At 54.1% G+C, this 221,376-nt stretch overlaps 13 protein-coding genes and 2 non-coding genes across 24 annotated transcripts; 7 read left to right on the top strand and 8 right to left on the bottom strand.

The window, feature by feature from the left end:
- Positions 1–15,146: 15,146 nt before the first annotated feature.
- Positions 15,147–35,406, bottom strand: FKBP6 (FKBP prolyl isomerase family member 6 (inactive)). The gene is made up of 8 exons (XM_055795097.1): positions 35,280–35,406; positions 33,900–34,022; positions 33,456–33,658; positions 32,065–32,184; positions 30,768–30,962; positions 30,329–30,438; positions 27,211–27,298; positions 15,147–15,586 (listed from the first exon to the last, which is right to left on the bottom strand). Exons 1-7 carry the CDS (start codon positions 35,404–35,406, stop codon positions 27,223–27,225), a joined length of 954 nt encoding a protein of 317 aa, XP_055651072.1. The 3' UTR covers positions 15,147–15,586; positions 27,211–27,222.
- A 289-nt stretch (positions 35,407–35,695) lies between these two features.
- Positions 35,696–42,508, top strand: TRIM50 (tripartite motif containing 50). 2 transcript variants are annotated; one of them, XM_055797829.1, is made up of 9 exons: positions 35,696–36,042; positions 36,081–36,458; positions 36,680–36,789; positions 37,908–38,374; positions 39,277–39,372; positions 40,260–40,490; positions 40,828–40,850; positions 41,129–41,253; positions 41,556–42,508. In XM_055797829.1, exons 4-9 carry the CDS (start codon positions 37,970–37,972, stop codon positions 42,161–42,163), a joined length of 1,488 nt encoding a protein of 495 aa, XP_055653804.1. In that variant the 5' UTR covers positions 35,696–36,042; positions 36,081–36,458; positions 36,680–36,789; positions 37,908–37,969; the 3' UTR covers positions 42,164–42,508. The 2 variants fall into 2 exon arrangements, with proteins under 2 accessions (XP_055653804.1, XP_027640577.1); XM_027784776.2 differs by lacking the exons at positions 35,696–36,042; positions 36,081–36,458 and having other exon boundaries at positions 36,665–36,789.
- A 977-nt stretch (positions 42,509–43,485) lies between these two features.
- On the top strand, positions 43,486–46,857 carry NSUN5 (NOP2/Sun RNA methyltransferase 5). Of its 4 annotated transcripts, none has more exons than XM_055796443.1 (10): positions 43,486–43,627; positions 43,822–43,944; positions 44,044–44,188; positions 44,270–44,378; positions 44,668–44,806; positions 45,225–45,340; positions 45,759–45,937; positions 46,021–46,225; positions 46,303–46,455; positions 46,639–46,857. In XM_055796443.1, the coding sequence occupies exons 1-10, from the start codon at positions 43,535–43,537 to the stop codon at positions 46,742–46,744; spliced, it is 1,368 nt and encodes a 455-aa protein (XP_055652418.1). In that variant the 5' UTR covers positions 43,486–43,534; the 3' UTR covers positions 46,745–46,857. The 4 variants fall into 4 exon arrangements, with proteins under 4 accessions (XP_055652418.1, XP_055652415.1, XP_055652414.1 ...); XM_055796440.1 differs by having other exon boundaries at positions 44,014–44,188; XM_055796441.1 differs by having other exon boundaries at positions 43,491–43,627; positions 43,834–43,944; positions 44,014–44,188.
- Positions 46,858–47,394: 537 nt separating this feature from the next.
- LOC101915213 (putative nuclear envelope pore membrane protein POM 121B) lies at positions 47,395–60,616 on the bottom strand. The gene is given in 14 exon segments (XM_055796438.1): positions 47,395–50,093; positions 50,325–50,453; positions 51,176–52,882; positions 53,228–53,404; positions 53,727–53,829; positions 54,230–54,354; positions 55,092–55,162; positions 56,012–56,103; positions 57,152–57,323; positions 57,582–57,662; positions 59,544–59,708; positions 60,025–60,228; positions 60,311–60,438; positions 60,440–60,616. Coding segments are annotated over 14 exon segments (3,399 nt in total). The 5' UTR covers positions 60,590–60,616; the 3' UTR covers positions 47,395–49,998.
- Positions 60,617–63,654: 3,038 nt separating this feature from the next.
- On the bottom strand, positions 63,655–112,632 carry HIP1 (huntingtin interacting protein 1). 5 transcript variants are annotated; one of them, XM_055796507.1, is made up of 31 exons: positions 112,423–112,631; positions 81,013–81,076; positions 80,271–80,413; positions 79,770–79,826; positions 79,188–79,268; positions 76,944–77,020; positions 76,604–76,665; positions 75,056–75,196; positions 74,471–74,528; positions 71,433–71,508; positions 70,917–71,048; positions 70,181–70,278; positions 69,905–69,977; positions 69,330–69,513; positions 69,146–69,234; positions 68,940–69,056; positions 68,743–68,844; positions 67,753–67,947; positions 67,462–67,609; positions 67,280–67,366; positions 67,083–67,190; positions 66,768–66,904; positions 66,551–66,661; positions 66,404–66,462; positions 66,177–66,270; positions 65,700–65,800; positions 65,482–65,587; positions 65,227–65,350; positions 64,945–65,006; positions 64,234–64,345; positions 63,655–63,893 (listed from the first exon to the last, which is right to left on the bottom strand). In XM_055796507.1, exons 1-31 carry the CDS (start codon positions 112,537–112,539, stop codon positions 63,883–63,885), a joined length of 3,126 nt encoding a protein of 1,041 aa, XP_055652482.1. In that variant the 5' UTR covers positions 112,540–112,631; the 3' UTR covers positions 63,655–63,882. The 5 variants fall into 5 exon arrangements, with proteins under 5 accessions (XP_055652482.1, XP_055652485.1, XP_055652486.1 ...); XM_055796510.1 differs by lacking the exon at positions 112,423–112,631 and adding an exon at positions 89,036–89,188; XM_055796511.1 differs by lacking the exon at positions 112,423–112,631 and adding an exon at positions 89,039–89,170.
- Positions 112,633–121,625: 8,993 nt separating this feature from the next.
- Positions 121,626–123,682, top strand: LOC101915043 (C-C motif chemokine 3-like 1). The gene is made up of 3 exons (XM_005236128.3): positions 121,626–122,450; positions 122,720–122,834; positions 123,342–123,682. Exons 1-3 carry the CDS (start codon positions 122,378–122,380, stop codon positions 123,439–123,441), a joined length of 288 nt encoding a protein of 95 aa, XP_005236185.1. The 5' UTR covers positions 121,626–122,377; the 3' UTR covers positions 123,442–123,682.
- A 673-nt stretch (positions 123,683–124,355) lies between these two features.
- On the top strand, positions 124,356–129,879 carry LOC101914867 (E3 ubiquitin-protein ligase TRIM39-like). Its single transcript, XM_013298115.3, has 6 exons — positions 124,356–125,097; positions 125,719–125,814; positions 127,411–127,641; positions 127,779–127,801; positions 128,290–128,402; positions 128,947–129,879. Exons 1-6 carry the CDS (start codon positions 124,660–124,662, stop codon positions 129,516–129,518), a joined length of 1,473 nt encoding a protein of 490 aa, XP_013153569.2. The 5' UTR covers positions 124,356–124,659; the 3' UTR covers positions 129,519–129,879.
- Positions 129,880–136,326: 6,447 nt separating this feature from the next.
- On the bottom strand, positions 136,327–137,739 carry LOC101911925 (C-C motif chemokine 4 homolog). Its single transcript, XM_027784752.2, has 3 exons — positions 137,557–137,739; positions 137,084–137,198; positions 136,327–136,755 (listed from the first exon to the last, which is right to left on the bottom strand). The coding sequence occupies exons 1-3, from the start codon at positions 137,693–137,695 to the stop codon at positions 136,668–136,670; spliced, it is 342 nt and encodes a 113-aa protein (XP_027640553.2). The 5' UTR covers positions 137,696–137,739; the 3' UTR covers positions 136,327–136,667.
- An 8,692-nt stretch (positions 137,740–146,431) lies between these two features.
- Positions 146,432–148,362, top strand: LOC101912103 (C-C motif chemokine 4-like). Its single transcript, XM_005236112.3, has 3 exons — positions 146,432–146,890; positions 147,387–147,498; positions 147,878–148,362. Exons 1-3 carry the CDS (start codon positions 146,818–146,820, stop codon positions 147,963–147,965), a joined length of 273 nt encoding a protein of 90 aa, XP_005236169.1. The 5' UTR covers positions 146,432–146,817; the 3' UTR covers positions 147,966–148,362.
- A 6,334-nt stretch (positions 148,363–154,696) lies between these two features.
- On the bottom strand, positions 154,697–156,812 carry LOC101912275 (C-C motif chemokine 5-like). Its single transcript, XM_005236113.4, has 3 exons — positions 156,542–156,812; positions 155,951–156,062; positions 154,697–155,337 (listed from the first exon to the last, which is right to left on the bottom strand). Exons 1-3 carry the CDS (start codon positions 156,612–156,614, stop codon positions 155,250–155,252), a joined length of 273 nt encoding a protein of 90 aa, XP_005236170.1. The 5' UTR covers positions 156,615–156,812; the 3' UTR covers positions 154,697–155,249.
- A 4,282-nt stretch (positions 156,813–161,094) lies between these two features.
- TRNAE-CUC (transfer RNA glutamic acid (anticodon CUC)) lies at positions 161,095–161,166 on the top strand. The gene has a single exon. It is a non-coding gene; the product is annotated as a tRNA-Glu (tRNA).
- A 398-nt stretch (positions 161,167–161,564) lies between these two features.
- Positions 161,565–161,646, bottom strand: TRNAS-UGA (transfer RNA serine (anticodon UGA)). The gene has a single exon. It is a non-coding gene; the product is annotated as a tRNA-Ser (tRNA).
- An 8,668-nt stretch (positions 161,647–170,314) lies between these two features.
- LOC101914689 (myeloperoxidase) lies at positions 170,315–183,409 on the top strand. The gene is made up of 12 exons (XM_027784757.2): positions 170,315–170,411; positions 171,009–171,102; positions 171,969–172,144; positions 172,763–172,886; positions 174,786–174,915; positions 175,505–175,705; positions 175,805–176,120; positions 177,292–177,452; positions 177,822–178,074; positions 179,466–179,636; positions 180,475–180,712; positions 181,229–183,409. Exons 1-12 carry the CDS (start codon positions 170,315–170,317, stop codon positions 181,479–181,481), a joined length of 2,214 nt encoding a protein of 737 aa, XP_027640558.2. The 3' UTR covers positions 181,482–183,409.
- Positions 183,410–184,395: 986 nt separating this feature from the next.
- LOC101911752 (1-acyl-sn-glycerol-3-phosphate acyltransferase alpha-like) lies at positions 184,396–200,080 on the bottom strand. 2 transcript variants are annotated; one of them, XM_005236110.3, is made up of 8 exons: positions 199,821–200,080; positions 197,923–198,146; positions 190,567–190,696; positions 189,113–189,246; positions 188,471–188,646; positions 188,102–188,197; positions 187,516–187,588; positions 184,396–185,111 (listed from the first exon to the last, which is right to left on the bottom strand). In XM_005236110.3, the coding sequence occupies exons 1-8, from the start codon at positions 199,958–199,960 to the stop codon at positions 184,966–184,968; spliced, it is 1,119 nt and encodes a 372-aa protein (XP_005236167.2). In that variant the 5' UTR covers positions 199,961–200,080; the 3' UTR covers positions 184,396–184,965. The 2 variants fall into 2 exon arrangements, 1 of the variants encoding a protein (XP_005236167.2); XR_008746112.1 differs by having other exon boundaries at positions 184,976–185,111; positions 185,239–187,588; positions 199,821–199,959.
- A 1,344-nt stretch (positions 200,081–201,424) lies between these two features.
- Positions 201,425–210,521, bottom strand: LOC101914513 (myeloperoxidase). Its single transcript, XM_055795096.1, has 7 exons — positions 210,396–210,521; positions 209,085–209,291; positions 207,797–208,112; positions 205,100–205,308; positions 202,848–203,094; positions 202,306–202,466; positions 201,425–201,430 (listed from the first exon to the last, which is right to left on the bottom strand). The coding sequence occupies exons 2-7, from the start codon at positions 209,238–209,240 to the stop codon at positions 201,425–201,427; spliced, it is 1,095 nt and encodes a 364-aa protein (XP_055651071.1). The 5' UTR covers positions 209,241–209,291; positions 210,396–210,521.
- Between the last annotated feature and the right edge of the window lie 10,855 nt (positions 210,522–221,376).

Genomic DNA, 221,376 nt, shown 5'->3' with positions numbered 1-221,376 from the left:
GGACCTGTCCCTGGGGTGACTCATCCCACCCACCCCCAGCCCCAGGATGCATGTCCTGCTTGGGGTGAGGGACTGCCACCGCTCCAGGGCACCCTAAAGCCCAGCTCCTGCCACCAAGGCTGTCCTAAAGGGAGCTGTTTGCTGAGGAAAGCTTGGAAACACCCAAACGTCTCCAACAAACAGCACCATCACTGGGCAGCCGGTGCTGGGGCCGGGCGGGCAGCGGGCACAGCCAGGCCCACAGGCAGGGGCTGGATGGGACCCCGGGGTGCCAACCCCACCATCCTAGTTCAGCCCCATCGGTGCCCTCCTACCTCCCAACCCTGCCGCCTGGGCTGCAAAGGGTTAACGGGGGGCAAACGCACAAATAAATGTCTTTTAATTTAATTTTGCTTTAATATGTAAAACTGTTGCTCTTGGCAGGAGGTTACACAGCCCAGCCAAAAGCAACACACGGATTTTCAGAGTCAAGGGGCTCCTTTTAACATAGAGGAGCAGCCACCCCTCATCTCCGCCCCAGACCCTGGGGTGCTCCTCCCCTACCCCAACACCCTCCTTGGATGCTCCATGGGGTGCCCAAGCCCTGCCCAAGCCCCAGGGACCTGCAGTGGGGACAGCAAAGAGCCCATGGAGCCCTTCCCAGACCTTCATCCCCCCTGCAGTGGTGCACGGGGGGGGATGCCACCAGCATCCCAGTCCATGGCCAAGTCTTGCCCTTCCATTGCGGCACTGCCTGTGCCTGCTGGGGAGCAACCTGCCTGCCCCTGCCTGTACCTCCGGGGTACATCGATGCTCTGGGGACAGCACAGTGCTCACCACCGGGATGGGGACATCACAGCCACGCACAGAAGCTGAGATCTCCAGCAGGTCTGGAAGCCTTGCAGTGAAAACAAGAACACCAGGTAGAGCAACACAGCAGATTTACAGCCTTGGAAGTGGCCCTGGGCTGGGAATCCAATATCAATATCTGGAAGAAAGGGCTCACAGAGGCTGCACAGAAATCCTGCCCGGGAAGCGGCCAGGACGGTGGAGTGGGGCTGTATCGCCGGAGCCTGGGAGCCTGTGGTTCCTGGCAGCAGCTTTGCCCCATTTCCTTTCTTCCCGTCAACAGCGCCTGCAAACCTGTGCAAGAGCCTCAGCAAGAGGAGGGGGAAGGAGAGCAGGAAGGGCCACGGGTGGAGAAAAATCCCCCGCTACCATCCTGGGGTAAAGAGAGACTGCAGCTATGCCCCTCTTGCCCAGCCATGGATGGGTCCTTCCTGGGTTACAGGGTTTGGGGGAATCCCTCTTGGCACCAGTGATGGGGACAGCCCCGGCGGGAGCCACGGAGGGGGCGATGGAGCTGGGGAGAGGGTGATGGAGCAGGGGAGGGAACGATGGAGTAGAGAAGGGGGCGATGGAGCAGGAGAGGGGGCAGTAAAGGTGGGGATAGAGCAGTGGAGTAGAGGAGGTGATGGAGTTGGAGAGGGGGGCAATGGAGCCAAGGAGGGGCTGATGGAACAGAGGAGGGAGTGATGGAGCTGGGAAGGGGGTGATGGATCTGGGCAGAGGGCAACGGAGATGGGGAGGGTGCAACAGGGCAGGGGATGTGGCAGTAGGATGGGGGATGGGGCAATAGAGGCAGGGCAATGGATTAGGCGGGAGGGTGATGCAGCTGCAGAGGGGACCGTGGGTGCTGTTCTGTCGCGCCTTAGCCGAGGCAGGCAGGACTTGCTGTGGGGTGGTGAGGGACCCCATGCCGGCTGTGCTGCCCTTGCCCCTCCCCCTCCCTAGCAGGCTCTGCCCCACTGAGCCCACAGAGCCTCGGTGGTCCCAGCTCACCCCAGCGTCAGGTCCGCAGGCAGACATGGGGGCATGGAGGGAAACCCAAGTAGTAAGAACGGGCCACCAGCTGTGCCCAGGGCAACGCTGGGCCCCGCAGCACCCCGTGGTCTCTCTACCAGCCCGGAGGGAGGGTGATGGCACAGCCCCACAGAGATCCGGGGGGATAATTTTCCCTTCCTGAAGAATTTCACAGGAATAGCTGGTGTGAAAGGCCAGTGGCTTCGATTTCAAAGGGATGCCAGTGCTGGGGTCGGATGGGCTGGCGAGCAGGTGGAGGGGTCCATCCTGGGAGCATCCCACGCTGGGCATCCCACAGGGCTGCAGGCTGGCACCCACCCGGCCAGAGGGGCAGCTGCTCCCTGCGCTGGCCACCCTCTCCCTGGGGACACCCTCCCGTGCACCAGTGGGAGCAATCGTCAAGCCCAAACCCTTCCTCCCCCTGGGCACAGTCCTGTGTGATGCAGATGCACACACGTGCACCAGACCATGCACGCCATGGGGCAAGTGATGCTCTGTACCCTGCGGCCTCTGAGTGACCTGCCAGGCTCCCTGCCACGGGCAAGCAGCAGCGGGGGGAAAGATGGGGATCCCGGGGGACAGTCCCCAAACAAATGGATGGAAGAACCCCACACCGGCAGGATGAAGTGTGTGAACATGCGGCTTGGATCCTGCCTAGTCCCAGCCAGTGCCAACAGAAGGGAAAAACCATTTCTTCCCTGATTTTGGCATTCATTATAGCAGCCAGAACCCCGGCAGGGGGGAATCGTCAGCTCCACTTGCTGTACACCCAGCTGCCGGTATTTTGGTGGGTCCACAGGGCTCTGTCACGTGTGCCACTGGGCAGGCAACCCACTCCTGGGAGGGCACCCTGGGCACGGCAGAGCCAGCGGCATCCGCCAAGGCAGGCAGCACTGAGCAACCCAGCCCCACAACCTGGGGCTCCGCTGGCCCCCAACCAGGTGCTGACACCCTGTGACTTGCTGCTGAGACACCCAAACCCTGGCAGGTGTCCCCTGAAGGACAGGACTGTTCCCTTCTTCTCTCACCCTGCTGCCATCTGCTCTCCCAGTGTCCCTGCTGGCACACTCTCCAGCCACGCCAAAGGCTCTGCAGGGTCTCCGAGGGGCCACGGAACCTGCACCCTGTCCTCGTATCCAGGTCAGGGATCCCCCCATCCCAGGGAAGAAAACCTCTTCCCAAAAGCCCCAGTGCCCCCCGGTGACACCCCTGCCCCCGGCTGTCCCTCGCACAATGTGTCCGCACACAGGCAGCAGCCCCAGCACCACTGCCACGGGGCTTCCAGAGATTTCCTGCAGGAGCCGGGCATTTTTCACCCCTTTCTCCTGGGCATGTGGTTTTGGTAACTCGAGGAGCCACGAAAGCCACTGCCTGTGCCTGCCTTCCCCGCCTGAGCGCAGCTGTGGGCAGCAGAAGGTGCTGCAGGCGTGTGAGCAAGGTGATGTCCCCCCTGCCGCCCCACCATCACCCCGTGGGACCTCCACCCACCCAGTGGGACCTCTGGTCATCCCGGAGCAGTGGCAGGCAGCTGGGTGACACCAGGGTAATGCCGTGTCCTGAGTCATCGCCTGGCCTTGGGTCCCCATGTGTCTGCAGTGACAGCCCCAGCCCGTGGTGCAAGGGCACCGTGGCCAGGGTTCAGGGACACGGGGGGCACAAAACCCCCAGGCGTGCTCTCTGCAACCTGGTCACCCCATCACCCTGCAGCTGGGGATCTGTGGGCACTCTGCGGCCATTGCAAATGGGAGGTGGCATAGAGGGACAGTCCTGCTGCCAGCCAGCCCACCTCCCTGGCCATGGCCACAAGGTCCCTGGGTTGTGACACCGGTCCACGATGCAGTGTTGGCATGAAGCAGGCAGGAGACACGGCACAGGCATGTCCCTAATCCCCCCCGGAGCCCTGGCAGCCCGAGGGACCCGCACACACATGGGGACCATGTGCAGCTGTGGGCCTCAGGGACGGGCAGGAGGGTAGGGGGTGCCCTGGGGGAGCCCCAGCTGCGAGCAAGGTGGGGAGCTGCCTCGCAAGGGGATGAGAGGGGACATTGGGCAGTCCCCCCCACCTCCCCCACAGTATTTTAGCTGGCCAGTGCAGCTGGCAGCACAACAGGCTGCTTACAGCCTTCTGGAGGGGCTGGGATGCATGTCCCTGGCCGTGGGGACAGCCTCCCCATCAAAGGGGAAGCTGAACTGAGCCATGTCCTGTCCCCAGCCACCTCGTTCACTCCTACAGACCCCTCTAAAGGGGACGACAGGACCCAGGTGAGCCTTGGCAGCGGGCGTTTACTCTGAACCCTACTGATGGCTGCACTGCAGTTTGCAGCAGCTGCCTACGGAGGCAGGCAGGGGCTGGAGCTCCCTCCCAGCTGGCTCAGCCCTGGGTAGAGCAGGTCACACAGCCACCACACCGGGCCATGGGGTGACCTTCTGCCCCCCCCAGCTGACCCTCAGCACCCACCCCTCTTTCCTGGCAGCCCAAGGCCAGGCAGAGGAGATGCCTTGTGGTGCTCCCAGGTGACACACCAAGCCAGCACAGGACCCCTTTCACCCCCAGCCCCACTGGCCCTGGCAGAGTGAAACTTCTTCCCCGGGACACCCCGTCCCGTGGTGCTGGGTCCCAGCGCAGCACCAACACACACGGCCCCTTCTTCCCCCTCGGCCCCGCGCGCAGCTCGGCGCTGGCAGGCAGGTATGTGCCGCACAATGCGCCTCCTTGTTCGCCCCGGCCCAGGGCTGGCTTGCGGGGAATGGCAGGGAATCGCCTCCGTTTCCTGCTGGAGTTTTATTACATTCACCGTATAAATAAATAAATACAATCCAGAGGAGAAGGGGAGAACCACGGGGCAGCCTGGAGCCAGGCAGGACGTGGGCTGGGGCTGAGCCCCACGGCACCGGGGCTGGGAGCACCCCAGGAGGGGGTAGCGGGGTCCTGGGATGCCCCACGGTGGCTGTGCCCCCCGGGACATCCATGCTCCCTGGGTCTGAGCCAAGTCCCTTGTACGTCTCCAAGGAGCAGCTGAAATCCCAGAAAACACCATCCGGACGGCAGCTCCACAGTGCCAGGGCTGCTGCAAGCACTCGGCGAGGTACTCGCTGTGCCAGGCACAGACCCTGGCCACCGGCACCGCTCCTCAGCTGGAAGAGAGACCTTCTCCCAGGCAATCTGGGAAGTGTGGGAGCACCCTCAAGCCCCACCACCGCCAAGGCCAGTGCTGCACATGCTCCTGGCCTGGCAGAAAGCTCCTGTGTCCCCGGCCCGCTCCTGTGCACAGCTCACGTGCTGCTCTGCCCTCTGAACGGTGCCATGGGCCAAGCACCTCTGCACTGGTTCAAGGTGGTCTGAGCTCACAGGATGGACCTCAGCAGGGACACAGCCAAAGCATCCCCTGGGAAGCAGGAACACCCCTGCAGAGCCGAGCCCAAGCCGTGTTGCCCCAGGAACACAGACGACTGGAACTTGCTGGAAGTGGTTTTAACCTACTATTGAATGGGCCAAGCTGCCCATTCGGTTGCCAAGTCAAACCGAAGTTCTCCAGTGCAACCTCAAGGCACCGTCACCCTGCCGCCTCCCTTGGGTGCCCCATAACCACAGGTGGCCTCGTGCCAGCCCCAAGTGCTGCCGGTGCTATGGTCAAAGTCCTCCTTGTGCCCGCTGCGAGCTTCAGCACAGCTGTGGTAGCTGGATGCAGACACTTTCCTCCAAGCTGCACAGACTCATCAGGGTGGTTGGGGAAGAATTTCAGCACTTCCAGTGCTTTTGGGTCGGGTTGGTTTCAGCTCCTCCAGCAAGGTTTGGACCAAGAGGGGTGAGCAGGCTGGAGCAGCCCAGGCTGCTGCTCTCCCACCTTTGCAACCTCTGGTTGAGTATTTGTACCTGACACCTCACTGTCCTCCTCCCTGTTACGGGAGAAGAGTTCATCAGCGCTGGGAAACGCTGTGTTGCATTTCTTCTTCTCTTCCCAGGTTCCAAATCAGCCCATGTTCAGGTCACAGTCCTCTTTCTCATGGTTCCTACGCAAGATTGGGCCACTTCTTGCTCTTGACAAATGATCTGGTACCAGCATCCTCCTCCCTGACCTGGTTTCTCCTTGCATACTCCCTCATCTTCTCCTCTCCATGTGGAGCATGCCAGGAGACCATCATCTCTAACCTGGCCAGAGGAGAAGCTCCAAGGGGAAGTTCTTCAGCCATGTCTCTGTTCTGCTTAGCAGGGTGCTACCGTTGTGCATCTCAGTCTCCACTTGTCCCTCTCTAGAGAAGAGCTGCTGTGGATGAGCTGCTGCAATAAGGCCCCAAATTAACCCAGTGCCTTACCTGTACAAGGGATGGATGAACTGGCAAGAGCCAGCTTGAGGGACACTGAATTTTGATGACTTCGGGGCAAGATATTTTCTCCTCTGCTTGAGATGAACCCAGAGCCCTTGTGCCCTGCTGCCTCCTACCACCTGCGGGCTTTGGACTTCCCATCCAAACAGGTGTTTCCTGACCCATCACTCTGCTCCTCATCGTGCCTGGCCCATCAAACAGGCTCTTACACCTCTGAGTGACCAGAAAACACCGCTCGCCTGCTTGGCACCCACTCGCAGCCCCACACCCCACTGCAAACACTCCACGGGGAAGTCTAGACCCAATCCCAGTGGGACCCTGGGGGAGATGGGGCTCAGGCACGGGAATCCAAACCAGCACGGGAATCCAAAACAGCAAAGAACTAAACCCAAACTGACCCAAGTGTGCTCCAGACAAGCGAGGTGCCCTCCTCCCTATCCCTTGTGGACCCACTCGGACCAGCCAAGGACCACCCCACTCCCCAGGGCTGCCTGGGCACCCTGCCCCTCCAGGGCAGCACTGGTGGGTGCAGGCAGGTGGGGAGCCCAGGGGCACGCACCCCACCGAGGAAGGACTTTGCTACTGGAGTGGCACTGGTGTGACCTACTTCTAGTTTAAAAACATCCAAATATGCAAACATTTATGAAAATACTCAAGAACACAAAGTTCAACAAAAAAAAAAAAAAAAAAAAGCCACACCATGGTGAGTAAGCTGGCTGCCTCCTTTTCTTTTCCAAAAAATATTTTCACAGGATGGGGCAGTGCTGCTTTAGGTCCATCATCGTCATCACAGCATCGAGAGCTCAAGACGGCAACTTGGAATGGAAACCCTCAGGTATGTCAAACAAAAATACTATTTACCGTTCACTTACTAATCCTGTTCTCCTCTGGGGGAAAAAAACACAAAGCTCCCATGTTTATTTAGCAGAACTCAGCACTTTTGGGTTTTGCCAATAGTGCCTAAATATAGTTCATGAGAAACAAATAATCTTTCAGGGATTTCTGCTCCCCCATCTCTCCAACCACCTTTCTTTAAAGGTCAGGCAACCATGGCAAAGGCTCTCACCCCAGCTGGCAACCCCTGCCATTTGGGCGTGAGCCCTCAGCTAAGAAAAGATGTTTTTTTGATGCGTCACCAAGTCTGTGAGGTGGGTCATCCACCCCCCAGGTGCCTCCAGCAGTGCTGGGGGTGGGCTCTGCTCTGCCCCGGCCCCAGCCCCAGCCCCAGCCGGTCCCTCTCCTGCCTCTGCAAATGGTCCTGACCCTCCGGGCACGTGCTGCGCTGCTGAGGGAGATGGGGCAGGTGAAGGCTCACTCACTGTTACTGGGGAGGTCAACATCTGGAGATGACATCTGGTCCCAGAGCGGTGCCAGACCATGAGTCCCACCCTGGGTGCTGGCGGGTCTCCCCCAAGCCAGCACGAAGTGCTCCCTTCTGCCAGCCACCGTGAAGGCAGGAGAGCTGCTGCCCAGCTGGGACCACAGCTCCAGGAGGGAAGAGGCGGAGATGGCTGTGGGGACAGGGACAGGAGAGGGAAGAATGAAAGGGTTAAAGACCAGCAAGAGGAGTCCATCTACACATCTGCAGAGGATGAAACTGAGCTGCGTCTTGTCTCTTCTGATGTTCAACCTGTGCGTTCCTGCCCTCTGCCTTGTCCTGGGGCACCCCAAGTTATCTTTCCCCCCCCTCCATCCCTAATTCTTTTGCCCTGTGCAATGGGCAAAGAACGAGGGGCAGGGAGGTGGTGATGGCAGGCGTAGCCGGCATGCCCTGTCGGCCCTCGACACTTCCAAAATCCAGGACTGGAAAACAAGCACGCCTCAGGTCCGCAGCAGACCGGCCGAGGAAACACGGCAGCCCATGGCACCGCTGTGCCTGCCAGCAACGCGCGCTGGCAGCACCGAGGGCAGAAGCCAGCTGCCCTCTCAGATGGGTTCAAGCCCTCCAGACCCAGCAGACTTCCTAGTAAAGCCAGGTTTGCTGGAAAGGCCCCAGGAGCGGCGAGGAGGTGCCCAAACAGGATTTTGGGTGTCTGCATGACAAGATGGATAGTCTCAGGTGGCAAAAGGGCTGCTGCCCCGGCTCCCCCTCGCTGAGATGCACAGCAGGGAGCTGAGCGCAGCAGCAGACCTGGGCCCAGCCCTGTGCTCCCTGTCCTGGTGGGTCCCCCGGTGCCCCCCAAGCACCCCCAGCCCGCAGGAGCCCAGTGGGGCTACTGGCAGCCCATCTGGTGGGAGCTGGGAAGCCGAGGCAGCATCCTGCCGGCCGTGCTGCTCTGCCTCCCACCGAACTCCTGTCCCTGACCCACCCTGGGAGGGTACGCTCCCCAGAGACACGGGGGTTTGGTGTGGACCACATCCATGCCCCCCCCCCGCCCTCCCCCGCTGTCTGGCAGAGCACAGACCCTGCCCTGGCAGGCGCGTAACGTCCCAAACACCCTGGCAAAGCAAACCCTTCCCACCAGCACCACTTGCCTCCCCTCCTGCCCTCTCTCCCCTCCTGGCCGCCACATTTTCCACCCTCACTGCACATTCTGTGGAGTAGGAAAATGTGAGGCCATGGAAAACCAAGCCAGTCCCCAGCAGGCAGGCCACCTTCCTCCTCCTCAGCCCCACCGTCTCGCTGACCACGGGTTGCCCAGCTCCCCACACCCTGTCCCACCCCAGCTGGGCTGCCTGCTCCCCCCACGCCACAACTCACCACTGCCGGCAGCACCCCAAGCTGCAGAGCACCAGTTCTGGAGCTCGCTGAGGGTTTCATGGAGCAGCCAGAGCTCCAAGGGTGAGAGTGCTCAAGCCTGGCGCTGCCAACAAAGCCCCTGTGGTCTCCCCACCCACCCTTCCCCGTGCTGCTCCGGGCCCAGGTCCTACATCTGCACATGGCTCCAGCCTACGTGACCTCCAGGTGCGGAGTGGCGCTGCCAGCACGCAGCATCCCTGGGAGCACGAGCATCTCTGCCCTCCGGCCTCGCTGCGGGGAGCGGAGCTGGGAATTGCCCTTTCCCCGCCATGCCGCGCAGCACACCCAGAGCTTCCCATTCCCCAGCTGGGTCAGGATCCTACTCTTAGCCTTCAAGTCCTATTTTAATGTAAATTTGGAGTCTCCTCCTGCCCAAGTCCCTCCGCAACTTTCTCTGCTACCTTCTCTGGACCCCTCCAGTCTGCCAGGTATGGTTCCTGTGTGGCTTTATGCAAGAGGATGGTCCTTACTTGGGGGGGAGGCAGGGAAGACACTGGGGTACGCTGGACACAAGGTGTGTCTGGGAATGTGGGAACAGACCAGCAAGACCCTGGAAAAACAGCTCAAGTCTGACTTGACATTTTCCCAAAAGCTGGAAAAAAGGTCCAGGAACATCAGAGATCTCCCGCTTCCCTGCCAGTGCCAGGGAGAGTGAGGGCAGCCCCACTCAGTGGTAGGGGAACATACCCCCAGTCACTCCGGGTGCCGGGCTGGGGGGCTGCCCCACAGACCGTGGTGCAGGTTAAAGACCAGGGTACGAGCTCCCCACCACCCAAAGTGCTCTCTCCCACCACTGTCCCCCCAGTCAAGGGACTGGTCCTCAGCATCTGATTGACTCAGAGCACCATCTTGTGTGGCTTGAAGTCCTGCATGGCAGAGCCCTAAGGGGAACTCGGGAGGGAGGAGAGGTGCCACGGGTCCAGCACAGCATCAGCTGGGTCCAGCTCCAGCAGCACTTCTGTGGCCTCTCTCCACAGCCTGACCCGAGCAAGCCACAGACCTGCTCACATCTGCAGCAGGGATGGCCACCACTCTGGAGAGGGACAAGCAGGGCTGGCTGAGGGGTTAGGGATGCTCAGTCTTGCACAAGCCGGACTCCTCCCAAGAGCATCTGTAACTGAGAGCTGCATCATCCATAGGGAGCTCCCTTGGCCGCAGTCTCTGCTCTGGATGGGGATGCCTGTGTCAGCTGTCAGACAGCGCTGGGCTCGGGGAGCCACAGCAAACAGACATACGTTTGCTGCAACAACTGCTAATTGTTCCCAGTTAGGGCCAGGTCTTGAATACTCATCAGCGCATGGCACCAGCCCTAATGTGTTTCACAGGATGGCGAGGAATGGTGGCAGCAGAGCAGGGGAAGGCGTCCCGCCGCTGGCGCCTGCCCTGCTGAGGGGGGGATTTGTATTTATGCTGCTTTTGGGGAAAAGGAAAACGTGCTCCAGGCTCCTCCAAGCTTTCATGGCAGCTCCTTGAGGGACGGAGCAGGGATCTGGGGGTCCAGAGGGATCCCAGTACCCCTCAGCAGCAGCACAAGCACCTGCCCCTTTCTGGCAGGTCCTTTCTGCCCCAGCCCAACCAGTCACCCCCCCTGCTGTGACCGGCTGCCTTTGGGCAGCCCCAAAAACTGGCAGCTCCCTCGAGCCAGGGCTGTGGGGAGGCACAAACCTAAGGGCAGCACCAGCCTGACCCAGCCAGAGGGTCTCCCCAGCCGGGCCAGGCTGAGGACACCCCAGCAAGGGCACACGGCTGCTTGCTGCTGTCCCATGCCTCTGCGTGGCTCAGGGGCTGCAGCCATGCAAAACCACCCAAATGTGTCAAACAACTACAGAAAGAGCTTGCCCGGCTCTGGATGCCTTCGAGCTCAGGCAAGAGGGAAGCAGAGCTGTTTCCCCAGGACCACAGAGCCCAAGCCATGCTGGATGCTCTGTGTGTGATACCATCCCTAGCAGCAGCTCTCTGCTCCTGCAGCCCACAGGGTTTTTTCCAAACCTGGAAGCAAAACCTGATGGATTTTGCAAAGCCCAGAAGAGCAGCAGCACAGCGAGATGGCAACACAGGCGGGTCCAGCTGCATGCGATGCCCCAAAACCCACCCAACAGAGAACAAGCTCCTGAAACCTTTGCAGGTGCTGGAAACACCTTCACCACCAAACACCGGCGTGAGCCAAGCAGCCAGTGCAGCGCACACGGGCTCCCTGAGGCCTGCCCTAACTCTGCTGGACTGGTTTGTATCTGGAAACACCAGCCCAGGGTGCCAGGAGCCCCTGGGGAGGCTCTGCTCTGCCAGAGGGGGGAAGGTGAGCATACCCCCAGCTGCCCCATGAGCAATGGATGACTCCTCCATCACCTGCAGTGCTGGGCACCGCTGGGCTGCTGCAGCCAGCGCCGCCAGCACACTGGGGAAGAAAGGAATTTCTGTGTAAATCCCATTTACCGTCGGGTTTCCAACTTCCCCTCCAGCAGACAATCCCGGCCCTCAGCGCTGCACTGCATGAACGGGTTGTTTAATATATTTTTGGAAGAAGGGGGGGGGGGGGGGGCGGGGAACGAACCTCTCTGAAAAGAGCCTCTTTCAGCTAATAATGAAGTGAATATTATATTAAGAGTGAAAACATATTCAGGGTAACTTACAGAGGGAGACAGAAAACCTTTTCATAACACCCTGGCCACAAACACAACTGCCAATTAAACTGGCTTCGTTCGCCGGCCCGTGCCAACACAAACGAGGGGGCAGGGAGCAGAGCACGCCGCAGCCGGCGCGTTCAGTGCCCGGTCGGGCTCGGCTGCAGCTGGTGGCACCGAGGGGTTTCTGCTCTGCTGGCTTTCAGAGCCAGCCATCGAAATGAAAAGACGCAAGTCCCCTGTCCCCATCCCAGGCTGTCCCTGCACAGGGGCAGTGGGTGCCTGGCAGAGGCGATGGGCTCCAGCACCACAGGGGTGCTTGGTCCCTGCCTGCAGTGACTTGGTCTCCTTTGGTCTGCACCAGGGCACTGCCACCCACAGAGGGGATGTGGTAGGCGGCAGGAGCCCCCAAGCACCTGGCCAAGGGATCAGCAGGATCGCTCCTGGAGGGTGCTGAGCCACCCACCCAGGCTGAGCTGATGGGACCAGCCCAGGCTCGGCTGCCCCATATGTCACATGAAGGCTTAGAGGGGCAGACGCTGCATCTCCCACCACAACACCCAGTGCCAAGGGGAAGAGACTTGTGAGCAGCCCCCAGGGCTGAGCTCAGACCCTACAGGAGGTGCCAAACCCTGGAGCATTTTCCAGCATCCCCACCAAAGGGGTCCCACATGCCCTGGACACCTCCTGCCCACACCCACACCCCCTCACCCCTTTAGCTCTGCCTTCCCACATGCTTTGGTTACCCACCAGCAATCTCAGCCTACCCTCGCCCCCGGCAGAGCGCAGCCCACAACATGGGGGCATCAAGACCCATCAACGCTCTCCAGGGTTTCTGCATCAGCTGCCACCATCGGGCACAGGCACCAAGTGCGGTCTTGTTGCCCTCATCATGTCCCTTGGGGGCTCACCAGCATGTGGGGCTGGGGGGCCAACAAGCTGGGAGACCTGACCCCCAGGTGACACACCGGGGTTATAGGTTTATCTATGTCAAGTGTGAATCATATCTTGCAGCCCAAAGAACTGAATCGATGGGTTGAGGGTATACATCATGCCAGGTTTTGGTTAAACACCCATGCCAGGAAAACATCATATGATATCAGATTATATTTTAATTTAGCAAACGCTCGGCAAAGCTCAGGAGCTGCAAGTTGACATTTGATAAACTCAAACTGGAAATACAAGACCACTTCTGAGCTGTAACCAACCTTTGGAACAGTTTCTCCAGGGAACACACTGAAGATGTTTATCAAATTATTTAAGGGGGTGGGGTGGGGAAGAAGAAGCATTTTGGCCAAAAATAAAAATTCCAGTAGCAAACTTCTCAAAGGCCTGCATTTTTTTGATTAACAATCAGAAAGCATGATTCTCTGTAGAGATTTTTCTGTCTGTTTTGCTCAAGGACTTGCATTTCTGTTTTAATGCCAAGTCAAGATCCAAACACATCTTTGGTTTTGCCCAGAGGCTGAAAGTTTGTATTTCTCCCTTTAATATATATTAAAAAAACCCAAACCAAAACAAAATCAGGAAAGTAATTTTTGGCTATTATTTGGTAAAGAAAAATGGAAATATGCACTTCAGCAAAGTCTAGTTAACCATGGGAAGTCTCTCATAGAGCAGTAAACTGGCCCTCGACCTGGAGACAGGCTCTAGGTCAAATACAAGTCACCAGCCTGGGCTGGGTGACAGCTCAGGGCAGGGTGGCCGTGGCTCCCGCAGCGAGCACTGCTGGCAACGGGCAGCTGACCACAGGAGCAGACCTTTCAGAGACTCACAGGGCTCCTTGCCGTGCCACAGCAAGCCACCTCACCGACATTCGTTTGTACATTTTGGATTTCCACAATGACTTTCGTCCCCACCGTTTGGGGAGCAGACGGTCCTGCCTTTGCAAGGTCGTTGATGGGCACAGATGCGCCAAGCGTCCATGTGCAGATCCAGCCGCCCGTGCTCGCTCCACCCAGGCACCCAAAGGCTGCCCGAGAAACGCCAGCGCACCCTGCGTCAGAGCCGAGGCCGAGGAAGCTTCAGGAAAGGCACGGCTGTCTCCTGCTGGAAAACTCGGCCATGTTTATGTCTCCAGCCCCATCTTAACCCCAACAGCCAGGAAGCACAAAGTTCTCCACGTCTTGTAGGGAAGAGGCATCAGCTCCCAAGCGAAGTTACGGAACAATCTGTACAGCAAAACACCGATACCAGACTTAAGGCCCATGAGAAAGAACCCCCTGAACCACTTTCCTTTGGCAAGGCATTCCGAGGCAGGCATTGCCATCTAGTGTCGACACAGCTAACAGGACTCGGCAAGACCCCCCCTCCCCTCGCCCTGAACGGGGGACACTTAATACCTGCCTGGAAAAGGGCAACGGCGAGCAGGGCAGGCTGCCTGCAGCAGGACAGCGGGCAGCCCTGGCCACAGTGGCTGTGGAAGTCTGAGCCCAAGAAGCCAGCTGCTGGACGAGCGAGAGCCAGGCTGGTGATCTTTTAATCGGAGCGAGTGATCCCGGTTACCGGCCCAGCTGACTTAAGTCTCACCAACAGCCTTCCACGCAATGCTTCTTTCCAGGGGCGCGTTACCAATGCATGCTATTCATCAGGACAAAGCATCGCAGTGTATGATTAAGAGAATTAGTGTCATGTGACTCCATTTTTTTTTTTTTTTCCCCGATCATCAGGAAGGCTCTTGAGTCTTCTGGAAAAAAAACCTGATCAGAGGATTCTTCTTATGGGACAGATGACAAACCCCAAACCCTGCACTCTTTGGGTCTCTCTTAAAGCTAAGCAGCACAGCAGGATTTGATGTCCTCTCAGAGATCATCCTTCCTCCAAAAGCAGACAGGACCAGAACAAGTAGACAAGCAGTAGGGTCCAGAAGCGTGCTTGCTAGGTGCTGCCAACCCAAAGCTTTCCTAACACCCCCACACCCTCGGCCCCAGCCCTTTGGGACTTCCTACCAAGAGGGCATTTTATTTTAAGACACTGTCAGAGCGTAGCAGTAAGGAATCCAAAAGCCAGAAGGATGCTGGCAGAACAAGAACGCTTCAGACATTTCTCTCCTGGCAATTGGCTGCCTTGGATTGCACAGTGACCACAGGCAACCCTCCCTGCCCGGCAAGACAACAACAAGGCACTGAATCATGTTTAGAAGACATTAACCATCCTAGTCAAACACAGACAGGACAAATACCGTGAAAACATAATTTGATGTTACCAGGTCCCTCCTCCTCCATGGCTTCTTGCTAGTTTTGCATTTATCTGCCACCGTGTCACCAAGAAGCATTTGATTTTGCATTAAATCTCAGCCACGCCACAAAGGTGCACGTTCAGAGACATGTGGGGAACACACAGCAGATTCTGTTCCAAGAGGAAGCCACCTTGATCAAAGCTAGGGGAGTCAGCAATGTTTGTAAGGGATTAAGTTGATATTCCCAAGTAATTTGAAATTTAGTATCAACATTCACAGGCACATTCAGCCAAAACAAAGAGCACAACATGCTGTTACCCAAGAAGGGAGCTAGCTACACAGCAACAAACCAGACCCTATTTCCAAATTCCAGCTCCTTACACTGAAAGGGAGACATTAATCACTTCTGCACAATAAGTTGGCACAAGTCCTGCAAGAGTTAGTTCTCAGGTTGGTTTATTTTTCTCAGAACAAAAATATCAAACAATTTTTTAAAGAATAACCCATATAAACAATACAAAACTTCATGGCATCCTACTCCCATTTACAGATTCCCTAAAAGCAGCCCAGAACCTGCAAGATGTAGGAAGTCAAGAAAGAGTTTTCTTCAAAGAGTATGCCGGGGAGAGGGAACACCTTCCTCTCTCCTACAGCAGGACTTGGTTTGTCTGGAAACAGCCTCAGAATACGGTAAACAAAACCAACTTCAGGAAAATCAGCTTGCATATAGACACAGAACCTCCACTTCACACTCCCAAAACAAGAGAGCACTCTTGCCCCTTTTCCCAAACCACAGATGCGATGGCAAGATCTCCAATGTGCCCAGAGGTAGGTCTCCTTTCTGCTCATGAACTGCTCTGCTCATGTGCTGGCAAGGTCCTAGGATAACAAAATACCACTGTCAGCGTCCCACAGGGATCACACCTTATTAAAATGGATACATATTATTCCATTTTAGCATTAAACAGTTAATCATTCCTAGCACACACCTACAGTGGCCCTGAAAGAAACACCCAGATGTCTGCGGATTAGCACAAGTGGAACAGATGCAGTGAAATCCCCACAAAATTAATTAAATTTCCTCACATAGGACTTGGAGGAAAGCGAGTATTAAGCGACAAACTCAAAACTAGCAAGTCCACCTCAGAGAAACCCTGAGAACACCCTTCAGGCCACCTCCCATCCCGTACAGGGTCATCCGTGCTACCCATCACTTGTGCTTTTCCAGTCTGTTCTGGGAAACCTCGTGCCTGGATACTTACCCTTGGCCTTTGGGAGACAGTCCTGTATCTCCTAGAAGACTCACCGTTCTCCTCACCTGACATTCCTATTGCTTCTCACCGTATTCACCCACTCCCACCCTCCCCCCTTGCCCACAGGCTGTTTGCAGGGCAGGACCACCAGTGGCCTGGCCACACCGCTGTGGCGCTGGCAATACGTCACAAAGTACTCCCAGCACCTTATTCTTTGTCGGTTCCCCCTGCCCCATCGCCCTTCACTTGCAGTTGGGTCCTCACCAGTCTTGCAGCCCTGGCACACACCGAGAAGGTGGCAGATTCCGTACCAGCAAAGGCTCTTTCATCTGCGGCCTGCACCCCATCCCTTCCCCTCTTGAGGGTCATGAGAGCTTCACTAGAAGGAAACTGGTACCTAGGCACAGGGTGGGTTTTCTCTGGATATAAACCAGAACTGTTTCTGAGTTGTGGTATTGTTCCTCCCACACCCAGACCCCGTGTTTCAAAGGGGAACCCCCTGGGTCACTGATCAGGACTTTGATCACCTGCGCCACCTCTACATGGCCACACTGACCTCGATGCCAAAAGCTGGCCTGCCCCTTCAGTGCCTCTCCCAACCACCCTTCCCTCCGCCCCTCCATCCACAGACAGAACCAGCACCTTCTCCTCCCCAGCCCTCCCGAGCTGTGTCAGTTGGTTTTCAAGTGCTGGTCTAATGCTGCAAGATCTGCAGTGGAGCTGTGGTACACACAACTGTGATGCGGGGATCTCTCTTGTCCCCAAAGCCATTAAGCATGTGGGACAGAACGCACTCAGCACACACATTCACGCTGCTTTCTGATATGCCCATCACCATATTCCAACACCCTGCTGCTCACAATGTTGCTGCAGCTGGCATCTCTGAGATACTCACGGGGGAATACTGATACAGAGGGTTATTTCCCTGATTTGTCAGAGTGCAGATGGTACCGAAACACTGCTGAAAAGTCAGCCTCATCCCTCCATCACCCATAGGATGAATAGCAGGGAGAAGGAAAAAAAAAAAACCAAACCCCAGAAAAATCCTTGGAAGCCTTTCCACAAGATAACCCATTATCTGTCTCTTACAGAAGTTCTGAGGATCAAAGGAGGTACGTTCAAAAGATGCCCTATCTTCTCTCAGCTCAAGAATACCAGGAGCCCAAACCAATCTCTGATACTCTTTCCGCAGCGATAGCTACTACAGCTAGCTCAGCTGGCTCAGCTGCAGTGGCAATCTCTGCAAATGTAAATCAAATTACTAGCAGCAAAAGGGGGAAGCCTGCTCCTTAGAGGGTATTGGCTTACAGACTGCTAACCAGAAAGCAAAAAAAAAAAAATAAAAAAAATCAGTAATTGTGAGAAAAGCAGACGCTTTACAGACTAAAGGATGAGATGATGAAGCATCACATGATGCTCAAAATCCACACCTCATTCATTATATATCCTTGAAAGGCACCACAGGATCACAGGATAATTAGGGCCGCAAGGAACATCAGTAGGTTTCTAGTCCAACCTCCTGCTCAGAACAGGGTTAGCTGTGAGGTCGACCAGATTACTCATCTTCCTCCAATGACCCTGAAGAAGCCAGGTTTTAGTTGGTCTGTATGCTCAGAGCCACACAAAACCCGTGACTCAAATGCCACCCGGCCAGAAAACTATGAGTCTGAACCAGAACAATGTGCCTCTCTCAGGGGCTGCCCCCATTTTAAAGTTTGGGATAATAAAAGCACAAAACAGTCAAGCAACTTTCAAGATTGCCAGAAACACACAACTGAAGACTTCTAGGCTAGTACAAACTAGGAGTCATGGTAACAAGTCAGTGCAGTCACTGTCCTGGTCATCCAGACTCATGAAATCCCGTGTTACAGTCTCATTTAACAGGCCACCTTTTATTGCCAAACCTTCCAAAAGCGGGGGTTAACAAGGTTCATTGTAACACAAGATATTCACAGTCAGCTTCAGTCGGGCAGTGCTTTCCAGTGTCTCCCCTGACCAGGAGAAAGGGGAGAAGAAGTTTCTAAAGAAGGAAAACTACTGGAGGACACTTCAGATGATCTCTTCTCTTTGAAAATTAATCAGAGATAGAAATGTTAAAATCATTTCCCCAGTTCACAGCATAAATTTCTAGCAACTAAGACAAGGAAAGAAAGGTTTCAACAGTGGAAAAAAATCATTATCCTTGATGGGCTACAGTGTTCTACATGTTACTAGAGAAAAGCATCTTTGCTCCTGCTAAAATGCAACCGACTTCCACTCTGCTACTTGTCAGTCTAATATTATCCTCACACAGCACTTCCTTTTACGTGTCGCTGATAGGCACACTTAAAAGATAATCACAAGATGTCTCCACCGGCTGTTAGTTGTGGTTTGGGGTGTCTAGCTGGGCATGAAACCTACAGCTACGGAGACTTCTTGTGCACCATAAAAACAAAGGATCAAACTGTGAGTCTTCTAGTTTCATGGCTGCTATTTGAAGTAATAAAGTCTTTACATGGAGCTAATTAAAAAAATATTCAAACTGAAACCCTAAAGCCATTTCAAGGCGTGTTTGATCAGTTCATCTCTTTCATTTCCACCTAATGGCTACACAATCAAAAGAGAAGGGGAGGGGGGGAACACACAGCCCTGAAGACGCAGAGAGCTGGATCGCATTCAAAGCGTTTGCTGCTCCTGCACGTAGAACAGCGCGCTCCAACCAGAACTTGCTCCAGTATTTGCTTCCTTCACTTAACAGCAGGTTGGCAGCTACTCAGCCACAAAAACCAGCAAGGCACACGCTTGCTTTGAAGTTCAGACAGAAGTCTGTTGGTACCAGCTCTTTTAATTCATGCTTCAGAAAGACAAGGCAGTCGATCATCAATTTACAGTAAGCAACATGCCAGGTCACAGGTCATTTATAATCACAGTCACCTTTACTCTGCATTAAAGCCATAATTAACAGTTAATGTTTAACTAAGGCTTTAAAATTTGTTTAAGCTTCTTTCTTGCATAAAGAACTGTTGCTGCCTTTTCCCCAGCTCCCCCTTTCCTGCCTCTATCCCTTGCAGGGCTTCAGGGAAGTCCCATATAGGCACCAAACACAACAGATAAAATTTTCCTCAAAGCACAAGGAAACTGGAAAGTAAGAAGCGTGTACTTGAAGCGTAGCTCCTGCAAGTTCTGCCCTCATTACACCCATGCTTTGAAGTGGCAGCTCCAACAGTGCAGCACTCAGATAACCCTCAGTGAGAGGAGCGGTGCTCAAGAGAGCCGAGTTCATCAAGTCACCAGCTTCACGGAGGGCAGCCTGGAAGGCTGGCTTGGCTTTTACAGCTCAGAGAAGTGCCTTTAAAGGACGTTCCGTGAAATGTAGCCTCCACATGTCTGTTACGGGAGGCAGAATGCCTTCTTTTCAACACTTCTGATCCCAGCTAAATAGGATTCTCACTGACCATGGAGAAGAAAGGAAGGGAAGTTTTGATTTGGTAGTCAGAAGGACACAGCACATTTTACACCATGGCTCCTCATAAGCGTGCTGGAAAAGTAGATGTTATGTGCACACATTTGGAGGAGAGATCAGCAAAGGAGCTAAAACCTTGAAGGGCAATTGCCCAAGAAGTGCTCTTCACTCAAACTCTGTCAAGTTCCAAAGGAAGAGCCACTCTGGAATATCAGCCTGGAGAAAAACCATTACCGGGAAGTGAACAAGCTCCTTCTGAAACGCACCATGTGGATCTCCTGAGAGCTTACTGACAGGCTGCAGCTCTCCTGAACGGCACTAAGAAAGTCCAGTGACAGCTAGGGTGTTATCAGCTAGCTGATAACAAGATGTACTGGGCAATCCACCCTCATACAAGGAGAAGAATCAGCTATTTACAATGCCAGGCTATCATGGTTTTATCTGGACAATTATTAGAGGGAACATAACACATCACCATCCCAGAGAGCCCTTCTCTGAGCGTGCACCATGCCTTCAGAAAATTACCTAATTAGGGTACCACTTACCTGCTACCTACGGAGGTGACTCTGCAGTCAGCCATACCCTCGTTCTCTCTCCAACACATTGTCTGGGGATGTTCAGCAGTTTGTGCTTCAAGTGGACTCACTTTTATGGCCAGGATGGCTGTGAAGCCCATCTTCAGGCCATGGCAGCACATAAGCACACAGACAGTCACAAGACTCCCCATGTCTAAAGGACTGAGCAGGCTCCAACTACCCCATCACAGCTGCACCAGACGTCCAGATTCCCAGATGAAGGTGCAATAAGCAGATGTGCTACTCCTCATTTATATAACCACACTATAGCAACTTCCATTGCCATCTGAAGATCTGTACTTATGCGGGTTTTTTTCAGGATTTTTTTTTTTTTTTTGCAAGTCAATTTGTCATGATCCTCAGCTCTGCAAAGGATCCACAGCGAGTTTCAAGCACTGCCTGTATGCTAGACAGCTCAGTGGCAAGATGAATTCTCCAGAGATCTTTAACAAGTCTCAACACCAAAGACCCTGAATGCTGATGACATGCACTACCGTCCTGAACCTGAGGTGATGGAAGAAGGATCTGTCAAGTCTGCTCAGATCTATGATAGGGCAAGGATACCTAAAACAAAAAGGAAAAACAGAAAGCAGAGCTCTTTCCCAAGCATTTCTAAAAAAAGTGCCTTAAAACAGTATCCAGACAAAGCAACAAACCAACTTGTCCAGAAAGCAAGAGGTCTCACAAGAGGGACAATTATGGGAAGGCGAAAGAAGGGATGAACTCTTCAACACACACTTCTGACTCAAAGGACTTCATCCAGCAAGTCTGGGCTGAAACTGATCCTTAGCGCAGCTCCCAGTCCTTCAAGAGCTCAGATAACTTTCATGTCCATAATGCTCAGCATTCTGGCAAATCAACAGGTCCCTGAAAGCAGGGTGGGTAGTGGGAGACACACATGAAGGTCATGTCTACCCTTACTGGAAATAACTCTGCAGTTCTGCAAACCAACTCACAGCAGTGCCAAAACACTCCCTGCATCTTAAGCAAAAAGCCTTTCTGAAAGCAACATTCCCCAAATCTGAAGACCTCATTAGTGCCTCTTGCTCCTGACAACCATACATGTTGTCTTTTTGCAAAGTGCTGTTGCCACGCTGTAGACACAGCAATCAATGCCCTGGCGCTGTTCAAGCAGTGATGCAGCCCCCTACCCCCTGTCAGCTGCTCTGTGTCACTGCTGACGCAAAGGACACTGCATTAGGGGGCTGCACTTGGTCAATAATGCTCGGCAGCTCACAAGCACAAGAGTATTTCCCAAAACCACAACGAACACTTTTAAGGCCATTAGCACTTATTTAAACTCAGCTGCCTGTATCATCACAGCTACTACAATGCCCAGTTAAGAGCATTTTAAACTCTTCCAAAGTTTGTGTTTCACTTCTCACCCTGCTGGAGCAAAAAGCTGGCAGGTCTCAAGACCTTGATCAGTACCCTCTTGTAATCAGGACAGCATCTCACCTGAAGCCTAGGGTATCAGGTCATTAAAAGTTTGCAGTTTCATTTGAAAAAAATGGAGACTGTGGAATAACAACAACAAAAAAACAACATGGAAGCCCACTTCCCCATGCCCACGCCCCCCATCCCCCCCCTCCAAAAAAAAAAATCAGCCACCAGGGCATGTTCGCACCACCATCATCTTGTTTCTTTTTTTCTTCCCAACTGTATGTTGAAGTTACCTTCTGCTGTGCTCCAGCTCCCCTCTGCTGTGCATGCTGCTACAGGCTCCGATGCCTCATCCCAGCAGCAGAGCCTTCAGTGCAGTGCCATGCTGAAGCAGTGAGACATGGGGACACCCACATTCAGTGACACTGACCCCGGTGTCAGTGGGACACATGGGTACACCAGCCAGGCCATACCTGGCCCACACCCACACACAGCGATTTACAGCATTAAGCATGTTGGCTCAGGACCAGACGTCACTGAAGTAAGCAAGCAGTGAAAAGCATCCTTTGCTCTTTAGAGGTGGCAATGTCCTCCAAGCCCAAGAGGATACATGATTCTTCATATAGGTATGGTTACAGCTCTGAATAGCCAACATTCCTTCGAGGAACCCAACTAGAAGAGCAAGTATACAACAGCAAATATGGAAAAGGGCCCTTTGTATGCTGTGTAAAGCATGATCTTTTAAAATCCCAAGATTTAAGACTAAGAGAAATAGATAGGATAAGCACATTTTTTTCTGCTAGCTCAGAGAGAAAGCCTGGAGCACCCCAGATCAGCAGGACTGGTGGCCAGGCATGCCAGTTCTGCCTGGGTTGGCAAGAGGCCAGGGAGAGCTTCTTACCACTGTCTGTAATGCCACAAGGACCAGGAGCAGCACTGGGGACTTGTGCGCCTCAGCTACCAGCACAACTAAGCTATAGCCTTATCCCAGGCGTATCAGTGACAGGCATCTTGGTGACAGTCACTTGCAACAGGCTCCCATCCACAAATCAGTTTGGTCACTACCTACTTGGGTGCAGGTTTATGCAATTTGCCTTTTTACCCATCAAGGTAACAAAACATTTTTACTTACACTTCATATAGCTTATCACAACGGACACACAAGGGATGGAGAAAGAAGCCTTAACAAGTGATACTTCAGAGAAAACCTTAAAATAACTGTGTGTCTCCTTGCTGCTAGAAGTGAAAGCCAGTAACTCTGAATGCTCTGCAAAACTAAAACGTTCTTCATAAAGAAATTCAGATCTTGCACATAGACCATTCTCTTTAAACTCTACCTGCATGATAAACCAAGTACCATCGTGGGAATGAAAAGAGCCCAGCATCTTTTTCACTCTCTACTGATTTCTAACAGCAGCGTATTTTGTCTTCCAGCTGCTGGCAAAAGCTCTGAGAAATAAAAGCCCACACAGGGCTATTCACTAGGGGCTCATCCTGTCCTTTCCAGGGCAAGTGTGCTGAGTGGCCTCAGGCAAGCAGACAGGAGCTTGAGGAGAAACACAGCCAGGAACCCACTCCTACCTCGCCAGGGAGCTTCATGCTTGAGGACATAAAGGGGAACCCCAGGCTTTAGGCACTTAGGGCATCTCAGAGAGGATGGCCCTGGGCTGGGCCACAGGGCAGTCCTCTGATGAGGCTGGAGAACCATCACTTCACCAGCGCCTCAGAGGACGGGCACGGAGGGGCACTGCGATACCGCATGGGTCTCCCTCCTTTTCATTTCACACCATCTTTGCACTTCTAATCCCAGGCCAGACCTCCCGGTCTGAGCAAAGCCACTCCCAGTGTGTTCAAACCAGGGACCCATGTCCAGTACACCTGACCAGGAAGCACGCGTGGCACAGCACCCCTAAGCACAGGTGGTGCAGTCATTTCTCCACTGACAGTTTCTAGAAGAGACAAGAGCCCACAAATCTTCTAGAGAGGTATTACAGGTACTACTGCAGGCAGGAACTGCAGAACTCTGAAAAAAATAAAGGTGCTCAATGAGGAGAGAGCTGGAGGGAAAACAAAAAAAAACAACCCACCCAACCACCTTATTAAAGCTTTTCTCCTTCCTTTGCTTAGCAAGGAGAATTCTTAATTAACTCATCCTTCAAGCCTTCCCACTCGCTCCAGCAGTGCTCAGCATAAAGCAGACATTTAACAATTTCCTTCGCAGTACATCTCAGAGGTACAATAATTTGCATATTCTAAAGGAGAAGTGAAATTGCCAGTTCTCTGTTGTTCAGCTTTACGCAGTGGGTAGGGATAGTATCAGCAGGAGGCACATTTTAGATCTCCTCAGTAATAAGGGAGAGCAGGAGGGGAAGGAGCAAGTTGCTGTTTACACAAAATCGGGAGCCTTCCCAAGGCAGGAGTTTTGACTGTTTTGTGCACATACTTCTCAGTTTATTTGCAAGTCTCTTTCAGCTTATTAGGTCAGTTTAACTGGCAACTGCTGTTGATTTTAAGCCCAGTTATAATCACTTCTACCTGGTGACACAGCCCCAGCTCTGCAGCCAATTCTCACCAATTAATGGCTTCAGAATTGCTAGACCCTGCTATTCGTAGCAATCTCAAGTTTGACCTCAGAGTCATAGTTTCCTGCCATAATTTCAGCATTGTTTGTTTTCACTGGAACACTTCTCTGTGTGCTCTCAACTATAAGACCACTTCTCCTGTGTATTGAACTGAGATACACATTAGAGCCAAGCTTTCAACTTTGGCCCATCCATAATAAAAAAAAATAAATTAAAAAACCCCTCAGAGACATCTTTCTGGGATGAAACTATCACCAAGGACCCTCTACTAGAATCCAGACATTTCTAGGGAACTTGTCCCCGCTCTTCATGATTAAGATCTTTTTCATGAAGGACCACAGCAATATAACGATAAATTCCATTATTTTTTTTTTTTATCTGCTGGGTCTTTCAAACAAGAAAGAGCAAAAAGCTCCAATAAGCCAGTGGTCCTCAGCCCATCCATCCTGAAATTTAGGGGACACTGAGGACTACTTTCAGCTACGTACATCCCAGGTAACCTGGCTCAACACATCCACACCGCACAGAGCATACAGAGGCAGGCAAATAACCCAGATTCAAATAGGGGCAAGCATGAGACCCAAGCCACTGCATTTGCAAAGAACTGCAGCAGGATGGATTTAAGAAAGTTTTTGTGCTTCTGTTTCTCCCTCTTGAGTATTTCTGAATTCCTCCGGGAAGCATCACAAGTGGCCTTGCATTTCACCAAAGAGAAGATTTATTCTGACCTGAAACTCCATTAAAAAAGGAAGAAAGTATGTTCCAAGCAAGACAACCTTTGTGGCAACTAGAGGGACTGGACTCGACAGTGAGAGGGATTCAGAAATAGCAAGCAGAATGGAGATACTCAAGTGTGCCTGGGTTTGAGTGTCATTACACAAAACACAGAACATAGCCCTGGCCTATGCAAGTACAGAGAAATTAAGCATCTCACCCTGTAACAAAGCAGCTGCTGCAGAACGCACCAAAAGGTACAGCAAACCCACCTGGGAAGCTCTGAAGCAGGGGGATGGATGCAGCAGTGTTTCAGGAAGGAGAAAATGCCACAACTACAGCTCCAAGTCATTTAGCTCGTAAACTGGACAACAGGTCAGGTCAGTGCCTAACAAGCACCTGCCAGCTAGTACATAGGAAAGTCTTCCGTAACTGTTGTGATTCCACTGGATCATTAAACATGAGCTACAGGCAGCACTCACAGGCCACCTACTCACTCGGTGCCTGAGACAGAAAGGATGAAGCAGGCCTGCCAGACTGACCGAGCACAGTTTGTGCCCTCAACTGAACTTGTGCAAAGCTGTCAGAAAACACCAAAGAATGTTCTGCCTCAAGTCTGACTAAGTAGCAGTGCCTCTGACAGCTGGAACTGCTTTGCTCCTCTCTGAATATGTAATGAAGTTTAAGCACAATGCAGCAGCAAACCAACCTCCAGCTAGCACAAGGCCCTGCCCTGCAAGAGCCTCCTCCAGCAAGGGGTTTTTCATGCCATGAATTAACAGTAGATTCTTCTGTAGGTCTCAGTGATTTATGTTTGTCTGGAAGACTTAGTTTATTTTTAATACTGTAACTAAAATCAACTTCAAAGAAGGTTAGAAATCTTTTTGAGTGACAGCTGTTAATCAGCTGTGTAAGGCAGGAGAACTCCAGGAAAGCACTGTACACATGTATCGGTAGGAATCGGTGGAGAAGCTCTGGCTGACAGTTCAGCTCAATCTTTAAGCTTGCCTCCAGCAGAGATTTCTTTTTCCCTTCCCCTTGGCACTTTTCAGCCTCCACTAACTGAAGACACTGTTTTACTGACATCGCTATGTGCCATTACACCAACTGCATGGAAATCGGCATCTTTGCAAGTTGCTTTTTGGGAAACAAGAGGCTGCAGAACCCTACCAGGGGAGCAGTGGTTTGGTGACCCACCGCATTCATTCAGAGTTCCCACCACAAAGCAGGGCTGCACAGACCGACACAAGAAGCTGCCCAGGTCAGGCACCGCTACGTGCTACCAGACACGAGACCCAAGTCCTACAGGCTTTCAAACTGCAAGTCTCTGAAATGCAACAAGTGGAGAATCACAGCCTCCTTGCTAAGTCCTGGGTCACAGATTTCCTGCACACACTTGTCCGTCTTAATCCCCTTCCGCAGCTACTGGCCTGGGGGTAGGTACCTGCTAACAGATGTGATCAGTCCCATCCTGAACCCAGGGCAGAAGAATTTAACTCTGAGGCAGTTTAACAACACGCCCAGCTCAGACCTCAGAGAGGGGTGCAGACTACAGCCGGGAGGCATGGCCAGCCAGACGAGGGTTGTGTTGCTTTAGGAAGCTGCCGGTACAGTCAAACCTCTTCTTCAAATACTACCTTAGCTTCCTAATATGCTCAGACAAAAGATCTTAAAATACCAGACCTGCACCCTGCACTCACACTGCTGATGGAAAGGCTGCCAATATGCATTTTCTACAAGCAGAAGAGGTATTGCATGAGAGAGAATGGCAGCACACTGACAGCCCCGAGCTGGTGATGCTTTCTGACAGAAGGCTGCTGTCATTTCCGCAGCTCTTTCCCCAGGGTTTACCCTGAGGCAAGAGACCAGTGAAGATTTCCACTCCCCCTTACACTCCCCGCCCCCCGCCCCCCCCCTCCCGCCCCAAAGGTTTTGACAAAAAAAGAAATGATCAAAGAGCCTTTGTGCATTTATAAACCCATCAATTTTGCTAGAAGATTTAAGGCTTTAAAGAGTCCAAAACATCTATTTGAAATTTTCTATACAAACAGATTTTTTAATATTAAAAAAAAAAAACCAGAAATAAAATATTTAGATTTTTCTGAAGCGAGGCATTCCAACAGCTCCAGACAGGAACACTGGAGGGGAGGAGGAGAAGGAAATCCAATTCTTAAAGTTTGACAGGAACAATGTTTTTTGTTTGTTTCTTTTAATTGTCAGAGGAACAAGACTACACAGCTATTTCTCCCCCTCATTCTGACAAGGAATAGCTGGGATGAGCAGCACAGGAAACAACAAAACCAAACTTACTCAAGCACTGCCAGTTTCAGGTTCGTGTCCCACACCAGCTTGCCTCGCAGGAAGGATTCCCCAAGCTGATCATGTAGCCGCATTTCACCCCACCATCCTGCCCCTTCTCCTCCACACTCCCATTACCCTTACATTTTGCCTCCAAAATCCTCTCATGCACAAGAGAAGCAGGCTCCCCACCTGAAAACAGTTCAGACAAGACAGAGGTTTTGTGAAACCTCAGCCTATTTCACAACTTGATTACCTTTATTTCCAGTCAGTCAGAAGAACTGAGAGGAGTGAACATTCGGCAGCACATTTTTTTCTCCTTTTCCATGTAGTTCTTGTAGCAGCTGCAAAGTAAAGCACGGCATGGCATCACAGGCTGCAGACTGCCCACCCAGCCATCCATGCCATGACCAGAAAACATGTATTATTTTTTCTATACAAACAAATTAACCTAATGTAAGAGTGTTCTGGTAGCAAAGACGCAGCTCCTCCAAGCCCTTCTCTCTACCATGTCAGGAAAGGAGAGCTGGAAACACTGTGCCTCACCTCCACACCTTGGGTCTCTGCTTTGCTGGTTACTATTAGCTAAGTAGATCATTTGACTTTTGGTAGCCAGATACTTTCTACACCAGTTTCGCAAGCGTGTGACAACGCAGAGGAACCCCACCTGTATCCTGTGGCCTAGTTTCATGTCTCCTCGTTTGTGCCGCTTCTTGTGTGAGCTCCTTCAGCACCCAGCAGGAGACATCATCCAAGTGACCTACTCCAGGATATCTTCCATTGACACAGAATCTGGGCAGAGGATGGGTGGAAGGCAGCCAGGATTTGTGTCTGGACTAAGTGGATGACAGGGCAGATGTTTCCTCCTCCATTCTCACTTCCCTGCCAGCAACACATTCCCTGCCTTTTGCATGGCAAAAGCTTCCCATTTTAATGGCTGCTTCTGCAAACACAGCATCCTCCGCACCTGTGTTCTCACCTCACCAGCATAGAGGTCTCACTGGTGAGGAATCCCTGAGCCGGAGGGTGACTCAGTTTGGGCACCAGCCCAGGGATCAATGGCTGCCCACACGGCCAGCTTTCCTGCATCTGCTACCATATAAGGTCAAACCCAAGGTTTTTAGGCAACACACCAGAAATAGCACAAGTGTGATGATGGCTAATGCCCTCTCAGCCCCTACCATCAGCACCCCTGTGTCCAGAACCTCAAAGCGTTAAGTTCAATGAAATCCCAGCACAGCAAGTCTCTTCTGTTAAGTCTCAGACAGATGTTGCTGCAACTGTCTACACCGAGTAGATCAGGGATGCCCACCCAGATTGTGGATGGCATGCTGTCATGCCTCCCACAGGAAGAAATCCAAGAGCCACTCACTTGGAGGCACAGATCCATACCAGATACCAGAACAACCCCATTTTGCTCTGGATTTGATGCAAAATCAAGCCTTCCAACAGAACTGCCAAATCCAGCAGCAGAATTTGCACAAAGACCACTAACTACAGCTGGTACCAGACGTTCGTTCCACAAAATCCTCACCCTAGATTCTGCCCGTTTTTTTCTCCAGTGAAGTGAATTCTGCCAAGAACCTGGTTCAGCTGTTAAACAGATGCTTTTTGAAGTTTTGTTTTAGACAGCAAAAGGTAGCTGTTGATTAACACACGTTTCTTTTTGCAAAGTATAAATGTGCTCAGTAAGGAAGTGAAAAGCCTCTGAGAACAAGATTTTGATTCATATTCTGTTTCTGAAGCATTTGCCAGATCACATTATGAGTTTTCTCAGGCAAGGAAGTTTGGCAACATTACAGGATCTAGACTGAGGTATGGCAAAATTAACAACACCTGATAATATTGTCTTCATCTATTTTATTCTAATTCCACTCTTTGTCACAGTAAGAACAAAAAATACACCAATTTTAACTGGCACTGAAGCAGCAAACCCCAAGACAACAGTGGTTTAATGCATAGTCAGCTTACTGACACACGTTAGCTGTACACACTGCTGTCTCCAGAGTCACAGCCAACAAGCCTGCCCACTGCTTCCCCGAAGGCAGGATGCCTTGTTGCTTCCTGGCAGCACAACCTCAACATTATTAGGAAGATTTCTCTTTCACCTGCCAACATATCTCAAACAAGTCTAAGGGAACACATGAGGCTTCTAGAATCAGGACTTCTAGCACTCTACTACTGGGCTTTGATACTACCCACATACCAAGCCTCCAAGAGTAGCTAACCAGCCACCCAGATCTATTTTATAAATGCTTGCGCTCACCTGGCAATTTGGTAGCTATGTACCCAGAGGCAGATCAAGATGAATAGAAGTGGTTTATTTCAGCTTTCCAGACCAGCAGCTAATATTGCCTTCAGGTTCTTTGTACTTCAGAGAAAACAGCAAGTTTGAAGACTTGGTGTTACCACAGACTTAAAGATGATGTGGATACATAGGGCACCGATGGGAAAGGACAGCCCTCTACCAAAACGCTACCTGGTGAAGGGCACTCAGGCCACGAAACTGGCTTTTCCAGCTGCACCAACTACTCTAATGAGGTGTTACTGCTGCCTACAAACCTTTTTGCAAATGCCTAGCAGCAACACACAAAAGAAGAGGGTTCATATTCAAGGGCTGCTTTGTGGTCTCTGAAGCTGGGGACTGCATTGCCTTCTGTGTCTGTGAACAGTGCCAGAAGTACAGCACACACTTTTGGGAACCAGCTGGTGCTTTTGCCAGTTTCAAAGGGAAGACCAGAATGAGGGCAGAGACAGCATTCGTCATGTTTTGGTGTGGCTAGGGCATGACTAAAGCTGGCAGGATTGTGCTGTACGCAGCCTGCAGGCAAAGGGAAAGTTTGCCTTCAGGATTGCTCACTTGCTACCTCCAAGACAGCAAGAAATTCCCTTTTAATGAACATTAGTATTTGTAGCATTGTACACTGAAGCACTTGCAGTGCAGAAGAGCTGCTGCAATTCACCCATGCATTTTAAAAGGAACGAAAACCATACTTATTAAACCAGAACATCACCAGATTGAGTGCTAGCCTACTGCATTTCATTGGTTTTGAGGTATTTCAGCAGCCCCTATCTCCCTGTCCTGACCTACCTACTCACAAGGAGCATAACACACACATCCCCCCAGAGAAACTGTACAGGGGGTGCTCTCAGCTTCTCACCTATCACCTGTAACCACTGCTTCTGCAAAGTCTTTGAGTCAGCTGTCTCCACACTCATTTTCCCAAGTCACTTACTAACCCAATAGTTTTGTATTTTGTTTTGTTTTTTTTTAAAAAAAAAAAAAAACAACACATTTTAAATATTTTTTGAGTGGGTGTTCCAGCCTGTCTAAGCACTCTCTCTTCCACAGGGATAGAAAGGAGTTCTCTCACCTTGCCAACTTCTTCAGCTCATTGTTAATATCATGGTTAAATGGCTGTATACGCTGAGCTCTGACCAGGAAATCCCGGGCTTTTTCGTATTCTGTCATGCAGAGACAAGCCTGCCGATGAAAGAAGACAGATGTGTTGCAACATAAATATAGAATCACTGTCATTCTTCAGGACTCAAACATGTGCAACTACAAACATTTCTGAGACAGATCCAGGTAGCTCAGGAATCCCCCATGAAAAAAATCTGTGTGACAGATTTAGAGAGCGCCAGATTTTCCAAAAGGTCAGATGCAGATGAACTCCCTTGACTGCCACAGCAGTTTAGGAGGCCTGGCCCAGACTTCAGTGGTTCTCCTCAGTTCAATGAAGGTTCCCTCCACAGTCAGTCAGGCTGGGGTATTCCTTGATGTGACTACCAAAGGAATTAATTTTTGCCCACCTGGCCACACCTGAACAGCGCTTTGGCGTTTCTTCGATCAATTTCCAAGGCCTTTTCCCCATATGCCAAAGCTTGGGCAGGACGTTCTAGTTTCAGGTAAGTAAGTGAGAGATTCAGGAGCACCAGCAACCTGGAAGCATCGATCTGACACTGCTCTGCCTCACTGGAAGGGCTGCGACCAAGGATGGAGAATGCCTGAGCAGACAGGGAAAAAGAACTAGTGCGAAACAAATCTGTTATAGCAAGTGAGAAATCAGTCTCATCAGACAGCTACACCCATGCTTCTGTTCACCTAGGTCAGTTAAAAATAATAATCAAAATTCTAAATATACTGCATGCATTATATTAATTATATAAATATACATGCATTACCAGCATGACTAGCCAGCTCAACCATAAGACTACATACAGGTTTAGGAACGTATCAGGAAACTTGAAAGCAACTGGGAAAAAAACCCATACACTCAGGACTCAGATTTTAAGGAAGAGAAATCTTACAGGGAGAAAGGCAATTTAATATTTTTGTAACAAAAGTAATTTAAGAAAAAGCAACTCTGAATGGGGAGAGGAAAAAAATCTCACAAAACCACACTAACCCCAAAACACAGGCAGATGCATTCCAGTTTGGGAAAAACTGAGTATTTCCCTGCCTGGAGAGACTGTGGAGTCTCTATCCTTGGAGATATTCAGAACCTGAATGGACACAGTCCTGGGCAACGTCCCTCTGTGGCTGACCTTCCTTCAGCAGGGGGCTGGACTGGACAACCTTCAGAGGTTCCTACCAACCTCAGCTATTCTGAGATTCCCAACTGGAAGGCTAAAAATAAAGTTAGAGTGCCCAGTGTGCCAGGGATACCTGTTTCCAGACCAAAGGGATTACAGATTCTTTCTCAAAGCATTAATCAGCACACTACTGCAATACAAGGCTATGCTGCATTATAATGTCTCCCAGCAAAAGCTGATCTGAAAGGCTCCAGCTCAGCAGTCAGCCACGCAAACTGCTCAGGGCTTACACAGCTGCTGAGATGTACCCTTCCATCTCAGATAGAGCCCACAGGGAGCAAGCCTGAAGGAACAGGGTTCTGCCTATTTCTGCCAACCCTTCTCCTTCATGTACCGCTGCTGCTCACACGAAAGCAGGTGTCCAAGATCTGTTCATAAATAACAGACTATGCCTGGACAATGTGATGAAGTTATTTGATCTCTAAATTGTACTTATTATGGTGAGCTAGCACTTAATAACCACTACTTTCACAGTTTTTCACAATGAAAACCACATTTTTTTCTGGTGTCATACCCTTTTGTATCTGTCTTTGGCACTCTCGAAGTGCTGCTTACGGTAGAGGTAGTTGCCAAACTCTCTCTCCGTGTCTGCCACTTTCAACACCTTTTGTAGCGGAAACGTATCCTGCTGCTCCTGTATAAAGAAACACCTGAATTTCAGCTCAAACAAAAGAAAACAAGCAGAGAGCTCAGACAGGACAGTCCTGCACAGTCCCCTTCTATTCACAGGGAAGGAGCCAGGCCATTGCCAAGGCCCCTGCAGTGTCCACCCAGGCCACCACCACGTGGCATTTCCCTTGGCCAGGCTGAAACATGCCACTGTTCTTGTGCTGGTAACTCCTGGTGAAGAGTGCTACTAACTAGGTCAGAAAGCTCACTGGGACCACAAGGACTTCAGGGGAGCTGAAAAAAACAGGAATGTGTTGTTAAATCCTGCCCAACTCTCTCACCTGCTTAGCACAGAGCAGAGTTAACACAAACGCTACTGCTGACACAAAAGGTGAAGCTGCTTGAAAGCTCCGTTGCTCTAACAGCTTTTGGCATTACCCAGGGTGGCTGCATCAGGGCAGCTCTGGGACCAGCCTGATACCCATGAGACACCAACCAGCAAAACAAAAAACCTGACAATAATAAAAAAAGATAAAAATCAAGGAACGGGTTTTGTCTTGGGTTTGCAAGTTTGAACCAGCTCACAGAGTGAAGTCAGTTACCCAGAAGGGGCAGGCCAGCGGCAAGAAGGGGAGTAAGCTCTCTTGCAACAAGTGTGGTTTGCTCACAGGGCTACGTGTGGAAAGAACAGCCTGTGCAGCAGCAGGAGGGAATAAGGAGGGCCTCCCCCACCACTGCTGCTGCCTGTGCCCCACTCACTGACCCACAACCACAGCCCAAAGCCCTTTACATGAAAAGGGGGGATTAACAATAACAGCGTAACTCACCAAGGAGGAAAGTGAACAGTGAAGGAGCACTTGGGAAAGCAGCCAAGAAGCAGAGACAAAGGGTGGGGGCTGGAGGGGCACTTGGACGCTGCAGCCTGAACAGGATTTTTACAGACAGCTCATTACTGTTCTTTCAGAGAAATCCCTGGAAGCTGGTGCCCTCTAGTGAAACCGTAAGGTTTCTTGTACAGCTAAAAATAAATGGAAGTCGGTCCAGTGGCTCCAGCACACAGGAGCAAACAAAGGCAGCACCCACCTTCTCCCTCTACACGGGAGCGCAAACAGCGCAAGGCATGCAGGGCCAGCATTAAAGGGCATGTGTTTGCATCAGAGCAGAGCTAGCAGCCCAGGCTCCGGATAACTGCATTAGGCTAAACATACATAATGTGTGACCCACAGGAACGGGAAGGAAAGACAACAAAGGTTTAGCATCCAGATTTAGGTCTCAAACCTTCTTAAGGCAACTCACAGCAGTCAACTCAAAGAATCTGTCAGATTCATCCGAATCTAGGAAGTCCAGCACCTCCACTTCGAACATGACCATGGCATTTGGAGGAATGAGAGGAGGACAGCCCTGGTACCCGTAAGCATAATCTGGTGTGAAGACAAATCTTGCCACCTCTCCCTTCTTCATTGTCAGCAGGCCAATTTCCAGGCCCCGCAACGTAATGTCTGTCACAACAAAATATGGAAGGTCGTAAGACTAGCAAACATGGAAACCCCCTCAGACACCAAACAACAATTTCTCCCAAGGCCTGGAGGAAAAATTCTTTGGTAGCTCATATCTCAAACTACAATGGTCCACTGCCCCCTGTCATGGATTATCAAGGCAGCCTGCTGTGGGACCACACACAGTAAACAGATGGTCTTTACAACCCTGAGCCCTGGGACAAGTTTTTTGGCCAAAACCTACCTTTTCCAAGTTTCATCAGCCCAGGAGACCTGTCGTAGCCGTTTGTGCAGAAGGGGACATCCCGGTGTTCCAGGTACCCGGAGTACTTCACTGTGCAGCCCAAAGCAAGGAATGGGGAGAAAAGAAAAGTAAGAGTTGGATTTCATGTCCAGTAACAGCACCATCAGGAGTACACTGTGAGCTGGTTTTGCAATGCCACACTTTTATCCTGCTTTTTTTTTTTCCTTCTGCTGTAGAACAGAAGAGGCAGCACAAACCACCCCTGTATTTCACATCTAAAACCTGGACCAAGTAGCCAAGTGGTGCTGACTGCATTTTAACATCACCAGATAAAGCAACTGCTTCACAGCCTTGATCCCTATCTAATAAAGAGATACGATTTTGTGTTTTTAAGAATTGGAAACTTCAGCTGTAGAAATTAAAAAGCCCCAGTTATCTGCAGAAATATGTAACAAAGCCTTTCCTAACCAAAGCTGGAGCCCTGGAAAGAGAAACAAAGGGGAAAATGTACCCCTCCAACTCTGCCACTCTCCCGAGGGCTGTATGCTAACTCCAGTTCTCACTCTGCTAGAAAACGCACATTAACTGACTCCACACAGCACCAGACTGCTGCACTTCAGGAACCACTTTCAGCTTCAAAGTTTTCTGTACTGTGAGCACAGGTGGGCCCTGGAAATCCTTTTTTTCTCAAGGTCAAGATGCCCTTTCATTTAATCTGTCAGTCACAAGAAGTTAAACAGAGTATCCCAAGTGCTAAAATACTGATAAGGAAAGCAGAGAGTCTCTGAAACAGAAAGACATACTACTGTATAATATAAGCACTTTCAAGTTCTTGTTCTGATCTCAGGCTGAAGTCCAAAGCACTCAAGAGTTGCCAGCCACAAGCGCCTCAACATTAGACACTCAGTTCACCTCTTACAGCAGGTTCTGTCCTCTCCACCTCCCCCAGCACACTTCAGGCCCAGCCACACAGCCCAAAGCAAGCACCTCACACCAAGATGTAAATGGCAGAAGTGAGCACGAGATCTGGACTTCAGTCTATGCTTCCAAAGAGTTTAGGTTTTCTTAGTCCTGCTAACCACAGATTAAATGTAACGACTGCCCTTTACAAAGCCAGCTGCTCAGGGGACGGCCAACGGAGCCCACAGGTGCGTCCCCACAGGGCAGGGGACGTTACAGCTCGGTGCACCGAAGCCCCGGGGAGCTGCCAGCTCACAGGCCTGCACGATGGAGCGCCCGCCCGGCGGCCGGCAGCAGCGGGCAGCCAGCGCCGGGGCAGCTGCGGGAGCCAGGCCAGGCCCCGTGCCAGGGCGCTGCCCAGCTAGGGCCCCGGCAGCACCGGCCCTGGCCGCCACAACAGACCCCTAACCCCGGCCATACCTGCGGCGGAGGCAGCCGGGGGCACGGCCGGCCCGCTGCCGGGGCGCAGCTCCGCCTTGCGCACCCCCCCATCGCCGGTCAGGTCCCGCAGGCCCCGCGCCCAAGCCTGCAAGGGAGCCGCGACCATGACCCCGCCGAACCCCCACGCCGGGCCCCGCCGTGTCCCGCCGCGCCTCGGCCCGCCCCCGCCGCCCTGGCCAATCACGGCCGCCGCACGCCGCCTCCAGCCAGTCACGCTCCGAGCAGCGGCCCAGCCCGACACGGGCTGCAGGGCCGCACGGCGGCGCCTCTGGGCCAATGGGCGATGGGGGCGGCGCGGCGCGCCGCGGGGCACCCTGGGAGCGCGGGGGGGGCCCCGGCGGCAGCGGCCTGCCCCTCGGCGCCGCTTCCCGGGGGGGGGCTGGGCTGGACGGGCGGTCGCAGCGGCCGGAGCCGCTCGCGGGCCGGGGCCGCGTTCTGCCCCCGGGGCGCCGGTAGCACCCCTAGCGCTGCAGCCACGGGCCCTGGGCCCGCGCCCGGGGGAGCCCGGCTCTGGTGCTGCCGTGGCGGCAGGAAAGGCCCATCCCAGGGGGGCAGCCCGCCAGGCTGCGCCGGGGAGCGGCTGCTGCACCCTCCTGCTTTCCTGTGGCACAGAGATCCAGTGTCCTCAGCGTAAGGCAGAGGGGGGAGCCCCCGGCTAATTCTTGACCTTCTGTCCCTGCATCCCCCACCCCGTGGCCTCTGGAGGGCTGCCCCAAAGCTGGGTCCTGGCCTGGAAGTCTTTGTCATCCCCGGCTAGCTCTGGGCAGTGCTGAGAGGGAGGCCACCCCGGGCTAGCTCTGGGCAGTGCTGAGAGGGAGGCCACCGGGGTGGCCGTAAGCCAAACGCATCCGTGAACGAAGAGTAACGATATGAGGAATCATTTTTTGCAGTCAGACAAAAACAGGTGCATGCCTTGCCTGACACTGGAGGAACAACACTTTGGGTCTCCTTCAGGTCTTTTCTAAAAGAATGAAAGGTTTTCCCCAAGCAACAACAACAACAAAAGTTTCAACCAAAAAAGAGCTTTAGTTAATAAAGCATTTTGGTGAAAAAGTGTCTGCTGTCCCAGGCAGCGCAGATGAGTGAAGCCCCAGCAGGACTTGCAGACGCTGACTGCTGAGATGCAAACACCAGCTCCCGCCCATGTGGTCATGTGAGGTGTGTGCCCGTACCTGCTACCTGCGTGTCGGGCGGTGGGCAGCCCTTCACGCGGTGTGACGTGTCCTGAGAGCAGGAGAGGTGGTCAAGAGCCTGCCTGGCCTCCCCCTGGCAGGCAGGGACAACCCCAGCGGGGCTGAGGCTGCAGGAGGGAGGCGGCTCAGCTCCCTGCCCTGCCGAGGGGTTGCTGGTCCCACCGCCTGCCTCATCCACTTCTCCAGCCAGGTCAAAATCTTCAGCTTGATTGAGAGAAGCCGAGTGACATCCGTTGGGTTTGGTGTGCTGGGACAAGCAGAGTCTGAGCCGGTGCCAGGAGGAAGCTGTGAAGCGTGTGAGTTGTGTGGCAAGCAGGAGGGGAGGCTGTTATGTGGGTCTCTGGGAGGTGTTTCTGGGTAAGCAGAGGGAGCAGCTGAAGCTGGTTCCCCTGTACGGGTCCTGCGGTGTCTGATGAGCCACAGGCTGACACTCATGCTTTCCTTGATTCACCAAGCTCCTATAGCAGTGTACGATAAAAACTGAGCTCAGGTCACAGCCTTCCCTTTCCCTGTCTCTGACTTTCCCTTTACTGAGTCTCTGACTTCAGGTTTATTTTCTTTGACTGCAGGTCATGTCTTTGACTTCAGGTTTATTTTCTGACCTGAAGTCAAACTTCAGGTCATGTGTTTGACTCACCCGGGATCTCAGCAGTTATATCCCACAGGGCTAGAAACAGCAGGGGAGAGCAATGCTGCACAAACCTTAGAGTTCTTAAATACGCTGGCCACATGCAGCCCTGGGGCTGGCAGGAGAGGCTGGGATTTGGGCTCATGTCTCTTGGGAGTGCTAGCCCAGAGCGTGGAGTGCTGTGGGGACCACTGCGTTTCAAGGGGGTGAGCTGCAGTCGCATCCCTGCATGCTGTGTCTCAGCTTCTCAGCCCTCCTGTCAGTCAAATCCAGTGTTTGCTGTGTGAGCATTGTCCCTGTCTCCTAGATAGACGTACTTTTTATGATTTCCTTCTGCTTTTGCTTAGATACATCACTTGAGCTAATGCCAGTCCTGAGAATGTCCATGGACTGAGATGATAAACCCAAAGAGATCTGTAGGAATTCACACAGGCCAGGGTCAGTACTGGAATTTTTCAGCAGAAAATCCCTCTTTGTCTCTGTCCCCAGCCCTGGCACACAGGCAGGTCTCCCCTGAAGTGGGCTGCCAGGCAAAGGTGCCACATGGGAACAGCTTGGTGGTGACTTCTGATACCTTAGGCAGATCCAGAGGCAAGGCCATGTGTGATCTCACATCTCAAGAGCCCAAACCCATTGCAGGTTAAAATAAGCATCTCAGACTTTGCGTGGAGCCTAATGATGAGTTTGCAGCTGTCTGTGGTGCTTCTGGGTGGGTGGACTCTTTCACTTTCCCCACGTGCTGAGCTCTGTCTTTGCTCATCTCTGCTTACCTTGCTCTTGGAACAGGGCGGATCTCCCAGCCGTGTTTCCCAGCCCAGGTCTGTGCTGCTGTGTGGGAGGGTGGCAGGATGGCTCGGAGGATGAGCATCGATGAGCTGGAGGACCAGCTACTCTGTCCCATCTGCTTTGAGGTCTTCAAGGAGCCCCTGATGCTGCAGTGTGGGCATTCATACTGCAAGTCCTGCGTGGCATCACTCTCCAGAGAGCTGAACGGGCAGTTCCTGTGCCCCGTGTGCCGCCAAACAGTGGACTGCAGCGCCTCACCCCCCAACGTCACGCTGGCCCGTGTCATCGAGGCACTGCAGAGCCGGGGCGAGGCAGAGCCCACCCCGGAGTCCTGCCCAACACACCACAACCCCCTCAGCCTCTTCTGCGAGGCTGACCAAGAGGTGATCTGCGGGCTGTGTGGCACCATTGGCAACCACCGCCAGCACAAGATCACCCCCATCTCTACCGCATACTGCCGGATGAAGGTTGGCGGGCAGAGCTGGCCAGAGCTCCTGGGGTGGGGATTAGGGCACCTGCAGTGCTTGCTGACCAAATGTCCCCTTTCCTTCAAGGGACAAGCTGGAAACAATGCCAGTGTGAGAAGCACGGTCCCATAGCACAGCCAGATGTGGGGCAGGGCTGTGGGCGGCTATTTCTCAGGCTGAGCGTGTCCCCAGTTGAGAGGACTCACAGTTTCAGTGACTACACTGTGGTGGCAAGAGCCAGGGGTCAGGGAATGTCAGTGGGGACTTTCAAGACTCTTTCCAAATACCATCAAAAAGAGTGGGAGATAAGGGCTGAGGCAAGGTGCCACAGGAGAGCAGGGAGGCAGGGTAAACAGCAGCCCCAGCCAGGTAGAGTAAACACCTGGCATCACCTGCCCAGCATCACATGAAAGTCCCAGGAATGGAAAAGCCCAGGGCCACCCATCCCCTCTGTGCCTGGCACCAGGGAGATAAGAGCAGGAGGCATCAGAAACACTCCTGTCCTGGCCAGGCTCCCAACACCAGTGCTAGGAGGGTGCTGTTGGCCTGGTGCTGGCTTGTGGCTGCTCGCCACTCACTTGCCACCCACTTGCCCGGTGCAGAACTGCCATGGGGTGTGAAATACAGAGGGTCTGGAATGGGTGCTCCTGGCAAGAGTACTTGGTCATCAGCATCCAGATCAGGGCCATGCTCTGAGCACTCTCCTGCCTCTAGCAACCCCAAATCTTCTAGATCGAGAGACCAAAGATCAGCAGGATGGGCAAGGCCCCGAAAAGTGTAGAGAAATCTTAGGAGAACATGGCTTCTGAAGGCCATGTGCTCCTTGGGGGGGCTGACAAGCACTGCTTGTGACCAAAGAAGCTGCCACAGAGGTCCCTCCTACAGAGGTGCTGTCTTTTCAGGAGGAGCTGTCTGTGCTGCTGACCGATGTCCACCAGTACAAGAGAAACCTGGATGAACACTTCAGCAAGCTCATCAACAACAAAAGCCGCATCGCAGTGAGTGCCACATGCCAAGGGAGCACATGTCCCCGAGTCCTTTGTGTCCTACATAGCCTCTGGAGTAACCTCTGCCTGGTTCTCCCCAGCTCACCCCCACACTCCTCTCCTGCTCTTCTCCCTTCCCTGGGATAGCAGACAGGGCTTATCTTCCACGCCGTTCCCTGAGGTTCGTGTTCTCCACACAACTCGGGGCTTAAATATAGACTTGTTTTCGGGAAGGGTGACGTACCCCTCTTGGGTGGCACAGCCTTGTTTTCGGAAGGGGTGATGTAAACCTCTCCAAGCGTCCTGGCGGGAGCAGCAGTCAGAGCTGGTTTGACCGAATGTCCTTGGAGGTGGGGAGATAAGAGATGAAAAGGACCCCACTTGGAGCAGCCTTGCCAGTCAGAGCAGTGCCGCTGGTTTCACATCAAGTTTATGCCTGATTTAGTGTCCCCATTTCCCACGGAGTAGATGTCTCCAAGGGACCTCCTGGCATCCCTTCTGAGGCTAAAACTTCCCAGTGGGGCTCCTTAGAAGGGCTCAACCCAAATGAAAGTGGAGCTGCACTTTCTCCCCTTAGCCCAGGACGCAGGTTGTTCCCTGGGAGCACAGGCGCCCAAGAGCTCCTTCAAGGCCCTGACGAAGTTGGCTGGGACATCAGGAAATCAAAATCTGTGAGAGGAGAGGTGTAAGACAGGGGTACTGTGGTGGTGAGCTGCTGTGGACAGCAGGATGAGGTATCATCTAGCCTGCTGTACAGAGCTGCACTTCCATTTGGAAAACCAGTGGAGGGCAGCTTGGTGTGACACACTGACATTGCTGGTGGCCCCTCTGAAACTAAAAAATGGGCGAAGAGGATGGTGTGAGGCAGACCTGCACACCCACTTGCTGTCTTCCTGCAGAATGAGGCGGATGTCTTCAAATGGGTGATCCGGAAGGAGTTCCAGGAGCTGCACAAGTACATCGATGAGGAGAAGGCCACCTTCCTGGAGAGCATCGAGGGGAAGGCAGCCCAGCTCCTCACCTCCATTGAGTCCCAGGTCAAGCAGACATCAGATGCCCTGCAGAGGCTTAAGGAGATGCAGAGCTCTTTGGAGGCACTCAGCAATGAAAGTCAGCTTGATTTCATCCGGGTGAGTGCGCTCACTAGTGAAGGCAGTGAGTGTCAGCCAGGATCTCCAGCCCTCAGCCCACTGCTTGTAGCCCTGAGCCTTGTCCTGGACAGTGGGTACCCTCACCAAGCACAGCTGGGACACACAAGAAATGACACATAGGTGCCCTCTGTCCAGCCAGGGCTTCCCCTGATGGGATAAACCTGCCCTCCACGAGAGGTAATGCCCGTAGCTGTCCCAGGAGAGGAGAGCCCTGGCCTCTCCAGCCCAGGGCACAGATGTATGCAGCTGTGACCATGCAGAGGAGCTGCCATTTTGTCAGTCTCCCGCCACTGACTCTTTCTCTTGTGTTTTCCAGAAATATGGCTCCTGCCAGTTCAGGTGAGTGGTGGAACCCAGCAGCAAACAGCATCAATGGCGATGGCAGTGCCTCTACACCAGGACTAGAGTTCCTAGGCCAGTGGGCATCTGAGCATTGCTGGGACAGCCTCGCATGGACACTGTTGTTGTGATGGATAGCCAGAGCCATGCGCTCAGCCCCACAGAAGGGCAAGAGCAGCTGGCAAGACAGCAGTGGCTCCATCATACACAGCAGCCAGGTGAGAAGGGGTCCTACACTGTCCTCATCACCTGTGTCACAGCTGCTTCTATCTTTCCAGGTCAGAGCTCCCCTGCCTGCACCCTGGTGATGGCATCTTCAGTCCTGTCTCCTTTAAGCCATGCTTCCACCAAGATGACATCAAGATGACTGTGTGGAAGCGCCTGCACCGCCGTGTCCTGCCAGGTACCAACCTGCCCCACGGGCAGCACCCTGGGTGCCCAGGCTCACTGGCACACGGGGCAGGCTGCCTGGCTAGCATCACGCTGCCCCAGCTCCTGTCCTGCTCTCTGCTTGTGTGCCTCACCCCCAGGAGAGCTGCTGGAGCAGCGGCTGCCATGTCTCGCACTGGTAGCAGCCTGCTCTGGCTAACAGTCCAGCTGCTTGAAATTCAGCAGTGCCAGCTTGTGCCAGCCCTCAGGTCTGAGCTGGGGTCTGCCAGACCCCTGCCTGCTAGTGTGCCTGGAGCCCGTGTGCTTTCCTTCTAGCTCCAGAGACACTGAAACTGGACCCAGTGACAGCGCATCCCCTCCTGGAGCTATTCAAGGGTGACACGGTGGTGCAGTGCGGGCTCTACCAGCGCCGGGACAGCAACCCCAAGCGTTTTGACTCCAGCAACTGCATCCTCACCTGCAAGGGCTTCTCCTGCGGCCAGCACTACTGGGAGGTGATTGTGGGCACCAGGAACCACTGGCGCGTGGGCATCATCAAGGGCACAGTCAGCCGCAAAGGGAAGCTCAGCAAGTCTCCCGAGAATGGCGTGTGGCTCATCGGCCTGAAGGAAGGGAAGGTCTACGAGGCCTTTAGCACCCCGCGGGCTACCCTGCCTCTGACTGCCCGGCCCCAGCGCATCGGCATCTACCTGCACTACGAGAAGGGTGAGCTGACCTTCTACAATGCCGACAACCCCGATGAGCTCAGCCCCATCTACACCTTCCACGCGGAGTTCCAGGGCCAGCTCTACCCCATCGTGGACCTGTGCTGGCACGAGCGAAGGCCCTACTCCCCCCCCATCATCCTGCCCGCACCTGCTGCAAGCCAGCACCCCCGGGTGCCGTACAACCATCCTGCCCCAGAGGAACCCACAAAGCTGTAGCCCAGCCAGCAGGATGAGGCTGTGACCCAGGATGGCTCTGGCTGAGTCTGGGGGGCCTGCAGCAGAGGGCAGTCAGGCTGCATGCAGGGCTGTCCTCTACGTGGAGGCTGTGGTGCTGCAGAGTAAGCTGCAGCAGCGCAGGAGGGTCCTTCCGCTCTCCTCCGAGAGCAAAAAATGTCAGCCTTGACCTCTGAATCCCCATCCCCCTCCCGGCAGGCTGACCCTAAAGCCTAAAACACAGCTGGCCTGCAAAGATCTCCCTGCGGAAAGGAGCGCCTGCCTGAAAAGCACGAGCCGTGAGCGTCCAGGGTCTCTGTTGGCATGTCTTTCTTCTAAATAAATAGTTTGTTGGGTGAGCTGGCTGCTGGCTGGCACGGGTCCCATCTCCGAGGAACTGAGTGCAGCCGGAGCTGGCTGGGCAGCAGCAGTGCCCTGCAGAGCGCAAGGGGCTGCCGAGAGGGGAAAGCAGGAGCTGGAAGAGCCGCTGCAGAGAGCAGCCGGCCAGGCAGCCGGGGTCAGGCCCTGGCGGGAGCGGGCAGCCCACGGCAGCGCCTCACCGGGACCGTGGGCTGGCGGGGGGGACCGCGGGGGCCGGGGCTGTGTGGGGGAGCGGGGCCAGGCGGGCAGCGGCCGCACACAGCCCGGCAGCAGCTCCCCGACAGCCCCCCGGTGAGTGGCGGCTGCCACCAGCCGCAGGGCATCACCCGGGGCCCGCTCCCAGCGCCTGCCACCAGAATTCCCCACCTGCCCGGGCCAGCCAAGAGACCGAGGCGCCAGCCGCACCGCCGCCACGGCGGGGTTTGCTGCCGCAGGGCACGGTCCCCGCCACTCGGGCAGCGCACAGCGGCCTCGCACAGGGCCGTGGTGCCCGTCGTCGCTCAGGCACGGGGCGATGCCGCGTCACGGGCGCCCACGGTGCCCACCGCGAGGCCGGGCGGTGCGGGAGGGGCCCCGCCGCGCCGGGGCTCGGGGCGCCACTGTCACGGGCTGACCTGGGCTCTCCTTTACCCTCCGCTTGCGGCTCTCCAGGCCGAGCTCCTGCCCCCGGGGCCGGGCTGCCCCTGGCCTTGTTCCACCTCAGCGCGACCACCGCCACGCGTCCAGAGGAGCCGCCCGCCGGCGCTGCGGGCCCGGCCGCGACCCGGTGCCACGGGGCCTCCCGGGCGGGCCGCCGGTGCTGTCCCCGGGCCGGGGGGCGCCCCGCCGCTCCCGCCCGGCTGCAGCCCCAGCCGCTGCTCCCCCCCGGCCGAGCCCGCCCTCCCGAGCCCAGGCCCGGCCCCGACCGGCCGCCGCTTGGCGCGGGCGTTCCCCGGCGGGCCCTTCCCCCCGCCGGAAGCGGCGGCGCGCACGCGGCGGAGGACGGGCGGGGACATGGCGCTGTACAGCGCGGCCGCCGCCGTCCTGGCGGGGCTGGAGCGCGGCGATGGCGGCATCAAGGCCCTGGTGTACAACAGCGGCTTCCCGGTGCGGGGGACACGGGGCCGGGGGGGCCGGGGGGAGGGAGGCCGTAGGCGGGTAGGCCGGAGGGGGGAGGCCCGGTGGGGGGCAGGGAGGCCCGAGGCGGGCAGGCCGAGGGGGCCGGGCCCCAGGCGGGGAGGCCCCGGCGGCGGGTGGGGGGCTCGGTCCCTGTCCCCGGACCGCCCCTGACCGCCCCACAGCGCGTCCGGCAGCTGTACGCCCTGGTGTCCGAGACCCTCCGCTACTCCCCGGTGCTGGAGAAGCTGCTGGCCGGCGCCGCGCTGCTGCAGGCCGAGAAGAAGCTGCCCCCGCAGCTGGCCAAGGTAAGGGGGGCCGGGGGGGCCGGCGAGGGGGCCCGCGGCGGCAGGGCCGGGCTCACCCCTGTCCCGCAGGTGCTGGTGTACGACCTGCTCTTTGGTAAGGGCCTGAAGTGCGGGGGCCGCTGGAAGGCGCTGGCCCGGCGACACCGGGCCCGGCTGGAGGCCGAGCTGGCCCGCCTGAAGGTGCAGCGGAAGGTGAGCCGCAGTGAGGACCTCCTGGCCCCGGTGGCCGCAGCAAGCCCCGGAGGTGAGTGGGCCTCGGGGCCGGGTGGTCTCCCGGTGCTGGGTGGCAGTGGTGGGCTGTGTCTGACCTGCCCGGCCCCCCCAGCCTCCCAGGTACCGCGCTATGTCCGAGTCAACACCCTGAAGACTTGTGTGGATGATGTGATTGACTTCTTCAAGCGCCAGGGCTACTCCTACCTGGGCCAAGCAGCCAGGTAAGCGTTTCTTTCTGCTGTCCCACCTTATCTGGGATGTCAGCGAGCAGTGAGGGCTGGGGACAAGGGCTTGTGGGTTGAAGGGTTTTTGATCTTGGTGCTTAAGGTTTCTGGGTTGGGGTCTCCATCACTCCCCACTGTTACTTTCTGTCTCTGGGTGCTGCCTGGTACTGAAGTGGAGAGCAGGCATGGGATGTAGCGGGGGGTCTCAGCCTGGGCTCTGGAGGGCTCTGGTGTGGGCACAGGGAAGCAGAACCGTGTGTTCATCCTCCCTGTGCCTCGTGGGCAGTGTGGAAGATCTGAGGGCCCTCTCTGGGAAGAAATTCTTGTTGGATCTTCATCTCCCGGAGCTGCTCGTTTTCCCTCCGCAAACGGATTTCCATGACAACCTGCTGTATACTTCAGGGCACATAATTCTACAGGACAAGGTAGGGGAGCTGGGGAGCAGGAGGCTGCAGGGGCAGGAAAACCACTGACATGGGTGGAGGGTCGGCTTCTTCCTCCAAACCAAGGGCTGGGCTTTGGCCAGCTTTGCTACAGCGCTTGCAGTCTAAGCTGAAACTGTGAATGCAGCCTGCAGCAGTGGAGCTCCTCTCTGGGCTTGCTTTACTGTAGCCTGTAGGTGCGCGATAAATTGCTGTGAGCTGGGCTGTAAAACCCACCACTATAGCAGCTGGGGACCAGCACAGGGCTGTGGGCTGGGCAGAGGCTTCCAGCGGTGGATGGTGGTGGACTTGTCCCCATGTTGCTGTGGCTGCTGCGACCCTGCAGCGTCAGCTGTGCCCCGAGAAGGGGCCAGTGGTGCTTGCTGCCTGCACCTCTCATGGGGCTTTGCCCTCTTTGCAGGCCAGCTGCCTCCCTGCCTTCCTCCTCAGCCCTGCTGCCGGCTCCCATATCATCGATGCCTGCGCTGCCCCTGGGAACAAGACCAGCCACCTGGCTGCCATCCTGAAAAACAAGGGGTGAGGGCAGGTTGGTGTGCTGGCAGGGAGGGAAGGGGTACAGGTGGCCCTGGTCCCCCCGATGATGTCACAGAGAGCACAAGAAGGTGGCAGGAAAGCTGGAGCTTGTCACCCTGCCCCGCTAACTCAGGCTGATGCCCGCTTCTCCTTGCGTGGGCTGGTGGCTCTGGTGGTGCTGGGCCATTGGAAGGGCCTGAGGGGATGTGAAGTCACATAGGGGGATCACTTCGCAGCCCTTGACCCTGCTTTCCGCCTGACACCGGCCCTGCTCAGTACTCCTGCCTGGGGGAGCAGTTCCCAGGCTCTGCCCACCTGGCAAACGGCTGGTGCCTGGGGCTGCTGGGGCAGCCTGCCACCGCCATTCCCGGGGCCGGGCAGGATGTTCATGCCTCTGACGGGCCCTGGGCTCTGCCTTCAGCCAGATCTTTGCCTTTGACGTGGACACCAAGCGCTTGGCCACCATGAACACCATGCTGATGCGGGCTGGGGTCACCAGCTTCCAGCTGGCCCAGCAGGACTTCCTGACCGTGGATCCTGGGAACCCCAAGTACAGCAAGGTGACCTGTATCCTCCTCGACCCATCCTGCAGCGGCTCAGGTAACGTGTGGGGCTCTGGGCACCCTGCCTGGAGCCAGGCTCTGGGCGTGTGGGCCCCTGGACAACAGCTGCTCTCCCTGCAGGGATGGTGAACCGGGTGCCAAGGGAAGAGGCTGCCCCGAGTGCTGAGCGGCTGCAGGCGCTGGCCGGCTTCCAGCGCAAGGTCCTGAGCCATGCCCTGAGCTTCCCAGCTCTCCAGCGCCTGGTCTACTCCACGTGCTCGCTGTACCAGGAGGAGAATGAGGACGTGGTACACGCTGTGCTGCAGGAGCGGGGCTCGGCCTTCAGGTGTCTGTCTCGGTGGGCACAGGGGAGGAACGCAGCACACTGCGGGGCTTGGCGCTGACCCTTGTCCCGTGTCACAGGCTGGTGAACGCCTTCCCTTCCTGGCCCTGCCGAGGACTCGCTGCCTTCCCTGGGGCAGAGAGCTGCCTCCGCGCCTCTCCTGCGGACACGCTCACCCACGGCTTCTTTGTGGCTGTCCTGGAGCGGCACGGGGAAGGGGCTGCAGCCCCCAGGTGAGAGGAGGCCCTGGGGTGCTCTGCCTGCCTCTGGGGGAGACCATGGCCAGGCTCAGGGCTGCCAGGGCACCCGGGGGGGGAGGGAAGGTGGCAGGGCCTGGCTGTAGCAGGTGTGGGAGGGGAAGGCAGCTGTGAGCACAGCCTTGGGTGCACAGCCAGGCTGTTTGCTGTTGTCCACAGCTCCCTGCCTGTGGCAGCTGAAGAGAACCCGCAGCACGGAGAGGGAGCAGAGCCAGGAGCAGCTCCCAAGAAGAGGAAGAGGAAAAAGCAGCGGGTGAAGGAGTGAACTAACATTTTTAGGACTGCACAGTGCCCAGCTGTGGCTGGTGGGGAACACTCCTCCACTGCCTCAACAACAGCGGGGCCTCTGAACACAAGTAAAGCTTTATGCCAGCTGCAGCTGTGATGGGAATTCTGTAACACCCTCCTCCCCTGGGCCACCCTACCACCAGGGAGGGGGGAATGCTCAGCCAGGGCCAGCCCCCCCCCCCCCCGCCCCCGAGGGTTTGCCCCTAAAGCCAGACGTGGGCTGGGGCAGCCTTGGGAAGTGTGTGGGCAGTACCAGTGTTCCCAAGCTGCACTTCCACAGCCCGCAAGGCTGGAGTGCTCCAGCTGGGTTAAGGGTGTTATTTTACCATGTTCCACCCGACCTGAAAAAATCCTTTCCCCAGCCCGATGCAGGGTTTCAGAAAAGCCTTTGACTGTGGGAAACAGATTAAAGTTTCTCCTCACTCTTAGCATTCAGTCTTGCCCTGAAATGGCCACTGCTCACAGGCAAAGTGGGGGAAAAAATGATAGTAGTAATAATCCTGTCCCTGCACCTGCCTTTGACCAGGGAGCAAGGTCACACAAGCCAGAGGGTGCTGGAAAGCAGTGCCCAGTACTGCACCAGCAATGCCTGGCCCTGCCTAGGCCCAGGAATCGGACATGGGCAAGGCAGGTGTGAACACAGTCTTTTTATTTTAAACCAGGGACATAAGAAGCAAGGAAAAAAATTGCACATTCACACTAAAATCCTCATCAGCCACACCAGGAATGATCCAAGTCTTGAGTTTGAGTTAAAACCCACCCTCCCTCTGGCCACATACATAGGGCAGGCCAGGCGCAAGGGTCGCTCCCAGCAGGGATGCAGCCCGTCTCCTCGCAGGGCTGGGCACCTGGGACCTAGATGGGGCAGCACTCAGAGCCCGTGCTCCCCAGGCTGCCCTCGTCTTGTACCCTGCTTATCCCCATCTCCCTCTGCCACATGGGTCTTGCTGGAGCTGACGTGGCCAAAGCCCAGCTGCCCGCCCTGAGCTGCTGTCCAGCGCTGTGCCACTGGCAAGGGCTGCGGAGCCGACGCTCTCTGGGCTCAGCACCCTGCCCAGGGCACAGGGAGGAACCGCCGGGGCCAGCCGTTGCGCTAAGCCCTTTTCAGCCACATCCTCAAGCCCCAAGGACACATTGTCCCAGGCCTGCTCTGCTCTAACAGCCCACTGCCCCCCTCGGGCACGCTGGCAGGGGAAGGCTAGAAACCTGCTGGCAGGGGAAGCCTGCACACCCTCGGCCACCGCTCTGAGGGGCTGTGTCCCCTCGGCTGCACAGAGCCTGGTCACCTGCCCTTCTTCTGCCTGCTGGGAGAGACGCCTTGTTCCTGGCAGACAAGAAAACCACTCGTCACCGTAACACACAAAAGAGCTCCTGCTCCTCATCCTCAGAGAAAGAATTTAAAAAAAAAATGTTTAGTCACATCCACATACATCACATTTTAAAATTAAGGAGATGTTAGAGGGTGGGAGGACGCACTGTGGCAGTGCCCACGGGACATAGCTGCCTTTCCCCAGCACAGCCAGTCCCTGCGGGCACAGCCAGGGCACAGGCCAGCTCCTCACGGGGCTGTGACAGCACAGCTAAACACTACCAACAGCACTGCGGGGTCAGGCAACCTCACTGAACCAAGCTTGAAGGAATTCAAAGGCAATTTAGCTTAAATATAAAAATAAATTTTTATTTTGTTAAAAAATGTTTAAATATTTGTTTGTGATTTTTTTTTCTTTTTTTTTTTTTTTTAATTTAGACTTCGGCAGACACACACACTCACACGGCTCGGAGAGTAAAAAACCTGGCAGCAAAGCACTCCTGGAAGTGGTGGGGACCCCATCCCTTGCCCAGGGCAGGGTAGGGGATGGCTCTTGGGTGACCCCCAGCTCCAGCAGTCTCTTCCCATGGGAGCACCCAGGCAGGGGGACAGGCCCCACTCCTGGCTGGATGGGAACAGAGGAGGCAGCACCGTAGCTCCTAAGAGCTGGTAAAACCCAAAAGGATGGGGATGAGGTTAAAAAAAACCCAAAACAATGTGAATTTGGGGAGTAGGGGGAACCCACCCGCTCTGGACTCTTAGCAGCTCCAGAGCACCCCGAGGTAGGGAAGGGGCACCAGGAGGGGAAGGGAGGGGAGAGACTGCCAGGGCTGGAGCCCCCATGCCTGCGGGTCCAGGCCCCGTCCCCCTGACCCTGGCTGCCTGCCTTTCAGTCACAACGACAAAGGGACAACTCCCCCAGCACGAGCAGCCACGCAGTGATGCTACTGTCAACACCCAATTAGCCAGGGCAAGTCCTCCGCTAAGGGACGGGTGCCCTCCAAAAAAAAGAAACTCCAAACAGCAAATCCGGCATAACCAACATGCCGCCACACACACGGTTCAGTTCTTCCTCCAAACTCGATTCAATGAGCGCATCGAAACAGGAGCACGAATAAAGCAAAACAGAGGGGGCTTCACGCGAGCAGGGTCAGGGGAGCCCACAGCCCAGCGGGGAGCAGCGAGGGCCGGAGGGGCTGCTCGGCAGCTGGGAGGGGGGCGGAAGGACCCACAGCCCAGACCTCCAGCCGAGGTCCCACAGCTGGAGGTCAGATGGGAGATTAGGTCACAGCCAGGGGGTTGCCACCCAGCTCCAGAAAGTCGCCCATGGCACTGAGACACCCACACCAGGCTGGCACTAACCCCGGCTCGAGTTCTGCAGGGACGGCAGTGAAGCAGAGCCCTCTGGAGGGAGCACGTTCACCAGGCCACGGGATGAAACAACAGGGAAAGATTTCGGGACCTGGTGAAGATGGCATCCCCTCAGCAGCCTGGAACTGCGGCCGGCAGGAACACAGCACATCTCCAGCTGGGCTGCAAGTGGGGAAGTGTGGCTCTGCCAGCTGCCGTGCCGTGGGGCTGACTGTTGGGGGGGGCTGGAGAGGAGGGCTCAGGGAACAGCTAGAAGAAGCAAATGGGAAAAAATTTACACATATGAAACATGGCAAAATAAAGTGAGGGAGGAAACGCTGCAGATATGTACAGAGGTTCTTCCAGCCTTGGCTGAAGAACTGTTCAAGTAAGAAGAGTTTGGTTTATCCCGTCCCACCCTGGTTGCTGCCACCCAGCATGGTCTCCAGCTGGCGTCAGAGATGGGGCCCTGGCCCTGTCACTGCTGGCCCCGCTCCAGACCGGAGTCCCCCACGCGTGTGCAGGGGTTCCTCACACAGGCTGGCGGCGGGGGCCCGGCAGGCGGCTGGAGGTTACTTTTTGCGGGTGTGTTGTCTCCGTGCCTGCAGCCGCTGGCGAGCACCCGTCTTGGATCCTGCCCCGATGGAGAAGGTGGGGGTGGACGAACCTGGAAGCAGAAAGGTTGCTCAGGTCTCTGCAGCCTCACTCAGAGCTGGCACGGGGGGAAGTACAATCCCTGTCCTGGGGGGAATGGAAGGTTTTGCATCCTCCAGAACCCAGCAGGCACCACCTGAGGTGGCTCCAAGAGCACAGCCTGGCCCTCCCACCATCCCCAGCCTGAGGGGACAATGTGACCCATCAGCTCCCCCCAAGGCCGAAGCACCAACTCCTTACTTACCGAAGGCAGCACCAACTCCTCCAAAACCCGAGGCAGGAGTGCTGGGTGTCCTGAAGGAAAGGCTACTGCTTCCACTGCCCACTGTTCCCGGGACAGGAGTGCTTTGCCCAAAGGTGGGTGCAGGAGTTCCTGGAAAGCAACGAGCTACTGTGAGCCAGGGTCGACAAAGGACAAAGACTCTGGCCTTCAGGAGCCAGCAGCACCTGCACAAGGCACTGATCTCCCTCCAGGGGCTGAAGCATCACAGTCCCCCAGGATCAGCCTCTTCACCCGAGAAGCCCTCTTAATGCAAGAAGCTGCGCTCTCATGGCAATCCCTGGGCTCTCCTGCCAGCAAGGCTGCACACGAGGATTTGCAGGCCAGGGAGGAACAAAGGCCTCCGTCCTTCTAGAACAAGCAGCTGCTCAGCATGTGGGTTTCAGCTCTGTGGGAGGCAAGGTGGCCCAGTGAGGGTGCAGAGCAGTACGCAAAACCTCGCCGTGAGAGCAAGAAGCGACTGCAGCCGCTGGCTGGCAGTTTCTACTTGCCAAGAAACTCCAGACTGCTTTTACGCACTCGCAAGACCTTGGCTTCTGCAGGGCACCTGGCTGGGCTAAATACTTGCACAGAGCTGCTACATTCAGAAGGGCCAAGGAGCAGAATTTAAAGATTTCCCTCCACGACCAAGGGCTGGGGACACAGAGTGATGGAAGTGCCTTTCCTTCGCATGGCAAGGCTCTGCACAACACGGGCACCAGTCCCTCTATGGCTGCTGAGCCTGGGGAGCTCAGCAAAGTCTGGCGGTAAAGCTGCTGCCTAAATCCAGCCCAGCCCTTCACCCCGACTGAGCAGGCCCCGCTGCCCCGACTCACCTCCGAACGAAGGTTGCTTGTTGGGCGTGCTGGGCACGGCGAAGGCGAAGGGTGTGCTCTGATTCTGCGCACCCAGCGCGCTCTGCGTCAGGGAAGAGCCGAATGGTGTTGCCGCTGGGGCTGTCCCGCTCTGCCCAGCCCCGAAGCTGAACGGCACGGCAGGGGAGCCGCTGCTTAGGGCGGGCGTGCCGATCCCAAAGGCGCTGGCAGAGGGGCCCGGCTGGGCAGTCGCCCCAAAGGTGAAAGGAGAAGGGGTGGTGCCGAAGGCGGCAGTGCCAGTGCTGCTGCTTGTGGTCTGGGTGGCTGAACCAAAGCTGGAGGTGGTGGAGGTGGCTGTCCCAAAAGAGAAGACCGACGTGGTGGTCCCAAACGCTGCCTGGGTGCTGCTGGTGCCGAAGGAGCCCTGGGCACTTGTTGTGCCAAAGGCTGGCTGAGCATTGCTACCAAATGCCGGCTGAGCAGCAGACTGGGCCATGGGAGGTCCGAAACTGAATGGGGGGCCAAAGCTGACAGGACCAGTAGCAGCCTTGCTGGTGGGTGGCTGGCTCTCCGCAGCACCAGCGCTGAAGGCAGGCTGGCTTGCTGCACTGGGATATGGTGGTGGCGGCTTTGCACTTGTGCTGAAGGAACTGCCAAAAGCTGAAACAGATGAGCCAAACATCAACGTCGCTTGACCTGTGGTGGCTGGGGTAGAAGTAGTCAGCATGGTGCTCCCAAATATGCTAAAGCCCACAGTGGTGGTAGGAGCTGTTGAGTTTGCAGGTGCCTGGCCAAAGGCAGGAACTCCTGGGACACTGGTGGTGGCAGTGACTGTGGTTGGAGGTGGCTTTCCAAACTGGAACACAGGCCCTGGAGTGGCAAAGCTGGTTTCTGTGCTGGGAGCTGAGCTGGCTGGGGCCCCGAACAGGAAGGGCTGCGATGTGCTGGTGGACGTGGCAGCGGTGACAGTCAGGCTGGTGGTGGGGCTGGTGGAAGTGGGCGGGTCAAGTCCGAAGCTGAAGACAGGTTTAATGGTGGCATCTGTGGAGGAACTCTGCGTGGTGGCAGTCGTAGCTGCAGTAGTGAAGATGACGTTAGGAAGACCTGTGAACCCTGCCAGGGTAGTCGTGGAAGCTGCTGGCAGCTCTGCGGCTGAGGCTGGCTGCGGTGTTGGTTTGAAGGTGAAAGGAGAGGTCTTCTCTGGAGATGAAGCTGTGGTGATGCTGCCAAAGATTGGTTTGAACACAGTGGTGGTGGAGGATGTGGAGGAAGGGCCTGAGCTTGCAGGCACAGTGACTGTGGCAGAGACGACAGCCGTAGTACAGGGTGCTGTGCTCTCACTTTTCGGCAAAGCGCCAAAGATGGGTTTGAAGACTGGGGTCGTGGTGGGCACAGCAGCTGTCGTGGTGGGCACAGCAGTGGCAGCAGTCATTGCTGGCTGGCTGGCAGGAGGGGTGTTCAGCAGCCCAAAAAGGATGCTTGGCTTCGGGAAAGAGGGAGTCCTGCTGGGGGTCTGGCCTAGCTCCGTGAACGCAGGAGATGCCAGGCCGCTGGGGGCCTGCGCCCCCAAGGCAGTGGGGGCGGTAGGGGCAGGCACGCTCAATGCGGGCACATGTTTGGTGTCAGCAGAGGTGGCAGGCAGAGAACTCGACTCCAGTGATACAGCAGGAGCAGGTGGCTGTGCAGCCGATGAGGGTGTCTGGGACACTACTGCGGCTCCAGTGGAGTCTGAAAAGGGGAGAGAGCTTATTTAGGGACAGGGGGTCACCTGCTGACAGACAGCCCTTCCGCCATGCACCCAACACCACTGCTGCAAAGGCTCCCGGAGAAGCACCTGCCCGTACCAGACAAACTCAGCCCTCCACGCCTACCGTAGCTCCCAACAGGACCACGGGTTCAGTATCCCCAAACCTGTCCCCCCAAGGCCCGCCTGCCAGCTCCACTGCCAGCAGAGCATTTGAACAGGGAGTTTTGCCACCTGCTTCCCACAGAGGCAACGTGGAGCTCCCACTGCAGTGCCTTGCTCTGCCAAAGTCCCGATCTGCCAGCCCTCCTCCATCTCCTTCTCCTCACCTGCTGGCGTGGGTGCAGCCTGGCTGCTCTGCATCTTCTTCAGGCTGTCCAGAAGCGAGTTGGTGCTGGCAGGGGCAGGGGCTGTTGAGGCAGTCGCAGGCCCCGAGGAGGTCACGGTGAATGCCAGTGGCCTGGACACGGGCGTAGTAGTCTCTGCAGTGGTGCTGGGGACCACATCTACAGGGAAGGAGCAAGAATCAGGACTGGCAACTCGCTGCAGGGGACTAACCCTTCGCAGAGCTTCCCCAGCTGGTAGGCAAACTGCATGGACATCCCACAGCTCTGGCCCTGGGAAACCTCACCCATCACCCTGGGGACACTGGGGCACGAGCTCTACTGAGACTAAAGGCACTAGGAGCATCCCCAAACCTGAGGACCAGGCAGAACTGGCCCAGGAGCTTCCCTAGCCTATGCCACACATACACCACACTGCCCTGTGAGCCCTGACCCTCTGTTTCCACTCCTTGTTGTTCCCTCCATGTTCCCAGTCTGCCCTTACCAGCCTTATCCTCCAAAACTTTGTTGAACCACTGCAACGCTGCCTTCTTCTCCGCATCCAGGTCCTCCGATGTGATGGAGTAGCCCAGCTGAGGTGGCGGGGGCTGCCAAGAAAGAGCAGCAGCTTAGCTCCTTCTCAGGGAAGCCGGCAGAGCCTCTCTGAACGTGTGGTGAACGCTGGCCGTCGCAAGACCCGTGGAGCAGGTGGATCTGCCACAGCACGCTACCGTGGAGCTCCGATCCCCATTCATTTTGGCCCCCGACTTGGCGCTGAGGGCACGGCAGGCCTTCCCCAGGCCATTACCTGGTCCGGCAGCAGGCAGCACAATCACGCACAGCCCACCAGACACTGGGGCTGGGGATAGCGTCACTTCCCACTCGGCCAAGGACGGGGCCTCCTTCCTGAGGGCAGGCAGGTCAGTCTCCCCCCAGCCCTGCAGAAATTGCAGTGAGCACATTCTATCGCCAGAGGAGGGCAAAAGGGGCTGCGAGACAGCGACGTACCAGCGCCAGCTGGTCCCCCTGGCGAGACGACAGCAGCTGGATCTTCCGCTTGCGCTTCCCACTGCTCCCCAGCGCGGACGGTGGGCTCAAGGAATTCTGCTTCTTCTGCACCCGCGCTTCCACCTCTACAGAAGGAGACAAGTCAGGGCCAGCTCTGGGTAGAGGCAGCGTTTGGCTTGTACCAAGGGGGTTGTCCCTTCTGACTTCTCTCTGGATGACCCATCTCAGAGGACAGAGCCAGGGGCGTGGCTGTAAGCCGAGGACAAGGCTGTGATGTTCTGGAAGAGTGGCTGGCCACAGTGCATCCCAGGGGAGTCACAAGAACCTGCTGGTGTTCCACAAGGCAGCAGCCTCTTTGCACCCTGCATGGACAGCCCTTGGACACTGCCTACCTGAACCACAAACCACACAAACTGTGTGAGCCACATCTAGTGCTGTGCCGTGGCAACCTATCTGCAATGGGCACAAAGGATTTCTTCTCCATTTTAGCTGAGGAAACATTGGAACAAGCTCATCCTGGAATCTGATCAGGGTTCTACTTGTGTACCACAGCAGATCTTGCCCCAAGGCTGACACCTGGACCCCTGCTGGCTTGGAGGCCGGTGTCCCCCCTTGCAAGCCAGCTCCCAGGCACCTGCTAGCACACTGACACTGTTAGCACCCCTTGCTTAAGAGCTGGACATCCCTTTGGGGCAGCTGCAGAGGGCAGTGAAAGTGCCACTGCCTTGGGACCAGCACGTTCCTAGTTACCAGGTAACAAACCAATCCCACCTACAGATGTCAGCTATCTTTGGACCCGCTGCTTGCTTGCACTGGTGGCCCATCTAACCCGGACACAGAGCTGGGGCCCACCTACGCTTACCTTTCTCTGTCTGCAGCTCCTTGTCCGATTTCACTGGAGTGGAAGTGTTGGAGCGATGCAACTCCTCCTCCCTGCGCAAGTGGGAGAGAGCCAGTTAGGGTCAACCCGAGACTTGGCCCCGTCGCCAGACAGCACGATGAGACCAAACACGCCAAGGACTCCCACCAGCATCCCTGGTGCGTTTCTTTGTCTCCGCCGAATAACAGACCTCAGGACAACAGCCTTGTCCTCACCGCACCAGCCTGAAAGCAGCTCCACACAGAGGAGCTGCTCCCCTGCTCAGTCAGGCTGCCAAGCCTGTGCACCCTCCACAGGACAGGTCAGCCTCAGGGTGGCAGCCGGGGGGGTCCCAGATGGGAGCCGCTGCCCTTCACAGGTCCCTAGCTTGGACCCACCCTGTCACCAGGGCAGGCAGTTGTGTTGGTTTTAGTTCTGACTTAAGCTCAGGTCCTTCTCTGAGCTGGGAAGGAGGAGAAAAAGGGCCGGTGCTCCAAGGCAGATGCTAAAATACAACCCTACTTTATCTCCCATCAACCAATTTTGAGGAGACAGCAAAAGTTAGGGCCTGTCTCATCCCAGTGTTTCGGCATCCAGCAACCCAGACTCTGCCAATGCCACAAGGGAACACTGCCCCTGTGGCAACCTGAGCCCTTAAACCTCTAACCCAGCCTGGGAGCACAGCAGGGATGGTGCAGCTCAGCCACTGGGACACAGTGCAACAAGGGGGCAGGGACGCCAATTAACACAGCAAAGAGGCTTCCACCAGTGGCTGACCCAGCAGTCACATCTCAGAAATAGACTTTGAGTGTCCTGGCTCCAGTGGAGAGCAGGACTGGGGCACTGGGATGGCTGGGAAGGCAACTGGTCTCTTCCCAGCTGGCATTGACAAGCAGGTGCTCGCCAGGCAAGTGACTAGTTACCTGGCTTTCTTGAGAGGCCACTCTGGCGTCTGGGAGCGGGAGGACGCTGGGCTGGACAGCGGGGACACACTCACACCACTTCTCTTCCACACCTGGAATGCAGAGAGGCCAGCAGTAACTCAGTACAGGGGCTGGCAGCAAGCACAGCCCCCCATCCTCCTGCTCGCTCACAGATTAAATCCTGTCTCTCAGGGCTGGGGCTAATGAGACCAGAAGCCTCTCTTGCTTCAACACCACTTAACTCCCCTCCACATTCCATAGAGCATGAAGTCTGGCCACCTGAAAGTGAATCTGCTGTGGGAGCTAGCGGACTCCAGGTTCCTTACAGCCTGGCTGAGAGAATGGGGAGGAGGACGTTGCTGGTCAGATGCCAGTTCTTGCCTTCGTGTGGCACAGGCAGAGGCTGCCTGGCTGCCTCAGACACCCTGATGTGTGTGGGGCTTCTCTGGCAGGAGCCAGGCCACCATCTCACCAGGAGCTCAGTGGACGGATCCCACCTCAAGAACTTTAGACTCACCCCAGCCAGAGCAAACCTTTCCCTACCAACATAACCCAGATGAAACCTTTCCCCACACGGATGCAGAGCCCCATTAGCCACAGCTACATCTCACTGTCACACCTGCAAGACCAACCCAGCATGTAAACAGGCATTTTATTATAGCTCAGCAGCTGCTGAGGGGACCTGGGTCAAAGCAGGAATGCACGGCTCCCATACTTACTGACTCTGGCTGAAAAGGTGTCAGTGCAGCAAAGCTATTTTTTTCCTTTCCACCTGGATCTATCCACCCTAGCAAACTGGTCAAGGCTGAGTAGGGAGGGGAAAACAGCTTCCTTCTTGCTCCAGTGTAAAACAAGCAGGAAGGCTCAACCTGGGGGCTCCCCCAGCAGCATACATCAAAGGACGTGCAACATTATTGCCTGCTGCTGCTGGCCCAGCAAGCCTGCCTAACCCAGGAGGCGATGAAACTGCCTGGCTATGCTGTGCTGGGGACTCCCCGCAGTGCCAACTGCCAGGCACCCAGCTGTGACATTGCTCTCCTCTTATGAGACCAGCGTTAGAGTTACATGGGGCAATCCCAGGGGAAGGTGGAGCCCCTCTGGGCTGGGCTGTGGCGCTGCCTTTGGCAGGATGTTTCCTACCTGTGAGAGGCCCCGGCTGGAGCTGTAGGAGCTGGCGATGGCGTTGCGGTTGGAGCTGGGGATCCCGCCAGCATATGTATTGTTGAGGGAGCTCATGGAAGAGGTGCGTGACCTCTTGTTTGAGCAGTCATCTGGGCAGTGTGAGACAAGGCCCCTCTTCAGAGAGCCAGGCCTGTAGGAGGTTAAGGAATATTTTATGAGCCACCCAGAACTCTGCCCACAGGTCCTTTAAATGCATGGCAGGTGGAAGAATGCAAGCCCGCTCTTTCTCACAGCACTGGGAAACGAGTCTCAGCAACGACACAGCCTCTGTTGCTCTCCCTTGAAGCTGGGCTCCGCAAGCAAAAGCCAATCTCCCTTTACAGAGCCCACAGGCTTTTAGACCTCCCCCTGCCTCCCAGCTCCCAGCTTTTGGCCCAAGGGCACTTACTTGGGTATGAGAGAGGCGGGGGCACCGTTGGCTACCAATGGCTCAAATGCTGACTGCCCACTTCCACTGCTATCGTGACGCCTGCAGGAGAGAGGGCAGAAGCCTGTGGTAGTGTGGAGGCAGCAGAGACAGGGGCTGCCCTTCCAGCCTGGGGAAAGGACCCCTTCCAGGCAGGCTCAGCACTGGTAAAGCACAAACTTTGCTTTCTTCCTCCCACCTGATACCTGGGGCAGAGTTCTCCCCCATCCACATCCTGCTGCGGATTTTCTCCCCACCTGATTCTGTCCTCACCGATTCTTACCTCAAGCTGCCTCCTCCCAGGCACCAGCAGCTCCACCAGCTGCCTGCTGGGCAGAGTAGTTTTGATGTAAAGAAATCTTTACTCAAATCAATTATTCTAAGCCAAAATATTTCAGAGAGACTCAGCAGCTCATTTCTGGAAGAGACCTGAGCTCTAAAACTTGTATCTCTGACCTCTTCCTAGCCAGTACCCTGACTGTATGAGTCTGAAACTGAATCCCTCTTCCTACAATGAGTCAGAGACGATCTGAAGTCTGAAAGCAAACCTTACACCTGTGAGGTGTACAGTCAGCCCTGTCACTTCGCCCAAGTGCTTCCTCATGAGCTCCAAGCACGCTTACCCTATCGCACAGGTGATCCTGCGCTCTCCAGCTGATGCAGGCTCCTTTTTGCCCTCAAAGGTCACAGCACTTTCTGCCTACAAGCATTCTTCATGCTTGCCAGACATTAACATCTTCAGAATTGACTTTTGTGGCACAGATGCATATTGGCATGTTAAAACAACAGAATAAACTTATAACCCTGAGCTGATCCTGTCTGTGCACCCATCCTGTTGTCCTGCTTGGCTCTTGCAGGGTTCAGATTCACCAAGCCAAAGCACGGGTTCAAAGGTAGAGGGAAATTCAGTGATGGAGGAAGAGGACAGCATGCCCTGCTGCAGCACGAAGGGAGCCAGTGGCTCCCTGTGACCCGCCACTCATCCTGCTGTGCTCTCTGGGCCACCTCTAGCAGCAGTACGCAGTACCACGTGCCAGAGTAGTACCCAAGCCACTCTTCCCCAGTTTCTCAGTTCCCCTGCTCAAGCCCAGGCAGGCAGCCCTGGTACCTGAGGGGCAGAGAGGCACGAGTGAACAGCCTCCATGGACACAGGTGGGAAGGATGAAAAACAGGAGGGGAGAATGGTGAGGCAGTGCTGTGCCCAGGCAGTTAGAGAGGCTCCAGCAGACCTTGGTACCCAGGATTTATACCTTATCCTTCCCAGAGCGCTGTCAAAGACACCGCATCCTCATTTCTTTGAGCTCAGAGCTGGAAATCACTGGCAGTCACTAACAAAAGCAGAAGATAGCCTTTCTTGTTTACCCTCACGATTCTACCTCCTTTTGCTAGCTACAGTGCATGAAGGAAGCAGGCAGATCTTTTGAAGTGCAGAGCTTCCAGCTGGGGCTGTAAGACTCGGGGATCCTGTCTCTCCTGGAAGCCTGGGGCTGACCGAAGGATAGAGATGATGAACCTGCAGCAGATACCAGCATTTCTCACCATGTTTTCCCAGTCTGCAAACCCCTGCGATGACAGAAGCAACTTCCTGGCCAGGGAGCCCTGCAAGGCTCCCCTGAATGACATCCCAGCCTCTCCCAACCCCAGCAATGCAAGGGAACATGCTTGACCAATGAGCTTGCCCAGACAAAAACCTAAACCACCTCCCTTTGATCTCAAGAATAAAACGAAGTCTCAGAGGACTTTCCGACACAACCCAGAGGACTGGGTGATGTAGTGTGCTTCCTCACTGCAGTTCACTTCCTACAGCACTTTTCCAACCTGGACTCCTGGTCACACTGGGCTGGGTGAACTCTGGGACATGTCCCATTTGTCACCACTGAAGCGCTAGCCCCATCTACAACCTTTCCAACACACTGGCGGTAACCTGAACTGCTGGCTTATTACCTTCTCTTGCTCTCCTGATCATTTCCAAAAGCCTGGTCCTCCTCCTCCTCCTCCTCCACAGCTCTCTTCCTGCTCTCCTTGATGGCATTCAGCACAGTCTCTTTTGCACACGGATCCAGGCTGCTGTTGGCTGGGAAGGCCACGGGTGAGATCAGCTGCTCCAGGCTGTGAGGCAAAGCAAGACAAGGCATTAGGCAAGCTGGGGTCCCCAGGGTGAGATCCCCCCCTCCCCCAGGTGCCCCCACAGAAGAGGGGAGAGGACTGTCCCGCATAGCCTCTCCAGGTCTGGATCACCCACCCCTCCCCACCACGCCGGGGACAGAGTGGTCACCGCTGGGTTGGGAGCCATACGCCGCCCCAGGGGCACTGCTGCGGGCGGCACAGCCGGATCACCGGGCTCCCCCCGCCCGGTCCCGCCAAGGCGGCGCTGCCCACGCGTGAGGCCAGCCCGAAGCGGGCCCGGCCCCCCCGCCGTACTTACGCTGGGGAGCGGGCCAGGCCGGCGGCCGGCCGGGCGATCCTGACGGTGACGGGGCTGCGCAGCGGGCCGGCCCGGCGGGCCCAGGGCGCGCTCCGGGGCGAACAGCTCTCCCAGCGGGCGGCAGGCAGCCCGACCGGCACAGGGCTCCGGCCCTGCGGCAGCGGGTAGCGGCGGCGCGGGGCCTGCGGCGAGCAGTGCGGGACCCTGCGGGGACAGAGGGGTCAGCACCGGGCCGCGGGGCTCCCGCCGCCCCCCGCCCGCCCCGCTCCGCTCCCCCCGCGCTTACCCCAGGCCGAGGCGGCGCGGCGGGGCCCTCCCGGCCCGGCCCGAGGCAGCGACCGGGCCCCCGTTGGCGGCGGCTTTCCCGGGCGGGCGCGGCACGGGCGGGCCGGGCCGCATCGCGCACCAGGCCCCCCGCCGCGCCCAGCGCCGCCGCGCCCAGCAGCGCGCCCCGCAGCAGCAACAGGCAGGCCAGGGCCAGCGCCAGCGCCAGGGCCAGTGCCAGCGCCAGGGCCAGCACGGCCCGCCGCTCCCCGCGCCCCGCGCCCGGCCCGCAGCCCGCCATCGCCTCCCAGCCGCGCCGCGCCGCCCGCCCGCCCGGCATGCACTGCGCGACGCGGGGCGGAGCTTGCCCCGGCGGCGGGCGGGGCCTGGGCCGAGTGGGCAGAGCCAGGCCGCGCCCCGCCTCCGCGCCCGCGCGTGGCCTCCCCGGCTCCCCGCCCCGGTGTCCCCATCCTCATGCAGGTACCCCCGTGCCAGCCCACCCGCCCCGGGTCCGCCCACCCTGGCCCCTGCCCGCATGTTCCTGTTTCCCCATCCCCGCTCCAAAGCCAGGGTCCTCGTTTCCCAACCCCCGCGTCCCCCCATCCCCTGCAGCCCCCCGCACCACTCCAGCCTCTGCGTGTGTCGCCGTCCCCCACAGCCCCAGCCCCTGTGGTCACCCGCGTATCCCCCCACCCTGACCACGTGTGAGCAAACACCGCAGGCACCCGAAGGCACATGTCCCCAGCCCGGCAAGTCCCTGTCCCTGGTCTCCAGCGGCGGCAGGGCCAGCTCCTCCGTGGCCAACCCCTGTCCCACAGCCCTGGCTGGGGGGGTGCCACCGTCTCCGCCCTGCCCTGCTGGGCTGGGGACATGCCACCCCACGCAGCGCTGGCCACCGTGGGAAAGCCACTCTTGTGGGCTGTGCTGCTGGGTCCCCGGGGACGTGGATATCCAGGGGAACGCTCCCAGCTGCCTGCCACCCCACCGTGCCTCTCAGAGCAGGGGACCGCGGCAGGGATGGTGGCATGCTCGGGGAGGGGACATTCCCAAGCATCTCCCTTGTCCATTGTGTCCCATCCCGCCCCCCCGACCAGCATGGCACCATCCCCACGGGGCAGCAGAAGCCCCGTGACATGGCCCTGACAGGGTGACCCTGCAGCACAGCTAGGGAAGGCAGGGTGGCCTGCACGCCCTCACACCCCTGAAGTGTCACCCCCCCCACCCCCCACCCCCCTCAGGAAAGGACACGGGTGGTGGGGAGGCCAAAGCCACCCTTGCTTCTCCGGGCTGAGGTCCTGGTCTCCTCCAAAGCAACGGGAGGTGACATGCAGAGTGGTCCTGGGGACCAAGCTGGTAGGTGGACATCATCCCCAGGACATCACCCAGGTCACCCCAACACCACCCCCAACACCACCCCCCCCAGTTATTTTTTAGGGGGTACTGAGCACACCCACGATTGCAGAGCCCCAGAACCCCCATGGTGACACAGGTTCCCTGGTCCCCACCCAGAGCCGGCAGGGCTGGGCTGAAGGCTTTATTGAAAAATCAAAAAACACATGACATAGTAATTATTATTATACAACAAGGGAAAAAAAAAATAATCAACCCAACCTGCAGCAGAGGGACATCCCCGCCATCCCCATCACCAGCCCCCAGCACCAGGGACTGCGCCCCCCCCCCAGTGCCCAGCCAAGATACCAAGAGGAGGAGAAGTGGTCTTGGCCAAGTGGTGCTGCTGTCCCCGAGCCCCCCACAAACCCCTCGGTGCCCCCCAGCCCCAACCCGGCCTGGAGGCCTGAGGTAGTTGGGGGTACCCCATGCAGGAACACCCACCCCCGCCTCCAAAAGAGCGGGGAGGGTTTTGGGGCTCCCTGTGCCCTGCAGGAACAGGATGGTTGGTATTGCATCCAGAGGGGAGCAGGTCGGGTACCGCAGCACAGCCTGGGGGGCAGTGGGAGCCCCGGGGGGTCCCTGGCAGGTTGGGGGCAGGAAGCGGGTGTGTTGGCAGCAGGGCTGGCTGGGGGATGTGGGGACACTGGGTCCCCACGCAGTGGATGGCTGCGCTCTGCTGCGCGTTAGGGGGTGGCAGCCCCGAGGCCAACCTGGCTGGGCAGGGGGCTGCAGGTGGGTCCCACTGCTCTGAGCACCAGCCAAGGGCTAATGGACCTCGCTGGGAAAGCACGCGGTGACAGCCCAGCTACTCTGGGCAATGCCACCGCTTCCTAAAGGGAGAAAGGCCAGATCCTGCACCCCCAGCACACCCCGAGGGGGCTGGTTGGGCTGTCTCCCCTGCAAGGAAGCGGCAGCTGCCTGAAGGCAGGGTGCAGGCAGCGATATGCTGCCAGGCTGGCAAGGACACCCTGGCCCTGCAAGGGGCACTGACAGGATCATGGTGATGACCATGAGGGACAGGGACACTGCTGCAGTCTGACATCACTGTTCCTGCTGCAGCAAGATGAGCTGGGGGACCTGGAGCTGGCAGATGCCCCCCACTGCCCTCCAAGCCCCCTGCTTCAAGGCACAAAGGTTCCCTGGCTGGTGCCAGCCCCACAGCTGCCCCTGCCCATGGGAATGCCAGCACCAATCCTCCGTGCACTGAAGAGAGTGGTGAGGACACAGGGGTGGCACCAGCCTGGAGCAAGCAAGCACGAGGAGCTGCTTGCTCTGGCTTCAGGGTGCTCTGGTTTTGGGGCACCCTGGCTGCCTCCCAACCCTTCTGTGCTGCTGCCCTAGAGCCACCCCCCATCCCCAGGAGCTGGTGGCTTGTGCGGTGGCACCAGGGTGGCCCAAACCCACACCCAGCACCTTGCGGAGGGTTTATTGCTGGCATGAACACAGTGATCTGTCAGGGCAGGGCAGCCCAGCTCTGGGAGGTGAGGACATTTTGGGAACCAGGGACAGGCACGGGGTGCAGGAGCTCATGGCAGCACCCTCCCCACTGCCCGCCCCACTCCCTCCTCCCAGCACTGTTCCCGGCACCCTGGTCCCATGGGCCGGGTTGTCCCACAGGAACGCTCCCCTGATGCTGCAGTGGCCAAAGGCATTCGGTATCCCCGCTGAAGCAGGGGGGACACACCTAGCACCAAGCCCTGCAGCATCCCAAAAGCTGGCTCCCGACCCAGCTGCACCCCGGGGCCCTGGGCACCGTGGCAGGCTCCTTTGCAGGGCGGCGGGGCGTTCGCACCGAGCCAGGGACTGGTTTAAGGCTGGAGAAGCAGCGAGAGGCAAAAGAAACCTGACTGCTCTCGCTCAGCCAGAGCCGGCTCAAAGAGTTCAGAGAATCTGTGCAAAAACAAAACTAAAGGGTTAAAGACACCCCCCCCCCCGGAGACACCCCCCTAACCCCAAGCAGCTCTAATAAATACACGTGCGGTTTGCGGCTGGCGTCAGGCCGGCAAGCCCTTGCTCCGGCCCCGGGCCTTGCCAGGCAGCTCTGGTGCGCTGGAGGCAGCTCTTGGCGGGGGGCGCGGAAGATGTGTGCTTCGGGGTGGCTTCTGCACCTCTTTACTGTGGGTCTTCTCAAAAGGCTGCACTGAGCTGGGTCCCAGCCCGCTGTAGGGGGTCCCCCCCCGCAGGCTGCTTCTGCCGCTGCTTCTACTCTGCAGCTGGGGAAGGCAAGAGAAGGTAAGGGGCTGGGGGATCCGTGCAGTGCCCCCCAGCATCCCTCTGCCCCATCCCCCTGGGCCGCCAGGTCTTCACAGGCCAGCAGAGCCTCAGCAGCACCTGAGCACCCTGCCCAGCAGTGATGCAGGTCCCACAGGCACTTGCACAGGTTGTGTCCCCACAGCTTTGCCTACGTGCTAACTTATCCCCAGACTCCACTTGTGCCAGCTGGAGTGAAGCCCATGCACGCTCACTGCCTGGCCCACAGGCAGGGCTTCCCCATCCTGTCCCACTCCTCCCAGAGCAGCTTCCCAGCCTGGAGCAGGACTGGGATTCACTTACTGTCCTCCTCCCAGCCCTCTGCCACTCCTGCCAGCTCGTAGTGCTTCTTGCGCAGCTCCCCCAGCTTCTGCCGCTCTTTCTGCAGCTGGTTTTCCAGCTCCAGCACCCGCACCTGAAGGACATCACGCACACCATGGCCAACCCGCAGCCTAGCACAGCACCTAGCTGGCATGGAGCTGTGTGGGGCTGGGCACCCCTCCTTCACACCCATTATCCCCCCAGTATCAAGCCCAAAGACCACCAAGGTACATCCCATGAGTGCTCTGATGGCAAGTGGTCCTGGGGAGGGGGATCAAGCTCAGGTGGCTGCTGCCTGCGCAGGCAGGTGTGGGCAGGGCAACCCGCATGGGCACCCCGGGAGGGGGAACTCCCCAGGGCTGCCCCACGCCAGGCAGAGGTGGGTGCTGTGGGGCAGCAGGCAGACAGGGGCAGGGGGAGGCCCAGGGCTGCTGTGCCATGATGGGGATGGTGTCAGGGAAGGCTTGACGACTACCTGCATGTGGCTCCCGGGAAAACGGATGGCAGCCTTCCCCATCTTGGCGTCTCCCCAGGAGCTGGTGCTGCCTGGGGCCAGGCAGCTGGGCAGGGCACCCCATTCCACTGCATTTGGTGCCCCCCCCCACCTCTCCCCCAGCCCCAGCAGTCTCCCCCTTGTTAGCCCAAGCAAGGCACCAGTGGGCGTGTACCCCAAAACATGGGCAAACCTCCTACCTGCGAGTCCATCTCCTGACGCTTGATCTGGGTGAGTGTCATGCTGGAGAAGTCCATGCTGTCTGCGGAGGACATCACCACCAGCCCTGCTCAAGCTCTGCTCCCCAGCGCGGACACCCCGGCAGCTCCGTGCCACTGGCAGGGTCTGCCACCATGCCGCACGCCGGCAGCAAGCGAGGGACAGTGGCAGGCAGAGCCCACCGGGGCACAGCCACCCGAGAGGGCACGTGCAAAGAGCGGAGTTTTCGGGGCAGGTCTATCGTCCTGCGGCCCCACACTTACCTTTCTCCTCCACCTGCGACTTCCCAGCTTTGGTGGAGGCTACCACGCCAGCTGTGGCCTGGTTGACACCCCGGGAGGCTTGCTGGAGCTTACAAAGGTTGGCGCTGTCTTTGTCAGCCTTCACCTGCCGGGGCAGTGAGCACTTAGGGCTGCCGGGCAAGCAGAAGACCAGCCCCGCAGTTTGGGGTGACCACACGGTGCCCCCGGGTCACCCCAAACCATGGCTAGGGGAGCAGCGTCCTGAGGGGCTCCTACCTTGGAGGCTGCTACCAGCTGGGCAGTGCTGGCGGCGATCTCCCGGGAACAGACCATCAGCTCCTCGAACGTCCCCTTGCCTTGCACCACCAGATCGGCCGCATCGCTGCAGGAGGGCAGAGAGGGGCTGGAGCATCCTCCCACCACCTCAGTCCCCTCCCCGTGGGGACAGCAGCACCCTGCCACCCTCTCCCCGCTCTGGTGACAGTGGCACTTACACCATGACGGTGGCACCCCACCCCACCGCCTTGGAGGCAGAGATGAGACCCTCGGTCCACCGGGAATTCTTGGCGTAGAACTCCTTGGGGGACGCTGCACCCTGCCATTGGGAAAGGCATGGTCACACTTTGGGGACAGGGGGGTGGGCAGGGCTGGGGACCCCCAAACCCCTTGCTCTCAGGGAAATGGAGTACGTCAAGGTTTCATTTAGGATGTGCGTAGCAGCTGGGGAGACAGTGAGCCCAGGGGGTCATGGGGTCCCCCACATGGGAAGGGGGATCAGGGACCTCTGTGACACCCCAGGGACCATGGCCATGGTGAGACGCCGGGGCTGGGGCAGAAGCTCCTGGCAGCCAGCGTTGATGCCCCAACAGGCCAAGCTTGGAGCAGCAGGTCCCCTGCAAGTGTGCGGTGACCCACGGCTGGCCCAGCTCCTGCTGCCCCATGCTGTGCTTGCACCCCTGCCCGCGGCTCACCCGTCCGCTCTCCACGATCTCTCTCTGGAGGTCCTTGGAGGCCAGGACCAGGACATGGATGGCCTGCATGAGGCCCGTGCAGGAGCCCAGGATCCTGCGAGACAAGCCCCACTGAGCCCCACATGTGGGGCAGGGAGACCCCAGAGCTGTGGGGCAGCCACTCTGCCTGCAGCCCTGGGCCCCAGCCTGCCTGCCTGGCCCCCTCCAGTGCCCCGGCCCCTGCTCACCTCTCATTCACTTCCAGTTTGACCCCAGTGTCACCAGCTCGTGCCTTACTCAGCATCTCCTGGTGGAGGGGGGAGAGGATGTACTGAGCCAGTGGTCCTGGCAGGCACGGCACCCATGGGTGCCTTGCGACACACAGCAACCCTCACCTCAATCCGGGCAGCTGCTGTTTCAATGGCCGCTGCCGTTGCTGCCATCTCCTTGTCCACCAGGTCACCCAGCTCCTCCTGCTTCATGTCCAGCCCTCTAGGCCGCAGCTCCTGCAGAGGGGACAGGATGAAAGGGACCGTCCAGGGGTGGCACAGCCCCTCTGGCAGTGCCCGCCGTGGCCTGACCCCGTCACACCAGCCCTCCTGGGGCACCCACCTCCCCGATGGCGCTGATCTGCCTCAGGCAGGTTGTCACCAGGCTGCAGTCGGCGCCTTCCACTGTCCCTGGGTCTTGCAGGGCACTGAGGTAGCTCACAGCCTTGCTGCCGCACTGCTTGCACATCTCCAGCAGACCTGCGCAGGCAGCACAAGAGGCTGAAGGTGCTGCACGTGGGGACAGGGCCACCCAACCTCTGTCTGCCCCAGCTCCTGCCCACCCTGGCCCCTGCCTGCCCCAGCATCCTACTTGCCCCAGCATCCTGCCCGCCCAGTCCCCTGCCCGCCCTGGCCCCTGCCATCGGGCAGCACTCACGGTCGGCAGGCTCCATGGGGGCCATGTGGGAGGTAGCGCTGCCCTGCAGGAGGGTGTCACTGACAAGGTGGGCGAAGAGGGCCAGGCAGGGCAGCAGGGAGCCCACAGCTGCAGCGGGAGAGCAGAACACGCCTCAGCCTTGGCGGGTGCTGCCCCTTTCCCCCAGCCCAGCCCCCACCAGCGCTGCTGGCTCTCACCTGCGTGGTTGGAAAGGTATTTGCTGTGTGCGTCCCTCAGCCGCTCCACACACTCGGAGGCCGCTAGTGTCCTGGACAGGAGGCAATCTGCAGGCAGACAGCAGGCAGGACTCAAACGCGGGGCGTCCCTGCGTCTCTGCCGCTGGGATAACGCCAGGTTTGCCAAGCACCAGGGAACTCACCTGCTGAGCCGGTGCAGCCGATGTGAGCCGGATCCTCCAGGCGACTGAGGGCATCCTGCACCATCCGCTCCGCCTCCTGCGCAGTGCCCTGCAGCAGGGCGAACTGCTCCTCGGCCAGGCGCCGCTGCAGTGCCTGCTCCTCACCTTCCTGCCAAGCCAGCGCAGGCATCATGCCCCTCCCCCCCCATGCCAGGGATCACCCCCACTCCCCATCACCGCCTCCAGCTCCACCAGAGCCCTGCAGCTCAGTGGGGAGGGAGATGCCCAGTGCTGGTGGTGCCCCCAGGGTACCTTGTCTCTCAGCTGGGTCTGCAACGTCTCCAGCTCCATCTTGCTGCTCTCCTGCTCGCGGCTGAGCATGTCCTGCAGCTGCTTCAGCTCGGTCTGCAGGGCAGCCATCTCCTCCCCGTGCCGCTCCGCTGCCAGTCTCAGGCTGTCCCTCTCCTGCTCCAGACCAGCAATCTGGGTGCTCTGCTCCACTCCTGCCTGGGTGGGCACAAAACAGTGGTCAGGGCTGTGCCAAGGGTGAACACTCATTTAGGATCCTGGTTTGGGCTGGGTACATCGCAGTCCATGCAAGTCAGAGCTCTGCATCACCCACCACCTGGCAGCACCCTTGCAGCACCCACAGCCTCGCATGAGGCCAGCTGAGGCTCCCTGGGGAGCCCTTTTGCTTTACCAGTGGAAAAAAAAAAATCACTTCTGCTATGACTGTCAACATCCCGACGGAGGAAAAGATGAAGGGCACTGGCTCCTAGCCCTGGAGCCAGCTCTGCCTCACCCTTGTCCTGCTGCAGAGTCTCTGCCCACCCCAGGGACAGGCAGCTCCATTTTCCTGCCAGCTTCTGGCTTCTACAACAAACCTGGACACCCCTGCTGTCCTGCACAGCTTTGCGGGCACGAAATACCCTCTGGCACAGCAGCAAGCTCATGCAAAGGCTCGCAATGCAATGGCACGCTCCCTGCCTGGGTTTTACAGCGGGCAGGGCCGCCTTGCCTGACGCTGCTCTTGCAGGGATTTTGTCCAGCGATTTGTGCTGGCCATTGCTCTGCATGCTCTTGTGCCCAGGAGCGTTAAACCCCCTGATATGATCATTAAACCTGTCTAGATGTGGGGAGGAAGAAGACAGGGAGTTGGTTATCAGGCCAAGGATGGCTAATACCTCCTGACTGGGTGATACCTCGCCCAAGCACCATGACGGCAGGCAGGCCACTCCTTCGCCCAGGCTGCCTGCCCCAGGGCAGTGGTGAGGCTGGCAGGGGCCACCCACGGGCTCTCACCTGCGTGCTGGACTCCAGTGTGCTCTGGAGGATCTGCAGCTCCTGTCTGCTGGCTGCCAGCTCCCGCTTCAGCGTGTCCAGCACCTCTGCCTGCTCCTGAGACTGCAGGCAAGAAGAGAGGTTACTGGCAACGGTGTTCCATGGGGAAGCTCCCATCCCATCCCTGGCATGTGTCCCCCCACCCCATCCCTACTCACCTTCCTCTGAGCCTGCTCGCTCACCCGCTGGAAGGAATCCTCCAGCTCTTTCCTCTCCCGCTCCACATCCCCCTGGGCCTGCCTGGCCGCTGTCACCTGCTTGGTCACCTCCGCATTCTGGTGATGGCAGAGAGGGGGCTCAGTGACCCCCGGTATCAGGGGCACGGATGGGAAAGGCGATGCCGAGGGAGTTTCAGGGAGCCCACCTTCCGCAGCAGGTCAGCGTGGTTCTGCACCAGCTCACTGTACTTCTCCTTCAGCTTGCTGTAGCGCTGCTCGTTGGCCTGCGCCCGTCCTGCCATGCACGCAGGGATGCCGAGGTGAGCGCCCAGGACCCCCACCCTGGGGCTCACCCTCACCCCACGCTGGATGCCAGCTCTCCCCACTCACTTTCAATCTCTGTCAGGCTCCTTTGTGCCTTCTCAGTGTCCTCCCGCTGCTTCTTCAGCTCCTCCAGCTCTGCGCGCAGGAACTCACTCTCATCCTGCGCCTGCTGCTTCAGGTGCTGCTGCTCAGCCAGCTCAGCCTCTAGCTCGCTGGCGCGACCGCGCAGCTGCACTGCGCCCCGTGCGCTCTGCAAGGATGGCAGGCAAGCAGGCACTGTCCAATGCCTACCGGTACTGTCTGGTGGCCACCGAATGGCTAGCATCCCAAGAGCCGCACATGCAGCAGGGTGAAGCACTAAGGATGCTGGGCAGTGGGAGTGAGCCTCCTCCCCACCCTGCCCAGCAGGGACACAGCCCCCTGGCACGCGTAGAGACCCCTGTATGGGCAGGAATGGCTGCACCAGGGATGCAGAAGCCATCAGGGACAGGGCAGGACAGAAAGGGTCATGACCTTGCCCACCTGGGGACGCAGCCACCATCCCACCAGCCCCATTCCCAGTGTGAGTGCTGGGTCTCATCCTGCTCCTGAGTGCTGCATGAGTGCTCACTGTGTGACACCACTGGATAGCTGTCACCCACCTCAGCCTTGAAGTTCTCCAGCTCCTCCCTCAGGGCTGCAATCTCCCCATAAAGCTGCTCAATTAACCGTTCCCTGGGAAGGAGAGACACCAGGTACATTGTCATTGCCACCAGCCACGGCGGTGCCATGGGGATGCATCCTGGGAGGGGAGGCATCCCCTGTGCCACCGCAGCTCCTTCGTCACACCAGCCTGGAAGGTGGCTGTGGTGCTGTGCCGGGGAGGGAGCTCCCGGTCCAAACTCATCTGCCTCCGTGGCATCACCAGGACTGCTTACTTATCATCCTTATTCATCCCGTTCTGGCTGTTGAAGTTGAAGGGGTCACTGCTGAAAGAGCTGCCGAAGATGTCATCAAACTTATTGTCAAACAGGCTCTGCGGGGAGAGCAGCACGGACCTGGAGTGAACCCACCACCACCAAGGAGCCCTCGCCCCCCTCCACGTCCCCCGCAGCACCACCAAGCCAGCCCATGTGCTGGCAGGGCTGCTGCCTGGGCACCAGGGCTGGATCCCCGCTGCCGCTCCCAGCACGCTGAATGTGCTGGGACATGTTCAACATGGAGCATCTCTGCTCTGTCCCCTCCTAACTTCCGGGGGGGGCAAGATCCCCAAAGTCATGTTGCCACACACCCCCTCCCCTCCCCATCCGAAACACTCAAGAGCCTGAGGACAACGCTGGGTTGAGAGGGGCGTGAAGACCTAATGCAAGCACACAGAGCTGAGCTGCCATGTAAGCCAAATATCTCCAGCTGGCCATCACTGGAGGGCACCAAACCACTAAGAAAAGCCCTGTGAGATGAATTCAGCCTGGCTTCAGACCTAGCAGCACTCACAAGTGACACCCAGCACCCACCAAGCCCCCTGCAGGGATGCTCCCCTGTGCCTGAGGCCATCCCCACTGTCTCAGCCCCACCGCAGCATGGTTTTGGAGAAATAATCCGAGTCTCAGAGCTGAAGGGCACCCACCATCCCCTCTACATCCCGAGGGCACAGGCAGCACCACAGCGGCTCACCTGTGAGGCCGTGTCCATCTCCACCAGGTCTGTGATGGGCTCGCTGTCAGGTGAGGATGCCTCAGCGGGGATGACCACCACGGGGCTGATGTGCTCCGACAGCGCCGAGGCACGCAGGAAATTGGGAGGGTTCTGAGGAGGGAGGGGAGCATGGCTGGGTGCTGGGGGACCAGCACTGCCGCAGGATTTCAGGCACAGTTGGCCAAAATCCTGCCCAGATGCTGAGGTGGTCATGCCCAGACTCGTGGGAATGCAGCCAGGACCCATGGGGACTGATCCTGGCAAGGGCTGAGGGTCAGTGCGCGAGGGGATCCCAGCCAGAGGGACACCTCCATCCCGCAGGTTCCCACCCAGAGAGGGCTGCAAGGATGAGCCTCAGGCCCCACGAGCCCCACGCTGTCACTGGCCCTGGGAAGCCGGGCAAGGCAGCAGGTGACCCTTTTTGGGCACCCTCCCAGTGCCACCGGCCCCATTGCTGCTCCTGGCCATGGGGGCCTGGGGGCCACAGGGTCTCACCTCTGGCAGCTGTGGGATCTGAATCAGCCGCTTGAAGTACTGCAGGTTGCTGGAGCGGTAGAAGAGGTCCTTCAGCCTGCAAGGGGCAAGGAATGGTTAGGGACCCAAGCCAGACAGCCCATAGCAAATGCAGGTAGCTCCAACCCCCTGCCTGGCTCCAGGAGGGGGCCACTGGGCTGTGCCGGAGGGGACATGGTATGTGCTGCCACCAAACCCACAGCAGCTCCTGGGAAGATCCCATCAGCAGCCTCCCCTCTGGCAAAACCTGACTGCTGGAGACTTTTTCCCATAACGCCAGGACCTGATGAGCAGGGAGAAGGACCTGAAACTTGAGCAACCTGCTCTAGTGGGAGATGTCCCTGCCTATAGCAGAGGGGTTAGACTAGATGGTCTTCAAGGTCACTTTAAACCAAAGCACTTGAGTCTATGAATCCATGAGCCGCAGCAGAATGGCTGCACTGGGATGCATCGAGGCACAGCCACCTCTCTGTGCTGTCCTCACCACAGCCAGAGCTTGAAAGGGACAGCAGAGAAACACCACCACTGCTCCCACGATGACCCCAGCCATCAGCGGGTCGGGGGCTTCCTGCCTGGAGGCCACGTCTGCATCATCACCTTCAGCTCCCCACAGCAGCATCTCCCCCAGGAGCAGGGCTACCTCCCTTTGGATCTCCAGTTCTGGGGACGAGTGGCAGTGCCTGGCTGTGCCACTCGGGGCTCCCCTCCCCCCCAGCCACCCCAGCAGGTATCTTGGTACCCACCCCAAGGTCTCTGCCCTGGGTGGTCAGAGCCCATGCACACCCCTGCTATCTGCCGACGTCCATGGCCTGTGTTTTTCCCACAGGCACTGGTTTGCAGTTTGTGACCTGAATTGAGCTGTCCCTCAGTGCCATGACATCCTCCCCCCGCGCTCAGTGGTCAGTTTTCATTTCGACTACCCTAAATAATCACGTACCAGAGGCCATGGCACTTCACTGCACGCTCTTTTTTGAGCTCATTTAAAATACAGCGAGAGGACTGGTTCCAGCACCATCGCTGGAGATCACCTCGACATACTCACTGGTACAAAATCCAACCATTTGTCTCCTCTCCTTTCTGCAGTTACTAATCCAGTGCCCTCACATCTCATAGCATCATGCCATGGGCAGGGCCCCCTCCTCCCAGCCCAGGCTGCTCCCAGCCCCGTCCCCTGCCAGGGATGGGGCACCCACAGCCGCTCTGGGCAGCCTGTGCCCGTGTCACCACCCCCGCGGTGCAACATTCCTTCCCTCTGTCCAGCCTAACCCCACCGTCATTCAGTTCAAAGCCGCTGCCTTGTGCTGGGGACCCCAGAGCTGGAGCAGCGCTGCGGGGGGCTGTGAGGAGAGCGGAGCAGAGGGGGAGCATCCCCTCCCTTGAGCTGCTGGTGATGCAGCCCAGCAGGTGCTTGGCTTTCTGGGCTGCAAGTGCACATTGCTGGCTGATGTCCCATTTGTCACTCAACAACTCAAGAGTATCCTCCAGTCCTTCTCCTTGGGGTGATCTCCATCCATCCCCCCATGCCCCCACCCTCCAGTCTGTGCTGATATTCGGGATTGCCCCGACCAAGGTGCAGGACCTTGCACTTGGCCTGGTTGAACTTCATGAGGTTCTCATGGACCCACTGTGCTGGCCTGTCCAGGACCCTCTTGGATGCCACCCTTTCCCCCCAGCACCTCAGCTGCACCACTCAGCTTTTCACAGGATAGTTCCATTTTCCCCCAGTATTTATTTTGGAAATAAATAATGTATTTATTTTGGAAATAAATAATGTATTTATTTTGGAAATAAATACCTTACTTCCTACCCCAAATCACCCTGCAGCAGCTCATGGCCTCTCATGTACCCAACGCCCAGCTCCCCCATGTCACACGGAAGACCCTAATCCCACTCGCTGTTCCCCTGCTGTGCCAAGAGCTGGCTCAGCCCCTGGGCTGCCTCCCTCCCCTATTCCTCGAGCCCTTTTTATGAACCAGCACCGCAGCACCTCTCAGCCCTGGGGCACTGGCAATATTCCAGCAGCATCACACGTCCGAGGTCTCAGGTAACTGGGTGACCATGACTTGGTTCTGCTCGTCCTACACCTTTTATCTCCTGCTTTTAAAATCTCTTTCATTGGTATCTTGATTTGGGACAGACACAGATGTTGTGAGCCCTTTAGATGTCTTTCCAACCCCAAAGCCACCTCTGCTGCACTGCACCACCCAGCCGCATTCCAGGCACCCAAGCTCTCTCCGAGGCAATTCACGGACCCCTCCTCAGCTTTGAACAACCAAAGGTTTCATCCTGTGGCTGCCCCTTCTAACAAGCTCCTTCAGCTTTGTGCAACTGGCATTTTTTTGGGAATTCAACAGAACTAGGGGGAAAATCTCTTTTCCCTCTCCCACGCCCCCAGCACCATAAGTGTGAGTCGCCCCCAGGGCTTGCGAAGACCCTCCCTCCCGCAGCAGCATCTCAAACCACCTCCACATGCTGCTTGCAGTCTCCTAGCTCACTTCTCCTACCAATGCATCCCTTTCCTGAATGAGCCATCACAAGCAGAAAATGCTGTTAAGGGTGCTGAGCACCCTGCTCACCCAACACCCAGTCTGGGGCGCCCCCAGGGTGTCCCCAGCAGCAACCCCTGCTCAGCTTCTCAGCCCATGCCCAGGCTTTCATCTCAGCATGCCAGCTGCAAATTGCATTTAAAACTGCAATTAAAAGGTTTGAGGGTTTTAAATGGTCAGACATGCTGTCAGTGGCTGAATGCCTCGTTAGAATTAACAACGCTGTTATCTGGTAATTCAATAGCTGTGGATTAGCCAAGCAGAGCCGCTGTCCTGGAAGAAAAGGAAAGTTGAAGCAGGCTGGATTTCAGAGACCCAGGCAAGACTGACTCATACACGTCTGCCATCTCCATCACACAGCTGCTGAGCCCTGGCATGGGGGCTCCAGCACCCCTCTGCACCCCCTCTGCCCTGGGTGCACGCCCAGAGCATCCCCAGCAGCGGGGAGTCAGCGCCCCAGGTCTGGGCACTCACTTTCTGAACTGCTCCAGGAAGCGATCCCGGTGGCCCTGCAGTGTATCCGCTGGCAGACCTGGAAGAAGCAGCAAGCAGAAACATCACCAGGCACCTCTGTGCTGGGAAGGAACACGGATCAGGGGACAACCCACTGGGGGACAGCCACGTGGGGATGGGTCTTTCCCAGAGATGGCTACCCTCCTCCCCAGGGTCTGAATGTGCTGGGCTCAGTGTCTCGCTGCAGAAGTGGATGGCGTCCCCCCCCAGATGCTCCCAGGACAGGGAAAAGCAGCAAGCTGGCGTTCAGGCAGTCACCACAGCAACTGGAGGTCCTGGGGGGCATGGGTTCTGCAGCCAGTGCCTCCCCAAAGCCAGGAGAGCTCCTGGGGGGCACTGTCCCTGTGGCTGAGGGGTGTTCAGCGGGGCAGGCTCCCCCAGCACTTGCACCTCCTCATTCCTTGCCATGGCAACTCCCTTCGCCCCCCCAAAAAGGCTGGGAAGGAGACAAATGGGGTGAACATCCCATCCTGACCCGGATGGTGACCCCCAGTGCCCCCCTCCATGTCCTCCCCCGCCCGAGGCAGTGGCGCTGGGGACACTCACAGGAGTGGAGCTTGAAAAGCAGCTTGACGGTATAGTCGTAGAGGTGGCTGCAGTCCAGGATCACCTGGATGAGCGGGGCCAGGCGGCACTGACCCGCGGCCGTCACCGACACTGAGCGCGACATGTCCAGGGAACTGAACACTGCGGGGAAGGAACATGGGATCAGGCCACAGCGGCACCGACAGCACCGCCGGGTGCCACACCGTCGGCTGTGTCCACAAACATCACCTGGAGCCAGACCTTCGCCCAGAGCAAGTTACCCGCTGGCCCTTGGGGACCCAGCCCGCTGCCCCGCAGCCATTTACATCAGTGGGCAGGGAAATTCCCACCTGGGACCCCCATGCAGGCCTGGGAACACTTTAACTGGGCACCATGGGCTGGAGGTGCCCAGCACCCCATGCCCCAGCTGGGTCCGCAGGCATTGCTCCCGGCCCCCCGAGAACACACGGCCCCTGTGCTCTGCCCATTGCTGCTGTCCCACTGGCATCCAGGCGCGCCAGGCGTGCTGGTGGGGGACACTCCCAGAGCAGCCAGGAGCAGCAGGCAGCACCTCACACCCACAACCCTCCATCCACATCACGTCGAATTGCATCTCATGCCAGGATGTGCCCCATGACACAAGGGCACGAAGGTATTTCTGCCAGAGCTGGGGCCAGCCAGGGGCGTGGGATGCCAGGCTGCTGGAGATATGTCCAGCGACTGTCCTTGTGGGTCTCCCACAAGTCGTGGGACACCTGCCCACAGAGTGTGCTCGGGCAGCTGGCAGACTAGTAGGGTGGTAGGAGAAGATGGCAGCTTCAACTCCCTCTGTCCAGCAACTCCCCTCCAACGGGCAGAGCAGTGAGAGCCCCCGCGAGCAGTCTGAGGATGGGGCTGCACCACACGGATGAGCTCCCCGGCACGGGCACCATCCTGCTGTGCCAGGGCGTGGGCACAAGATGAAGGTGCTGCTCCAGTTCTGCTGAAACAGAGCCCTGCCCTGCCAGCACCCACAGCCTGATGCCTGCAGCAGATCAAGGCTTGTTCCAGAGTTGCTTCAATTTACTCTAAACCTGACCCTGCTCGAGTGTGCAGAGGTGTGTGACAGCCCTGAGGGCTGAGACTGGTTTGTTTTTACCCCTCTGCTTGCTTGTGCGGGAGGAGGGCAGGGTGCCCCCCCAGCTCCAGCACTGCCGCAAACACCTGCAGCAGCTTGCGTTCATTGTTAATAAAAACCAAAACCTGTTGCAAGCCCACAAGTAAGACAAGAAGAGATTCAGCCTGGGGAGGCTGCTGGAGCGGGAGAGCCCAAAGCCTGGGTGGTGGAAGCCATGCAGGTGGCAGGGAGTGGGGTGAGGTGATGTGACCAGCCTCAAGGCACTGTCAGAGGGATGCCACAAGGCAGTATGGCACGCCAGGACTTCAGCTAGTAACAGCTCAGGTGAAGTGCCCAGAAAAGAGAGAAGCTGTGATGCCCTTAGACAGCATCCTTCCCAGCCTTCCCCCAGTGCAGCTCAGCCCCCATCGACCCCCCACCCAAACCTCCGGCAAGGCAGCATGGGGGCTTACCTGTCTGGAAGAGGTTCAGCTCACACTCCAGGTAGTCAAACATCTCCACTGTCAGCTGAAAACTAAGAAAAAGGGATGAGGATGGTTGGGGAGCATCCTCGGAGCCACCCCTGGGCCTCAACCTGTGCCAGACACCAGAGGGATGAGCGGGTGCTCCAGTGTGGATGCACCAGCCCTGCCCAGGGGCTCTGCCTGCTCCCAGCACCCATGGCAGGGCTGGGGGGAATGTGCAAGGTCCCGTTCCCAGCTTGGTCATGCTGCCGGTGCAGCTGGGCAGTGCTGTACCACCCTGCCTGCATCCACACCCCTCCCCTGCCTCCCACCCCTGCCCTGTGCTCACAAATTATTGACGTCATTCTCCCCTGCTTCGTCAAGCTGCCGGTCGGACATCTGGAGATTGCCGGGGAAGCGGGGATTCTGCGTGGGGAAACAGGAGTCAGGAAAGGGTTTCGGACTATCTCCTGCTCTGGCCACAGCTCTGGGAGCACCAGGGCTGCTGATCTTGGTGCAAGAGACCAGCGTGGCTCTTTGGAAGCACCGAGGGAGTGATGTGGGGCAAAAGGAGGCTAACACGAGGTCTGCTGAGCCCTGGCTGACTGCAGCATCCCCAGTGCATGGTGCCCATATTCTCCCCAGCAAGAAAAGCCACTCCTCCTGGGGCTTAGAAAACTGCTGAGCAGGGAGGAGATGGGGCTGCCAGCTTGTGCACAGCATCGACGAGAGTTGGAGGGGAAGGAGCCAATATTTGCTCCAAGGGGCAAAGCCTCCTCACGCTGCCCAGGCATTTCAGGGAAGGTCACGTCACAGCTCCAAACCAAATTGGGGTGATGGGTACAGCCTGGCTTCACAAAACACCTCTTTCCAGCAGGGCTCGAAAAGTAAGGAAACATCGCAGGTGTCTGGCCACAGCCAGTAACCGTGAGGATGAGGGTGCTCAAAGCCATGCAGGGATGCGCTCAGGTACAAGCCCACCACAACCTTCCATCCTGCTCTTGGCAGCACACTGTTATTTTCACACCACAAGTATATTCTATTTTATTCTATAAGAAACCCTCTACCTAAATAGGAAGTTTCATCGACGTGTGTGGCTTCCTGAGGCGGGACAGGGCATGCCACGTTACTTAGTGTAAATGTGCTCCCCACTGCCCCGGCAGCCAGCACGGCACGCATGGAGCAGGTCTGGAGCCAGCACCCCTTCCCCAAGGGCCAGCCCAAGGAAGGGACCTGCACAGCAGTGCTGCTCCGGAGGCTGGAAACAAGCTCCTGATGATGAGGAAAAAATCCATGTGTGATGGATACCTGGATTTCCCCAGGATGCTCCTGTGCCCAGGAGCACACATGGCCCAAGAGCCCAAAGGGGAGAGAGAAAATGTGAATTTTGGTGACTGGCACCAATTCTTTCAGGCTGGGGACAGCAGTGGGTGGGACAGGATGGGAGACCGGCCGGACCGAGCCCACGGCATGCTGTGTGTAGCGACGTTTATCAAACGGGACAGATGAAGGAACGCAGAAGTCCCGGGAGCACTGAGGCTGCTGGGGACCAAGGGGTTTGCTCTGTGCTACCTCGTCCTGCGCGCCTGATAAATCTAACATGAGATTTATGGTCTGCAATGAACTGGGTGTTCATAAAGAAACTCAAATCTGTGACTCTGTTTAAAGTTCTGCTGAGAACTGAAGTTGTGCATGTGATGCAAGATCATCGTTGCTGCACGGCCGTTCTTAAATATTCAGGCTGACTTGTCACTTCCACTGCACTTTTCCTGGCCATATGAAAGCCTCATTTCAGAAAGCTCTAAAGCCTTACATCCAAACTTCGGTCCCAAGCAAAGGCAGGTTTCTATACACATCCATTTCCTTTGCTGACCACAGCAAATAACCCTCCATGCTCGCATGCTGCTCAGAGCAGGTGCTGCTGCTCAGCCTCCTTCGTGCACCAACAGGAACACGTCCCCAGCCCAAATTCCCGGCATCCCTCCCCATGTCCATGGTGATGCAGAAAAGCCAGGCTGCACTATAAGGGTTTTCCAGATTTACACCTCAGTGCTGGCCCTTGCCCTGCCTACGCTGTCTCCTGCCTGTCCCTGCCACCAGGGCTTGCTCTAGCTCTTGTGGATCTTGCCAGGGCAGTGCTGGGGATGGGCAGCAGCTGCTCTGACGGTGTGGCACAGCATGGCATGGCCCCCATAAGCCCTCCCTACTCCAGAACCCCACACGTCTCTTCCACCTCCTTCCACATCTAGGATACCTGGGAGAGAACATGCACCCCAAAAACTGGGGGTCTCTTACTGTTTCTCATAGCACCCCAACTCCTAGCCCAGCCCCGGTGCCTTCAAGGAGCCCTGGTCCACCATGAAACCTGCCACCCCCAAAGCACTGGTCCTCAGGCCAACTTTGATCCGGGCCAAGGATGGACACCGGCAGCCTGGGGCACGTTTCATGGAGGCAGCAGAACGGCCAGGACAGAGGAGAGGACAGCACTGGGATGGCTCTGCCAGTCCCTGTCCTGCCCTGAGTGTCGCCACTGCTTTTGCCCCAGCACGTCAGCGCCCAGCCCTCGCTGCAGTCTTGGGGAGAGGATGCTCACCTTGGTGTGGAACTCCATCTTGGTTCTCAGCAGTTTGAGGTAGATGCTGCAGAGCTGTCCATAGCCCTCGCTCAGGTGGCCCTGGGGACACCAAAAAGCTGTTAAGATCCAGGGCAGGCTGTGAACAAGCCTTCTCCCCTTACAGCATGAGTGACCCCTCCCTTACCTCCCCCCAAAAAGCACAGCCAAACCCTCCCTAGTGGCACACAGGCTGCAGGCTGGCTTGCAGCAGATATGTTGAAGGGATTTGGTCAGGACCTTCTCATCATCTCTGCAGATTTCAGCGCTGCTTTTGACTGTCAGAGCGGTGTTTTACTGGGTTTTGCCATAAAATTGGGAGGCGGCATTTGATCCTGGTGGAAGGGGACAGCGAACATGACTGGCAAACCCAGTCCAGGGAGATCACAGCAGCCACCGGTCAGCCACGGCTGAGCATCTGCTCAGCCCTCGGAGCCTGGCTGCCCCTGGGAGAGACCACCCCCCAAGTCAACGCCACCCCCCCAGTCTGGCCACCGTGCTGGGTACTGCTGAGGGACCCCTGGGGTGTCCCCACTGTGGCAGCTGGTGGGGTTGGCTGCTTACCCACATCCTGCTCATGTCGCTCAGCTCGTTCTTGTATCTCACAGAGTCTTTCAGGACCTGGAGGAATGACAGTGATAATAAGCAGGCAGTGTGGGCAGCAGGCAAAGGTGTGCCATACTTCAAACCGGCAACTGGGGTAAGGAATGGGAGGCCCTGATGCCTTTCTGACTGCAGCCTGCCAGTGGTGTCACTACGCCAGCCCCAGGGTGCCTCAGTTTCCCCATATACATGGGACAGCAGGATCCTTGGTGGTGGCTCCTGCGTCGATGCCCATGCCCCATGCCAAGTGGTTTCCTCCGGCACCCATGCTGCAGTCTGCACTGGGATTTGCAGTGCAGAGGGGCTGTGGCAAGGCAGGGAGGGGTCCCTGCATCCACCCCCACCCAGGACTGACCCCCAGAAGGACACCAACACACCAGCATCTCCCACCACCCCACACAGTCCCACTGGGAAAAGGATTTGGCCACAGGGCAGCTGCCGAGCAGGGCCTGTGACACTCACGTTCGAGTGGCCGTCCCGGAGGAGTTTGTGGAAGACGTGGCAGAACTTCCAGCAGAGCACGGCATTGCCGGACAGCGGCAGCCGGTTCACCACTGACCAGAAGGTCTGTGCTCCCTTCTCGTGGTGCGTGCCCAGTATGCATGGTGGTGGCTGGTCAAGGAAACGCTCCTCTCCCTTCAGTGATGGAAAGCGGCCACCCCGAAGCCAGCTGGTACCCACAGAGCTGAGGGGGGCCAGGCCACCACGGGGAGCTGCCAAGCTCAGGCACACGCTGTCCCCTCTCCTCCAACCCTACACCACCTCTCTGGGAGCACCGTGGCACACTCGGGGCTTTGCTGTGCCTCTGCCAAGCCTTCCCAGCTGCCCTGCCGGGATGCTGGGATCTGCTTTTAGTGGCAGCATGCCCACAAGCACCTTTGGGGATTAAGCATCCTCACCCCAAGCAGACAAACTGCCGTGGGCATCTGCCTCTCCCGCCCTCCCAAGCAGTGGCAGCACTGGTGGCACAAGGCTGGACACCCACCAACAAGCAAAGGAGCAGGGACCCCATACCATGCCAGAAAAAAGACCACCATCATCAAGAGCCCCCAGGGTCCCACCCAGCCACTCTCAGCACCGTGCCTGTGGCCCCAGCTACACCAGCACCCCTCCCTGCACACCACCTTGCCGCTGCCCCTTTTCCAGGTGGCCCCAGCCCCGCTCCCATGCTCGCGTGTCCCACAGCCCGCTTCGGGAAGGATATTTCTGGCATGTTTCTCCTTGACAGCCACTTCCTGGGCATTAATAGCCTTATTGATGCTGACAGTCTGCAAAAGAGAAGTGGTGGAGGGGGAGTGAGATGGGAAGGAATTGAAGGGCCCCCCCCAGTCCTCCCTCACCCGCTGAGACCACCCCCCCCAGCTCTGCCGGCACCTGCCAGTGGCTGGGTCTCATCCAGGTCCCCAGCCCCTACTCGTGCCAGCTGGATGCTGCCCGTTGCCGTTGCCGGATGCCTTTCTGGGATGCAGTTGGCATCCACCAGGTTCAGCTGCTGCCAGGACTCATTTACTCAGGCTAACAACGATGCAATTAAAAGCAGTGACCACAAAGAACCCTCTCCTGCCCTTGGGGTGGTGGGACAGGCAGAAGGAAGGCAAATCCCTCCCCTGCCCTTGGATCATGGGCAGGAGCCAGTGCCTCCTACTCCGCTTGCAGTGTAAGGGGCATTTTAGGGGCACGGGGATCTGGCGGCGGGGCAGCAAGACCACCACAGGCTGCGGAGAAGAGCAGGGCTGGGGCTGCCTGTGCTCTCTGGCGGCAAAGGATGTGGCCCCAGCTGCGGCATCAGAGGGGCAGGAGATGGACCCGCTGCCCGCAGCACAGGCAGCTGCCCTGGCTGGCACCCACTGCCACCTCCCCACCCCACCGCCGACGGGCACATCCAGACACGGCACAACCGGTCCCCACTGCCTAGAGACCCCTGGCGCGCTGATCCTGCCGGCAGCCAGCCCACCCCTCCCGTGGGGCAGGCAGCGGGGGCAGGCAGCCTCTCCCAGCACAGCCCTCCGCCGCTCTCCGCAGGAAAGGCAGATGTCAGGCACCTCGGGAAGCCCGCACCGAGGAGCCTGGGCAGAGCCACACTCCTTGTAGCCTCTGGAGAGGCAGAAGCAGCCGCTGGAAGCCTTGGCCAGGCTGGATTTCTAACACTACTCCACGCTGCCCCGTGCGGAGCCGTGCCAGCAGCGGGCACGCTGCGGCTGATCCTGCGTGGGAGCGCGGTGATGCTGGCACGGGCTGCCCTCTCCTCAGGTTCCCATGTGCTCGTAGCAGCACCAAGCACTCGCTGGGCACCTGCTCCGTGAATCCAGCTACTGAAGGATGAAACCGTTTGGCTCAGCACTGCCAGAAGTAGCTAATTGCTGATATAAACCAATTAAAGCAGTGGGATTATCTCAGTGCTGTCTTCACTGCAATCCTTCTTGCATCCCTGCTGGCTGGTCCTCTCCGAGGCAGCCCCGCTACAGCTTCATCACAACCGACCCCAACGACTCAGCGCCGAGCAGGGCTGGAGGGGCACACAGGCACTCCACGTCCAGCTGGGCATAGCCCAACCCCCCAGCGATGAGCCTGACCCACTCCCCAGAAAGTCTCTCTGCCACCAAAGCATCGGCCAGCTGGAGCAGGGACAATGCGTGGAAGGCTGAGGCAGCTTCTGGTCTCACCTACAGCTGCCAGCAGTACCCCCACCCCAAGGCTGAGTACCTCCTTAGCTGAAACTGCTGGGTCCTGATGCCCCAGTATGAACCAGTTCTGCTGTGGGAGTGCTGCTGCTCGCCCCAGCTATGATGGGCTGGTCCCTGCAGGTCTGTGGCATTGGCAGCCCCATCCCTACGGTGCTGGCTCTGCCAGGGACCACAGCAGGTCTCCAGCTGTTCACCGCACTCAGCACCAGGTCCCTGCTGACTGGGGACCACCGAGGTCACAAAGGTGACCAGTAAGGACCATGCAGGTGACCACAGAGGTCACCAGCAAGAAGCAAGAGGCTCATTTTGGGGTGGCAGGGGACCCAGATTGCCAGCTGCAAGACACAAGCATCCCGGTCCAGCAGTAGGCTGGACACAGCTTAGAACCTGCATCTTAGCTTGGTTTTAAGGAGAGCTGAGACATGTATTGTGGTGGAGAAACCTGACCCCACCAGACATCTCTTCCTGAGGGGTCTGATGGAAGCGAGCAGGCTCCCTACAGAGGAAGGCCAAGGGTGGGAGCCACCTCTGCAGCTCTGCCTGTCCTTGGGGCCACAGACCCTTGTCATTTATGAAAACCATAAAATTAAATTCAGCAATAATAAAATCCCAACAAAATCCTCAGGAAGTTACTGCTCTGGCAGCAGCGGCAGCCTGGAGCACAATGCCCACATCCCAATAGCCACTGGTGACACATGCCATAGATCCAGCTCCAGGTGCAACTTGTCCCTGTCCAAAATCCCAGTCCACAGCCAGGAAGGCACAGGCAGGCAGGACAGCCACCATGGGCCCTGGTGTGGCGGGGAGCCCCAGCACTGCTGTTTAAATGCATGTCCCACCTGGGGGGGGACTGGGACCACACGTAACAAGCTGAATGCACAGGCAGAGCTGGCGAGTGGAAGCCCGTGGCCAGGGGCAGGATGCGGGTGCTGCTCCCCGAAGCCAGCAGCTTTGCTGTGGCACGTGCCCACTCCCACCAGCACCACGCCACTGGGAGAGATGGAAACAGAGCTCCCAGTTTAACTGCTCTTTCCTGCTGGCTTTTCCTGGTAAATCAAGGACATGTTTTTTCCAACCAGAGGCCCCCAGCAACCCCCCCAGAGTGGGGAGACATGGTGGGAGGGTGATGGGGGGCTGGCAGGCCCTGGCTCCAGGCGGTGGCCTCCAAGACCCTCCATCCCAAAGTCCCCTGCTCAGTTTGAAGCACACATGATGTCCATGTGGATGGCAGAAAGGTTTCTGAAGAAAAGACAGATCTTGTGTTTCCATCCCTGCAGGTGCTGTGGGCACCCCACTTCCCCACTGCATCCTCTGGGAGGGCAGGGCAGGGATCCCATCCCAGCAGCCACCCGGAGCAGGCACCGGCACTTGGGAGATGCCGGAGATGCTGCCCCACCGGCCAGCAGCTCTGGCAGCGCCCGCATGGCAAAGCAGAGGAGCGCAGGGCAGTGGCGAGGGACCAAGGCTGCAAGTGTCACCTCCAAGGGACAAGCTGGGTCAGGGAGGGCGACAGTAGAATACACTCCTGTCCACCGGTTCTGGCTGCAACGCTGGGTGAAGGAGGAGGGAAATTTGGGGCTGCCTTGAAAGAAAGATCAGACCTCTTTGCCATGGAGGGGCACCTTCCAAGACACAGGCGCTGCTTCCCAACACCATCCAGCACCTACAGCTGATGCTAATTCAATTTTAATTTAATTACGAGCTTCTACACTACAAGGGCTGTTTCTGCCCTGTCAGGCCACAAGTGTCCTTAGCAGCGCTGCTGGCCCAGCTCCAGCTTCTTGCTGATGGAGGGATGTCGGCCCCCGGTCCTCATACCCATGCGGGTGCCCAAAGGGCTCCTCTCCCACTGCTGTACCCCGCCCCCAGCACTGGGAGCAGGGCAGGGGGCCACAGTGGGTCTGGGGCAGCCGGGCCCCTCCTCCAGCCCCACACCCTTCCCCGCCACCGGGAAAGGAAACCCCAGCGCTTCCTCTTGTGCAACGGGGCAGGGAAGCGAGAGCAGAGGCGGCGGGGCCCCATTTGCACGAGAGCTGCAAGGGGGTGGCACTGCCACGCTGCCCCCCGGCAGGGCCACGGGGCTGAGGTGTGGGGCAGACCTCAGTGGGGCAGCACCCGGGGCAGGGCTGGGCTGAGGGGGCTCTGCCGAGGCTGGGCGAGCAATGCGGTTACTGCTGCAAGCACCGTTCGCATTTCCAGCATCTCTTGAGCACGCTAAGGAAAACCCACCACCACGAGCACAGAAGGGCTCAAGGCCATTTTGGGGTGCAGCAGTCAGGTAATACAGACTAGGGACTATCCTGCCCCAGAGCAGTGGGACCTGCTGAGCACCTTTTCCTCTCTTCGCAGCACCCAGGGGTGCCCCAGAAACCCACGCAAGGTCTTTTGTCCACAGCTAGATATACCTCGGACAGGGGAATTTAGCACCATTCCTATGGGTCTTGAGGAATCCCACTGACAATGAGCATTGCCAGCCCTCGGGGTGAGCTGGACCACATCCCTTGGGACACCCCCCACCCCCCGTGACCCCTGACTCAGCCCAGCTCCTCTCACAGGAGATGCCACACCACAGCAGAGCCACTGACAGCTCTGCACTGGGGTGACCACCCCGGCTCCAGGCAGGGACAGAAGAGCCCCAAGCTTTGTAGAGTGACCCAGGACAGAGTGACAGAGGCTTTCTGAGCACTGAGATCACTTTGCTCTTTCACATGCACACATACATCCCCTCATCCCCCTGCCAGAACTCCCCAAATTCCGCTTTCACCCCCCCGAATTGCAAATCTCCCATTCAAGGCGAAGAGCTGAGCTCTGCTCAGGAGCTGCACGGCGCCTTCCCGCTTCTCCTTTCATTTCCAAAAGGAAATGAGTGTTGATTAAAGAATCCAGAGCTATTGCAAATTATTTGGAGAAACTGAGTAAGTCGCAGTGCAAATCCTCTTAGTAATGCTCCCTCATTTCTCCTTAATTCCTTTCTATAAATGGAGAGCTGGGACAGAGCATACCTCCAGAAAACTCGCAACCAAGCCCTGCAGACACAGGGGCTCCAGGGGAAGCGAGTGAACAGGGAGACCTGACTACAAGCCTGCAAAAAAAAAAAAAATATCCATGAACTTAATTAAAATGCAAATCCCAGCGTAGCAAAGTTTTGCTCCAGCCCTGGAGCATGTGCAGGACACAGGGGCGTGGACGAGCTTTTTGGAGGGCGCATGTCTCTTTAAACATCACTCACCAACAGCAGCTAAAAACAAATCACAGCCTAGCCGGGGCTCAGGAAAGGTTCTTCTTCTCCGGCAAAGTCTCGAAGCAAAGCCAGCTGGACACTGGGACTGGCAAGAGCTCCTGGGTTGAGCCAGGGCAGCCGTGGTCCCCACTCTGCTGGGCTGCCGTGGCCCATGGCTGCAGAGCCAGGAGCAGGGAACAAGGCTGGCAGGAGCAGGGCACAAGGCTGGCTTCGCGCCCGCCGCAGCCGGAGGAAGGAAGGCAGAAGGGCAGTGCTGGCAGGGCTGGCCGCCGCGCGGGCCAGGTGCTGGGCGTCTCGTGCATGCACAGATCTGTTTCTATGTGCAGGATAAGAGGATGCTCAGCACAAACCAGTCTTCCTGCTCAGTCCAAAATAAATGCTGCCTTTGAGTAGGGAGTGAGACATTAAAAATACCTCCCCATCATTTAATCCGGGCTATTTGGCTGCCTCTGCTGCTGGATCCATGAGTTTTGAAAGAAATCACTCCTCTCCCAGCTGGCTGCACACTGGAGCCGCTCCAGGGATGAAGTGCCTTGACCAGGGCTGTGTGAGCATCTCCCTGAAGGTGCTGTCGCTCTTCTCACCTCCTGCTCCCAGCAGATGACAAATAATCCCCAAAATAACCCAAGTCTCGGATTTCCCTTTACTTGGGCCATAAAAACAACTACATTTTCCCCAAAGCAATGCTGGCCTCCAGCATCAGAAACCCTAAAACCTCGCTGCATCCACTGGGGTTTGCTCCCAGTGACAGTGGCTCTCATGTTGATGCCACCAGTTAGGATGCCAAGAGGAGGAGGACCAAGGTGCAGCAGAGACAGCCCTGAATCCCAAGGGACACCAGCATGGGGGCCCTCGGGGAGGTGTCTGGGGACACCTTGCTCCACACCCCTGCCATGCCACGGCACATGGGACACCCCAAACCAGTCACTGGTAAGACAGCCACGGGCTCCAGGAGCCACGCTGAAAGCCAACGGTGTTGCCATGAGGCTCTTCTTGGCAAAGACCTGCCCTGGCATCACCACCTCCAGGTCCACTCTCCTGAGGCTGGGAGGATGATGACTTCAGGTCAATGTTACACTTTGTCTACCCACTGTCAGCACTCTCTGGCACACGGTGAAGCCTGCTGAGAGTGTTACAGAGGAGCTTTCCAGCACAGGCAGTGCTTCTGGGGCAGAAACCACCTGGGCCAGGCCAGGGAAGGGCGATGTGATGATGTTCAGAGGTCTCCACACCACAAGGAGACACAAGAGGATGGTAGCTGCTCTCTGACTCCCACCAAGGCCTTTGCCTTGTGAGTTGCAGTACCATTACCATGGTAGAAAAACGAAAATGAGTTGGAGGATACGCATTTTGAGTGTCTCTGAACAGACCACCCCGCTAGCTTGCAGCTCCTCCTGAGGGCAGCAGGGTGGGCTGGGATCCACAGGATGATGTGCCCACAAGCTTCACGTGCAAGGACTTAACCCACCGCTCCTCCTGGCCTCTCCAGAGCCTCCAGCGAAAATAAGGAGCTCAAACAATAAGCTCATCTCAAGAGCTAGAGCAGGAATCTGACCACTCCTCTACCTTGGAGGCAAGCAAAGGCAAAGAACAAAGACAACCACACAACTGACTTACAGTGGGTCCCAATGACTCAAGTGAACCATCCAGTGCCAGGATGGGAGAACCGGGCTGGTCACCAGTGCCTGGAAGGGTTTGGTTCCAACGATGCCAGAGATGAGAGCTTGCTATGCTGAACACATCACTGCCCACTGTTGGGGGACCGGCACCCAAAGAGCTGAGCCACTGGACTTCTCCAGTGCCATAAGCAATTTATGCAGATTAATTACTGGACATGTCTTTTTTAAAACCAGTTTAAGCAACATGGACTTTTCCAATATGCAGATAAACCTTTGGAGGGTCAGGAGGGAAAAGGACTGCAAGAAAAGTGGTTTTGGTGAGAACAGCTGGTAAAAAGTGAGGCTACTGAAAAACCCAAACCTCACCAACGACCATCGGGGAAGCTGATGCTGTAAAATGCAGACCCCTTTGAAGCCTCCAGCTAAAATAACAGCCAAAAGAGAAGACAACTGAAGCTGCAGAAGAGCTTGGGGAGTGCTTTGGTCACAGCCAGCACCATGAAGGGCCAGCATGGGCCCTAGCTCCTGCTGCCAGGCACTTCAGACCCACTGCAACCAGAGACCCCACAGCACAACCAGAGACCCCATCATGGGCAGCTGGGTCCAAGGAGAGGCAGAAAAAGAGGAGGCCACCCAGGACCCCTACACTCCTCCGCATGAAAAACACTCGTTACTCTTCTTGCTTTAATTATTGATATGGGCACTCCATCACTCCTGCCCCGCTGCCCAGCTGGCTCGGCCACAGCCAGAGCCTTTCCCGCAAGCTGCCCTGTTAGCCAGGATTTTAATTTTAAGTGGGGATTTTATGTGAAGATAATCTCTTCCAGCAGTGGCGATTTCTATCTGGAGCGGGAGGATGGCTGTGTTTCCCAGGGTCGGTGGTTCAGGAAGGTTCTAACCGCCTTCAAATATTCCTAAAATGTTCCTGATGGTCCTGACCAGAGACTTCTGCTTCCCAGCAAATACAAGTATTTGGGCATTTTTCGAAACAGAAGGAAATACAGGAGCGAGGCCAGAGGACGCAGATGTCAGAGGCGCACCTCCGGGTGTGTGTTCGGGGGAACAGCATCCCGGGACTGACCTACCGGGGAAGTTTATCCCGCAGGAGCACCCGGGCGCATCTCACCCTCAGGATGCTCCGGAATCAAGCGGTGCCGCGATGCCGCGGAGCCCGGCAGTGCCCAGGCGGCTTCGGTAGGAACCCGGTAGGCACCGTTCCGTGCGACGCCGCCCGCGAGCGGCAGCGTCCCTCGCCCGTTATCCCGCCGGGACGCCCGGGCCCCGCAGCGGAGCCGGCGGCAGCCAGGCCAGGCGGGCTGCCCGCCGCACCGGGGAGCTCCCCCAGCACCGACCAGCTCGCCCCCCGCCCCGGATGGGCCGTGACCGCCGCGCGGGGCCGGGGCACGCGGGGACACGGGGGCGCGCGGCACCGCCCAGCCCCGCGGGGCGCAGCGAGTCCAACGGGCGGGTGGGCGCCGCCCCCGGCCCGGGCTGCGGCAGCGCGCGGGGGCACCGGCCGCGCGCGGGGGAGACCCCCCGGTAAGCGCGAGAGGGGCCGCACGGCTCCGGCTGCCCCCGCTGCCCCCAGGCTCCGCGCCCGCGCTGCCGAACTCCCCGGGAAGGGGCCCCGCCGGGCGCAGCCCCCCGCCACCCCGCGGGGGTCCCCGGGGGCCGCGCACTTACCACCTTGCCCAGCTCCATGGCGGCGGGCCCGGGCGCGATGCGGGCTCAGCGCGGCGCGGCGCCCATGGCGGCGGCACCGGGGCGGCGGCGCTGGAAGGTTCTGCCGGGCGGCGGCGGCGCGGAGGGAGGGAGGGGAGGGGGCGCGCTCCCGCGCACGGGCGCGCTCCCGCCGGGGGCGGCACAGCCGCGCTGGGCAGGGGGAGGGGGCGGCCTCCGCGCTCGGCCGGAACAACAAAGGAGCCGCGCGGAGGGGGAGGGGGTCGAGGAGGGGGGGCCGGGCCGGGCCACCGGGCACCCGGCACTCGCCACCGGGAGCGCCCCGCCGCGACACGCGCCCGCAGCCCGTGCGTGGTGCAGGGGCAGCGGCACAGCGCAGGGGGTGCCCGGGGGCGGGGGGGGCGCTACGCACCCCCATGCTGCAGCCTGCCCGACCCCTGTTCCTGCCTGCCCCATCCCCTGACCCCCTGCCCTGTCTGCCCCACATCTGTGTCCAAGGGGGACGCTGCCCCCGAGGGTCTGCCCGGTGCCCTGCCCAGGGTTTCCCTTGCACAGGAGCCCACTGAGCTGTCGCAGTCTCCGCTCCCAACAACAAAACCAATTGACCCGGGGCGGCACGGCCAGCCCGCCGTGCCCCCTCCCCAGGCAGCGCTGCCCCCCTGCCACCGTGCAGCCCAACGCCCAGCAGCAGCATCTGGTTTCTTCCCGGCTCCCACCGGTGCTCAAGAAGCAGTTTAGCATCCTCCGACTGGAGGCACGAAAGAACCCCAAACCGTTCTTCTGTCGTCCCTAAAAGCCACCCCAACGCGGGGAGGAGGTGAAGCATTGCAGCTGCCCCTCAGCCCAAGGTGGAGGAGAAGAAATAAATGCTCCTGTGGCGCTGGCCCTGGCCGAACGCTAATCCTCCGGGATTACTGCAGTCTGGCCACGGCTCAGCCACTTACTCTGGGGTGGCGCCTTGGCCGATTTTAATAAAATAATGGGATCCCACACTCCTGCAGGGACCCGCAGAGTGCCACCAACCCGGTGCCCTGCCAGCACCCAGCTCTGCACCCACCCTCCCCCCCAATTAATCCTAGCCGGGGGCGGGTGGGGGGGGGGGGGAGCAGGGGGCAGCTTTTAGGGCCAAGACCCAGGTCGTGGTTTCCTCAAGTGGCTGTTAAAGCCTCTGCTGTGATTCCTGGGATGGGCAGGTGGATGCACTGCTCGGCAGCACTACAGGTACATGGCTTGTCTTTTGTTTGCTGGACAGATGCATTTGCTAGATCAGCTGGTTTTGAGCAGCAGCCAAAATTCCTCCAGGAGCAGAGTCTGATCCCTGCTCTGAGCCTGGGAGCGAGCATGAGGCAGTGCTCCTGGGCTGGGTACCTGCCACTGTTGTGGCTGCCTGCCCCATCACGGATCCTGCCCCTGTCACGGGCACCTGCCCCATCATGGGGCCTGCCTCTATCACGGGTATCTGCTGCCTGCCCCATCACACTAGGTATGACAGTGCTTGACAGCCTCTATCACGATAGGTGTGACAGCATGTGTGCATGGCAGGAACGGTTTCTGCTGTGCTGGCCACAGGAGGCACAGCACCAACCCCAGCATCCCTGCGACAGGGTGCCCAGGCCCTGAAAGCAGAGGGGACAAACTCAGAACTGAGCGCCGTGGCTGGGAAGTAGCATTGGCATTTGTGCCCTCCCCACAGTGAAGCCCCGCAGCAAGCGATTCCCAGCTGTGGTCTGGCATGGGAAATGGGAGCCTGGGTCCTTGTTGTGCAGCCCATCCCCCTAGCTTGGTGTTGCCCCTGGTTTAATGGGATCCTGGAATTAATTAATTCACCCTTGGCTGGGTTTAGCATTGCTCTGAACCCAACGCCATGACAGCTGCTGCCTTGCTGTCCCAGAATGTCCTGCAAATGCGGTCCACACTTCCCAGAGCACCTCAGCACCTAGAAGCCACAACCTCCAGAGGCCACAGCCCTGCAATTAGCACTTGGTCATCAGGTTTTAATGCTTCATTTGAATGAAGAGACCTTAAGGTAGGTATGCAAAGAGCACACGCTACAAAGCATAGCCAAAACCAAAAAGCATCCTCTGGAGCAAAACCCAATCCCCACCATCACCTGCATAGGATGGATGTGACCTTTCCTACGATGCCACCTGCATGAGAAATAGAGAGCTTGTAAAATAACATGCAGGATCCATTCTTTAGCCATATTTACCGGTGACACCCTGTAATACCACAGAAACCCGTGTGCAGCCATGCCAAGCTGCCCACCTCCCGTATACAGGCTTTGTGCTCCCAACATCCCTCCTTAATCCCACAAATTAAGTCAGCTCATCATCATTAATCCTATTTTTCAAAATCAAGCTGTCACAAAAGCTCACCCCTGAACCCAATGTCTCAGCTGGTGCTAAAGCCAGTTCAGAGAGACGGTGGTTATTGCCATTATCGACGGCTTCCTACGGATGCTGCAGAGCTGGGATGTGCAAGTGTCTAGCTGCTGCGGCACAGCCATGGCAGCTGTGTGGTTCCTTGTGGCTGAGCTGCTCCAGCTGGCAAAGCCCAGATCTTGGAGGCCACCACAAAGCACTTGGGGAAAAGGCAAAGAGCTCCAGCCCCCCCTGGCTTCGCAGCAAGGCAGGGGTCTTCAGCTAGAGGGCAAAATTAAAGAGCCAATGCATCTCTACAAGAAAACCTGAGAATTAATTTAAAGGCAATTTCAGGAGGGTTCCTGGGACAGACGGAATCCCAGATTCCCTGGTGGCAAGCAAAGCTGCACTTCCTAAGCTGAAAGCAGTTAGTGGGGAGCGGGGATGCCAGTGCACATGGCCATGCTGGGGCTCAGGAGGGGCTGGCGTGACCTGTTGGGACAAATCCCACCCAGGGATGCATCAGGGTGAAAAGAATTTCCTTCTTGTTTTACCAAGCTCAAGGGGAGTTCCCTGCTTCACCACATCGCTGTGGAGAAGCACTGGTGCCGGTGCACGAGAGGTGGTTCTGCCCCACACGGCGCTCCCGGGTTATTCCCAGGGCCTCCCATAAAGATGCCGAGGCGCTGACCTGCTGCTCGTGGCAGCTGCGGGACCATCAGCTCTGCTTCCAGTTTCCTTCAGCTGCTATAGAGACAAATAGATATTCTACTTGACTCACTCGCACAAATCCACCAAAGGCTTTGTAAAGGGTCTTCCTCTACGCCTCCATGCGCTGTGGCGGGAACAGGGGATGTGCAGAACGTCCAGTGGGGTATGCAAACCCAGATGCTTCACCCCAGACCCCAGCAACCCTATCCTGGGCTGCATCCCATCCCAGCAACTCAGGAGGTGCCTGCTGAAGACCAGCCCCAGCAAGCCTCTCCGGAGCAGATGTACTCCAGTTGGGATGGAGGGAGCCACCCTGTGAATGAAAGCAGCTGGGGGGATGCTGGAAAACCACAGGACATCAAAGGCACTGCCTCTGCCAACCCCCCCAACCTGGGGAGGAAGGGATCTTTCCTGGCAGGGAACAGGGATGGCAAAGCAAGGGCTGCTTCCCTGGAGAACCAGGGGGGAGGCAGCCCCTTGCTTCACCCTGTCCTCTGAGTGCCTTCGTTATCCTCCCGGCTGATCAGGAGAGGTGGACAGTCCCCACCTCTCCCCCTCAGCTGTATTTAATCTCACCCAGTGCTTCACTCCAAGACCCTTTACACCACCCTGGAAACAGCCTCCATCCTCCTGCAGCTCCATTATTCTCCCGTGAGCTGCCGGGATGGTGTGTGTGGTCTGGACCATGGTGGATGAAGATGGAAGAGATGTTCAGTATCTACCCGAGCCTGCCGGAGGCTCCGCAAGCAGCTTTTAAACTCTGTTTTGGCAACTGACTCCAGCTAAAATTAAGGGAATTAGGGCTAAAATGTCTCAGCAAATGTGGCCTTTTGTCATTACAGCCAGCTTGACAAGGTTTGTTAGGTAAAGATCTAGAAGGCATTTTCTTTTATTGTTTTACATCCCCTACTTCTGTTTGAGCAAATCTCTGCCTCAGCTGATGCTTGGGGCAGGATGCAGTGGAAAGCCCAGGCCACGCTGCTCTGTGAAGCATTTGCTGCTCTGTGAAGCATTTACGTCTCTCAGAGGTCTTCTTGACTCTTTCCCCCTCCCCACTGTTCATTTTACCACATCTAAAAATACTCTGAAGCCTTTTAAACCCTCTTCCCCTGCAGCCGCCTCCCTCCTGGCTGACTAATAATATCTGTTGCTCCCTCTTGATCTCTCTGTATTTCCCCAAGTCTTCCCTGAGGGAACGAACCAAACGGGACTCATGGTCTCGAACCACCCCCTGGATTCAGTCTCTTAAATTTGTCTTCCTCAGGGAATGGCATTTTTTTCCAGCTGCTCCAGTACAGGAGCAGTTTAAACTCACCTGCCCCAGAGCCCCATGGCTTAACTGTGCAAGATGTTGCAGGAGCATCTCTCTGATATGGGATCTCCAGGATCCTGGGGTTTTCAGAGCTCTAGGCATAAAACAGAACAGCAGGATCATTGGGAAAACCACTGAGCACTTAGACAACTATTTATTTTCTGTTTTGCAGGTTTCAGCTCTTTTTGGCATCTCTCCAGATCTGAAGCACTTGCTCAGGGGAAGCGCTCTCAAGGACTCATTAGGCTGGGTTTAGTTACTGGTCCGTGGAGCTGGGTGAGCATCGCTGGCTGTGCAAGTTTTGCTTTTTACAGGAAGAGAGCAAATGCTGGGCACGGGGTTGTATTTGTAATAGTGTGATTTAGAGGAAGAACCCACCTCACTATTGCTGTTTGTGGCAATGGCTTTTTTTTCGCATTGAGTTGGGATGTTAAGAGTATCGTGACACACAACACACAGAACAGCTGTCCTGACTGATCCACTGCACTGCTCTGTGTCCTTCCAACACTGAGCCAAGACCTGCCCCAGGTCCCCTCCCCACAGCCAGACTCACACCACAGGTTATTTGGGATTGAGGGACGGAGCAGCCACACTGGCAGAAGCTGAAGGTGGAATGAGTTTCTCTGGACTCAGACACCACAATTCAGCCAAACCCCTCTGGGCTGATCCCACACCACTGCAATTTTCAGAAGGGAACCAGCAAGGAACACCTTCAGAGAACACTTACACTAACACTGGTGATGTAAAAAAAAATCCTCCAAATTGTTCTAGCTGCTTTTCAGTACCAAATCTGCACTCGCATGGGAGGCAGATTTAAAGGGTGTTTGGGTGCTCTGATGCTTCTGGAAATCCCCCTGGCCAGCTAATGCCCAAATACCTTTGCAAATCTTGATTTAGGAAAAATATCTGCTTCAGAGCAGTGCTTAAAAAGCTCAAGGCCATTTTCAAATCCTTGTAATGCCGCAGTTTCCTGGGCATGTGAAAGCGAGAGGAAAAAGCAGATCAGTCTGAGGCAGGCACGGCTCCAAGGCTGGCGGCCGCACCGAAGGCGTGCGCTGGCACAGAGCAGGCAGAGCGGGCAGGAGCGGGCAGCCCAGGGCTGCCGGCGACAGGGTTATGTCAGCAGGTTCTGAGCTCCCCCAGCTCCTTGCCATGGGCTGGGCCAGCACGGGGGACTAGGGAGCAGGGCAGCCCTTCCACATCACCCCAGGCAGAAGGGAAGCGTGGGGCTGCCAGGGTGCAGGACGGCACAACCCCCATGGGACAGACGGGCGCGGGTGATGCTGGCACCGCTGCCAGCCCCAGGCTGGGGTGTGGGCAGGGAGCCCGGCTCCATTTTTCCTCCTGCCTTTACAGAAAGCTGCCTCGTTGTGTTGTCAATATACAGATTTTCTAAAAAAAATAATTAATAAATAAGCCAGAGTTCATGCTGCCGTTATTGATCGTTTGTTATTTTTAGCTCATTGTTCAATGTACAGCCATTGGTGTTACAGCGGCTGCATGAGCCTCGTGTGACATTGCTCAAGCAGCGCCCGTGGACAGGGCCCGTCCCAGGTTAGGAGCTCAGCAAGCAGCTCTCCAAAGCTGACGGGATTGAAAATGCAAGAGGGAATGAGAGAGGCAGGATAAGCAGCATCCTTGGCCTCCTGCTGATGTTTCAAGGACTCAGGCAGATTCTCCATCCAAAACTGGAGCAGAAGAAACTCCTTCCTTTCCTGCCATGGGGGGTAAGGAAGGCATAGAAGGGATGACACTGAGCTGACTGGTGCAGCTGAGATGCTGGAGGGAAGGGATGGCATCCAGAGGGTCCTGGATAGGCCGGACCAGTGGGTCTGTGCACACCTCATGAAGTTCAGCCGGGCCAAGTGCAAGGTCCTACACCTGGGTCAGCGCAATCCCCCGTACCTGCACAGACTGGGGTGGGGGGAGGGAGGGAGGGAGGGAGGGAGGGAGGGATGTAGAAGACTGAAGCTGGGTTAATTAGCATTGATAATACACAACTGTGGGTTGGCTTCAGGGGTGGTGGGTTGGCTGTTGTAGACAAGGTGCAGGTGTGGCTGGGTAAATGAAGAGGTTGAGAGCCAGTGAAGGGAGAGCAGCTGAGGAAGAAGTAGAGGGAAGAGAGACAACATATGCCCTGGATGAGGTGAGGAGAAGGCAGCAGAGGGACTGTATGAAGAGTATGTTGGTATGAGATGGTAAAAGACCTTGTTGCAGCTTGATAGTTTGGAGAGTGCTGTGACAGATGGATGGAGAGCACCCTGATGAGGACTGGAGGATATCATTGAGTGACAAATGGGACATCAGCCAGCACTGTGCACTTGCAGCCCAGAAAGTCAAGCACCTCCTGGGCTGCATCACCAGCAGCTCAAGGGAGGGGATGCTCCCCCTCTGCTCCGCTCTCCTCACAACCCCCCGCAGCGCTGCTCCAGCTCTGGGGTCCCCAGCACAAGGCAGACGTGGCCCTGGTACAGCGGGTCCACAGGAGGCCACCAAATTGGCCCCAGGGCTGGAACACCTCTGCCCTGGAGAAAAGCTGGGAGAGTCGGGGTTGTGCAGCCTGGAGAAGAGGCGGCTCCGGGCACATCTTCCTGCGACCGCTCAGCGCTTCAAGGGGGCACACAGGAAAGATGGGGAGAGGCTTTGACCAGGGCCTGCAGCGGCTTTGAACTGGAAGAGAGTAGGTTTAGGCTGGACAGAGGGAAGGAATGTTGCACCACGAGGGTGGTGACACGGGCACAGGCTGCCCAGAGTGGCTGTGGGTGCCCCATCCCTGGCAGGGCTCAGGGCCAGGTGGGACGGGGCTGGGAGCAGCCTGGGCTGGGGGGAGATGCCCCTGCCCACAGCAGGGGGGGTTGGACTATATGATCTCTGAAGGTCCCTTCCAACCCAGCCTGCTCAATGATCCTCTGACAGATGGGGAAGGACACCCCTGAAGCCCTCAATGCAAGATGACAGCCTTCAGCAGCCACCTAAGTGAGTTATGGCAGTGGGATGTAAACCTGCATGCTTAACCTCAGCTAATACGTATGTGACCACTTGCTCATCACTCGCGGATGTGTTCTGTGTCCCCTGCGGCCCCATCCGTCTGAGCAGCTTATCTGGAAACCCTTCCTGGCTGCAGCTGAGGCTTGGTCTTTCTTCACACGTGCATAATGCACCGCTGCAGTTAGTTGCTTCCTTCTCGTAAGCCTGATGCTGACACCATCGAGATAAACAAAACACCCCAAAGGAAACAGGGTCAGCAAAGGTCACGGCCGTGCTACTGAGCCGTCAGCACTGCACTCGGTGCTCCCGTGTTTGCCCCTCGCTGCTGCCTGGGCTGCAGGTGCCCAGAGCTCCTCTGCCACTCCCGAGGGCTGCGGGGGTAACTGCCCTCAGCACCCATCCCCAGCAATGGGGCCATTTACCCCCGTCACTGGCCCCCAACTTTGTCTGCGCTTCTCTACACTGCAGGCCCTCCGTATGTGGATCAGTGCTGCCCAGGATTCAGAAGATGGTTGATAAAACACAGCTCCCACCAATTTCCTTTGGAAGCCCCTAAGTTCTGCTCTGGAGGCTTCATGCATGGGGAGCTGGAGGTTTCATGTGGAGCACAGCTGGTGCCCATGGGGCTGGAGACTGAGCCATGCCAAATACCTTCAGCATCTGCCCTCGGATGCTGTCCTCCTCCTCCTCCCACACACACGCAGCCCCCTCCCTTCAGCAGTCTCCACACTTCTGCCTTAAATGATCTTCAAATTGCCTTATCAGAGGAATCATTTTAATTATCTGCTTTTGTTTGTCCTTTGAATTCAGACCTGCAGACCCGGTGGCAATACCACGTGTGTGATGCTTCAGCTCAGTGCCCAGCCAAGACTTGTTGCACCCACCACCCAGGACCTTCTCACACCTTCTCCTGAGCTTTATTTCCACGCAGATGCAGAAGATGGGGGAGAAGGGGGCTGAGTGGATGCTCCCAGCAGTTAACAGTTTCAGTACAATCCACATAATGAATGAGGAACAAACTAATCTGAAATTGAATCACCTCATGCAATAAGTTGGGAAATGCCACAGCAAATGTTCTCCCTGTGGGGCGATGCTGCCAGACCCTTCCAGACCCCTTCCTTTCCAGACCCTGCCTGCAGCCTGCAAAGCAGCACTGGACAGATGCAGAGGGCTGCAGAAGCTGAGCCCGCCTCTAGCTAACAGGCAGTGGAAAAAGTATTTATAGGAAATAGGCAACATATTTACAGCCCTGGGAAAGTTTCCAGCTCTGAGTATATTCATATTTAAGTGCCGTGCACTTGCAGGGAGAGGTTGGAACAAAGCGGGCAACGCCGTCTTGCTGCAATGCTGCCTCCTCCCCCAAGAGCTCTCAGAGGTTCTTCAGCTTTCTTTGGTGTTGCAGGTCACTTCCCAGCTCTCTCACCCCCAGCCCAGCTGAGGAGACCTCTGTCCACCTCCTTGTCTCCTGCAGAGCCGCTTCCCAGAAGTGCCAGCATGCCATGGGCTCCGAAGAGCTGTGGGTTGCAGCCTGTGGCCTTGGGAAGGGGCAGTGGGCTGGTCTCCCTCCCAGCAGACCCAGTGGCATCAAGGTGCCCAGTTCAGTCTAGAGGGAAAATGCTGGAGCAAACAAACTGATGTCCAAATGACAGATAAAAATGACATTTTTAATTCACTGCTCAGCATCCCCTTACACAGCAAGCTACTACTGCCAGGATGATACCCTGTGGCTGAAACTACTCCCCTCTCTCCCAGCAAGGCAACAGCCCACGCTCAGCATCCAAACCTCTGCCGCTGGGAAGGTTTGACCTTTATAATTAATAAATACTGGTTTAATAAATGCATAGGACCTAACCCAAAGATGACAAAGGGCTGTCTGCATTGGAGCAGGACAGAGCTCTGCATGCATCCCCTGGGATCTCCCAGCAGTTCAGAAATGAGCATCTGCCTTCGTTAAGCCATGGCTGTGGTCCCCAAGCCCCAGTGCCCAGGCCACTGTGCACTGCTGGTGCACGGTGTGTGCTGCTGGTGGCTGTAACCGTAGTGCCCAGCGATGGGCGCCCGCTCCTCGTGCAGAACAGGATGGGACTGAGGAGGTACAAGAAACAGTCTCTGATGGATGTATAATTGGAAAATAAGCCAGTCCTGTTCTGGTACGCGAGTGCAAGCTTTCCTTGTTTTTTAAAAAGGAAATTTTAAAATTTTTGTTTTAAAAATCTTTTTTATTTTAAAATGTTTTAAAATGTTAAAAATCTTAGAACTTTTATTTTTAAAATTTTTAATTTTAAAAAAAATTTTTACAAAGCTTTTTAAAGCTCTTTTAAGAGTACCAGCAGGCCACGCTCCCCATGTTTGACACCTCTCCTGTGCCTGCGGACGCTCCCCACTGCAGGTGATGCTTCCCGCAGGGAGATCCGTGACTTTGCTGGGCTCTGAGCATCTGGCACGCTGCCTGCTCGTGGGGTGTGGAAGGCGCCTGGGGAGCAGGCAAAGCCGAGCAGGGATCTCCGCTGGGACACAGGGTGGAGCCCGAGGTGGAAAAAACTCCCAGCCTATAAAGGAAACTGCTCCATGTGTTTGTTACTGCTGCCTGTCTGACGCGTACCAACGGGAGAATCGCAGGCTGTGAGATCCCTTCCCGAGATCTAAACATTAGTTTTTACTCATTTTCCTTGTTTGAAAACAAACACTGCTGGCTGGGGTGTGTGCCAACACACCCTTTGGCTTACCCAGCCCAAGAAGAAAGGGTTGCGCTGTCCTGCTCCTGCCAGCCGCAGCACCGTGGCTGGAGAGGAACCGAGAATGTAAACCCAGCTCTGGGTGTGGAAAACACAACCGTGCCTCCTGGCAGGACGGGGAAGATGGATGACAGGCACTTGGATGGGGCAAGACTGCGAGAGGCAGCTCCATTGGGAGCCTCGCCGGTGGCAGCAGGAGATGCCCCTGCGCTGGGAGCCACTGGTGCCCCGTGGCTCACCCACGTGTGACTCCACTGAGACACGGGACTGACTCATGGGCAAGCGGCACCCAGCACCCCGGTCCTGGCCTCCTGCAGCCTCACCAGCAGGATGATGCCTCCTCCGCAGCAGGATGGGGTTCAGGGGGATGCAGCGCTTGTCCCCAGCACTACCGGGGCTACAAAGGCGGCAGCACAGCCCCGGCCGGGTGCAGGACAGGAGGCAGGGAAGCTGCTCTGCACCCTGAGGATGCCCCGGCCAGAATTAAACAGGGCAGAGGGAAGGGTGGGCCCAGTATCTCTCTGTTGTTTCAGGAAATCAGAGGATATAATCTGAGAGGGAAATCTCTGCTCTCGAAAGCAAATCACAGCATCCGTAGTGTACACAATACTACTGCTGCCCGACGGCGCTGGGCATGTATCGCTGGCAGAGGGGCACACAGGACGCCAACACGATGAGGCATCAGCTCCAAGAAACAAATTGTGTGCTCCTGGTTATGCACTGACAGCTGAGCTGGAGCTGAAGTGCAAGCAGGCACCTCACCCCAACCGCCGGTCACGGTCACCCCCCATCCATGATGCAGCGCTCCCACCAGCAGATGAGCCACACGCAGCAGCTCAGTCCTGTTCTCCCAGAGATGGCAATAAAGGGTCCGGCTGGTGCAGCGAAGTCCTGAAGTTTTCCAAGTACTCAAAATCAAACATCCTACTAAACACACCCAATTTCATTCTTTTTCAGCAGTTCGGCAGTCATCAGACACTGCCAGGCCAGCCCAACACAGGGGACCGTGGTCCTCGCCGCCCTGGGGCACCCTCCTCCAAGGAACATGCAGGTTGGAAGGTGACAGGGCTGGCTGGCGTGACGCAGGGACAAGGGCTCCCGTGTGACTGGTGTGACATGGGGACAAGGGCTCCTGTGAAAGCCGGTGGGTGACAGCCAGCCTCCTGGACACAAACGCCACAGGAATAAGACTGGTCTGGGTGAAGGTGGACGGCTGAGTGAGGCACCTGCCCGAGGACCACAGGAGCCGCACCCAGTGCTTGTCTGTAGAAAATCCTCCATGTTCCCATGGCATTCAGGGAATCAGGGCAATTTTTTTTACATTTCTGGATAAATACTGTGCTAGAAATCTACTGACTGATACTATCATAAACAACCCAGAGAGGCCTGAACACAGCCCAGCTGCCACGGCCAGTGCTCGGTGCCGTACCCAAGCGCTCACCGGTGAGGCACAGAGAAACAGAAATCTGCATGGTGACAACTAGTGAGAATCTGCACAATGCTGCTACCTGCGAGAAGAGCATATTGCAGCTGAACACCAGGACCAGGAGAAAAAAATGCAGGTGAGGAGCAGACATCACATACAGGAGCATCCAGGCTGCGGGGACAGTCCCGGAATCACTGCTGCAGCCATTACGTGGGGCAGGGACGCAGAAGGAGCTGAGCATCAGTCCTTCTTGCCCTCTAGGGCTGGAAAAAATGGAAATACCTAGGATAAGAAGAAGCAGCTTTCACCATGGCTACGCACACTGCTCACAACGACAACGTCCGCTGGTTATTTCACCGAGCAGTAAACACACCACTTCTGGTTGCAAGCTGGAAAGAAACAGTCCCTTGGAGGTGCTGGGATCAGATACCCAAAATTTGCTTATCATCAGAAGAAAGGAGCTGACAGACTTCATCCGCTCTGATAGGAATCTGCAGTTCTTAGCATTTCCAGGATATGCAAAATCTCTTTTTTCTGCTGATGGAGAGCGAAGCTGGATAACTAGAAAGCAATTGTTCCCAGAGCTAGTCAAGGCAGCAGAAAAGGGAGGACAATCATAAAAGGTGTAACAGGGACAGTTTGGTTAATTGCTGTTTCCACACGATGGCTGATCAGAGGAAGGGATCGGTTCAGATTTGACCTCAGATGAATTTTTCCCCAGTGTGTCCCGCTCCCAGCAGGCACCGGTGTTGTGTCAGCCTGTCTTGGCTGATGCAGCCCAGCTGCCTGAATAATGCTTGCACACGCATGGCACCACGGAGGCCAGCAGACAAGTGGCAGCAGGGACCCAAACCAGTGCCTGTGTGATAAAAACTCTCAGAGGGGAAGACTGCAGCCATGGCATGCCCTAAAATGGTATCCAAGTATTAAGGGATTAATAGCGAAGTCTAGAGGTGATATAGTTAATTATTCCCCACTCCCATGGGAGAGAGGAGCAGACCCGCTGGGATGCCCATGGAGCCTGCGCCAGCCCCTTGGCTTTGCACCACAGCTAAAATCCCAGCTCATTTTATGGGGCTGAAAACCACAGATTTTGTCAAACAAATTGTCCTCTCCTTTTTGCTCTTGTTTATTTTGTCTGTGCAGCAGACGAAGCTTCGCTTCCCTCCTAGTGGGCAGAAATCACTGAACATTTTGTCCGAGCTCTTCACTCACCACCCAGCAGCTTTAGCAAATACCTGATTCGGTCATCCACCCCCCAGGCATTATTAATTTCTGCAGCTTTGGCCAATGCTGCCGGTACACAGGGAGCTCTTCTGCCAAACCAGCCATGCCAAGGTGTGAAATCTGGGGGTTACAGAAAATACAGGCAGGGTTGAGAGACCTCATTCCCTGGGAAAGCCATCTCGTAGAGGCTCAACAGCTGGTGTGAGGGCACTGGGAATAAGGCAAAGGAGAAGGAAGACTCAATCCGAGTGGAAAAAATGCAGGACATGGTTCCCAGCTCAGTGCTTGCGGCAGTGGGACTCTTCAAACTTGGACATAGCTAAAAAAATAATAAAACTGGAATGCATAAGCAGTGAGCAGCCCTATTTCTAGCTGCGACTCCTCCCTGTGTGCTTGGCCTCCCAGACGACTCAGAAACTCAAGGCACTTCTTTCTGTACTATAAAAAGAGCTGGAGCGGGACTGCAGTAGCCAGGAAGACAAACAAGAGAGGAGTGTGTCCTCTTGTTGAGGCCAAGAGCATTCACCAGGAGATGAGTGAAGCCAGGAGATGGTCTTGCTCAACCCAGCTCCTCAGCTAATATCACCCTTCAAGGTGCCCACAAAGAGCTGTGGGGCATGGCAGAAACTCCAGGCTGGATCCCACCCACCAAAATGTTGGTTGTGCTGTGTCCCAAGTCATCCCACCACCTCTCACCCCTCCTGCACGAGGACAGGAGGTAAAGGTCCACCTTCATGCCACGCTGTGCATGACCCTCCCCAACACAAGCCTGGGTCCCTGCAGCAACCAGATGCTCTGTGCTTGGGTGGAGGCACAGGTACATCTACCAACACCTGTGGCAGGTACCACAGTAAGCAGAGACAGGGCATGAAGTGTCCCCCAGGACCATGGGGAGGAAAGAGCCATGCTGAAATGCAGCTCCCCGCTCCCCAGGCTGGCTCTTGCACGGCTTAACAGCCTCACCTGACACCCACTCCATGCATCCCAGCAGGACAGTCCAGACCATGCAAGTTCCAGGTACAGAATGAGACCATAAAACTGAGGAAACTCAGAAACACTTTGCCTTTGCCCTCTCCAGACAAGTATGTACCTCCGTGGAAGCAGCCAGACCTCGCTGTCTCTATCAGAACATTTCCTTCCCATCTGTTTTGTGAACTGCACAAAACCTTTCTGGCAGGGAAAACACAAGGTCTCCACCAGGTCCCAAACTAGGAACGGCTCCACCAGCACAGATAGCTTCTTCAACAACTTCAGTGACTTATTCAGTGCCAAAGAAGCCATCTCTTTGGTAGGGCCATTCCTAGTCTACATTGACTTCTTCAACCCAGGAGAAGTCAAAGTCTTCCTCTGTCTCCACTTCAGCATTGCCTTAAGACCTTGGAAAATCTTTGCATAACACTAACTAGTGGTGTGGGACTTCTGTTGTGAGCAGTTCTGAGGGTTGTAGAGCTGGACTGGGTGGCCCACAAGGAGCAACCTGAAGACGGCACACTTGGTGCATACAGTAACCATGGCTCAGGAGGAAAGGGACAACCACGATGTCCACAGCACCAGTGTAACCTGCTGCCGAGCCCCCCAAGATGCAGAAATGCTGATGAGTGTTAAGTCAGTGGATGGCAGAGATTGCATTTATTCCGCACCTGGATGAACAGGGCCCTCCACCAGCAGCAGGCTGGGGAGCTGCGGGCCACATCTCGCTTGTGCCGGAGAGCAAATGACTCTTTGTAACCGTACCCAGAGCCCTCCTGCGCCCAGATGCCTTATCCTGCAGGAACGCTGCCTGGTGGGAGCTGTATCTCAGGACATACATCACTAGGTCTGTGAGGTCTACTGGTGAGGTCTCAGCACTCATGCCATCACCTCCTTTCTGGGCTCTCAGGAGAAGGGACCAGTCCCTGGGTGACTCTGATGTTCTGGCACAAGCACCTTACAACACCATTTGCACCTATGAAACCCTGTATTCTTGCTTACTTGCATGTCAACACAATGACTGGAAACCACTATTTTCCAGCCAGCATCTGCTAATTAAAATAAAAAGTGATGCCATGCACTCTCTAGAGACTGCCGAGCTGCTTGCATGGAATAAAAGAGACAAATGGTAACAATCAGCTGCAAGTTTCCAGCCTTGCTCTGGTGAGAGAAGCCTTCTCTCCCAAAGGGTCCCTTTGTTTGCTGCAACTCACTTTTTTTCTGCATTGTAAATATTTAACGTGCCTTCCCTGGTGGCACACCTGGCCTGCTGCCTCAGCTCTGGCAGCACAGCGGTGGTGGCTGAGGGGCTGCACTGTGCCATGCAGGAATTGGGTCACAAAGCAGTGAAATGGTAGAAAGCCGGGCAGTGAATGCCGGACCACGGGGACCCCCCAGGGAACAGAAACCAGCTGCCAACAGCCTTTGATGCAGCATTTGGGGCAGCAGGACCAAAAACCCAGATGGGAGGGGCACAGGCAGAGTTTTGTTAGTTTGCTCAACAGCCAAGTGACAAAGAGTCTTCTCCACCTCAAGACTCAAGTATGACAGATCTGGGCAACTCAAGCCAACCTCACAACTGGAGTTTCATGACCAAGCCATAAAAAAAGCCAGGTAGCCTCCCTATGAGTTGAATAAAGCTGAATGAGCTCTACAGCTACCTGACTTCCCAGTAACACAACTTTTGCAGCCACCGCGCTGATGCTCTTTGCGTTGGTGGAAACAGAGAACACAATGGCATCTGCTTGTCCGAGCACCACACAGGCACAGTGGGCTAAGGCAGGGCAAGAAGGGATCAGTGAGAGAGCACAAAGTCCTGCAGCAAGGCACAGGCTCCAAGACACAGCTGATGGACGTCCCCACCTCAAAGCCTGCGGTGGGCACTGGGGCCACCTGGGAGCACCTCTGTGCTGGCCTGAAGACGTTGGAAGCTACAGCCAGGGTTGTGCCCTGCAGCAGCCCCAAGGCTAAGCCCACCCTCGTGGTACAACGCCAACCACGACCAGCCCACATGAGATGCTCTCCATGAGCGTGAGACTTGTCAAGCTGCAGAAATGTCCCACCAAAGAAGGGACTGAAATTCTGCAGTTACAAAAGGAAGCTCTGTGAGCTAAGAGGGAGTTTCAAGCTGAATGTGGCTGGACATAGGTTAGGCTGGACATAAGGAAGAACTGTTTTATGATGAGGGTGGTGAGATACTGGCACAGGTTGCTCAGAGAAGCTGTGTATCTCCCATGGAATCATAGAATAGTTTGGGCTGGAGGGGACCTTGAAAGGTCACCTAGTCCAATCCCCCTGCCATGGGCAGGGGCATCTCCCACCAGAGCAGGTTGCTCAGAGCCCCCTCCTACCTGGTCTTGAGTTCCTGGGGATGTGGCACCCACAGCTTCTCTGGGCAACCTGTGCCTGTGCCTCAGCACCCCCATTGTAAAAAATTTCTTCCATATATCTAGTCTGCATCTCCCCTCTTTTACTTTAAAATCATTCCCCCTTGTCCCATCACAACAGACTCTACCTAAAAGCCTGCCCCCATCTTATAAGCCCCCTTTAAGTTTTGAAAGGCTGCTCCAAGGTCTGCCCAGAGCCATCTCTTCTCCTGGCTGCACAATCTCAACTCTCAGCCTGTCCTCACAGGAGAAGTGCTCCAGCCCTCTGATCATTTTTGTGGCCTCCTCTGGACCTGCTCCAACGGTTCCACATCCATCCCTGGCAGGGTTCAGGGCCAGGTGGGATGGGGCTTGGAGCACCCTGGTCTGGTGGGAGATGCCCATGGCAGGGGGATGGACTGGATGATCTCTGAAGGTCCCTTCCAACCCACACCACTCTGAGTTTGTGTTGGACACACAAATATTTGTCCATGACAAAATATTAAATGTCTGTATACGCCTTTAAGCAAGTAACTTCACCTTTCACATGTGGACCAAGGACCATTTACCCTGTGCGTGATTAGCCCGGAACAGCACACAATGCGTAATTAGCCAGCCCACAATGTGTAATTAGCCAGCCGTGGGCCAGGACTCGCACGTCCGGGCTAAAGCACAGGCTGCGCTGCTGGTGGCTGCTGTCAGCCGGGAACAGCCTGTCCCCGGCAAGTTTTCTGACTTGGTGACTGTGCAAAATAAATCAGCCAAGCTGGTGGCAGAGATTAGGGCTGAGACCTGGCCCTTCCTCCAGCCCTCGTGCTGTTGTGCAACCCCCCAGCTGCCAGCCCCCTGCCCCGGTACGGGCCACCCCAGGGCAGAGGGGCCAAATCCCTTCAGAACAGGGAGGTTTTGAGTCAGTTCTCTGCAGCCAGCACCCAGCGCCAGCACCCAGCCCACCGGGGCTGAGCCTCACGAGCCTGCCCAGCACTGCCTGCTGTGTGCGGAGGATGTTTCTTCAAATGTAACTATTGATATTCTTAATTTTTTAAATTTAATTTTTAAAATTTAATTTAAAAAATTAAATTAAAATAATAATAATAATAATAAAACCAAACAAAAATGTCAGGTTTGTGCAAGAACAAGTCTGCAAAGACATGGCGACCTCTGGCTCTAAACCGCTACGCCTGTTCTTGCCTGCTTTCAGCCACAAATACATCCAGCTTCAGGCTCAGAAATACACGCACCCGAGAAGCTGAGCGTCTGCCAAGCTCAGGACCTGCACAGAGGCTGGGGCAGCCGTTCCACTCCACCAGCCACAATAGTGAGTGAGTTACAGAGCTGGAGGTGGGCGATGGGATGAGCACGGGCACAGCACTCGGGTGCTCCAGCCCCAGTGCCTGTGTGCCGGATGGTGCCGGAGCAGGCAACGCTCAGCCTGGCCCCGCGCTGCACCCGTGGGATGATGTGCTGGGAGCTGCAATGGGCACCTTCTCCCCACCCTTGGTTTCTCAATCTCCAGCCAAAATTGTCCCTCCTGCAGCTTCAGCCTGTTCACTTTGGTCTGTCCAGAGGTTTTTTTCCCTGGAAGAGCAGAGCTGGGATGAGCCACTCCCTCCTCACGACAGGTGCCCACATCCTACCTGCCCTTCCCCACCATTTTCCCTGGGCTCAGGGGTCACTGCCGGTGCTGCTGGAGGGGACCACACTCAGTCCACAGTACCCTGATGGGGAATTTGGTAAAAATAATCTGCCTGGCTGGCTACTTCTCCCCAGCTTTGCAGAAGGATGGAGTTAACCAAGCTGAATTTCAGAGGGCAAGAGCCCCTGCACTCCTTAGTACAAGACACCCTTGGTGGGAGCCCTCTCCTCACTGCAGAGCCAACTTAATGACACCACCTGGCTCACATTGTTCATGCTCAGCTGTATTTCAAAGATCAGATTTTAAAGAACCTTTTGAAACCATCAGGGCAGCACATGCTGAGCAAGGGGCAAGAGGTTCTTGGGCAGCAACGTCCCCCAGCATCCCTGCCTCCCTGCTCAGCCTCTGATGTGATTTGGGGCAAGGTCCCCCCTTGTCACTTGGGGGTCCAAAACCATCATGGTCCCACCTGCAGCAGCCCCCTGGACTCAGTGGCAGAAGTCACCCCCACTTGCAGCACCAAACCTATTTGGCCTTCTGAGGCTCAGCCACTTCTGGAGTCCATCACCCCATTAAAAACCACAGTTATTCCTGCATATTAAAAAAAAAAAAAAACAACCCAATCCCATATTGCACTAAAGAGAAAAGCAGCCCTTAATCTGGTAAAAGGCAAACTATTTTCTTTCCCTGGGGACAGAAATAAGTTCCTAAGAGGGACTTGCTGAAAAGAGATGAGATGACTCATTTCTTTGCTGCTGAAGCTGTATTCAATCCCGAGCACCTCTAATTCCTATCAAAAGACAGGAGTCCGAAAGCATGGGGGTTCACGCAGCGCAAAGCTCATTTTACTGGAGATGAAAGAGCTGTGAATCAATCCCCTGTATCACCTACTCCCCCAGGATGGGCTCAGCTGCCTTCAGCCCTCGCTCCCTGCAGCCAGGAGCTATTTTTTCCTGTTCTTGCTAGTGTCAATATGTTTCTTTAAATATCTTTTCAGAGAGGCTATATATATAGCCCCACTCTGGTGCTTTGAAAGGAGCCTCATTTCCTGTGTAAGAACTGAAGTTCTTGGCAAAGCTGCCGGCGGCTGCAGCATCTGAACCACAAAAATTGTTTTTTTCAGTAGTAAAATGGTATTTCCTCTGTGACTGCAAGTCATACCAAGCCAGGTCTGGTCTGAAAACAACAGGGCTGCTATGGCTGGCAGATACAGTGACATATTCCCAGTTATGTAAATGATGGGGGAAAGGGATTAATTGCATTAATGGTGGCAGTTGGGCTGCAATGATGCCCGAAGGTGGCACAGCCCATTGCAAGGACCAGGATGGGCACAAAGCTGCTTTCAACCTGTGTTTTGTTGTGAAAACATTTGGTTCCCACATTGAAAGGATTTACTAACCAACACTGGGGGAGGGAAACAAAAAGCCCGTTTCATTTGACATCACTGTGCCTGATACATTTTTCTCCTTCTTCTGCAGTGTCTCTACATACCTGGTCTTTGAGGGGGCTCCCCCAGCAGCAGAGCAGGAAGGAAAAGAGCTTTGCAGCCCCTCCGAGATGGTGGTGGAGTGGCTCATGGATGCTTGGGACCTTAAAAACCTTTCTAAGGAGATGTGGCATCACCTGCATTCAGGGTGCTTCATCTCCCTGCAGGGAAACCCTGAGCTGCAGAGTTTGACACCCTACCGCACCACATCAGGGACCCCTTATGATAGCAGCAGTGATGCAGACAGATCAGCAATCACTGTGGCAAATATGCCTTTCCAGGGTAATTTCTGACTCACAAATTGCGTTTACTGCTGGTCCAGCAGCAATGCACAGTCCTAAGAACCCAGCAAGCAAACATGCAAGAGAAAGTGGCGGTCGTGGGTGACCCAAGAGGACCATGTTTCTCTTTGCTACTTGGTGACTTTCTCAGAAAAAAACCTGCAGTCAAAGAAGATAAAGCACAAGGTTTTTAGATTTTCTGGAGGAATTTTAAACAAGAAGGGTCTTCCCCCGACACTCACCACTATCAGGATGGATCAGCCTCAGGACTGTCCCCAGTGGACAAGTGCACAGGGACCCTGATGGGCACATGACTTCGGTACCAGGCGGCACCACATCTCCTGGCACGAATCCCCAGCAGATGTGAGCTCGGGGGGGACCAGCACAAAACTTCTGTCCCTCTCCACAATGGGGACGGGGGGAAATACGGCAGAGTTCTGTTGTCTCTGCAGCCCAGAAGACAACATGCAATCACAGCGTACTGCTTTCCTTCTGCCCACAGGGGCAGGAATAAGGCCTGGAGCGCAGCACACATGGTGCTGGGACTTCAAGAACGCTTCCCCCACCTTCACTTTCTGAGCACCTTTGCCCCTCTCCAGTGTTTGGTTTCCCAAAAGAGGGAAGGGGCTGGTGTAGGCACAGCTGAGCAGAATCACACTGGGTCATGAAGGACACCTTCCCACACCTTCGGCTTTCCAGGGGCCAGCTGGTGCTTGGGGATGCCATGCACCACCTCCGTCAGTCTGCAGTTCTGCCTGCAACTGCCCTCACTGGTCATGTTCCTGCTGGGAACAATGGGAAATTCCCCACGGCAGTCCAAAACACAAGTGAAGAAGGAACACAGCCCAGCATTTCACCCTGGCATGCACCCTCTGTGCCCCACAGAAGTTCTGCATCCTTCTGACTCCATTTTCACCCTCAAGACCTTGGCTCATCCAGCTGCTGAACATCTGGTCTTTGTCAGCCCAGCCACAGCACAGAATGAAACTCACTCCTTGGCACCATCACGGCACAAGGATGTCTGCTGTGGGCTACTGCAGTGAGAAGGGGAGGGAGACCCAAGGAGGGAAGATCCCAATGCACCAACCTAAAAGAGGAGGTCTTCGGACCTTCACTGCAGAGCTCTGACTCCAGGACATGCTCCTCAATACAACCAGGAGAACTTGCAGGGGATGCACGTCACACTCAGATAAACCAACATTTACCTCAATATACGGCAGAATTTGCACTTTTGGTGGTTTTTCTCCTCCCTTGATGACCTTTGCTCTGTCCAAAGATTTATTCTACCAAGGTTGAGGTGATGAGCAGAGGTGAATGACAGCAAGTGGAACACCAGCAAAAGGGAGACAGTCATTGCACACTGGTCCCCTGCCCGGCAACGCTGCGCCCTGTACAGCCATGCATCTGCGGGACAGAACTGCATGATCTGGTGCTCCTGTTGCTCAACTTCCTGTGCAAACCGTCAGCATTGGTGGTAAAAGGGGAGCCCTTGGGTGTGTGTCCGGACCAGAGGGCCTGATCTCCATGGTTCTCACTGAGCAGCTCCTGCCCAGCAGGCAGCAAGGACGCGCAGCAGCACAACGGCAGCGACACCATGTTTCAGCACGTCCTCAGATTTCTCAATTTGCATCACCAGGAAAACCGAGATGCCTGACCAACCATGGGAGAAGAAAAGAGGCCACTGGGATATTCATTCCCATTTGTCCCCAGGCCAACAGATGGACTTTGTCAGGGCAGAGCTGATGTGCAATGTGATGCCATGAAAGCCTCCCACCACCAGAGCCTCCCACCACCATGCAAGTGTCCTTCTACCAGAATGTCCCACCACTGTAAGAGCATCCAACCACCAGAATGTCCCACCACCATAAAAGCATCCAACCATCAGAATGTTTCACCACCATAAAAGCATCCAACCATCAGAACGTCCCACCACCATGACAGCTACCTGCCACCACATCTCCCCACTACTAGGGTGTCCCACCACCACCAGCGCTTCATAGGGTGCTCTCGTTTGTCAAGCTGAGTCTCAGACCACAGGAATAGGGTGGTGCCAAACCCAAAGTGTTACTCAGGCTCACTAAAGGCCAGTTTTGACCCATTTTCTGCCTGTTTGGGCTCTCTTAGCCCAGAATAGTCTTCCTGGTGAGTGTGCTGCTGTCACGAGCCAGGCAGGTTCGGAGGCAAGGAGGGAATGAGCCTTTACACGCAGAAACACGGGTAAGATCTTAACTTTAAAACCCACCTAACAGACTAAACTTTTCTTAAGAAAAGTCACTTTCAAAAAAACCCCCAACCCCCGATCTCCAAAACCCGCCAACTCACAAAGTTTCTATTAAAAAACCTTAGAAAGAAGAAGTTTGGTAAAAACTGGATGACCAATGTGTGGAAGATCTGAGGGGTGCCTGGCAAGTTCCCTAAACTGCAAAGTTATGAAAAATAATGAGGAAAAAAAAAAAAAAAAAGAAGCGAGGAAGGAAACTGCGCAGAGCTGAACAGAAAAGAACGAAAAGCCAGGCAGGGACCGAGCTCCTAAAACCCATCCTCTGCCATTTGCTGATCAGCATGGAAGGTGAAACGCAGCCAGTACGATGGGGCCACACGCTGCCGGGGTGCTGGGTGCCGTGGGTGCCCCTGCGCCAGCCAGGCCCCCCAGCTCTGCCCTTCTGGAGAGCAGCAGCTCTCGGGGGGCCGGGGGAGCTCCGAGGGTCCCAGGGGGATGTTTGGTGACACGGAGCAGGCAGGCGATTGCCCGAGCGAACCCGTCCTGGTTCCCCCTTTGGTGCCGTAAGTGACTGGAGGTGGCTCGGCAGGGGGAGGCGCGGCGCTGCCGCTGCATCCAGCCACAGCCCGGTGGGTCTCTCTGCTGTAAGGGCACCTCAGCGCCGACCCTCGGTTTTACTCCCATTACCGAGCCGCCACCACGTGCCGTTCCCACCCGGGTCTCACCCAGGTCCTGCCCGCAGCCGCCGACCGCCCCTCCCCCCCCGCGGCACGGCAGGGGGCAGGGGCGAGGGGTCCCCAGCCCCTCCTGCAGCCGCCCCCGCCTCTTCACCCCCCCTGCAGCCGCCCCCCCCCCCGCTGCCCCTTCCCCAGATCGCCAGCCTCTTCCCTGAAAGCACCCCCGCTGCCCCCCCCAGCCCGGCCCCCACCCTCCCCTGCGTCCCGGCGATGCAGGACCCCGAGGGACGGCTCAGAGCGGGGGGAGAGGGGAAGGGCCCATCCACGCACTGTGGGTGCCGTGGGGAGCAAAACGTGCCCGGTTCCCCGCGGGGCTGCCCCTTCCCGGGAGCCCCGCGCCCCGCCCGAGCTGGCCCCGCGGGGGCACAGCGCCGTGTCCCCTGCGGGGGACGGAGGCAGAGGGGGTCGTGCCCTGGCGATGCAGGATGGAGCCCCCAGACCCCTGCCAGCAGCCCCGGCTGCGACAGGAGGGGGGCAGCGTGCCGGGGCCCAGCAGCGGCGTCCCACCGGGGAAGGCTCAGCCAGGGCCCGGGAGGGCCCGACCCCGGCTCGCCATGGCAACCCCTGGCCCGCCGCGGGGGGGGGGGGGGGGAGGGAAGGAGGGGGCTCTCCTGGGCGGGACCATCCATCCCCGGGTGGGCGGGGCCGCACATCAATCTCCGCCCACCTGGCGCAGGCTCGCCCACTTGAGCCAACTCCGCTCACCTGCGCTGCCCCCGCCCACTCTGGTAAACCCCGCCCCCCGTGGTTCACCTGGGATGACCCCGCCCATTCGGACAAGCTACGCCCACCTGGATGAATCCACGCGGGCCAGCCTCGCCCGCCTGGGCCGACTCCAGCTACCTGGCAGGCGCCGCCTTCCGGCCCCGCCCCACAGCCCCTGCCCCTCAGTCGGCACCACGCACGGCCGCCCCGCCCCGCGGCCCGCCCCGTACCTGGGCACGCTCGAAGCTCTCCCGCTCCGCCTCCAGGCCACCGCCGCCCGCCCGCCGACTCAACACCTTGGGCAGCGGGTTGGACACCTGCTTCATGGAGCTGCTCACACGGTCCATGGCCCCGCCGCTCCCGCCGCCGCTCCGGCCCCGCCGCGCCCTCGCCAGCGCTCCGCTCCGGCGCCTCCGCGGGCCGGGCCCCGCGCCATTGGCTCGCCCACCGGCCACTCACGCGTGGGCACGCCCCACCGGCACTGCCTCCGCAGCTGTGGCTCCGCCCGCGGTCCCCCCTCTTAATTTTCATTTGCCGGCCCCGCTGCCGCTTAAGGGGAAGCCCCGGGAAGGTCCAGCCCCGAGCCGGCTCCGGCGGCCCGCTCATGTGACTGCCGCCAAGCTCACTGGTCCAACCGGACGTTACTCAACGCCAGCTCCCGCCCCTCCGACAGAGCCCTGCCTTCAGGGAGAGCCCTCTCGGCACCGCCCGCCTCAGCCCCGTGGTCACGCCCCCTTGCCATCGCCCTGTGCTGATTGGTCTGCGCGCCTGCCGCTTACAACTGCTGTCCTGCCCCGGGACTCGCTCTTGCGCGGCGGGGCGCTCCCCCGCGGGGCCGGGACCGGCGCGGGGCCGGGGGCGGGTTGCGAGGCCGCTGGGGCCCCGGCCGGGCAGGGCTCTGCGGGGCCCGGCCCAGCCCCGGCCCGAAGCGGGCCTCTCCGCGCTCGAGCGCCCCGGTGCCGACGAGCCTGAGCTGCGGCTGGAGCCAGCCCGGGTGGGCAGGGCTGGGGGGTCCCTCAGTCCCGGGACTGCGCGGCTCCCGCAGCCCCCAGGCGCTGGGGCCCGGCTCGGCCCCGCAGCGGTGAGACGGCTGCACCCAGCCGGCAGACGGGCCATGGGCAGCGCGGAGCGGGCGGCCCTGCCGTCTCCATGCGGAGCCCCTGAGCTTCTGGCCCCTGCGCCCCGGCCCTCTCCGGCCCCGGCTCTCCCGGCCCCCCTTCCCCTGGTCTTCATCACAGGCCCAGGCCTGCCCCCAGCACTTCTCAGTGGCTGGGCTGGGCCGTGCTCCCGGTATCCCGCTGGGCAGCATTTGTCTGGCCTCACTTTGCGTCTGGGATGGGTTCAGGGCATCTGAGTCCTGCCGGGGACTGGGGAGAAGGCACCCCTGGGCCACCTGCCGGGGGGCTGGGGGGGGCTGACAGCCCTTTCCAAGCTTGTGTGCGCCTTTGCCTTCCGCCTCACCCGGCTGTGGCTGTGGCTGTGGCTGTGGCTGTGGCAGGGGAGCTGTGCGGAGGGTGTGCTCGGCAGGAGGCAGCTGCAGGCACAACTGGCAGAGCAGAGCAACGAGGGTTGGGCATTTCTCTGCTACCATTGGCAGAGGGGTGAAAAATGGTTACAGATGTCTGAAAAACAAGGAAAAAGAAGTGGGAGAAGGTTTTTGCTTCCCCAGAACAGCTGGCATACTGATGGTTGAGATGCTCTTCTGTATAACTTGACCTGGGCTCATAGCTCTGGTCCCTTCGCTCATCAGAGAATCAGAGACTTGTGCTGGGGCCCGGTCTTGGCTTTCTCTCATCCTGGCAAGTTGCTGGACTGTGTCTGGCTCCTGTGGTTTCAACCAGGAATCCCGTCCCACTCTGGAGGCCAATTTCCTGCTGGGACCTTTGCTAGAACTTAAACATTTCTGCAAAATTTGGACAAACTGGTATTTCTGCAGACTGAAAACTCTCTAAAGACACCAGTTAGTCCCCAGTGATGGCAGGGTGGGCTCTGTGGGGGTCGTCCTGGCTGGATCCTTAACAGCAGGCCACACGAAATCAGTGTCTTTGCTTCAGGTGGGGAGTAGCTTGCAAACCCACCCTGTCTGCCGCTGCTAAGGGTGATGGGGCAATCTGGGAACAACAGTTCAGGATGTGGGTTGTCAGGAGCTCTTGTGCAAGTAATTCTTTTTGTGCAACTTACTTTTCTGGCTTATTTTTCAGCAGAACCAATTGCCACGCAAATGCTTTCCTGTAGCTGCCCAGTGGGATGTGTGAACAGGCTGTTTGCACGATAGACCTTACCTGTCTCTCTGCCTTGGATATCAGATTCACAGCTGACGGGAAATGACCTGCACTGTGCAGCAAGGGCATCTCCTCCCACCCCAGCTTGTCTCGACTCCCTGTCTGCCTTCTCTCTAATGTACTTTCTGGAGAGCTGCCTCTTTCCTTGGGGCTGGTCCCAGAGGAAGTTTAATGGGTTTAATTCAGCCACTATTGCAGTGAGGTGATTAATAATTGAAGAAATGAAGTCATTACCAAATAGAGATGGAGGAAAGAAAGAACAGAGGAGAGCATCTGACAAAGGACAGCAAGGTCCCTGTGATCTGCCTACCTCTCCCACACCTCTGCCTGGCTAAAAGCATCCTGCTGCTGCGTCACCTCTCCAGCATGCGGGCCTGGATCCAGGACGCCGAACCTTGACGCCAAAGCAAGGGACCACAAGACTGAGACCTCGTGTTATCTGCTCCCTCTTACTGAAGAACAGTCACGTCCTCTTCTTCCACGGCCAGGGCTGAGTGCCCATTTTGGGACCAGGGCTGGCCAGCTGGGAGACTCCTCTTGCCTGGGCAGGAGCAGAGGAGGGTGGCTGGTTGCAGGCCAGTGCGGGCTGTTTCTGCTGGCTGCTCGTGACTTCTGCAAGACAGGGGCTGTAACAGGATAGAGCCAGGATCCTGCCCATGGGCAGCTGGTCAGACCACCCTGGGCTGACCCCAATTCATGCAGTGGCTGTGCTGGGTTGTGCTTTGGGGCTCATGCCCAGGCTTGGCTGCTCTGCAGGGATTTGGGGGGCTCCGTGCTGGTGGGACTGGGAGCCTTGTTTTTAGGCAGGTTGAGAGGTGCTCTGGGAGAGGGGAAGGCACAGGGCTGTTCCTTTGCCTCAGGTTCCATGGGGAAATGATGGGGAAGGTCTAGAAGTGAGCAGGGTGGAGGGAAGACAGGTTGGGCATCCCTCCTCTCGCCCCAGCTCTTTCTTGGAAGCCATCTGCTGAGGTGCTCTGTCCTCTTCTTGCTCCTGTCCAAGAGGTTGGACTGCAGTCTGGAGGCAAAGGGTGATGGGAGAGCATGTCGTGGGGGTGTCTGTGGGGACAGATGCTGTCTCCCCCAGCGCCACACACCCAGGTGTAGCTGCTTTTGTATTTCTGGGGCAGGAGGCCTGGGGCTTGGGCTGTGGAGCGTGGTCACCTTCCTTGCTTTCAGTAGCTACCTGGGCTGTCTGCACCTGAGTAACTTCTGCAGGATGGAGGCCATGGGTCTGGTGTCTGCTGGGACATGGAGAGGATGATGTGTGTCCCCTGTCTTCTTCCCTTCGGGCAGCATAGTGCTCAGCAGTGTGTGACACCCACCAAGCACTAGCTCAGGCTGGGCAGGGGGGACCAGAGCTGGTCCTTCCCCTGTTGCAGGGCTCCGTAGGGCAGCCTCCCCTTGCTGCTTGGTGCTTTGTGGCTCCTGTCCATAGAAGCCCTAAAGGGGGGCTGCTCCCTCTCCGCCAGGACTTTGCTTTTCAGCTTGTCTCAACCCAAAGGTCGTGCAAGGAAAGGGGGAGAAGAGGGGGGAGATGGGCCACAAGGGACTGTAGGGGCTGTGGGCCCTGGCCAGGGCTGAGGGATGCTCTTTTCCCAGGGGCTGGGAGCTAAAGGCTCCCTTTCCAGACACCCCCACCCCAGCCAGAGCTGGGAGAGTCCCAGGGTGCTGCTGCAACACTTCTGCCCTCCCATGGCCTGGCCCGGGCTCAGAGAGAGCACAGATCCCCCTTGTTTCAGCAAGAAAACAGAGGCACAGAGAGTGCTACAGTCCCTCCTCTGTTACCCGCTGGCTGCGCCGGAGCAGGCGGGCACAGGGCTCTGTGCAAAGATCCTGCTCTCTTACCCTCCCCCGGAGGTGAGCTCCCGAATGGTCCCTGTCAGCGGTCAGCGGCCGTTTTAGACACCCCAAGGCACAATCTCCTGAGCCCGCCCGGGGGGATGAGCTGTCCCTGGAGGGCACATCTGGAAAGCCATGCAGGGGGAGGGCAGTGGCCATGACCAGCCTTCCACAAATGCAATACTGCAACCATTTCTGGCTGCAGGAAAACCTCCAGGCCTGGTGAACAAGGCTATTTGCTCTGACCCTGGGACAAAAGCATGAGCCAAAGTGTTCACCTGGTGCAGGGAGAAGAGCAGGGTCTCTGGTGCAGGGTGGCGGTCCAGCCCCAGCAGAAGGGTCGGTCCCTGGCAGAGCACAGAGCACTTGGGGCAGTACAGTGCACCAGGAGGAACGTGCATATGGCCGGGTTTCACCTTATGATCCCATTTTTGTCATGCTTTGGGCAAACCGGTGCTGCTGCTAGGTCCTTGGCTGCTCGTGCTGCCAGAGAGCCCTTGGGCTGCTATGTGGGGTGCAAGCAGAAAGGGAAGGGGCAGTCCTGGCACAGGAACGCTGGCTCTGACCTGGGAGAGCATTGGAGGCAGAGCAGCCGCTTGGCAGGGGACTGGGAGAGGGTCTTGGAGGGGGCTGCTAAGCTGATGAGCGTGAGGGTGCCTGGGGCCCTCACCTCTGTCCTGGGCAAGGTGTCCTGCCTGCCCAGGTTTTGCAAGGAGGGCTGTAACTCCAAAACGTCAGCGGGTGTGTACACTGCACTAAAGCCTCAGGAGCTGCCTCTGCTGGTCTAAGAATTGAAAAGCAAAGCTGAGCATGGATCTACAGGAGGAGACCTGAACCCAACAGGGACCTTGGGCTGCCTGGGTGAGAAACTCGCTCAGGAGCAGGGTCTGGAGGTGGGAAGTGTTTGCCATCTGCTGGAGAGCGTCCCCATCGCACGGGCAGCAGGTCCGGCTGCATTGCACTGAGCCCAGGGCAGCCCTGGGGGCGACCACTAAGCCCAGGCTGCTGGTGCCGGCAGCGGGTGGTGGGAGAAGCTGGTCTCTCCCGAGGTAGGACGTGGCAGGCTTGCTTGGCTTCTGTGTTGTGAGACAGCCTTTGGCTGCCAGAGCGGGATCGCTGAGGAAAGCTTTTATGTGCAGGACTTGGGGTGTGCAGGGCTGCATGCAGGACCCTGCGCTTGCTGTGGAAGAGCGTGGGTAGTGTCTGAGGCAGGGGCTGCAGGGCTGTAGACCTGAGAGCCAGTCTATCCCCGTTTTCCCTTTATGATATGGGCATAACTCCCCATTTACCGGCGCTCTTGTGGAGCATTGCCTTTGTCTTCTAGATACCTGAAGTCCCACAGTCTGTTGCAGGCGTCACACGTACCTCCAGCTGAAGACAACAGGAGGCAGACTTTGCAAGTACAAAGCACCAGCTAACGCCAAGTGCTCAGAAATGTCCTGGATGTCTCAAAAGCTGACACCCGAATCTTTTTCTCCTGGTTTCTCTGAACCTCAGCTGCCGTAATTAAAGCACTCACGCAGTGCTATAGCTGCTGGGCAAACACTGCCCAGCTCCAGGCGGGATGGTGCTCAGTGCTGAGGGCATCTTCAGGGAGACAAAGATATATGTGTGCGTGGCTGTAATCTGGTAAAGGCAGCCTGCATCTGTCCTTGCAAGTCCTGCCAAATTTCTGTGAGGGCCACATCCTGACATGGCAGCCAGCCACCTCCCACTCTTCAGGTTCTTGATCCAAAAGTGAGGCTTTTCTAGGCACCCCAAATTTTTCTTGGAAAAGCGCACAAACTGCAGCAAAATGTTTCTGCCTTGCTGTGTGCTTAGAAACCGCTGGTGTCTTTCTGCTGACATTTACAAAAAATACTCATCTGGAGGCATATACTGATATAAAAATTTCAGCCCAAGGGTTTCAGTGCAATTTCGCAAGCTACTCTGTACAGTTTTGTAGGACCAGTTGTCCTGGGGAATCAAATAGGAACAGTCCCAGAGGATGCAGAATAAGGGTCCATATCGCCCAGCCTTAGTACCTCCAGATGTGGCTGCAGCAGATGCCTTGAAGAAAAAGACAGATATTTGTGCTGCCTCCCTTGAGTGCATTCTCAGCCTCCAACCATTCTCAGTTTACAAATCTTGAGATTATCGCTTTTAAATCCAAGCCCTGACTCAGACACATGGAAATTTCCTTGCGATCACCATGTCCCTTGGCAAGGAGCTCCTTGTATGAAGAGCTGCTTCCTTCTGTTCATTTCAAACCTGGCTCTTGCCAGCTTCATTCGATGGTCTGTGGTTCTTGCCCTGGGAGGCACAGTGATAACCGCTATTTGTCCCTATTTCTAGGCCACTCATCATTTTGCAGACCTCGGTTCCCATGTTAGAAAGTTTCAATTCCTCTGGAAAATACCTATTTTCATCTGAGGTCTTTCTTGTCTTTTTTGGAGCCATACCACACAGTGAGCGCTGACATCCCCCAGTCATTCTGTTTCTGTTTCCAGCTGATTTGCTCCCAGTTAAAACCAGACTTTCCTACATTAGTGATCTGGTAGCTCCCAGGGGCGCTGTGATAACGTGATTCCCGAGTCATGACTCCAGCCTGAGTCAGTGTGGTGGAGCAGGCTGCCTTCAGGGCTAAGAAAAGACTTCCTCCTGCGTGCCAAATCGGCTCTGATGATGCATCCAAAGATACCATGTGTGGTTTCTATCGAAAGCTGAAACACACCATAAGGCAGAGGTTTCACAGACTCCATAAATAGCTACTATTTAGGATGTATGATATGGAGGAGGTTTTAGAAATCAAAATATTTAGAGATTTGCATTATTTGTCTTGGCAGGAAGCATCAGCCAAGACTGAAATACAAAATCTTCCTTCAAGGAAGGAACAGAGTTGAGGAAAACAGTGAATAGGGGGAATAACGGAGGTGTCAAAACCTCCAAGAATTCTTTTTGCGATGAATGGAAGTAGGAAATGCAGCCCGGTATATCTGAAAGGAGAGATAATTCACTGAATATGTCTAGGCGCATTTATATTCCTGATAGAAAATATTGATTTTTCAGAATGAATCTTGACATTTCCATCAAACCCATATTTGAATATTGCAAGAACATCCAGAACATTCAGCTAAAAGCAGCTCCAAGCTGGGCTGTGTTGGTGTGAGCTGCATCAGCAGGGACATCTCCAGCTCATTCCCCAGTCTGTTCTCCTCCTCTCACTTTTATTCTAGTCCCTGTGCGGAGATGTGCAACAGGAATATTAGGATTGGTCTGAACGGGGAATGTGTGCACGTTGGGTCTGCACACACTGGTCGAAATGGAAGGAGCAGGGGAATGAAAGCGGTAGACGTTGATGGCACCTAGGTTAGCAGGTCACGGGTGCATCTCCTCTTGTCTCATCTCAGTCTGATCTCAGTCTTGCCTCTCCAAGGCGGTTTCCCAGCCTGCCAGTCCCTCAGATCTGCTTCCCAGCCTGTTTCCAGCACCCTCAGCCCCAACCTGCCATCTGTTGCCTCAGGCAGGGGTGTCAGTCTTGGTCTGTTACCTTGGGCACCCCAAGCTGTCAGTCTCTTGCCTCAGGCAGCACATCCACAGCCAGCCCGGGAGTTGCCAGAGGTGGGGGAAGCGTGGGTGCAGGGCGAGGGGGGTCGCTTACGGCACGGCTGAGCTGGGCATGGGGGTGGAGGGAGCTGCTGTGTCTCTGCCCCAGGCATCCTGTCAGCACAGATGGACACATGTCGCAGGACGGGGGCGCGGAGGGCGTGCGGAGGTGCTGTGGATTTGTGTGGATTTGGGACTGTGACTAGACACACACCTTCCAGGCTGGCCCTGCTGCTGCTGGTGCTAACATCTTGTGCTGGGTGTGCTGCAGCTCCCTGGGACAGCCACTCTCCTGAGGCTCCCTGGTAGGTTAAGCTAGGTGCTTCAGGCACGATGAGCCACTCATGACCGCTCAAGGGATGGACCAGCAGCAGGCTGACATCTGCCCAGCCCCACTGCAGATGGACACTGCAGCCCAGGACACTGGTGATGGGACCTCATGCCCCCGGGGGTGCAAGGTTTCCAGCATCCAAATGGGCTCTGGAGCACAGGACAAGGAGGGTTATAGAGCAGGCAGGATCCCAGATGAATCCTGGGGTTTTCCTCAGCTCTTCAGAGCAAGGTACCATGAGTCCTTCTCTGCCACGGGTGAGTAAAGCCTCAGGCTTGATTCCGGCTGCCTTGATTCACTCTTGCTCTGAGAGCTTAACCCCTCAGCATGACCTGGGATGGCAGCAATCCCGTCAGTGAGGGAAGAGAGATGCAGAGAAATGAATGGATACGCCAAGGCTTTCGCGGCTGCAAAGGCAAAGCTGGGAACTGAACTGTGATGGCTGGCAGAGGCACCGTGGGTTGCGGGCTGAATGGAGACTGCCTTGCTGTGTGATGGCAGCGCCTGTCCCTGCTGCAGCAGCCTCTTTGCAAAAGCCTCGCTGCGGCGTGTGCCCTGGGGTCCCAGGGCTCTGCAGGCAGACCCTCCCTGGCCACCCGCTCTCCAGGCTGGCACAGGCTCCCCAGCAGCCAGGCAGCCACGCATGGTCCTGCCCTGGCTCAGTTTTACTCATGCTTACTGTTTTAGTGAAACAAAAGGCTCTGTGTGAAACAAATCCTGCAATGCCACCTAGCCCACACTTTCTAACAAGTCTGGCTCCCTTTTTCAAAGTGTTCAGTCTACTGAGACATGGTGATGGTGTGCATCGTGCCCTGGAGCCCCAGGCCTGGAGTCAGCTCTTCTTCAGCTGGTCCAGGGAATCTCTTCACTTCCCTTCTAGTTCCTCCTCTGGGTTCCTAGAAGGCCACCGCTTTGGGCAGCAGTTTCTATTTTGTAATCTCCTTTGTAGAGGAGTTAGATCATCTTTCTTCACTGGACCATCGCAAAAGGCAGCCTGCTCATGCAGCTTTTGCATGGCAGCTGTGGCTGTCTGGCACCTGGACACATTTACTAGCACCATGAAGACCCTATTCTTCTTCTGCTCTCCTGAGGCTTCGTCCGCAAGCCTTTGCCTGGAAGTCCACGGAGCCTTTCTGTAGGGATGTAGCATTTCCAACAGAGGTTTTTCTGCCAGCGCAGTGACACCATTCCTGTTCCAAACAATATGAGCTAAACCAGCAAATCTCATCTGTATGTGGCTGTGGCTGGTGGGACAACAACAAAGTGATGTCAGGAGGGTGTGGGTTCTACACTGCTGGAGCCAAATAATCCATCTCAACCAAGTTTGCTGTGCTAACACGGTCATGAGCTTCTAAAGCTCTTTGTAAACATTAATGGCTGATTCGCATGTCCATGGATAACATGGTGCTATCTTGGCTGTCACTGGTATTTGTGAAGCTGCAATGTAGCAACAGAACCAGTTTCATAATGACTTGCTGCAAGTGACGGTCGTGGTCAGAAGAGGAGCCGGGACCTGGGATGACGCCACGCTCTGTGCTCTGCTCTGCATGCTTCCCTCTTGATGGCCTGGGGCTGGTGGAGGAAGCCCCCATCTCCTGCGGGAGGACAGGGCCCTGTGTGCCTTGCTGGGCTGGGCTGCCTGGCTCGGGGCTCTCCTGCTCCGGCTGCTGTGGGAGAAGCGAGCTGTCCCCGGTCTGCGAGGCGGATGTTCTAGGAAACACGAATGCATGGCAGCCATGGTCATTCTTCATCCCTTGCCATCATGTGACCTCTAGGCAAGAAGTCCATCTGCTAATTTTCTGAATCATTACTTCTAGGTTCTCTACAGAGTCCTTTGGTCAGGGGAAGGGAAAAAAGAGGTCATATCCTGTTCTCTGTCATTTTGTGGTTTGATATATAACATGCCATGTTAGGGCACTACTCTTTCTGGGGCCCTGGGCACTTCCCCACCCAGGGCCCTGTGGTACCCCTGACACAGGACTTTTTCCACTGTGTCATGACTTCCAGCAATGTTTCCACTGCGTTTCTGTCCCCGTTTGCCGACTCCCTCTATAAAGTGGCCGAAGGCAGGGACGACGTGCAAGGCACAGCCAGGGCACTGCAACACTCTCTCCTGACGCCCACAATCCACCTCCACCCAACAGCAGCATGCAGACCTCCGCGCCCGCCCTCGCTGTACTTGTTGCAGCTGTCCTCTACTGCCAGGTCTCCTCTTCTCCACGTGAGTCCAAGCTCTCCTCTCTGAGGAGCTCTCGCCTCGCTCTGCTGCGTAAGGTCTAGTAATGCTCGGCAGCTCTCCCTGCCACACATCTGCTGTGGGAAAGGAGACGCACACCTTGCTACTCCAGATTCCTGTGGGAAGGGAGGCTGTGGTGGGAGCCCATGGCGGGAGCAGCACCCCTTCCAGCAGGGACCTTCTGGTCTTCTGACCCTGCTTCTCTCCGCTGGTACTTTTCCTGGTCTGGTTTAAAAACTTAACTTCTCTTCCAGTTTCTGTCAACTTTTCTGGTCCCTGCTGCATCAAATACAGCACCAAAGCGTTTCCCTCGAGCCGTGTGGTGATGTATGAGCACATGGGCAGCCACTGCTTCCAGCCAGCTGTGATGTGAGTAGATCTCCCACCTGAATCCAGGGGGGCCCTGCCTCACTGAAGGGTGGCAGTGCCTCGAAACTTCAGCCCTCACCCTGTCCTGGCAGGGGAAAACACTAGGCTGGGCTCTCCCACGTTAGCAGAACAACCTGGAAACACCGCAGAGAGAGGCCAGTCCCACATCCCGTGCAGCCAGTTTCTGGACCTCACGATTAGATTTGAGCCAAAAGAGCTCTTTCTGGTCACCCCCCCTTATCCCCACATAGCGGTACTGAGACAGGATGGTGTCCCAGCCGGAGTAAGCTGGGAATGAAGTGGCTGAAGTGGCAGAGAGCAGGACACCTGTAATGACATTAAGCCGCAAACACCCCCTCCCCATGTTTCCCTGGGACTGTTCTGCATCTACAGGGCTGTCTGGTTTGGCGAGGTTCACTGGGGGCAAGGAGCAGATGGTCTCCTCTTCCCCTCTCTTTCCCTCTCCCTCTCCCCTCCTCCTCACCTCGACTGGATTTCCTTCTGCAGATTTACCACAGTTGCAGGCAGGAGGGTCTGTGGCAATCCTGATGATAAGTGGGTCCAGGACATCGTGAATTACCGCAAGGACAAGGCAGGCAGTAGCTGAGCAATGCCCTGCTCCCTCCAGGCATCACCTCTGCAAGGACCTGCTCTCATGGGCACCTCTGAGACACGTCCCTGTCTTCTTACTGCCTGTGAAGTTGGCAGACTATTTAATACAGCGTTTAGCTCTAAGTTTATGAGAAGGCAATTTTAATTTATTTGGTATTTGTAGTGAAACTTTTTATTCTAATTTATATGATTGTTTTGAAGTTATTTTTGTATAATAAAAAGGAGCAAAACCTGCAGCTTCTCTTGCCATCTCCTGGGATGCTTCAGGGAGGCTGTGCTGGGCAGTGGCAGCTGGCAGAGGGCCCAGGCTCACACTGGATGGGTCTGTGGGGCAGTGGGGTGGCTCCTGGCTGCCACCAGCCCCTCTGTGCTGCACAGCCCCCAGCATGGCTGAGCACTGCTCATCCTGCCTGCTCCCCGCAGGGTGCCGGGCAGCTGCTTGTGCCTCCTGCCCCTTGCCTGCCAGGCTGGGCTTGAGCACTGCCCCGGTGGATGCCCAAGCATGTGGCTCTCTGCCATGGGTGGGTGTCGTGGGGCATGTTTTGGTGTGAGCAGCAGCGTGGTAAGGTGCAGGGCTCAGCAAGCTTGGCCAGTGCCTTCAGGCAGGCAGGGGGCAGGCAGCGGGGCAGGCAGGGGGCAGGCAGGGGGCAGGCAGGGGGGGGAAGGCAGGGGCAGGCGGGGGGGAGGCAGGGCCAGGCGGGGGGCAGGCAGGGGGGGAGGCAGGGGCAGGTGGGGGGCAGGCAGGGGGGGAGGCAGGGGCAGGTGGGGGGCAGGCAGGGGCAGGCGGGGGGAAGGCAGGGGGGAAGGCGGGGGGGCAGGCAGCCGGGGCAGGCAGGGGCAGGCAGGGGCAGGCAGCCGGGGCAGGCGGGAGGCCGAGGCTGCCTGCAGCCGGGGCTGCTCCCAGCCGGCAGCCGGGGCTGCTCCCAGCCGACAGCCGGGGCTGCCCGGGCGCTGCGGCCCCGCCGGGGTCACCCGGGCGCAGGTTATTCCCGGCGCTCCCCGGCCGCTCCCTCTCCTGGCACATTTCCCTTTCGCTTCCCCGCGCCGGCCGCAGCCGTCCCGCCCCGCTCCTCCCCCGCAGCCCGGGGCCGCCACGGCCGCTGCGGCGAGGCCGGCTTCGCCCTCGGGCTCGTGCGGCGCTGCCGGCGCTGCCCGGCCGTGAGGCTCCCGCAGCCGCCCCTGCCTTTGCCGGCCGAGCCGCCGGGGAGCGGCCATGGCGCTGGCGGGTGCCCTGGAGCGGCTGCAGGAGGAGGCCATCTGCTCCATCTGCCTGGAGTACATGAGCGAGCCCGTCAGCATCGACTGCGGGCACAACTTCTGCCGGGGCTGCATCGCCAAGCACTGCCAGGACAAGGGTCTCTGGGCCGACGGGCCCTTCTCCTGCCCGCAGTGCCGGGCCTCCTGCCACCGCAGCGGCTTCCGACCCAACAGGCAGCTGGCCAACATCGTGGAGAGCATCCGGCAGCTGGGGCTGCGGGGTGGCCCAGGGCAGGAGCCGGAGCCGGGGACCCCGCTCTGCGCCCAGCACAACGAGCGCCTCAAGCTCTTCTGCGAGGAGGATGAGCAGGCCATCTGCGTGGTGTGCCGGGAGTCCCTGCACCACCGCCTGCACACCGTCTACCCCATCGAGGAGGCTGTGCAGGTGTACAAGGTAGGGGAGGCTGGGGCGCTGGGGGTCCCTGCCCTGACGCACCTTGGGCACGCTGGTGCCGGGGGGATCAGCCACCCAGGCCCCACTGCCCCTCTCCCAAGAGCCCCGCCAGCACCGCCGGGAAAGCAGAAGAGGGTGGCAGCGAAGGTGGCACTCACACAGCCGCCCGCATTGCAGGGATGGGGCCGGACCCGCCGGCTCCCGGGCTGTGGAGGCACCTGGGCTCACCCGTGTCCGTCCGGGCACAGGGAGGCCACCTACCCCTCCATGGCCCCCCGGGAGAAGTTGGGGACGTGCCCGCTGTACTCAGTGATGCTCCCAACTGTGTGGCACCTGCTGCCCCGCACCCCGGCGCTGCAGCGGGCAGCCACTTTGCTCTCCAAAACCTGAACAGTGAAAAAAATAGGGGAAAACCCGAGGAGCGTGGAGAGGGTTAATGCTGCGTGCAGAGTGAAGAGAGCAGCTGCTGGGTTCGGGTGCCAGGGCTAGCACCGCCTGGCACTGGGTCACCGTCCGCCCCGGCTGGCACCAGCAGTCCCAGGCAGGGGGGGCCTGGCCAAACCTCGGTGCTTGGCAGGTGCAGCTGGGCTGAGCTGCTGAGCCTGTGGCTTCTCTTTTCAGGTCAAACTCCAGAAATCCCTGGAGCATCTTTCAAAGGAAGTGGAGGACGTGAGGAAGCGTGAGTCAGTGGAAAGGATGAAAACCCAGGAGTGCAAGGCAGGTGCCTGACTTAATTCTTAAAGAATGAACTTCAGAGATATCAGCAATTAAAAAAAAACCCTGAATGATCTTGTCTGGGGGCCATGAATTTGGCTTAGTCTTCAGGACTGGGCATGTCCCCACATCCTGCTGTCATATGTAGGACCAGTGCTGGAATCCAGGCTCAGTAACCATGCGTGGCTCTACAGAAAATTACAAAGGTTGGCAAAGAAATGCTTTGCAAAGAGCAGCACGCCAGCTTCCCCAAAATTACGGGTGCTTGTGTGCTGGTTAAATACATAGATGCTGGCTGGTTTTTATTTGCCTTTTGTTTTACAACAGGCACTTGAGTTACAAGCCAGGTGTGAGCCATAGAGTGAGCTCTGCTACACAGCGATAGGAACTAGATGTGTTTTCATTAAGAAAAAGAAAAGCTGAATTACTGCACCTCTGCCCGACTCCAGACAGTCCTGGGGAGACCCAACGCCAGCAAAACAGCTGGCCTGGAAGCTGGAAAATAAAAGTACCTGCAGAAAAGGAAACAAAACTGCTGGACCGAGTTATTCAGCCCTGAGCTGATGATTAATCAGCTTTGGCAGGGAAAACAGGTTTCTCTGGACTCTCCGAGTTATTTGCTCAGCTCCCCGCCTGCCTGCTGCAGCCTGCTTGGGGTGGTGGGTTTCTGGGGTGGCCCTGTGCCTGCTGTTCCTCTGGGATCTGGGCTGGGGCTGAGGCTGTGAGAGCCATGTCTGTCTCCCCCATCCACCTGAGTCAGGGCTCGGGGCATTGGCTCAGCTGCCCCCGGCTCCCTCCTGGCTGCTGTTTTAGTAAAAAGGAAAAAATACCTCTTGCGAATTCTGGTGGGAAGTGGCTGTGACCATCCTGGCTTATCAAGCCTTTATGACTCAGGTCCAAGAAATCATGTGCTCAAACAGAAAAATAAATGCAGTTCAGTTTTGTTTATCTTCTGCATTTTGAGGTTTCATGGTACCAGCTACCTGCAGTGTGTTTTCCTGGTGCTTCAGGTTTCAAGGGAAGTGCCAATTTTAAGGGCTGAGGAAAAAAGCCCTAAAGCACTGGCAGACTGCTGCCGGCTCCTCACCCTGGGCTGTCGTGGGACACCAGGGGAGTCCCCTTGGCCTCCCCCTCTCCATCCCTTCCCCAGCCCGGGGTTTGTTCCCCTTGCTGTGGGTTTTTCCAGCATTTCCCAGGCTGCCCGAGTAGTGGGTTAGCCCGGGTCTAGCTGAAGGTACAAGTTGTACCACATCTCACAGAAACCTACCCTGACACCTGATGGCATCTCCTTGCAACCTAGTGGCATCCCGTCCCCTGTGCTCCACCAAAACATCATCCGACATCTGAGGTCCAGCTGAGCAGAAATGCCCCAGGCAAAGTCCTACTGCTGGTAAACTGAGGATGTTGAGTGGAAACTCAGGCAAGGTGAAAGCACAGCAGTTAGCCTCTGGCTGTTTTTTTAAATAAATGTGCTTATTTAAAAAAATGTGGTGGTTTCCCAGGGCCTGATGCTGGGCACGGATGCTGGCACATCCAGCTCTGTCTGAGCTGCCTGGCTGATGTTGCCTCTCTTCACCACATGTATCTTCTTATCCCAAGGAGACGGTGAAGAAAGAGCGGGAGAGGATTGTGAGCGAATTTGGGAAGCTGCATCGGCTGCTGGCTGACGAGGAGAAGCTGCTGCTCCAGAAGCTGGAGGAGGAGGAGAAGCGGATTCTGCTGCTGATCAATGAAAACCTGGCCAGGCTGGTGGAGCAGAAGTGCTTGCTGGAAGAGCTGGTCCTGGAAATAAAGGAGAAGACCCGGCAGCCAGCCGACGGGCTGCTCAAGGTCAGGCTGTGCCACCAGCCCCGCTCACTCAGCCCCAGTGCCTGTGCTGTCTGGGCAGGTGGTGGGGGCCAGGCTGGCCGGTGGGTGCGAGGCTCTGGAGCCACACACCCAGGAGGGTTTTTCTCTTCTCCTTCTAGGACATGAAAAGCATCCTGAGCAGGTAGGTACCCATGCTCATTTCTCCTACCGCCTTGACTGCCTCCAGGCTCTGCGATGTACCTGTCGGCACCATGCCTGCCACCCCCTGTCCTCTCTGCCCAGTGTCTGGCTTGGTCCTCCCTGTGGCTGCCAAAAGAGGGACTGAGCCCAGCGAATGCTGGAGAATGGACCCCATCCTCTTCTCCTAGGGCCCCTGAGCCAAGGTCTTGCCAGGCCTTATGATGTGCGAGATGTGTCCCCTCCTGAGGGACATGCTGTCCAGCAGCCTCGCTCCTTCCTTCCCAGGGACTGGCGCTGCCACCCCTGCACCACGCAGCGCTGGTCCCACCAGGCTGGTCTTATTGGTTGTCCTGGTGCGCTGCACGGCCAACGTGCTCAAGGGCAGAGATGCACCAGTGCAGCCCAGAGAGAGGTGCCAACCCCTGCCCAGCAGGACCTGGCCGTGCTGTGGGCTCTGCGTACAGCCCATGGGCATCGCTCTCCTTTCAGGTGCGAGGGGGTAAAGTTCCAGTCCCTCAAGGCTGTGCCTGTGACCCTGAGGGAAAACTACAGCATCCCCGAGCACTGCCTGAGCATGAGGGACATGCTGAAGAAGTTCAAAGGTAAGGGGGCTGCTTTCGTGCCAGCTTCTGGCACATCTGGGCTCAGGTCATCCCTCCCCATACCCTCGGGCACGGGGAGTTTTTTTCCAGCAAACTGTCCAGCTGGCCCCAGTTTGTGTACTGAGTTCAGGCTGGTTTCATTGGTGGGGAGACCTTCCTCCTGCTGGTCTTCAATGGGTTGTGAGGTAACCCCGAAGCCTAGGAGGTCACTTGGGAATTTCAGGCTCCATGTTGCCCATGATCTCTTGCTTTCAGCGTTGGTTGTTTCTGAAGCGGTGCCAGGGGCTGCAGAGCTGCCCCTCATTCTGCTCCTGCTCTGCAGCCAGATGGCAACTGTTTTGATGTGGTTTATAGTTAGCATGATTTTCTGTATTGCATTTTCCTGCTGCCAGGCAGCACTGGGAGCTGTGCAAAACCACAGGTACAAGCAAATAAATGTGGGAGGCAGGAAAACATGGAAGCCCAGCATCCAGGTCACAGGCTGATGTCTGTGCCTGCAGACCCCTGAAGCCCTGTCTGTCCTTCCACCTTCCTTTCGCTCCAGTGGACGTGACTCTGGACCCTGAGACGGCGCACCCTGAGCTCACCCTGTCCGAGGACCGCAAGAGTGTGCGGCGCGGGAGCAAGAAACTGCTTCTGTCCCTCTTCGACAACCCCAAGAGGTTCAGTACTGCTCCGGTGGTGCTGGGGAGCCAAGTCTTCTTCTCAGGCCGCTGCTACTGGGAGGTGCAGGTGGGAGACAAGCCCGAGTGGGGCTTGGGGCTATGCAGGGAGTCTGCCAGCAGGAAAGGCAACGTCCTCTTCTCCCCAAACAATGGCTACTGGGTGCTGCATCTGCAAAATGGGGGCAACTATGAGGCCCTCACCTCACCTGTCTCCCCTCTGGCCCTGAGTGTGAGACCCCGGCGCATCGGGATCTTCCTGGACTACGAGGCAGGAGAAATCTCCTTTTACAATGTGAGCGACCGCTCCCACATTTACACCTTCACTGACAAGTTTTCGGGGAACCTCCGGCCTCTCTTTTTCGTGGGTGCCTTTCTGGGGGGCAGAAATGCAGAGCCCTTGGTGATCTCCTGGGTCAGGGACACGCAGGGGACTGGGTGCATCATCCTGTGACAGCAGCTGCCCTGGCTTCTCACTGGTGGGCAGAGACTGGGAGCCCAACCAGCTCCTCCTGTGAGCAGGGCAGCACCGGGGAAATGTCTGTGCCTTGGTGAAAGTCCTGGCAGGGTTCCCGTGTGCTCCTGGCTGCTGGGGGTGACCCGCCACATGTGACACCCACCGTGTGCCATGCCTGTGCTGTGAAGGGCACTCTGCAGCAGGGATGTGCCATAACCCTCCCGCAGGGACAGGGGAGCCCACTGCCCGCCACTGTACTGCTGCTCATCTCGTCGGCTGTACACATGCAGCCTGCTGCATAGTGCTGATTTTGGTGTGAATTGTAGTGGAACAAGGCAATAAAACATTGATTTGGGGAGCCTTGTGCAGTTAGCAGTGTGGCTGTGGTGTGTCGTTAGCTCCAGCTAATCCACAATGTCTCAGAGGGCAAATGGTGCTGCTGGACCTGGTTCTCTCCGGCCCAGAGAGGGTCCCCGACACATCCCGCTGTGGCATCGGTGGGGCACCGCAGCGAACCCGGCACCCGCCAGGCAGGGATTCGGTAGCAGCAGCTGCCTCTGTAGCCTTGCTTCAGCCCCGTGGTGCTGGGTCCTGGGGCAAGGGCCGGAGGGTGTCTGATGGGTGTGGGTGGTCCCCGGGCTGCTCTCTCTTGTCCCCTGGCAGGGAGATTACCTCCAGGTCTGGTAGCTCCAGTCCCTCTGCCTCCCTGCACAAGCCCTCTGGGTGGGAAATCTCCAAGCGTGGGAAGCAGTGTGTTGCCCACCCCAGGATGGGGGCACTTTGGGGGCTGCAGAACCCAGAGAAAGAATAATAACCCAGCCTCTGCTGATGTCTCCAAAGGTCACCTTTGGTTTCTCCATCCGCTGGGACATCCCTTCCCCTCCAGGCTATGTTGCTGCCCTGGCCTCTTGCCTCAAGCAGCCTGCCACAGTGTTGGCGGAGGAAAAACTCTCAGGTCCTTAAGCTCAGCTGTGGCATCAGCCAGTCCTGCTCATCTAAACCAAAGTGCCAGGAGGCAGGAGACACTGCCCTGGGGGCAGACGGCATGGAGGAGATGCCAGCAGCCAGGGACTGCCAGCTGGAGTGGCTGTGGAGTGTGTCCTTCAGGCAAAAATAGTGAAGCTGCTTAATTTAAAGACTGATTCAATTCAAATAAAATGAAATTTGATAAAGCACAGTCTTAAAAGCTCAGCAACAGTTTCTCCGGGGGTGTCCTGGATAGTGCTTTAGGAGTCTTATAGTGAAAAATGATGCTGGACCTGAGACAGCAGTTCCTGGGCTGCGTTTTGGGGATTCCCACCCCCTCCCTTCAGCTGCAGGCTCTTTCTTCTGGAAGCTGCAGGGCAGAGAGAAGAGGGCAGCTGAAAGAGCCCAGTCGCAGCTTCGCCATGTGCCAGGAGGGAGAAGGGCAGTGGGTCTCGGTGATCTCTGCAGCTCAGTGACCTCCGTGGAGATCTTACAGAGGGAGTTTACGGAGCCTGAGAAGGTAAGAAAGGACATGAACTTTGAGGTCTTGACAGAGGGCTGGAAGCAGAAGCAGTTGGGGGTGGGGGAGGAGTGGTGAGGACAGCCAGGGAAACCTGTTGTGTAGGGTGACCGCTGGGAAGGGACCAGTCTAAATGTCACTGAACCAGTGGCAGGAGGAGCTGGTGGGATGGAAACTGTCCAGAAAGCCAGAGCAATCTGACCATGGCAAGATGAGTAGCACTTGCTGCAGCGCTGGAGGGACAAAGTGTTTACAGAAGAGGCGAGAGGAAGTGCAACAGTTTGGAGATCTTGCAAATAGGGTGAAGAAATGAATGAGCAGAAAGGATGTGAACTCACCCTGATGCAGCATCCAAACCATTCCTAGAAGTTATGAATCTGCCTTTCCCAGGAAGGAGGGTAAAGGTTGAAGACATGAAATTGCCCTTGAATAGGCTATAAAATTTTCCATCTGTTGGACTCTTTGCATCACCTGCAACTAAAAAACTGCTCGGGGCAGATACCAGTCCCCTCTGAGATGCCTGGACTGGTTGGCAATGGGCAGCTAGAGAAAAGCCAGGGCACTGGGACCCGCCTTTTAGAGCTCCCTGCTGACTTAAATCTATTTCTAAAGCTCTTTATAAGCAGGTGTTTTGTTTAGATCATGAAGAGTCAAGCCTGCCCCTATCCTCGGTGGAAACACATTTATTGCCCGGCTCTGGTCTCCACACAGATCCTGCCCAGCAAGGACCAGGTCCTGCTCAGACCACCCTCCCCAGCCAGGAGGGATGGCTGCAAGGCACAGAGTGGTCCAGCCTGAGCACGTGGGTCGTCCTGCAAGGGCTGCTGCTCCCCAGCTCCAAGCAAGCTGGTGACCCTCTCTCGTGGTTTAACCTCGGCCAGCAACCAAGCCCCACGCAGCTGCTCTCACTGCCCCTCACCCAGAGGGATGGGGAGGAGAATTGGAAAGGAATGTAAAGCTCCAGGGTTGAGATAAGAACAATATAATAGGTAAAACAAAAGCCACGCATGCAAGGAAAGCAAAGCAAGGAATTCATTCACCACTTCCCATGGGCAGGCAGGTGTTCGGCCATCGCCAGGAAAGCTGGGCTCCATCACGCGTAATGGTTACTCAGGAAGACAAACACCATAATGCTGGATGTCCTCCCCTGCCTTGTTCTTCCCCCAGTTTATATACTCAGCATGTCGGTATATGGCATGGAATATCACTTTGGCTAGTTCAGGTCAGTTGTCCCAGCTGTGTCCCCTCCCGATTCCCCGTGCCCCCCCAGCCCTCTTGCTGGCAGGGCCCAAGGAACAGAGAAATCCTGCACCAAGTGTAAACATCACCCAGCAACAACCCGAACCATCAGCGTGCCCTCAGCATGGTCCTCACCCCAGATCCAAAACACAGCACTGCACCAGCTGCTAAGAAGAAAATCAACTCTGTCCCAGCTGGAACCAGGACACCCTCACACGACATCGCAGGTGTATTTATTACCAAGGAGGCTGACCGGTATGTGCCAGGTAATCATAGTCACACCATTTCCATTTGATTTCCATACACTGAAGGAAGATGGGCATATACACATGCCTGTACATACATTCTGCAGGGACGTTTTGGGTTGGAACAGTCTCTTCCTGCAGTAGGTTGCAGGATGGGTCTGCTCAAGGTGTCTGGTTTTACTGAAGGGAGTAATCCCTCGGGACACAACATCTGGCAGAACAGCCATAGGTTGGGGTTGGGTGATCAGGGAGCTGTTTTTCTGAGCCATCAGTACATTAATGTCGCAGAGGCTGTGGCCTTGCGGCAGCTGGGTCACCCAGAGGCGCTGACTGTGTCCCCTGTTAAGATTCTCTGCAGCAGAATTGACAGGCTTGCAGTTGTAGAAATGTGCTTTCTCAACACATGTTAACATTTTTCTTTCTCTTCTAGTTCAGTGGAAAACATCATCTTAGGGGGATGTGAGCAGTCACTTTGTGTCTTTCTAAGAACTGAGCAGAAATGCTCTTTCGGGTCTTCATTGCTACTTCATTTTGCCTTCTGTTGGCTGTTACAGGGAAGGTGGTAGCCAGGCACCATTTCCAGCATAATACTTCTGTGCCTTCCTCAGCCCTGCAAGTCTGGGATATATCGCTGCCTTAGGAAAACAGTGCTTTTGTATGCAGCATGCAAACCCATCCACTTTTACACGCCCTTTTTGGATGCTGCCCACCCCCTAAGAGGTATGCTCCCCCATCTTGGTGCCTCTGGAAGACATTTGGTGTCTCGGTGTCTCTGGGAAGAGCTGTTTTGGGTGGAGGACTGAGCCTTCCCTCCCTGCAGCAGCCACACATCCCTGGGATGGTGAGGAAGGCACAGCGCTGGCACTTTTGAGCACACAGGCATTTTGCCTTCAGGCTGTCTCATTCCTCTCTGAAAAACTGGAGATGTAAAAGCCGTCAGACCATGAACTCTGAGTGCCGTCACTCTGTACCTCTATCAGCACAGCTTTTCCTCCTGTGCAATGCCAGACCCCGACCACCAGCTCCCCTGGCTGTCCTGATACCTCAGAATGCCTATGGACACCCCAGGGTGACATAAACTACAAATGTGCATGTGCATGTACATTATAATAATGATGTTATTCTTATCAGAGGAATGATGTTACTTTTGTTCACAGCTAGACTTACCCAGGGTTTTAATTACAAATATTTACTTTTATATACATTGAACAAATTATTCAGTAAATACCACACACTAGTTTCAGGATGAGTCTCTTTTTTAGGAGTTCACAAATTCTGAAACCCTTGACACCACTGCCCTTGTCTTGGTCTGAATCCAGAGGAAACCCCCGGCAAACCACCCTCCTCTTGGGTCCCAGCCTCCCTTTTCTCATGTGCTGCCTCAGGCTTAGTGCCCTCTGCTTCTTGCATTCACCCACCCTGCCCACAGTGGGGGCTCCCCGAGCACCCCCCAGGCTGTTTTTCAGAGGGATGAACATCATGATTAGCCCCCGAGACCCTTGCATGAGCGCCAGGGCATCCTGGGGGTCCTCCGCAGGCTGCATGGTGTGAGGGTTTCCTTGCATCACTCAGCTCTAGCAGCAAGGCCAGCCCCAAAGAGCTGCATCATTGTATATGGCAAATACATCCCCTGCTCTGGCCGGGGTAATCCCCGGGCGCAGATCTGAGCTGATGGCAGCATGGGTACCGCAGCCCCTGCCTGCCAGTCCCTGCTCCGGGCTATCTTCTTGCACTCCTCCTCCTCTGAAAAACGTGGTGGCTCTGAAGATGGCCAGGGATGCCTTCTCCATGCACACACCTCTGCCTGCAGGCTTGGAGGCAGCTGTCAGCTTGCCAAAAACTGCTGGCTGCCTTTGCCTTTCTGGTGCAGGCTTTGTTCACACCCCTGTGCCCGGGGGTGTGGATTAACAAGCATACTGTATTCCTTGCGTGCACTTTGAGGGCTCCTCTGAGCTGTCACACGTAGGTGGGTGTAAGATCAAGAAAGACATGAGCAATTCCGGACTCCCTGCAGGCTCCCAGAATAGCGGTGAGGAGTTAGCTGAGGTACCCAGGGTAGGTGTCTGCTGTGGGTGGCTTGGATGTGACCTGGGTTGTTAAGGACCTCGGTGCGTGGGGTTGTTTGCCACAGGCTCCAGTGGTGCACGGGCTGGATGGTGCTCCCTGGGTGACCCTGTGCTTGTGTGTCCTTTGACAAGAAACCCCGAGGCTGTGTCACTGCTCCCAGTGCCACGGGGGCAGGTGGGGCTTATGTCCAAGAGGGACTATGAAGGCTTAAGCCATTTTGGGATGACCCCATCACATGTCTCCCCCCTCCTGTCCCCTGCTGTTCCCTGGAGCGAGGGCAGCTCTGGGCGCTCAGCTTTGTGCCAGTCTCAGTCCCCAGGGTGAAGCTGCTGGTCTCCAGCGCTCAGGTATGGGGCTGGCTGGTACCCAACAGCCAAGGTGGCCTCACCTCCAGCATGGCCACTATAAGCCCCACTCCTGCATCCATCCCTGGGGCATGCAGTGTCTGGGGAGGCAGGCCTGTGACCAAAGCCACCACCCTCGCGTGCAGGAGCAGCTCCTTGTCATGGAGGCACAGCCACCTCCATGGTGATGCCCACCTGCACCTCCCAGCCATGGGCTCCCTCCCAGCAGCATCTCGGGGAAGGGGGCTCTGGTTCTGCTCGCTGGCACACCTCTCCGTGCTATCCCCCTCCTCCCCAGATGCTATTTTGAGCTGGGTGCAGTCAGTGTTTCAGCAGGATGACTGCTGGGTGCACACCGCCCTGTGGGCCGAGGAGCTGGGGGATGCAGTTCCTGAAGTGATGAGGTTCCTGACATAACCAACATAACGCAAACACATCCACACCCCCTGGTCCCTTCCAGCCCCCACTGAGGCTCCTCTTGCTGCACGGCTCCCACCCAGCCTCCACCCTGTGACTGCTTGTCTTCACCCCTCCCCAGGAGCCCCCTTCCTGCTCTGCTCCCTGGTGTCTCAATGATGTTCGTGGTTGTCCTCCCCGATTCAGTGTGTGATTGGTGTGGGTGAGCTGTGTGCAGGCGAGTCTCTGATCTAAGCCTTTTTTGTTGGGCTGCCCTATAGGCACCAGAGGTCCAGGCAGGAGGAACCCAAACCCTCATTCTTCAGCTGACAGCGCCTGCTCAGAGCTGATGCGAGCAGCCTAAGTGCTCTCAGTGTTGTGGCTCCATCTCCTTCAGCTCCGGTGGGAGACCAGCCCCAGGGCTGCAGGGGAGAGGTCTCCTTGCAGGGGCAGATCCTGCCTTGGGGTCTGGCAGGATGATTGCAGGGGGACTCTGCATCTCTGGACCGGCATCTCCTGAGATGGGCAGGTTTTGGAGGCGTGGAGAAAAAACACCTTTTCTCATACGAGGGACTCATGTCCCAGCTAAATGAGAGTTTAATGAAATGGTTCTAAAAATCTTGTAGTGAAACATATTTTTTCCACCCTCAGCTTTGGGAATAGCTGATTCATTTTAGCTACAGCTCTCAGAAAACTTTCCTTGAAACAGCCAGCATGTTAAATTTCAGCCCCTAAAGGTAACATTTTAATTGACTATAATGGGGCCAGAGATGGAATTTAACTAGCTGCCAGTAGTCATAATGAGTAGTGATTAAATACCTTCTAAAAAGAGTGAGCCAAGCTACCTGAATGTAATCTGTGCCCTTGTCACACCTACTCTTTGTGATTTTTCTCTTATTTTGCAAAACAGGATGTTTGATAGGGAAAGCTTGTGGGGGGTGTGGCAGCATAGAAAATGGAAAAAGAACATGTCACTATTAAAATTTCAGCAATTGTAATCACAAAGAACTGGAATAGATGCAAAGACAGAAAGTTCTTACAAAAATATTTATTTCTCAAAATTTGAATTAAATATTACATTGAAAATACAAGCAATTAAATACAGAAAATATAAACTGAGCATGAGTCTTCACATAAAAAAATATATCTATTAATTAAAATTCTTATTTGTCTGGAATGGAGTTATTGCACCTGAACGCTCCCCTATAAAAAATTAAATAGCAAAACACTGAAGTCAGGATCTGGAACATTTTCAACTTCTCAGCTAGCTTTAAGTGACATTGAAGTATTTCTGACAGCGCCCGCAGGTGGCTGTGGCTCGCTTGTCCCGGCAGCCAGGGGACACGGGGCGCAGGGTCTGCCCGGGACCTCAGTTCAGCTCCAGCTCGTTCATGTACTGCTGGACCCACTCCTGGTCGGGGTTGGCACAGACCTCGCGGCCCTTCTTCGTGACAAACCTGTGGGGTGCGGAGAGGTAAGTTTTCAGCGGGAGAGCACTGCAAGGAGAGGAGCCCTGCCCCAAACCCAGCCTTTCCTGAGGACCAGCAGAAGTCGGCCATGCCGCATGCTGTGCCCATCGCATCAAGCAGCCACCAGTTCCTTTGCAAAGCAGTGGAGCAGGACCGGCGCTGAGCCCACAGACCATCACCTTGACCTCTTGTCCCCCCATGTCTTCCGTCCTCTGGGGCCAGCCTCCACCCCCTGCCTTTTGAAAAGGGGTCTTTCCCTCTCTGGATCCTCAGCCCAAAGGGAGAGCCCACCCCCACCCCGGAGGAGAGGACTTACACAACGGCCGGCTGGGAGCACTGGCTGTTGGTCTCGTAGTACTCCACCACGAAGCTGCGGGGCAGCTGCCGGGCGGTGTAGCTGAAGCAGCAGGAGGTCGGTGGGTCGGAGCCAACTGTGAAGGGCAAAGGTGGTCATTAGCAGTGGCAAGGGACGGGGAGCAGGGGCAGGGAGCTGGGTCCACCAATCTGGGTCTGGGGCGCCGGAACAACTTGGAGGAGGAAGAGAAAAGATCAGGCCCTTTTTCTTCTTCCTTTGATCCTTTCTCTTTCGGGTTGACCCTGAGCCGGCAGTGACACAGCCCGTGTTGTGCTTCAAGCTGTGCCTCTCCCATGACAGGAGAGCCCAATGGCCCTGGGGCACCTGCTAGAGGGTCTGACACTGGAAGGGACCCGGGGGCAGAAGGGATGGCAGAAGTGACCCTGTCCCAGCAGCGACATCTTTCCTGTTCCCATTTAGAGAGGAGGACTTACTTGGTGCAGCAGAGGTTTGATAGCAGAAGATGGCAATGAGAACAGCGAGGGCAGCCACAAGGACCTTCATGTCAGCTGAGAAGTGGTAGCTGGAGCTGAAGCAGGCAAGTGGAGCTGAAAAGCCTCTTTTCTGTCGCATGCTGAGACAGCCAGCAGCTCCTCAATTTATAGGGTGAGAAGGTCCATGCAGTGGCTTGCGTAGGCATGATGGAATTTCCCCTAGAGAAGAGACTGCTTGTGGTGCAGTCTCGTGGTGGAGTGGAGCAGCAGCCCCAGCCCCGGAAGGGTGAAGCTCCCCCCTCGATTCAGTGCCTCTTCAGTGACACAGGATATGAAACAATCACCATTGCTATTTCTGCTTCTTTCTTGCATGTCCCTTAGTAAGAAGTTCCCTTGCGGAGGTTCCCGCATTGGTCAACAGACCCCTATTACCCAACCTGCCCAAGAAGCTCGAAGGCGAGAGTGTGCCGGTGGGCTGAAGAGCGTGAGTGGGATGAGGCCATCAACTTCCTGGTTAGGGAAAAAGGGGCTGAGGTCTCTTCTACCATGCACTGTTTCCCTCCTGCATCTGCACAGCCCATACTGCCCCAGCAGCAGCAGATGGGAGCTGTCACCAGTGGGCTCCATGTCCTGCGTGTGCTTCCCACAGTTTGAAGGGACTCAGGCCACGTCCTGCAGCTGTGACAGCACTGCAGGCACCAGCACAGGTTACAGTGGAGTCCCAGAGGATGAAGCACTTGAGTTTCCTCCTCAATTTAAGGGAAGGGAGATGGGGTGATCTCCTGGAGATGCCTCCTGCGCTCCAGGTCCTATAAGGAGACACTAAATGACCAATTTAGATTAGACAGTTAAATGTCAAGGGCTCCTGATAGGTGAGGCCTATCAGTGATAAGCAAGAAGATGCCAAGAGCCAAAAGAAGTAGGGAAACTTTCAATGTGACACTGAAGATGAGGCAAAAGGAGCTCCAGAAGCAAGGTGACAAGACACTGCTTCTGAAGATGAGGAGCAGATTAACTGGGGAGTGAGGGTGTGGGCAGAAAATGGGATGTCCAGAAAAAACAGAGTATCTCATCTCAGGAGAAGAGAAAAAATTGTAATGACCACAGACAAGGAAGAATGACCACACTTTATGGGAGAGAGTAAGATCTCACAGGTCTCTGTGGGCTGGGCAAGGGCTGTGACCAGGGATGGTTCACTGGGAAGAAGCCGTACAGACTGCCATGGAGGTCTGCCAAACTCCTCTCTGTCCCTGGGGAGGGAGCTGATGGATGCTCTGGGAGAGGGCTGTCCAGCTGTGATGAGATGTTCCTAGAAGGACATCTCTTCTCAACAGAGAAGTAGGTACATCTCTGTGAAAGTCTCCATTTCATTGATTTCAAGACATCACTAGGTGGTGAGTGATATCTTGGCAGATGCTGCCTGAAAGTCAGTGGAAGGACTGTGATGTAAAGCGGAGCAACCCAACCGCACCACCAGCACCTCTGCACCCTTACTGTGGTGCTGGGCTCTGACTCACTGTGTTTCTATTAAAGATCCCAGCTATTGACCCAAGCGCCTTCTGTAAATAACCTGGTGCTTTCCAAATATCACTCCAACACCATGTGGTGTGCACAGCCCTCCACCAGGTGTGGCAGGGTAGCTCCACGCAGGTTAACTGCTCTGCTCCATGCAAGCAAAGAAGGGTCTGGAGGACAGCGTGGTCCTGGACTTGCACAGGTGAAATCCCAGAGGTGGCCCACCCTCAGCGTAGGTTGGGAGCCGTGGTGGTGCACCTGCCCCTCACCGAGGCTGGGAAGGGCAGATCTATCCTGTGGAGTGAATGTGGCTCTTGCCAAGTTGAGCATCACCTCCTTCTTTGCCACATCATGGCCAGTTTGGTCCCCTCTCCATCCTTCCCTTTGCTATTTGCGGAGAGAAGCACCTCACAGGCTCACTATTCAGTTCAGACCTCACTCCCCTCTCCCCTTGTCAGCTTGGTTGTCCCCAGATATCCTGGGAGGATGAGAAGAGAGCCTGCCTCCGTAGGCAGCGCACCCGGCCAGGCAGGAGGTGGGAACTCGGACACCAGCTGGACCAGAAATCATCTCTGAGCTTGTGTCAGCTTACTTGGCTCCTCTGTCTGGCTGTTCAGGGAATATAACGTAAGAGCATGCTTTGCCTCTGAGCTATCCCCTGTGATTGTACCTTCAAGCATTCCTGGGTCATGTCTTGAGACCTGCCGCCTACCGCCGTCTGGTCCTGTCCTGCTCCCAAGGCACATGGTGTGACTAGCGCAGGCAGGTGAAATACCATTTATGGTGCAGAAATGGTCTGATAAAAAATGAGTTTCGTTAAAACAGAAGAATTAGTTGGAAATCCGCACTGATTATTCAGATGTTTTCAATGAGGCATCTGAAAACCTCCATGCCTTTATGTTTTCGTCAGCAAGCAGATGCCAAATTATTTTGTACTGGTAGAGACTATTTTTTTTAATTAATACATTATTTTTTTCTTAGTTTAGCTGAGTCAGTTTAGGATCAGTTTAGCCTACATAATGTGTGTTACAGGTAAGGGCTGAAATTTTTCTACTGCTGAAAGGCGAAAACAACCCCAAAGTCAGGGTATTTGCTTCCCAGGGGGTCTGTTTTTACCTTAGAAATCTGACAAAAGCCCCTACCCTGCCAGCTCTGCAGGCTGGACAGAGGTGGGAAGCTATAGGCACATCAGTGAGCCCTGGGATGTTGCAACTCGCAACTAAAAAGTGTTCTCTTACCCACTCCCCCACATCCAAGTCATGATGAAATGAGAAAGTAATTTCTTCTAGCTCTTTCACCTTTTAGAAAGAGAGGATGCTGTGTGTCTCAGACGAAGGACCATCTAACCTGGGAGATGCTCTGAGGTGGGGAGATGGCCGCAGAAGAGTTGCCAAAGTGGGCTGGAGCATCTCAGGGGAATTTAGGCTCATAGCACAGCAAAATGGTGGTGTAAGATGGAAATTTTCCCAGCGTGGCTCCAGGTGGTTTCAGGATTCACGGCCCAGGCTGTGCCCTACCCTTGCCCCCGCTGCCAGCACGCAGTGCTCGGAGCCAGCAGGACAGGCCGTCCAAAGCAGCCTGGCTGGTGGTGCACTGATCTACACAGAGGGATACGATAGAGCTTTTCTGCAAGCCCCCCAAGAATCCCAGGAGAAAGTGCTAAGTAAAGCAAATGCCCAAAATAGATTTGGTGATAGTAGAAATAGGGAAATTCTCAATCTTGAATGAAAGGGGAACCCTGAAAAAATGGTGAGACTGGCTGATGTAAGTTGCTATTTATAGCAGGTTTTAGTGCTGAGGAGTCAGGATTCATTCAGAAAAGGAAGTACTTCAAAATGTCCAGTGTTCAGAAACTGCCTCTGGGACAAGCTCCGCTTCCACCTGCAGCAGCCTCCAGCCTGCCCTGCTCAGAGCTCAGGCGCTAGTGACTTTCCATTAGTGTACAGAAACTTTACCCCCACCATTCTTGACATTTCTGGAGAAATACTGGAATTTTTAAGATGATGTCACGTCCTGGAACTGGCTCCATGCAGAACCTGAGCCTGTGGGAGTGACTGGGAACCATCTGTCCCCACCGTGGTGGGTGAAGGGGAGAGCACGGCCACACCGGGCAGATGGTGTGAGCGAGTGGCCACCGCCGTCTGCATTGCACAAGAGACCCGTTTGTGTTTCCCTGAAATCCTGTCATGCCAGGAAGATGTTTGTAGCTGATAAGAAAAAACGCCTCTTGTTAAAGGTTCAGTCTTTCTCCAGCAAGAGCATTTTCTGAAAAAAATACCCCAAGCAATGCTATCACTTTCTAATGACAGATGCCTCATTTTTCCTGGCCTTTCCTTTGAAGCAAATCAAACCAAAGAAAATTAACTGGACTGTATGTCAATGCAAATTAAAATTAAATTAAAAAGCCTCCTTGCTCCATACCCCTCTCCATCCTTCACATGAAAGGAAATGAAAGAAACAGGGAAAACTTGAGTTTTAGCAATTTTTGAGTCTGCTCCTGGTTCACCCCGACTGCAGCTTCAGGGGCTGGGGCGCACCCGACCCGCGCCCCCCAGCATCCCTCAGACCCTGCAAATGCCTGGGGGGACCAGATGACGTGTCTGCTGGGGCTGCATCCTCTGCCCCGGAGGACAGCCCACCTCACTCAGATCTTTGGTGAGTCCTCCAAGAAGAGCAAGAAAAACGAGGCTGAAAATTCAGAGCTCTGCTGGGATGAAAAACAAAACCAGTTTATAAATGAGCCAACTGGGCCTTGTGTGTTCATCGTAATCAAGCAAAAAGGAAAAGAAGCAAGCCACAAACTGATTATTTTCATTTTCATTAGTGGTCCTGGAGCCAAGCTCTCCAGGGGGTTTAGGTGGGCCAACTGCAGGTGGCTGCAGAGCACTGGGTGGCTGGCTGCACCCCATGAGTGTGTCAGGGATGGTGGTGCACCATGACCCTCCTCTGCTCATGGAGGGGGCTGAGACCAGGGTTAACCTTTAAGCTTGTGTCAGGGCCACTGCCACAGCTGAGGAACTTCTGTAATGTGTGGCCCTTGGACCTTCTGAAGACCCCGTGTCCACGTGCTGCACCTGCTGGCAGGGATGTGTGTGTTGTTGGTGCCGCCGCCAGCACTGACGGGATGTAGGAAACTCCACGGGAGGTGTGAACCCTGTGTTTCCACAGCGAGGTGTGAGCTTTCCAGCTGCAGTGGTCACACGCACAGACCGGCAGTGGGGCTCGGATGTTTACTAGCCTCATGATTTATTTTGGGTTTGTTGCAAGGCTGCAAACCACTTCCCATGTGTGGAGGCTGTTTGTAGGTTAGGGAGCGCTGCAGCATCTTTCTGAAGTGCAGGTCCTGCACCCTGTGATGTTGGAGGCTTTGCTACCCCAGATGGGTTTGTGCCCATCAAAAGGGCCATTGTCTGGCCGCCTGGGCCAGCACGGGCTCTGCCTGGCACCCGTGTCCCCTGGGAAAGGGGAGGTCTGGGGCAGCCCTGGCACCGGCGTGCCTCGGCCCTGCAGCCTCCCCACGCGGCATCCTGCATCCCTCCCACACCACGCAGTGAGGTGCAGCTGCAGGAGGGACTTGCTGGGGATGGTTTGAGTGGGAGAGGAGGGGAACCAGGCTCGGCCAGGCAGCACCCTTGCCCCAGGCTGCAAGTAGAGGAACAGGGCTGTGACCCTCAGGGCACTGCACCTCTGCCACAGGCGAACCCCCAGCTCCTCCACACAGAGCACCCCACACCCCAGAGCTTGTGCCCGCTTGTGGGCTCGTGGGCAAGCGGAGCAGATGGCTAGCAGGAGTGACAGGGATGGGAACATATCCCTTCACGTGCTCCAAGTTCCTTCTGAGGGTGCTGCGGCGCCAGGGCTGGAATGGTGCAGCCCCCACGGGTGGGCTGTGTCCCCAGGGGAAGGCAGACAAGGGGACATCAGCCTGGGGACAACCCCCACCATCGCCCATGAGTGAAGTATCCTGCACCCCTCTGCCCTGGGGGGGGATGTGCTTTGTGACCTGTGGCTCTTGGTGAGGGCAGGATTTCAGGGGGGCCCGAAGGAGTCCCAGAGCCTCTGGGCTAATCCTTGTCACCACCTATCCCAGGGCATGAAGACAGCACCCACCATAACAGCCTTCCCTACGGTTTTCCTCTTTGAATAATTTTAGCTTACTTTTTCTACTCTGCCTGCACCCAAACAAGTCTCGTGCCCGTCTGGGTGAGGCTAAACTTTTAAAACTGGCTCATTTCCAGGAACAATAAAGGAAGCTTGAGAGAGGTCAGCTTAGAAATACTCAATCTGCACGGACTGTGACAGAAGAGGGCTCCGGGGTTTGAGAAGCAAAAAGCAGTGTACAGAGACAGAAAACTGAAAATGGAAGGTGGCCTCGGGGGGTGGTGAGGGAGCAGAGGGCAGCCTGGCGGGGGTGTGCAGCTGAGCTTGCAGCCGGGGGCTCGGCGCTGGAGCCCAGTGCAGGGGGTCAGTGCAGGGAAGCAGCTGGGAGAGCAGCCCCCATCCAGGTGGCTTCTCAGCACCCCAGGGAAAACAACATCCCAGCTGACAAAGGGCAGTTTTGTAAGCGTAGTGGGTTTGTGCTGATGACACAACCAAGCGATCGCAGCTGCAGCAGCTCTTTGCAGACCCTCCTCCTCCAGCTCCGTCAAATTCGTTAGCAGTAAATGATGGCTCCCATCCTTCCACGGACCATCTCAGGGCTTCCCGACAGAGGACAGAGCTGCTTGACACAGATCACATCACACCCCCATCACACCCCCATCACACCTCCATGCAGCAAGTGGGACAGCACCGTGTGCACCGCCAGCCCTGCGGCTCGCTGCTTGCCGGCAGCAGGCTGGAGAGCAGAAACTGTGAAGTTCCCATTATCAAAGCTGTCTCTGGCTGGCATTAGCCACAAAGCTGCATTCTGCAGCCACAACCTTCCTCACCCGGCAATGCGGCGCCGGCCACCAGCATTTGTCATTTCCCCCTGCACACTCTGGCATGTGAGTTGCAAGCACAGGGGAACATAAAACTCCCACTGTTGGTTTCTGCATGATTTATTTCCATGGCAAAAAGCCAGAATTTGGTTTTGCTCTGCAGCAAGTCAACCAAAAGCTGGAGCTGCTTCGTCTTCTGTCGTGCACCTCTGCCCAGAGCTCTCAGACTTGCGCAGGGAAAGCAGAGCTGGTCCTGCCAGGGCTCGCTGTCAGTCCGGGGGAATCCAGCACTTCCTTCGATGCCCGTGTGAGAACTCAGTCTTTGGCCCCAGTAAAAGTGCACTCTTGGGCGCTCTGCTGGTGTCTGCCCAGTTGCAGGGTGAGCCTGCAGCCTGGCACAGCCCATGGCACCAGTGGCCTGGGTGGCCGTGTTGGGAAGCAGGAGTGCAAACGGGATCCACCCTGGGAGGGCAAGCGTGGGGAGGAGCAGGTCACCACATACCTCGGGGGCCCTGAACCTTCTTTCTGTCCCTGCCAGAGGCAAGTTGTGAAGGACGGTGTCTCCACTGCTCTCACTTGCAGCACCATGGTAGCCAAGCAGGGGATTTGTACTTCTGGGGATGAAAATCCAGATCCAGGCCTGGGAGCTTGAGCATCATCTCTACACTGGAAGGGGCTTCGACTCCAGCTGCAGCCCCAGGCTGTGGCAGGATGTCAGGAAGCCTCAGGTCACCCACTCCCTGCAGAGCTGCTGCTCTGCCCTGCTCCCCAGCAGGAGCTGCCCGGAGCCGGAGACCTGCCAAGGCTCAAAAGTTTCTCCCACGCCAGGCAGGTTCTCCACTACTCACTTCTCAGCAGAAAATCCATCTTGTACTCAAAGGAGCTTTTGTAGGGACCAGTTCAGGATGGTAAAATGTCTCAGGTATGGCAAACCACCTCTTCCAGCGAACTCCCTGCTCCCCCAGGGATTGAGGTTGAGGTGGCAAAAGACCCTCCTGCCTGCAAAGACCCTCCAAAGAAGGGTGAGATCCTGCCCTCTGATCCCTTCGTGGAAGCCTGTGACTGTTAAGGTGACTGAGTAGTTAGACGCCTCACCAACCTGGTAGCCTTCAGAGATGAGGTGGCTGGCCAGGTAGATGGGGTCAGAGGGATGAGTGGATGTTGCTTCTTTTGGCTTCAGTAAGGCTGCCGTAACATCCTCACAGGCAAACTGATAAAGTACGGATTAGATATAAATGGCAGTGAGAAGGATGGAGAACTGGCTGAGCAGCTGGGCTTGGAGGGCTGTGGTCCACGGCACAAGTCCAGCTGGAAGCCAGTCGCCAGTGGAGAACCCCAGGGATCGATACTGGGACCACTACTCTTTAATATCTTGATGACCCAGATGATGTGTCAGAGTGCACCCTCAGCAGGTTTGCAGATGACACAAAGCTGGGAGGAGTGGCTGACACACCAGAGGGGCATGCTGCCATTCAGAGGGTCTTTGTCCGGCTGGAGGAATGGGCTGACAAAAACCTCATGAAGTCCAACAAGGAGAAGTGCCAAGCCCTGCCCTGGGATGGAACACCTCCAGGCACCAGTATGCGCTGGTGCTGACCAGCTGGAAAGCAGCTTGGCATGAAAGGACCTGGGGCTCCTGGTGGATACCAAACTGGACATGAGTGGCAATGTGCCCTTGCCACACAGGAGATCAACAGGCTCTCAGGCTGGATGAGGAGAAGTGTTTCCAGCAGGTCAAGGAAGGTGACCCTTCCCCTGTGCTCAGCACTGGTAAGGCCAATCCTGGAGTGCTGGGTCCAGTTCTGGGCTTCCCAGTTCAAGAGGGACAGGGAACTACTGGGGAGGACCCAGTGAAGGGCCATGAAGATGATGAAGGGACAGGAGCATCTCTCCTAGGAAGAGAGGCAGAGAGAGCTGGGACCGTTCTTCTGGAGAAGAAATGGCCCAGGGAGATCTTGTCAACTTGCCTGTGGGGACCAAAGCAGACGGAGCCCAGCTCTTCTCAGTGGTGGCCAGGGACAGGAAAAGAGGCAACTGGAAATTCTATTTAAACACCAGATAAAACTTTGTTACTGAACACTGAAGGAAGTTGCCCAGAGAGGTTTGGAATGTCCATCCCTGGAGATACTCAAAGCCCATCCAGGCATGGTCCTGCGCAGCCTTCCCAGCTGAGCCCACTTTGAGCAGGGGCTGGACTGGACGATCTCCAGGGGTGCCTCCAGCCTCAGCTCCTCGCTGGCCCACTTTACGCCAAGCACAGCAGAGCCAGTGCAGGCAGAGCACTTTGGGTAGCGCAGAGCCCGCAGTCCGGCCACCTCTCAGCCCCACATGCTGCAGTTTAACAACCTTTAATAAACACCCTATACACAGCAGCACGAGCGTGCTTTGGACCTTGCCTGATTTTTTTTCCCCAGAGTTGCCTAATCTTAGGCAAACATTGTGTCTTGCTATACAGACTCACAGGGAAAATCCCTGCTGTAGTTCAGATAAATAGTTTTCCTCTTTGTGGCCATGCCACTTGGCACATTTTAGTTTCCTTTTGATTTGCTAAAATCGAAAATGAATGCCGAGTAAGAGCTCAGTATACTTGGCTCCAATGTGAACTATATCCCATTCTTTCTGATTACTTTTTTTTCCCCCTAATTCCCTTTGGCTATTTCATTTTCATGACATCCTCTGTCATCATTCTGGAATTTCCATTCGGGCTTCTCCTGACTGCCTCCAGGACTCTCTGTTAAAAGGGAGCTGAATCCATCTGCTGCAGTCTGAGCTGCATCTGCCAGAGCTCCTGGTCCTGCGCCGACTGCCCTCACCCAACGGGAAGATGAAGGTCTCTCCAGCCATTTTTGCTCTTCTCCTCATCACAGCCTCTTGCTCCCAAACTTTCTGTGGCCCAGGTGAGTCCTGCTTTTTTGTTTATGAAGGAAAGACAGATTTGAATCTGGCGGATAACTGGGAATTTTTCAGTATTTGTACCACTCTCCACTCTGCACTGAGATCAGCTATGTGTAGGAACCCCAGAATTAGAAAACCATCCATCCATCCATCCATCCATCCATCCATCCATTCATCCATCCATCCGTCCCTTATCCATCCATCCTGCACCTGGAGTACTTATTCCTGGTTATAGTGTAGGGACTTTAGTCTCTGCCCTGGGGCTGGGGGAGGTGGGAAACAAAGCTCTGAGCAATGACTGGGTGGGAATGTCCCCCAGTACCTGACAGTACTCTTCCTGGCATTGGACTGGATGATCCCCAATGTCCATTTCAGTCTTAATTATTCTCTTATTCCTCCCTCCCTTCCCTGCCAGCATGGCTCCCTGAGCTGATGGGCTGTTTGCTCCCAATGCACAGCCCAGCATGTGCTCACATGGTCTCTCCTTGCCTCCTCCAGCTGGATCTGACCTCCCAGTCTGCTGCTTCTCTTACACATCCCGCAAGCTCCCGCAGAAGCTCATCTTGCGCTATTATAGCACCAGCACCAGCTGCACCCTGCCGGCCATCGTGTAAGTACCAGAGCTGACTCCTGGGTGCAGACATGCTGGGGCGATGTGGGGGCAGCCATGGTGGGAGCTGCGTGGGAGAGTGACCAGCTCTGCAGGGTGGCTGTGGGCATAGGGGTCTGTGGGAACAGAGCAAGGGGAAAGGACTTACACAGAGACTGCCAGGGATGCTCTTGTGGGGACTCCCAGGGATGCTCCTGCAGGAGTCAAGGAGGCAGTGTGCGAAAAGGGATGGGAGTGAGGGAAGTCAAAGTGAGCTCCTGGTTTCAGCATCAGCTTAGCACACAGGGGAGAACCTTTTGCAACACCCCAAAGCTGGGATCCAGGGTCCCCTGGGATGCAGGTCTGAGCAGAGATCTAATGTCTCATCCCTGTTCCACAGGTTCATCACAAAGAAAGGCCGCCAGGTCTGTGCAAATCCTAGTGACACCTGGGTTCAAAGTTACCTACAAAACTTGGACCAGAACTGAGCAAAGCAAGATGGCAAGCGTAGTGTTATCCTGAGCTCCTGCAATGGAGCAGGACACTAGGGCAGGAGGAGGTAGAAGAGCCCACGTCAGCTGCCGGCGGCCCTGGGGACTGCTGGAAGGTCACCGCGAGGCACCTCCTGCTGCGGTGCTGCTACTCGTCCTCAGCTTGCACTGACCAGTCTGCAACCTCATCCCTCTGCCCTGGCACCTCCGCCTGTGGCCTGGAAAGGCTCATGGGACTGTATCTCTATTGTTATATTATTTCAAATTATTTAAGAAGTTATCCTATGGGACAGGCATTACTTCTGTGGATAATAATGCTATTTATGAGAGGGTGGCTCAGAGTCTCAGTGTTGGATGATGGGTGGCTATGGCTTTTGTGTGTGAAATCATGATTCTGGAGAATAAAGTATTTGGACAAAATCTCTTACTTTTTTCCTTTTATGTGCCTCTGAGTGGTGTTCACCAACACAGAGACAGAACTTCACCCTGATCCTATCTGCACACTCTGTATGGCATGTGGTGATGGGAAATGGTTTGAGGCAAAACCATAACATTTCCATACTGCAGACATATGAACATTCTCTGACACCTCATTCCCCCACCACATACACCCCTGCCTCCCACATCTTTTAAAGAATTAGATGTGTTTGTACACACATATGGGCCTTTTACATATAAGAATATGTTCTCCGCACACCACAGCATGTTCCATATGCTCTTTTGCTATGCCCAGGCCCACACGCTGCACCCCAAAGTGGTCCCTGGGCACACTGTGTGTGCAATAGGGTGGTGATAGGACATGTCACTCTAAGAGGTAAAATACCACCAGAGGTTTTGCAGGGGGAGAGCAGGGAGAGTGGTTCATGGTGGGATGGGAGGAAGCAGAGGGCAGGGAGCTACCATGGTGCTGAGGCTGCCCTGGGAGCTGGCAGGTACCTGGGGCTCATGAGCTGCTCATCCACACTTGTGCCAAGGGTGCTGAAGCACAGATCAGGGCAAATTCCTGCCCATACCCACCCCTGCTAGCCATTTCTTTCAGCTAAGCATCAGTGTTTCCTAGCACAGAGCCCGCAGGCATCCACATGCACGCTGTCGGCAGCCCTGCAGCTCCTCTCCTCATATGTGTCTGTTCCTCTGAGGCATCACTGCATCTCTGCCTGCCAGCTGCCCTGTGCTGCTGGGTCCTGCCAAGCCCGGCAGTGCTGCCTGGAGAGGGGCAGGGACCCCAACTTTCTTTCTGACCCCCCTAATGGGGGTTGTTCCTCACTTTGCCACCTGTAAAACAAAGGGAAGGGTTCAGCTATGCTGCAGGGGCAAAACAGCCACCAGCAAACCTGCTGCAGTCATTCCCAGGATGCAGCTTTGCATGGGAACATGAATAGGAGGTAGCAGGTCTGAAGGGTAAAAGCACAGGGCTGGGCACAGCTGGCCCATCGGAATCGTGCTCAGCACTCCTTTGCTTCTGCACATGGAGAAGAAATGCTCCCAACAGCATGGTCACCCAGAGCTGGCCTGGCTTTGCAGCCATCCCATTCTTCTTAATGCAAAAAAAGCCTTTCTGTTATTGTCTCATCTTCTTCCTGCAGCTATAGATCAGATTTGGCAACCCTGAGGCTGGGAAAACACCTTCATGTTGTCTCGTGATTTCCCTCTAGTCTTGTGTTTTCCAGGCTGGAAAGATGGCTGCAGGAAGGCAAGCTCATGGGAAATCCAAGGAGTAGCATCCCAGCAAAGGGCAGGCTCAGCCCAGGTACCATTCTGTGTCCCAGGAGAGGGTGCTGGTGATGGGGGACCATGCAGAGGGCTCCAGCTCTGGATGGCTCCTGACCGCTCTGCTGGGAGGGTGATTTAGGAAAGGCACAGGCTCTCGCTCATCCCGCAGGGTCCCTGTGCTCTCCTGGCACGGTGTGGTGCTGGTGGAGAGGGTCAGATCAGGTCCAAGCAGGGACAAAGTGGGTCAGCATGTCTGCAAAAATCTTGTCCCACTCTAAGCCAGGGTTTACCATTGTCAGGGAGAGACAAAAATCTGCAGAGGGATGTATCCTGAGCAGGGCTTCCCAGCTGTGCCATGAAACGTGGGAGCAGAGAGTGGCCACTGCGTGGTGGGGTGGATGGGCAGGAGCTGCTGCCCATGGGTGGGCAGGTGAGGACCCCGGGAAGGGGTGCTGGGGGTCTCCTCTAGCCCTGAGGGCATCCCGCCTGCATGCTCTGTCGCCTTTAGTGCTGAGGAGCTGAGTTTGGTGCTGCAGAGGGAAACTGGTGCCTGATGTGGGGCTCCGTGTGCTGCGAGGGGGTGGAGGGTGGATGTCGCGGTGAAAGAGAATGCTGCAGGGGGTCTGAGGTTTGCCCCAGGCCCGGGGTGCGGGGGGCAGGCTGGGGAGCCTGCAGGACTCGGCTGCAGCTGGCTCTTCTCCGGACAGTCCCTGGCCTGGAGCCCGGGCTCACGAGGGAATTTCCCTTTCCAGCCTTCCCAGTTTTGGTTTCCTTTCTGCAGCTCCAGCCGCAGCAGCCAAGCCAGCCCGCTCCCCGAGCCCCTTCCCCCCAGCCCAGCCCGTCTGCCCTGGCAGGAGCCAGGCACGGTGCGGACAGGTCCCTCCGCACGGGACCGTGGCCACCCAGCCCAGGCTCCCGGGGTAAGAGCACAGGGGAAATCATGGCCCCAGGGGTCAACCGTGCCGCCAGCAGCCTTCCCGCAGCCTGCTGCCAGCTCTGGGCAGGGGAGGGCAGCCAGGAGGGGACACCTGGACAAGCAGGAGAGCTGCCGTGGGGAGAGGTACTGCTGAATCCAGGGGATGCATCAGCTGCTCTTGATGGTCCTGTCTTGAGGCTTGGGGCAGTGCCAGCCCTTTCTTGCCTGCTGCACAGAAATCTGTGTGCCTCTGTGGCCAGAGGGCCAGCTCTGGGTGACCATGCTGTTGGGAGCATTTCTTCTCCATGTGCAGAAGCAAAGGAGTGCTGAGCACGGTTCCGATGGGCCAGCTGTGCCCAGCCCTGTGCTTTTACCCTTCAGACCTGCTACCTCCTATTCATGTTCCCATGCAAAGCTGCATCCTGGGAATGACTGCAGCAGGTTTGCTGGTGGCTGTTTTGCCCCTGCAGCATAGCTGAACCCTTCCCTTTGTTTTACAGGTGGCAAAGTGAGGAACAACCCCCATTAGGGGGGTCAGAAAGAAAGTTGGGGTCCCTGCCCTTCTCCAGGGGCATCTGTGCTGCAAAATGGGGCGCGAGTTGGGATGGCTGCAAGTGGGACATGGGCACAAACGATTATGGAGCCATGTATTGGGTCTCAAGACACAAGTCAGGACTCAGCAAGGCCAAGTGGTCCACCAGCCAGATCTGAACTGAAGGAATGAGAGTCCAGCAGAGAGGCAAGAGAAGAGTTCAGTTCCCCAATTGTCTGCTGGAAGGTGACCACCACCCAGCCATCAGGCTTCTCATGTGCTGACAGAGGTGGACAAAAGCCAAGGCCAGCTGCTCCCATGGGACTGGCAGGTTGACTCTGCTGGACCCCATGATCCAGGGGTATCCTGGTCCTCCTCCCTGCCTGCGGGAGCCAGCAGTGAGTTGAGGCAGAGCCAGGAGTCTGGCCCAGGGTCCTTCTCTGGTTTCTCAGCAGCTGCCCTTGGCTGGATGCCTCCACACCAGACAACGGTCGCAAAAAGGACATTCCCCAGCCCTGGTGTGACTCAGTATAGCTCCGTGGTGGTGCATCCCTTCCCCACCACAAAGGTTTCCTGGTCCTCCCCACTTCCCACCTTCATCACCAGGAAGGAACATCAGGCCTGTGCTGACCCTGATGCCAGCTGGGTGAAGGCACTTTTGAGCATTTTGGGGGCACACTGAGATGGCCACCCCTGCCTGGTCCTCCAGAGCTCCAGCTCTGGCCGCAGGGAGCCCAGGGCCAGTCCCAGCTTCTTTCACTCTTCTTGCAAAGGAATGATTTTGATGTAGTGGACTGCTTGCCTCCTGCTTGTCACAGTCCTGTGGGCAGGGAAGTGGAACGTGTGGCCCCAACAGGGAGTCTGGGTCCCATCAGCCCACCTTGCCCAGCCTGGCTCTACAAAGGCACTGTGCCTCAGTTCCCCCATCTGTAAGCGAGGGATAGCAATGCTTAAAAGCTTTCTGTGAAGTGCTCAAGGAGCCATTGTATGAAAGCAAACCGCCATGAGCACTGTTTGATTACTCTCAGGGAGACCTGTCTGATTTTATACCCCTCCCCTGCTTCCCTCCTCTGCCGGGCTGTGCCGCAGGGTCCCCCTTGCCTCCTGTCCCAGTGGGCTGTGCCACAGCTGCTTTGCAGGGATGCAGAACAGAACCTTGTACCTCTCCCCTCCCGCTGAGCTGCCTGCCCAGCCTGCAGAGCATTTGGGCTCCTTTGAGAGCTACTCAGGGTCATCTCTCTTCTGCCTTGAGGGAAGGGGCATTTCAGGTGTGCTGCTGCATATTAGCAATTTTCAACCTTATTCTGTAGACGTGGTTTCACACTGTCTTTAAGGGGTAAAGCTTTCTGCTCATAATGCCTGTCTCCATTGCTGAGCTTGGATATCGATGAACATCCTCCCTGATGATGAAGGCTACCCCTTCCCACCCACCCCCAGCAGAGTGGTCCTTCTGGGACAACAAATCCTGCTGTCCACAGCCCAGAGCCCTGGATGCACAGGGGAAGGTGTGGGGAACCAGCCAGGAGCCTGCTGTGAGCCCCAGTTTGGGATGGAGCTGGGCCCTGGCTCCCTGTGGACCACACGGTCCCCCGTCTCCTCCTGCCAGGCCTTTTGTTCACTCTGCAAGGCTGCTGTCAGGGTGAGATGTGGGGCAGCACCCCGGGGCCTCAGCCCCTGTGCCTGTAAATCCCACTGACCCCACAAGGCTCTTCCCATCCCTAAGCACCGCGCTACCTTCCTTTGCTGCATTGTCCCTCTCCCTCCTTTGCCCCTGTCCTCTGCTCCCAGCCTCCCAACTTCCTGCCTCTTTTCTTTCTGCATTTTCTTGATGCCCTGCTGACCTCTTCACCTCAGGGTGCCCTGCACCCAGCCCTCATCACCCACCTCCACTCCCCTACACCTTTCCTCCCCATCCCCAAGGACAGCCACCCTCTTCTGCCTGGGGCTGTGCTGCCCTGTGCTCCATCACCAAGGATGTGGGACTTCCTCCATCCCTGGGACCCCTCCATCTCTCAGCACCCGGGCAGCATGCAGGCGTGTGCCCTGCTAGGATTCACAGACAAGATCTGTTCAGGTTATGGTACCGGCTCTTGGTGCACAGACGCCTCAGGGCTCTCTCCACTGTCTGCTCTCACTGCAAGGATGCTCTGCCAGCTCAGCTTGGCAGAGCAGGGTCCACCAGAGCTGCAAAGGCCCCTTTCTGACCCTGGCTTCATGGCTAGGGGAGCCCCCTCCTCTCTGAGAACCCTCATCCTGGGCACTGAGACCCTCCCCTGTGCCCTTGGGCTCTGCGAGGCCTCTGCACCTACTCTGCACACACACAGTCAGCTGCTCCTGGGAATCGTCCCCGTCTGCAGAGAGCCCCAGGAGCAGCAGGTGAGAGCTGTGGCCTTGGCTCCTGCCAGAAACAGAGACTTTGAGACAGTTAATAAGGAACTGCAATAGGAAATGCTGGTTAATAAACAGGGAGACCTGTGGAGAGGTGGTGATGAGCAACGAGAGAAAAGGAGACAACCTGAACACTTGCGTGTTCAACATTCAACAACATGAACCCTGTGGCACCAGTGGGCTTGGGGGTGTTTTACAGACACTATAACTCACAGATTTGCTTGCCTCTAGTTATGGGGGTTCATTTGTTGCTAGCAGTGAGGGGGACCTGAGAAATTACTCCCAGGGGTGATGAATGGCTCATTTTGTGATGGAAGATGTCCTGGGAGGTGAAGAGCTGACATGCACAAGATGCCAGGTAGGGGTACTCTCAGCCAAGGGACAATACAAAAATTTCTGAGCTTTTGCTTCAGACAGCTCTGATGGAGACAGGCCAGCGAGCAAAGGTCCCCACGTCCTGCCAGCACAGCTTCAGTGGCAAGAAGGTCACACCCAGCAGTTTCATTCTCTGCCCACAAAGATATCAGCTAGTTTTAAATGCAAACCATAAGCTGATAAAGTGCTTTCGTCGATTTTACTTGGTGCAAAAGATCTCTTGTGATTTTTTAAAGGAAATTCAGGTTTCCTTCCCAAAGCAGCTGATGACCAGCAGATAATTGGTGCCTGTCCTTTGCAGTAACACACTAACAGAGTACCCAGAGCCGAGCACAGCTCAGGCTTCGTTCCCAGAAGAGCCTGTGCTGGGGACGTGGTCCTGGCTGGCCAGTTCCTGAGCCACCCTCCTTCCAGCCCACTGCAGAGATGTCGCTGTACCCCTACCTGCTGATTTCCAGGCATCCCTTTGCCAAAGCCACAGTGGCAAATCCCGGGGATCCAGCTCCACCAGCTCCTGCCTTTGGCTACTAATATGACGGGGGGAAAGGGCTGGGGCAGAGGTCTGGCCCCACAGCAGCGCAGAGGCTGGGAGGGAGCAGCCCTGGGGGGTGCTGGGGTGGTGATGGGGCTGCTGCTGCAGTGCCGGGAGCAGGGAGCTGCAGAAGGAAGGTGCAGAAGGGAAGGTTTAAAGGACTAAGAGGGCCGAGGCATTTCCAACGCAGAACTTGGAGTTCTTCCTCTGCCTCTTGCAAAATGGTTGTAGTGGGGTCCCATCAGCCCTGTTTTCCCAGGCGGGAGGGGAACAACCTCTTCCAGAGCTGACACAGAGAGAAAAAAATCTTTATTCTTTGGCACCAGCAAGAGACAGAGTTTTGAGGACAAGGCTGAACGATGTGGTTCCACAATGAGCAGCCTGTAAGTAACCAGCATACCACTTCCTTCGCTCGCGACACAGATCTCAGGCAGAGCAGCTGGCTGGGAGGTCAGCTGGGTTTGCACAACAGCACCCGCACTTAATCCTGACACACCGCTTCCCACAAATAGCCCTGGGGATAAAACCCCCTTCCCATTCTAGCAGTGTAGGCACAAGGAGGGGACAGTTTAGCCACATGTCACACAGCAGGCCATTCCAAGATGGGTCTGCAAGGCCAGGAGGTCCCCAGCATCACAGCTGCCCATATGGGTGGCTAAGTTATCATGGATACATGACATATTTGCAAGACAAAAGGAACTTCAGCGTTCCCAAGGTGGCTCAGCAGGTCCTGGTGCTCAGCAGCAGGATTTCTAGGTCTGTGCCAAGACTGCTGGATGGTATCACAGGACTTCTCCAGGGCATAGACCTCTCAGCTCCCAGAACTCACTGCAGCTCCAGGGCGTTCACGTATTCCTTCACCCACTTGGCATCAGGGTTAGCACAGACCTCCCGGTCCTTCCTGGTGATGAACCTGTCAAGTCAGGCAGGGAGGTGTTACAGTCCCCGAGGGGGACAGGGACATGAGGGCCTCGGGTCACCTCGGGCACATGCCCTGTGGTCAGGGCTAGGTCCCAAGGAGGTCACCTCCCCTCCAGGCTTCCCTCCCACAAACCCCCAAGCATTAGGGGGCTGCAGAGACTGCTGGAACCCAGAGGGCAGGGAGAGATCAAGGTCCCCTGGGAGACCCTCCCCATGCTTAGAGGTTCCTGGCCATGTTCAGTGCAGAGGTGACCCTGGAAGCAGCGCGTGGGTGGCTGGCCCATCAGGTGCAAGTCTTGCAGGTGGCACATTATGTGCATTGTACTCATCACCTTTGGGGGGTCCTGCTGGCCACACAGAGACCCCCATGCACTTTATTCCCAGCACTAGGGTGGTTCAAGGAGACCAAGGAGACCACTTATTTTTCAGCTGGGAAGGATGAGTGTTCATCTGCTGCACATGGGACCTGTGGTAGCTGTCCCCTTCCCTTGCTCCAGGTATGGTTGCTCACAGCACCATGCTCTTGGCCCCACTGGACATGAAGTGAAGAACCCAAAGGCTGGCAAAGCCTTTCCTCAGAGCCCAGTGCAGGAGCTGGTACTTACACAACTGCTGGCTGTGAGCACTTGCTGCTGGTGTAGAAATAATCCTTCACATGACTCTGGGGCAGCTTTCGTAAGGTGTAGCTGAAGCAACACACAGTTGTGTCAGCCCCGACTGGAAGAGATCATGAAAACCAGCATGAGTCTGTCACTCAATGAACTGCACATTCCCCAGCCGAGAGCATGGGCAATCATCCCCTTAATCAGCTGTGGAGCCCTCTTCTCTTCCTCTTTCCCCAGAAAGTTAGCAAGAAATTGCTGTAAACACCAAAGCTTAATTAAAATCGTTGCTAGGATTGCTTGTTACATGTTTTGCAATCACATCCAATGATAAAAACTCCTTCAGTCACCCTGGGGCCACTCTTAAAGCCCAGCAACAAAATCAGGGGAGATGAATCCTAAAAACTTTGATACTTACCATTAAAACTCATCTTGAAGATAAAAGGATGCTAGAAAGGAAGATTAGTCCCAAGAAAGCAGAACTCACACAGGCTTCCAACCTTTGCAGCTAACTTCTTCCAGCTCTGCTTCAAAATTACTGCCAGTCAGAGCAAAAGTCCACCACAAGAGAGCAGAGAAACATGCTGTACTCACATGGAGCAGGAGAGGCCTGAGAAAAGAGGGCAGCAACAAGGATGATGGAGAGGCACACTGTGGAGGCGTTCATTATGGGCAGAGATGAGCTGCAAGGGCAGAGGCAGGACCAGAGCAGATTCCTCCTCTGTCTGATGCAGGGTGCAAGCCCAGTTCTTGCTTTTTATAGGTAGGGTGGACAGCCACACCAGTCCGATTTCAAGGCAAAGACTTGGAGTTTCCAAAACTTAATGGAGATGATGTCACGGCACCTTTGCCTCACCAAAAAAAAAAACAACCAAAAACCAACAGCAAAAAAAAAAACCAACAGAAAAAGGGAAGTAACAGGTCTAGGAAATACCAGAATAGCCTTTGTGTGAGGTGAGGTAAGGCTGAGCGAGTCTGCACCCATGAAGGCTATGCTGACCAAGACAGGATATGAAACCACTCTTGAGGTGCAGGTTCACGCTTAGATTCACCAGCATGACACCAATAGTCATCAAATTCCTCTCAGCATCCTTCTCAAAGGACCAGGAGGACCTCAGCTCGGTCTCCTTTTCAACGACCCAGACATTGAGGACAAAGGTGCTCAGACCCTCAACCCTCAAAACAGTTTGGGGACAGTGCAGGTCCAGGGGGGGTCCTTGCTGCTGTGACTGGGTCTGGGACATGGACAGGGTGGATGCAGGGGGGCAACGTGGGCAGCATGGGCAGCAGGCACGGTCTGAGCTCTACTGCCTGTGCAGGCAGCAAGGATCACCAGCACCCTAGAGACTGCTTGTAGGTCTGGGCTGGCAGTCTTAACACCATAGAACACAAAGTCCTCAACTTCAACAAACAAAAGTTGTACTTCCACTATGGAGCTCGGGACCTCCAAACCCCTCCTAACACACCCCAGCATCAGCCAGTAAGGGGAGGGCTTGCCTGAGAAGCCCAACTGAAGGTCTGACTCTACAAATACTGTTTTCTCCCAGAGCCAAGGGAGAAACACAAGTGCCAGCAAGAGTTTCGTACAAGGTGGGATGGAGAAGGCAGAGTGGGGGGTTCCCCTGGCTGGGGATGTGAGAGACCAGCTCTCGTGCAAATGCGTAGCCCCATGCCCTTGTGCACACTCACAGTCACGGGGCTCATGTTGTGGTCTGCCCAGAGACCCCAGTGCTGCCCTTGCCATGAGGCGATGGGCTCCCTAGGATACCCGCCCAGGGAGCATTTCCCCTTTTTCCAGCTCCCTTTTTTCTGCAACAGGCACCAAATTTGCCAGCTCACAGCCTGTGGTTTCTCTGGGTATTTTCATGCCTGGCTCCCAGCGACAACTGCTGTTCACGAGGCACCACGGGCTCATTTCCCTGGGATTTCCTCGCTGCCCCACAGTCCCAGTAATGCAGTGCTGCTCTGCTCCCACTCTCCTTCCCCCACTACACACACCGCATGGGTCTGCATGGGGCTCTTGGAGACCTCCTTGTGCCTGGGTGTATTGGAGCTGTCTCCCCACAGTGTCCTCTTCACCGCAACGTCCCCACAGGAGGTGGTGGGGAATGGTCCCTGGCTTTCCCAGCTCATTCTCCCAGGAGTCACCCTCATGGGGCTGGGTGTGGTGGTGTCCTGGGGACCCTGAGGACTCCTGCCTTCCAAAGCATGTGAAGGAGCAGGGACTGAACCAAGTGACTGACACCATGAGATTTTCACAAACACGTGATGGTGGCATTTCGGGGCAGCACAGCAGCATGCTAGCTAGTACTTGGGCTTTGTAAGGGACAAAAATCTCAGCTGGAATTTGCCAAGGGACATCCCACTCTCAGAGGTGGGGAGAGTGATTATTCATTGCTACTCCTGTATTGCATGTATCCCAGCATTGCAATTAGCCTATTGCTCTGGCTAGTTTGTGTATGTGTTGCTCATGCCCCATACCCATGTAGGAGTGTAAAGCAAGGCCATGTGTCTCAGCCTCATCTCCTTGCTACAACAGCAATTGCATTTTCTACTGAGCCTTGACCTGTCCCTGCTGCCCCAAGGCTGACCCTGGGTCTGGGACTTCTCTTTTGAGGGAGGACTGCCTGTAGAAAGTAAGTTTTTATATCCCAACCACCTGCCTTGCCCCACGCCCCTGCACACTCCTGGGCTCCAACACAGCTCCTGGGCTGCATCGCTTCCTTGTTGCAGTTTGTGGGGTGGCAGTCGCCCCTCTCCCCTTTGTCTGCCAACACAGACAGGGATCATCTTGCTATGGGACATGCAAGTGAACCTGTTTTGGTGTGCCCAGATCTGCTGACAGAGGAAGGAACTGTTACAATCTATGACAGAATATCTGACAGGTCTAGATAGAGATCTGAGAAACCGCAGAGATATACTGACGCTCCCCCAACCGCAAGGCTGCCAGAGCTCATGCTCCGCTAGAGCTTGTAGGGGCAACTGAAACCATGACATCTGCATATCTTTCTGAAAGCCTCAGCCCAGCACAGTGCTCTCTTGCCCTCACCCAACATGCCCGGCCTTGCCCCTCACTTGGTGGGTTTGGCCCTGTGCAGGGGTTTGGAGGTGTATTCTGCAGCCCTGACCATCACAGCAGAGATGCCAGAGTGTTGGAAAGATGCCAGGCCGTTCATCGTGGCTCCATCCTTGCTCCATGGTGACACTCCTCCCTGCTCTCCTTCCTCCTCGTCCTACTCTGCAGTGCTCCAAAGCCACCTGCTGCCTCCCTTTGCCTTCTCCTGCTCCCTGCAGTGCAGCTCCTCAGGGAGAGGTGGTAGCCAAGGCAGCAGCCAGCGGCTGGGATCCACCAGGCATTGCAGAGAAACCTGGGCAGAGCTGGGGACACCGTGGGGACAGGGGAGCTGGATGCCACATGTCCCACTGCAATCCCTTGGAAGGGTTGCAAGGGGCACCATGCTGGGCTTTGGCTTCAGATGGAAGGAGAGTTGCACTGGCCATTTTTGGGAGCTGTGTGGGAGAAGACAAGCCACAGGGTGGTTTCATCACTGCGTGCACTGGCCCCTGCAAGTCAGAGATATTTTTCTCTCTGTCCATTTACTTCCCCTCCCAACCACACACGACCATCCAAGGAGCACCGGGCCCTCTGCTGTCTTCTGTGGGAAATGTTCCTGGAGCCTTTTCGTTCACGTCCACCTCAGTCGTGGCTCATCCACCTGCTGAGAAGCCCTGCAGTGCTTTCTCCTGCCCCCCAAGTGCAGGGCTGGGGCTCCGTTCCCTGCGCGCAGCCGGGGGCAGGCAGGGCTCCTGCACAGGGGCACCCCCCGGGTGCCATCCCGTGTCACTGCTCGGTCCCCTCAGGCCTGAACCCCGCTGTGCTGGGTGCTGCAGGGGCAGGTGACACTTGTACTGTCATGAGCCCTGGGCCCTCCCTGGGGCTCTTTGCCCTGGGCAGGGGTGCAGGGCTCTGCAGTGCCCTGTTGTGCTGCCCATGCTGGTAGCAAACACCTGCAGCACGGGGGGGGGGGGGGGGGGGGGGCACATTTCAATCCCCTCTCCATCTTTCTATTCAGCAGAAAGCCTCCTTTCTAGGAGGCAAGTGTAGGTGGTAGAGGAGAACTCTGCTTTTGTTTTTGACCCAGCCTGACTTAGCTTCTTTTTTATTTTTTTTAATACAATTTTTTATTAAGTGAAATGTATTCTTACATCTTATTTTCTTAAGTTAAATGTATGGGGCCAAGGACCCAGGCTATATGTAGCAGGCAGGACAAGGGTGGGGGGATCACTGTGGCAGGATGCCCAGGCAACACCAGTGCATTGCTGCCACCCAGCCCCTCCGGCAGCACAACCACCCTGCACGCTGCTAACGAGGGCCGCTTCCTTCTGCAGGGCAAAGGCAAAGTCTCTGGCCCTCAGAAAGACCCTCTGGAAACTGGGATCACCTGCCCTTTGCAGCTCCAGATGAAGTCTCAAAAGATGGCCCCAACTGGCTATTTTCCCTTAGGAAAACAAGATGCAAACATCACTGTAAAACCAGTAGGACCAGGGACTCCAGACACACTCCCTCTGCCAACACAAGGTCTCAGACCCCTGTTTCCCCCGAACAGGGAGGGCTCCGCTGGCAGCCATCAGCCTGTACCTGCTCTGTCCTGCTTCTCCTGAGGCGACTACAGGGAAATCCTGGCTGTGCACTGGGAGTCAGCGTTGTTGTGTCCATGGAACTGGATCACCTGTGCCCAGTGCAATGTGTGTCACGAGAGCCTGGCAATGTACAGCAGCACAAATGGGGTCCGTGCTCCACCATCAGCAGGACTGAACCTCCCTGGTGAACTCCCAGAGGACTGCCAAGTCTTTTATTGAACCATTGGCCATCACTGCCTTCCCCAAATCTGCCTTTGGCGGTGAGCAGAGTCCTGGCATAGCCACCCACTGCTTCCCAGGTCTGGCAGGGATGGGGTCCTCTTGCAGATAGTCTTCCCAATGACACAGCTCTGGAAAGCAGCAGATATCCTTGCAAAGTCCCCTGGAAAGGCTGTGGCATCCCCCCCACCTGGTCATCTTCTTGGGCTGAGGGGCCCAAGAAAGTGCCCTGTCCTGTCAGGGCTTGGTTGGTGACGATCACCAGGTCCACAAGCACCACCACCTCGTCCCTGGTGGTCTAGTGGTCAGGATTCGGCACTCTCACTGCCGCGGCCTGGGTTCGATTCCCAGCCAGGGAAGGGGGTCCTGCAACCACTGCAGGTCTCAGCCTTTTCCTGGGTGGCTGCGCTGCCCTTGAGCAGCTCCGGGGGTTCAGTGTGGTGGTCGGGAGCTCCCACACCCAGTGCATGGGGGCTGGGTCAGGATTGGAGTTTTGGGGGGTGACACCAGCCTCCTGTCCCCTCAATGCCATCAGGCTGTGCCCCCCAGCAGAAAAATACCCCAGGAGGGCAGCCATGGCTGTAGGGAGCAGGGTGACCATGCTGTGTGGGGCGGGCATGCTACCGCAGGAGTTCTTGTGACAAGGAGAGGTGCAGGGCTCTGGGCCCTCTCCTAAAGGTAAGGGGGTCCCTGGGCCGGGGGACAGTGCCAGGTCTGTCCTGGGGACAGGAGGGTGCGGGCTGCCAGTAAAAGCTCCCGCTGTGAGCAGGACTTGAACCTGCGCAGGGAAACCCCATTGGATTTCAAGTCCAACGCCTTCACCGCTCGGCCATCACAGCAGCTCGCGCAGTGTTTGCAGGAGCCCGTGGTTGTCACTCTGCCCCAGGGGACAGACGAGGACCTGATCTCACCCTGCACGTGGGTTCTGCCATCCTGGTCCCCACTGCATACCCAGCACGGGTGCTGCTGTCCCTGCTGCCACCTGCCCTGCACAGAGCTGAGGCTGATATGGGAATCAGCATCCCAGCGGTGCTGGGAAAGGGAACTAGGCATCAATCACAAAACCAGTGGTGGTGACATGGGAAATGGATGTGGTGGGAGCTTCATCTCCCATCTCATCTCCTCGTATCCAACAGGAAACTTGCCCCTGGACAACCATTCCCAACCTCCTTTGCTGGTCTGGGAACATCCCAGTCTCCCCCCTCTTCCCCCAGGACACATACATTTGCCTCTGTGAAAAGAGGTCCAGCCTTCGCTGGCTGAGGCAGTGTGTCACACAGAGCAGGCAGCGCTTGTCCTGTAGCTGGCAGGGTGACATTGCAGACTTGTGTGGGTTTCACCTGGTTGCTGCCTGCCTTTTGGCTTTTGGAAGAGGCGAACTGGAGAAAAGAAGAAAAGGTGACTGTCAAGAGGAAATCCTTGCTGAGCAAGGTCTGGTGGTGACCTTGGCCTCTCCTTTGGAGCACAAATATCCTATCTGAGGACAGTCCTAGAAACACTTGCCTGTCCCTGGTTTGGGTGGGAGCTGGCTCTGCGACCTCGTCCTGAAATATGCAAAGCCCTCTCTGGCTTCCCAGAGTTATGCCAAGAGCTGTGCAAGTGTCACTGGCACCCTACCACTCTCCCATGGGGATAAGCAGGGAGAAGTTCGGCTGGAAACCTCACCTTGTAGGAACTGCTCCTCCATGCTCAGCTCTGAGCCCCAAAGAGGGTCTGTCTGTACTGCCCCCCTCCCTGGCCTCTGCTTTGCTGGGTGGTTTGATTTCCCTCCTCCACTGGCCAGGGAGGAGCATAGTCCTGACACTGAGTCAGGCTTGGCACAGTCCCGCAGGCGTGGATGGAAGCCCAGACACTGGTGGCCACCCACTCAGATGCATCCATGCGTTGGAAACCAGGTGCTCAAACTGGCTCCATCACTGGACAGATGAAAGAGTGCGTAGAGCAAGGCCAGAAAATGTGATAAAATGGGTAAGTGGGGGGAATACTGTCTTTGGACAATTATGGAGACACTCAGGAGAAAGGTGAAGCTTAAATTCATCCCTTTCATTTATCCCAGTTTCCTTCCCCCTCCTCTATGTGCCATGTTCATGTTTGGGGCTGTGAGATACATTCCCTGAATCTCCTAGTGGGCCTGTGGAGTTCAGGTCAGGGTATGGCACAAGAGTGGAGACCCTCCAGAGCTGGAAAGCCACTAGCATCCTGGTGGGCACAGTTACTGAAGCTGAGGTCTATGGTGTGCAGTGAGCTCTTTCTCCTTACTGCTTTTGAGGATGAAGTACTGTGCATTTGATATCCAAAGAGGTCTGTTGAGGTGAGGTTTCATTTCAGCGTAAGGATTTGAACATCCTTCAGATGGCAGAGGAACCCAGAGGGACCAAGCCAGAGCAGGTAGACCTGCACATTACCAGAGCCCCAAAGGAGGGGTCTGCAGGGGTCCACAGTGCGTATGGAAAGGACGAGGGGGTCCAGAAACCCAGTGGAGGGACCTGGAGAGGACCAGAGCAGTAGCAGAGGGACCTGGAGAGCAGTGGTACCCTAACAGAGGACCTTGGAGGGGACCAGAGCCTGAAAGAGAGGACTGAAGGGGTTAAGGAGGGCAAAATACATGATCTGGATGTGACACTGTGCTCGCCCCAACAACCTGAGCTTTATTTCCTGTAACCCTGCTCAAGTGATAACCACCAGCGGCAGTCCTAATGGACGTGTCTGGTCCTGATGGCTGCACCTGACTCCAGATGGATTTGGGGGAGACAGATAACAACACAACAGCCAAGGGCTAATCTAAGCAACATGCCCACCTAACCACAGCGCTAACCATGGTCTGACTCAAGGCAAGTTTGGAAGAAGCTAACATCTGTAGTCAGTATGCAAATATGACTATGAGTCAGTTATCTTACCCTGTAAATAGTGGACAGCACGGGGTGCATTGAGCTCTCCTACATGATAGCAAGCTGCACAACTTGAGTAGGGATGCCTTTCAAGGTTATCCCTTGAGGATTAGAGAACCCTTATCATGTCAGATACTCAGTAAGTGAATTGGGAATAAGAGCACTGAAGCTTTGAAATCTTAGCTAAGTGATATAAAGGATTGACTGTGCATATATCATCCTTTAGACATAAACTGCTGACCAAGTTTGGGACTAGGAGTGGCCAGCTGCATCTAGACTGCTCCCTGTGAAGGAGTTCAGAGCACAAGGGTGTCCTGAACCTCAGGACTCAACAAGAGGGTCTCCCTGACAATTTTGTCCGACCCTGTCCTCTATGAGGTAAATACTCAAGCATATCTTGCCACTGAATCTTGTTAAATCACTGTCACATTTACCATTGAATTTTGTTAACTCACTGTCTTATATCAATAAAATATATTGTTGCTTCTTTCTTGAGAATGAAGTGCATGACTCCACGTGCAGCACTGGAGAGCTCCAAGGTCCCAGACAGAAGGGACTGGAGACCAGAGGAGACCGAATGCCCCAACTGGTTCTTGCAGCTGGGCTGGACTCAGACTGTCATTGCACTGGCCAGAATTCCCACAGTATTTCTCACAGTTCGTCTTTCTTTGTTGACCTTTTTTCTTGTCTAATCTTGTGTCATTGGCAGTGAGCACCTATTTTCATCTACAATTCTTGTGGTATTTGCAGACAAAACAATCTTGCCTAGTAGAAAGAACAGGATGTGTTTATAGGAAAGTCTGAGTTCAAAAGAGAACTTACAGCTCTTTCCCTGTAATAAATGGCACTTTTCATATTATGCAATATAAAAAACCACAAGGTCTTTCACGAGGCAGAACTTACTCTTCCTCAAAGAAATGTTCAGGCTCTGCTTCTACTTGCAAGTTTTCACTTTTTAATCTTCCAGCTTCCAGAAAAAAGCGACTGCCTTGGTCGAGTACTGGCTTTGCTGAACCAGCCCACAGTGGTCACCATTCACTGCTGTGTCCCATTGCCTGATGTAATGTTGAAAACACTTTGTCCTGACCATAAAACAGTGCTTAACCATCTCACTGGTTGTGATATGATGGCATATGATGACCAAGAGGAGACTACTGTTTGTGCATTGTGAATATCAATGAACCCCTTCAAGTTCTGTCCTTACAGACACTCCTTCACATGGTTAGTCATTGAATCAAACCACAGAATCTGTGATGATTTTTACATCTATTCATGTATTCAGCCTCTCTAGAAATTAAGCTGTAGTCCAGGGAAAAGAGTCCACTGCAGTGAATGACTCCCATGTCTCCTGTCTGGTATGGCACAATGAAAACTACAGTGAGTACCTAAAGCTTCTTCGACTCTCACTTTGTTTAAATAAATCTCTGGAGCTTTTGAAGTCATGTATTCTCTCAGTGGCTTTCTAGTGGTTTGACAACTGCTTCTGCTTTGGTGTATGGGTGTGTTCTGTCCCACATTTCCAGGTAAGATGGGAGCTGGTTCAAGAGCAGGAAGATAACATCAGATGGAAAAATGGAGAAACCGTCCTCCTGTTTGGCATGAGCATCAGCTGAGGCCTCCTTTCTAGACCTGCCAACCCCATCTCCAGAGAAGCCATCTCCCACTCTCCAGTCTGAGCATGGCGTCACAGTCTGACAGAAAAGTGGAACGGATGGAAGGAGGGTTTTACTAAGGGATGGAGCAGCAAGAAGTTTGGTTCATGAGGAGGAGCTGAAGATTTTCTTCATGGAGAGGGAGTTTGGTCCACGGGACAGGAAATAAGAGACCAGCCCATGGGGAAGGAGAGCTGTTGTTCATAGGGAAGAAGTGTGCTAGCTGCTGCTCAGGACAGGAGTCATGTTTGGGCCTTGCAAGCTGAGTTCTTTCCATGGAGGGATGTGCAGTTGACTGTTCTGGTAGGCGTGGGGGGTCCTACCACTGTGCTAGAAAGTCACAGATGGCCTTCCACAGCTGTCCTGCCCTGGGAACTGTGCCTACTGCCTGGAGCAGAATTAGTCTGAAAGCCCTACCTTGATGAGTTGGCATAGCCCCCCCCACCACTGGGACCACCAGCAGTGCTGCAGGTGGCTGCGGCAGCAAGAGTGCTCGGGCTGTCCCACATAGAGCCTGAGGAGGCCACCAATGGTCACCCCAAGGGTGTCTTTCCTGGAAAGAGGCACAGAGCAGTCTGTACTCACCGATGGCAGTGTCCAGTCTGTTTGTTGGGCTCACCTATTTCTGCATGGCAGACAGAGCCACGGTGCGCTTGCCCGGAGTACCTAGTTGTGGCTATGAAGTAGTTTGTGTGGCTGATGGGGGGCTGCACTAAGAAGGCTCCATAGCCTTGGGTGTTGATGAGTGGTGAGTTCAGTGGTGAATGAAGGAGGACTTCAAAGAGAGGGAATAATCTCATCGTGCAGCTGGAGAACCCCCTGAAGCGAACAGCTCAGTGATGCTAGAAAGACCTGTGGTGCCACCTCTTGAGCATCCCTTGTGTTGCTGTCACTCCCACACCAACACGGAGAGAAGAGTCAGGCCTGAGCTAACTGCCATAAGCACGGGGCCCTCAAGCACATGTGCAGCTGCTACAGGGTGGGGAGGGTTGTTTCTCAGCCACCCTCACTAGTTACCACCCCAGGCCGGAGAGTGATGCCCTCCTGGTGTGCCAGTTCCCCTTCTCCAGAGCTGCTAGCTGATGGGGGTAGATTGGTCGAACCATGGGTAGAAGGAAAGTGCTCTGGGTGGGAGAGCTACAGCTCTGTAGTATGATGAAGTAAGGAGGAAATAATGTCTTAGCCCACCGCTGCTCAGTTTTTCATGGGCTTTCAACCCACATTGCTGCTCTGGCGTTGGGTCCTAACGTATTTCCCAGAGAGCATCCAGCAGCAAGCCTGTATCCAGACCCTGGACGTACCCTTCAGTCCGTAAGAGCTATTCCAGAAAGCTGGACTATGGGCTGTGCAGAGAATTCTCACCACCAGCTTTCCCCTGTGCTCCATCTTCTGAAACTCCCCTGCTGCCCAGAGGCTGTATCTGGCCTCGAGCACAGAACCAGATGCCCTCTCCATAGGGAGTTAATATTACTTTTTGGTGCTGCAGCCTTCATATTTTTAAAGCTGGACAAACTGCCTGAACTGCTGGGGACTTTTCCTTCTCTACTTGCCCTACAATTTCTGTGCTGCAAATCCATCACTTCTTACTTCTTTCTGTTTTAACCTGCTTACTCTATCCCTTTACAAGCTTCGTCCTTCTCTTGGAGCAGAAGATGCACTGGATAGTTTTGTAACCTTGCAGGGGTTCTTCCATGCCACTGTGCCCTGGACAAGGATGGGCTTGGCTTGTACCGGCTGTTGGTTCTCAGTAGGATGTAAACAAACCTGCAGTTCGAAATACAAGAAAAATATGCCATTGGCAGATGAAGGAGCTTTGTATGTTTGAAGTTGTACCTAAATTAAGTTCTTAATTACTGTTAACCTTGAGACATCATGGTTCACACCTGTGTTCTACTAGCATAAATGTGTCTGTGTCATGAAAATGAGTTGCTGAAAAATCTTGCAGGAAAATCAGGGGTGAGGATGTTGATTTTTACTGTTAGGATGGGAAATAAGGAACGTAATAATGAGATCTTTCTTTTTTGTGTTGCTTATGTTTAATGATGTTGCTGTACCTAATACCTAATCACATGTTTAGCAGACTGGTCACATATCTACAGGTTGCTGGTTTTACACCAGGATTTACAGGTGAAGATCTGCAGCCTGAATAGTGATACCGACAAGTGATGTTAGTAATACCAAGAGCCTGAAAGAGAAGAAATATGTAGCTTCTAAATACCCAAGACAGAGAAGAGCTGATTGAGGAATCTGCTGCTTGGTTGGCTAATTAACGGATAATTAATGCCCTGGCTGCCCAGATGTCTTGTATGCTTTGCTGAATGAGCACCAGCCTTGGTGGGCAGGATACCCTGGTTTCTCTTGAAGGTCAAAAAATTGCACCAAAGCACCATGAATCCTAACTGGAGGTGACATGGGACAGCTTGCCTGTGGACACGTGAAAGCCCTGAGTACTGCACTTACACCCAGGCCTGAGTAATTGGTAGGACATATGTAATGTTAATGCAACATTTGCATGGCAGGTGACTCCAATTGTAGGAGCAGCATGGGCCGACCTGCAAATGACGGCACGCACCCTCGAAGGCAGGGGTTGTCCCTCTACCAAGGGCATCTGGGGATTACCAGACTGTCACTGAGGCACTAATGCAATTGCAATGATACATGGAAAATACAAAAGAAATAGAAAACCCACCCTTCAGGTACCTGGATTTCTGCTTATCTGCATTTTGTGGGCAGAAAGCTGGATGGACCAGGTAGAGCACCTGCCAGGGTGATCAGAGTCCCTCTGGGACCAGGGCCCACCTTCTGCTTTGGGTTTTGAATTTCTCTATAGGGCAGAAATACTGACACTGTATTTTCAGCTTCTGAAAATACAGAAAATTCTGAAAACCTGACCTTCACAAATATTTTTCTTTTTTCAGATTTAAAATGACACAGGTTTGTTAGCTCTCCTCTCTCATATATTCTTTTTATTTATCTTGGCTTAATAAGAACTGTGAAAATATTTAAACAGTAAACCTAATCCTGTGACATTTACGTGGATGATTGTCAGTAAGAATTCAGCATTGTCTTTTGTGATCAGCCTGACTGATGTTCAAAGAATTACGTCTGTGACCTTCCCATTTCTCCACTGAACTACGGCCCTTTTTCCTACCATATAGCTGTTGTAATCTGCATTGAAGTGCTTGGCTGGCCCAACAACTTGTTCCTTTCCAGATGCTTCAGGATAGAATCTCCCATTTGGCAGCTCTGGTCTGTTCTTATTTGCACAGATACAACCTAGTGATGGTCCATATTACTATGCATATGATCTTACTGGAGAAATTTTGAGCTTGCTCAGTGTGAATGTCTTCTTTGTCCAACCTTTGTCATCCACAATGATCAGCAGTTACTTTACATGCATTTCCAAATCACACTTTAATTATACAAACCATCTCACTAAGCAATTTTAAATGGGACACGACTTTGGTTTTCCTGGATACAGGTTTTGGCAGGTCCACCACTCAGACATGCTGTGTACTCCACAAATACACAAATATACACAAAGTATACTCCTCAGTACACTCCACAACTGCATATTGGTAAAACGACACATTTCTGACTTCCCAAACCATCAGAGACGTCAACCAACAGGGAAAAAAAAGCCAGATTCCACCATCATCTTTTACCTAATCTCTTTCATTTGCAGAAAAGATATGTGTGCCTTTATTCTTTATTCCTGTTCACTGGTTTGCCAAAAAGGAAGTCAACATGCACTCAGAAGGAATGGAGAAGTGTGCACTTTTCTGTTTAATCCAGCACAATGAGCCAGCAGAAATTTCCTCTTGGCTCAGTCTGGTCCCAGTTTCTCCCTTTTTGTCCCCACCCAGGTCAGACCTGGCTCATTTCTGCCCTGGTCCAGGTGCTATAAAGGATGGGCTTGCTCCTGAGTCCTACTAGCTCTGCAGAAATGACAGGTAAGATCAGTGCTTTTTAATTTTATATCTGTATTTGACTGATTTGGTATTTCTGGTGTGTGTATTGGCATGTTCCCCCCCAGGAGATGAGGAGACGGAGTAGAGCGTTAGGAGGTTGGTGGTCCTTTGTACTTACTTCTCCCCCCCCCCCCCCCCCCCCCCCCCGTATGTGGAATACATTTATTTTGAGAAGCAAGAAAAGGCAGCTTTTCTGCCTCATGTACTGATACCCTACAATATAAGATTACAAGGAATAAGTGGCCTTCAATCCCTGTGTAGATGTCTGAAGAATTTCCACAGATGGTAAATGTAACATAACCTGCCCTACTGTGAGAAGTTTGATAGTTTTTCCAAATTTTCTGTTTTTCCTGTTCTAAACAGTTAAAATGTTGACTAAATTACTTAAAATATATCTTTTTGTAACTTTTTGGTGAAAGGTCTCCTTTCAGGGAAAGCACTGTGCTGTTGTATATGATGCTGATAGGAACAGATAGCACACATTTCTAGTGCTGATGCGAAAAAGGCATAGAGACAAGTTTCAGGGAGCATCAAGAAGGCTAATAGAGGTGATTGAAGGCTGGAGGACTGGTGCTAGATGTAGCAGCTTGTCTTGCTCAGTAACAGGACGGGAGGGCAGGGAGGGATGTGTGAGGTTTAACCTCCTTTACATAAGCCATCTGAGAAGGACCTTCCCGAAGGCAGGACACCAGGACTCTGCCCTCTCCTAATGCACCTTCCCAGTAGTCCCCATCACTGAAGCGTGGACGCTACTTGGCTATCTCCTCCTTGGCAGTTACTCAGCCCCGTTTACTGCATGTCCCATGCCACAGGGATGCCCCATGCCACATGCCCTGCATCTTGCCAACACCTAGAGGCCTTGCCAGCCAGAGTCCCACTTACAGACCTGGTCAGCGGGCTGCTGTGTTTTATTCCTGGATCCTGCAAGAAATATTCAAACCAAACCTGTCAATCTCTTCTGATGTTTCAGTGAAGCCCTGCCCATTCAGAAGGTTTATGTTGCATTTCTCTCTAGGCATAAAACCAAGAATTACTCTCTTAGGATCTATCATCACTCTCTGCCTAGTCGGGGCAATGGATTCCTCATTAAATAGTAAGTTTCTGCTTCTCCTTCAGCTGCTACTGTTTTTGAAAGGGTGTGAGCCAAAACTCACTCTTGAGATCCTAATTAGATAGAGCTTCAATATAAATTTGAAATATCCTGTAGCTTCACCCACTAACAATGAAGTTAATACCTAAGAAACTTGACTAAGGAAATTGCTTATTCAACCAACAGGTCTTCCAAGCATGTGGTCATTATTTTATGGTGGGGAAACTGGGTCAGAGATCCTGTGTTTGGGTGCTTCTGTGCATTTCCCTTCTTACAGGGAAGAATAGCTTCAAAAAGAAGCATGAAAATTAACTCCCTAAAAGCCTCCCAAAGCCATCAGAGCCAATTCTATGAAATGGACGATAAGCTACTCTTTTACAGTCAGTTCTCATCCTGTGACTTTCAGGACCTCAGCAATGGGATGAAGCAGATGAGCAAGAGAAACACAGATAAAGGTGCCCAGGTAGCACCAAACACACAGTGGAAACTGAGTGTAAAGCTAACCAGTGCACCCCAGCACCCAGCGATGGGTGGGAAGTGTAGCTCCTGGTGTACGTTGCAAAGTATCCTCAATTTCTGCTTTTTCTTCTTTTTTAGTAGAGGAATCAGAGGTGCTATCAGATTCATTTCTTCTGAGCAGCATTAATGAAGCCAGGCAGCTGGTAGACACAGCATATTTACATGCTCGACAAAGGTAAGTCCTTTTTGCATGAGGGCCTCGACATCATAAGCAACAAAAGAAAATATATGGTGTTTCTTCTGTTTTCCAATGCATATTTATTATGGAGATGCCTTCATTCAAGGGCTCTGCCTGTCATAGCTGGAGAGATCCATTTGCCCAAGTCTGGTTGGATTCTAGCATCTCATCTCAGTCCTAGGGCCACCCTTCATCACCCTTCAGAACCCATTGCCTCCTCTCCACCCTGCACACCCCTCAGCAGTCCATACTGGTACGGGCACACTGGACACGTGTGAAGTCCTCTCCTGGCTGCCGAAGTTCTGCCCTGCTTTGGAAGGACCACAGCTGTGCAGACGAGCACCCTGTCACAAATAAGTCTTGGTGGAAGCCAGGCCCCAGGTATCTCTCCCCGGGATATGGCCCCAAAAGGCTGGTTCCAGGCAGCAGGATGCTTTGGGAAGGGGTCTCTCTCCACCCAACCTGCAGAAGGTTTTTCATTTGTGCAAGAAAGAGCCATAGGACTGGGAAAAGATGCAACGACCAAGGTTGTCTCTCTCTTCGTAGAATATATCTTGTGACATACTAAGTGTAAAATTTTATCCAGTCACTGAATACCCAGTTTTCCATTGATTTAGCTTTTCACATCATATTACAAGATTTATTGTGACAAGGACATAATGCAGACTTGAAGTAGGGGATCACAATGATTTGTTTGCCAAAATCTGAGATGATGTGCAAAGCTGATGAGCAGCCAGCTTGTCCTAGGTGAGCAGAGCCTGCCTGGGACCCAGCAGTGCTGTCATGTCTAAGTACACCCAGCATACCTGGCAGAGGAGATCTGATTGCAGAGAAGGTGCTTCATGGGACTTTTTTATCTTCAGCTTAAAGAGAAAACTAGAGGAAAAGTTTGCCAACCCAATGGATTTCCTGAAGCACTTAAAGGACCCAATAGGAAGAACCAGGTCTGCAGTTCGTGCTGCCGATTACTTGGAAACTACTTTGAAACTCCTCAAAATAAGGCTGCATATCTCTGGGAAATGGAGATTCAATGTTACAGGTAATGTGGTTCAGACCAGAATGTCTTACAAAATGCTAAGAGCAGAAAACCTGTCACAACAGGTGACAGAGAGCCGCTCTGCCACGATGCAAATAGCTGGTAGTAAAACCCCTCCCCACAACAGCCCCAGGTGAATAGACTTTAAGCATGCTCAGAGGCAGACCAGACCATCTGGTATTTTATTCATCATCTTTGGCAGTTTGATGAGAAAAACAGCTTAACAGTAAGTGTGATAAACCTGAGACAAAATGTGCTGAATGCCAGGAGGCTCTGACCACTGAGACAGAAGCTCACCTTCCACTTCTGGTCCTCACACCCACCTGCCCAGGTTGTAATACACTGCGTGATCGTAATTTTATTCCCAGTTTAGGGCAAAATGTTGTTGCTGATGATTCTCCCCCATGTTCCCTTGGAAAGTTGTTCCATGCCATCCCAGTTTCCCTAGTGCAGAGGTGAGAGCTGATCCACAGATGGCCTTAGGCACCAAATAAACAGTTCGAACTCAGATGTTATATATACACGGCTCGGACTCAGCTGACTCAAGCATTGATCTAGAATAATAAGAAGCTGAAATAAAAAAGTAAAAGAAGATGTTATTTTGCATGGTTTCTCTTACAGACCTACTGGACAGAAAACAGAAGGAGGTGATTTCCAAAGAAACTGGCTGTGACTATCAAATTCGTTCCATTAAATGCCCAAAGCATGATATTTACCGGACCATTACGGGGGAGTGTAACAACAGGTAGGATTTGTGTGCACAGGGAGAGTCTCAAGTCTGTACTTTGACCCTGGGTAGACAGCTTAAGGTAATTTGTGTAAGGACCTTTCAACAGGGCAAGAAGAGTGAAATGCTCCTTTCAGTGGTGCCTGTAACAGATGTTTCTTTTCTATCTATGCCTGGCAGGAAAAACTTTATTGAAACGTTCTTTTTTTTGTCATTTCTTGAAACTTTTGGATTTGAGCCCATTGTTCTCCACATGTTGCTTTGGATGAAGGAAGGGACTTCTTGGGGTGGGGAGAGGTGAAAAGTTGAGGAAAGCGGATTTTGGGGCTATGACACCCAGCCTCTCACTCAGCTTGAGGCTCCAGGAAGTCACCCCTCCACTCTTCCGTAGCATGGATAATACTAATTTCCACAGGTTGGTTCCTATAAAAATATTCAGCTCTCATCATATCTGTGTGGCTACTGTTGATGCGTAAGGATGGGAAGTAACTAAGACTTTAATTATTAGATCTTCTAGCTTTGTGTATTGTGTAACCTTAATCTGAAGATGTGAGCTCTTTGGCTTTTTGCACATAGCTTCCCTCTGGTTTAAACCTGGGATCAAACATTTATTCATTTATTTCCTTGTTATCTTTTTTTTTTTTTTTTTTTTTTTTTACCAGAAGATAGCAAAATTTCTAGCCTAATATTTGGAAGTCAAGGCTTGTTGTCCTGTTCTGCCACAGATTTGCTGCCTGGTGTGCTAACTCCAGCCCCTAGGTCTGAGTGGGGCTTGCATCTGATGTGCATCTGGCGTGAAACAGATGTGCCAGATGTGAAGACATAGCACAACTCTGCATCACACGTGCAGGGAGCTCACACTCACGGTGCTAGTGTTACAGTCAGTCTGCACCCTCAGACCCAGAGCCTTCAGCTCCCTGGGGACAGCAGTGCCCATGCTGACTTTTAGGCTCAGAGTAGGGCTGTCCTTGGGCTTGCTAATTTAGTGGGCTGCCAGGGAGATAACAAGGCACTCAGAAGCAAGGGGACTTTGTCATACGTTAACATTTTTCTAAGGATCTTGCTCAGCTTGAGATGCCCACCGTGAGTTAGCACTTGGATATTTTGCAAAAATCCGCCTGCAGGGACAGTAATAGCAATCAAAACAAGAATCGTGGCTGTACTGGGCTCTCAATATTTGATGGAATTGCTTTAGCTATGGTGTGGCAATTGGTCTAGGGCACGCTCTTCTTTCACAGCACACAGCTGTACATTTTGGGTATACTACTCCTTTTTCAGTGTAGGCAGTTACTACACAGGTTTTGTGGATTGAAGAGTTTAAAAACAGAGCTGGTGCACAGCAGCAGCTGATATTCAGTTTCCCCAAAACAACTTGTATTTCTGTGTCCTTAGGGCTCAATCAGCATTATTGTTCTTCTGAAACAAATGTTGCTGAGTTTACCGATTCAAATTCTTCTGAGCAGTGTGAGGCAAGATAACAAGCGGGCTCAGCTGCAGATTGCATTTTGAGAGGTTCTGTGTTGGACATGGGGAAAAACTTCCTGAAGGGGTAGCACTGGCACGGTCTGCAGGGAGGTGGAGGATCTTCATCCTTGGAAGCTTCCAGCCCTCAGCTGGGCAAAGGCACGGCCACCCTGATCACAGGTGATGGCCCTCCTGTGAGACTGATTTTGTGTGCAGCAGCAGACACAGAGGTGTAACACAGATAATGGCACAAGGAATCTTAATGTCAAAAAAAGTTCATTTTCCTCGGTAGTAATAATCTTGGTATTATTTACTTCTCAGTGTTTTCTGGCTATCACCTCGGTTACCAGACTAATCAGACACATATTAAAGGGCTGCAAAATATTAGTCTGTACAAGCCTGTTTGTTTCTGAAATAATACCAGTGTTTGCTTTTCTTCCTGTGATGCTCCAGAAGGCATTCCCATCTGGGGTCCTCGAACCACGCGTTTGCCCGCTGGCTCCCAGCGTTGTATGAAGATGGAGTGTCAGTTCCCAGAGGGGCGAGTGAAGGAAAGCTGTACAATGGGTTTCCACTCCCGCTGGTGAGAACTGTTCTCTTGTCCAGATAACAGCAGTGGACGCTGCATCCATCAGAAATGTAAACAGTGGCAACATTGAGACTGTACATTGCTTGATCCCTTCCTCTGATTTCAGCTGCTGATTTGAGGCTTGTTTAGCTATGACTTGGAGTGATGCTTTTGTTGGAGACAGACAAGAGCACAAAGGTTGTGAATACTTCACTGAGTAAAGCATGGACCACATAACGTTTTCAGAAATATGCATCCCCAGGTTTGACACGGGCAGCACCACAGTGTGCTCAGATACACCAGGATGTTTACACAAACGATAAGGCTTGGGTGTTCCACAGCTATCTTCTTGACTTTCTGGTGGTGTGCACATACATCAGTTCCAGCTGTAAAAGGCTTTCCATGAAGCTTGGCTGAATGACTGTGGAGTCAAGAGGGTGTTACTTATCACATCTGTTTTAATAAAGATGGGGCATGGCATGTTTAATGCCATAATTAACTTTTATGAGCTTATCTAAGATGCATGATCTCATGGTGGGTGCTATACTGAGGTAAATTCACCATGGTAGAGAGTCACACACATTTGCATTTTGATTTTCTGCAGGTTCGAAAAGTGTCAAATGAAATTGCTTACACAGCCAACGAGAACATCACTCAAGATGAAGAGCTCTCTCTTGTCTTCATGCACTGGGGCCAGTGGGTCAACCACGACATAGACTTGACCCCTGCCAGCGGTGCAGGAGTGAACCCGGAGCTTCACTGTGAGACCCACTGTGCCTTCAAGTCCCCTTGCTTCCCAATTAAGGTACCCTGACTTTCATTCCATCCAACCCATGCTACCTTAAGACAGTACAAGTAAGACCGCATGGCTTTCTGAGGCATTGCGTTTGTTTGTTTGCTTTAGTTTCCCCCTGACGACCCACGGATGCTGAGGTCAAACTCTTGCATGCCGTTCATCCAGTCAGCATCCGTGTGCAATCCCGGGACGTTCACCCGTGAGCAGATCAATGCTGTCAGCTCCTTCCTCGATGCCAGCACGGTGTACGGCAGTGAAGACTCTGTGGCAAAGAGTATTAGAAATCAGACAAACCAGCTAGGTTTGATGGCTGTGAACCAGAATTTTACTGATGCGGGGCTGGAATTATTGCCCTTTGAGAATAAAATGAAAAGTGTTTGTGTTCTCACCAACAAGAGTGCAAACATCCCCTGTTTTAAAGCAGGTAAGGTGTATTTGTGGAATGGTTTTCAGTGGCCCATAAAGTCAAAAAGGATCATTATGGTCAGGGGTCTGATGTCTCTATATTTGTTTGAGGTGCTGCAAGACATGACTGTGTAAGGTGAAGGGCAAGGGATCCTCTGCAAATTTAAAAAGAATAATAATTGAATAATAATTGTTTAATTAAACATGAAAATTATTTTGTTTTGATTTCCCAAAAGAGTTGCAGAAAATCCATCCTCCCTTTAAAAAGTCTTTTCAAAGGTAGGTGAAATTTTCAATAGAATAACCACCAGTGTTTAAAACTTCGCAGTAGCTCCTTCCTCCCTCCACCGAGAATTCACCATTCAGTTTTCAACTCAATCAATATTAACAATTAAATGCTCTTAATCAATTTAGTTAACTCTCCTTGGTATCACATTCTAAATTTTTAGTATTTCAAATATTGCAACCTACATCAGAAGAGAAGCCTAGAAGTTTGTCTGAAATTTAAACACACTGATGACTCAAACCAGATCTTATTAAAATAGGAGTGAACCATCATAGGCACAACACTGAAAAAAAAAAATTATAGATGTGAAGCTTACGAAATCAGTCATAAGAATATAGTATTCCCACTGCATGTCATTTTCTCATTCCCTGCACAGGAGAAGAGCTCCTTGCTGAGTGAGGAGATGCTCAGTGCTTCTTCCACCAGCTGTCAGAGGGTCTTCACTGCATCCCCTCCAGTTTTCCCTCAGCACCACTGCCAAAGGCACCTTCACAGACCTCTCAGAGGTGTTCAGAACTAGGGGGAACTGAGACAAATTTTCCAAATCAAACATTCACAGCACTGACATAAAAGAAAATCGTATCCTTGAGGTATGAAAGGAAAGCAGACATGATATTTTTCACAGAAATGAGACACTTACAGCTGCTTCACGACGATGTGTAATATAGTTCAAGTTGCCAAAAGCCTCTTCTTCAGTGGTTTTGGCTGAATGGTTTGGATAGAGAATGTTTTGTCTGTGCTGGAAAGAAATACCTGGCATGAATGATGCCTGCTAGGAAGCTTAACCATGAGGACTACTGCCAGTAACACCGACCATCAGCTGGCGCTCACCTGTCCTAGCACAGCAACCTGCTGCTGAAATAAAAAGCAATTTACAAAATTCCTAAAATATTTTCATTTGTAGGTGACAAACGGGTAACTGAAAACCTGGGACTTTCTGCACTGCACACTGTCTTTCTACGAGAGCACAACCGCCTGGTTACAGAGCTGAAGAAATTAAATCCTCACTGGGATGGAGAAAAGCTTTACCAAGAGAGTCGGAAGATTGTCATCGCCATAAACCAGGTACTGCTCGCTGCTCGCTGTTTATCATCCGCATGCTTAGCAGTGGCTTTTCCTCCAGGAAAAGGGGGAAACCCATGCATTGCAGATACAGTGGAGTTATCTGTGGGAGTCAAAAACTGTGAATCAGGATGGTCCATCTGAGACAACAATAATATCCAGAGCTTTTTTATCCATTATTTTACCAATTACTTAATTATGTTTAGTAATTCCAATGTATTATGCTAAACTCATGCCATTACTGCTGCTCTTTTTTCTAAAGATCTTAATGAACTTTGCTACTAGACAGAGTCCGTGTTCATGTTCTGCACTTGACTGATGGCATTTCTCCTACAGCTGCTGACAACTTGCTCTGCTTTTGTGCTTTTTCAGATAATAACATACAGAGATTACCTTCCACTTCTGCTTGCAGAGGAAACCAGCAAGTGGATCCCTTTGTACAGTGGCTACAATGAGACTGTGGATCCTAGAGTTTCAAATGTTTTTTCCCTGGCTTTCCGATTTGGTCATACGTCAGTACAACCTTTTGTATCCCGTTTGAACAACAGTTTTCAGCCTTTGGGTTCGTTCTCCCATGTCCCACTTCATTTGACCTTTTGTGCTACGTGGAGAATTATAAAGGAAGGTAAGAACGTGGGGCAGCCAGCAGCGCTGGTCTGGTCCTGAAGCAGGGGATGAGGTGGAGGTCTGCTGGTAAGACACATGAGCCTAGACTCCAAAAACTACTTTAGCTCCACTTTTTTAACTGGCCTCACACAAATTACGGTGCCATTTAACTTGGAAGGTGGTCATCACGTGTCTACCCATGGGGCTGCAGGCAATTTGGCGGTCTGCTAAGTGTGGGGCAGCAGGACAGTCCTGCAGATTTGTCACCAGACACAGCCTAACACTGGTTCTGCATTGTACCCAGGCAAAATGTGTGCACAGTTGTTCTCCAGCCATTGAACATTATCAAGCACCAGCTCCCGCAGAAGCAGCCACATTGAAGCAGGATTTTGCATCAGAACATACAGTTCTGTAGCTTCTTTGGCACAGATTTTCAGTGTTGTCTTCCTCAGGCCATGGCATGATAATTGCATTTATATTCTGAACATGTCAGTAAATAACCAAAATAGGTTGTTGTACAACTCTCCGTTCAATGAGACCCGACAGTGTAAGCATTGCTCATTCACTCAAATAGTGCCGCTGCTCAGGCTGTTCCAGGAGGCATGAAACTCATGGTGCCAAATGTTAGTCAATCAAAATCTAAGTCATTCTAAAGCATTATATCCCCCTGTAATCAGTAGGCATCGCCAGAGGGTGATGCATCCAGTTTAACTGAGCTAAGACAGTGCGAACGCTTCCTAGCGGTGGCCATCTCTCTTACGACTCTAAAGGGAGTTGTGGGATCCTGCTCTTACACAGCTGGTGTCTGCAGACATGAGTTTTTCCAAGGAAGACAAATGCTTCTTCTAAAGCGAGTTGTCTAACTAATTATGGAAAACATACCAAAACACACATGCAGCCAGTTTTCCTGAGTTTTACAAATACTGACTTCTTAAAGGCTATGAAAAAGACACAGACAAACAGACATGAATTCATTTGATCATTGCATTTAATGTTTTATTAAATATCTGTCAACTAATAGCTAATTATAAACAAAATAATTTGCAAAACCTAAACCTTGGGCAGAACCCCATGTATCTAGTACCTGCTGGGGACTGGCAGGCTAAGGAGAAGTTCTGCAGAAAGGGACTTGGAGGTCCTGGTGGACAACAAGTGGACTTAGGGCTGCAGAAGGGAAGGCTGAGCATTGAGGAGGGGTGAGAAATCTAGTTACTAAAGGGAGGCCTAATCTGCTGGCCTGTGCAGATATGTACATCCACACCAGATATGTTGAAATGGAAATAACGGAGCTAGGTAAACAGCCCAGGGTGGAAATGACATCTAATGCAGTGCTGTTTCAGCTGCACAGAAGGGACTATCAAAGCTGTGACTTGGTACAAAAAGTCTTTGCTTGATTTACCATGAATGCAGGTGGCATTGACCCACTGATCCGGGGCATGGTAGCTAATCATGCAAAATTGATGAAACAGAATCAACTGCTTGTTGAGGAGCTCCAGAACCACCTTTTTGAACAGACAGAGATAATGGGTCTGGATCTAGCAGCCCTGAACATGCAACGGGGAAGAGACCATGGACTTCCAGGTAAGAGACATAAGCCCAAACGTCCTGTGAACAATACTCTTTCTTTCTTCTGCTGTTTATAGTAGTTCCACAAATGTACTAAGCTTTTTCCATACCAGTGGGAAGATACAGTGCCTTGATTTGAGGGCAAAGGATGGAGATGGAGTCAAGCTCAGGGAAGAAAGAGTCTCTGTATTATAAAGAACTTTTTCTGCAGGATTTAAAACAAGGACACAAGGCTAGGAAAGCAAAGATTATAATTGGATAATGCAATAAAGAGGGGTAGAAACAAAGAGAGAACATGTGGGGTACAGAAGGTACAGATGCAAGCAACCAGGTTCAGCTTTCACCCGGGCTAGAGCAACCATCTGTGCTTTGTTCTCTGCCAATTGATGTTTATTTTGTTTCTTCAGACAGCCCAGAGCTCTGAGCAGAAGTGGCTTGCACCCACAGGTATGATTGCCCCCAGGCACTGGAGAAGCAGAGGTGCTCTTGGGTTAAGCAGAATCAAATGTTGCTTTTCTTCTAGGACTTTGGTCCTGGAAATTTTGCCTCCCAAAACTGCAAGGACTGGTGCATTCACCCTCGGCACTGGGTAGCTCTAACCGACAGGATGAGATGAACCTGTGGTCACATGCAAAGGCAACCCGGATTGTTACTTTAGTGTGTGCATATAAAAAGGACCTTTGAAAACATGGCATTTGTGGTGACTATCTAGACAATAATGTCTTCCAGATCCTTTAATGCCATGAGAAGAAGCAGACACTGCTCATGGGCCAAGGGGTCGGTTTAGCTCCTGAGCCGAGGCACATGGTGTGGAGACATGGATGCTGATCAGCTGCTGTTCCTGTTTTTGCAGGTTACAATGCCTGGAGGCGCTTCTGTGGGCTCTCCCAACCTCAAAATGTAGATGAATTGTCTGAAGTGCTAGGCAATTCCAAACTGGCCAAGAAATTCATGGACTTGTATGGGACACCGGACAATATTGACCTCTGGATTGGAGCAATCGCAGAGCCCTTTGCTCCCCATGGCAGAGTTGGACCCCTCCTGGCCTGCATCATTGGCACCCAATTCAGGAACCTGCGTGATGGGGACAGGTAGGTAACCGAGAGCAAACCTTCCCTATGGCATTTATTATGGGAAAAATGCCAACATTTCATGTGACATGCTAACCCAGCCCATCTCCAACACGTCAGTGAGTGCTCCCAGCAAAGCTCACACCTTGATTTCAGCCCAGTTGCTGAAGGACTCTGCAGCCCATTCCTACAGACCCATGTGGTTGAGGAGCACGAGCTCCAGACCGTGGGTGATTTGCAGCAGCCTCTGCCTGAGGTGGGATTTGCTCTCAGGGTACAAAAGGGGAGGGTCAGTCACTGCATCCCAGCAGCCTGGTGATGCTGTGTGGAAGAGGCAGCCTCTCTGCTGCAGATGAGTGGCAGAATCCAGACCTGGCTGCACTGGAGACACCTCTTTCCAAAGGGGTGTGCCTGCTGCCTGAGGAATCGAGGTGGATCTGGCAGAGGCTCACCTTAGTCAGACCCCCATCTTGGCAAAAAACGAGCACCAAATGCCTTCAAGGAGACTGTAAGCTCCTTCTGAAAAAATCATTGCAGATTCTGGTGGGAGAAACCAGGAGTTTTCACTCAGCAGCAGTTGCATGCACTGAGAAACATCTCACTGCCAATGGTGATCTGTGATAATACTCGTATCAAAAAGATACCCAGGGATGTGTTCAAGGTCAACAGTTATCCTGAGAACTTCGTTGACTGCCATGAGATCGACACACTGGACCTCTCACCCTGGAAAGATGAGCCTGAGAGTGGCGCAAAAGGTACACAGTTGTCTGAGGTCTGTCACAAATCATAAATGCCCTACAAGGTCAGACTCTTCTGTGCTTAAAGAAGTAAAAGAATTAAATTCATCACAGTGACTCTGCCCCCCAAAAGACCTTGACCATCTATTCAGCCCCACTCAGACACCGCTGGAGGCAGAGGTGGTGTTAGCCTAGTCTCTGTGCAATCCATCACCTCAATCATCCTTGACTAGCCTGCCTCTTCCTCTTCAACTAGATGGGAAATCCCTGAAAATCCAGTCTGTTCTGGCCCTTGCAAATGTGTCCTTCTCTAACCACCTTATTCCAGGGCAGCTGGAGACTTAATTCACAGGGAGGGTGTCCATGAATAAATCAATTAGAAATAGCCAGCCTCTTCCAAACTCTTACTCTGTTGCTCCAAGCCCCTGCTCTCCCCTTGCCTTTCCTAAATCTTCAAAGCATTTTAAGGTATATCTGGAACTGTTTTGACACTGTATGGCCTGATACACCAGCAGTTTAACACACACAGCCAGAGTTTACAACTCTTGAAAGACATTAAACCAGTGTCTTCATGTAAGAGATGTGGACACTAGCTGTGTCCTCCTAGTGACACACTTTTGGCATGGGCTATCCCAGTTGAAAATGATGTGGAGAGAACAGAGACTTGTAGAAGACAGGTATGACATGAGCAGAATGGACTGGATTGGATTTTTTCCTTCTGGCAACCCATTTACAGAGAATCACAATACCTGGGGATCACCCACTCTGTCCTTCTGCAAGGCACAGGCCACAAAGCATCTCGTGAAGTTCCTGTATTGAGTTTGATTAACTGTACTTGAGAGAGACACTGTTAAGTCATTTGCACTTGATGCAAAGGCTAAATTACAGTGACTTCACCCCATTCTTTAGGATCCAAGTCCAGCAGATGCTCACCTTCTCTCTCAACAATAGAGACTTCCTGATTTCTTTTATTAACTTAGTCTTATGGTCACTTAAATTTACTGAGCCACTTCCCATGGCTCTTTTATCACCAGGCTGTGGGGCAGCTGCACTGTGACTGCATAACCTAGAGAGAGTGAAATTCCAGGGTGTTAAAAAGCAGCTGCTGAAAGTTTAACCTTTTTGAGTGTCAAGAAATTGCCCCAGAAACACTCATCCAAAGGGATGCCTGATACTGGGTCTCCAGAGGTACCTTTTGATAGGGCTGGAGGCACCGCAGTGTCTCAGAGGTACAAGGATACAGGGATGAGCTGGTATGCAATTACCCATTCACCACTGCCTATCTTAAGCTATGGAGTCAAATAAAACTGTAGGGAGAAATACTGTGCTCAGGAAAGACTTTCTGCCACTCACTCAGTAGCTTTTTCTGCTTCATTGACAGTTTCCAATCCTGCTCATCAGACCAGCACTGGAAACTCCTAACGGTGGCAGTGAGCTGCTCTTGGGAAACTGCTGCCTGTACATCAGGCTCAGCTGACTGCTGTTGACTGAACCTCAGCACATGATTTCCCAGAGAGGAGCTGAAGACTATGTCTGCTGGTTTATTTGCTGTACTGTGATTTTTTCTGTAATTTATTTGTGAAAGCTTCCAGTAATGTAAGTCTTCAGATAGAAGGGTGATTGCATTTTATTGTCTGTTGTCCTAAAAAAAAAGTGTTTAGAGGTGTGCAAGGCTTGGTTAGGTGCTGGATGCTTTATAACTCTCTAAAGGCACAATCGAGACAAATTTTTTTACTTACTGTCCTGAATGGGTGTCAAATCTGGAAGCTGGTGTGCTTGAATTTCAAAATCAAATTCCTTATCCTTTGTACCTGCTCAGAAATTAGCAAGTTCATGTAAACTTTATCAAAACTTTCCTTATCTCCTTGTTTTGCACAAGAGCATAAACTGCTCAGGCTGTTTCTAATTAGCAGTGCGATTTCAGTCTTTGAAGAGCCTGGAGAATGGCAGCTGCATCTTGAAGCCTATAAACGTCTTTTATTTAAATGCTTTATTAAATTTATTTAAATGTTTTATTAAACACCAAACATGTGCGTTTGGGTGTGCTGAGCAGTAATAAAATACATTGTATACACGCATCTACGTTTGCCATCAATCTTGGTATGTCAAACATGTCCAAAACTTTCTTTGGCTATGGTTCATAGCTAAACATACCAGCATAAAAAAGCAAACCATAAGATGGCTGGTATGTAAACCACAAGCACTAGGGCTAAAAATTAATCACCTGGCTGGTAGGATAGCTCCCAAGACCCTATTAAGTCAATGAATACCAAACACGTAAAATCCATGTTAAGTTTCCATGTTTCCTTGGCACAACTGGAAGGGAAGGAGGGTGTTGGGAGCAAGAAGGTGGCAGCCTAAGGTAGAGTCATGAGTGAAGCTTGTAGGTGCAGCAGGCACCTCTCTGATGAGGATTAATGAAGGAGATGCTTGGTAAGATCCCATGGCTACAGACAGCACTGGCACTACGCACTTGGCCACAGCGGTATGCCAGCAAGGCATGCCCGACTCAGCCCAGTGCCCCACGCTGCCTACCCACGGCGGGGGCTGCAGGGGACCCACGGGGCTGCCAAGGCCCCGCGTAAGCCATGGAGCTTGGGGACTGTGCTGCTCCATGAGCCCCTGGCATGTGGGGAGTGGGGAAAGGCTGTGGTGACCCTGGGCAGAGGAAGGCAAGATGTCACCCTCTGACACACAGAAGACAGGGCAAAGCCAGGCAGTATTCAGAAGTCAGGAGCTGCAGCTCCCAGAGCGCATTTGAGTTGCAAAACACATAGATTGTGTTACAAACCATGAGGTTACTAGGGCACAGCAAGGATACTAAGCAACACATTTTTACTTTTGCCTCTGGCTTCTGAGTCCCCAGGCATGCTCGCCTCACACTTTCAAGATCTGCCCAGCCACTGCAAACAAGACCATGCTTTGCTTAAAAGGAAGGCTAAGAAAAACAAAGAAACCACCAGCCCCTGCAGGCACATGTCAGGTCTTTAATTCCCCTCTCCCGAAGCTGCCTTGGCTTTCCCCTCTCATGGCAGAGGTACCTCCCAGGTCCTCCCCACGGAGATAGGTAGGAGACAGTGCCTTCTCCAGAGTGTGCTTCCAGGGGAATGTGGCAGCCCTCAGACCCCCAGACACCCACTTCTCGAGGCAGGATGGTCGCATGCTTGGGGTATATGCCTCCACCTTGTTGGTTTTGTATAGGAAAAGGTGATTACAAGCATGCAGTGATGATCAAAGGAAGGGTCAAGCTCTGCCTGGGGTCCAGCTGGAGAGAAGGTCTCAGGGTTATGATTGCAAAGAAATGTCCAGCTACCCACCATGTGTCTGTCCACACAGGTGGCACAGTTCTCTGGAAGGAACATGGCAACCATTTCACCACCTCCATTTACAAGCTTTTCTTTCTCTGTGGACTTTTTGCCTGTCTTTGGTACATCAAAGTTGTAATTCATGGTTGTCTCTGCTGCCAGACCTTCCTGCAGGTGCCATGCCTTTCCCCTCAGCTCCTACACACGCAGCTGGAGCTGGAAGATAGGATCACTAATGGGAAGCCCCATTAGTCATTCCTGATATCCCCTGAAAGGTGGTGAGCATGGAGTCACGGACCTGCTCGGTGAGCTTGGGGACATCATCTGGGCCCAGGCCGACGGTGTCCACTTCTGGCAGGATTTGGATGATGCTTTTTCCTGGAAGAGTGAGGCAAGAGGGTCAGAAAGGGAGAGGAAAATACAGCGGTGCTGTAGAAGAGCAAGAGAAGGTATAGCAGAGGGATCAATGCAAACCAAGGAAAAAGACAGAAACAAAGGGAACCACCTCTTTCATATACCAACAGTGGTGTTGTAACCCAGTCATGTCCCAGATGCACACAGCAAAAAACCAAACCAGGATTTTCCCATCCACAGAGACCACAAAAATCATAAATACAGAAACAGGTGAATCTCTTCCCAAATACATCTAATCCAATGATTCAAACGGAAGTTTTCACAGTGGAAAGACCTCTGGGTATATCTAGATCATGGCAAAGAGAATGAGATGTCTGTTACACAACACATCCAAACTGGTTGTGCTCTGATCTATGTATATGAAAGTCAGCAGAGTCCCTCGTTCCAGAAACAGGCTTTGGGATGAGAGGAACTGCACCCAGGACTCCCTGTTTGGCCAAGGTGTGTCATACTGCTCTTGCAAAGTGCCTATGCAACGGACTGGTGCAAACAGTTTATATATATATCTGTCTGTATATGTATGTATGCATGTACATATACATATATAAATATACTGGGGAAATGTCATCATCCTCTTCTGCTCTTGCACCCAGTCACCCTTGCTCTGGCCAGCGAAGACAAGACTCTGCCTGCACAGACATCCACCTGAGGGTCTGGGCTGTGGCTGTTATTTTCTTTCTTGCATGCCTTTACATGTGTGCTAGGAAATGAGATCCAGAAGTGTTGCAAGCAGAGCCATGCAAGGGAGGCAAAACAGAAGTGTGGAGAAGAGCTTCACAAAAGAGGGCATGCTGCCCGCCTGCACATCTTGCAGCCCAGGCTGGGCTTGGTATCTCAGCAGTCTACTACGCTTCACTTGGTCCTACAGACAAAGCTGAGTGATGATGGGGCTGCGCTGAAAGCGTTGGTCTGTTGGGGTGTAACAGACATCCAGCAAGTACCAGACTTGCTCCATGCCTGACCGTGGGCACACACTGGACACAGCTGGGCTTTCCAGAAGCTCATCAGCATGCCCAGAGCCACTGTGGACATGGCGAGCTCTCCTGACCTGAGGATCAGCCTGCTCAGTGTGCAGAAATCTTGGCCGTGCGTAGCACATCTTCAGAATCAGCCCTGGCAAAACTTCCAGGTGGGAAAAGTGGGAAGGTACGGGAAAAGCTAACTGTGGCTCTTTCATCAGCAGTGAAGGTCCTACCTGTTTAGCAGGGCTTTGGACAAGGGCTTAGAGGTCAGCTAACCACGATCTCCCAGGCTGAGATTATTATAAAGGCCAATGTACATGCAACCTTATGCATTAAGACCTTAAGAGTCTTCCGTAAAATGTTCAGGAGGGTTGTGGAATCTCCTTCCTTGGAGTTACTCCAAACTTAACTGGACAAGGCACAGAGAAAACTCTTCTGTCTTTAGAGCTGGCCTTGCTTGAAGCAAAAGGTTCCGCTGCTTCAAAGTTCTCCTCGCCGTGTGCTCTTCTGTTTTCCCAGAGCAGCGCCCTGCCTTGGGGGGCACGTAAGGGGGAGCGGGCTGGCATCCCTGCTCATGCTCCTGTTGGTGCGCCTTCAGGGAACCTTCCAGTGCCAAAAGGCTTTTGTGTGTGGCCCACAGAGAGAGGACAGACCCAGCAGGCAAAAGATTAGTAGAAACAGATGGTGCAGTGTTTAACATTTGCACCGACTGTCTCTTCCAGGTGTCTGCCTGCTGGGAATGACTACACCCAGGACAGACAATGGGAGGAATGAGAATTTCAGGTGCAAATCCTTCCCTCAGGAGGCAGCAGGGCTGGCCCGCGGGAGGGTGGGAAGTGGCAGAAGCCCATGTTGGGGTGGGTGTCAGCAAAGGAAGTGGAGGAACAAGATGGGTTACTTTTCTCTGTTGGAATTTGAAACTTTTTTTTCCTGCATTTTCATTTGGAAGCCCAAGACTTGCACCATTTTTTCCCCATACAATTTCATCAGCGACCAGCAGAATGTTTTATCATCATAAATGGATGAAGCATGGTAACTGGGAGGAGATGCACTCTCAGGGTGACTTTTGCTGAGAGGTCCATGTTTGCTTTTGTTTCCCAGCTCTCCATGCACTTGCAGCTCCAAAGACAGTGTGTGGGGGCCAGGGCCAGGACCTGCCCCAGGGCTGCTGCTTTTCCAGGTTCCCTTATACAGGTACCAGGCAAGCTGTGAGAAATCCAAGGGGAGAGGCAAAAGTGGTGCCTGAAATCTCCCATTCCCTCCCCTCCAAAGAAGACAGAAACTGCTGTTGCCTTGGTGCTATCTCCAAATCACACATAGTCCTCTGCCCACTCACCTCATGGCTTCCTCCAAGGTCTGGGCTTGCACCAACACCCAGCCCATACTTTACCCTGAGCCGTCCTCACCTGTTGTAAATCTCTTCTCCTTCTGGTTGTAGAATTTGCAGTAGGAAGAGATCACTACAGGAATAACAGGGACCTGGAGGGGAGGTGATCTACAATGAATCGACAAATTTCCCCATTCCTTCCCCAAAACAGAACCGCTCTTCTTCGGTGAATCTTGCACCTTGCTGATAATTATCCCAGTCACCTTCACAGTAAACTCTCAGAGGGTTAATGGGATATTTAGCTCATTTAACTGTATCACTCTATGTCTTCACTGTCGGGTTTTGCATTTTCATCTCTGTATTTAGACCAACAATGCATGGATTGCCAAATTAATGTACAGAGACCTGTTCAGCAGAAACTCCCCATGGCAGGTCCAGGGCTCTTGTTAAGGTCCCCCCACTTTTTTCCTCAAGCTGAATCATGAAGGTTTTCCACTCATTCCAGAAACAGCCCCCTCCTGTGCAACTTGCAAGCTGCTCATGGGCTCCTGGATGCACACTTGATCCAAAGGGAAGCCAGGAACCAGGAGTCACACAGCCCTGGCTGCTGGGGGGCCATGGCAGGCGACCCATACCCCAAGGGGCAGGAGGCAGGTGGCTCTCACCTGGGCTTTCACAGCCAGCTGGAAGGCTCCACGTTTGAAGGGCAACATGGAGCCACCATGATTGCGAGTTCCTTCAGGGAAAAGCAAGACACAGACCTGCAGGAGGGAGAAGACATTGAGCTGAAGGGACTTCCAGTTGCTATTCTAAGCCACTGCACAAGCGTACTCCTCTGGGACTGATCTGTCTGCTCCTGACCGTGCAGAGACATCCTCTTCCTCCACTTCAAGCACTTTATGGACACACAAAACACCGAACCCACCAGAGATGCTCTTATCCATTCTGCTCAGTGCCCAGCCCAAAGATCCCTTTCCAGCCACATCAAGGCTCATGTTTTCCAGTGCCTCCTTGCCAGAGTCCTCCCCACTCACTTTTTCTTTGTGCAGGGAGTGTGCCACCTGTGTCAAGGTTGTGATAGACTCTTCCTTCTTCTTGCGGTCAATGAAAATAATTCCTGAAAGCCAGCATGCTAGGCCAAAAGTGCCCATGTATAGGATTTCCTTCTTCGCAATGGGCACACAGCGATCTGGTAAGATCTCCATCATCACTAGAAAAGAACAAGGACAGAACAAATTGTCACCTGCACTGGGGTTTCCTTCAGATTCTGGGCTACAGAGCTCTGCTCTGGGAGTTGCCATGCCTGCATCACCCATCCAGCTTCATAGGATCAGAAAAACGTTGGGAAAGGGGTCCTGGGGGTCTCCAGACTAACCACTCGCTTAAAGGAAGACTATTGCTGGGCACTGAATGAGAGCAGCTATGACACAGCTGTGGTCCACTGACACTCTCATCCCCATTCTCTTGGAAAGGATACAGCTGATTTAGCTTGAAAATACCTCTAATACTGTGCAGAACAACCCTGGCTCTAGTATCCTGGAGATCAGCCCTGGCTTGGGGCTAGCTGGTAATGGACTATGTAGCTGCCACTCCTGCCCCTCTGCCTGCGGTACTTTCATCCTCCCCTCCCCTACAGACAGCTGGGGCCACAAGCAGCAGGCAGGATCGCCACATACCCATAATGTCAAGGGAGGTCTGATGATTCAACACGAGGACGAAAGGTTTCTTAGTCCTGAGGTTCTCTTTGCCCTTCACCACTATCTTGAGACCAAAGATGTATTTGAGTGGCAGGAACATCATGCGCAAAAACCTGGAAAAGGGGTGCAGGCATTATCCAAAGAGACACTGAAATTGGGTAAAGGGACCAAACACCATTCTTCCTAACCCGCCCATCTCACAGACTGCTCCTGCACAGCAGCCTGTTTCTCTGCAGTCCCAGACTTGACCCATGACTTGGAGAAGAGCAACTAGTATGTCTCTTCAGCTTATCATTTCTTTAGAGAAGATAAATACATTTAGCAGGTTTTCTTCAAACCAGGTTAGACGAATGCCCTAGGAACTAGAGCTACAGCAATTCTGCAGATCAGCCAGATTAGATAATGCCCAAATTAAGAGTGCACCTATTTGTATTCTACTTCCCTGCCCAGCTTGCTGAATCATGAACACAGGCTGCAATAAACACGTGCCTAACTGCTCTTGCCCAGGCTGTGAAAAGAGAGGTGATTTTGCCTCTAGGTGACATTAGACTGCAATTCTGGGAGTCATATTTTAACAGATACTGGGAAAACAATGAAAAGAATAAAAGTCAGGCACAAAAGTCAAGAATTGGATAAAATTCCTTAAAGCAAAAGGCTGATGCTCAGTTAGGAGATACAAACTCCCACTGTAGCATACAGCAATGAAGTGGTAAATTCAGCCTCTGCAGCACTTTAGAAGGCTACAAGCACTATGCTGACGTGTAGCAGAGTCAGTTTCTAGCCCCTCTCAACTCACACCCCAAGTCACTAATGCCCACTGCTGCTAGCCACAGGCGTGCACCCAGCGGGCAGCCCTCTGCAGAGGCAGGAACTGGTGGAGGGGAGGATGGGCAGCAAGGGGGAAGGTTCAGAGACTGCTGGACCTGGTGTCACCGGGCTAGAGACACCAGTGACAATGCAGGTGCCAGCACTCCGCCATGGTAACAGTCTTGTGCCTGTTCAGGTGGGCGCTGGGTTAGAATAAAGTTGAGAAAGAGAAGATCACCTGCAGAGGCTTCCTCACCAGAGCTTAGGAAGGGCATGATCAGCCCCACAGAAGAGGGAAATACAGCTCTGAGACCAGATAGGAGAGGTTTACTGAAAACAGCAAGTTACTTTAGCTGTGCATTACGTCCAGTTGGTTGGAGTTACCCAGTTTGTCAAATTAATGTCACCTTTTACATCCTTTCCTTCCATGATTCATTATTCTTTCTATTGACTCCAATACAGTCCTTAAACCTACATCCCTCCTCTGCATTACAGGGCCTGTCAGCTTTCCACACTGATACACAACTTGTGTCTCCCCACTGCAGTGCAGATCCCAGAACCCTCCAAAACGAGTGCAAGTTGAATCTGTCAGTGCCCCGAGCAGAAAGAAGCCACAGACAACTTACTTCATGTTTTCTGCGTCGCGTCCACGAGGAATACTCAACATAATAACCAGAATGCTTACGGTGAAGACCCACAACTTATAGAAGGTCATCTTGCAGAAGTATCTGAATGCAGGATTCACCTGGTAAAGAACTAGAAATGCAATGAATAGAAAAGTAAATGGGTAGCGAAGGAGCAAAAGCTCCATCCTGCCAGCCCAGTGTCAACCAGAGGAGTGTTGCACTGAGCAGTAAATGAGTCACGAGCACCCAGTGTTGTGGAGAAGAGTTCAGATTCCCTTGGTCAGCTACATGTGGGTGGCGCAAAGCTGGAACGAGATTAGGGAGTGATGCTCCAGAAAGGCTGCGCTTGCTGCTCGGAGCTAAACTACCATGGGAAGCCGGTTTAGCAAGGGCACTCCAGCAGTGCCGTGGGTGGGAGCCAGCTGGCAAACACGCAACAGCAGGGCTGCCTGTGTGCGGGGGGTGTGGGGCTCTGGGCTGGTAGAGCAACGGGGAGCCAGCCCCCCTTCAGGGAGGCTCCGTGTGTAGACGTCCTGAGAGCTTCTAAGAAAATCTTTAATGGGAGGGAGTGGGGTGAGTTGGGCACACAGACCGTCTCGCTCTCTGTGCAAGCACTGAGCCTCACCAACAAGTGAGCTGGCTGTGAGATGTGCAAGAAATCAGAAATTAGCATTATGGAGGAGAGAAAGACCAAACCAGTGATCCTAGCAGCCAGCTCCTGCCCAAAACATCTAGGGACTGGAAGGAGCAAGCTGAGCAACTGGATGCTCCTCAAGTAGAGTGGGAAAAGTGGGAAAAGTGGGAAAAGTGCCACATGTCTAGACAAGAAGACAAAGCAAGAGCAGGTACTCCTGATGTTTTCATGGCCAGAGGCAGGCACATGTTTAGGCAGCATCTGCTTAGGTAAGAAGTAAATCAAGAAAATGCAAGTATAACCTGGGAGCGCTCCAACGGCATTTCAGCTCCTAAAACCACCACATCAAAAGGATCTTTGTGGTAAGTACAGTGACTAGGCTGAGAAAGCGAAGTTTCATGATCCATCATCTGCACACTGCTGAAGCAGCTGTCACTCAAACAAGTAATAATAATAATAAATTCCAGCCAGGACTGAGAGCTGCAGATTCTCAAAAATCAATAGTGTGAGGACCCATAAAACCACACTGACTGTCGTCTGCAACCTAAAGAACAAGATCAAAGGCCCGAGAACAGTGAAATGGACAAGCCTCAGTAATATTATATGAAGAAACTGAGGGAAAGCATGATAATGAAGGCATTCCCTGTGCCCCCTGCTCCCTTGGCTTAGCCAGGGCCCCTTTCTTTTCTTTTGTGGAAAAACTGGAGAGAAGGGACTGCTCAGCTCTCCCAAGGCTTCCCTGCAGCCACAGGAGAAGCAGCCAAAGCAAAGAGCTTTGTCCACATCCTCCACACCATCCCTGCACCAGGACATGGAAAAGACAAGCACCTCACGTGTGCTCGCTGGATCCAGGCTCTGTGACCCTTCTGTACCGGTGCTACAGAGACCAGCTCCCTTCTGGAGATGGTTCACAGAGACTTGCCATGGCTCTTCATGCGTATCCAAGGTCTGATCTGGCAAACAGTTACCTCCCTAATGCTTATTAACCTTCTTAATATCTCACCAATATCAGTTACGGCTTTTCATAATTGGGTGGAGGTTGATAGGATGCGCAGCTGGTTCATCCTGACCTGCCAGGAGAGAGGCTCCTAAAACACAATGCCAGTGAAAGGCTTTTTGTGTGGTGGTCCTCCAAGGATGGCCGTAGCTTTCAAATCAAGCCTGCTGTTGTCAGGTTCCCAGTGCAAGAGGAACATCTTACACAACTCTGCACATGAAGACTAACCTAGAACATGTGCAAATAGGATCTCATGACAAAGCACAAAAAAGCTTTATTTTAAGTTACTGACAGCGATTTTTGCATACTTTCATCAAGGCTGTAAGGAAATGATGTTCCTGCAGCACACAGTGCACTCCTGAACAGGTAGTAAGCTGTAGCAAGGTGATGATTTACCCAAAGGAGCACAGCAACCCTAACAGAGCTGGTCTACATAGAACACAAGATCCTGAACCTGAGGAAAAGACAGAAAAATGTCTTCAACATAAATGGTGGTGTCCACATGGTCGAAACCAAGCATAGCCAGAGAAGGACCCACATAAGCAGATTTAGAGGCGTGAGGCCCTGTTAGACCCTCGTCGTGGCCAGCTGATGGAGGAGCGGTTCTCCACAGACCACCCAGCTGAGGGGTGGCCAACATCGCCTGGGCATTGCCGAGCTGTTCTGAACAGAAAAGTAACTCTGCACACTCAGAGCACTGGGAACAGACACACTCTCGAGAAGACATCAGATATGCAGGAGTCTGAAGCTAGGCTTATGATTATTTGGGCTTTTCAACAGCTGGTAAGTGTCTCTCAGAGTATGGAAAAAGACAAGGACATAAAGTGATAGTAAAAATCATGGCATTCCCATCTCACCATGGAGAGATAGTCAGCACAGATCTGACAAAACATTTACGCTCCAAACACACAGTTAGTAAATTCTCAGCTATAATTTTCTTCTGTTGCAAGAATCCCTAGCACCGAGATCCGCCATGCTTCCATTTCAAAAGCAGTCAGATCTTGCCTAACCTGCAAGGTGTTTTCAGAAGCTACAGCTTTATTGAAGCTCCTGTTTCCAGACAAATGGATCCATGCTCAGTTGACTCCCTTTTGCCCCTGGGTCTTTGCATCCTTTCCAAAGCCTGGCTCAATTCAAGTGAATCTTAGGAAGAGGAGGGGCTTGCTCGTATCATGAGCTCTCATCATGCAGCTTAAATGACTCTCCTACTCACCAGCTCTGCTAAGCCACACACATTGGCCAGAAGAGAGAGGTGGAGGCAGGGAGGGTGATCTAATCTAGTGGGAAAAGGCGAAGACAATGGTCTTGTTCGTGGTAAGCAAATGAAGGCTCAAAAGAGAATGGACTGCTGCCGATACAGCAACGCTACAAAGAGAGAAGAGTTGCTTAAGTTCACAGTTGACTCCTAAATGCAAAAGCAATGATTTCAGGATGAAATATGGGGAATTGATTCTGAAATGGGAGCAATTCCCATTGGAAACTGCAGACACAAATAGCTCCACTGGAACAGACTGGAACAAGTTATCAAAGGGCAAAGCGTTGGGACTGCTCAGTGCCAAGGATCACATCAGCCACCCAGTCTTCAGGAGGAGAACAGTACTAAAAGGAACTCATCTAGTGCATGCAGTTACTACTCAGTTAAATAACATTAACACTGATATTAAAAACTTCAGAGAGATTCCAAGGTAAATATATTAGAAATAGATCATGAAGACCAAGGAAAATATCATGCACTGTCTGCAGCTCCATGATGAATCTATGCATTGCTCAGTTTTACAAGATTTACAGATTAGCTTTGAATGCCTACTTATGAGCAAAGACATAGATGGGAATTTTCATAATGACAGGAGAAGAGTTTCTAGAAAAAAATGCATCCTGACTCATGAAGATTTCCATGGCATCTGGACAGCCCTGACAGAAATGTAACGCAACAGGCTAGAACAGCCTGTGCTATAGGACTTGCACCCATGGAGGCAGTGCACAGCACAGCCAGTTGAATGGTGAGCTGGAAAATAAAACCGTTTATCACTGTAAATCACAGAAAAATTGAGATGGGATGGGAGCCCTGGAGGTCTGCCAGCCAACCAGCTACTCAGAGCACAGTTAACTCCAAACCCAGATTAGCTTGCCCAGGGCCTTGCCTAGGCAAGTCTGGAGAATCTCCAAGGATGGAGATCCCACTAGCTTTCTGGTCCCTGTGTCCAGACTGCACTACTATCGCGGAGAATAATGTTTTCCTTTGTCTAATGGGAATTGCCCTTGTTGTAACCTGTGTCTATCACCCTTTATCCTTTCACTGTGTGCCTCTGAGAAGCATCTGGCTTCATAGCTAGTCATTAGGAAGTCGAAGACTGCAAAGAAATCACCCCCTCTCCCCTTCTCCAGACTGAGCAAATCCAGCTTCCTCAGCCTTTCTTTGTACATCATGCACTCCATCCCACTGACCACTTTGGCAGGCCTCCACTCAAGTGAAGTGTAGTCATCACTGTGAGGATGTCCTGAGCAAGATGGACATCCATTCTCTGAGCTGAAACAGCTGGGGGAGGCTGCAGGTGGGAAAGAAAGTGGATGAGAGGCCCCACCAGAGCCGGGAGGGAGAGCTGCATTTCTGAAATCAGCAGCAGAGGCTGAACAGGGCAAATGATCCCGTCCTGGCTCCTGCAGGCTGCGTACCCCATTGCAGTGGCTCCACCAGCCAGGACAGGCACCCTCCAGGCAGTTCTATTGCAACAGGTTGCATCCTGCCACACGTGTGTGTCATAGGCTTGATTGAGCAGTTTGATCAAGTTGATGGGCTAGATTAGATTTCCCAAATTTCAGTCTTGTGCTTGGTGAAAATTGGAAAAATAGGCCCTCTGTGCTTAGGGCAACCAGAAAGATCGTGCGTGATTTTGAGCAGGTCAGTTCCTCTCCCTTAAGTTAATTGCTGAAGTCAAACAATAATGAATGAGATCCCCTCTGTCCCAAGGGGCTGAACAGATGCTGGATGTGCAGGTGTTAGTTTGTTAACTAGTATTAGAAAACCAAAGCTAGAGAGACAGACACCCCACATGTCATCAGGCATCTCACACCCATCTGTTGACTCCCTTGTAGTTCTAGCACTGGGAACTTACTCAAGAAACATGGGGCTTCAACCCACTCCAGAGCATGTTTGCATGCTTTCTGCCTTCAAAACATGCCCAGGCTTATGTTTATCCACCTACACACCCTGCAGCATTATCCCCAGCACTGCCCCTCCATCTTGGCCAAATGCTGGAACAAGTCAGTGTCTATGTCTCTTCTTTCTCGCCAAAGATCTCGCAGACATGTTTTGGGGGTGATAAGGAGGAGATTATTGTCAAGTGTTTGTTTGAACTACATCCTGCACTGGCCCTTCCGCTGTGGAATACTTCATACTGCCACATGACACAGGAGTATGGGTCAGAGATTTCAGCAAGAAATACCTCCTTTCATTAAAAATACACGGGTTCTTGAATCAACTTTTCCAATATTCCCATACAAAACCTACCACCATCCTCCGCTCAAAGTGCAAGGAACATTTTCGCCTCAGCTCAAAATTGCAGTTTATTAATCGATAACAGTAACATAGCAGACTACAGAGGAAGGAGAAAGTGGTTTTGATCCCTTTCACGAAAAGATATTGAGGGGACAAAGCTGGAGTAAAACCAGATTGGCTTTTACTTTCTTGTACATTAAAACTGTTCTTATCTTTGCCAGGACACATCCCGTCAGCTCCACAGCCCAGGGGTAAGTCACACTGGCTCGTGCCAGGCTGCAGGTATAACTTGTCATGGATTTCTGTCACACTAGATGATGCCTTAGGCTTTCTGGACTAAGGGCAAAAAATGGTGAAAAAACAGCTTGCTTCCATGTGGACAATTTCTTCATTCCATATTCAAGCAAAACCCAAAACAGGGCATTTTAAGCAAGTCTGTTTGGGGTGCCTGATAGCTATTTCTGCTTCATCTAAAGGCACAGTGAAATAAGTAGTTTTTCTTTGGAAACTGAAGTATGTACTTTTCTGTACTTACAGAATCGGGACAAAGAATAAGCAGTTATTCCAATGACCCAGTCTCTTTCTGTTTAGGCTGGCAATTTTGAAAGGAGGGTCCAAAACATGTTTTTGACAGTAAAGCTTACGGGAACACAGCGTATGTGCAATTGCCTAAGCCAGCAGATGGTTTGATTTGGAACCAGTCTCTGGATAACTCATTTTGCTTTGCTTTGAATATTGAGTGACTTGCACAGCTCTGGGACATCTTTTCATGAAGTTCTTTGACCGCTGGAATCCATCTCGCTGAAAAGACTTCATGCAAACTAAACTGAGCAGATGACAGCAATCATGCCCAAACATTTGAGGCAGTAAAAGCATAAACACAGTAAAAAATAATAATCCATCTCAGCAGCTTCCCAAGTCTGGACTTCTGGCAAATCCTCAACATTCAGCATTGAAAGTCACCAGGTGTTTCTTCTACAGGACATAAAAACCAATGTGTTATCAAAGGAGAACAGGACACACCATAGCTCCCTGTTATCTTACGTGGCTGATTTCCACAGGTTAAGCTAGAGAAGAGGGACTGATAACTCTGGTATTAGTCCTGATTGCTCTAAAGACCTCCTGGGATCCCTCCTTGACTGCAAGATCCTACAGGTCTCACTTTTTCTGGCACCATAGAATCATTTGGGTTGGAAAAGACCTTTAAGATCACTGAGTCAAACCATTAACCCAACACTTCCAAGTTCACCGCTAATCCATGGCCCTAAGTGCCACATCTGCAGTTTTTTAAACACCTCCAGGTATGGTGACTCCACCACCTCCTTGGGCAGCCCATTCCAATGCTTGACAACCTCTTTGGCAAAGAAATTTTTCCTAATATCCAATGTAAACGCTGCCAGCACATGAGGATGGCATTTACGTTTGTACCCTGCCACACTTCCAAGCTGATAACGCTGTGGAGAATATGGTGAACCACCCTCACAGAAAGTGGGAGCTGACTGCAGGTGGAGTTGTCCGACAGTGGAGGTTTGCTCCTTCTCACAGCCTGGATATCAACAGGAGAGCATGGCAGGGCTGACTGTCACAGCAAAGGAAAGATGACGTTTTGTTAGCAGTCTACCGCTCCCAGGGGAGAGCCACTCTTTCCTACCTCTACTTCCCCTCTCTACTTCAGAGAGTATTTTAGAAGAAAAACATTAAACCTCAAGAATTTTACAAATACTGAGGCAGCCGAGGGAAATATTGTAAATACAGGCAAAACTTCCCTAGCAGAAATCAAACACCTCAATCTCTTCCATTAAGTGGGGATCTCTGTCCAAGCGCAGGGCTGCTTTTGGCCTGACCAGAATGAGCTGCCAGCCTGCTCGGAGCTGTGCAAAATACAGACCAACCAGCTAGACAGAAAGACCAGCTTCCTCGAGCCGGGCATCACTCCCCATGCAGAAAAGCACAGGCATCAACAGCAAAGAGCTAAACTAAAAAGGCCTGTAAATGAGAAAAATCCCAAAGCAGGGTGCTTAGCTTGGTCTTGTAATGCCAATGCTGGAAAATCTGCATGTTGGCGGTACTACTCACGGTGGACCTGAGGAAACTACGTATCTACACATGTGCTAGATACATGCCTGACACATATGTTCAGACCTGTGTTAGGCAGCTGTTTCAGATCCTCAGGGTCTGGTTATCTCCCACAGCTGCAGGCAGGAGCTACCTGCTGTTTGAAGCTTATACCTTGCTCTGCAGCTTCCTTGGTCCTCGTTGACTTCCAGGCTCTGAGGTCCAGCTTTGGGATCTTGCTGCAGCTCACAAAGCCACAAGGGTATCTGTTAGCCTTGAAAATGTGTCTTGGTACTTTAGAGATGTCGGTGTTGTCACATATTATTCGTGACAAGGAGATTTTGGCCAGTGAACAGCGCTGCAAAGGAGTAAAAACCCCTGGGTTCTCCCACCAAAACCTGCAGGAGAAAGATGATAAGAGATTTTTGCCTTCTGGCTTCTTCACATTCAAGACTCCTGCAACGTTATTTCCCACTAACACCAATAACACATTTCTTTTGCCAAGAAGAAATTTAAATTTCTATTACTTAAATTGAGCCCTGACTCACCAGCTGGATAGTTTAGCTTGCTTTTCTGCCATGGACCTGTAGTAAAGCTGCAGTAGAATCAAAGCCTTGTCCTGTGTTCCCTCAAATGAGATACAGGCACTCTCTTTCAACTAGGAAAGTCTGCACATACTGTTCTGTGCGCAAGCTGTGGTTATGTCCACAGGATTGTCATGCTGGAACCAGCCCTGTAATTACTGTCTTTAAAAAAAAAAATACTCTGTTCTTGTATCCTGCCATAAGAACAGGATTTCTAGATGTGCACTAGACTGTTTTTAAGCTCCCAGTACTAGGGTTTGAGCTCATAGTAAGTCTTTCTAGGCAGAACAGTTTGCCAGAAACACTGGTCATGATCCCATTTTCAGGCTATATTGCTAGCAAGTGCAGGACCTTGCCTCAGAAATGCAGCTTAAAATGGGGCATTGTAACTCACTTCTGCACCTGATCCCCCTGAGCATCTTCAAGGCAGAGGAGGACTTCAGGTATGTTTCAAACACGACACTGCTCAAATTATTGTGCCTGGCAAGCAAACCCCAAGCCACCCATATCCTGGTGCAAGTGAAGACCAAACACTGCTACATGTCCACATGGGTGGACATGACCCAGACCACAGGGTTCCAACTCAGAACTGGGGTGGAAAGGAGAAACAATGAAAAATCATCTCTAAGGCCCCTGAGAGGTGCATAAGACACTGCGATGGTGCAAAGCTGTGTATTGCAAACTCAGGAGATGGGGAGGTGGACAGATGTTTAACTTCTGCAGGGCGCAGTAGCCCAGAAGAAGCAGACAGACCCACAGAGAGGGTACAGGAATGCCACCAGTGCCAGGGAAGCAGCTTGGGCTGAGCTAAGACTTAACTAAGAGAGAACAATTAATTTCTTTTACTCCCTGCAAAGCCTGACAGTGTGTTAGTCCTATAGCAACTTCCCTTGGTCTGCAGGCAAATTTTCAAAACTACCCAGAGCATGAGCCACCACACTAGCAGATGCTGAGCATCTACTATCAGTGCAAGCTATTTAGGCTAATTAAACCTGACAGCTTTTTTTCTAATTGGTGAAGTCAATCCATCTAGATCCTGGTTTTCCCACCTTTAGAGCTGTACCTGTTCTTCTGGTTAAGGTATTTATATATAGTTTCCCTTTGCTGGAGTGAGCTGAGGTTTGAATACACAGTAATATGAGCCTCCCCGAAAACAGGTGTCTGCAGGAGGAGCAGAGCTCAAATGTTCACACTGGGTGAGGACCATCAGCATGGAGAAGGGCAATCCAGTCTGCACAATTTGTGATTGGCAGTGAATGGTCTGAAAGTGAAAACACTTGGCTGGGAAAGGATCTTAGCCTAGGATCTCAACCATCATCTGGACAAGCAATAAGAACATCACCAGAAAGGGAAAAAAACATCTGGAATAATAATAATAATAAAAAAAAGCAACAAACAAGAACAGTTTCCAAATCTGCATAAAGAAATATGCATAAATTCCTGTCTCCCTCTGTCCTTTGGGGTTTGAATCCCCAGCTCCTCTCTTACCTGTCCCCATCACGAATGTTTCTGAACTGGGTGCCAATGAGACAAGCCATGAGAGGCCCAACTCTGCCTCCATTCACAAAGGGCTCTGCAAGTGCCCCAATCCAAATGTCAATGTTCTTTGGTGTCCCATACAGCTGCATGAACTTCTTCGCCAGATTAGGATTCTTCAACACTCGAGCAAGTGCCTGCAATCCAGAAGGCTGCGAGAGCCCACAGAATTGTCTCCAGGAGTTATAACCTGCAAGTAGTTGGATATCAAAGCAGACAGATCAGTAACATGTTTCTCCCTCCTGTAAAGATTTTTTCCTTTCTTTCCCAAAGCTGGGGACACAGATAGGGTCCCTATATGTTTAAAACATCTTTCTAAACATTTCTTTATTTCTGTTAATGCCATCAACTTTTCACTCCTCCACAGCCAGTACATCCTGCCTGGCATTTCAATGCCGTTTGTGGAAGGGCTATGTCTTTGCAAGTGATCTCTGCTAGTGGGAGTTGCTCCACCACCTTCCAGCACTGCTTTGCTGTTCCACTCAGCGGCAATGCAGGTGCCTGTGCACAGGCTCCAGAGCCAGGGATTATCCAGAACAACCTTCTGCTGATGTGATGGAGGAACTATGGGAGACCCACACCTTGCCGAAGCTGCAGCAGAGAGCCAGAGGAGTGTCCCCAGGACATTTCAAGTAGCAAAGGAGATCTGTGTGCAGGCACTTGATCCTGCGTGTGCTGTGGCCGCCCCTAACCCTGTGCTGTGGGTGCTCAGATGAAGGCTCTGGGCACACCTAATGGCTGCCTCATCTTCACTGGGACCCAGGAACCCTAAAGGAGGTCAGGGAGCATACAACTTCAGATACCTTCAGGCAGAGCCACAGGAGAGAAGTCTTCACAAAACTCTTTGATATTACCTCTGTTGGAAGTGAACCTGGACAAGATGTTGTTGTACAACAGGACAGTGGCCAAGTACTTCCCCACACCTGACCTCCCTCGTGTCCGTGTCTAGCCACAGGTACAAGCCACCCCACACTGCAAAGAGAGTTCTACGTAGCACAGGTTACTTCAGGTGGGAGTGGGCCAGTGGACTTTGCCAGCTGGACTCATTTTTCTGTACTGCAAACAGCTGAAAATCCACGGGGCCGCAACTGGTGCATAATTCTGCACCTTGGTGGAAAGGGCACGCACCCAGCAACGGGCAATTTGTGACTCAGTGTCTTATCAAATGGCCACTTATGCAGAGGAAAGGTCTGTGGAGCGCTAACGCATCCTCCTACCTGCCAGCCCAGTGAACTGTTAAGGTGCAGAGATGAGCTGCTGCTGCAGCAGTGAGCTGTGAGCAAGATGTCTAAAAATTGGGGAGAATTCAGAAAAAAAGACACAGCATATGGTGCCTGGATCACACCACTATCAAACAATTCAAGAAGACTAAGAATTTGCTTTATCAGAAAAAGAATTAGGAAGCTTTTTTGATCTTGCTATACTGTCATCACTTTCATAGGTTGTATAACACCGAGTGCAGTAACACTTGGGGTTGGGCTGAGACCCAAACGCTAGGAGCTAAACACAGATTCACACTGGGAATACACGTCTGTTCTGCTGCAGTGGAGCAGCCGTCAAGGCTGTAAGTTCACAATTTGTGGTTTAGATCAGGTTCTGCACAATAATGTTCCTAGAGACAGCATGGAAACATCGCAGCCTTCTGTTGCAGCAAAGGCAGAGCCTGTGACTGATCACACACCTGGATGTATTGCAAAGCCTCTGTCTGGGCTTAAAACCGGTGAATCCAGTACCTTTTTCATCACAGTTTCAAGGTGAGCACTATTGCATCTCCCAGGACGTTACCGACACGGCAGCTCCAGGCACTTACATCAGCCTAACAGCGCTTTTCGGCAACAACACACCCACAAGCCAGTTGTAAAGTCCTATCAACAATCTATTTCTCAAGACCATCTCGCAATGCCATTACACTGGTTTTGCACCTTGCAGAGCCCTGAGAATGGTTCTGACATGCTTTTTTTCTGGGACACAGTCTTTATAGAGAAATTACAATGAGGCTTTCCTCTCATGCTGTGATCTGCTCTTCCAGCCATGCGTGGCTGGGCTGGACCACTACAGATACCTGGGGAGAAGCCACGGGGGACATCTGGCCCCAGTTCTGCTCCCAAAAATTTGTTGTGGAGGTCCTTAACCAATTTTGCCATTTGAAGAGCAATACAAATGGCGCAGTTACTGAACACTTGGCTCTGCTCTTTGCAATGCCCTATGTTCTTCTGGTCACAAGTCTCCACTTGTCTCCTCCAGCTCCAGCCAGGCTTTGGTTTCACTGCTCAGCCTCCTATCCACTTACCTATGGCTGTACAGAAATTATGAAAAGGTTTAGGAAGCAGTAATTTCAGCTGAGCACGGGCTGGAGAAGTTTCTCCATGTTCAACCTCAGGAGTGTCTGATTTCCACTTGTTTTTCTTTGGAAGCTCAGCTCCCGCAGCCAACTTACCTGATCTCTGCTACGTTCCATGTTAAGCGCGGCTAAATCAAATCCAATCCTTTCAACCTGCTCAAACATCCAATCCCGGAGCTCATCCACAACCATTTGCTGCTGTGTCATCAGCTTGGCTTGATTAGCCATCAGGCTCCGGAGAAAGGGGTCAATACCACCTGCAACGGTTACAGAGGGACTTGTGAGCAGTGCAGGGTGGCAAGTGTGTGTGTGAGAGGCTCAGGAGAGCTGAATGCAGCTTATATTTAACTATAAGCTTCTAATACAAGAGAATCAATTTTCCTGCACTTCAAGAATTAAACAGAAAATACTTTGAATAAAATTGTCAGAGTCTACAGCAATTAAGCAACCAGACTGCGTGCTTCATAATAAGATGAGCCACATTTGACTGCAGCCACGTTGGGAAAAACTGCCTGGTAGTAAAGGTCACTCAACAAATTTAATGCAAACCACTTTTAGGTTTGGCTGAAGCAGGAGTGCGTCCAGAGAGGGCAAAAAAAGGCTGAATGAAATAAACAGAGGTGCAAGAAAGGCTTTACCTTCTTTAATGATCCTCCAGACAGCAAAGAAGGCGTTTCTGAGTTGAATTTTGGGACCCATGGGTTTGTAACTTTGACTTAAGCGGTCAACAGTTGGGGGAACTGAAGCATGAGCAAAACGAAAAGCCAGAGTGAAGACATTGGATATTCGAGGATCCACAGACTCATTGTAGCCCTGGTAGCGAGGAATCAAACCCTGGAAACTGGTTCCCAGCAGAAGAGGCAGGTAGTCCCTGTAGGTTATAATCTAGGGGGAAACAAGGAAAGTGTGAGTCATTAATTGCTTGGCCATCAGTTTCTTTGGAAGCAAAGTTCTGGTTTGTGTCTCCAGCTACAGGAGCTGTTACACTGAACTACTTTGATGGGAGTTATGTAGGAGATCTTGCTAGCACAGATGCGAAGCAGAGAGACTCCCCAGGACCAATCTTTCTTTCACCTCATCAGACCTTCACCCAGCTGCTCTGGCAGTCCAGCGAGGGTCCTTTCTGGCACCACTGAGTGACATTTTGGTTTCTTCAGCTCCATGGCTTTGGTTCAAAGCATCTTCTATACTAGCCATGGTACCATGGCACAGGTGGTGCAGCTCCAGGCACAGACACTGCAGGCCACTGCCTGGGCTCCTGGTTTCTCCAGCCATGCATGGTGTCATCTCTACACTCTCTAGCAGTGATGAGGTTTGTGTGGACATGCAGTGATTTCCATGAAAATGCTAAGTGGACTTAACTGCTCCAGGAAGATCAGGAAGCACAGACTCTGCTTGTGCCTGACCTGCGCTCATCCTCTACCAGTGCACTGGGATCCAGCACTCAAGTGTCCCCAGACATGCTCCTCCCTGCCTCAACAGCTTGGCAGGTCAGAGCAAGAAGAAAGCCTGCCAAATCCTCCTTGTCCTATAGGTAGAGGCCATCCCCATCAGCCAGGTAGAACTGAATTTACTCCTCCCTCCCACCTACATGCTTCACATGACAAAGAAAAAGTCAACAGTGTTGGCACAGATGTTATCACCACCCACGAGCAGCTGTGTTAGTCCTCCCATAGTAAAGATGTCCAACTCTAGTCTCATGTCTCTTTGGGACATTGAGGAGGGTGCACAATATAATTTTTTAAAAAATCAGATTCTGTGTCAGTAGGTGAAAATAATTCATAGAATTGTAGAATGGTTTGGGTTGGAAGGGACTTCAAAGATCACCTAGTTCCAACCCCCTCACCATGGGCAGGAACATCTCCCACCAGACCAGCTTGCCCAAAGCCCTGTCCCACCTGGCCCTGACCCCTGCCAGGGATGGGGCACACACAGCTGCTTGGGGCAGCCTGTGCCCGTGTCACCACCCTCGCAGTGAAGAATTTCTTCCTCATATCTAATATAAATCTGTCCTCTTTCAGTTCAGTTGTTTTCAGTTTAGTTGAAAATTGCAGGGTGAAACCATTCATCTAAACATGATGATGGAGACAATGTTTTTAGTGCAGTTGTTTGAGTCTCTCCACATTGGCTTACCCAACATGTTTATTCAACAGCACTATATTTAAACTGACAGTTGTAAAAATTTAAACCTTTTGATATTCCTGCTTGTTTGTTTGTTGAGCCAACTCAGAAGACAAGTTTCCAATTAGTCATGATTAAGGACCGCCTTTGGAAACCCCATGTCGTCTTCTCTCATAGGAGCCTGCTTTTTCTGTTGGCTGTGAAACCTCATCTGGCTTTGAAGCTGGTCCTGTTCTAAACCAGAGGTTGGACAAGAGACCTGGAGAGGTCCCTTCCAAGCACAGAAATTTTTCTGTGACTGTAGGATCTCATTTAGGGCAAAGTCTGTGCTGCAGCACAGTCCCAAGGGACTCTCTGCCACAAAGCAGTGAGGACAGAGGAATGCCATGGCTGGTTGCATGCACCAGCACATGGGGCTTCTTGAGAGGATGACTCACAACTCAGAGGAATTTTGATCCAAATCTCCAATACCATTTTTACCCTGTACCAAACACTGGCTAGAAAAGCTTCTCCTCTGACTTCTCTGTCCTCACATTTCTCAAACACAGATGTGCAGTTTAAAACCCATTAAGCAATTTGGAAATTTAACAGTAGAGGGACATCAAAGATTCAGGGGGACCCCTCTGTGTGTGTTATTTCAGGTATCTCCATGTGATTTTTGTTTTGGGCAAAAGGAGCTGGTGGAAAGAATCGGGTCATTTGCACCTCAAAATACCACACCCGTTGGACACCCCACAGTAAAAACCCCATCAAGTTCATTCTGTGATACTGCAAGACAAGGCAGAAGAGCCAGGACATACAACATGGTGGCTGGTACCTGGATCATGGCACCCAGGATCTTTCGTGCCTCCTGGTAGACCTTCTCTCCATTCCAGTGGGGATTTAATCTCTTCAGCTGCCTAGCCAGGCGGTTGTGCTCCCGCAGAAAGAGCGTATGCATGCATGTCAGCTCCAGCATCTCATTTGCTCGAGAATCACCTAGGAGTACCACAAGTGAGCAGACTTGTACTGCCAGCAACCTGCGTGTGCTTGGCTGCTTCCCCCTGGAAGGAGGCAAATGTCGCGTTGGGAAGCATGCACAGAGACATTTTTAGATGTCTCAGTATCTGCACTGTGAAGATGACTGGTAAGAAACACACAGGAGGAGAAGGAAACCAGGGTCTCCAGGCCCCAAGAGCTGGAGAGCACCAGTGAAAAGCCATTTATCTGCCAAGGCAGCAAAAGCCAAGATGCCCCCACGGTTGCGCTCAGCAACACAGAGAGATGGGCAAGTTTTTGGGGTTTTTCAAACAAGGGATAGAAGCATTAACTTAAGCTAAATAAAGCAGGTGTTCTGCAGGCTCTCATATCAGAGAGACTGTCTCACAGCTCAAGAGAGAAATGGAAATGGGCAGAAGGAGGTCAGAATGGCCAAGGGAGCTCTGAAAGTCAGAAGGCATCCTTCAAACCAGCTGAAGCTAGGGCCAAAGTGAGATAACTGTCATAATCAAGCCCCCTGGTGAGCAAAAGTAAAAAGCAAAAGGAGTCACAACGTAGAGGAATAAGTTACAAACGGCATCACAATGAAATATAAAATCCTTCTTCAAACATCTAGGGCAGGAAACCCAAGAGTAAGCAGGTGATGAGGGTATAAAGAGGCACTCAGAGAAGAGTAAATGTGTCGTATTTAGCCTCCAAGTCCCATAGTAAATAGAGGGATTGGCTCTTGCATTCAGCACAGAGCCCTTTTCATTTACTGTCAAAGGCTGTCTGTAAGAGGCTGCGGAAGAAGAAACAAAAGCAGCACTGTGAGGTTTCCTCAAGCAGAACACACACCCAGGGATTCCAGCAGAGCTCCAGCGGGACATCGCTGAACCCTGTTAGGCAACTGCACGCGTGAAATTTCCCCAGTTCTCAGGGACCGGAAAAGTCACAAATAAGACACTGAATTTTCAAAGGAGCTTCTGAGCCAGCCTGACTGTTCCCTACACTACCCAGCTACGGAGCAGCGATGGCTCCAGCCCCTAGCTGACGAGTCCTGGGGGCTGGGAGCCCATGTGGGAAGCACCCAATGCACCTGCCCATTATGCTCCTCACTGGGCATCTGCCTTTGGCCACAGGTCTTGCATGGTCCTCACCAAGGAGAGACCTGCACAGAACTGCGGAAGCAGCTGAAGATGTGAAACAATGGATGGGACAGATGGAGAGCTGTGGGAGGCTGAAGGAGACCATAAACCACCAGGAGTTTAAAAGGAGGGTGCTAGAGGATGACAGCAAGCAGAGCTCTGCCACTGGTCCCACAACTAGGACCTGATGGTATCCAGGGACCATGGGGATGATGTCCAGAGGAGCTTAGGCCAGATAGGTAGGGGGCCAAGGGAACAGAAATCAGCTCCACAGCTGATGAGATGTGCTGTGCCCTCAAGTTTTCTCCAGCAGTGTCATGGACAGTCCAGGTGGCCAGAGCCAGCAGGAGTTGGCCAGGAGGTCCTGCTTGTCAAAAGAAAAGGAACAGGGAGTGAGACACAGATTCACAAGGTATATCAGAAATGTCCCTCCCCGGGGTCTTAGGCTTTAGCAACATCCTGGTCCTCACCAGCAGGGTCCAGGCAGAAGGGAGCAATGCTGTAGGCTCCAGAAGGTTAGTTATCTTGTCTCTGTGTGCTGGGACAGGAGAAGATAGCAAACGGCAGCAGACAGGAAGGTTGTGGTGACTGTGCGGTGTTTTGGCTGGAGGGGAGGCATGGCTTTGGCACGCTGTGCCCAGGACAGAAGGAGTTATTCCACATTGAAGAAGTAGACAGGAGGATACCAGAAGTGTGACAAAGGATAAATGGACCAGGAGGCCATCCTGATGGACTGAAGGCCTATGCTGATGTCCTGGCTGGCATGCTGTCAGTGCACCCTCAGACTTCAGTGGTGGGGACATGTCTTAAAAGGTCACCCTGGTCTGTGGCTAGCCTCATCCTCAGCCCAGCTGGGATCTAAGCTCTCACAGTGCAGCAGATACACTGATATGCAACAGCCCAGGCAAATGTTTCATGCGGAAACATTTCAAGCACCAACACATTTCAACATTTCAAGCACCAACACACCTGTACCTGTCCTGACAGAAGAGAGATGGCTACCAAATTACAAATATAGACAAGCCATTGCCTTCAGGCCAGTCTGCTATTGCTGCATTTGCTTGGTTCCATCGTGGCAGTGGTTCCCAGGTCACCTCCAGCAGCCCCATGTGCTCCCTGGGCCCTACGCCAGAGCTGCTGAGCACAGATGGGACAGCTTCACTCCATGCATACAATCACAAAGAAGACTTGAATGCAGTGAAGGCCTTTTCCTACTTAGCACAGCCTGTCTCAGTCTTTTGTGACGTTTTGCTATGCTCCATTTTCTACTTAAGAAAACCAAACAAATAAAGAAATGAACTGGAGCTGGGGGAGTTGTTTGCTCTGGATTTCAGGGTTAGGGGTGCCAGCACACAACTTACCTGCAAGAAAGCAAGGGATTTTAGCTTCCTTGTTGGCTGTAAGACATGGGCTCTTCTGCATGTTGCTGAAGGGCATATATGCCTTCCCCCTATCAGTGAAATTCTGGTTAACAGCCAGCAAGCCCAGCTGGCTGGTCTGATTCCTCAGTGTGTTGGCCAAAGACACTTCACTGCCATACACCATGCTGCCATCAAGAAAGGAGGTGATGGCATTGATCTGATCTCGAATTGCTGTGCCGCCGGTACAAGCGGGAGCTGAGCGGGTGAAAGGAAGGCAATCTTTTGTGTTTTTAATTCGTGGGTCATTGAGTGGGATCTGAAGATAGATTAAAAAAATAAGTCATCACTAGTTCAGGGATGCAGAAATGGCACTGTGATACTACAGCCGTAAGAAAAGCCAGGCAGGATCCATTTCAAAGACAGTCCCCATGCTAGACAGCATGGAGGTCAGTCAAAAATCCCAAATAGGAAGGGTCAGAATGACAGTGGGGGTGCTATTTTAGGAGTCCAAGACCCAAATATGCATGAAAGCCTGGAGATGCCTAAATTTCCATTAAGATACCTAAACTTTTCCCCCTGAATATATAAATATCAGATTCAATCTTTAAAGCTTCCTATCTCATGTTGGAGTCTAGTGTCTGTATCTACATTATTGACAGCTGTCATGCAGAACTTGTGACCCTGCCTGCATTCTCAGATGCATGTTGGGCAAACACTTGGTGCTTGCTCTGTCCATTCACAGTTTTTCTTGACAGGACAGACGGGTACATGGGACAACCAGAGCCACAGTACCTCTTCAAAGGCAGAAGAGCAGGGCTGCAGGGTGGACGCGTACATCATTAAGCATTCACCGGAGCAGAGGCTGCAATGTGACTTGTGCTAATGCCTTGGCCACTGTTGGGAGATGCTCACCACTCCCTTGCCCCATGCACTACTGAGCATTGAACCATCAAATGGGCAAGGGTTTGCTGGGGTATTGACACATGTACTATAATCCAGGTATCACCCATGTTGTCTTTGCACCATACCCCCAAAACAAAGCCATATCATTGAGAGAGATGGGTAAATGGTTGGAGATGGGGGGAAGACAGGTTGGGGCTGTGTCTGACATCTGGGGACAGCCCCTGGGATCCAGCACTGCTACCTTACAGAGAGCTGTCTGACCCCCTTGGCCTGTTCTGGGAGGATGTCCCTCTGTGGCCAAGGACCTGGGGAGCCACCAACATCTCCTGGCTGGAAGGCAGATACCCTCTCCCTCTCTTCCCTGCTAGAGAAAGGCTGGCTGTACCTTGATGGGGAAGCAAGGGGGCTGCTTGGCACAGCTGATGTCACAGTCCACATTGCCACTGAAGGTGACTCGGGCTGGGGTGTCTGGACTGAAATCCAGGTCATGGTCAATAAACTGGCCCCACTGCATGAACATGAGTGATCTCTGCTGGTCCATCCTGAGCTGCCCAGGGGGGAAGCGGACAATCTCATTTGACACCTTTCCAACCTGCAGGGGAGGAAGGCAGAACACGTGTGTTAGGAAATTACTCGTATGAATGGGTGCGTCTGTTTGTATGGCCATCAGCAAGAATTCATGATGCATTTCTTACACTTCACAGAAAAAAACCCAAATCTCTGCTGCCTGAGCTGGAAGGCATTACTGAGTGCCTCCTTTGCTGAGCATTGCACTGTCCTGGCCCTAGCCAGGTTTCTGAGCCTCTAGGCCGAGTACATCCCTTGGTGGATATACGGACACAGCTAAGCATGAGCCATACTGAATAACCGGGAAAGAGAGGTAACAGATTTTAAAAGACCAATTTGAAATAGAAGTGTGGAAAAAAATAGTTGTTGGGAATTTCTGAAAGTTATCTCAGTGAACTCCCAAAGCCCTTTTTCCTTCTCATCCCTTCTCCATCCATCACTCTTCCCCACCAGTTCTTCCTTCACGTATTCCTACAAGAGAAGTGGTCAAAACTTTGCTCAAGCCCTGACGCTGTGCTGCAGAACAGTTCGGAAGTACAACAAAAGCACAAGTGTCAGGCACACAACCCAGAAAATCACAGAGCTCCTCACTAGCACTGTCGTTGCACCAAGCCCCAGTGAGCAGAAACCACATCACAGCGTCCCCACTCCAGGCCCCATGAGAGCCACACACCCCACCACAGGTGACCCCGCCGTGGACCCACACACAGAATTTCTAGCTGGATGGTTTTTATTCTGGGGATTCTTTTTTAATTTTTATCCTCTGGCATATTGCTTTTCAGGAGACAACCAGCTTCCACAAACAAATCAAAAAAAGGTGAGCAAATCACTTTGGCTTAAACACAGTTAATTTAAAAGAACACATTGAGTAATTCTTTCTTAATCCTGCAATTCTGCAGTTATCAGATTTATTTTCCTTTGCTCTTCCTCACAGCATGGGAGTTAGAAAGTATTTCTGTTAGATCACCCTGAAGATTCTCATATGATCAAGCTGGAGCTGGTGAATTTAACTTCCTCCCCCTGATCCCCCCCACGGCAGCTGCTGAGCATGCACTTGGACACCTGTGATCTATCCAAGGACCGACAGTCCCTGAGCCCTGGTACGGCATTTTCAGATAACAAACATTACCAGTGGAAAGGGGAATCCAGAGAAACGCTTTTCTTCTGTCCACCCACGGGGGATTGACACACCATCCTCATATTCTGCTGGCAACCATCTGACCAGGGCTCTGTTTGAAGCTCCTAGTGATGGGTTTCTCCTGTTGGAGTGAATGGAAGAACAGCAAACTATTAGCGTCATTAGGATAATGGCAGGGCCAAGAGCTCATAGATGTAGAGAGGGACAGGAACCTTGGAATGGGATCACACAGCAATGTACAATGGTTGGAAGCTACTGCAGCCCTGTGGGTTTGGTGCTATCAATAAGCCTCATGTTTAATAACAACTACAATAATAGTAACACACACCAAGCCTCAGCTTCTCCCAGGCAAGAACCCAGGTTGCTGGTGACTCCTTGTGTCATCCAGCCTGAAGAAGGGCCCTTGACTCCAGGCCATGAGTGGAAAACAAAGGTGAAAGCTTAACATCAGAGAAAAGGGGTAGCGACTTATGCCTGTTCATTTAATGGTATTACCAGTGATCTTTAATAGAAGCAGGCTGATTTGGATTGTGAGCCTTACTATGCTGTAATTGGAGTAAGTGGTTATTGTAGTTTGATTAGACCATTAAAACCTTAGACTAACAATACATTTCATTTTGGAGTCCATGTATAATATGTGTTCTCGGGTTGCCGGTCATACACCATGTGTCACACTGCCTAGGGCCAAGCAATGGAGGGACACAGAGCACAGGGAACAGTTGAGCCCATCTTCTCCAGGGCTTCAGGGTCTGGTTTATGTGATGGGCCTGTCCTTATCCCAGAGCCCCCTCCTGAATGAAGACACCACTGTCTGAAAATTGAGGAGGCAGGTAGCTCTCTCCCCGCTTCTTATGCAGATACCTGAAGGCTAAAGCCTTCCCTAGGCAGGCATTGCTGTCTGAACTCCTTCCTCTGCCCAAGGTGCTCCCAGGGGATGCTCTGCCCACTGGGCTCTCAGTAACAGGAGAAGGATGGGGAATGCTCCTAGGCTGTCCCTTTTAAAACACTCTTTAGTACAGCTTCCCTTGTCTCCCACATTACAGTCATGCCCCTCCATTTGTCCACGGGACACGCAGAAGGTGCTCTCTCGCAGCCCGCATGCCCAGATTTCCTCCTACACAGCGTGGGGCAGGGCGACAGCCAGACAGATCATGCCCCAGTATGGGTTTGGGTCAGGAAGCCCTTCGAGACCCTGCAACGGGGCAGAGCCAGACAAAGCACAGAGAAAGCAAAAAGATGCAGCCTGGTAACAGAGACCCTGGGCTGAAAAGTCAGTCCCCAATACAGAGCTATTCATATTTTGGCCAAAGAACTAGTTCATGTACAACAACATGAACCCTCGAAGCAAGACTAATTAAAAGCTGGTCACATCCGCTTGCCTTGAAAATCATCCCCAGCTGATCTGGTGTCAGCAAGTCTGCCAGGTAACAACAGAGGAAACATGCCGTAACACACTGTCCCTGCTGGGTTTGCAGGGCCTCCCAGGCTCAGCAACAAGTTTTCCTTCTTGCACCCTTGAAATGGTTTCTGATCACAGTATCATCTGTAAGAGCATCAGGGGCTGTTATTTAAGGTCTTGCTGCTCAAAGATGTGCCGAGGATGCTCTCTAGAGCAGCAGATTGCTTTTTCTGGTTTGGAAAGCATTAAACCTAGCAAAGTTGTGGTCAAATCATATTTATGATTACACATTAGGCCTGTGCAGCAGTGGAATTATTTTCTAGCACTAGCAACCTGTCGCAACACAAGCGAACTAGTTGGCTGCAACAAGGCTTTTACCACCCCATACCAGGTTAACTTCAGTAAGTAGTTCCTACGCCTTGCCTGGCACAGCCACTGATCCCCCACAAGGTTTCAAAGGTTCATCTACTGTTCGTGCTGTTTCTTCATACTCTTCAGGCCAGCCCCTCCACTTTCTTGCCTCTGCTGAACCTGTCTCTCCTACATCCAGAGCAAGCAAGCCCTCTGCTCCTTCCATGTTTCTCTTCATCCAGTGCCCATCTTTTGTACCCCTCAAGAGCTATTTAACTACTTAGCAGGAACCAGCCACAGCTGCACCTTATCCACATCAGCCAACCCACGCCCCTGAAGCCAGCCCACAGCTGTATATCATCAATGTTAATTAACCCAGCTTCATTTCTCTACAATTCCTCGCTTTTTTTCCCCTTAACATTTCATACCTCATGTTGTTAAGAATCATCACAACCTTTTCACAAATACATTTTTCATGCAGTCTTCTATAATTCCTCTACAGCAACCCTTTTGCTTTTCTCTCCCCTCCCTTTTTATCTCCACCCTAAGGTGCTAACAGCTACAGTCATCCTAGTGGTGTGCCACAAGGTTTTCCCCCCTGGGAAGCAGCCACCAGTGTGACACCACTGTTCAGAGCTGCCTGGAGAAGAAACCATCAGATGGCTGGGCAGGACGGGGGGACCTGGCCTCGCGTTCCCAGCATGTGGGTTTCCCCAAGCGTAGGAGAGAAGCGGCCAAGGTCAGCGGCAGAGCCTTCTGGGCTGTAGCTGCTAGCACACCCTGTCCTGAGGCCCTCGGAGGTTCCCTGGTCACTGCTGCCGGGAGGTGGCAGCCGGGTGGGCTGGGGGGGCTCAGTATCACTGCTGCACGCAGGGGCTGGAGCCCAGCGCTGCCTCCCTCCTCCTGCTCTGCCCGTGCTGGAGGATGCTGGAGCAGCCCGTGGCGGGTGTCTGGGCCTGGCGCTGCTCTGCTGTAGCGCTGCGCATCCCATGAGTTCACCTTTCTATGGCAGGAGCCCGCCTGGTGCCTCCCTGAGCTGTTTCTCTCACCGCCCCCGATTTGCCTTCTGCTTTCAGCAAACTGGTCTTGCCAGGCAGCCAGGATTGCCACCTCATGGAGGACTTTGCTCCTTCAAGACACACACTGAAATGTCCTTTCACATTGCTCCGTTTGCATTCCCTATTTGTGCCTTCCTCATAGCATGCTGTTCCCGACTCAGAACCATCTGGCAGGGACTTTTGACTATTGCTAGCTGGAGCCTGGCAGAAAAATGACTTATGCTGGGGTTGAGTCACATCCTCTGTGTTTGCTCATTCCTTACTCAAGCAAAAGAATATCATCTAGCAAAGTCTGACAAGCTTTGACTCATCGGTACATTAACTGCTATATTGCACAAAGAACCAGGGAAGTGCACAAAGCACTTCCATTAACTGATAAACCCCCAAATAATTTTTTAAGGTAGAGAGCACAGAAAAACACCTCAGCTTTGCCTCACTGCGGTCACATGCGAGGGATTTGTGGTGCATCATGACCCCCTTTCACCCCGTCTTCCCAAGCCCCACAAAGCCCCATTGATCAAGCCCCGTATCTTTCTCCCCTGCCCTCCTCCCAGCAAAGTGCAACCCCTACCTGTGACATTGAAGTTGCCCCTCACAGCCCGTTGCAGCTTCTCCTTGAGGAGGGCCAGGGTGGTCTCCATGTAATCTGCAGCCCGAACGGCAGCCCGAGTCCCTGCTACTGGCTGCTTGAAATATCGCAGAAGCTCTACGGGGGTCAAGGCATCGTTCTGCAGGTGCTCCTTTATGCTGCAAGGGAGAATAACACAACATCTGCAGGACTGAAATGGGGCAAAGCCAGGAGTCCTGCAGGTTACACACCAGTGCGCCAGGCACCCCAGCTCTCCTAGTGCGTCACCAGTCTGAACTGCAAACCAAGGCAGCGTCATCCACCTCCCCGCGTGGTAGCTGGGGGAGACCAGGGCCGCTCCTGCCACGCTCGGCAGAGGAGCAGTGCGAGTTGCAGGAAAAGAATCTCTTAAATTGCCCATCTCCACCTGCCAGAAGACAAATTTTAAGTCTTTACATCCTTGAGGCAAGCAAACCTCAGTCAACTGCTGTCCAGCTCATGAACGTCTGGAGGTGCCAGTCTCCTCCCAGAGGTCCCAAACATTTCCAAGTCACCCTCTCTTAATGCTGCTGGAGCCTCCTCTCAGATGGAGGGGTCCCTAAGCCAGTGAGGGGTCTCAGAGGATGGCTACTGAAGGGGGACATGTATGGGCTGCTAGGAGGCTGTACACACTCAAACGATGGTGTCAAAGGCTGAGCTTTCCTCCCAGATCCCACAAAATGTCCTCACTGCAGCCTGCAGCAGTTTTCTCCCTCTGTAGGGGGGGGAACCACTAGAAATCAGGAGGAGCCTGTGCTGGCTTCAGTCCTCCTTGGAGCATCCCTGAGGGATGAAACTGAGCCAAGCAATACTGAGCTGGGCAGAATGGCATGCACAGAGGAGGACACAGTTACAGCTCTTAGGGACAGACCCAGGAGACTGGAGATGTGGCATAAAAACAGGGTGAAGGCAGGTAAAATGCTGATTACAGCCCACTGTGCTCCCAGAGGACCTTGCACCCTTGTCCGCTCTACTAGAGCAAGGAGGAAACGCTGGTGATGCTGCAGTGCAGGCAGGGCACACAGCACATGCCAGCAGCCCAGCCCCAGCTCTCACCGGTTGCGTGTGTGCTTGTAGGCTGCATCCACCAGCTGCTTGGCCTTGCTCACGCTGCTCAGGAGGGACGCATCCGACAGCAACTCTGACAGATCTCAGCAAGGAAAAGGAAAGAGCGGAGGTGAAAGCGCTGTCTACCACCCCGGAGCATCCCCGCGCTGCAGCTGTGTTCTCTTTGTGCCTCCAGCACCCAGGGATATTGGCACAGCAGTGCTGGAAGCAATTGCTGCTGCTCAGTCTCGAGAGAGAGAGATCTGTACATACAGGTATTCCTCAGGAGAGTCTGAGTCACTCCCGGGCATGAAAAGGGCACCAGTATCAGCTGCCACTGCAGATATGAACTGACCATACTCCTGTTGACACCTCTACAGGACTTTGCTGCTTACAATAGAATAATACAGGCTCTTCTAGACTTGATTTTACCTTTCCTACTCAGAAGAGCACCTGATCTGCAAAACCTAAGAAAATGACAATACCAGAGGAAGAAGACAGAGATGCCTGGAACAGGCTGAGGATCACCAGCAACCCCAGGAAGATTCCTGCCTTCAACCCTGCGAAGAAATGCAAGAAGTGAAGAAAACCAAGAACCTGTAAATCTCGCCATGCATTTGGAAGGTCAGTGCCCACACTGCTGATGGCACATGTTAAGGGAGCTCATGAGGTGTCCCCTTCCCAATGCACTGCTCCCCAAGAGCAATCGTGCTGCCTGGGAGATCCTTGCGGCAGCACGTGCAACGGGAGCTGCCTCCTGCCCTGGGGACCTCAGGCGCTGGTGGGAGCACACTGCTTTGGGACCATGGGGTGGCACAAAACAGGGCAGAGGACAGAACACACTGCGAGTGCTGCAAGCAGGCAGCTTGCCAGGGAGCCCAGGCAGCAACACTGAGTATGCAGGGAGAGCTGGTACACAGGGTTAGAAGAGCTGGAGGGGAAGAAGGATGAGCCAGGGCAGCATGGGAGGTCCTCTACACGTAGACATTTGGGATGGTTTTACCCAAAGCTGATCCACTCACCTCCCAAGGCTGCTCCAAAGCAATCAGCTCTATCAGAATGAGCCCAGAGGTGTGGGCTCTGCCTATTTCACATTACCTAGCACCCACCATGAAGCTGCTGGCAAAGGTAGCCCAGAGTCCACCTTCAAATGCCAAGCTAAAACCATTCCCTGTGGAGGAGCCCCCAGCGACAGCAGCAATGTGGTCCAGCCACATCCTCGCTGTGCTTGGTGCCAGGCGGAGAGTGGCTCTGCCAGCCCTGGAGCAAGGAGGGGGAAGCCATCACACAAGCAGTGGGAAGCGCAGACCTCAGCTGGATGCTCCAAACACAGCCCCAGCCCCCCAGTCTCCCGCCCACGGTACAGAAACAAATGTTCCACAAAAGCAAAAGCAAGCGTGCAATGGGCCAGGCTTTCACCTGCAAAACTCTACTGTCCTCCCCATGGCCCCTCTGCGCCTGCGTTTTTATCTGCAGCAGGGCGTTATCTGCAGCAGGGCACCCTGGTGAGGCTGACCCACAGGGCTTGGAAACTCCCGCACAGGGGAATGAAGCCAAGGCAGTGCAGCACCCACCTCCCACCCCAGCTCCCTAGCAGGGTGGCTCATGTGCACCCACCTGCTTACACAGCCTGATTCTCAAGCAAAGCTTCCCCAGGTTTTTTGCGGGGGGCAGGGGGCCAAGATGCAAGGCAGCACTTTGCCATGGTTTTGAAAGTCTTGACTCCTTCTGGGGATGTCATACAGGGACAAGGTTCCCTCCCCCATTGTGCTCTTCATCTTTTGCTGCTCTTAAAGGTCAAAGACGTCTTCATATCCACCCATGGAGGCACCATCTCTAAAGGGTGTCTGCCCTGCTGAGCACTCCCCATCTTGCCTCGCTGATGCACCCTGCCCCACGTCCCTGTTGTGGTCTGGAAGGGTTCATGAATGCTGCTCCATGTGCACTTCCCTGTGTAGACAAGAGCAGGGGAGGAGGAGGCCCCTGGATGACAGTTTGAACAGGCTTCACCAACCTCCAGCTGCTGATCTTGAGCCCAAGGCAGCTCAGGCAGGGTCTTGCCCTCACCCAAACGGCTGTTGCACTGGGAGATCATCTACCAGAACACCACCTCTTCCCCTGGCCAAAGCCCCTCTCCCTGTCCAAGTGCAAATTTGGCTCATGGACAAATCCTTGCCATGTTGGAGCTGTGCCGGTGAGGCAGGGCAGGGGGATGCTGCTGCATCGGGTGAATGATGCGTTGGAACAAGCCAGTGTACAGAGAAGCAAAGGAGCTGCTCACTAGTGCTGCTCCTCAGCTTGCTCCTAATCACAAATTGCAATTGTGTTTTTCCTTCTGTAACAGAAAATGCTTGGTTTAGCAGCACAGACTGAGAGCAACCAAGTCTCTGCTGGTGTTCCTCCGGGGAGGTTAAATGTCTATCAGCTGAACAAACTCTTCCCTGTGTGGGGCACTCCAGGAACCACAGTGGCTGTACAGTGCCTCTAGCAGTGACCCTGCAGGTGTCCCTGTCCCCAAAGCTGGGCTATTTGCAGGTGGAGCCATACTTTTTGATGCACTGTCTTGACCCTTCAGTGCTTTAAAGCAAATCTGCAAAGCAGATTGCAAATATTGCAGTGAGTCACAGGTGAGGCTGCGGCCAGAGCACTGGTTCTGTTTGCAGATCCCTAGTCCCAGACAGGTTTTGAGAACCTGGAGGGAATCCACCTAGAGCACAGGAGACACGAGCGTTTGGTCATCCTGGAGAGAGCCTCACTATTAGCTTCAACCGTCTCATGGGAAGGATGGAGACAAAGTATTTTCTGAAGTGCACACAGTGCTGCAAAGAAAATTCCCATTAGATCCAAGAACCCACCCCCGCCCCCCCCGCCATGAGAGCAGTGCTGTGCTGGGACAGGGCCCAGAAACAGGGTGGGATCTGCAGCCTTGGACGACAGCACTCGCTTTTACAAGCCCCTGAGCAAACCCCACTGACTTTCGAGGTAGCCCTGCTGTGGGCAGGGAGGGCAGCCGGAGGCTCTGAAGGTGCCCCCACCCCCACTTTTCTGAGATGCCGTGAGCTCAGCCCGTTTAGGACAGCCCGGAGCATCCGCCTGGGCTGCCACCACCTGCTGCTTGCACAACCACCACTGCAGCACTGCTCTTGTGCAAAGGGCAGGCTTTCAAAGCCAGTTTCTGTGTGCTTCCCCTGCTGTATCATGCAGCTGACCAGTTAGAAGAGAAGGATTTTTCCAAGGCTAGTGAGACAGTTAGCGCCTATCTGTGCTGATAATTGCATTTCACAATTAGCAACTTACTTAAGCTTACTGGATGCTTAACATCCGGATACAACATCTTACTGATAAAACAACTGATACAACAAGGACACAGCTTACTGAAGCTCTCAGAACTGCTTCAGAGACCATGAAAGTGGGAGGTTTTGACAGATGCTTTGTCTCTTGAATGTTCATTTTCCCTGGAGCCATGACCCCACTCCCAGATAACGGTGTATGGGAAGGACCATTGTGAAAATTTATTATATTGATTACTGCTTATGAAAAAGACTTTGTCTTGAATTAGGAATCATTTAACTCGGACAGGGAGCTCAGGGAGCTCAAAGACGTCTTTGTCCTGAGCCCCCTGAACAAGCAAGACGTGAGCAGGAACATCCCGACAGTAACACTGTGTGCAGCTGTGCCATGGCGGTAACCACCACGCTCGGGCACCTGGGCAACATCCCTGGCACGTGTGAACCTTGTGAATCATGAGATAGTGCATGCCATACATACATACATGTTTACATACACTATGTGTGTAAACTATTTTTATTTTTCACTGAGTATAAAGGCGAGCAAGCTGTGGGACTGGGCCAGAAGCCTCACCTACGGGAGGACACACCACGTACGAATTTTCCCAGTTCCCAAGAGACTCCTGGGGCTGGCTGCAATGGGGCTCCCAGCCGAAGGGTGGGCCTGCAGGACATTAAGGTGGTAATGGGTGATGTCTCCTTTTCTTAGTCTCTGTAATGCTTTGCAGTAATGATCTGATGCTTTGCTCCTATTGCTTTTTTATCATATTCTGCATAATAACTAGTACTGTTTCCTTTTATCATATTGCATACTGGTTTCCTTTATTGTACTGTAATATAATAAACTGCATTTATTCTTGTCTTTGATTTGGAATTTGTTTTTGCTTGGTATCCAGTCAGTCAGCAAAACAGCCATGTACCTGGGTGAGCCTTTTGTTAAGCACCAATGCTAGTGCCAAGCCCTTGCACCCACCACCTTTGGCAGCAAAGGAGAAACCATGTGCTGATCCTCTAGAACAAGGAGACAAGATTACATCGATGCAAGCAATAACACCTCAGAGCAGAGATGTGCCATCAACACCTGGGATACAGTACAGCAATTAAAAGCTGAAGGTGCAAAGCAGAACATCTAGATTGTATTTGTACTCTATCTTTTTATTTTGTTTGTTTCTTGTAGCCTTTTGCATTTAGCTCCCAAAGCCTGAAGGTCTTAAACCTTTCTCCAGAAGACTTCTCTCAGTGTTGCTGTAAAGACTGCCTGGTGTTAGGGAACCAGCTGACTTAAGGTGACTTTGCTAAATGATGAAAGCCTGTGTCTATCACAGTGAAATTTGCCGGGGGGCAGCTCAGCACATGCCTGGGGAGCAGAGAGGCAACATGCACCTTCTGGTCACAAGGGCTCAGCCGAGGAGGAAGGAAGCACCAGGAGCAAGGGAGCCATCCCGCTCCGCAGGCACCGGCTGCAGCATGGCCCCTGGCTCTGGGCAGGCCCCATATCGTGACAGCCACTGCTTTTCTTCCTAAGGGTTTTGTTCTTCAGTTCATCCCCTGATGAGCTGATAAAAGCAACGACTGTTTCTTTCAAACGACTTTCAAAAGACAACTCGCTTAGGAAACTCCAGCTGGTAAATTCAGTTAGAACAGCAGCCAACTTCCCCGGTGGCAGGGCAAGCTGCAGAGAAATTACTGGGTTGCTGATGACTTTCATCACTGAAGTCTGTTTCAGAAGCCATGGAAACTCCTTCAGCATTCATAGCTGCAGCAACTTCATTACTTCAGACCTTTCAGCCTGTCCTCACCCTGACTCTTGCCCACCGCAGGAGATGGTGGTTCACAGCAGTGTTAAGACCCTCCTGAAACATTTCTCTCCAAGGGGCAGCAGTTTCCCAGAGGAGCCCCTCCTGTCAGTGGAATCCTGCAAAATCCCCCAAAAGCCCACAGTGACATTTGCCACCTTGGCTGAGTTCCCACAGGTCCAAGGCACAGAACTGCCGCTCCACACAACCAACTCAATAGCTACGCACCTGTGGCCTTCGCAGAGCCCCATGTGAAACCGCAGATCAGAGTTTCCAGTGCCCTCGTTTCCACTGATGGGACCAAGAGGCATCAACTACTCAATGAGTTGTAAGAGCAAGGTACAGAGCCAAGACCTGCGGTCTGACCTCAGAGCCTCTGGGGTTTCCTTATTTTTCCCTCTTTTAGCCAAAGTACATTAAAGCATATAAATATCATCCAGCTGGATGAGCAGGGAAAACCGCCTTTTTTCTTCTCCTTTCTTGGGGCCACACACCACAGACAGCAGCCTTGCTCAGTTCCAGATGTCTTCTAGGCAAATAGGCATTAAAATTGTAACTCCTAGCAGGACCGGGGGAAAGCTCAGCCTGTCTCCAGCATCTCCACCTCCCTCTTGCCAGATCGAGAGACCACACAGGGTTGGAGCCCTGCAGAACTGAGCAGCTAGAGCAGGTCCACACAGGAGGACTGGACATTGAGTAGCCCAAGACTCACGTGTCTGTGGTAGCACTACAAAAATCAACACCAGTAATAACGGCATTTTTGATAATACACATTTAGACTTTTGCATGGGGCAGCAGTCCCCAGAACAATCCCAAACTGGGAGACACAGAGGCAGCAAAGCCTCTTCTCCAGGCACAGCACTGATTCAGGGCCCCCAGCAGCAGGCTGTTTATCTCTTGGGTAAGAAACATCAGAGAAGACCCTTGCAACAACCTCTGAGCAGCTGTTGGCAGCTCTCGGGCAGGTCCTGCTGCCTGGACAGGACCAGTCACTGCTGGTACACGATGTACCCGGACTCTCTGGAATTGCACCAGATGCTTGGGAAGCCTGCACATGGACCGTGGATGATTCCACCTACAAGACTGGGGCGGCGGCTGGTCTCTACTGGGGCCATTTGTTCTGACAAAGCAAATTACCATCTGTCACCTGAGCACAGCAGTGGCTGTAACTGCAGAGAGTTGGTCTATCCCAGCTAACCTGTCCCGCCAGCACGGCATGAAAAGAACCCAAAGCCTGCAAGGGATACGCCGATCTTCTCCACAGGTAGGTGTTCGCAGCCTGGCTTGAAGGTAGCTCACTGTGGAGGAGCCAATCGAAAAAAGAAAACACCAAAGGATCTGAAACTTAAAAAGTAAAAGCTGTATAACAAAACCGATCATTGACCTCTTCAATTTTACTCTATCCTAAACATGAAATCATCAGGTGG

The sequence above is a fragment of the Falco peregrinus genome, chromosome 2, assembly GCF_023634155.1.
Source record: "Falco peregrinus isolate bFalPer1 chromosome 2, bFalPer1.pri, whole genome shotgun sequence".
NCBI lineage: Eukaryota > Metazoa > Chordata > Aves > Falconiformes > Falconidae > Falco > Falco peregrinus.
The sequence above is the reverse complement of the archived record's forward strand: the minus strand, read 5'-3'. Positions and strand labels throughout refer to the sequence as shown.

Coding starts and splice junctions, on each gene's coding strand:
- FKBP6 (XM_055795097.1), bottom strand. CDS start 35,406: ATGGTCGCGGCTCCCTTGCAGGCTTGGGCGCGGGGCCTGCGGGACCTG. Junction 32,185..33,455: donor GATTCTTTGAGTTGACTGCT/GTGAGTTGCCTT, acceptor TTCTTTATACAG/GAGCAGCAGGATACGTTTCC. Junction 30,439..30,767: donor CGCTGTTCAGGTGTGGCCAG/GTGGGCAAAAAT, acceptor TTTCATCGGCAG/GCTTGTCTCTGCATGACAGA.
- TRIM50 (XM_055797829.1), top strand. CDS start 37,970: ATGGCTCGGAGGATGAGCATCGATGAGCTGGAGGACCAGCTACTCTGT. Junction 40,491..40,827: donor GTCAGCTTGATTTCATCCGG/GTGAGTGCGCTC, acceptor TGTGTTTTCCAG/AAATATGGCTCCTGCCAGTT. Junction 41,254..41,555: donor GCACCGCCGTGTCCTGCCAG/GTACCAACCTGC, acceptor CTTTCCTTCTAG/CTCCAGAGACACTGAAACTG.
- NSUN5 (XM_055796439.1), top strand. CDS start 43,535: ATGGCGCTGTACAGCGCGGCCGCCGCCGTCCTGGCGGGGCTGGAGCGC. Junction 43,628..43,821: donor TGTACAACAGCGGCTTCCCG/GTGCGGGGGACA, acceptor ACCGCCCCACAG/CGCGTCCGGCAGCTGTACGC. Junction 45,341..45,758: donor GCCATCCTGAAAAACAAGGG/GTGAGGGCAGGT, acceptor CTCTGCCTTCAG/CCAGATCTTTGCCTTTGACG.
- HIP1 (XM_055796507.1), bottom strand. CDS start 112,539: ATGGACCGTGTGAGCAGCTCCATGAAGCAGGTGTCCAACCCGCTGCCC. Junction 69,235..69,329: donor GAGCCTGACAGAGATTGAAA/GTGAGTGGGGAG, acceptor CGTGCATGGCAG/GACGGGCGCAGGCCAACGAG. Junction 65,007..65,226: donor GTCGCAGGTGGAGGAGAAAG/GTAAGTGTGGGG, acceptor TGTCCTCCGCAG/ACAGCATGGACTTCTCCAGC.
- LOC101915043 (XM_005236128.3), top strand. CDS start 122,378: ATGCAGACCTCCGCGCCCGCCCTCGCTGTACTTGTTGCAGCTGTCCTC. Junction 122,451..122,719: donor CCAGGTCTCCTCTTCTCCAC/GTGAGTCCAAGC, acceptor CTTCTCTTCCAG/TTTCTGTCAACTTTTCTGGT. Junction 122,835..123,341: donor TGCTTCCAGCCAGCTGTGAT/GTGAGTAGATCT, acceptor TTCCTTCTGCAG/ATTTACCACAGTTGCAGGCA.
- LOC101914867 (XM_013298115.3), top strand. CDS start 124,660: ATGGCGCTGGCGGGTGCCCTGGAGCGGCTGCAGGAGGAGGCCATCTGC. Junction 125,098..125,718: donor AGGCTGTGCAGGTGTACAAG/GTAGGGGAGGCT, acceptor TTCTCTTTTCAG/GTCAAACTCCAGAAATCCCT. Junction 125,815..127,410: donor TGAAAACCCAGGAGTGCAAG/GCAGGTGCCTGA, acceptor TCTTATCCCAAG/GAGACGGTGAAGAAAGAGCG.
- LOC101911925 (XM_027784752.2), bottom strand. CDS start 137,695: ATGCGACAGAAAAGAGGCTTTTCAGCTCCACTTGCCTGCTTCAGCTCC. Junction 137,199..137,556: donor TCAAACCTCTGCTGCACCAA/GTAAGTCCTCCT, acceptor TGCCCTTCACAG/TTGGCTCCGACCCACCGACC. Junction 136,756..137,083: donor TGCTCCCAGCCGGCCGTTGT/GTAAGTCCTCTC, acceptor CGCACCCCACAG/GTTTGTCACGAAGAAGGGCC.
- LOC101912103 (XM_005236112.3), top strand. CDS start 146,818: ATGAAGGTCTCTCCAGCCATTTTTGCTCTTCTCCTCATCACAGCCTCT. Junction 146,891..147,386: donor CCAAACTTTCTGTGGCCCAG/GTGAGTCCTGCT, acceptor TGCCTCCTCCAG/CTGGATCTGACCTCCCAGTC. Junction 147,499..147,877: donor TGCACCCTGCCGGCCATCGT/GTAAGTACCAGA, acceptor CCTGTTCCACAG/GTTCATCACAAAGAAAGGCC.
- LOC101912275 (XM_005236113.4), bottom strand. CDS start 156,614: ATGAACGCCTCCACAGTGTGCCTCTCCATCATCCTTGTTGCTGCCCTC. Junction 156,063..156,541: donor TCAGGCCTCTCCTGCTCCAT/GTGAGTACAGCA, acceptor GATCTCTTCCAG/TCGGGGCTGACACAACTGTG. Junction 155,338..155,950: donor TGCTCACAGCCAGCAGTTGT/GTAAGTACCAGC, acceptor CTGACTTGACAG/GTTCATCACCAGGAAGGACC.
- LOC101914689 (XM_027784757.2), top strand. CDS start 170,315: ATGTTGCATTTCTCTCTAGGCATAAAACCAAGAATTACTCTCTTAGGA. Junction 176,121..177,291: donor CATCCCCTGTTTTAAAGCAG/GTAAGGTGTATT, acceptor TTTCATTTGTAG/GTGACAAACGGGTAACTGAA. Junction 179,637..180,474: donor AAGAGACCATGGACTTCCAG/GTAAGAGACATA, acceptor CTGTTTTTGCAG/GTTACAATGCCTGGAGGCGC.
- LOC101911752 (XM_005236110.3), bottom strand. CDS start 199,960: ATGCAGCTGTATGGGACACCAAAGAACATTGACATTTGGATTGGGGCA. Junction 188,647..189,112: donor GACCTCCCTTGACATTATGG/GTATGTGGCGAT, acceptor GTTCTTTTCTAG/TGATGATGGAGATCTTACCA. Junction 188,198..188,470: donor ACTCCCTGCACAAAGAAAAA/GTGAGTGGGGAG, acceptor TCCCTCCTGCAG/GTCTGTGTCTTGCTTTTCCC.
- LOC101914513 (XM_055795096.1), bottom strand. CDS start 209,240: ATGGACCAGCAGAGATCACTCATGTTCATGCAGTGGGGCCAGTTTATT. Junction 208,113..209,084: donor CCCCTTGCTTCCCCATCAAG/GTACAGCCAGCC, acceptor ATCTATCTTCAG/ATCCCACTCAATGACCCACG. Junction 202,467..202,847: donor CTGGAGGATCATTAAAGAAG/GTAAAGCCTTTC, acceptor TAACCGTTGCAG/GTGGTATTGACCCCTTTCTC.